The sequence below is a fragment of the Nuphar pumila genome, chromosome 4, assembly GCF_984573655.1.
Source record: "Nuphar pumila chromosome 4, dmNupPumi1.hap1.1, whole genome shotgun sequence".
NCBI classification, from domain to species: domain Eukaryota; kingdom Viridiplantae; phylum Streptophyta; class Magnoliopsida; order Nymphaeales; family Nymphaeaceae; genus Nuphar; species Nuphar pumila.
This window is the reverse complement of record NC_143252.1, coordinates 112,226,217-112,514,574: the sequence shown is the minus strand read 5'-3', so window position 1 is coordinate 112,514,574 and position 288,358 is coordinate 112,226,217. Positions and strand designations below refer to the sequence as shown.

The window sequence follows — 288,358 nt, the reverse complement described above, 5'->3', positions numbered from 1 at the left end:
CAATTTCAGAATCAACTTGAAATGCTTATCTGAGTTTGACCCTAATCCGAAAGTGATCTGATTAAACATATTTGAATCCAATCCGAATATACATTTGTATCCTACTTATAGAATCCAAATCCAGAAAAACATGTTAGAATTGGATAGGATATCCAGCCATATCCAATCCACTTGCAATCCTACCGTGAGTAGTCAATGATGTGTCACAGTTCATATTTGGATCAGATACCCAACAGGGTCCACATGCTTTCTGTCAGATTGGTTTATGAAAAGTAGCATCGAATTAAGGAGGGGGTCAGATTCTGTTTGTGGAATTTTACATCTAAAGGAATGGATAATGTTGGAATCCGATTACTTGTAACATGACATATGTGATTGGCTGTTACGCTAATTGGATTTGGATCTGGTAGCAGTTTTTTTATCTAAATCTGAATCCAAGACTGAGTCACATTCGGCCATATTCCATTACGTAGGTTTTAGTAATGCCCACATCCAAACCAGATCTGATCCATATACATTATAGGGGAATCAGAACCGGAAATATGTTTGGAAAATGATTCCTGACCACTGATAAAATTTGTAAATATGCCCAGTATATATAAAAACATGCCCAACTTTTTTTAATAATTCAAACTTTACCTAGGGATGGCAATGGACCGGGGCAGGGGCATGGGCATGGGACAAGGTCTCCACCCCCCACCCCATCTCAAAACTTTGCCTTCCATCCCTGCATGGGTTCTGATTTTAACTTTCATCCCCACCTTCATCTCTGTTTCATGTCCTCCATCTCCAGTCCAAATGGGGTGAGACAGATCAGGGCCCGTTTCTCCCGGGTCCACTGCCATCCCTAAAGACATTTTAGTTATTTTACTAAAGGGGATGGGGAGAAGGTGGGTGAGGCACATCAGGGGAAAGCGTAAGTCCATCCCGGCACGGGTTTTGATTTTAACCTTCATTCCTGCCTCCACCCCCATTTCATGTTCTTCATCCCCTAGTCCAAACGGGGCGAGGCGGGGCAGGGGGCCCGTTTTCTCCCAGTCCACTGCCATCCCTAACTTTACCTAAAAATACTTATAATTCAAATTCTTATCAAGTCTTTTATGTTAAGTTAAATTCATGCAGATGCTAACTACACTTCTTTTCTACCACTGCAGCAGTTACCGATGTAGTCCGTGAGGTCCTGTGTCAAGCTAAAGACCCATAATCGAATCTCGATGGCGCATGAGGGTTGCCGATGTTTTATCAGGTTGAGATACATAAAGCAGCCTCAATCCAGAGTTTTACCTCACAGGAAGGTAGCCCTATTGAGTGTCCTGGTTTTGTTTTTAAAGGCAAGCTGGGGTTAGGCAGACCCCTACCAGTTATACAACTATGCCATTGGGATTTGAACTTAAACCTCCCAACACAAGGTGGCATGCACTAGCTGCTCTTACCAAACAAGCAGAGCCCCCAGTTGGTAAGTGACCTTGTTTTTTGTGAGGGTTTTCTTTCGCCATAAAAAAAAATGGTGCTTGTATGGTGGTATAGTATCACCCTAACTTATAGTGGTACATACTTGATTTACATAAATTTAAGCTCCAAATGCAAAAGCTAACCTTTGGATCATGTTTGATAAGTTTTATTTATTATTTTTATATATTAAAGTTGACTGAAGAAATATTATGTTTTATATCATTTTTTAACCTTTCTTATTTTTATTAATTGTGAGCCATTAGTTTTCATTATCTTAAAACTAAGATCTTATGATATATTAGGCATGTTAAAACCTTCTAACATACTAAATAAATCATGCTAAATATAATGTATGATTAGATCTACCAATTTGGTGGTTTAGATCCATGGAAACAAAGATGTGTATATATTTCATCAAAAAAAAATATTCATAGTTAATAAATTTACCCACTTTTGCAGGGGTACATGAAGAGTTAAGAGGCTTTAGACGAGGATAGGTTATGTTTGGCTGCATTCAAATGTGATTTAAAATCTCATGCAAATGAGAGAATGAATGTCGTTTGCTTAACTAATCAAACATATGATTTAGACTCTGTGATTTAGAATCTCATGCAAACAAGAAAATGAATGTGATTTTGGGGACGTTTGTTTCCATCACACGAGAATCACTCTCATTTTCTCATTCACGTCAAATCTCATGTTCAACCTAAGATGAGATTTGAACAGTGAACTGATTTGAATTCCACCAATGAGATTTAGAATCTCACGGGTTAATCCCACGGGCTCCACTCTGCAGAAAGGTGAATTACCCCTACGTTCTTCTTCTTTGCCTCAAGGTGAACGTGGGTTGGGGGCAAAGCAAAAGCCCACCACTCCACCTGCATCCAGCTCGCCGGAGAAGTGGAGGACACGCTGCAGGTGGAGGGCCGGAGGCAAGCTCCACTACCCTCCATTCAAACCTGATACCGTTTTTTTTTTTTTCTGTTTGGGGGCAAAGCAGCAGCCCACCACTCCACCTGCACCGGGCACGCCGGAGGGCAAGCTCCACTACCCTCCATTCAACCCTGATTCAGTTGTTTTTTCTCTTCTGTTTTATTTTTGTTGTTCTACAGCCATTCTGTTGAATGGCAGCACGGGTGGGGCTCGCCGGAGTACCACCTCAAGCGAGCTCCACCACACCTCCGTGCCCTCCCTATGACGAAAGAGGGGGAGCCCCTTTAGTGTTTTTTTTTCTGTTTTTTTTTTTGCTGTTTTGCAGCCATCCGGATGAATGGCAGCATGGATGGAGCTCACCGGAGTACTATCTCCGAAGAGCCACCATGCATCTTCCGTGACCGAAACAGGGCCTCACGCCATAGAGCACCTGTTTCAGTTTTTTTTTTTTGGAGATTCCATTCCTCACGTTAAACAAACAGAGAATTGGAATCACATGAAATTCCAAATGAAGTGATTTTAAATCTCATGAGATTCCAATTCTCATGTGATTCATTTTCATTTTTTAAAAGAGCAGCCAAACGTACCCGTGAAATGATTCTGATGTGATTCCAAATCACAAAGTGAAATATATATGATTTGAAATATGTGACTTCATTGCTTCCAAAATGTACCCCCATTGCTTTCATTGGTCAGTCTCCGAGTTAGTTTTGTAGATAGGTGGGCCAAATAAGTGTAAGAAGGTTGTTTGTCATTATCATAATATATATATATATATACACACACATATATATATAAATACATATATAAATATATATAACAACTTTTAATCTCTTTAAGTGATTTAGGGACGGACCCCATCTCAAAATCCGGACCTTCATTCCGGTACTCGTGTGGATTTTAACTTTCATCCCTGCCTCCATTCTCATTTCATGTCCTCCATCTCCAGTTCAAACAGGGTGGGGCTCCATTTTTCCTGGGTCCATTGCCATCCCTAAAGAAGGATTGGATTAGGGGCAGAGTAGGGCAAGACAAGGATCGGGATAGGAACGGGGCGGGGACCGGGAAAAGCGTAAGTCCATCCCCACATGGGTTTTGATTTTAACCTTCATCCCTCCATCCTCGTTTCATGTCCTCCATTCCCGGTCCAAACAGGGCCACTGCCATCCTGCTTCTATTTACCCATCTCACTCTCATTTTTGACCTTTAAAAAAAAAAAAAGGCAAAATTAATGTTTTTTAATGATTATTTTAAAATAAAATTTAATAATAAAATCATAAAACTGAGTGAAAATTGGAAAAGGTAACTTAGGAATGACCACTGCAGGGGCTTGGCTCGTTAGCCACTAAACCAAGCTCAGCTCAAGGCCCGAACCGTATTAGTGGTTGGAGGATGAAACGTTAAGATTTGAACCTTGGACTTCCAAGTTAAAGGCCATAAGCTCTAATTAGTTATATCAAACTACTTATTATTCATATATTATACATGAAAAGTATACATTTTATCTTTTGATTTTGTTTACCAGCCCTAATCACAAGTGTACTTTTAGTTAACCATAAATAAATGAGTTATGAATTTGAATTGTCAAATTTTTTGGGTATAAAATCTGAATTATACATACTTTATATGTATTTGTATTATCAATTTTTTGTGTATGAATCTGAATTATACAAAATTTTTAACCATATTTTGTAAAATAACTTTTTTTTTTATGTGTATGGGCCAACCATCTTGAGCCAAACAGATATTGGAAGTTGGGTACGAAACCCAAAACACCCACAGGTTTTGATTGGTAGGGTAAGAAAAGAGTGAAAAGATCAGGTGCAATATGATTGCACAAATATTTGTGCATTAAGCACCTGATCACCCTCCATCTTTGGGACAGCCTTGTCAGGTGTGCGACCCAAGACCTGATGGAGGGTAATGGGGTGCTTAATGCACAAATTTTTGTGCACCATGTTGCACCCGATCTGGACTCAAGAAAAGAAGCCATCTATAGTGGGAGATAACTTCACTTTTTTTTTAAAAAAAAATAAAGCAATTGCAATGCTTTACATTATGTATAATTATGAAAGTATTTTTTTCTTGAGCAATAATAGTGTGAATATTGGAATATTTTTAAAATATCGTGATATTTTGTACATTTCAAATTTAGCTGTTTTTTCCTTGAGCAATAACGGTGTGAATATTGCAATATTTATAGAATATTATGATATTTTGTACATTTCAAATTTAGTGGAATTGGGAGAGGATGCTGACCCTTTTGTCTGAGGTTCGACTCCCATTGGGTGTGCTGGTGCCTTTCACTGATGGGCTTTGTAGAGAGCTTCGGTGTTGGTGACCCCACCCAACCTGGAGATTGCCTGCTTTGGTGGAGAACTTTGATATAAAATAATAATAATAATGATGATAATAAAAATAAACAGCCTACAAAATATCATGATATTTTAGCAATATTTGTTCAGACTCTGTAACAAATATCACGAGATTTATAAAAAAAAATCTTGCGATAATATCGCGAGAAATTGCTTGAAAGTTTAGAATCTCAATTTCTCGTGAGATTTTCAAATCGTGACAAATATCATGATATTTATGATTTTAGCAGATATTTATCGTGAGGTTTTTATTTTTAAATGTGTTTTATTCATATGTTCTTAATTATAAAAATTATTTTTTATAATTTTTAATTTATTTTTTAGTTATGAGATTTTGCCAAAAAATACAAGATTTATGAAAATTTCAAAATCTCCCAAGTTTTTGACTACTGAGATTTTGGCGTTTTTTGTCACTATGGTACGAGACATGTTAAACTGATTTCAAGTCGGATATCTGACTGAATCTAAATCCGTTTAGTCAGACTTGACAGCATAAGCAGCATCCAATGAATAATCGGATCTGGATTTGGTATAAAATACTACATCAGAGCTCGATCTCAGATCTGAACTAAATCCAAATTCTAATACATAATATTATATATCCGACTAACTATTTAAGCAGTGTCATCTGGATTCGGTGTCAGCTTTTCTTCAGTGAATATTATATCTGATTAACTGTTTTAGCTAGTTGGATAAGAATTCGATCAGGTTTTTCCTTCAGAGTGTGCATCAGACTCCAAATCCAATTACGCAAAATCGAGTATGCTGGATCCAATAATGCCTATGTCTAGACCGAATCCAACGGTTTACATCCTTCTTTGTCACTATGTTGTTGGCCTCTCTCTCTCTCTCTCTCTCTCTCTCTCTCTCTCTCTCTCTCTATATATATATATATATATATATATATATATATATATATATATATATATATATATATATATATATATATATATATATATATAATCTTGTGTCATCAAACAGCAAAAAAGTCTGATGCAAAATACACTTTTCAGCAGTGGTCAAGAACTGCTCAGTTTTTTTGGATTTCGACAAAAACTTGTTCATGATACGGGTTTATATATATATATGAGAGTGGTGGATATGCTTAAGGTCCTACCCGGAAATATCATAATGGATACAATGGTTAGGCTTATAATCTTGTTGTACCATCCAGGACTAGGGGTACGACGGTGCCTTCAGTGGACACAAGTGGTTCTGGACCCGAATTGGACTCAGTATCGGGTCTGACTGAACCCACCATGGACACAACCATACCCAGGTTCTATGAAGGTGACATAAACTAGACCAAACAAAGTAAAGTAATAATTTTTTATGATTTTTACATTAAAATTTTCTGAATATTCTTAACCGGAACTTGGTTTGGACCAGCACCTACTATGAAATTTCATAGCCATAAACTTTATCTATATCCATATGCTAATCAGATCATATGGTCCAACCTGAATAATTAATCGGTGTCGGTGCTCATTCTTGATTACCATATTAGTTAAATTGTGTGGGCCTACAAATGTTTCCTACAAATGTTTAATCACATGTTATATGTTGTCTAAGGTTAAGACCCATATAAAGTGATTATATATGGTTGGGTCATATGATATCTCATATGGTATGATTGTATTATGTGTAGAGACCTCATGTACTTTCATTTATCAATTTTTTATTTTATAATGGGCTAAATTGAAAATAGACTATAAGGTGGTTATAATTAGGTTATGGTCCTCAAAACCATATATAGTTGTTATTCTTTTTTACATCCTAATCAAGAAAGAAAATGTTTTCTTTCTCATTAGGTTTAGAGAAGAAAGAAATGCCACATATAGAGGTCCTGAAAGATTAAACCTGTCAAGATCTACTGGAGCAACAATGGATTCAGGTACACTTTCGCATTATGTTTTGTTTCTGATCTTTCAATGATTAGCACGAACAAGTTTAATGATCAAATAAAGTGTTTTCTTGGATTTTAAATCCGACAATTGGTATCATAGCACCTTGTTCTTGTTGAATCATTGAAATATTTGTTTTTTCCTTTTTTTCTCATTGCTATCGACGATTCATTATGGACGATTTCTGGCGCAGGCACCATTAGGTGCTTGCATAGTTCTCGAGGAAAGGAGAAGGACTAGATCCCTTTTTTCCCTGAGTTTCTTACCCGATCGGTGGCAGGGCATGGGCGGAGAAGAATCGATTGAACCTCCTCTTCAGATATGCCCGAATGGTAGGGAGGGTCGTTTGGTCCTCCCCTTTGGGTCACCAGACAGGATGAGAGGGAGGGTCGTTCGACCGTCTCCTTTTGGATCATCAAAACTGACAGGGCGGGAGGGTCGATCGGCCCTCCCTCTTTCAGCAGGCCAGACGGGAGGGTTTCGATCCCCCCCCTTTTCTTTCAGGGTACCGGATTGGACGGTAAGGGCCAATTGGCCCTCCCCCTTTCAATCTGTCGGACGGGAGGGCCGATCGGCTCTCCCCCCTTTCTCTATTTGTTGAACGGGGGGGTTTCAAACCCTCCCTCTTCTAGATTGGCAGACGGGCGATCGCCCATTCAAATCGCTAGATAGGTCGTGGCAGGCCTCTCAAAAACTACATTGGTCTGACGCATCCGGTTCACCCTAGCCACCGTCGGTGACCTTCAGGGACTGGTTACGTCCGACGATGGTGTGTGGGGTATTCAGTTTGCCCCAGCCACCATCATCGAGTGGTTTGGGGCCGACGATAATCAGGATCTGGTTCAGCGGCACTCAGGGCAAGGTTCGGCCATCGCTCAGGACCGATTTGATCATCAGTCAGGTGGGCCAGTTCGGCCATCACCCAAGCCGGGTACAACCTCCACCTACGACCCGAGCTAGTTTCGACCTCCAGCAGGGGTCGAGCCGGCTTCAGTTTCCTTTAGGGGGGTGGCTGACCCGATTCGGTCCCCATTGAGTTGCGGGGACTAAACCGGGCCAGGTGGTGCCCATCTGTGTTGGGTTGAGTCTAACCTGATCTGCAGGTCAGGCTTGATCAGACCTGACCCGATGGCCTAGCCCTTTTTCGGCTATAATGTGTTGGGGTATGACCCATGCCATGTCAGGCTTGTTTTGATCCACTAGTTGGGTCTGGCTTGACCCCGTGGGCTGAACATATGCATTTCGGGTTCCTTTAGAGGGTTGACTTCAGTTATTTTTTCAACCCTATATGGATTATGACTATGTTTTTCTTTGTTCATCTGCATGTATTCACATATTTAAATCATGGTATTCTTTTTCATATAAGAGTCTAATATTCTAAAATGAGTTGATTGAAACATGTTACTAAAGTAATCTCTCTTATGTAGATTAAATTATTTAGAATATTGAGATGTTTATATATTTGGGTTTCATACGAATAGTTATCAGGCCAAAAGAAGATTACTATTTCGCCGAGCCTAAATATATATTTTTTCAATAATAAATATGTGATGATTATCATGTTTTCCATGTGAACAATGAGTCAGTCCAAATAAAGGCTTGTTGTTTGACAGTATTAATTATCCATATTTGATTACTGTAATTAGAATACAACTTACAAGTTGACATTTTTGTCTAAAGACTAAATGTCAATGTTGTGTTGGGTATCTTGTGATGGGGTTCACCACAGTTTCAATATGTTAGTTTTTTTCAATGCATGTGAATATGTATGTTAATTGTGAGCTTATTTTGTTCCTGATTCAGTTAACATTTTTGCTTCTACGATATCTACGAATATATATTTGATCTCTATTTTGAATGGCTCTAACTTCAAAAACTAAAAAGAAAATGTTATGATTATTCTCGGATGTATGAACTTGGACCTTTCACTTCGAGAGGATCAACCACCTACTCTTACAGATAGAAGTTTTGCTGAGGATAAAATGAACCATGAGCAGTGAGATTGATTCAATTGCATGAGTGTTATTATCATGAAGCGTGCAATTCTAAAAACCTTTAGGGGCACTATATCTGAAGAGGTTAATGTCAAGAGGTTCTTTGAGAAAATAAAAAAATATTTTGCTAAAAACAAAAAGGTTATAACAAGCACTCTCCTTTTGAGTCTTGTTTCAATGAGGTATAAAGATAAAGGAAACATAAGGGAGTGCATTATGAAAATATCCCATCTTGCTTCAAAACTAAAGGTACTAAAGTTAGAATTGTCTGAGGACTTGCTCGTGCATTTAGTTTTGATATCTCTTCCTGCATAATATAATCAATTTAAGGTCAGTTGTAACTGCCAAAAGGATAAATGAACTCTTAATGAGCTCATTTTACATTATATGCAAGAAGAGAAAATATTGAAGCAAGAAAATATGGAAAGTTCATTTGGTGATTACCTTTAAAGACAAATTTAAGAAAAAAATAAGAAAGCTTCAATGAACCCTCAATCGCAGAAGAAACAGAAGAGACATCAAGATCCAAAGTCCAGTTTTTTCTTTTGCAAATGAGAGGGTCACATAAAGGACTATACCAAATATCATTCTTGGCATGAAAAGAAAGAAACCCTCTTTGCTTTGGTTTGTTCTGAGGTTAATTTAACTTCTGTACCCAAATATACTTGATGAATGGATTTTAGTGCTACCACTCATATAAGTGTGTCTATGAAAGATTGTTTAAGTTAGCGAATGTCAATTGATGCTAAAAGATTCATCTATGTGGGCGATGACAAATCAGTTCAAGTTGAGGCAATAGGGACCTTTAGGTTATTATTAAAGATTGATAGTTATTTAGATTTAAAAGAAATATACATTGTACCATAATTTAGATGGAATTTAGTTTCTATTTTTGTATTAAATAAATATAATTAGTCTTATTTATATAAAAATAGTCAATTTAAATTGTTTCCTAATTCAAATTTTATTGAGATCGGTTCTTTATTTGTGGTTGATAACCTATATTTACTTAATATTATTGCCTCATATAATGAAACCTTGCATTCAAGTTCAGGTTGTACTAAACAAAAATTAACAAATAAGAATTCTGCTTTATTATGTCATAAGAGCTTAAGTCGTATTTTTAAACAAAAAATTGAAAGGCTTGTGACAAGTGAAATTCTTGATTCCCTTGATTACACCAACTTTCAAGTTTGTGTTGAGTGCATAAAAGAGAAATGAATAAACATAAGGAAAATAGGTACCGAGAGAAAAACAAACATTTTAGAATTAATTCATATAGATATTTGTGGGTTATTCTTTATGGCTTCTTGGAATGGTCAACAATATTTTATTACGTTTATAGATGACTATTCACGTTATGGGTACCTATATTTAATTCATGAAAAGTCTCAGTCTCTGGATGTGTTCAAATCATTTAAGGTTGAAGTTGAAACCCAACTTGGCAAAAGGATTAAGGTCGTCAGATCTGACCATGGTGGTGAATACTATGTTAGATATGATGGATTAGGTGAACAATGTCCAGGACTCTTTGTTAAATTCCTATAGAAATATGATATTGTCCATCAGTACACCATGTCAGGCACTTCTAGCATGAATGGTATTGTTGTGAGATGAAACAGAACCTTAAAGGATATGATAAGGAGTATGATTTCACATTCTACTTTACCAGAGTCGCTTTGGAGAGAGGCATTATAGATTGCAAGTTATGTATTAAACAGAGTACCAACTAAAGCAGTAACCAAAACCTCATATGAAATGTGGATAGACAAAAAGTCTAGTATGAAGTATTTTCATATTTGGGGATATCCAGCTGAGGCTAACCATATAAGCTATATGAAAGAAAACTGGATTCAAGAACGGTTAGTTGTCATTTTGTTGGGTATTCTAAAAGATATAGGGGTTATACATTTTATAACTATGTGAATAAGTCATTTTTTGAAATGAAAAATGCTTATTTTTTTGAGGATGCGGAGTTTGGGGAGAGTGATAAGGTAAAATACATTGCTTTTGAAGAAGAATATGTTTCTCTTCCTACAGTTGTTGTTGACAATGATCAAATTTTTATTTCTAACATTGTCCCAACAAATCCAGAACAAGATAATATTTTATATCTCCCTATCCAAAATCAAGTTTTTACTCCTGAAGTACAAACTCAACAACCTCAAGTAACTCAAGAACAAGTACCATTAAGGAAATTCACTAGAGAGAGGAGAAGAGCGATTCCTGATGATTATATTATTTTTCTCTAAAAATATGAGGGTGATACTAGCTTAAAGGAAGATGATCCAATCAACTTCCATCAAGCTATATGTAGTTCTAACTTTCAAAAGTAGATAGATGACATGGATGAAGAGATTAAATCCATGAAGGACAATGACGTGTGGGATCTTGTCCCATTACTTGAAAGTGTCAAACCCATTAATTGCAAATGAATATTTAAAATCAAGAGGGATTCAATAGGTAATGTCGAAAGATAGAAGGCTCATCTTGTTGCAAAAGGATTTACTCAAAGGGTAGGCATTGACTATACAGAGACTTTCTCTTCAGTTTTTACGAAAGACTCTTTCAGAATTATGATGATATGACTCATCTTGATTTGGAGTTGCATCAAATAAATGTAAAGATTGCATTCCTTAATGATGACATTGATACAATATATATGGTGCAACCAAAATATTTTGTCTCAGGCGATGCAAAGAAAATGATTTGCAAATTAAAGAAATTCATCTATGGACTTAAGCAGACTTCCCGTCAATGATATCATAAATTTCATCAAGTTGTTCTCTCATTTGGTTTTTAGATGAATGTGGTTGATGAATGCATATACCATAAGTTTAGTGGAGGTAAATATATTTTCCTAGTTTTATACGTTGATGACATATTACTTGACAGTAATGATATAGGCATACTGCACAAAACCAAGAGATTTCTGACAAAAAAAAATTAAAATGAAAGTTCTTGGTGATGCCTCTTTTATATTAGGGATCCAGATACATCGAGACCATTCTCGAGGTATTCTTGCATTATCGCAAAAGTGCTATATCGAAAGACTTATTGATAGATTTGGCATGAAAAATTATAAACCAGGTGACACCGCTTTTGCTAAGGGAGACAAGTTTAGTCTCACTCAGTGCCCCAAACACCAGTTTGAAGTTAAGGATATGGAAAAGATTCCTTATGCATCTATAGTAGAGAGTCATATATATGCTCAAGTATGTACACGTTCGGATATAGCATACATTGTAGGGATGTTGGGCAAATATCTAAGTAACTTAGAGATGGGTCATTGAAAAGCAGCTAAACGAGTTATGCGGTACTTGCAAAGAACAAAAGGTTACATGTTTATATATAAGAAGTCAGATCAGTTGAAGATCATTAGGTATTCTGATTCTGACTTTACTGGATGCCAAGACAATCATAGATCCACGTCAGGTTATATTTTTCTATTAGCCGAAGGAGTTATTTCTTGAAGAAGTGACAAGCAGATACTCATTACATCTTCTACTATGGCAGCAGAGTTCATAGCTTGTTATGAGGCATCCAATCATGAAATATGATTATACAATTTTGTCACTAGACTGTGGATTTTGGATAATGTTGAAAGACCGCTAAAGTTATTTTATGATAATAATTTGGTAGTATTATATTCCAACAACAACAAAAGCTCATCGAAGTCAAAGCATATTGATATCAAGTTCATTGTTGTTAAAGAAAGAGTATAGAATGGTCAAATATCTATAGAACATACTGACACAAACTCCATGATTATGAATTCGCTTACCAAAGATTTACCACCCAAGGTCTTTCATGAGCATATTGCTCGAATGGGTGTTATATCATTTAATGATATGCTAGTTTAATGAAAGTTTGTATTTGGACATTCTATGATATAATAAAGTTTCATTTTATTACTTCAGTATAAAGTTTAGGTTTTAATTTTATTTTGTACTCATATGTTGTGATCTCACTAAAGAATAAGGCATGACCAATTGAAAATAGGCATGTTTTGATCATATTACATGTAATTTTCATGCTTCACATCCATACTTGATCTATGTCATTTGGTTATGTCAATATATGAGATCATTGATGGGTTTAATTACGATGATTGTAATGAAGACCGCTTTGATTCTATGTTAACATGATCAATGAATCGGATTGCTAAAGATGTCATGTGATAAGACAGTGTTTTTGAGCTCATAAGGTTATAATGCGTGGTTGTAAGATGACATATGTGTCCCAAGTAGAAGATTGTTAGATAAATCGTGTGGGCCTACATATGTTTAATCACACATTATATGATATCTAAAGTTAAGGCCCATATAAAATGATAGGTTGGGTCATATGATATCTCATATGGTATGGTTATATTATGTATAGAGACCTCACGTGCCTTCATTTGTCAATTTTCTATTTTATGATGGGCTAAATTAAAATTAGACTATAAGGTGGTTACAATTAAGTTATTGTAACACCCCGATCTGGGACCTCAGGAGTCCGAGTTCGGTTGGTATTACTTCCCAGAGGGAAAAGTTCAAAGCTTATACAGAGAAAAACGTGGCTAAAAAAAACTTTTTATTTCCATAATCAATTTTTTATTACAATGTTCATCATTCATAACAGAAAAACACAATTATAATTTATTCAATGACAAGAAAAAGAAATTATACCAACTGCTCTGCTGAAACTGCTCACACTCTAACTGATACTAATACCTGGAACCTACAGTTGTAATTAAACAAAAATGGGGGTGAGTCTACAACCCAGTAAGAAATAATTATAAGTAAATAAACAATAATTTACAATTGTAGTGGGCTCTAAGCCCCTAGTCTTATTTTAATTCTCGATACACCACACATGTTTGTATATTTTAATTTCCCTCATTTTCAATCTCAAATACTCTCTCTCTCTCAACTATCACTATGCTGGCTATACCGGTAATAGCCATCTATGGGCGTAGCATCCCTGTAGAACACTTCAATTCTACATGTTGGCCAGACAATGAATCATACACTCTCAGTGGTCTCCGGACCACTAGGCATTGCAGTGAACCACCACGGGGATCCTACCGGTAGCTAGCCGGGAGGTCAAGCTATCAATCTCGGCATGGTTCATGCTACATCCTAACAATGATGATTATCAACCATCTAGGGTCCTCCAGAGTCCCAAACCAGTGTGAGTGAAATCCTAAGTCATAACTAAGTTCACACATTGAACAATTTTCTCAATTACAAAGTTCACTCATTCCCTCACGAGTGGTGTCATGACTAATCACAACAATATCATTCTTCATCTCATAATGACGTTAGGACTCACACCGCTCTCAATTAGCATACAATGATGTAGAGACTCTACATCATTAAATCACCGGCGACCCACTCTCCATGGTGGCTGCACTCTGGCCGCGAACCAGGTAGCCCTTGCCACAGCTCGCCACTTTCGGGATTTAAGGGGTACTGCATGCTGAACTCTACATATCCATTCATACTACATGAATGAACTAAATGAGACTCTAATCTAAACTTAATCTCATCACAATGCATGATATTAATGATCAATTAGACATGAAATCTTAAACACAATCGCCTTCTACCATGCATGACATATTAAAACTAATATGCATATCACAATAACCATGTATTTAAATTAACTCATAATGTCAAGCATGGAATTTATGCATGTCATGGTCTCATTTAAAGTTATCATGCTAATCACATAAAATCTATAGCACTACGATAACAAGTAAAGTGAAAAAGATTTATTCACATCTAAAGTTACTTATAATATCCCTTACCTGAAGTGCGAATAATGTACTCTCTCCGAAGTCGAGCTTCACAAAACTCTAACAATAGGATCTGGTCATTAAAGTAATATATTTGAATTAATTCACAAAACCTCTTACTAAAATTACCAAAATACCCCTCCCGAATCTTACTCAAGAATCTACAATTTCTGCATTATTAGTTTGACTAAATTTTATAAACTAATGGATTCCCCTCTTCATTACGAATCCAACGCACCAAACCTCACTCGATTCCGAGTTCGGAGTGCGAAGATATGTCCATTTTACTCAAATGGATCTCAAGTATCCAAAAAGGTCTCTTGATACATTTCGGATTTCGGGCATTTCGAGACTATCTTATGATCCAATTCTGATCTGGATTCAAACCTTGTCTGTTTGGATTCATATCCATTTCATAACTGGATCCAAAACTGCTTGACTGGATCCAGAAAGTCTGATTGGGTCCAAACCGGATTCATTCTATTCTGACTGGATCCAGACTAGTCTGACTGGATCCAGACTAGTCTGACTGGATCCAGGACAAATTGACTGGATCTGGACCTGCTTGACTGGATCCTGGACAGTCTGATTGGATCCAGATCTGCCTGACTAGATCCAGACAGTCTGATTGGATCCAGATCTGCCTGACTGGATCCAGGGTAATCTAACTGGGTCCAGACCTGTCGGACTGGGTCCAGATCCGGGACTGATCTAGTCAGATCTGGACCCGGTTAATCTGGATCTGAGACAAGTCCAAATTGAACTGGGTCCGAACTGAAAACCCAGATCCAGACCCGAATGGTTCAGTTTGGACCTTGGTTCAACCGGGTCGGTTCAGACCCGATTTGGTCTAAACTCGTTTGACCTGAACCAGAAATAACCAACCCGGTTTGGCTTGAACCGGTTCGACCCGAACCGGTTTGGCTTGAACCGATTCGACCCGAATCGGTTCGGCTTGAACCGGTTCGATCCGAACCGGTTCACACAAATCACGTGACCCGGTTCGGTCTGGGTGCGACACGGACCGACCCAGTTCGGTCTGGGTCGCACACAGGTCAAACCAGACTCTTTTTTTTTTAAAGCACTCGGTCTGGGCGCGACCCAGACCGGTGGGCTCGGTCTAGGTCGCACCCAAACCAACTCGGTTCGGTCCGGGTGCCCGGACCGAACCGGTCCCCCGATAAAAAGGGCGGAAGGGGTTGTGCCCATTCCGATTTCAATAGCAGAGGGTCGGCCCCTGCCGATCCTCTCTCTGCATCCACCCGCCTGGGCCGGCCTCCGGGGTCGGCCGGCGGAGTCGACCGTCATAGGGCCGGCCGACCCCCCTCTCTTTCTCTGTTTATTTTTTTTTTTCATTTCCTGCAACTCGCCGACAACAATGGCTGCCGACCCCCTCTGAGCTCAGATCAAAAGAGAAGAACAAAGAAGAAGATAGGGGAAGGTGGGCTTACCTTGCTGTTGCCGCCGCTGTCCTCGCCGGTAAGCACCTCTCCTTTCTCTCGCTCTCTTTCTCTTTGTGCAGGGTGCGGAAAGGGGAACCTGCGTGAGGGTTTTTATAACCCTCACGCAGGGTGAGGGGATGAGGATAACCTCCCCCTTCCCCCCCCCCCCCCCCTTCCCGTGGATTTCAGGGGTGAGGTTTATCCTCACCCCTCTCTTGTTACGCGGTTTCCCCTTTGGGGAAACAGTTACCTTTTTTTTTAAAGATTATCCCCTCCGGCGACTTCGTCGGAGGGGTTTTACAATTCTACCCCCCTTAAAAGAAGATTCGTTTCAAATCTTACCTGGAAACAAATGTGGAAATTGCTCGCGAATGTCGGATTCACGCTCCCAAGTGGCCTCCTTATTGCTGTGATGACTCCACTTAACCAAAACCAGAGATAACTCCTTGTTTCTGAGCTTTTGCACTTTCGTGTCCAGGATTTCGATGGGCTTTTCTCTCATACTCAAATCATCTTATTAATCTAATACAGTCTCGACTGTATCCAATATGTGGGAGGGATCTGGCACGTATTGCCGCAACATGGAAACATGGAACACGTTATGAATTTGAGATAAGGAAGGTGATAGAGCTAACCGGTATGTTGCCTGACCAACCCTCACAAGAATCTCAAATGGTCCAATATATCTGGGGTTCAACTTTCCTCTTCGACCAAAACACATTACTCCCTTAAACGGAGATATCTTTAAAAACACGTGATCACCTTGCTCAAATTCCAACTCACGACGTCTTTTATCCGCATAACTCTTCTGTCGACTTTGTGTTGTGAGAAGACGCTCTCGAATGAATCTCACTTGGTCTGTCATTCACTGAACCATCTCGGGCCCTAACAAACTTCTTTCTCCAACCTCATCTCAACACAAGAGAGTTCGACATCGTCGACCATACAATGTCTCAAATGGAGTCATGCCTATACTTGCTTGAAAGTTGTTGTTGTAGGCAAACTCCATTAATGGCAGAATATCATTCCACGAGTCGCTATACTCCAAACTACATGCCCAGAGCATGTCCTCAAGGGTCTGAATGGTTCGCTCTGACTGACCATTTGACTGAGGGTGAAAGGCTGTACTCATTTTTAATTGTGTCTTCATAGCTTCTTGAAAACTTTGTCAAAACCGCGATGTGAACTTTGAGTCTCTATCTGAAACAATTGAATTTGGTACTCCATGAAGTCTCACAATCTATCTAATAAACAATTGAGTCAATTAGTCACACGAGTGAGTTGTCTTACAAACTAAAAAGTGAGCTGACTTAGTTAGCCTGTCGACAATCACCCACACCGAATTCATCCCATTCTTCGTCTTTGGAAGCCCCGAAACGAAGTCCATTGATATGTCTGCCCACTTCCACTCGGGAATGAGAAGTGGTTGCAAGAGACCACCTGGTTTTTGGTGCTCAATCTTCACCTGCTGACATACTAGACATTTGCTAACAAACTCAGCAATGTCTCTCTTCATACCACTCCACCAAAATGTATCTTTCATATCTCGGTACATTTTGGTGCTACAGGGATGGATGACATATCTAGAATGATGTGCCTCTTCCAATACTTGATTTTTAAGTTGATCATCCTTGGGAATGCACACTCTCTGACGATATCTAAGAAGTCCTTGATCATCAATTTTGAATTATGTTTCTTCATTTTCTAAAATCTTCTTTCTTACTTGCATCAATTTTGGGTCTAAGGATTGTTTTTCCTTAATTTGATCCCACAATTCTGACTTCAATGTGGTTTGCATGAATAATAAACGACCTGGTAAGCATTGAGCTTATGCCTTCTGATGAGCCACCGAGGAAAATAACTCCCAATCTGCAAGTCTAGCTAGTGCTCCTGTTTTTCTGCTAAGAGCATCATCGACTACATTCGCCTTACCCGGATGATATTTTAGCTCGAAATCATAATCTTTCAGAAATTCCAACCATCTCCTTTGCCTCAAGTGCAAATCTTTCTGAGAAAATAAATATTTAAGGCTTTGATGGTCGGTAAAGACCTCAAATTGTTTGCCATAGAGATAGTGTCTCCATATCTTAAGGGCAAAAACCATCGCTGCTAGCTCCAGATCATACGTTGGATAGTTGACTTCATGAGTTTTGAGCTGACGAGATGCATAAGCTATCACTTTTCTGTGTTGCATCAGAACACAACCCAATCCTTTGTGAGAGGCATTACTATAAATAATGAAACCTTCAGATCCAGAAGGTAAGACCAACACTAAAGCAGTGGTCAAACGCTTCTTTATCTCCTGAAAACTTTGCTCACATTTATCATTCAACTCGAACTTTACATCTTTCTTTGTGAGCCTTGTCATAGGAGCCGCCAACAACGAAAATCCTTCAACGAATCTTCGATAGTACCCAGCTAACCCCAAAAAGCTGCGAATCTCAGTAGGATTCTTGGGTCTTGACCAATTGGTGACTGCTTCAATCTTTGCAGGGTCTACCATAATCTCGTCTTTAGAAACAATGTGTCCAAGAAAAGACACTTGTTCTAAAAAAAAAAACACTTAGATAATTTGGCATAGAGCTGATGTTCTCTAAGTGTCTGCAAAACTATCCTCAGATGCTATTCATGTTGCTCCTTCGAGGTAGAGTATATAAGGATGTCATCAACAAATACTACAACGAACTTGTCCAAATATGGTCTAAAGACTCTATTCATCATATCAATGAAGGCAGCTGGTGCATTAGTCAGACCAAAAGGCATGACCATAAATTCATAATGGCCATATCTTGATCTGAAAGCTGTCTTGGCCACATCTTCCTTCTTAATTCTCAGCTGGTGATAACCTAATCTCAAATCTAACTTCGAGAAGCATGCCGCTCCTTGCAGTTGATCGAACAAATCATCAATTCTCGGCAAAGGGTATTTATTCTTTATGGTTACAGCATTCAATTGACGATAGTCTATACACATACGCAGTGATCCGTCCTTCTTCTTCACGAACAAAATTGGAGCACCCCAAGGAGATACTAAAGGTCGAATAAATCCTTTCTCCAATAACTCCTGTATTTGCTCCTTGAGTTCCTTGAGTTCCGCAGGTCCCATCCGATAGGGAGCCTTTGAAATGGGTGTTGTTCCCGGAACTAGATCGATTTGAAATTCAGTTTCCCGATCAGGAGGGAGACCTGGTAGATCTTCTGGAAAAAACATCATCATATTCACGGACAATGTCTACATCTGATATGGTGAGGTCTTCTTTCTCTTTGATTTTCATGTACACCAGGAATCCCATGCATCCCTTTTCAATATATATATTGGCCTTTAAACAAGATATGATAGCCGGCTTATGTAACTTTCTAACACCCTGATATGTGAAAGTTGGAGTATAGGGTATTTGAAAGCTGACACACTTTCTTCTACAATCGATAGTGGCATGATGGTCCGACAACCAATCCATGCCTAGAACAACATCTAGATCATTGAAGTCGAGTTGCAACAAGTTCACAGGCAACTCTCGATCTTCAATTTTTACAACGGAATTAGAATACACAGTATCCACAATAGTGGTTTCTCCTATATGTGTCTCTATTAAGTAAGAAACACTCAATCGAGAAGGTGCCACTGGCAACCATTTCCCAAAAGTTGAAGAAGAGAAACTATGTGTGACTCCTGAGTCGAATAACACACGAGCAAGAGCACCAGAAATAAGAAGTGTACCTTCAACCACATCAGGGTTGGCAAGAGCTTCTTGAAGAGCAATCGCATAGGCGCGACCTGGTACTGCAGGCTTCGGCTTTGGCAGAGCGTTGTTTTTTCGATCAGGTTGTGGGCAATCATTGGAATAATGACCCATCTGCTGGCAGTTGAAGCATTTCACGTTCCTCAAGTTGCATTTACCCTCGTGCCTCTGCAGACCACATGTCTTACAAGCATTGTCCGACTGGACTGACTTCTGGAACCTTTGTCGCTTGGCTTGCTGATTGCCAGCATACTTGACTTGCTTACCCTGGTTCTGACCAGAGTTTTGTCCTCCGAAATGCCTCTTGTTGCCCCGCTGGAATCTTTCCTTAGAATAAAACTTCCTTCGAGAAGATTCTGCCATATTGCCACCACTGTGCTGGGTCTTCTCTTCCGTCTTGACTTTTTCTTTCGCTTGCGGTTTCTCAGCTGTCCGCATCTCCCAAAACTCGTACCTGGAGGCATAGTCCACAAGTCGGCTGTATTTTTTTATTTGTTGTGGCCCGACCAACTTCAAAATATCGGGCCTCAAACCCCTCTCGAACCTTCTGCACTTCTCTTTCTCGTTTGCCACTATGGACTTGGCAAAACGGGAGAGAGAGTTGAAACGTGCGGTATATTGGGCGACTGTCATGTCACCCTGCTTCAACTTCCTGAACTCTTCTTCTTTTTCCACTTTTTGACACTTTGGAAAGAACTGCCTGTAAAATCTTCTCACGAAAGTGGACCAAGGCAAGTAAGTGTCTGGCTCCAAGGTGTCCCTGATAGATCTCCACCAATGTTCTGCATCGCTTGTCAGATTGGATACAGCTATCCAAACTCTCTGATCGTCTGGACATTGGATGGCATCCAATGCCTTCTCGACTTGCATCAGCCAATTTTCTGCCACGACACCGTCAGGAGTGCCATCGAAGAGTGGAGGCTGCATATTCTTGAACCTCTCCGCCCATGAGGTGATACCAGAAATCACCATCTGTGGCTGACTTTGTTGGGCACAAGTCGTTTATAGCAGTTCATATAAAATGTGGTTGGTCGTATACTCTGGCGGTATCCTCGTACTCTGACTCATTGGGGATCCAGGTGGGATCTCCATACTTTCTTCTCTACCTTCATGCAGAGTATATCTCTCCGGTGTGTGTGTTGCCGCGTGGCTCCCTTGAACTCGTGCCCCTTCCGTAGTAGGGGATGATGAGGGTGCCCTTCGCGACGGTCCACCAAGGATTTCCCTTTCTCGCCTAGCTGCTACCGTGTCCTTGAAAAGATAAGAAGTTCATCTGCGAGTGACCATTTGTACTTCAGTAAAATTATCACTTAACATCACATGTTTCATTGGTTTCTCACAAGACTTTATCACATCTCACGCAATATCAATAAAATTATTCATTTTATTTTATTTAAAAAGAAATCTCATACATGTACGAGAATTATTATTAGCAAATAAAAGAAAGAACAATGCAATTAAAAGAATGCTACTCTACTAAGCAAACTAGTTAATCCTAATCATTCTTCGATCCATCCGAAGCAGGGCATGTTTCTTGTACTCCCTTGAGTCTGAGTTTCGGGAGGAGTGTTCAAGTCGTACTGAGGTGAAGTAGGAGTGTACGATGGTGAGGAAAATGTGTGGGTAGGTGTGGCAGGAGTGTAAGTAGGTGAGGCTGGATCATCAGTCGGGTCTTCATCCTCGCCTCCCTCTTCTGAATTTCCCAAAATTTCTCGCCCCTGTCCAAACCCTGGGTCACCTTGGTTGTCTCCCGCTGCCTGCCGAGCTGCTTCGGCTGCCTGAAATGCAGCTCTCCGAGCTTCTTCAGCCAGAAGCTCGTGGAATGGAGGTGGAACCCTCTGGTTTTCCCCACTCATGGCTGCCACATAACTAGCTCGGGACATATGTCGTCCCCGTGCTCTGGCCATACGAGACCCTCCCCGAGGCACAAAGTTTGTGTTCGGAGCTGCTCTTCTCCCGATGCCTCCTCGAGCCGCCATCCGGTTTCCCCCCATTCGCCCACGTGCAGACCTCGCTCTCTGACAGTTGCATTGGTGATTTCTCTTTTCGTACGGTGGTGGGTGTGGCCCCTAGGTAGTGTAGGGGTAGTTCTGATGATAAGCGTCCCGGTCTCCGAGTATGATGTAGATCGGAGGGGGCTGAGGTGTCAACTCTCTAACCACCTGAGTCATGCTTGTGATGACTCTAGTAACCATCGTCATTGCGGCGAAGAATTCCTCTCTCTTGACCATGGGAGGCTCAGCTGAGTCTTGAGCCCGTGGGACTTCGTTGTTCCCTTGTTCGTTAGTCATTCCTAATTAAGCAATAATTTAAACACTAATGTGTATTATTCAAGCAGAGACTTACATCTTGTCATTGAGTCTTATTATGAATCATGAACATCTTTTCTGTGTAAACCTGGCTCTGATATCACTTTGTAACACCTCGATCTAGGACCTCAAGAGTCTGAGTTCGGTTGGTATTACTTCCCAGAGGGAAGAGTGCAAAGCTTACACAGAGAAAAACGTGGCTAAAAAAAACTTTTTATTTCCATAATCAACTTTTTATTACAATGGTCACCATTCATAACAGAAAAACACAATTACAATTTATTCAATGACAAGGAAAAAAAATTATACCAACTGCTCTGCTGAAACTGCTCACACTCTGACTGATACTAATACCTGGAACCTACAGTTGTAATTAAATAAAAATTGAGGTGAGTCTACAACCCAGTAAGAAATAATCATAAGTAAATAAACAATAATTTACAATTGTAGTGGGCTCTAAGCCCCTAGTCTTATTTTAATTCTCGATACACCACACATGTTTGTATATTTTAATTTCCCCCATTTTCATTCTCAAATACTCTCTCTCTCAACTATCACTAGGCTGACTATACCGGTAATAGTCATCTATGGGCGTAGCAACCCTGTAGAACACCCCAATTCTATATGTTGGTCAGACAATGAACCATACACTCTCAGTGGTCCCCGGACCACTTTGCACTGCAGTGAACCACCACGGGAACCCCACCGGTAGCTAGCCGGGAGGTCAAACTCTCAATCTCGGCATGGTTCATGCTACATCCTAACCATGATGATTATCAACCATCTAGGGTCCTCCAGAGTCCCAAACTAGTGTGAGTGAAATCCTAAGTCATAACTAAGTTCACACATTGAACAATTTTCTCAATTACAAAGTTCACTCGTTCCCTCACGAGTGGTGCCATGACTAATCACAACAATATCATTCTTCATCTCATGATGACGTTAGGACTCACACCGCTCTCAATTAGCACGCAATGATGTAGTGACTCTACATCATTAAATCACTGGCGGCCCACTCTCTATGGTGGCTGCACTCTGGCCGCGAACCAGGTAGTCCTTGCCACAGGTCGCCACTTTCGGGATTTAAGGGGTACTGCATGCTGAACTCTACATATACATTCATACTACATGAATGAACTAAATGAGACTCTAATCTAAACTTAATCTCATCATAATGCATGATATTAATGATCAATTAGACATGAAATCTTAAACACAATCGCCTTCTATCATGCATGACATATTAAAACTAATATGCATATCACAATAACCATGTATTTAAATTAACTCATAATGTCAAGCATGAAATTTATGCATGTCATGGTTTCATTCAAAGTTATCATGTTAATCATATAAAATCTATAGCACTACGATAACAAGTAACGTGAAAAAGATTTATTCACATCTAAAGTTACTTATAATATCCCTTACCTCAAGTGCGAACAACGTACTCTCTCCGAAGTCGAGCCTCACGAAGCTCTAACAATAGGATCTGGTCATTAAAGCAATATATTTGAATTAATTCACAAAACCTTTTACTAAAATTACCAAAATACCCCTCCCGAATCTTATTCAAGAATCCACAATTTCTTCATTATTAGTTTGACTGAATTTTATAAACCAATGGATTCCCCTTTTCATTACGAATCCAACGCACCAAACCTCACTCGATTCCGAGTTCGGAGTGCGAAGATATGTCCATTTTACTGAAATGGATCTCAAGTATCGAAAAGGGTCTCTTGGTACATTTCGTATTTTGGGAAATCCGAGACTATCTTATGATCCAATTCTGATCTGGATCCAAATTCTGTCTATTTGGATTCAGATCCATTTCATAACTGGATCCAAAACTGCTTGGCTGGATCCAGAAAGTCTGATTGGGTCCAAACCGGATCCATTCTATTCTGACAGGATCCAGACTAGTCTGACTGGATCCAGGACAGATTGACTGGATCTGGACCTGCTTGACTGGATCCTGGACAGTCTGATTGGATTCAGATCTGCCTGACTAGATCTAGGACAGTCTGATTGGATCCAGATCTGCCTGACTGGATCTAGGGTAATCTAACTGGGTCCAGACCTATCTGATTGGGTCCAGATCTGGGACTGATCCAGTCAGATCTGGACCCGGTTAATCTGGATCAGAGACAGGTCCAGATTGAACTGGGTCTGAACTGAAAACCTAGATCCAGACCCGAATGGTTCGGTTTGGACCTTGGTTCAACCGGGTCGGTTCAGACCCGATTTGGTCTGAACCAGTTCGACCTGAACCAGAAATAACCAATCCGGTTTGGCTTGAACCGATTCGACCCGAACCGGTTCGGCTTGAATCGGTTCGACCCGAACTGGTTTGTCTTGAACCGGTTTCACCCAAACCGGTTCGACTTGAGCCGGTTTGATCCGAACCGGTTCACCCAAATCACGTGACCTGGTTCGGTCTGGGTGCGACCCGGCTCGGTCTGGGTCGCACACAGGCCGAACCAGACTCTTTTTTTTTAAAGCACTCGGTCTGGGCGCGACCCAGAACGGTGGGCTCGATCTGGGTCGCACCCAGACCAACCCGGTTCGGTCCGGGTGCCCGGACCGAACCGGTCCCCTGATAAAATGGGCGGAAGGGGCTGTGCCCCTTCCGATTTCAGTAGCAGAGGGTCGGCCCCTGCCGACCTTCTCTCTGCATCCACCCGCCTGGGCCGGCCAATGGTGTCGGCCGGTCGCTGGGGCCGGCCGACGGAGTCGACCGTCATAGGGCCGGCCGACCCCCCTCTCTTTCTCTGTTTATTATTATTTTTTTTTCATTTCCTACAACTCGCCGACAGCAATGGCTGTCGCCCCCCCCTGAGCTCGGATCAAAAGAGAAGAACAAAGAAGAAGATGGGGGAAGGTGGGCTTACCTTGCTGTTGTTGTCGCCGTCCTCGCCGGTAAGCACCTCTCCTCTATCTCACTCTCTTTCTCTCTGTGCAGGGTGCGGAAAGGGGAACCTGCGTGAGGGTTTTTATAACCCTCACGCAGGGTGAGGGGCTGAGGATAACCACCCCCCCCTTCTCGCGGATTTCGGGGGTGAGGTTTATCCTCACCCCTCTCTTGTTACGCGGTTTCCCCTTTGGGGAAACCGTTACCTTTTTTTTTAAGATTATCCCCTGCGGCGACTTCGCCGGAGGGGGTTTTACAGTTATGGTTCTCAAAACTATATATAGTGGTTGCGCTTTTTTGCCTCTCAATTAAGAAAGAAAATTGTTTCTCTCTCATTAGGTTTAGAGAAGAAGGAAAAGCCACGTATAGAGGTTTTGGAAGATCAAACTTGTCAAGATCTACCAGAGCAATAATGGATTCAGATACGCTTCCACAATATGTTTTGTTTCTGATCTTTCAATGATTTAGCATGAACAAGTTTAACAATCAAATAAAGTGTTTTCTCAGACTTTAAATCCAACATGCCAAACCCATATCCTATTGGATCTGGTATGGAATAGGATTAGGTCATAATGACTCGTTGGCATCGAACACAATAAGGTTGTCCACATGTTCGATATGACATGACACTGATCACTAGATCAGATCCAATAGGACCTAGCTTTCTGTATCGGCTCTTACCCATAAGACTCAAGTAGTAGACAGACCGGGTTCTGGTTTGACAGTTTATAAACTGGACCAAGATCCAATAAAGACAGATTTTTTAGATATGAATATCCTATTGTGTTTGGTTCTTCTTGCCACTTGAATTGGTCCTGCTTAACTGAGGACCAGTGGACCCTTATACCCTTACCAGGTACCAGCACATGAAAATTGGATCTGGCCTCGTACCACCTGGGTGTTGCTCAGATCCGAACTGTTGGGAGGCTCAGGAAACAGGTATGATTGAGGTAAATTGGACCTGGACCAAACCTGACTCAAACCTAGTCCTTTCGTTGGTAATAAATAGTAACTGGTAATGCTCTAAAGATAAGCCTTGCACATTTTGGTGAGGCTTGGGACAATAAGCTGTAGGTCTTGGACCCCCTATATTTGAATGGTTAATAATGGGCTCAAAATCAGTTTGAGGTTTTCATATATGAATCTTATCCAAATCTGGGTCCCATTAAATCGAAACCATTTATATGTAAATGTGTATGTATATCTAGGGGTGCAAATGGGTTGTGAAAAAATCAGGTGAAATATGATTGCTATTTGTGCATTAAGCACCTGATCACCCTCCATCTTAATATCAGTTGTGGGGCCCAAGGCCTGATGGAGGGCAATCGGGTGCTTAATGCACAAATATTTGTGCAATCATATTCACCCACCCGATCCGGACTCAGTGGGTTGGACATGGGTCAGGAAAAATGTGAAAATGAATATTTGGTAACAAGTTTGAATTCATACCTGGATCCGAACTTTCTTTGATGTCTTGTTCCTTGGTCTTGACCATTCCAAAAATATGACACAAGGACACGGCACACACCTTTCATGTGTAATTTCCCACTGAGTAGTGTTTATAAGGTGACACGACACGAGAGTAAATTAGACTATATGTGGGACAATTACTGAGAAACATCTATTTTGTGAGGAAAAATGAAATTTTCCCACCTATTCTTAAACATGGTATCAAATTTCACATTAAAATCTATCCCATTGAGGCTGTTTGAATGCTCAGGAGTCCTCTAGATGAAGAAACTTGTCAAGAAGTAACTTGGCTTACTAATTTTTCCAGGATCCGTCAAACATCAAACAACTTTATTACTAAGAAAGTTCTAAAAAATGATGACTTTTTCCAAAAAAATTATCAGACTTCCAAGAGAGCATTTTTTGGGGGGGATTTTTTTCTTAAAGACAAACTATCAAAGTTGTCAGATGCAATCAAACAGTCTCACTAGGTAAATATTTCTCATCCATACTGAAAAAAAAAATGTCCATCTATAGAGATGAATACATTTTTTCCTTGGTGACACAAACACACATCCTCATTTTTTTTTCCTATTACATTTTCTCCATAATTCAACAAACATGGAGAAACTGTCACTATTCGACCGAAGTTCGATTACCAAGCATGCTTTTATGTTTTAGGTTTTGTGTTTCACTATTGACGTTCGGTAGTTGTACCCAATATTATCAAAATCGGTCTGAATCAGGTCGACTCAAATTGAATGAGCACCTAACTAATTCAATTGAAAATCGGCCTGAATCGATTTTCTCTTTCTATTTTTCATGACAATTGTGATATTTTTTGTTGGCTATTATATTATTTAAGCATTGAATGCATATTTTAGAACTTGATTGAAGCCTATAAGTCATCATTTACTTCATATTGGCATTTTCTCTGTTTTAGACAATTTTCTTGATCTTTTATGATCTTCTGTTTTTAAATAGTCCGATTCAAAAGTATTTGATTCGATCCCAATTCAAGCTGATTTTCTGAATCTTTCCATTCTGACAGCATTGATTGTAACCATGGCAACACTACTTTTTGTGCCAGCATGCTTAACTTTGGGGCCCTGTGGGATCCAATTAGTTTTTAGTGCCCAACAAAGTTGGCACCCAAGCACTAGATGGATTTCCCTATCATGGGCCCCTTGAAAAAGATACCTACTCCCCTCTGTTATCTGGGGATTGTTATCCCAAGGATATCCTATTGATTGCTGACATTCCTAGGGGCAAGGGGTAAGCCCAGAGTTTTATGCTGAAAGGAAAGAGATCGTAAGTACAGCAGGCAAAGCCAGCACGCAGCTAGGTCTTTGATCCTGAGGGAGGTTTCTTCGTGAAAATATAAAAAAGTGAAAAGATCAGATATTTGGGTACATGAAGTTGTACTGTTAAGCCATCATTCATCCTACCAAGGCTGTTAGGAGCGACTCGTGAACGACACCAACCTGGAGACAGCACGAGTTTGAAACCAATGGAAAGTGTACTTTGTCACAAGGTTGAAGCTGGGTGTACTCCTCTGTGGGCAGGAGGGACCTCAAGAATTTTACCAACTGGAGGCCGGGGGATGTATGGTGGTTTTCCCTTAGCCTACCCAGTAAAAAGTGAGGCCCCTCCCAACCAGATGCTGAAAAGATCAATTACCAAGCACAAGCATCTGTATCATGCAAGTGATATGATAGCACAATCAAGAAAAACAATAATAATTATAGTTCTGAGACTTCAATTCAGTTCCATATTTTAGTGGGATGCAAAATGTCATCTCAGATATTTTTGGGCTGAGATTGCATTATAAAGAACAGGCGCTAGAGTAAACTGCCATATTCTTTCTGCAACATGAAAATTGTATTGTATGCACTGTTGCCTTGGTCTCGAGAAGAAAATGATCCTATTTGACCACTGTATGTTGCGCCAACATCATGAAATAGAACGACAAACATTCACAAATTTCAGGTAGCTGGCAAAGTCACGTCTGAGATTGCATTATAAAGAACAGGTGCTAAAGTAAATTTCCATATTCTTTCTGCGACATGGAAATTGTGTTACTGTTGCCTGGGTCTCGAGAAGAAAATGGTCCTATTTGACCACTGTATGTTGCCAACATCATGAAATGGAACAACGAGCAATCACAAATTTCAGGTAGCTGGCAGAGCCGCATCTGAAAAAGCATTGGAAAAGGAAAAAGATGCGAAAGAATGGCTGGAATGACAGGATCCATCAAACAGCAGTTTCTTTCTAGAATGATATGTCCAGTAAGTTTTCAGCCTGTGAAGATACTGACAGAAGTGTTCATTTTTCAAATAGAAACTGAACCTGAGCATGTGCGAGTCAATTGCCTATACATCAATTTGAAAAATAGCACTCTTTAATTTCTATAAGCAGACACAACTCTGTAACTAGAGAGTCTTTAAATTGCTCCTTAGAATCTGTATATAAGTCATCTGACAAACAAAAGAAAACAGATCTTATAATAACTTCAATTAGATGTTTGTAAACTTTTGCTTGTATTGCTTTTCTATTTGCACCAAACATGGTTTTACAGCAAATGAGAGGTCAAGGTTGTGTATTATCCATAGTTTGCATGAATGGTTAAGCAACATAAGTTGAAACAACACACTGATGCCATGTTGCACCTGTCTTTTGAGATGGAAAAGCACTTGCCTATTAATCATGCTTATCTAAATGATCCTGTTGGTGTCTTTCCAAACTAATACAGAACAAAAGTTCTAATACTGAAGACGAGTCAAAAATTCAAGAGATGGAGGTAAAAGTCAAGCTAAAGCATGTTTCTGCAAAAGATTCAGTAAATCATTTAGAAAACAATGACTATGAAAGAGGATCTAGGTGTGAATCTGAAATAGACTACTGAAATACGAAGATGCACCCTAACGGAAATGAAACATCATTTGAGTCAACCTTGGTCAAACACAGACACTTGACTGAAATATCCTTGATCAGGACCCAGTGGACCATTCAAATGAATACTTGTCATTAAAATAGACAAAGAAATAGAGGGAACATTCAGTATTTTTCGTCATTAATGGTATATGAACATGATAACTTCAAAGACAACTAACATAATTTACAACTTAAAACCAACAATTCACTAATTAACTTGTTTACCAATAACAAGTACTTGAGAGAAATCATAGAAAAGAATAGCACAAGCATTATGCAAGAAAGGAATACTAAAAGCAAGAGACTGGCAGTTTTCCAAATAGAATTATGAATCTCAAAGGCCAGTCACACACTGAAGCAAAAAAAGAAAAGAGAGAGAGAGAGAGAGAGAGAGAGAGAGAGAGAAGAAAAAGAAGAAAAACCCACAGCACTTGCATGACAATGTGATTCCTACAACGATCATATGCATGAGACACATCATAGCAAGAGGAGTCCAAAACTACAGATGAAGACTCAACAATGATCAGAAATCAAGCCAAACATTTGCAACCCCAAAATGCAGGTGTCGAAACTTGCCATGCTCCTCAAAAGAAACTCAATATTATTTAGCCTTTGGTTCTCATTATTGTAATGCTCCCTTTCCCTCCTTCAGTGTGGATTTTAGTCAAGGCAACAACAGGCTTCCCTGAGAATGCTGAAGTAGGAAATGATGGGGCAGCATCCTTGTGCTTCTTGTGTTTTGATCTTGATGATGGTGGAGGGAGTATACGTTGATTGATGTCATTTAATGTTATGCCCCCTTTCACCCCACATGGCTTAATGAGGGTAAAGGGATAAGCAACAGGGACAATTGATTTTGTAGGAGCTTTGACCAATGATGGTGAACCTGATATGAAGGAACAGTATTAGAAGTGCAGGTTTAATTGTTCTAGATAGTATCATTAAAAATGAGTTTTGAGAACCATTGACTATCATAGCAAACTCAGGGGGTTCAAAGCAGAATTGAGTGTAGCCCATATCAGTAGCCTGAATCCAAAATTAAGAGGGCATACTAGACTCTGGCGAAGTTGCTTGGGGACCTCAAGCAACTTGTCCCTAATTGCCATTTTTTTAGGGCTATTCAACTTTGATAAACTTTCATTACATACCGACTCTCTATTCAAGCCTGGTAGTGGAATTTTGACAAGCGAGAAGATAAATACCTGTAAAACAAGTACGAGGGGCTTGAGGTGCAAACTCTTGCCATGCATCCATTTCCGTTTCAGGTGGCATGGTGCAAAACTCTAAAACAGAATAAACATACATTTAGGAACAATTTGGACTTTTTCTATCAAAACAACTTTGATGCATAAGCAACATGCTATACACACCTGATACATTGAGTTGTTCCTCAGAGACACCCAAAAGTTTACTGTTAGACAACATCGCATGAGTTCAAATTGTTGTTCAATATGTTGGACAACAAAAATTATTAACTGAAGGAAAGTATGAATTACTTATCATCAGAGTTTATCTGCATTTCATTCTCACTAAAGCACTCCATCCACCCCTCTGGTGATTGACCCAGGCACTCACTGCCGGAGCTGCAATGTTCTTATAATATAAACAAAGTAATCAGAAGTTAACAACCCCGACCACAAACTTTATGTGCATATGTGTGAGCACGAATGCATGCTCACTACAAATTTTAACATGTGCACATATGATGCAAATAACTAAACTTAATCTGGCAACATCCATAACCATACTTTAGTGTGGGTACAAGTACAGGCAGATGTACACACACATACAACGCACACACACGTTATGCAAGTACACAGACAGGCATATATATAAGGAGAACAACCAAGAATGCTCGAAGCCCAGAGCTGATCTTCAGGAACTGCATTTGAAAAATACAAATCTCCACTTTCTTCGATCAAAGAGTCCTCACTGATCTGGTATCAAAACAAGAAAATATCTTAGGCATGAGTCATGACTAAAGAAATATCAACACCACCAAATCAGCCAATTAAAAACAAATCCATTCCAATTGATAACACAGGAACCTTCACGAACCTTAGATTTAACAAAAGGAGAGGAGACATTCTCATCAGAAATGCACGCAATCGTCTCCAATGAAGAGAACTGCAGCATCCGCCGCCTCTTTAATTGCGATGAAGAGCACTTAGGTTCTTCCATTGTCTTTTCAGTTACCACTGCAGTTTTAAAGTGCAAGTAATGGACAGTAACTAACTTTGAAATATGAGTTACAGATTGTGTAGAATGAACCAACAAAGCAACCTTTTTTTCTCAACTATATAAGTACAAATAACTGAAAAAGTGAAGTTTTTCAAGAAGGGTGTACCTTCATCAGGAACAGAGGAAACAGGGTAATCAAAACCAACATAATCCTTTACCGGAGTCGATTCATTGAACATACACCATGAATCTTTCCCACTTTGGTTTAGTTCATCCCACAGGCAATGCGAAATATCTTTAAGAAGAATTAAAGGCTCAATTTAGAGAAGTAAACGATTTCCTTAACAAAGAAAAGAAGAAGAAGAAGCATTCAACAGAAACATACCAAGAGGGGAATCTGATTGAAGCCGAATGTCATCTTGCCACTCCCAAGGCTCGTTACTAACCATTTTCACAAATACAAGCAGAAAGATAAAATTAATAATTTATTCTACAGAGAAATAGGGACTACCTGTTATTTATCTATAGGGAGAAAATTACCATAGAGGTAATTTCAGAAGTCCACTCAATTATTTAAAATATTGAAAAAAAAAGTTGGTCCTGCTCCTTTGACAATATTGGCATCAAAGAAAGATACAAAACATGAGCCAAAACGAAAAAAAATGAAATAGTACAATATCAAGAATAGACCAAGCTATAGAACAAAAGACAAACAAATGGTAATAGAAAAAGTTGCAGATCTGACAGTAAAAATCCCAAAACGCAGAAATATTGTATCATGAACAAAGTAAACACGCTAAACTCGAAGGAAATATCCACAATCAAAACAACAAGATAGATCCAAGCTCTTCATCATATTATGCAGTAAAAAAACTCCAATAAACACAATAAAATACACATCTGCATATCAGAAATCATGCTTCGTTGCAAAAACTATTCAACACCCACCAACCCATATTTCAGCACATTCATCAAATGGGTATCCCCAAAAAACAACAATCAAGCAACTATACCCCCAAATACGATTCTAAAAGAATAGAAAAATAAAAGCAAAATAACAATAAAAACTTTGCTGGTATACGAGAAAGTAAGAAACGCACTATTTTTTCCATGAACAACTTAACCAGAAAAATTAATTGCAGCGGAGAAATTACCCTGCATTGACGAAATCCATATCCTGGTGATAAGATGGAGATGGCCTCGACATTAGTAGAGTTTGATAACAATGCTTCAGACCATTTAAAGTAGCCGTTAAGATCAAATTTTCTTTGTGGGTATTAGTATTTTCTGTTTTTTAAATAAGAGAGAGAGAGAGAGAGTTCTCTGTGTGGGGGGTAAAAAAAGAGAGAGAGGGAGGGGGGGGGGAGGGGAGAGAGATTTAGTGAGAGACTTCCCTGTCTGGGGCCAAAACAAAACAGAGTGTGTGCGTGGTTACATAGTTATATTTGAGGTTTTGTTTAGTTAATTATGTGTTAAAATATTAAGCAATAATCATTAATAATTAATTAATCTGGTAGCAATAAATGATCTGAGTCATGTTGTCACATTAGTTTACTAGTGATATCACCAATCTTGTTCTAATTTCCCATTAAATATTTGGAAGACAACAACTAGCAGACCCCTAGTTTTGAGCATTAGTGCCGAGCATTGAGTATGGTGGCATATTACCTAAACAACCTCACCTTTGCCCACCTTTCCATACACATACTGAAATTGACCAACCAACCAATCCGGGTTTGTCTTTTATTGAAAAAGGATTAAACTAGTATACCTGCTGATATTAAACATTAGGTGACAATTTCTGTCCTTTTCAAAATTGATGAGGAAATTTCAGTCTGCATGATGATAAAGGCTGTAAAGACTAGGCTGAATTATCAGTCGGCAGTATCCTTATTTCTTGAATCTTGAGCAAGGCTCATTTGACTTTCCTTTTGTGCTTAAAAAGATTACCATATATAAAAATGTCAGTGAATTGCTTTGCTATTTCCTTTTTTATAACATTTTGCAGAAAATGACAAGCTCTTTTTCTTTTTTTTTCAAACCATATGCAGTTTTCACTTCATGGAAAATTTTACAAGGGTTCAATATTTGCTACACTTGGTTCAATTCAACCTACAATCAACTTATCAAAACTTATTTTTTTTAATTTATGCAGTTTTCAATTCTCCTTAGTGCTTAGGAAGTATTTATAGAGTTGAAATAAGTGGGATTAAAAAACATTAAATCTTGTATCTTGGATTGTAAGACACCAAAACATCACTTTTTTGTATTGAAAAGGCATGGTTTTTTTCTTGACAGAGAAAGCTGGGGATAAGCATATCCCTACCAGTTATACAACTATACAATTGGGGTTGGAACTTGCAACGTCCCAACACAAGGTGTTGTTCACTAACTGCTCTTGCCAGCATGACATGCGGAGCTCCACCTGATTGAAAAAGCATATTTTTTATTCAAAAGAGAAAACTGGGGTTAGTCAAACCCCCTACCAATTATATGGATTCGAACTTGCAACGTCCCAACACAAGATGCCCAGCACTAACTGCTCCTGATTTTTTTTCTTTGCTTAGCTGAATATATATATATATATATATTAAGGCAAGCTGGGGTTAGGTGGACCCTTACCAAAACAACAGCCGCCCATGTGACAGAAGAATTAGATCCAGGTCAGCTTGACACAGGACAGGACCCCGGTTACCACATGGGATATCACCTTGGTGGTTCGAAATAAATAAATAAATAAATATATATATATATATATAAATATATATATATATAATTAATTTGTGTGTATTAAGACTTGTAATTCTTCTGTGACCAAAGAAAAGATGAGCTTAGCCATTTTATAACCTCTATAATCCATTTCATTGTAATGTAATCCATTTTTTTGTTTTTTGAATGGCAAGCTCGGGTTAGGCGGACCCCTACCAGAACAACATCCGCCCCATGTGACAGAAGGATTCGATCCTGGGCCTTCAGCTTGACACAGGACCCCGCTTACGATGTGGGATACCACCTCAGTGGTAATGTAATCACATTTATGTTATCTAACAGGGAGCAAGCAAGATTTCCCTACTTGCAATCGAATGAGGTAGCTGGAAGGTTAGATCATAATATCTTAACCAAGAGATCTCGAGTTCAAATCCTACGAGGTTATTCCCAACTTACCTATATGAAAAGTAGGGTTCCAACCCGTTCGGATATGGGATGGTGATTTTGCAAATTTTGGCTATCCCGGATCTGAACAGAGCTGACTCCCCAGTGTATTTTCTGATCCGAAATCCAAACCGTTTGCGACCCTATCAAAAAGTAAAAGAGATTTCCCTACTTCAGCACTTATAATGCTTCGAATCACAAGCTTGACAGGTAGAGTCAGACGAACAAGGCATGGGTTCAGCGGGTCTGGTTCGAGAGAATTAATTTTACACGATCCATGGTTCAAATTTGAGCTGCTACAGTATTTAAGATGCTGCTCATGTACAATTATAAAACTGAGGGGGTGAGGTAGGTTGGACATTTAAAACCTCAAGTGTACATGAATACCATAACAAGCAAAGGGTGGAAGAGACATTCTGATTGGATATGGCCAATAATACAATGTGGGCTAAACGGATTTGACATTGGATTTGGATGGTGAAAAACTCATACCAGATCTGCATTTTTGCATGTAAATGAATTCAGATATCTATCAAATCCATATATTTGTCGGATTTGGTCGAGAAAAAACAAAACTATATCTGCATTCAATTATAATGAGATGGTTTTGACTTACTAAATGCAACTAAACACAATCCAATTCGGTCAGATATAGATAAAAATCGATTGATTGACATCCCTACATTCTACTTCTTTCCAAAAAAAGGCATCCCTACATTCACATAGATCCAGGCCACTTAACGGACCTACCCCTCAGCAAGGCAAACCCTCCACGACCACCCTGCCTTACACACTTATGTGCCGGCAGAGTTTGACTTGGTGTCTTCACTTTAACACCTTCACAACCACCCCACACTAGCGGTTAATATGTTTTTGCTATTGATGTTGACGTTGTTGGTGTCGATGATGGTGGGAAAGAAAGTGTGGTGGGGTGTTTGGGCTAGGTGAATGGAAGGGTGGGTAGGGACATGGGGTGATTTTGAGGGGGGAGGGTGTTGTGTGTTCTCCCCCAAAGATGCACAGTGCATGTTCAGGGGTCTGAATGAGCGCCACGTATATAAGCATGTGGGGTTTGTATCCCCGTGTGTGTTGGCATCACTTAGCATTGAAGTTTGGTGCGGTCACAAAGACTTAAGTACCCTTTATTGCTATTCTCGACATAAAACGACGGTTTGAGAAAATAAAAAAAATGTCCTCCATCCAAAAAAGGGAAACGAGGGTTCGAGAAAAGGACAAAAATATCCTCCATCCAGAAAACTGTGGATGATGTTAACTCTTCAAAGTCCAAACATTTTGTTTTTGCCCTAAGCAGTAAACTTTTGCACCATCTGCTGTAATAGGAGCTCCCTCTGATGATGCACTCTTTACCGTCGTTTGCTGTCATCGAAGTGGCATTTACCGTCGTCTCGAGTCTAGGTTCCTGCCTTGATTTTTAGCTTGTGTTACAACACATTGTTTCCTTCTCGTTTCTGCCTTGTGTTACAAAACATTTCTGGGTTCGTTCCTACCTCGTGGAGATGACTATAAATCGATCAACTGGTTCGATCATTGGTGGGCGTCATAGGGGCATTTGTCAGCCATCTCTTTTTACAGTCTTCTCTTCTTTTTTGTTTTTGTTAGGTAGTATGGAAAAAAGCAATGATACACAAACATTTCAACAGGTGCCATTAAGGCATCGTGAGTATATTTCCATGTCATCATGCTTTTGTTGAAGAACGTATATCATCGTGAGTGTCATTAAGGCATTGTTTTGTTATTACAGGTGGATCTTGTGTTTTTCGACGGTTTGAAATTAAAGATATTTGTAAGACGTTGGGACCTGTTGACAAGAATGCTTGTTTACAGATGCGAGGAAGGGCCTCTATCCCATCCGGTATCATCCATTCACTCAGTATATCTAATGTATCGCAAATCATGGTTGTAGTAATATACTACCGATTTATGAGATATTGTTTTGTGTGTTAATATCGATTTGTAAGCTATTATGCTGAATTTTCATATCGATTTGAAATATATTTTGCGATATGTATATCGATTTGTAAGATATTATGTATTTTGTAGTGTTGATTTGTAAGCTATTATGCTGAATTTCTGTATCGATTTATAATATATTTTGCGATATGTATATCAATTTGTAAGATATTATGTATTTTGTAGTGTCGATTTGTAAGCTATTATGTTGAATTATTGTATCGATTTGTAAGATATTATGTGTTTTCTAGTATCGATTTGTAAGATATTTGTAGAAAGAATTTTAAAATGTGTGTGTGCGGAAATACATTATTGTGCACTTACGATGGTGATTTTCGTATTCAAATCACTGCTCATTTAGCGATTTCTATTGAAATCGCTTCACAGAGTCGTAGATATAATTAAATCGTTGTCACGTGAATCGCTATCGTCAACACACATATACGATAAATCATTTCTTTTATTGGCAAAGTAACAACTCGATGCATAGTATAAGCAAATAAAAAAAATTTGTTACTTTTATACTGTGATTCATTCAATCATTTTTTTGACTTGCTTAACCTTATCGATATTCATTGTTATATGCATCTTGAATAAATCGTAGTAGACGTATGCGCTGGCTAACGCAAATTGATATCTTGCTTATGACAGTAGTGATATTATCATCTGGTTGCAGTGAAGATGATTTATCTCAATCATTGGAAAGTTATGGATAAGTGAACATCTATACTAATGATGCACATGATAAGAAAGGTGCAGGCATTGGATTCACTATTGACTTAAATGTTTCAGCAGAAGAAATGCAATTTGATAATGAGGTAAACGATCATGACAGTACACTTGATAAAGGTGCAGGCACTAGGAACGTACATGATAGTACACTTGATTATGTTCTCGTAGAAAGAATGCAGTTTAATAATGAGAAAGCTGCATATAAATTTTACAATGATTATGCCTTAAAACTTGGCTTCAGTGTTAGAAGGTATTCTTGGTCAAAAAATGCATAAGGTGTCATAGTGAGAAAGACATATGTTTGTTCTAAGGAAGGTTGAAAGAAGTCAAGTGAAAATCTAACAAGAAGCAAGTCAGATTCAAGATATAGATGTCCAGCGAGAATGGTGTTAAGAAGACTTCCGAATGAAAAATATGTAGTTCATACTTTAATCAATGACCATAATTATGATTTAGCAACTTCATTTATGACTTCTATATTAAGGTCACATTGTAAAGTAACTGAAGTGCATGTTGCAATTGTTAAAATAGCTTATAGCGTCGGTATTGCACTAAGAAAGACATACAATTTATGCGCTTGCATAGATGGTGGTTGCGAGAATGTGTCATTCACACCTATGGATCTAAGAAACCACTTAAGAAGGAAGAGGACAAATAACATGAAGAATGGAGAAATATGTTCTTTGGTTGATTACTTACATAAGAAATCAAGCATTGACCCTGGTTTCTTCAGTGCAATGCAACTGGATGAAGATGAATATGTTGTGAATATATTTTGGGTAGATTCAAAGTCAAGAGTAGATTATAAATGCTTCAATGATGTGCTTGTTTGTTTATACGACAGTGAAGATTAATACTAAACAGAGGTCATTTGCACAGTTTATCGGAGTGAACCATCACTCACAAAGTTGTATATTAGGTTGCGCTTTTTGATATGACCAGACTAAGGAAAGCTTTGAGTGGTTGTTTAGAGTATTTGCACAGGCAATGAATGAGAAGCAACCTGAAGTTGTTCTTGCAGATGGTAATCATACAATTGCGGCTGCAGTGTCTCATGTATGGCTAGATGCACATGATCACCTATGTTTGTGGCATATCTTTCAAAATGCAACAAAAAACATAGAACACATATTTAATCAGAAGATAGGATATGACAAAAAGGTTTATAAGGTGTGTACTTGAGAACGTAAACGAGGTCACCTTTATGTCTGATTGGGAGAAAATGATTCAGATGTACAACCTTGAAGACTGTGTGTGGTTACAAAATTTATATGCAGAAAAAGAGAAGTGGGCATTGGCATATGGAAGACAATACTTTTATGTAGGTAGGATAAGCACACAAAGAGCTGGATCTATACATGTCACACTGAAGAAAACCATGTATTCATGTTTAACAATGTTTTGCTTCATGGAATAATATGAATTATTTGTAGACGGTCTTAGACAGAATGAGCTTGAATAAGATGTGAAATGCTTTAATACACGCCCTGTAACTTTGGGCATAAAAATATTGATGCAACCTGCAGATCTGTATACACTAACTGTATTTGAATGGATTAAGAAGGAGGTTATATAGGTCATGAATTGCAACATAGAAGGACGTGTGCAAACCGAAAATATGCATAAATATCATATTGTATGGGAGGGTGAAGTGCATCCAAAAAGGCAAGAAACATATGTCACGTATAATGTTGACAACGGAATAGTTGAATGTACGTGCAAAATGTATGAATTTAAAGGTATTTTATATCGTCACACATTAAAGGCACTTAATCAAAAGAAGATATAAGAAATACCTGAGTCATATTTAATGTGAAAATGGATGAGATAAACAAAGATTAAACTGCTGGATACAGATAATGTCAGTCAATTTGGTGTTAATGAGAAGTGTCACATAGCCTCCCGTTACCAACAACTATGTAGGTCACTTATGCATATTGCAGATTTGGCATCAAAAAGTGAAAGAAGCATATGTAAGCATGAGAAAAGTGTCAAGTTACTTGAAAATGTGCAGTTAATTCACTATCAGTCTGTTGCAGCTCATGAAGGCTAATCCAAGAAAATGGGAGCGAACAACGAAGGTGAAAATCATGCTTTCCTTGACCCGCATGAGAAGTTGCACCGAAGCGTAAACATCATCTTCAACAAGTCAGAAGTCAATGTTATAGATTATGATGAAAAAATTCACGTAGCGAAGGGTATCAAAAGAAAACCTGCCTCTGATCACAATCGTCAGACGACAAAAGGTGCACTAGAATTGGTTGGCAAGAAAAGGTCTAAGAAACAACCAACCTCTAAGGAAAAGCAACCAAACCCTTCGCATGAACAGGTATGTAATACATTATATTGCTTCTCATGTAAATTGCATTACGTGCAGCTTATCAATATCTAACTTGTATAATTTCCAACATGCAGTAATACCCTACAGACGTGCACTACAACGTTGTAACCTTCAATCCTCTCAATCAATTTTTTTTAAATGATAGCTTCAATTTTATAAGTCTTTTGGTATGTAATCAATGTTGAGAGGATGTTTGCATTTCTTGTAAAACTTAATGTAGTGTCTTATATTGTTTTGTATCATGACAGGCTCAGATCAATTCAAAAGCGAGTTATAGAATACAGGAATTGCGTGTGAATTTTGTTTAAGTCTTACCATAAAGTTAGTTGTTATGCCTCTTTGCATGACCAAATTTCTATAATGTCAGATTTGTTAAGAGTTTAACAAAACAGGAGGTGAATATGCCTATACACTGGATGATCTTATTAAAAAAGAGTTTTTGGATAAAGCCATTTTTATGAATCGTGAGCCACAAAATAGAATTGTCAATATTTTTGTGGATCACCGTTCATGAAAATGGCTTCATCCAAAAAGCTATGAAACATAGGAATCGCATGTGAATTTTGTTTAATAATGTATCTTTCACATATATAAATCATTGTAATATGTATCATTTACATGTATAAATTGTTGCCTCATCTAGCCTACAGAGATATAATTTTGTTACCGTAGGTAAATTGTCGTTGCTCAGTGCTTATACAATTAGTGAAAATCGTTGTCTCATCTAGCCTTCACATATACACATCGTTATACATATACTGTAGTTGAATTATTGTGCAAAAAGTTGTCTTGTAAATAAACTGTCTTAAAAGCAAAAAGTTGTTACATTTACTACCTATGCATGATCGTTGTTAAATCACTATAGTTTAATTTTTAAACCATTAGTAAATCGCCTCTATGGTGATTTATTTGGTATATAAATTGTTGTACCATGTAGTGTCCTATCGTGATTTACACAATGACGTTCATGTCAGCCACAACTAGATGAAAATCACATTGTGCATGAGTACAAATCATGGTAAAGGTGCACAGTCAATATTTATGCAGATCGTTTCAGCCGTTTATCAATGTTTGTGCAAATTGTTTCAATCGTTTATCAATCATTATGTAAATCGTGATAGGAATACAGCTCATGAAAGCAAATCAGTGGCATTTTTATAGTACACAATGCTAAGCGCTTGTTCGATTTTTATTTACGAAGGCCGATCATTACAACGATTTGTTCAGTGGCATTTGTGTTCTACACTTATTAAAATAGGTTTATACGCTTATAGAATGTCACGTTAAAGAAAAGAATTATAGAATTACAACAAAGAATTATAGAATCCTAAAAACAATTATCAAGACGTCGATTTGTACTTATGAAGATACCGCAATAACGATATTGATATGTTTGTAAAATCCTAATATATGTGTAAACCCTAATACAAAGTTACCACGAACATAACAATAATTTGTTCACATAGACAAAGCAAATCGCGATAGGAAAAATACTATTATTCTATGAAACTTAAAGAATATTGGTTGTAAGTCGATTTGTAGTTCACCAATAAACATTGTGTCGATTAGTTTTTCTTTATCTTTTTTGCCTTTTATTAGTCATTGTGCAAATCATTATAAGACAAATCCTTGTACATATATTATATTTGAATCGCTATGCAAGATAGTGTCCTATAGCGATTTACAAAATGACGTCTATGTTAGAGACAATGATTTGCCTTTGCTACAAATAATAGTCCAACTTATTGGCGTGTTTAGTAAAATTAAAATTTTAATTATTTTAACCCAGAGAGATTTACATAATTTGTATACAAAATTTGTATATACAGTCTACAAAATATATTAGAAGTCATTGTACATCATATTACTCCTGTGGGGGTGGCGTCGTTTGTTGCCTTCTAGGTATTCTTGTCAGCTAAGTTTTTTTTTCTTTCACAATTAGAAACTCCATCAATTTTTTGCATAGTTCTGTGTGAAATCTAGGTATATCATCCTGCAATAAAAAGGTAATGTAACGCCAATATATAAATTGAGTCCCCAATAATAGAGGGTAATAAAACATGTTTAAGTGTAGAGCATACATCATCGAAATCATGTTCTTGTCAATTGTATATTGCTTCAATATACTTCATTACAAATACACCATAATCGATGTTATTATTTTGTAAAGGAGCATTGTATGCTGAGCGAAACCTTCACTTGCCAATGTCGACACCCAAAACGTCTTTAACAAATCTCTTTTATGGTTAATGCAGAAACAAGTAAATTACGGGCCACCGTACATGATATGATACCCTTATAGATGGAAACTTACCAAATGCATAATGTCATGTTGTACACCATTGTGAAAGTCTAATGAGTTGTAGCACTATATTTGTTTTTTCGTAAATCCATCATGTATAAGACCCAATGCTCAGCAGTTTTTCAGAGTGTAGAAATCAATATTTGCATATCAATACAATATCTTACAAATCAATAGTACAAATCGTGTTAGGATTGTTATGCCTAAACCTTGGACAAGAGGTTTCTTCACTTACCTTTTCACTTGACCAAAAGTCTCCGCAGTGATCATCGTTACTCCAGTATGATAGTCTATCTTGAAATCCAATGGAGTATGGCAATCGGCGGATGAAACTCTGTTGAACGAAACAGTGATAATAGTAAGGTTAAAACACGAAGCAACAAGAGTAAATCAAAAAAGAAAATAAACATATAAGAGAACCGATATACCATGAAATAAGGGGTGATGACGTGTCTAGTATTAGTTGTTGCGTTGCTTTGAATATACATGATGAAATTGGATATAGTCTGTTTGCAACAAATATGCACATGTTAACATACATACCCATGGCATACATAAATATATAATTGATAGTGGTTTCATATGTACAAAATTATTGATAGTGTTTCCTTCTGCAAATTCGTATTGCAGCCGATTGATGTTATCTTGAAGCTCTTTGTTGAGTTTTTGAGTACCGCTTTTTGTGGATGTTCCACTGACATTAGCAGAATATTCAAGAAACAATATTGAATTTTTTTTCTATAGTACAAAACACAAATCAAATATACGCCATAAAAGAGATAAATTTTGAAGAAACTCAACACAAGGTTTAGACAATATACGCCTGATTCGCCATCATTGGTCATGTAGCTATAGTCATCTCCTTCCTCGCCATCGTTGGTCGTGTAGTTGTCGTCGTCTCCTTCCTTGTCTCCTTCCTCAACATCGATACCCCATTTGCGATGAAGCAGGTTATATGTTTGATTCACGAACACGTCGTTTATAAAGGAAACGTTGGTTCGTTTGTTCCTTAATCATGGAGCAAAGCGAAGCAACACCCTCCTGAACTTGTGCGACGTGTCATTCATATATAAAGAAAACATTGTTTCACATACCGCAAGTTTTTAAAAACCACGCGCAAATAAATTTCATTGTGTATTAATTAAGTATAAATTTGTTGTTTTATTTGCCTTTTACAGAACTAGTCAACGCGATAGGACGTATCAAGCAAATCGCGATAGCACGTATCGTTACAGTGAAATTGATTTGCAACTAAGTCTCGATTTGTAGTTTACTAAGTCTAAACATTGTGTCAAATTGTTTATTGTTTTTCTTGACATGTCGTTCACATTGACAAAGCTCGTAATAGTAAATCGTGATAAGACAAATATTGTTATATTATGAAACTTAAAGTCTTTTGGTTATAAGTTGATTTGTATTTATTAATTTAACTAGATTTGTAGTTTACCAATAAATATCGTGTCGATTTATTTTTTCTTCCTCTTTTTCATCTTTTAATAGTCATTGTGTAAATCGCGATAGAAAATTTGTTAACATAGACAAAGCTCGTCAACGCAAATCACCATAGGACAAATCATTGCAGTGAAATCGATTTGCAATTATGACTTAAATTGGTATCAAGTTGTAAATGGATTTGTATTTATGAAGTTACCTTGATTTTTACTTTATCTAGTCTAAACATTTGTCTCGATTTGTTTATTGTTTTACTTTTTCGCCTTTTATTAATCAGTCATTATGTAAATTACGATAGGATATATCGTTCATATAGACAAAGCTAGTCAACGTAAATCCTCATTGTGTGATGGGTTTATGTGGGGGTGATTGGATTGGGTTGGTTGTGAGACCCATTTAGCTCTCATGAAATCCGAACTCGATCTACATCCTAAACCCTAAACCCTAACCCCTAAAACCCTAAACCCCAATCCCTACAACATAAAACCCTAAACCCTAAACCCTAAACCCTAAACCCTAAACCCTAAACCCTAAACCCTAAACCCTAAACCCCTAAAACCCTAAACCCTAAACCCTAAACCCCAAACCCCAATCCCTATAACATAAAACCCAAAAACCTAAACCTAAAACCTTAGACACCTAAACCCTAAACCGTAAACCCTAAACCCTAAAACCCTATACCCTATACCCTAAATCCTAAATCCTAAACCCTAAACCCTAAACCCCTAAAACCATAAAACCTACACCCTAAAACCTAAACCCCTAAAACCCTAAACCCTAACCCCTAAAACCCTAAACCCTAAACCTAAACCCCAATCCCTACAACACAAAACTCAAAAATCTAAACCCTAAGCCCTAAACCCTAAAAACTAAACCCTAAACCCCTAAAACCCTAAAACCCTAAACCCTAAACCTTAAACCCCTAAAACCCCAAACCTTAAACCCTAAAGCCTAAACTATAAACCCTATACCCTAAACCCTAAACCCTAAATCCTAAAGCCTAAAGTCTAAACCCTAAACCCTGAATCAGTCATTGTGTAAACGGGATACGATATATCGTTCACATAGACAAAGCTCGAATATGCAAATCACAATAGGATATTCAAAGAGATTTAGTGGGATGGGATGCGTTCGATTGAATTGATGGGTTTAAGTGGGGGATTGATTGGATTGGGTTGGTTGTGAGACCCATTTAACTCTCATCAAATCCAAAACCTAAACCCCTAAAACCCTAAAGCCTAAACGCCAAACCCCAAATCCTAAAGCCTAAACTATAAACCCTAAACCATATATCCTAAACCCTAAACCCTAAATCCAAAACCCAAAACTTGAAGCCTAAACCCCTAAAACCCTAAAGCTTAAACCCCTAAACCCGAAACCTGAAACCCTAAACCCTAAACCCTAAACCCCTAAAATCCTAAACCCTTAACCGCAAACCCCAAACCTTGAAACCTAAACCCTAAACCCTATACCCTAAACCCGAAACGTGAAACCCTAAATGATATGTCTTTGTTTGTCTTTATGAACGATATCGATATGTAATAATGGATTTACTCATATCGATTTGCAACTTTTACTGCGACAATGATATGTCTTTGTTTGTATTTGTGAACGATATCAATATGTAATATTGTGATTTACTCATATCGATTTGCAACTGCTACTAAAATATTATGAACGAAACAGTGAAATCGATTTGCAACTGTTACTTAAATCGATCTCAAGTTGTAAATCGATTTGTATTTATGAAGTTACCTCTATTTGTATTTACTAAGTCTAAACATTGTGTTGGTTTATATACACGTGCATAAAACCCTAGTATATGCAAAACCTTAATATAGATATGTATAAAACCCTATTCTATGTAAAACCCGACCTGTCCCGTGGTCCATGTATAAAATCCTAAACAACTCTTCCTCTTTTCTGCGGCAGCGCAACTTCTTTTTCTTCTTCTTCTTCTTCTTCTTCTTCTTCTTCTTCTTCTTCTTCTTCTTTCTCCTCCGTTTTCATCTTCCTTCTTATTCTTCCTTGTATACTAGAGCAAGCACAAATATTCTGCATGATAGACAGGGAGTGATGCTGATGATCATCTATTTGATCTATTCCTATTGTCGTACCCTCCATCGTTCATAAATCATCCTTCGCAGTTGGAAAAATATATGTCTGATCTTCAATATACTTCAGAACAAATATGCTACAGTCGTGCAAGCTTCATCTTCTCTATTGGTTCACATAGAAAAGGAAACTAACAGCTGAAATTATCACTATATGCTACAAAAATACTTGCAAAGAGATAAGGACCTCCATTGGTAGATAGATTTGAAATTCCACTAGAGGGGGGTGAATAGTGAAATATGATAATGATCGATAAAATAAAATAATTAAGCAATAAGGCACAACACATAAAACACAGAAGTTATACTGGTTCGGTCAATATCCAGACCTACATCCAGTCCCCAAGCAAACCACTTGAGATTCCACTATAACATCCGAGTTACCGGATAAATAGTACAACACCCTCTTCCCAAGAGGTCTTCTTCTCTCAACAGAGAAGGGGCACACCCTCTTCCCAAGAGGTCTTCTTCTCTCAACAGAGAAAGGCAACACCTTCTTTCACAGAGGTCTACTTCTTTAAACAAAGAAGGAATACAGTGAATAACAGAGTTACAATACTTCCTATAGAACCTTCAGAATGATATGAATGCACGAATGAAGGATTCTAAGAATGTTCTGTTTGTCACTCAGAGGATACTCTTTGTCAAAGAGATGGACTTGACTTTTTCTCTTTTCTTTCTTTTTCTTTTTCTCTTTCTTTTTCAAGGCTCTCTTTTTAAATCACGAATAGAAATTTTTCTCTTTGTAAGCTCACACGTCTATTTCATTCCATGGTTTGAATAGTTTAGTTGTGTGTGTTTATATAGCTTATAAAAAGTAGTCATTACATTTTGGAATTGTAACTTTTTGAAATGTGAAATGTTAGGTCATTTCAAAAACATCTTTTAGAGAAGTTCGAGAATGCCTTTTTCCATAAAGGTGAAATAGAGGGTACACTAGTCGTTGTAATATTTTTAGGTAATACATATTTTATGTAAAAAGTCTATTTCTTACAATAGTACATTGAACGTTGGGTTGTAGTTTTGTCTTTATTCTAATTAATGATTTGAGGTACATTAGTACTCCTTTACTTTAAATGAGTGTAAGTACTATGAGTGCTTTGAGATATTTATTTGTACATAGTCATGTCAAGTGTTTTCTTTATGTTGTGTATTTCAAAGTCTCCAGAGAGAATGAGGACCAAAAAGAAGGTCGACATTCTTTGAGAAGGATATTTAACAAGGATTTGTTACAGAAGGCTTTTAATGCTTTGTAGAGAGAATGATGACTTCAAGTAAGTCGACATTCTATGGTTATGAAAAAAGGTAACTATAGTCTTTTTTAAAAACATATTTTATTTGTTTTTCTTATGTGTAGCCGATTTATGTTTTTGTCTTCTTCTTGTATTAAGAAACATTTCATTAAAGAAGATAACTAAAGTCTTTTCAAAAACATATTTTATTTGTTTTTCTTATGTGTAGCCGATTTATGTTTTTGTCTTCTTCTTGTATTAAGAAACATTTCATTAAAGAATATAACTAAAGTCTTTTCAAAAACATATTTTATTTGTTTTTCTTATGTAGTCGATTTTATGTTTTTGGTCTTCTTCTTATAAAAAATATTTCTTTAAAGAGGGAAACTAGAGTCTTTTCAAAAACATATTTTATTTGTTTTCTCCATGTAGTCGATGTTATGTTTTTGTCTTTTTCCCACATTCCTTTTTTCATGTTGTCTTGTATATAGTGTAAGGTACAATGACAAAATGTCTTTTTCATAAAAGGTTGTAAGAAGGTACAATTATTATATGACAAAATATCTTTTTTATAAAAGGTTGTAAGAAGGTACACTTATTGGTTTTCAAAAAAGGAGCTTTTTGAAACTATCGTATACTTTTATGATATAGCGTTTATGAATGAGTATGTAATATGCAATATGCAAGTTCCTGAAGGTTCTGTTACATATGACTCTAAAGAAGAAAAAAATCTTCATCTTGAGGTAGCCGATTTCTTCATTTGAACTTTAGGAAAGCATGGCTCATCAAGCTTTTCTTCAAGGAGTATGATTGCACCATAGTTGTACTTGAACAGGAAGTCTCCATCCTTATTGGGTGAGATATCCTTGCATCAAATACTCGTTAGATTTAAGGCAAAACATATTCAGTCATAATATAACATTATTTCAAGAGAACATATTATCATATCATATAAAATCAAATGAGACAGTGTATCATATTGTGTGACATCAAAACCGAGTTTCTCAACATTCTCCCCCTTTTTGATGATGACAAAATATGCTCCCCCTGTCAAAAAAACATTATGCATAGAAATAATAATATGATAAAAAGTGAAATAATGTTTAAAGAGAGAATATTTCTCCAATAATGGAGACAGGTTTTCTCCCCCTTTGTCATGGACAAAAAGGAGGGATTAGAGTAAAAAAAATTATTACAGACCGAAAGTATTTAAAAGTTATTACAGACCAAATATATATATATATATAATAAAAAATGAGTCTATCTCGAAGGTGGAGAAGGTGAAGGTGTCCGATTGGCACGATTCCGCTTGCGAGTCTGCTGCAACAGGGCTTGATTACGAAGGATTCGATCCTGAGTTTGCTCGATATCCATCATAGCAGAAAAGTAATTGAAGGAGGACATTGGATCTGCTTCATCAGAGCCGGGCATGTGCAGGGACCTTAGATTGAAGGTGGTACCATCGAGGACGTGAGAGGGACGGAGGATGACTTCGTTGTGAAGTGGTACTTGGAAGTATTTGAGAATGGGAGTTATAAAACACCCAAAAAGAAGAGGCTCAAATTTCTGATAACGAATAAAGAGGTCAAAAATAATGGATGACAATTTATCGGAAGAGAAGAAAGGATTGCGTAGATAAGAAGAGAGATTTTTCGAGGAACTAATCCCTGGCGGGGATGCTTGGGATAGATGTTGTTGAGAAGACTCTGGGCAAGTAGCTGAGCCTGAGGTTGGAGATTCCTCATGTGCCACGGAAGTTGGTAGCAGTTGGTGCAGAGAAGTATTTTTCGAAGTACCGATCGGTCGATTGGTACTATGGTGTTAAGGTCGGTACCGGTGGAAGGTAAGTTTAGAATTCTACCTAGGTCGGAAGCATCGAAAATCACCAGCTGTCCTCAGACTTTGCTGGTGATTGAGGTTTGTTCATGATCAGAAGAGAAGTTGGTATAAAACAGTCGGACTAGTTCGGGGTAATAGGCAGCTGGAGATTAAGATCCTATGAGAGGTTTGAGTTCAGGGAGATAGGTGTCTAAGTCGAAGAACATGAAGTCGTCAAAGTTGATCAATTTTCCTTCATGAATGGGGCGAGAGCAGAGTGAGTTGTAGGTGTGAAACAAATCAGGATACCTTAGATCGGCGGAGGTGATCAGATTGGTGGAGGAGGAAGAGGCCATTGCAAGAGTTTGTAAAAAAAAGAACTAAGGAGAGCGAGTTTGAAACGAGAGAAAGTTTGTATAAGGATAGAAAAGATCGAATGGAATGGTAAGAGATGAACCAATTGATTAAATAGAAAGAGGAAAATAATTGTTGATATGAAATGAATGACATTGGAAGAGAGTGATTTTTAGATTTTAGCTAAATAAGGAAATCCGTGAAGAGTAAGTTAAGAGACTTGTGGATGACAAATCAAATCAATGTTTGAGGATAGTGTATTATATTAGATTGAGGAGGACATAGTATTGAAATATATAGATTTTACTATGGGTGAGTTTATCGACTAGTGAGAGAAACCATTAATAGAGTATGGGGTGTCATGTTGAATAAAAAAAAATGATTGATCTTGAAAATAATGGCCTAATAAAACAAACAACTTGTTACTCTATGTGGAGGGATTCTAAATTCGTGAATGGAGAGTTAAATACATAAAAAAGATGATATGGATATGTAGAGAAGAGTGAAAGGTGATAAAGGACAATATTTACTTGATTTAGATATGACATAAAGTAGAGTTAGAATAAAGGTTTGCTTGGAGACAAGACTATAATGATTCTCGATTTTAGAGAGATATACAATAAGAGAGAGATAAGGTCACAGATGGAAAGAAAGGTCATAGGGTGATCATGTGATGTGTACTTTGAAAGATATGACATTTTAAAGAAAAGAGTGCCTTAAAAAAATGTTTCATGATTAATATTTGTAATTTTTTTAAGAGTATACGTGGGTATGAGAAGGACATATTTTGACTTTGACTAGTGGTAAGAGAGATGATGAGACAAAAAGGAGAAAGAGTTAAAAATATATAAGAATTGAAATAAGAATAGACATGGAGGAGTCGGATTCAAAAATGTATAATAAAAAATGTATTCGAGAGATGAAATGAGGAGACAAAGAAATATTTATGAATGAAGAGTAATAAATGTGAGTTGTCATAGAGAGAAGTGAGATGACATATATGGATTTTTGTGAAGGATAAAGAAGTAAAAAAAAATTGATGAAAGACATAAGGTTATGAATGATATGATTCATTGTTTATATTCTTAAAGAAACTCGACAAGGTTAAGTTTTAAACAAGAGTTGACAAGAATGGAGGCTTAATTTGTATACGAAAGAGATGATAATAGAGTTTGTCAGGCTATGATATAGTAGATGATATAGTAAAAAAAAATTACGTGAGAATATAGCAACTAGATCTTTTAAAAGAATCAAATAGTCATTCGATTTTAACTAATGAAGAGTATGAGTTCTCATAAACTAAGTAGAATAAATTATCGTAAGAAAAGTTTTTATAAAAGGACAAAAATAATAAAGGAGTTGAGTGATGTGAACATTGTTATGATGGCTTTTAATATAATTATTTTTTATGGATATGAGAGAAAGGAGATAGGACAAGGAGTTATAATGGATGTGTACTTGAAAGATGACAAATTGAAAGACATAAAGAATGTGTCTTATAAGAATACGTGAATATGGAAACTTAGTTTGACTAACTAAAATCGATAAGAAGGAAAGTAATTTAAAATAAGATTTAAACAAGACTTATAATAAGTGTGATTTATTTATAAGTCACTTAGTTTGCATATTCCTAGTTCTCTTCTAATTCGTGTGAAGTCTTCATGTTTTAATGGTTTAGTGAATATGTCTGCTAACTGTTGATTAGTGGGTATGAATTCTAGTTTAATTATGTTGTTTAAGACTTGTTCTCTTAAGAAGTGGTGTCTTATTTGAATGTGCTTAGTTCGTGAGTGTAAAATAGGATTCTTAGATAGGTTTATAGCACTCGTATTATCACAGAAAATAGTTGTATTTTCAAAATTTAAACCAAAATCTTTTAAAGTTTGTTTCATCCAGATGACTTGAGTACAAGCTAGGCTAGCAACAATGTATTCGGCTTCAGTAGTTGATAATGATACACAGTTTTGTTTCTTACTGAACCATGATACTAGTGAGTGCCCTAGCATGTGACATGTTCCACTTGTGCTTTTTCTGTCAGATTTACTTCCAGCAAAGTCAGCATCGCTGTATGAGATTAGATCAAATGTAGAGGAATTTGAATAGAATAATCCAAAATTAACTGTCTTTTAAATATCTCATTATTCTTTTTACAGTTTTAAGATGTGATTCTTTTGGATTTGACTGAAATCTAGCACACAAGCAAACACTAAACATTATATCTGGACGGCTAGCAGTTAAATAAAGAAGTGATCCTATCATACCTCGGTATACCTTTGTATCAACAAACTTACCATCTTCATCTTTGTCCAACACAGTAGTAGTGCTCATAGGAGTAGATTTTGAAGCAGTTGAGTTCATGTTGAACCTCTTCAGAAGTTCACGAGCATACTTAGATTGATTGATGAAAACTTCATCCTTGGTTTGCTTAATATGCAGTCCAAGAAAGTAGGTGAGTTCTCCCATCATACTCATTTTGAATTCCTTCTGCATGGACTTAGAAAAATCTTCACAGAGAGTGCTGTTAGAAGATCCAAAGATGATGTCGTCGACATAAATTTGAACAATTAGGGTATGATTATTCACTACTTTGACAAATAGTGTAGAATCTGCTTTGCCAACAAAAAAACCAATTTTTAATAAAAAAGTTTTAAGTCTTTCGTACCAAGCACAAGGTGCTTGTTTTAAACCATATAAAGAACGTTTGAGTTTAAAAACATGATCTGGGTATTGTTCATTTTCAAATCCTGGAGGTTGTTTTACATAGACTTCTTCATTTATAAAACCATTTAAGAAAGCACTTTTAACATCCATTTGAAATAATTTGAAATCCATATAGCTTGCATATGCTAAGAGCATTCTAATAGATTCAAGTCTAGCAACAGGAGCAAATGTTTCATCAAAGTCAATACCTTCCTTCTGGTTGTATCCTTGAGCTACTAGTCTGGCCTTGTTTCTTATAACATTACCTGTTTCGTCTAGCTTGTTTCTGAAGATCCATCTTGTCCCAATGATTGGATGATCCTTTGGTCTAGGTACAAGATCCCAAACGTCATTTCTTTGGAATTGATTCAGTTCTTCAGTCATGGCTAGCATCCAGAACTCATCAATGATGGCTTCATCAATCTTCTTTGGTTCAAGTTGAGAAATGAATGCCATGTTTGCAATCCGTTCTAGCTGAGCTCTAGTTTGAACCCCCTTTGTTAGTTCTCCCAAAATCTGCTTTTGAGGATGATCTTTGATATCGACAAAGGTTCTTTGGTGATCATCTTCATTAGACTTAGCTGTGTTATCTAAAAATAAATCTGTACTTTCAACATCATCATCATTAGTTTGTATATGAACAGATTGATCAATAGATTCACAAAAACTAACATGCATAGATTCTTCAATAGTATTATGACTCTTATTGAAAACTCTGTATGCTTTACTATGACTTGAATATCCTAAGAATATGCCTTCAACAGATTTAGCATCAAACTTATCCAGGCTATCTTTTGTGTTTAGGATAAAGCATTTACATCCAAAGACTTTGAAATAGTCTATTCTTGGAGTTCTGTCATAGAATAGTTCATAGGGAGTTTTATTTAATAAGGGTCTAATGAGAACTCTATTTGTTATGTAGCATGCAGTATTAACAGCTTCTGCCCAAAAAGATTTTGCAAGATTATTGTGTTGGAGCATAGTCCTGGCAGATTCTTGAAGGGTTCTATTCTTTCTTTCTACTACACCATTTTGAGGTGCAGCTCTAGGAAAGGCAAAGTTATGAGAAATACCATGCAAGTTACAAAAATTTTCAAAGAGTTCATTTTCAAATTCTCCTCCATGGTCACTACGGATTTTAACAATAGAACACGATTTTTTGTTTTGTAATTTTTTACATAAGATTTCAAACTGACAAAACGTGTCACTTTTGTTTTTCAAAAATATTACCCAAGTAAATCTTGAGTAATCATCTACAATGACAAAAGCATATCTATTTTGATTAAGGCTAGCTACCCTAGAAGGACCAAAAAGGTCCAGGTGGAGAAGCTCTAAAGGTCTTTTACTTGAAATGACATTTTTTTATTTGAAAGAAGATTTTGACAATTTTCCTAATTGACATGCATCACAAAAATAATCCTTTTTAAAAGATATGTTGGGTAACCCACGTACTAACTTATCTCTAGCTAGTTTAGACATGTATTTAGAATTGACATGGCCCATTCTTATGTGCCATAGATGTTGAGTGTCATTATTAGCTATGAGGCAATGTTCTGTGATGTTTTCTAGGTATAGTTCATATATATTATTCTTTCTTATACCTTTTAAGATGATGTTTTCATTTGAGTCAGCTATGAGGCATGCATCATGATTAAAGTTAACATTATAACCTGTGTCACACATTTGACTGATACTTAGTAGGTTATGTTTTAAGCCTTTAACAAGGAGAACGTCTTTGATAAGAGGTTTGTCTATGTTACCAATATTTCCAATACCAATTATCAAACCTTTGTTGTTATCTCCAAAGGTGACGGTTCCTCCTTCTTTATGATGAAGAACAGCAAAAAGGTCTGGATGTCCTGTCATGTGCTTTGAACATCCACTATCTAATATCCATCTGTTATTCTTCTTTGGAGCCTGCAAAACATTAAGTAAATCTCCTTTTTGGTACCCAATCGGGTCCTTTTTTGTTAGACTTTGGAACCCATATCCATTTGGATTTGGGTTTGTCTATCTCTTTAGAGGAGTTAAAAAGATTATCATTGTAATACTCCTTATTTGGTTTAGATGAACTTTTCACAAACGTGGTCTTTTGATTTATACCAGAAGGTTTTTTGAAATGAGAATAGCCAATACCATTCTTGTAAAAAGAGACCTTCTGAGAGGATAAGAGTTTATCCAAGTTCTCTTTACCTTTAGTAAACTTGAAAACCGTTTTCATGAGGTTCTCAGTTTTACTTTTTAGCTCTGAAATCTCTACTTGCATATTTTTAGTTTTGGAGCTAGTAGAAGAAATTTCAGACATAAGCAAAAGATTTTTCTTTTTCAACTCAGAATTTTCACTGCTGAGTTTTTCATTCTCTTGAGAAAGCTTTAAATTTTCAGATTTTAAAACTTTATTTTTGAAACTCAATTTTCTAGATTCTTCAAAAAGTTCTTGAAAAGCATCTAGAAGTTCTTCAAAGGAAAAATCAGAGATTTCACTTACCGAGCTTTCATTTGCCATGAAGCACATATTTGCAGTTTCGGCTTCATCATCACTTGACTCTTCACTAGTGGATGGTTCTGAATCATCCCATTGAGCATGCAGAGCCTTTTTCTTGAAGAACCTCTTCTTTGGTTCCTCAGTTTTGGACTTTCTTTTGAGAAGGGGACAGTCACGTTTTAAGTGGCCTGGCTTATTACACTGGAAACACATGGGATCTTCTTTAAGATCTTTTCTTTCCTTGTGCCTGTTTGGAAGCCGGTTCCTTCTCATGAAGCGCTGGAATTTTCTGGTAAGTAGCGCAATTTCTGATTCTTTATCTGAGTCTTCATTCTCAGATAGGGCTGGGAAAGCAAGAGTTTTCTTTACTGGTTGCTCTTCTTCCCTTCTTTCTTTCATGTGGACTTCATAGGCCATAAGATTTTCTATTAAGTCGTCCAATGTAAGTTTAGATAAATCTTGAGCTTCTTCAATAGCAGTAGTCTTTTTCTCCTAATCAGTTGTGAGAGATCTCAAGATTTTCTTCACCTTTTCAGTCTGGGAATATGTTACACCCAGAGATTTCAGATCATTGGTGATGTTGGTGAATCTGGTAAACATCTCTGTGATGGGTTCATCTTTGTTCATTTTGAACAACTCATATTTTCTAACAAGAGATGATATTTTGGCTTCTTTTACTTTGTTGGTTCCTTCATGAATAACCTCCAAAGAATGTCAAATGTCATATGCAGATTCACATATAGATATTCTGTTGAATTCATTCTGATCAATGGCACAATATAAGGCATTCATAGCCTTTGCATTTAGGTTTGCCATTTTCTTTTCTTCATCAGACCATAAGTTATAGTCTGCGGATGGAGATGTGTATGGATGCTCAACAATTTTCCATACAGCAAAGTCTATGGATTTGAGAAAGATAGCCATTCTGCACTTCCAATATCCATAGTTGGAGCCATTGAAGAAAGGAGGACGAGATGCGTGTTACCTTCAATATCACGAGCATAAGAGGTAGATGCCATTTGTGCTGAAAGACTTGTTACGTCGAAACCAGCAAACTTGCTCTGATACCAAATGAAATTCCACTAGAGGGGGGGTGAATAGTGAAATATGATAATGATCGATAAAATAAAATAATTAAGCAATAAGGCACAACACATAAAACACAGAAGTTATACTGGTTCGGTCAATATCCAGACCTACATCCAGTCCCCAAGCAAACCACTTGAGATTCCACTATAACATCCGAGTTACCGGATAAATAGTACAACACCCTCTTCCCAAGAGGTCTTCTTCTCTCAACAGAGAAGGGGCACACCCTCTTCCCAAGAGGTCTTCTTCTCTCAACAGAGAAGGGCAACACCCTCTTTCACAGAGGTCTACTTCTTTAAACAAAGAAGGAATACAGTGAATAACAGAGTTATAATACTTCCTATAGAACCTTCAGAATGATATGAATGCACGAATGAAGGATTCTAAGAATGTTCTGTTTGTCACTCAGAGGATACTCTTTGTCAAAGAGCTGGACTTGACTTTTTCTCTTTTCTTTCTTTTTCTTTTTCTCTTTCTTTTTCAAGGCTCTCTTTTCAAATCACGAATAGAAATTTTTCTCTTTGTAAGCTCACACGTTTATTTCATTCCATGGTTTGAATAGTTTAGTTGTGTGTGTTTATATAGCTTATAAAAAGTAGTCGTTACATTTTGGAATTGTAACTTTTTGAAATGTGAAATGTTAGGTCATTTCAAAAACATCTTTTAGAGAAGTTCGAGAATGCCTTTTTCCATAAAGGTGAAATAGAGGGTACACTAGTCGTTGTAATATTTTTAGGTAATACATATTTTATGTAAAAAGTCTATTTCTTACAATAGTACATTGAACGTTGGGTTGTAGTTTTGTCTTTATTCTAATTAATGATTTGAGGTACATTAGTACTCCTTTACTTTAAATGAGTGTAAGTACTATGAGTGCTTTGAGATATTTATTTGTACATAGTCATGTCAAGTGTTTTCTTTATGTTGTGTATTTCAAAGTCTCCAGAGAGAATGAGGACCAAAAAGAAGGTCGACATTCTTTGAGAAGGATATTTAACGCTTTGTAGAGAGAATGATGACTTCAAGTAAGTCGACATTCTATGGTTATGAAAAAAGGTAACTAGAGTCTTTTTTAAAAACATATTTTATTTGTTTTTCTTATGTGTAGCCGATTTATGTTTTTGTCTTCTTCTTGTATTAAGAAACATTTCATTAAAGAAGATAACTAAAGTCTTTTCAAAAACATATTTTATTTGTTTTTCTTATTTGTAGCCGATTTATGTTTTTGTCTTCTTCTTGTATTAAGAAACATTTCATTAAAGAATATAACTAAAGTCTTTTCAAAAATATATTTTATTTGTTTTTCTTATGTAGTCGATTTTATGTTTTTGGTCTTCTTCTTATAAAAAATATTTCTTTAAAGAGGGAAACTAGAGTCTTTTCAAAAACATATTTTATTTGTTTTCTCCATGTAGTCGATGTTATGTTTTTGTCTTTTTCCCACATTCCTTTTTTCATGTTGTCTTGTATATAGTGTAAGGTACAATGACAAAATGTCTTTTTCATAAAAGGTTGTAAGAAGGTACAATTATTATATGACAAAATATCTTTTTTATAAAAGGTTGTAAGAAGGTACACTTATTGGTTTTCAAAAAAGGAGCTTTTTGAAACTATCGTATACTTTTATGATATAGTGTTTATGAATAAGTATGTAATATGCAATATGCAAGTTCCTGAAGGTTCTGTTACATATGACTCTAAAGAAGAAAAAAATCTTCATCTTGAGGTAGCCGATTTCTTCATTTGAACTTTAGGAAAGCATGGCTCATCAAGCTTTTCTTCAAGGAGTATGATTGCACCATAGTTGTACTTGAACAGGAAGTCTCCATCCTTATTGGGTGAGATATCCTTGCATCAAATACTCGTTAGATTTAAGGCAAAACATATTCAGTCATAATATAACATTATTTCAAGAGAACATATTATCATATCATATAAAATCAAATGAGACAGTGTATCATATTGTGTGACATCAAAACCGAGTTTCTCAACAAGATTTACCTTCTATCGTTCCCAATGACTAGCGAAGGCCACTCAGTAAACTAAAGGTGATGATGATGATGATGATGATGATGATGATGATGATGATGATGTTTGTTTTGAAGCACATAACTATTTGAACGTGGGGGTGATGCTGATGATGATGTTTGTTTGCTTTGATGATGATGGTCATGTATTATATCTAAGACAAACCATTGGTCATGATGTATTGTAACTAAATACTCATATATTTTGTAAATGAATGTGGTTATAATGTATCATTGAAGTTAACTCGATTTATAGTTTACTAAGTCTAAACATTGTGGCGATTTGTTTAATGTTTTTTCTTTCCACCTTTTATGAATCAGTCATTGTGTAAATCACAATAAGACATATTGTTCACATATACAAAGCTCGTAAAATTAATTCGCGATAGGACAATCGGTATCAAGCGAATCACGATAGCATGTATCGTTACAATGAAATCGATTTGCAACTACATCATGATTTATAGTTTACTAATTCTAAACATTGTGTCAATTTGTTTATTGCTTTTTTTTTCTGCCTTTTATGAATTAGTCATTGTGTAAATCATGATAGGATATATCGTTCACATAGACATAGCTCATAAAAGCAAATTGTGATAGGAAAAATATTATTATATTATGAAACTTAAAGAATTGTGGTTTTAAGTCGATTTGTATTTATCAAGTTACCTAGAATTGTACTTCACCAATAAACATCATGTCAATTTGCTTTTTCTTTCTACTTTTTTGCCTTTTATCAGTCAGTGTAAACCGTGATAAGACAAATCATTGTATATATATATTATATTTGAATCATTATACTAGATATTGTCCCAGAGCAATTTACACAATGATGTCTGTATCTTTGAAGTTAACTTGATTTGTTCTTTACTAAGTCTAACCATCGTGTCGATTTGTTTAGTTTTCCTTTTTGCCATTTATGAATCAGTCATTGTGTAAATTGTGATAGAACGTATCGTTCGCTTAGACAAAGCTCGTAAAGGCAAATCGCAATAGGATATTCAAACGGATTTGGTTCCATTATTTGATGGGTTTTGGTGGGATGGATGTACAGATCGTGATGGAACACCTTTTTAAAAAATAAATTATGATCTCTTATAGAACTGGTTGCAAGGCAATCGGAATCAAGCAAATCGCGATAGTATGTAGTCTTTATACATAGTGATTTACACAATGACCTCTATATCGTTGAAGTTAACTCAATTTGTACTTTACTAATTCTAAACATCTCGATTTATGTATTATTTTTCTTTTACGCCTTTAATGAATCATTCATTGTGTAAATCATGATGGTACGTATCGTTCACTTAGATAAAGCTCGTAAAGGCAAATCGCAATAGGATATTCAAACGGATTTGTTTTGATTATTCTATGTGGAGTTCTATCTGGGATGAGAATTTGAGAACTTTTAGAATCATTTGATTGAGTGTTAAATCCCCCCTGGCTAGTGATAAATGCATGACCTGAAAGACCATTTGTTTTTGCAGTATATTCCTCCAGCCTTTCCAAGGCGTATCAAGGTAGATAAATGTGCTAATGTCACTTTAAATAGCCACACAGGCAGCCCTTGGCATGTGAAAGTGCATGCTAAAGCTGGTGTCATGTTTTTCAAAAATGGTTGGCCAGCATTTGTTGTATGTCATTCCTTGCAATTTGGAGAATTTTTGGTGTTCAAGTATAATGGTAATTTGGATTTTGATGTTAAGATATTTGGTAGAAGTGGATGTCAAAGGGCAGCTACATATCTTGGTAAAAGTGGCAGGGTGCATGAGATAGAGAATGATGCAATTAATAATTTATGCAGTACACAATGTTAAACACTACTTCATTTTTTTTATGAAGGTCAAATATTACAACGATTTGTTCAATGGCACTTGTGTGTTACGCTTATTAAAAAAAGAATTATACATTTATAGAATGTCACTTTACAAAAAAGAATTATAGAATTACGAAAAATAAATATCAAGATAAAAAAATCATATAATGTTTATTCAGTGGCACTTGATGACTCAAATGGACTATGACATACAAATCGTCTATTTCTTTTTCTTGGTGGACTCTCTTTCCTCGGTGGTCTCTTGGTTCCCTCAATCTTATTATAAACATTGGTCATCATCTCTACTAGTGTATCATATTGTCTCCCCAAATTCCTCACATGCTTGCATAACTCTTTATTCTCCCTCTCCAGCATCTCTAACCTTGTGGCAGAGACTACCTTTCTTTTTGTGAGTTGTGTTCATTGCTCATCGTGTACTGCAACTGAAAGAATCGTTATTGTAGTTGGAGGGACACGATGGACGTGTTTTCTATGATAGGGACGACATGATGGAGGACAGGAGGGATACATGGGTTCTCAACATTTCTATGTTGCTTATTCTCAATCTCTAGATTTTAATGCATGAGTTCCTAATATTTTTTGAAATAGTTGGGGTCATATTATTGTTATTTATAATCATACGATATGGCACAAACACCTCATTTGTTCCAGCTATCCAATTGTTCCCTGAAGCGTTCGTATCAATTCACGTTCCTGGCCCCCACCACTTTTCATCTTCCTTCTCACTTCCACAGGCTGCTTTGGGCTAGATTGTCCCAAGTCAGCTTGTAGGAGAACTCGACTACCATGCTGGAACTCAGCTTCATAATTGCTAAACAGCTAAATATCGTAGCCAAACAGTCTCGCAGCCTGAGCAACAATCTCTTGGTCTTCATCCTCCTTATCTCCATACGGTCTCCATACAACCTGTATATTGGAGATTGTGGTTTAGGTATAGACATAATTATTCATGCTAATGAATGCTAAATATTAAAATGATTTATAATAACGAGTGTTAAATATATTACAACGACTATTACTAATGAGAGCTTTGTATTAAAATGATTTACACTAATGAATGCTACATAATACAATGATTTACAATAACGAATGCTAAATGTTAAAATGATAACGCTTTGTACTAACGAAGAAAAAATCCTGCAACGATCATTACTTAAGAAAGCTAACGATTACAACGATTTACATGCGATAACGATTTATACTAAGGAATACAAAATTCTGCAATGATCATTACTTAAGAATGCTAATGATTATAACGATTTACACTAATGAAAGTTAAATGCTAAAGCGATAACGATTTGTACTAAGGAATACAAAATCCTACAACAATGATTACTTAAGAATGTTAAACATTAGAACGATTTATACTAAGGAATACAAAATCCTGCAATGATCATTACTTAAAAAAGCTAACGATTACAATGATTTATACTAATGAAAGTTAAATGCTAAAGCGATAACGATTTGTACTAAGGAATACAAAATCCTGCAATGATCATTACTTAAGAATGTTAAACATTAGAACAATTTATACTAACGAAGACAAATTCCTACAACAATGATTACTTAAGAATGTTAAATATTTCAACAATTTATACTAATGAATGATAAATGTTGAAACAATTTAAATGATTTTAAACTATTTACCTCGTTTAATTGCAGACCATTGTTATCCATGCAAAAATTTTCCTTGAGCGGGATCCTTTCGCATTTCGAACGTTTCTATTTATTTTGAAAATAAAAATTAACTCACCTCTATTTTTTGAAAAAGATGAGAAATAGGGATTCGCTCATCGGTATGAGGTTCGACCATTCCTAGAGCCTTTACTAGGGATAATTGAACCAAGGACCGAATCAATACCTTTTGCTTTGCCTAAATTTGACTAAGAAATTATTTTAAAATCCTAAATGTATATTGATTGAAAATGATGATTTGAAATATGATGCATGCTTTTGAATTTTATTTTGAAAAATATTTGGAAAATAGGTAGAATTCCAAGTGAATTTCGAAATTGGATTGAAAATAATATACTTTGAAACTTTGCTTAAAATGTTTTTGAAATCACTTAGAAAACTATTTAAATTGAAATTATTTTTTAAAATGAAGAATGAAATTTGACTTTGAAATCACTTAGAATGAAATTGAAATAAAAGTTGAATTTGAATTTGAAATTGGAATTGATCCTGAAATTGAGATTTGAACTCTGAATTTAAAGTTTTTGAAAATTGTAATTTGAGTTTAGTTTTCGAAATTGAAATTTAACTTTAAAATTGGGTGAATTTGGAAATTGAAATTTGAAATTGAAACAAAAATTGGAGTTTAAAAATGAATTTAGAAATTGAAATTTTGGAATTTTAAAAGTAAACTTTGAAATTGGATTTTGAAATTGAAATTAGAATTTTGAAATCAGACTTGGAATCTGAAATTGAAATTGAAATGAAATTGAAATGAAATTGGAATTCGAAATTGAAATTCAGGATTTTAAAATTGAGATTTTGAAGTAATTCTAAAATTTGATTTGATATTTGAAATTAGAATTGAACTTAGAATACGAATTGTAAATTCAAAGTGAATTCCAAAATTTGATTCAAGATTGAATTGAGATATAAAATAAAATTAAGAATTTGAAATTGAATTTGTAATTAAAATAGAATTCGAAATTTGGAAAAGAAATAAAGAATCTAAACTTAATATTTGAATTTAAAATGAAATTCAAAGTTAAAATGTGAAGTTCAGAAATAAGAATTGAAAGCTGGAACTTGAAGTAAGATTTAAAACTGAATGGAATAAAAAATAAAAGATAAATCTGTATTTGTAAATGGAAGTTGAAAAAAGTGATTTTGAATTTTAGAAATGAAAACTCTGTTTTTGAAAATTCATTTAAAAAATCACTTGGAAAAAAGATGGCAAACCATGATGCAATTCTATCTTAAATGATGAATGTTTTTAAAAGAATATGCTTAAAGATTGGAATGTTAAAAAGCAAATTTCATTCTTTAATAGAATTAAAATAAGATTAAATTGTAATACATTCATGACTATGGTCACAAATATATTCTAATCCAATCTTTATTTGAATTCTAACAAAGAATAAAATAAATTTTTGTAGCTTTATAGGATTTAAAACAAGATTAATTTTTAATATATTCATGACTATGGCTACAAATATATCTTAAATTTTGATAGAGGAAAAAAAAAAGAAATTTATTTTTAAAAAATATGATGATTTTCAAAAGAGACCCAAAGTGGAGGACAAATTTTATTCCATAAAAGATAAAAATCTTAAGTATTGTTCACATTTTGACTATGGCCATAAATGTGAATAATTTACTTAGGGTTATTTACCTCTTATTAGAATGGTGCATGTGTCATTCGTGTTATATCATAGTGCCTTTTGAAGAGTAAAATAAAATGCCACAAGAAATTATGAGAATTTAAAGTGTAACTATATGCTCATACATTTTAATATAAACAAAAAAGTAAAAATTCTCATTAATATGAAATTATTACAATCTTAAATTGAAACTGAATTTTAAAATTTCCTAATCTAGGAACAGAAATCAGGATCTTTCATGCTTCCCTGCAAACACGAGATAGCACAAGGCAACAAAAATGCAGAATATAGAAAAAAATTGAAAATGCTATGTCAAAACTAACATACATATGATTATGCCTATGCTTTTATGAAAATGCATATGCATATGTGAAGATGCAATGCCTATGCATGAATGAGATGCATATGCATTGGCCTAAGTGCAATGCTCATGCTAAAAAAAAATGCACATGCATATGCCTAAGTGCAATGTGTATGCTAATGAAGAAATGCATATGCATTTGCTTAAGTGCAATACTTATGCTTATGAGGAAATGCATATGCATTTGCCTAAGTGCAATGCTTATGCTAATGAAGAGACGCATATGCATTGGCCTAAGTGCAATGCTCATGCTAATGAAGAAATGCATATGCATTTGCCTAAGTGCCATGATTATGCTAATGAAGAAATGCATATGCATTTGTCTAAGTGCAATGCTTAATGCATTTGCCTAAGTGAAAGACTTATGCTAATGAAGAGATGCATATGCATTGGCTTAAGTGCAATGCTCATGCTAACAAAGAAATGCATATGCATTTGTCTAAGTGCAATGCTTATGCTTATGAGGAATCCAATGATATGTTGTAAGAAACTAAATGGCATGTTGTGAAGAATCAAGTGATATGCTGTGAGAAATCCAATGATATGCTGTAAGAAACTAAATGGCATGTTGTGAAGAATCACGTGATATAGAAATCCAATGATATGCTTAAAGAATCAAACGATATGTTGTGAGAAATCCAATGATATGCTGTAAGAAACTAAATTGCATGCTCTCTGATAGGTTATCTCAGCATTCTTGAGCCCAAATGGCATGACTGTATAGCAAAAAGTTTCCCACAGTGTGGTGAAGGAAGTTTTTGACTGATCACGAGTGGCCAACTTGATTTGATTGTAGCTTGAATATCCATCTATAAAGTAAAATATGGCATGTTCTGTTGTGCTATCGATCAGAAGATTAATATTGGGAAGTGGATAATCATCTTTTGTGGTGGCCTTATTGAGATCTCTGAAATCAATGCAGATTCAAACTTTGTCGCTCTTTTTAGGAATTGCCACAATGTTCGCCAACCATTTAGGATAGTCAATGGTTCGAATGAACCCTGCTTTTAGCAAATCTTCAAGTCCTTTCTCGATGTGCTGCTCAACTCAAGGATCCAATTTCCTTAGTTTTTGCTTGATTGGACTGGAATCCGGTTTTAACTTGAGGCGATGCTCAACCAGCTTGGGGTCCAATCCTGGCATATATTCATAAGTCCAAGCAAATACTTCTTGATGTTGCTTAAGAAACTGGATAAGTCTTCCTTTTTCATTTGAATTTAAACCTGAGCCAATTTTGAGGATTTTTGAATCATTTTTTGAACCAATGTTGATATCCTCTGTTGATTCCTGAACAAAAGGCGATGGTTCATCTTGCTTCTGAATATGAGCAAATTTTGGCAATTCTTGAATAGTTGAGCCAAATTCTGTTGGCCCTTCAATTTGTTTTGTCACTTTGTTGATCTTTGCTCTTGCCTTTATCTTATGAATCCTTGTTGACTTGGAGTTATTTTGAGAAAATTTAGGATTGATAACGAGCCTTTTTATTTGTTTAGGAGTCATGATTTGACAGTCCTGAAAATGCAAAGAAAGGTTTTTAAAAAAAACTGTAAAGCCCAAAACAGCCTTTTATACAAAAGCAAAGAATAATGGCGACTGAGTATTTACAAAAACTGATAAAGGACATAAAGACTGGGACTGTGTTATCCCTACAGGATGACTAAAAACAAGGAAAGAAAGCAGAAAAACTATGGCATTGTCCATCTCATTTTGTTTCTTTGACAAATATGGTTTTTTTGTTGGATGCTTGATCGGTGAACCCTAATCCTAAACCAGCGGAATGTCGAGCAAGGATGATGGGCTCTACTCTGTCGTCTTCATTTTTACCCATGCCTCGAAAGGGTTGATAACCATGCTTTAGCAGAAGATCAAATCCCTTTTTGGCTTTAGAAAACTGAGGGAATAAGAGGTGATCTTTGAAAGGGTGGTAATCAAGACATGCTCCCAATTTGAAGAAATGAGGTCCTTGCCATTGGACCGTTGTTGCAATGTTCTCGACTAGTTGAACTTCTTTCAGCTTCAACATTTCCAGACTTTCACTGAGGTTAATTTCATCGCTTTCCCTGATGCTGGAAATGTCCGTTGTAAATGTTGGGCAAGGGATCATTGGCTGCGGTAACCTTTCCTCAGGGTCTTCACCCAAAATTATGGTGATCATGCAACCTTTAGACCATTTGATGCACTGGTGGAGTGTTGAAGGAACAATATTTGCATTGTTTATCCATGTTCGACCCAACAAGAGATTGTATGTTGGTGGCACATTAACGATGTGGAACAATACTGTGTGCACCGAATAATTGATAAAATTTTCTATAAAGATCTTTCCCTTGGCTGTCTGACCATGATTATCAAAACCATAGATTGTGATCGGGTCTGGCATGTATTTTTCTTCTTTCAGGCCCAAGGCCTTAGCTGTTATCTCTAAGCAAATATTGAGATTGTTGCCTCCATCAACGAGCCCATGTGGGATGGTCATGTCCCTGGTCCTTACCATGATATATAATGCATTATTGTGAAAAGCATGAGGTTTTGGCAAATCCTTATCAGAAAAAGTGATAGCCGCGTTAGTCATCGCCTGATTCACAATTTGTGCCATATCTTTTGGAGTGGTGACTGGCTTTACTTTAATTTTCCTCAGCAAATCATTTAGCATCTCCTGATGCTTCAAGGAATCATGAGTTAATTCAATAATTGAAACATTGAAAAGTGTCGTAACTGGCTTCTAGAGTAGGTTAGCTCGTTCTTCCACTGCCTTAGAAGTTTCTACTTTCTCTACAGGGATTTGCTTTTTGATAAATTTCTTAGGGAAGGCAGGGACCTTTTTTATCTCAGCTAATAAATTCATTCGGTTCAGGATCGAGATGATATCCATCTTCTTGGAGGCAAGCTAGGTTTGGTGAAGAACCATAACCTGATGCTGAAGATTTATATCCTCATTGGAGCATAGACATATATGATTTTGTGGTAAGAAGGGATATTCTGTAATGGCTGCCGCTGAGTGATCGGGGAATGGTGTCGATAATATTTTCAGCTTATTTTCTTCTTCATCCTCCACAATGAGATTTTTGTCAATGCAGTCTTGTACCAAATGCTAGAGTACAAAGCAATATTTTGTATCATGCCTCATTGCTCTATGGAACTTGCAGAATTGCTCTTTGAATTTTTCTATGATCACCGAAGGGTCTACTATTTTAGGGAGTTTGACCATCCCTTGGGCTAACATATATTCCAGGACTTCCTCTAAGGGTTGATCCAAAGAAGTAAACACACGATCCTTATTCCATTTGATGGATTTAGGTTTTTTCTAAAGATTTCCTTTCTGCTGGGGGGCGTATGGAAGAGGTTTATCATTGTTTGTGAAGAACTTTCCTTTCTGGCCTCTGTTTTGATCAGATTTTGTACTGCTATTGTTACCATTCTTATTGCCCTTATTACCATTATTGTTTTTTGAAGTGTCAACTGAGAAAGTAAAATGTGCCTTTTTCTTCTGATCTTGGGTATTCTTGACAAGAGTAATACCTTTATATACCCCATTTTTCATTCCCATTTCGAGCCATTCGGCTCGCTCTGTCAACTTAATAAATTATTTTGATAGGGAAGTGGAAATGAGAGTTCTTAATGGCTACGAGAAATTGTTGAGAATAACTTGGAGGGCATGCACTTCTGAGATGGGATTTCTCATCCTATTGCAAGTACTTCTCCATCCGCGAATGAAATCCCTGGCCTTCTCATTATTCTTCTGCTTGAGATTGCATAAATGATTGAGTGCCGATAAAGCTTCTGTGTTGAGCAAGAATCGTTCAATGAATAGATTGACAGCCTTGTCAAAGTCTTGCAATTCAATGGGATTGACATGCTCAGCATACCACTTGGCAGTTGTGTATTCTAAACTACAAGGAAAGCATAAAAAAAGGACATGGTTATCTTTATTGTATCTGGCATATTCTGCAAAGAACATTGCAAGATGCGCTTTGGGATCACCGGTCCATCAAACTTAATAAAGTTTCTATGGAGATTTTCCAAGCTATTATCCCCATCCAATCCAACATAGAAATCCTCCTTAGTATATACTTTCTTCACTTTATCTCGTGCTTGTAAATCCTTGACTATCCTGGCCATTTCCTTTAATTGTGTTTGGATTGGATCTTTCACTAGGATTCTGTTTCTAGGTTTGTTCACTAATTCAGGCTCTTCTGACATCTTCTTAGACTGTTGCAGAGGTTTTTGGATGAACACGGGTTGTTCGTTTTCTGAACCCTCTTCTGTTGATTTTGTATCTTCAAAAGCATTGTCGTGCTGGACTTTCTTCTTGTTGATCTTGACATGCTTTTTCGTGGGCTTTCTTCTGATCTTGCTATTTGAAGATACTTTCTTTGGACCTGCCCTGCTCTGTTTGAACATCATCTTTGTCATCATTTTCTGAAACAGCTTGTACATGGCTGGATCAACGTCATCTTCTACTTCTTGGCCATATCCTATAGATGATCTGAGGAAATTCATTTCTTCTGCCTCACTGTCACTGTGTTGCTGAACGGTTTTCTTCCCAGTCCTTGTCTGAACCATGTTAAACACCAATGTTTTTCTGCAGAGATAAAGGGATGGTTAAACTGTGGAAGAAGTTTTTAGGATGAATTTATTGAGTAAAGTAAGAATTATAGATTTTGGTAGACAATTCAGAGAGATTATCCCATTATCAGGGATTGGGTTGTCACAAGAATTATGACAATTGTGTTATTATTTTCATAATAACTCAAAATGTACCTTATTACCTAGGCGAGGTTGTCAACCATGATAAAAAGTATTGAAGAAAAATAAGAGAAGTATGAAGATTGAATTTGACATGTCCCATTACCAGGGATGAAGTTGTCACAAGAATTGTGACCATTATTTTGTTTACTAGGGAGTAAAACCACTGAAAATAAATTTTTTGAGAGAACAGCAAAGTAAATTTTATTGATGATAGGTCAAAGACAAAGAGAGGGCGGGCAGACAGTTTGCCACCACTCTTGATACTCAGAAGATACATTGGGTCCCGAAAATATAGAAAAATGAATGAAAAAATCCTAAGTATATTTGGCTGCATGGTATGCTTTGAACCACTTATCTGACTGTAGATCAGATTCTGGCATAATACCCATCGAGAAACGAGTGTTGACATAAATCTGCCGCTGCGAAAACTGCTTGAGACACCTTTTTGACTTATAATCGACACAGAAGAACGGACCAAGTAATCGATAGTGCTTGCTACGCGCATAGGTGTAGCGAGGAACTGATTCTTGCCGATTGAAGTAGTCCCAAATGATCTCTTCTTGATGCAGACTTTTCATCAAGGCTCGATACTGAAGAGTGGATTGTGGCTTCTTGTTGTTGAATCTGAATGAACTAGCTTTTGATGGTACATGTCGCAAGAACCATGATTGTAAGGCATAGATGCATCCTTCTACCAAGATAGTTTCTCCAAGAGCAAAGCGAGTCAAACCTCGGTAGAGCAAAGCTAAGGCGCCCATAGAAATTGAGAGACGACAGATCCGTCAACTTCCCCACCTTCGCAAGAGTTGGACAACTCAGATATCAACAAGGTTTTGGCCATCTTGAAAGAAAGCTAATCCCATTGTGTATATAATCATGGCATGTTGAATCCTTTTCTTGGCTGCTCGAGACAAGGTATCAACTTCCTCGTATGCCCCATACTTGTGATAGAGCTCGAATAGATTGATGAACTAACTTCCATCAATTTTAGTGAGTGGCCAAGATCTACTCTCGAACATTCACTCCTTTGACATTGATTAGGAACTGATGCTCGACGGGATCATCTGGCTGACCAGCTGGCTCCGATAATCCCATGATGTCATTGAACTCATCGATCAGCAGAGTCAGCTCTCCCCATGAAAACCAAAATATGCAGGTACGCGGATTCCATCATTCTGCCATATCTTGAATCAGATTTCCATTGATGGTTTGCTTGCCTACTTTTGATGTCAACTCCAACCCACAGTCATCCAAGTGGTTCGGGAACATACGCAAGAAGGTGGCAAACCAAGAATAATACCACCGAGGGAAGAAAAGAAGAGTATGAATGGCCCGATGATCTGGGAATCCTTGCCTTATCTCATATGAGATATGGTCCTTGGGGAAGATAGTATCAAGTGAGTTGGATGCCATTGAATAATATTGGGGCAGAAAAAATGAAGAGGATCAGATAAAATGCAGGACTTTATAAAAATAGAAGATAGAATCTTGAAGAAATTGAGATCCAGAAGGAAGAAGAGATATGCGCTTGGAATTTTGAAAATCAAGATAATTTTAGAAAAGGATTTCCAGGGTTTTGAAAAAATTGATCTGGAGAGAACGAAGAAAAAAGAAAATATACACCTGGGTTTTGAAAATAGAGAGGAAATTTTGAAAGAAATACCCAGGGTTTTAGGAAAACCTAGTCTGAAAAATACAAGGAAGTATAAGGAATAAGTGAGCATTACATAATCAAAGCTGCAAAAACAAGGATGCATGAACAACATTCCCTAAAAAAAACTGACTCTAAATGCAATATTTAAAAAAACTTGTAGGACCTTAATCCTAACTCTAAGGTTTAGATCATCTGAATTCAATCAAGATACGCTGATATACTCAAGCATAAGCTTGACTAAGAATAATTCTCCGGTTCTAAGGTAACGGTTTTTTCAACATCCTTGAGCGTTTGTCGATATACTTTGGACTACGACCCTTAGTACGTAGCAGAGGGGGTTTTAGCCCAAATAAGTGGCTCAGTTGTGAGGCACTTTCCCGAACTATGGTTCAGTGAAACTGCCCAACAACGTGATGACTGGGACAATATAGGTGAGAATGTTTTGAAAATATGATTCAAGCATGCAGGAAATCAGATGGCTCTAATACAAAGTCCTAAAGAAATAGAATTTTGAAAATCATAAAGAAGCATAGACTTGCATACATTATTTGCATTCAATCCCTAGATTGAGAAGAGTTGTATTTCAGACCTAAGTCTAAGTGAGCATTAATAAATCTTCTCAATTTGGTCCTACCAAACCATACTTAATCCTATATGCATCATGTCAGCTGGGTTAGAGTCTAGGCTCCTAAGGTTTGCATGAAAATGAAGCTGACATTTGTAGAATAATAACTTAGACAATTTTAAGCAAAGCAAAAGCAGTAATTTGATTAGATGAAGATGAGTCCCATCACGGTCGCCACTTCTGTTATTCATGCAAAATTTTTTCTCTAGCGGGATCCTTTTGCATTTTAAACGTTTCTTTTTATTTTGAAAATGAAAATTAACTCGCCTCTGTTTTTTGAAAAAGATGGAAAGTAGGGATTCGCTCATCGGTACGAGGATCAACCGTTCCTAACGCCTTTACCAGGGGTAATCAAACCAAGGATTGAATCAATGCCTTTTGCTTTGCCTAAATTTGACTAAGAAATTATTTCAGAATCCTAAATGCATATTGATTGAAAATGATGATTTGAAATATGATGCAAGCTTTTGAATTTTAATTTAAAAAATATTTGGAAAATAGGTAGAATTCCAAGCGAATTTCGAAATTGGATTGAAAATATACTTTGAAACTTTGCTTAAAATGTTTTTGAAATCACTTAGAAAACAATTTGAATTGAAATTATTTTTGAAAATGAAGAATAAAATCTGACAATGAAAATGGAAATTGAAATAAAAGTTGAATTTGAAATTGGAATTGATCTTGAAATTGAGATTTGAACTCTGAATTTGAAGTTTTTGAAAATTGAAATTTGAGTTTAGTTTTCAAAATTGAAATTTAACTTTAAAATTGGGTGAATTTGGAAATTGAAATTTAGAATTTGAATTTGAAACTAAAATTGGAGTTTAAAAATGAATTTAGAAATTAAAATTCGGAATTTTAAAAGTAAACTTTGAAATTAGATTTCAAAATTGAAATTAGAATTTTGAAACCAGACTTGGAATCTGAAATTGAAATTGAATTGAAATTGGAATTCAAAATTGAAATTCAGGATTTTAAAATTGAGACTTTGAAGTAATTCTGAAATTTGATTTGATATTTGAAATTAGAATTGAACTTAGAACTTGAATTGGAAATTCAAAGTGAATTCCAAAATTTGATTCAGGATTGAATTGAGAATTGAAATATTATTAAGAATTTGAAATTGAATTTGTAATTAAAATAGAATTCAAAATTTGGAAAAGAAATAAAGAATCTCAACTTAATATTTGAATTTAAAATGAAATTTAAAGTTAAAATATGCAATTCAAAAATGTGAAGTTCAGAAATAAGAATTGAAAGTTTGAATTTGAAGTAAGATTTAAAACTGAATGGAATAGAAAATAAAAGATAAATCTGTATTTGTAAATGGAAGTTGAAAAAGTGATTTTGAATTTTAGAAATGAAAATTGTGTTTTTGAAAATTCATTTAAAAATTTACTTAGAAAAAAGATGGCAAACCATGATGCAATTCTATCTTAAATGATGAATGTTTTTAAAAGAATTTGCTTAAAGATTGGAATGTTAAAAAGCAAATTTCATTCTTTAATAGAATTGAAATAAGATTAAATTGTAATACATTCATGACTATGGTCACAAACATATTCTAATCCAATCTTTATTTGAATTCTAACAAAGAATAAAACAAATTTTTGTAGCTTTATGGGATTTAAAACAAGATTAATTTTTAATATATTCATGATTATGGCCACAAATATATCTCAAATTAATTTATATCTTAAATTCTGATAGAGGAAGAAAAAAGAAATTTATTTTAGAAAAATATGATGATTTTCAATTGGGACCCAAAGTGGAGGTCAAATTTTATTCCATAAAAGATAAAAATCCTAAGTATTGTTCACATTTTGACTATAGTCATAAATGTGAATCATTTACTTAGGGTTATTTACCTCTTATTAGAATGATGCACGTGTCATTTGTGTTATACCATAGTGCCTTTTGAAGAATAAAATAAAATGAAACAAGAAATTGTGAGAATTTAAAGTGTAACTATATGCTCATACATTTTAATCTAAACAGAAAAGTAGAAATTCTCATTAATATGAAATTATTACAATCTTAAATTGAAACTGAATTTTAAAATTTCTTAATCGAGGAACAAAAATCAGGGTCTTCCATGCTTCCCTGCAAACACGAGATAGCACAAGGCAACAAAAATGTAGAATATAGAAAGAAATTGAAAATTCTATGTCAAAACTAACATACATATGATTATGCATATGCTTTTATGGAAATGCATATGCATATGTGAAGGTGCAATGCTCATGCATGAATGAGATGCATATGCATTAGCCTAAGTGCAATGCTCATGCTAATGAAAAAATGCATGTGCATTTGCCTAAGTGCAATGCTTATACTAATGAAGAAATGCATATGCATTTGCCTAAGTGCAATGCTTATGCTTATAAGGAAATACATATGCATTTGCCTAAGTACAATGCTTATGCTAATGAATAGACGCATATGCATTGGCCTAAGTGCAATGCTTATGCTTATGAGGAAATGCATATGCATTTGCCTAAGTGCAAGGCTTATGCTAATGAAGAGATGCATATGCATTGGCCTAAGTGCAATGCTCATCCTAATGAAAAATGCATATGCATTTGCCTAAGTTCAATGCTTATGCTTATGAGGAATCCAATGATATGCTATAAGAAACTAAATGGCATGCTGTGAAGAATCAAGTAATATGTTGTGAGAAATCCAATGATATGTTGTAAGAAACTAAATGGCATGTTGTGAAGAATCAAGTGATATAGAAATCCAATGATATGTTGTAAATAATCAATCGATATGCTGTGAGAAATCCAATGATATGCCATAAGAAACTAAATGGCATGCTGTGAAGAATCAAGTGATATAGAAATCCAATGATATGCTATAAAGAATCAAACAATATGTTGTGAGAAATCCAATGATATGTTGTAAGAAACTAAATGTCATGTTGTGAAGAATCAAGTGATATGCTGTGAGAAATTCGATGATAGGCTGTAAAGAATCAAATGATATGTTGTGAGAAATCCAATGATATGATGTAAGAAACTAAATGGCATGCTGTGAAGAATCAAGTGATATGTTGTGAGAAATCCAATGATATGTTGTAAAGAATCAAATGATATGTTGTGATAAATCCAATGATATGCTGTAAGAAACTAAATGTCATGTTGTGATGAATCAAATGATATGTTGTGAGAAATCCAATAATATGTTGTAAAGAATCAAATGATATACTGTGAAGGATGGAATCAAACCAGGATATTGTAAGCTTAAGTGCAATGAATGTAGGGGATGCCATATGATATGCTATGATGCATAATGTAGATTTAAATGCAAGTGATTTCTGTTGCTCAGATGCGCATCAAATCAATTAAGTTCACAACAGTCGATCTCTTAAGTTCACAACGGCAGATCAATTAAGTTCACTGCAACAGATCAATGAAATACACAGTCGCAGTTCAATGAAATATATAGTAGCAGATCAATGAAATACATAGCAACAAATTGATGAAATGCACAGCACTAGATCAATGAAATCGACTTGCAATGAATTCAATTGAATGAATCCGATAATGAGCTGATCTTGCAGAGGTCTTGTGATTGATCTCCTCTTGTAGTAAACTTAACTCGTAGGAGAAAAGTGAACAAGCGTTGAGTTATCTTGCAAATGAGAAAACGCTGGTGAATTCGCTTCTACTGCTGGATGATTCCGACGAAGCAGTAGGAAAACAAACGGCGATTGGAATGATCAGAAAATGAATGAGTCTCGATAGAGAAGTCAATCAGATCATCCTTCTAGAACCGATTCACAAATCCTACCGTGAAATCCAATCTACAAAGGACTTCACGGTTAAGATCATTAATCATCCGGAGATCATACAGGATTCTGATTGATCTAGCCAGAATTTCTGATCACAGCCAATGCATTATGCAACACAAATGATTTGAGAAGGTGATGTAAAGCGATGCTACGGATGATCAAAAATGCAGATGAAGCAATAAAATAGAATTGATTGATACTACTGAAAATATAAAGAGACGGATGCAAGTGTGTGTAGATGAAACAAATGAAAAGAAGACAAAATCAACTCAAAACAGAATATACATATGTATAAACTGAACAGGAAAATGCGATGAAGAAATTGATTGATGAAATAAGCAAATCTATATAATCTTAATAAATGATCAAATCAAAAACAAAATAGATGATTTTGATCGACTATTCCAATGTAAAGAACAAATCAGATAGAGGGACGACATCTTACCTGATCAGCAAGGATGAATTGGAAGAGCATAGGTTGGTTTCCTAATGTCTTCCATTAATAAGCAAATTCAACGCATTCGATCAAGAAGGAAGGAGATGGGATGAGAAAAAAAAAGAAGGAGAAGAAGAAAGAGGAAAACAAGGGGAAATTGAAAGAGGGGAGATAGAGAAACTCGTTCTCTCCTCCTTTTTTCAGATGGTCCTCTCAAGAACTTGATGGTTCTCCTTTGCAATCCTCGATGGTCCTTCCCCTCACCTTCGATGGTGGTTATAAAGGAGTGGGTCGTTACATTTTTTTCAAAAATGGTCCCTCAAAGTTTCAAAAAAAATCAAAAAGAAGGTTTTAATTACAAGGTTTTTCAAAAGCCTAAATTTTACTTTTCTGAAATTTCGCCCCCTTTGTATTTTTTTTTTAAGAAAAAACTAAAATCTAAGAGAAATGCAGGGATTTTTAAGAGATGGGATCTAGATGGAGTTTTTAAAAGATTTTATAAAATATTTGCTTTAAAATCTGAGAATTTTCAAAAAGGAGGGTTTGTGAAATAACAGAGTTAATTTTTTAAAAATTGAGCTTCAAAACGGATCTGGATCCGAGATTTTGAGCAAATATTGAGTTTAGATTTCGAACTAGGGAAACATGAGAGGAATGAATCCAAATGGAGATTGGATCTGAATGAAATACCTGAGCCAATACAGAAAATTAATTTTATATTTTTAGAAGATTCGAGCTCAGAATTTGATTTGGATATCTGATCTGAATCTGGGGTTGGATCAAGTACAAAAAATGAAATCGGATTTTGGATCTTTCACAAAGAAGTGAATCCGAGAAATGATTAGAAATTTACTCAATTTTCCCTTCTAACTGACTCAGGTGTGTGATAGGGGCAAAAAGAGAAATTTTAAAATTTTTAAAAATTTAGGGTGTTTACAACCATCTAAAATGAACTTATCATTATCTTGCTTTACATTTATTCTAGTCCACCGGTCGATCTTTGGAAAACCACAAATCGTAGGGCCCCACTGAGGACGCAAGGCGACAATATGCTCCCACAACCAAGCCTACAAAATCAATATATTAGTAAGACTATAACCTTCAACTATCTTAGTCTACTACTATAAAATATATAATAAATAATTATTTGAACAAATGGATAAAACCCTGCGATGGTTTTTATACCCTTACTCACACGGTAAAGTTGATTGTACAAGAGTGTGAGCATAGCAGCACTCCATGCATAGTTGTCAACTTTATATAAGTCTTCTAAGAATTGCAGCCACAGGTAACTTATCCTTGAACCAGACAAATCAGAAAATAAAGTAAGTTCAAAATAATAAAGAAGGAAGTCGCGCAACTCTTGGTCAGCTCTTTCAGATGCACATGTAGCGGACTGGCTTTCCCATTTATTACGGAAAGAATAAACTTTCATAGATGTTGAATTGCTTTCACCAGAAATACATTGCCTCTAGTCCTCCATCAACATTCCTAGAATGGTCGTGCACTTGTCCCTTGCGGTGTAGTTTGAATCTCGTAATAGGACAATACTTCCATAGCACTTAAGGTTCGTAATTCGTGCCACTTCTTATAGGATCATGGTAATCTCAAAAGAATCAAAATGGAATATGGTCGTCTTATTATTTCACTTATTTATCAGGTGGGTCATGGTGTTCCAACATGTTTCAAAAGAAGCTGGTCCAGAAGGCGGCCAAAGTACATATTTTGCAATCGATCATTCTTATATTCGCTCAGTTGTCCATACTATGACAGGACTACAGGTCACTGACACCACCCTCTGAGCTTTTCACTTGATGCTCTACTTCTTTTACAACCTCCCTGTAACACAAAATAGCATATTATTTGTATCAAATCAAAATTAGTTCTATTTGTACTTCTACATGTCGTTGTACACAATAATCGTTATAAATAATAATCGTTGCAGACTCGCTATACATAGTAATCGCTATCGCAGTAATCACTATATATAATCATACCTATAACAGTAAATCGTTCACAGTGATGGCTATACATAGTAATCGCTATCATAATAAATTGTTCACAGTAATCGCTATACATAGTAATCGCTATCACATTAATCGCTATACATAGTAATAATTATCACAGTAAATCATGACAGATAGGATCGATTTGCGTACATTGGTCACACTTTTCTCCTCGTCATCCCCTCCCTCCATCCTATGCCTTTCTTCTTCCTTCCTTCGCTCATTTGACTCCCTCTTTTGCTTTTCAATTTCTTCCTTCCTTTTCATTTCTTTATCTTCCTCCTCCTACTTTTTCCTTTCCCTTCTCTTCCTCCTCCTGCTTTTTTTTTCTTTTTCCTTCTCTTCCTCCTCTTGCTTCTTCATTTATCTTTCCTTATCTTTCTCGTCCTCCTTCTCCTTTCTTTGCCTTTCCTTCTCTTTCCTGTTCTCTTTTTCCTTCCTTTGTCTTTCCTTCTCTTCTTTGTCCTCCTTCTGCTTCTCCTTCCTTCGCCTTTTCTTTTCTTCCTCATCTTGATGCCTCTTCCTTTGCCTTTCTCCTTTCATCTTCATCATTTGCCTTTCATTTTCTTCCTCCTCTTTCTTCTTCTTCAATTGTCTTTCCTTCTCTTCCTCCTACTCCTCCTTATTCTTCCTTTGTCTTTCCCTCTCATCCTCCTCTTTCTTCATTTGCCTTTACTTTTTATTCTCCTTATCCTTCTTCCTTTGCCTTTCTCTCTCTTCCTCTTTCTTCATTTTCCTTTCCCTCTCCTCCTCCTCCTCCTCCTCCTCCTCCTTCTTCTTTTGCCTTTATTTTTCATTCTCCTCCTCCTTCTTCCTTTGCCTTTCTCTCTCCTATTCCTCCTCCTTCCTTTGTCTTTTCTTCCTTTGCTTTTCATTCTCCTCCTCCTTCTTCCTTTGCTTTTTCTTCTCTGTGTCATCCTTCTTCTTCATCATCTTTAGTTCTTCCACATGCTTCCTTTGCTCTCTAGGCTCAATATCTGATGGATAATGCTTTGTTCATTTTTTTATCATTCTCAATCTTCATTATATTTTGGTACCTTTCATAACGCTCATATAGATGGGGCTGGCAGATCATTTCAGTAATAATCATGAAATCGAACGGCGAGAGATTTTTTGTCTGACGAGCTTTAGACATTGCTAACATGCACAACACATAAATTTAACTGCATCATTATATGTTATAATTGCCTCCCTAAGTATATAATATTACAAATTATCTTATTCGTTAAACAATCACCAACATTATAAATCATCGCAATATTTGGCTTCATAAGTAAACATCATTGTAAGATTTAGCAAACTTAAGTACAAATCAAGGTAACTTCATAAATACACATCGCTACTGCTTCAAATGTATAAATCGTTGTTGCTTCAAACTTACAAATTATTGTAGAAATCGCAACCTTCATAAGTACATATCATCATAACGTTTGGGCTTCATACGTAAACATTGTTGTACGATTTATCAAACTTAAGTACAAATCGTAGTAATTTCATTAAATCATTACTGCTTCAAACATATAAATCATTGATGCTTCATAAGAACAAATCGTGCTAACTGTTTTTTGACACCCAGAAGGTGGATAGGTACAAATCGATTTGTTTCAGTATGAAAATAGGTGTTATTTAGCATGAATAGTATAACCAGTTGTAAGATTTAGCATTCAGATTTACAAATCGATTTGTTTGCATAATGAAACGTCACACAAAACTCATCAAAACGATACGAGTTTTGGTAATTCGAAAGTAGAGGAGAAACACCCAGAAGGTAGACGCAGCCGATGGTGGCAACGATGTTGCCACTATGCAGACGACGACAAAGGATACTCTGGCGGCAGCAGACAACAGTAAAGGTTGCTCTGGCAGCAGCAGACGACGGCAGAGGGTTCCCTGGTGGCAGCAGATGATGGCAAAGGGTGCTCTGGTGAAAGCAGACGACAACAAAGGAGGGTCCGGTGGCAGCAGACGACGATAAAGGGTACATCATCAAAGGGAGCTTCTGTTACAGCAGATGGTGAAAAGGTTTACTGCTTAGGGCGAAAACAAAATGTTTGGACTTTGAAGAGTTAACATCATCCTCGACTTTCTGGGATGGAGGATATTTTTGTCCTTTTCTCGAACCATCCTTTCGCTTTTCTAGATAGAGAGCGTTTTTGTTCTTTTCTCGAATTATTGTTTCATGGCGAGAATGGTGGAAAAGGGTAGTTAAGTCTTTGCAACCGCACCAGACTCCGATGCTAAGTGATGCAGACACACATAGGGATACGAGTCATTCGGATCCCCAAACATGCACTATAGCAAACAGTGCATCTTCAGGGGGAACATATAACCTGCTTCGTTTTGAGGGGGGTTGTTTGTGTGGTGTACTTGAGTGTGTGTGTGTGTATATATATATATATATATATATATATATATATATATATATATATATATATATATATATATATAGAGAGAGAGAGAGAGAGAGAGAGAGAGGACTGAGTACATAAGGGTTCATTTGGATCCAGTTTAATTTAGAATTTTTTATTTGGGTTTATTTATATTTGATTTTTTTTAATGTAATGGATATATCTCGAATCTGGAATAGGCTTAGTTTTTTTCGTGTTTTCCTCTAAATACTTATTATAGAGGTTGTCAGAGAGGCTTGATTGATTGAGGTTTCAGTTATTTTTTTAATTTTATGAATTATTATATTGTTAGATTTACATTATTCTTGTGTTGTGAAGTTTAATCTGCACAAGAGTAGGGTAATGTAGATTCTTTTTTTATCCTCATATTCGAGGGTTCATTGGAGAGAGAGAGAGAGAGTGTACCTGACTAGGGATGCAAACGGAACAGCTAAATACATGGGGAGTCAGATCCGGATCAGATGCAGAACAGCCAAAAATTGCAAACGGTCCATCTTGGATCTGAACCACTTGCATCCCTACACACGACTAACACTCACAGCTCGCCTTCTAACGGGGTGGGCCCACTTCTCTTGGGGCCGAGCCTCTTATTACCCAATACTAAGTTTTGCATTTGAATTGGAATCTGAGTTAAACTAAGATCTGAATCTGACTAAAATTAAAGTCCGATTATAAAAGTTGGATTTTAAGCTGACAGGATCCAGTTTCAGTTTTTGTTGATTCTATCTGCCTCTAAATCTGATTAGGTCAGATCCAATTATGTTGGACTGGATAATGATTAGATCCGCCTTGTTTACATTCCTAAACATTTTGAACCCCACGGGTGGTGTCCCTTGCCTCAAGGTTGAAGCTGGGTGTACTCCTCTGGTGGGCAGAGGAGCCTTAAGGGTTTTACCAACCTGAGGCCAGCCATGGTGTGGTAGGTGATGGAGGGTTTCCCTTTTATTATCCAAAAAAAAAAACATTCTTATGCACTGATTAAAAACCAGATAGGGTCTGACTCTTAGCATGAATTCAAATGTATGGTTTAGACGACTGAGGCTGCTAATGGGCTGGATCTGTTTTTGGGTATTTTTAGCCTGATTTATGCATTAGTATGTCTATAAAATGCTCATCTGGATACTATTGGATGAGGACCCAAACCCAATCTCCAAAAGTATGAGATGTTCTTGAGCTGTGACTTGTTGGATATCCTACCTGACCCGACCCGACCCGAACCCAACTATTTTATTAAATGTTTTTGAATTCTATGGGTTAATTTCGGACTTCTGTTTGTTGTTAAACCCAACATAAGCTGAACCCCAACCTGACTACATGTTATCTAGTTGGTAAAATTATTGATTTTTGACCTTATCGACAAGGGATGCCCCAATGTTAACAGTATGCGTTGTGTATCGGCCCAAATGCATCGTATCGGCAGAAGATCGATACACTGCAAGCCTGAATCGGCTATTTTTTAATAAATGTAAAAAAAACACCACAAAATAATGTCACATTATAATGATTGGCACTTAATAATTTTTTATTATTATTGGGCATACACAACGATTCACTTATCGGTATCTGCTGATACAACTGAATTGATGGTCAAACGACCGATACTGAACATTGGGATGCCCCCACGGGTTTCGAATCATGGTCAGCTCATGGCCACAGTTTACCCCCAACAACGAAGACTAAGCCCTTGTGGGCCCATTGACTGCCCTAGTCGATGTGATTCAATCTATGTTTTCTCGACAAGGGAAAGTTTTGCAATCTATGTTTTCTCGACAAGGGAAAGTTTAAATTATGTAAAATGTAACATGTAAAATAAATAAATAAAATGTTAACTATCGTGGCAGTCTTGTCATAAATTTGTAATGTGTTCAAAATAGTGCATTATTTTGAAAAATATAGATCCTACTTTATGAGATTTTATGGTATCCTATTGTCTGTTTAGGTTTATTTCCTAGATAGATGGGTTCAGCTAGGGCTTGTAAACTAGCTAAACGAGCTGAGCTTCAAATGATCAAGCTTGGCTCATTCTTGTGGCAAGCCAATCCAAGTTGGAGCTTATAATGAGCTCAAGTTAAATGAGTCGATTTCGAGCCGGTTTGTTTGTACAAAAAATAGATTGTTTTAGAGCTGGATGAAGTAAAATTATGAAAAACACATAAAATATATTTAAAATACATTTCTTCGATAGACTAGAATATGAGAAATGAAATATGAGAACTAGAATATGAAAACTAGAGTTATGGCCATTTCAATACTTTTTTTACAAATCCAATCATGTAGATGTGCTTGGCATGGTGAATTTGTTAGAAATCAACGATAGGATTGTGTATTTTCAATGAAAAAATATGATTTTTGAATGCTTGAATATTCATGAAGATTATGAGTCACTGATTTTAAAGCCTTAAAAAAAAGCGTGTTTATGCATCAAAATCGGATGGTTCAAGAGTGGGTTCTTATAAAACCAAGCATGTAGATCGTGTCCGTACAACTAAATTCAAGAGAAAAAAACAAAAAATCCATGAAAATCGCAGTTCACATGTTAGTTCTCATATTTTCAGTTCTCATATTCTAGTGACTTTATTTCTTACTACCTAACTCCCTTATACACTTATACTGAAGCAGGTTATATGTTCCTCTCTCCCCCCTCCCCCCGAACACGCAAGTGTGTCTTCGAGGCTCCGAATGAGTGCCACATATGTAAGCACGTGAGGCTTGTATCCCCATGTGTATCAGCATCAGTTAGCATCAAAGTTCGGTGTGGTTGCAAAGACTTAAGTACCCTTTCTCGCCATTTTTGTCATGAAACGATAATTCTAGAAAAGGACAAAAATGTCTTCCATCCAAAAAAGGGAGAATGATCTTAACTCTTTAAAGTCCAAGCGTTCTGTTTTGTCCTAAGCAGTAAACTCCTTTGTTTTAACAAGAGTTCCTCACAATATTTTGCCCTAAACGTTTCGGATCACCCTTTGAAAACACATCATCTGCTGTAACAGGCGCTCCCTTTGATGACGCACCAGTTATCGTCGTCTACTATCGCCGGAGCACCTTTTGTCATCGTCTCCTGCCGCCAGAGCACCATTTGTCATCATCTGCTCATGAGAAATAGTTGAACTATCAGAGGAATCAGCATTCTTTCTGTTGTTTATTATGATATCAGGGTGCAAGCGTCGAACTGAGTAGACAAAAAATAGTGATTTACAGAAGAGATAATGGTGGCAACATCGAACTGAGTAGACAAAGAGCAACAATTTACAAAAGAGATCAGATTAGAGAGTAGCAATTTATAATAGAAATCAGATCAGAAAGTAGCGATTTATAGTAGAAATCAAATCAAAGAGTAGCAATTTATAGTAAAAATCAAATCAGCAAGTAGTGATTTATAATAGAAATCAGATCAGAAGGTAGTGATTCATAATAGAAATCATATCAGAGAGTAGTGATTTACAGTATAAATTATATCAGAGAGTAGCAATTTACAATAAAAATCAGATCAGAGAATAGTGATTTACAATATGAATCAGATCAGAGAGTAGCGATTTATACTATAAATCGCTACTCTTTAATCTGATTCATATTGTAAATCACTACTCTCTGATCTGATTTCCATTAAAAATCGCTACTCTCTGATCTGATTTCTACTGTAAATCGCTACTCTCTAATCTGATTTTTACTGTAAATCACTACTTTCTGATCTGATTTTCATTGTAAATCACTACTCTCTAATCTGATCTCTACTATAAATCGCTACTCTTTGATCTAATTTCTATTGTAAATCGCTACTCTCTAATCTGATTTCTACTGTAAATCGCTACTCTTTGATCTGTTTTTTATTATAAATTGTTACTTCCTCATCTGATTTCTACTGTAAATCGCTGCTCTCTGATCTGATTTCTACTGTAAATCGCTACTCTCTAATCTAATCTCTTTTGTAAATCATTGTTCTCTATTTACTCAGTTTGACGTTGTCACCACTATCTCTTCTGTAAATCACTATTATTTGTCTACTCAGTTTGATGCTTACACTCTGGTATTATGATGAGCAATAGACAAAATATTGATTCCTTTGATAGTTCAACTATTTTTCATGAGCAGATGACAACAAAGAGTGCTCTAGTGGTAATAGACGACGGTAAAGGGTGCTCTGACGAAGGCAAAGAGTGCTCTAATGGCAGCAGACGATGACAAAGGGTGCATCGTCAAAGGAGCTTTTGTTATAGAAGATGGTGCGTTGTCAAAGGATGATCCAAAACGTCCATCGTCGAGTTTATTTTCTACTGCAAAGTGATTCTATGTACAGCTGAGGATACATCATTTCCAAGCAAACGAGCTCATTAGTAATGGCAGCCCACTGCACCATTTTCCTCGAACTGAGGTTGATTCTTAGAGATTCTAGCAATAATGCACTCTTGATAATATGCTTCACAAACTTCAGCTCAGGCATTGTCCCCTTGAAGGAGCCGATGGGCTCCAACTTAGGCAATGATAACAGTCGCGGAAATATGAAAAGCTATTTACGGGAGAACATTTTTTGTCAAACGGATATCTATTTTATGGGAGGACATTTTTGTCAAATGCATATCTACCTTTTTTTATATATTATTTTATTATAAAATCATCATGGGTAACATTGGCATATGAATTATCATGGGTCCCAAGATATTCCTCCGTACACACCGAAACACGCAAATTTGTCTTTGAGGGAGAACACACAACACCCTCCCTACTTATATGAGTTGTGTACCTATTGCTCGTATTGTTTTCCATCATGATGTTCAGCTGGCATATTACAGAAGATGGAGAACACAATCTTGTTTATCCATATACACGAAGGCATGCATTAAAACATACGATCAGGTATAGATGCTACAAAAAAATCTTGAAATATTTTGCTTTTGAATTTTGTTTTTCTGTTAGTAAACATGCTTATAGCTCACAAAGGCTCCACACATCTGGTTAGGCAGATCAACTTAAACCATTCAATGCAAAACCTCTCTCTCTCTCTTTCTCTCTTTCGCTCTTTCTTTCTCTCTCCACGGTTTTTTTTTTTCTAAGTTTTGTTTCACAATTTGAACTAAAAAACATGGATGAGTAGCTGATCTGATCATGCTTTTTTTTTTTTTGTTGTTAGGTTTTTGGTTGGAGATCAATTAAATCGTGGTTTGGTCTCTCCATATATCCAGCTAGGTCTTCCATGATCTCTCTCTCTCTCTTTCTGAAGGGATATGAGAAACCGATATGCGCATATGGAGATTAGAGGAGCTGAGAGGTATACCTCGTAATAGGCCTTCTTCAGGGAGACTTCTCACTTCTGTTTTGGATAGATATTTTTATGTGAGATCCTCTCTTTTAATAAAGGCGAGCTTGCTGGTATGATCGCACATACCCTAGTATATCTAAAAAGAGAAAATTGGTAACCGACTTTCATGATTTTTATCCAAATGAAACATTTGGATGTGCCTCATTCGTATAGGCCCCACTACCGGGCGATTCATGCATTGGAGAGAGTGAACTCACCTCTCTCCTCAACGCATGAACCCATGCATGAACATGGCTATTCAAAGTCATATATGACCAACACTCTCTCTCTCTCTCTTACATATTTTTATCCATAATGTGAAATAGAACTGAGGTGAATTCAAGGGTACACGGGATAACACCAAAAAATCTGGAAGTTTATTGGGTTTCAGATCTTTGTCACTAATGTGTCAAAAGAATCTAGGTTATAGGATATAGATGGTATCAAATTTATTGTACTAGATAAAAAACATGACTTACCAAAGTTTAGTGGATTTTCGACCAACATTTTTCATAGTTACAGTTTATCATTATGCCTATAGAGGCACTGATCTAATCAAGGGTATAGATGGTATCAAATTTATTGTACAAGATAAAAACATGACCTTCCAAAGTTTGGTGGATTTTCAACCAACATTCAGTCATAGTTACAGTTTATCATTATGCCTCTAGAGGCACTGATCTGTGGCCAAAGATTCTCAATCATGTAAGGTCACATGCATCATTATGTTTGCTCTATTTAGTTTCTCGAACATATCGTCCATGCTTTTTTGAAGGGTCTGTGATGTGAATCTCAATTCTCCAAAAGTGGAAAGTCCTTTTCTTTTCTTTTTTGATTTTTTTATATTTAGGGTACGTTCGCGTGCCGCCAAAACATACAACCTTTGATGCTTTCCCATAAGAATGGCAATTTCTGACATGACCCGCCAACCCGCTTCTTAGGCGGGCTCGGGCTTGGCTTAAACGGGTTCATGTCGTAAATGGGTCGACCCACCTAACCCGTTTATTAAAAGGGTCGGGTTCGTGTTAGGGGTATGCCAACCCACCAACCCATTTAATAAACAGGTTAGGTAGGCGGGTCAATCCGTTTACCCGAACCCGACCCGCCAACCCGCCCGCTAACCCGTCAACCCGTAAACTTTTCAATGTAAAACGGTTGTGGCGGGTTAAAAATTTTAATGCCTGTGGGGTCCACCGATCCCTTACCCCCGCCAAAGTTTTGAATTCACGTTGTTTATGATTTAATGCAACAAGTTAAAAATTTTAATGCTTGTGGGGTCCACCGATCACCTCCCATAAAAAAATGTGACAAGTTAATTCAGCCACATGAAGTGGCTGTCAAGATTCTGTGTGGGGTCCACAAATTCCAAGAAAAAATAACAGGACACCCCCTCCAACTTTTCAAAATTGATAAGGTTAAACTGTTAAAGGTCGTCAAAACCCTGAACCCGACCTGCCAACCCGCCTACCTGTTTACCCGACCCGACCCATTTATTAAACGGGTTAACTGTGTCATGTCGGTTTACCCGTTTAATAAACGGGGCGAGTTCGTGTTGAGGTATGCTGACACGCCAACCTTACCCGATTGTCACCCCTACTTTTCCGTGAGGCCCCACTGCGACAACACAAACGTCGGGTTCCCTTTCCATGAAGAAAAGAAGCCCAAAATCAATGATGAAGCCCTCCTTTCAGCGAAAACGTTGGGTTCATTGTTCAGATGGTCGAGCTCGAGAGAGAATTATGATTTGTTGTAAGGTCCGCCTCCAAGTGGTTAAAACCCTTCAATCCCTCGCCCACCAGTGGATTTCTGCTTAGGTCCTACAGCAAAGGATATACACCACGGATATAGAACTTTGGATTCCTAAGTCAATCCATTTAGCCAAGTGTGTGGAACTCGTGTGGGATTTTTTTAATTCAAAAATTTGGTTCAATCACTCCCCAGGTTGGTGGACCCCCATAACCTTATATGGGTAATTTCCATATGGGCACCTAATGTATGTTAAATTTACATTAGTAAGTCTTAGATTTTGAATATTCAAGAAAAATGCTTAGCTTTTTAAGAAATTGCTCATATGACCACCTAAGTTGATTGTTGTTCATCTAATTCTAGTTCACTTAAAAATAGTTTTAACCTTTCTTTTCTTTTTTCAAATTATGAATCTCTTTTTTTTGTTAGTTTCCAATTTTTATAACCACGATTAAAGGCAAACAACAAGTGTGGAGCCAGAAATCCAAGTTAGGGTGGGCGCGCGCGCACACACACACACACACACACACATATATATATATATATATATATATATATATATATATATATATATATATATATATATATATATATATATATATATATACAGTGGACAAACATTTTGTCCACTGCTAGTCAAGCAATAAGTGTCTAGCACGTGTTAAATGAAAAAAAGGTTTTTTACGATGGTCGCTACTGAAAATATTGGTAGAGAGATAAGATCACACAAAAGCAAACAGAAAAATGCATTTTTACGTGGTTCGGCTAAAAGTGCCTACATCCATGATGAAATAGTTTTTCTTCTTCCTTGCTTCTATTTCTTTTCTTCGATTTTTCACTCACATGATTTTGGAGGAGACAACACATCTATATATACATAGAGACTTTACATTTTATGAGTCTCATGGTAAGGAAGGTTACCAACATTGACAAGATAGAGGTATATAAAGATTTTCATAAGAAAATTGTTTCTCACAAGGTATTCTTTCGATTTTGGTTTTGATGTTAGTTGCCTTATTCTAGTGCCTTGCCAAGTTCAATGTGCCCCCTTGATGAGGATTCCTTTCTTCATTGACATTTCTATTTAGCATTGTTTCCTCATTCTTTTGCCTTGCCAAGAGTTTTCATTCTACCTGGGAGGCCCACCTTCAACACCTTCCAGAATACGCCCCCTCAAGTCCAGCATGAGCTTATGGAGATTGACATGGTTCTGTGTGTCCCACTTAACTGGTCATGCATGTCCTCATCAACACTTACTTTAACATACCCCCTCAAGCCAATTGTCAGGTCTTGGCTATTAAGCTTATCTCTCAAGTTACAGAATTTGGGCCCCGCAAGGGCTTTAGTAAAAAAATTGCAGGTTAATCTTTAGAAAGAATTAACTAAACATTGATTTCTTGTTTGGCAACTTTTTTTTAGACAAAGTCGTAGTTAATTTCAATGTATTTTGGTCATAGCATGAAAAACATGATTAATTTTGCAACCATGTTAACTCAAACATGGCACCTGCCAAAGCCTTGTACTCAGCTTTAGTGCTTGATCGAGCTACCATACATTGTTTATTGAAGCTCTATGATATAGTGTTAGGCCCTAAGTAGGTAAGATACCTACTTGTACCAATCCGTATTAGAAAAGGTAGACCAATCCAAAGAGCTGGATTTGACAAATTTGAAACCAAAATTAATTATCCCTTTCAAGTACTGCATAATTCTTTTTGCATGATTTCAATGGTCTTATGTTGGCTTATTCACGAATTGACATGCCTTATTAACATAAAATGCAACTTTTGGTCTGGTGAGAGTAACATATTTAAGGGACTCAAGTACACTTCACTAATGTGTAACATCAAACATAGGTTCACCATTGAATTTTAGCATAGTCACACTGAAACAGCAGGGTGACCAAAGGTTAAGAATATGTCATTTGCATTTTGGTCAAAATATCATAGATGTATTTTTTTGTGGCAACCTTATGGATGTCAATACCTAAGAAAAAATGCAAGTCCCAAGGTCTTTAATGGAAGACTCACAACCAAAATTCTCAACGAGGGTTTGAACTTGAGAACTCTCAATTAAGATAATATCATCCACACAAGAACATACATGACAAGCTCTTTAGATCTTTTAATGAATAGGGATGAATCAGCTTTATACTCAAGAAAACCAAAATCAATTAAGTAATTTTGAAGCCTTTTGAACTAAGCCTGAGGAGCTTGCTTTAGCCATAAAGAACTTTAGTAATCTTGCATATGTAATGCAGAAACTCCTTATTCTCAAACCCAGGAGGTTGACCCATTGTTATCATCGCAAAATTTTACTTTTGCAAATCAAACTGACCTTTGAAAAAGTTTTTGAAAATAACTCGCCTCCGTTTTAAAATGCGGGAAAATTCTGTAGAATGGGACTCGTCTGTCGGTACGAGGTTCAACCGTTCCTGCCACCTTTAACAGGGGTAATTGAACCAAGGATCAATCTTATGCTCTACTCTATTCAACTTGTCTAAATCATATTCTAATTTCTAAATGCACATAGAATCAGGCATGTGCTATGAATTTTCAGAAAAATGCACATTTGAAAACATGATGTTTGCTTTGAATGATTGAAATATAAAATGTAAATCTTGGAAAATCGTGAATTGGGATTTCAAATATACTTCTGAAAGAAATAAAAATCGATTTTGAGGAATCCTTGACATTTGGTGAAAATCGATTCTGAGAGACTTAGTTTCTCTGAATTCAAACTTGGAAATTGAAATTCTAACTTAGAAAATTTGAATTTGGAACTTGGGAAATACTTGAAATATTCTTTGAAATTCAATGTCTTTGGGAAAATCGATTTTGCTATAAGACTTAGGAGATTTTGAGGAATTCAATTTCCTTGACTTGGATTTTGAATTGGAGTTGACAAATGCATGAAATGAATGAATATGGATTTGAGGAATTGAGAAATACTTTTTGTATTTTTGAGAAATGCAGTGCATTTTAAAGTTAGCCTAAGAGTGTAGGCTGAATGTGGCTAATGTGAAGATTATAAATCTGAGTATCATTCGTATTCTGACTATGGCCATAAATACAAATTCCACCAAGTTTATAAACTTCATAAAAGCTAGTGCATGTGCCATTCGTGTAGACCATAGTGAGTTTGAATATGCATGAATCATCATCCATCACACATTAACATTATTTAAAAAAATAAACTATATGCAATGCAACCTAAGCTAAGCAGGAAATGTAAATTCTTATTCCAAAGTTTAATTACAAATTACATCACTATTGAAATTTAAATACATGAAAAATAAAGTCTTCAATTTACCTGCAAAACTAGAAAACTTGGTTAATGAATATATGTTGAATTTTCTAGATTTATCCAACAATATCAGGAAATTGTTGGATTTTGCTAGATATAAGCCTTTTTGCCATGATTCCCTTAAATCAAAATGATAAAATATGAAGAAATAATAAAGGTAAAATATGAAATTTCGAAATTGGGGTCAAAATGACCAAAATACCCATAATAACAAGACTATGGCCTTGAAATTAGGGTTTTTAGAAAGATATTTTGATAAAATGCAAGTTTTGAAATTTGAATGGAATAAACTCAAACCAAATATACTATGACATGATTAAAAATATGAAATTAGGGTTAGGGATTTTGAAATTTAGGTCAAATGACCAAATTGCCCCCGATAGAAAGACTATGGCCATGAAATCAGGGTTTTTAGAAAGAGATTTTGGTAAAAATTTGGGTTTTATGACCTAAATGAAATCAAATAACTACAAAATTAAACCAAAAGCACCCTAATATGATTATGAACATGATTAAACCCTAAAATATATGCTTATACACGAAAATCCAATAATATCACAAAAACTGTGATTTTAGCAGTGTTTTTGGATCTTTCAGGAACCCGGTTTTGCAATTTTATTAATTCAGAGATCAAATGGATTCCAAAATCCATAAAAATGGGTACCTGCACTTGTTATAACCCTAATGTCGAATTGGAATTATAAAAACAATTTTTTGACATTGAATTAATCCGAAAATTGCATTAAGTCCTAAAAATATGCTATTTTTGACCTAATTCACCAACCAGTTTCAATCCAAGACCTGAATCAGGGGTCAAATCTCCATGGAAATTTATGAAATTTTACAGAGACTAACTAAGAAGAAAAACAGAGATTTTCCAATTTACAGATCGGAAAAATCATCTCCGGTTAGGGAGAAACCCTTCCGGCAATCTGAGCTAAAATATATCACTCTTAACAGGGATTAAAACAGCTATTCCAGATTGAAAATACAAACATAAATAGCAACCCTAAACAAAAATCTCTGAAATTTTAGTGATGAACAGTAGACAGAACAATAACAATACTCACTTTTTACAGATCTAAAATCGGATTTGTGGTTTGGGATTTATGACTAACACAAGTCTGATTAGGGTTTTGGTAAACCCTAACGAGTTTTAAATTTAAAAACAGATTCTCTGAAAAGGGAAAAATACTAAAAAGTAATCAAAAAATCCGAAAATTTTACAAAAGACAGATCTACTTAATGTGAATCCATAGAACTTTACAGATCTAAAATCGGATATAAGATGAGAGAAATATCATCACAGCAAGTTACCTTCTTGATTTTAACCACGATTTTAAAGCTTTAAAAACCCGATTTGATGTCTGATTTTTTTGACAGAGTTCCCGAGATCCAAAACCTCTGATTTTTCTACAGTAACTCAATAACTCATGCATTCACCACATATAAAAAAATCAGAAATAAACAATGAGAACTTCAATCCGAAATAACATTATCTTTACTGTTCTAAACCTAAAACACACAGAAATTTAAGAAACTTGACAAACCATGCATTAACTAATGTAAATAAATAAAATAAACCATAAAACAGCAAATAAAACTTATTTCTATGCTATAGAACGTAAAACAAACATAAATAAACCATGAAAATAAAATAAAAACAGGGAATCAATGGCTGGAATTTGATATCACCTTTAAAACATAGATTTAACCCATTAAAAGGGGTAAATCATATATTTTATTGGTTAATAATGTAAAGAATCATATTAAAATCAATTCTAATGGATTAAAATCTCTGTAAATCATCCAAAACAGGGTTAGATCACCTTCTTGGATCGTTCTTGCTGATTCTTGATCGTTCTTGAGGTTGAATCCATGGTTTAATCTATGAAGGGGATGACACCAATGGCTAAAATTGATTTAAAACATGAAAAAAATATTAAATAAAACTAAAAAATATTAAAAATATTACCTTGGTGCTTGCAGCTGCAATGGAGGAAGGTGGAGGTGCTGGAGAGGAGAGAGAGGCCACGAAAATTTGAGAGAAAAGAGCCCCCCTTTTGGCCCCCCTTAGGTCCCTTTTTATAGTTTTTCAAAAAGTCACTTAATTAGGGTTAATTAAGAGGTTTTTCATTTTTTTAAGACTCTTTCTAATAAATCCACTAAAGGCAACGATTTTTTGTGGTTTTCTAACCCTAAATGAACTCTAATTAAACCTTAATTAACACCTAATTAAACCCTAAAAAGTCCAAATGTGGTACCACCTAGTATGGACCCACATTTGATTTTTAAAACCTTTAAAAACCAATGGTTTAAAACTTAAATAAAATGGATTTTTAAAATTGATTTTGACTCCTCTAAACCTCTAACCTAACTAGGACAATGACTAACCCTAGTCTAGCCCTGACTTACTCGAATATGGCGCCACCCCGAGTGGGCCCTACTTGAGTTTTTTTTTTTAAAAAAATGATTTTAAAACTTGAAATTGAGAAAGTTTTCAAAAGATTTTCAAAAGTAAACTTTGAAATTAAAATTTTTGAAATGGCATAGGGTCCTAACTGGGTCAGGACTCCTCTGGATATGGTACCAACTGAGTGGGCCCACATCGAGTTTTGCAAATTTTGAAATAAACACTGAAAATACCTTTGAAAAGGGGTTAAAATTAATAATTAAAATTCAAGATCTTTGAAAATAGGGTCTCAAGCGAACTGGAACTCCGAGTTAGAGTCCTGAACTCTTAGGACTCTGAGATTTTAGATTTTAAAAGCCAAATGAAAGAATTTTCAAAAGATTTTATCAAGAAATGATGAAATAAGTCAGAAAACACAATCAGGGTTAGACTCCTAACTCGACCGAACTCTAAAATAGAGTCTTGAACTAACTGGACTCTGTAAAATGACCTAAATTTTGAAAATAATCGAAAAAGACTAAAAATGGAAGTAAAACAGACTTAAAAACATACTCCTAACTGGATTAGGACTCTGAGACAGAGTCCTGATCGGACTGAAACTTTCAAAAATTTGAGAAATTTGATGAATAGAGGAATTCAGAAGCGACACCACCTCAATGGGTCTCATCTGTGAATTGAAATCGATTAAAATTTGAATTTGAAATGAATCCAGATTGTTTCCTTGAGAAAATATTTCGAAATATAAAGTCCTGGGGTTGGAAAATGACAGAGTATTGAATAAAAAGCCAGGTTTTGAAATTGATTTTGAAATAAAGCTTTAAAATTCAAATCTGGATTGAATGTTTTGAAAACAGGAGTGTTGGATCTCAAAAATGAGATGGGATGACATGCAATGCTATGTAATGCAATGAGATGTGATGAAATGAAATGCAGAATACATGCAATGATATGCAATAATCTGTGATGACCTATGAAATGGACAAACACTGGATGAGGGTAAAAATTTGGGGTGTTTACAGATGCCCCTCTTTGCTACTAAGCCAGTTGTGAGCCGAGCTTAGTGGCAAAGAAAACATACCAAATTTGAACCATAAAAATGCCCCAGTTAGATGGGTCTGACTCGGTATGAAAGAATTTATTCAAATGATGATGGTAGATATGAAATGGGGAATAAGGAGAAAATTTTATTTCAAAAAGAAATGAGATTCAGGTTTTGCCCTTAACCTGGATGGGACGGGAAATACCTCGTATGGAACGAAGCTCAGGCTTAACCTTTAACCTGATTGGGAAATGAAATACCTCACCACGTGAGGCTCAGGTTTGTACCCTTGACCTGATTGGGCAGAGAATGTAATACCTCATCAAAGGAGGCCCAGGTTTATACCCTTAACCTGATCGGGTAGAAAATGAAATACCTCATCAAATGAGGCCCAGGTTTATACCCTTAACCTGATTGGGTGGAAAATGGAATACCTCATCAAAGGAGGCCCAGGTTTATACCCTTAACCTGATTTGGCAGAAAATGGAATACCTCATCAAAGGAGGCCCAGGTTTATACCCTTAACCTGATTGGGCAGAAAATGAAATACCTCATCAAAGGAGGCCCAGGTTTATACCCTTAACCTGATTGGGCAGAAAATGGACGGAATCCTCGAAAGAAGAGACCGTGATGGAACTTTCGGATTTCCGCACAATGAATCCGATAGGGGTTTTGCAAAAGGAAGGAAATTGGGGTCCCTAAAGTTTGAAAAGGGATTGATTTTGGGCGCCTCATTGCTGAGACTAATTAACTTTTGAAATTGCCTTTTGCTGAAATTGGTGGCTTAACCTCAAGCCGAAATTGGACTGTCTATGGTGGGACAGTGGAGACACAGGGAAGTGTGCGAATCTGAGAGCCCGTGCGCTCAGATTATACCAAAGAAGGGAAGGAATCTTGAAAACTCCCGTTATCAAGTCCTAAAAGGGATAACAACTGATGTCAGGATGTGCCAAAGATGAACCTCAAGCTCTCGCTTCACGCCAGGATAGCTAGAAAATATTGTCAAAATGTTGAAAATTGTTGTTGATTCAAAATAATTGAAAATGATGCACTTTGTTTTGAAAGTATTATCTTTTTTCTACCTGAAGTATTACCTCCGACTGGGCTTAACTCCGTAGAATCAAGATTCGAATTCAAATTGCTTGCGATTGGCTTTCTTTCAAGGAAGCTATCAATTTCCTTGATATGGACGGAAAAGAAAGTATCCTTGATATTGCAAGGGCTATTAGTGAAAGAATATTGATAAAAGAATTTCACAAAATTAAAGAAGATTCTTGATAGATTTGGAAGTCTGATATCCTCGGATTCTTTTCTCATGATGATCTTTCTGCACTCTTTTTTTTTAGCAGATTGGAGCTCTCTTGGAATTTTCGGGAATTACATCATCCTTCATTTTGGAGATGTCCTGACTTGTCTCTCTCTTTTTTTTTTTTTTGGAAAGGTACGTCACAAACTCCTTCATCTCAGAGATGTTCCGATCCTTCTTTTCTCTCAGGGATTATCTTGATAGTTATTGGCTCTTTGGTAGGAAATCTCTTGATGATAGCTGGAATTAAATATCTTTTAGGGTTTGTCGGTAGGCTCATCACACTCGCCTTCATCTTGACGGTGATCTGAACTTTCCCTGGAAGGATCCGTCACAAACTCCGTCATCTTGGAGATGATCCAAATCTTCTTTGGCCCCGGGGGTCGACTCGCTTAATTTGCCTTCATCTTGACGACAATTGAGAGATCCCTTTTGCAGATATTTAATTGCAACTTAGGTGATTGAGGAAATATGGAGATTGAGTGGATTTTTCTGTATCACCCAGGATATTTCGACTGCTTTATTTTTCAAGAATGGTCTTTAAAAATGTGTCATTGACTGCGATCAATATCAATCACTCATGGCTTTGCAACAACATTGAATTCTCTTTGCTGGCCATATCGCGGATTTATTCTTCATCCTTTTGGTTGGCCAATAGAAAGATTTTGAACTTTGAATCCTTTTTCGCGAAAGCTTTGTCCTTTCGGAAGTAATACTGAGGGTATTCTGAGGTAATAATTTTGTGCAATAAAGATTTTTAAAATCAACAAATATTTAATGACAAATTGGCAAAACTTTTTTGAAATCCTTTTGTGAAAGCGAGCATTTGAAGCACAACGCAACACATCCATGACAAAAATTCTCTTCTACTTTCCCCAAAGGAGAAGATTCAGAAATTAGAATTGGGAATTACTCCTCTCTTCTCTGAAGAGGAGGTGTTTGCAAAACGAACTTTCGAAGAGAAATTAAGCTTTCGTCAAAACTTCTTAACATTAGGCTTCTCTTATGGAAAGGGGGCCGGAATTGGTGAGGTTGGTAAATTGGTTATGAAAGAACGAGTTCATCACACTCTCTCTGAAAAGAGAGTCCTTCATGATGAAATGGCCTAGTCTGAAATTATGGGGCCACAAGGAAAGCAAGTCTCCGTCGAGTCTCTCCCTATAAAAAGGGTTCCTTGTGTGAAATTTGGAATTTTGTTTTGCAAACGGTTCACAAAGACACGAATCCCTTCAAACTCTCCCTGAAAAGGGGCTAAGTGAACGAATTGGATAGCATGCGAAAAGAGCGAGCTCCCTCGAACTCTCCCTATACAAAGGGTCTCTCGCAAGAGAAAATAATTGAAATTGGGTATTGGGTGACTCAAAAGGGTCAAATTTTGGAAATTGGAATTTTGAAATTTGATATTTGAAATTGGAAATTGGAAATTAGAAATTGGAAATTGGAAATTGATAATTGGAAATTGTAAATTGGAAATTTGGGAATTGATTGGCTAAAAAAGTCAAAATTGTGAATTGGTTTACTGAGAATGACATGGGTTCTATAGGGATTCAGCCTAAGAACGACATTGGTTCTATTAAGAACGGCATTGGTCCCGTAGGGGTTCGACCTACGAACTATCAATTCCATAGAAATTCAACATAAGGATCATAGCTTAAGAAGGAATGATTCCAACTTGTGAGCTTTGACTGGACCAGGTGCTAAACTGGGTTTTTGAGGGAAGATTCGAATCGGAATTCAACTCTTCAAGGAAAACTAGATGAATTGGATTTTGAAAGACAATTCGAGTCGGAACTCGGATCTTCTAGACCAACTCGCAGGATAGTTTGAGTAGAAGTTCAAACTTGTAAAGGAAAGCTAAGCGAATTGGATTTGAAAGAAAATTCGAGTCGGAACTCTGATTTTCTAGACCAATTCTGAAGGAAAGGAAAACTCGGATCGGAACCCGAATCTTTGAAGGAAAACTAGATCCATCGTGGAAGGAGAAGAAATTCGAGTCGGAACCCGAATCCCAAAGGCAAACTAGATCAACTAGAAGGAAAGAAGATTCGAGTCGGAACTCGAATCTCGAAGGAAAACTAAACCGGTTAGAATGAAAAGAAATTCGAGTCGAGACTCGAATTCCTGAAGGAAAATTGGGTTAACCAAAAGGAAAATAAATTTGAGTCGGAACTCGAATCTCAAAGGAAAACTAAACCGGTTGGAAGGAAAAGAAATTCGAGTCGTAACTCAAATTCCTAAAGGAAAACTGGGTTAACCAAAAGGAAAAGAAATTCGAGTCGGAACTCGAATCCCAAAGGAAAACTAAACTGGTTGGAAGGAAAAGAAATTCGAGTCGAAACTCGAATTCCTAAAGGAAAACTGGGTTAACCAAAAGGAAAAGAAATTCGAGTCGGAACTCGAATCCCAAAGGAAAACTAAACCGGTTGGAAGGAAAAGAAATTCGAGTCGGAACTCGAATTCTGAAGGAAAACTAAATCAGTGGATACTGAATTTTAAAGTGTATCAGTGTAAACATCGGATTTTGAAAATATGCCAATACAAGCATTATGTTTTGAAAAATTACCAGTACGAATACCGGGTTTTGGAAGATTACCAGTACGAGCGCTGAATTTTAGAAAATTACCAGTACGAGCACTGGATTTTGAAAGATTACCAGTACGAGCACTGAATTTTAAATGGTTACCAGTACGAGCACTGGGTTTTAAATGGCTACCAGTACGAGCACTGGGTTTTGAAAGTTTACCAGCACGAACACTGGATTTTGAAAGTTTACCAGTACGAGCACTGGATTTTTAAAGGATACCAGTAAGAGCACTGGACTTTAAAAAAAAGTACCCGCACGAACGCTGGGCTTTGAAAAAGTCTGACCAGTGAATACTGAATTTAGAGGGTTCGACCAGTAAAAACAGATTCAGGAAGTTCGACCAGTGAAAACTGGATTCAGGAAGTTCGACCAGTGAAAATTGGATTTAAGAAGTTCGACCAGCGAAAACTGGATTCAAGAAGTTCGACCAGTAAAAACCGGATTTAGGAAGTTCGACCAGTGAAAACTGGATTCAGGAAGTTCGACCAGTAAAAACCGGATTTAGGAAGTTCGACCAGTAAAAACCGGATTTAGGAAGTTCGACCAGTGAAAACCGGATTTAAGAAGTTCGACCAGTGAGAACTGGATTTAGAAAGTTCGACCAGTGAAAACTGGATTTAAGAAGTTCGACCAGTAAAAACTGGATTCAGGAAGTTCGACCAGTGAAAACTGGATTTAAGAAGTTCGACCAGTGAGAACTGGATTTAGAAAGTTCGACCAGTAAAAACCGGATTTAAGAAGTTCGACCAGTGAAAACTGGATTTAGAAAGTTCGACCAGTAAAAACCAGATTTAGGAAGTTTGACCAGTGAAAACTGGATTCAGGAAGTTCGACCAGTGAAAACTGGATTTAAGAAGTTCGATCAGTGAAAACTGGATTCAGGAAGTTCGACCAGTAAAAACTGGATTTAGGAAGTTCGACCAGTAAAAACCGGATTTAGGAAGTTCGACCAGTGAAAACCGGATTTAAGAAGTTCGACCAGTGAGAACTGGATTTAGAAAGTTCGACCAGTGAAAACTGGATTTAAGAAGTTCGACCAGTAAAAACTGAATTCAGGAAGTTTGACCAGTGAAAACTGGATTTAAGAAGTTCGACCAGTGAGAACTGGATTCATGAAGTTCGACCAGTGAAAACTGGATTTAAGAAGTTCGACCAGTGAGAACTAGATTCAGGAAGTTCGACCAGTGAAAACTGGATTTAGGAAGTTTGCTTCACCCGAAGGTTGACCGGTAAAAATGGTTTTGATAAAAACTCGGCCCGCAGGACGAACTTGAAAAAGGTTGGTGTTTAGAAAGCGCTTGATGATTGTAATGTGAGATTTTCAATCTTTTACCCTCACGCTGACCTAGACAAATGCCACGAGTCTCAGAATTCATCCCTTATCCTAAATGGGTATTGGATTGATGCAAGTTGATGTATGCAAAAATGCAAATGAATGCATGCAAATGCAAAATGATGTAAATGAGTACACATGTGTGCAAAATGAGAGATTTGCTTGTACCTGCCTGCATACAGGATGTTTTGAAGACAATTTTTAAAATAATGCCCCAGTGTAATGGGGGAGTAAGATATTGGATGAAAGGATAAATAATTGATATTTGGGGAATGTTCTCCGAAGATAACAGTGGAAAGATTGACGATGTGCTTCTTGATGAATTCGGGAGACACTCTGAAAGAGGTTACTCCTTGTAAAAAGACATTTTGTAAAGAAGGAGAAATACAAAAGATGATGCCAAACTATGAGGAAGATTGATAATTTTATTGATGAAAGAGATGAGACCATGCCATCCATACAAAATGACGAAAGCAAAATGCAAGAATGAAAGAGTGATGGCCTTGTCGCTCTTAAGGGGCTGATGAGCTGGTTGCTTTATCTTCTTCTTTGCCTTTCATAAGGATATTTTTATCGATATAGTCTTGAATAATATTCCTGAGAACGAAACAGTACTCGGTATCATGCCCCATGGCCCGATGAAACTTGCAGAATTGATCTTTAAATCTTCCCCTAGTGATAGGAGGATCATCGACTCTTGGGAGCTTAATCATCTCTTTGGCCAACATATATTCAAGGATTTCTTCACGCGGTTGATCTAGGGGAGTAAAGTCACGTTTAAAACTCCAGTTGTCGTGCTTCGACTTTTCTTGAGGTCTCGACCCTTGCTCAAAAGATCGCTGAGGTTGCTTATCATACTGGGGAATCGACTCACCTTTTTGCTCATTTTTGTTGGGGTTTGGTCCCCCTGGGCGAGAGCTGTGATCTTTCACATTTCCCTTATAATGGTTCTTGTTGTTGCTGGTAGAGTAGGTAAAATGGGTTTTCTTGTTAGATTCCTGCTGACTGCTGCTTTTGGTGCATATGAAACCTTCATAAGATCTATTTTCCATACTCAACTCAATCCATTCAGCTCGTTCTGTCAGTTCTATGAAGCTCTTCGATGGAGATGTAGAAATCAGTCCCCTCAGGGGTTGCGAGAAGTTGCTCAGGATCAAAGATAGTGCGTGTCCTTCTGCTATTGGCTCACGCATCTTATTGCAAGCGGATCTCCATCTGTGAATGAAATCCCTGGCCTTCTCGTTTTCCTTCTGCCTCAGACTGCAGAGATGACTGAGAGTCGGGAGTGCTTCAACATTGAATAAAAAGCGCTCAATAAACAAATTAACCACTTTATCAAACTCTTTCAGCTCTATGGGATTAATATGCTCTGAATACCATTTTGCTGCAATACCCTCCAGACTACGAGGGAAACAAAGAAATAAGGCTCGGTTATTCCTTTTGAACTTGGAACACTCTGCAAAGAAAAGGGCGAGGTGTGACTTTGGGTCACCCGAACCATCAAACTTAATGAATTTCTTGGGGAGGTTATCGAGATCATCACCCCCATCCAGTGCATCATAGAAGTCTTCACTTGTAAAGACTCTTTTGCCCTTGTCACGAGCTTGAAGATCCTTAACCATCTTCATCACATCTTTCAGTTGTGACTGCGTAGGGTCGTCAACAGACTGATTCTTGGATTTGTAGGCCGACCCCTGACCCTGAGTTGACCTTTTGAATTCATATTTATTTTCACATTCCTTGTCAGCATCGTCAGCTGATTCTGACTCATCAGATATTTCCTCGTGACGACTCTGCTTTTTGCTGATCTTCACATTCTTGACGGCATGACCCTTATCTTTCTGTTTGGTCTGAATTTGCTCAGTACTGGCCTCAGCTTGCTCTGCCAGCATCTTGGTCATCATTTTTTTGAACATGACGTACATTTGGGAATCGATGCCATTATCCGCCTGCTGACCCTGACTCTGGATGGATCGAGGTGAGTCCATCTCTTCTTCTGAAGCTATTGAGTACGCGACGCCTTCAACTGATGTGGTTTTCTTTCTGGATCTTGTATGAACCATCGGGTATCACAAATGTTCTCTTGGATGTTGCTGATGCTCTCTGCAGGGCAGAACTGATGGTTAGGCTTCTGAAGGAAATTTGGTTTGGAGGAAAATATTTGTTGAGAATTTTGGTAGACAATTGAAATAATATCCCATTACTAGGGATCGAGTCGTTGCTGGGATTACGACAATTGCGTTGTTATTCTTTGCAAGATAAACAACTGAAAATATGCCTTGTTACCTAGGCGAGGTCGTCAAACCAAAGTGAAATGTAAAATAAAGGAATTTTATTGAGGAGAAAAACATGATTTTATCAATAATACACTTGACAGAGGGGAGGGGGACAGACAATTTTCCACCACTCTACAAAATCAGAAGACACACGAGGACCAGAAAAAATAGTAAGACTGACAAAGGAATCTCAGTCATGTCTGGCAGAATGGTATGCTCCGGACCACTGATCTGATGTGAGATCGAATTCTGGCAGAACCCCTGATAGTGGACGAATCTCTACGCACTTCTGCCTCTGAGAGAACTGCCTGACGCACCGCTCTGGATGATAGTATGCGCAGAAAAAGGGACCAAGTAGCCTGAATCGCTTGCCATATGTATAAGTATATCTGGGCGGTGATTCCTGACGATCAAAGTAGTCCCATACGACTTCTTCCTTTTGAAGGTTGTCGATCAGGAACCGGTATCGCGCAACTGGAAGAAGCTTTTCACCATTGTATCTGAAGGAACTGGCTCGGACTGGCACATGTCGGAGGAACCAAGACTGCAAGGCATAGGTGCACCCTTCGACTAGGATCGACTCTCCGAGTGCGAAACGAGTCAACCCTCGGTATAGAAAGGCGAGTGCGGCCATGGCTATCGAGAGGCGGCTGGTCTGTCGACTTCCCCATCTCCTTAGAAGCTGAACTATTCTGACATCCATGTAATTCCGTCCATCGAGAAAGAAAGCTAATCCCACCGTGCACAGAACCATCGCGTGCTGAATTCTTTCTCGAGCTGTCCTAGACAACGAACTGACTTCCACAAATGTCCCATGCTGTCTGTAGATTTCGAGCAGATCCACATATTCATTTCCATCTTCTTCAATCAGAGGCCAAGACTTGCGTCCTGTCATGCGGGCTAAGGCATCCTTAGGGTCCAGACCCTTAACATTAATCAGAAATTGTTTCTCCAATGGATCTCCAGGCTGACCGGCTGGCTCGGGCAATCCCATAATCTCTGAAAATTCATCCATCAGTATTGTCATCTCGCCCCACAGGAACCAGAAGGTAGAAGTGCTCGGATTCCACCGCTCTGCTAGTGCATGGATCAAGTTGCCGTTGACTGTCTGCCTTCCCACTGCGGACGCCAGTTCCAATCCACACTCGTCCAGATGGTCCGAAAACATATGAGAGAAGTTCTTGAACCATGAATAGTACCACCGGGGAAAGAAGGATCCGGTGTTGAGAACTCGATGTTCGGGAAGACTTTGTCGCACCTCGTAGGAGATGTGACCCTCAGGGAAGACTGAATCAAGTTGACTGGATGCCATCGGACTGGAAGACATGGAAATTGGAATAAGATTTGAGAAAAATACAGGAATTTTGAAAGAGAATTGCAGGCAGGATAAAAGTAGGAAATTCGAGATCCAGAAGACAGGAAAGATGGGAAATCACCTGGAGTTTTGAAGGAAATTTGAAAAATCGTCCAGGGTTTGATGAAATATGAAGAAATAAATGAAAAATGAAGTATTTGGAAAATCATTCAAGGTTTAAAACATGGACAGTACATGGACATAGATTGAGGAATTTTGAGAAAATCGTCCAGTATTTTAGAAAATTGGGGAAAATATGGAAAATAAAAAGGAAATAACACATTCAATCAAATTCTGCATAAACAAGTATGCACAAACAGCATTCCCTAAAAGCTGACTCTAGATGCACAAATTTTGAAATGGCTGTGGGACCTTAATCCTAACTCTAAGGCTCAGATCATCTGTATCCAATCCAGTTATGCCTATATACTCAAGCCAAGGCTCGATGTACGTGGCATAAAATCAATTTCTCCGGTTCTAGGTTCAAGTTTTCCAACATCCTTGAGCACCTGCCGATATACGTTGGACTATGGCCCTTGGTACGTGGCAGGGGGGTTTTCACCCAAATAGGTGGCCCAGTTGTGAGGCTCTGTCCCGAACTATGGTTCTGGAAGAGAGCCCAGCAACGTGAGGACCGGGACAATATAGGTGGGGTGATTTTTGAAAAACATGAGCACATGCAATCAAACAGAAGGCTCTAAGTCCTAAAGAGATAGAATTCTGAAATATTTGAAGAAGCAAACATTGTTTTCATACAATTCCTAAATTGAGGAGTGTTGTATTAGACCTAAGTCTATGTGGGCATAAATAATTCCCCTCAATATGGTCCTACCAAACCATACCTAGTCTATATGCATTCCATGTCAGCTGGGTTCAAGTCTAGGCTCCTAGGTTCACATGATATCATAAAGCAAAGCTCACATTCCATGGAAATCGATTTTGACAATTTGAACTAAGTAGAGCATTAGATTGATCAGGCAAAGACAGGTCCCATCTCGGTCGCCAAACCTGTTATCATCGCAAAATTTTACTTTTGCAAATCAAACTGACATTTGAAAAAGTTTTTGAAAATAACTCGCCTCCGTTTTAAAATGCGGGAAAATTCTGTAGAATGGGACTCGCCTGTCGGTACGAGGTTCAACCGTTCCTGCCACCTTTAACAGGGGTAATTGAACCAAGGATCAATCTTATGCTCTACTCTATTCAACTTGTCTAAATCATATTCTAATTTCTAAATGCACATAGAATCAGGCATGTGCTATGAATTTTCAGAAAAATGCATATTTGAAAACATGATGTTTGCTTTGAATGATTGAAATATAAAATGTAAATCTTGGAAAATCGTGAATTGGGATTTCAAATATACTTCTGAAAGAAATAAAAATCAATTTTGAGGAATCCTTGACATTTGGTGAAAATCAATTCTGAGAGACTTGGTTTCTCTGAATTCAAACTTGGAAATTGAAATTCTAACTTAGAAAATTTGAATTTGGAACTTGGGAAATACTTGAAATATCCTTTGAAATTCAATGTCTTTGGGAAAATCGATTTTGCTATAAGACTTAGGAGATTTTGAGGAATTCAATTTCCTTGACTTGGATTTTGAATTGGAGTTGACAAATGCATGAAATGAATGAATATGGATTTGAGGAATTGAGAAATACTTTTTGTATTTTTGAGAAATGCAGTGCATTTTAAAGTTAGCCTAAGAGTGTAGGCTGAATGTGGCTAATGTGAAGATTATAAATCTGAGTATCATTCGTATTCTGACTATGGCCATAAATACAAATTCCACCAAGTTTATAAACTTCATAGAAGCTAGTGCATGTGCCATTCGTGTAGACCATAGTGAGTTTGAATATGCATGAATCATCATCCATCACACATTAACATTATTTAAAAAAATAAACTATATGCAATGCAACCTAAGCTAAGCAGGAAATGTAAATTCTTATTCCAAAGTTTAATTACAAATTACATCACTATTGAAATTTAAATACATGAAAAATAAAGTCTTCAATGTACCTGCAAAACTAGAAAACTTGGTTAATGAATATATGTTGGCTTTTCTAGATTTATCCAACAATATCATGAAATTATTGGATTTTGCTAGATATAAGCCTTTTTGCCATGATTCCCTTAAATCAAAATGATAAAATATGAAGAAATAATAAAGGTAAAATATGAAATTTCGAAATTGGGGTCAAAATGACAAAAATACCCCTAATAACAAGACTATGGCCTAGAAATTAGGGTTTTTAGAAAGATATTTTGATAAAATGCAAGTTTTGAAATTTGAATGGAATAAACTCAAACCAAATATACTATGACATGATTAAAAATATGAAATTAGGGTTAGGGATTTCGAAATTTAGGTCAAATGACCAAATTGCCCCCGATAGAAAGACTATGGCCATGAAATCAGGGTTTTCAGAAAGAGATTTTGGTAAAAATTTGGGTTTTATGACCTAAATGAAATCAAATAACTACAAAATTAAACCTAAAGCACCCTAATATGATTATGAACATGATTAAACCCTAAAATATATGCTTATACACGAAAATCCAATAATATCACAAAAACTGTGATTTTAGCAGTGTTTTTGGATCTTTCAGGAACCCGGTTTTGCAATTTTATTAATTCAGAGATCAAATGGATTTCAAAATCCATAAAAATGGGTACCTGCACTTGTTATAACCCTAATGTCGAATTGAAATTATAAAAACAATTTTTTGACATTGAATTAATCCGAAAATTGCATTAAGCCCTAAAAATATGCTATTTTTGACCTAATTCACCAACCAGTTTCAATCCAAGACCTGAATCAGGGGTCACATCTCCATGGAAAATTATGAAATTTTACAGAGATTAACTAAGAAGAAAAACAGAGATTTCCCAATTTACAGATCGGAAAAATCATCTCCGGTTAGGGAGAAACCCTTCCGGCAATCTGAGCTAAAATATATCACTCTTAACAGGGATTAAAACAGCTATTCCAGATTGAAAATACAAACATAAATAGCAAACCTAAACAAAAATCTCTGAAATTTTAGTGGTAAACAGTAGACCGAAAAATAACAATACTCACTTTTTACAGATCTAAAATAGGATCTGTGGTTTGGGATTTATGACTAACACAAGTCTGATTAGGGTTTTGGTAAACCCTAACGAGTTTTAAATTTAAAAACAGATTCTCTGAAAGAGGAAAAATACTAAACTGTAATCAAAAAATCCGAAAATTTTACAGAAGACAGATCTACTCAATGTGAATCCATAGCATTTTACAGATCTAAAATCGGATATAAGATGAGAGAAATATCATCACAGCAAGTTACCTTCTTGATTTTAACCACGATTTTAAAGCTTTAAAACCCTGATTTGATGTCTGATTTTTTTGACAGAATTCCTGAGATCCAAAACCTCTGATTTTTCTACAGTAACTCAATAACTCATGCATGCACCACATATAAAAAAATCAGAAATAAACAATGAGAACTTCAATCCAAAATAACATTATCTTTACTGTTCTAAACCTAAAACACACAAAAATTTAAGAAACTTGACAAACCATGCATTAACTAATGTAAATAAATAAAATAAACCATAAAACAGTAAATAAAACTTATTTCTATGCTATAGAACGTAAAACAAACATAAATAAACCATGAAAATAAAATAAAAACAGGGAATCAATGGCTGGAATTTGATATCACCTTTAAAACATAGATTTAACCCATTAAAAGGGGTAAATCATATATTTTATTGGTTAATAATGTAAAGAGTCATATTAAAATCAATTCTAATGGATTAAAATCTCTGTAAATCATCCAAAACAGGGTTATATCACCTTCTTGGATCGTTCTTGCTGATTCTTGATGGTTCTTGAGGTTGAATCCATGGTTTAATCCATGAAGGGGATGACACCAATGGCTAAAATTGATTTAAAACATGAAAAAGTATTAAATAAAACTAAAAAATATTAAAAATATTACCTTGGTGCTTGCAGCTACAATGGAGGAAGGTGGAGGTGCTAGAGAGGAGAGAGAGGCCACAAAAATTTGAGAGAAAAGAGCCCCCCTTAGGTCCCTTTTTATAGTTTTTCAAAAAGTCACTTAATTAGGGTTAATTAAGAGGTTTTTCATTTTTTTAGGACTCTTTCTAATAAATCCACTAAAGGCAACAATTTTTTGTGGTTTTCTAACCCTAAATGAAATCTAATTAAACCTTAATTAACACCTAATTAAACCCTAAAAAGTCCAAATGTGGTACCACCTAGTATGGACCCACATTTGGTTTTTAAAACCTGAATTTAAAACCTTTAAAAACCAATGGTTTAAAACTTAAATAAAATGGATTTTTAAAATTGATTTTGACTCCTCTAAACCTCTAACCTAACTAGGACAATGACTAACCCTAGTCTAGCCCTGACTTACTCGAATATGGCGCCACCCCGAGTGGGCCCTACTTGAGTTTTTTTTTTTAAAAAATGATTTTAAAACTTGAAATTGAGAAAGTTTTCAAAAGATTTTCAAAAGTAAACTTTGAAATTAAAATTTTTGAAATGGCATAGGGTCCTAACTGGGTCAGGACTCCTCTGGATATGGTACCAATTGAGTGGGCCCACATCGAGTTTTGCAAATTTTGAAATAAACACTGAAAATACCTTTGAAAAGGGGTTAAAATTAATAATTAAAATTCAAGATCTTTGAAAATAGGGTCTCAAGCGAACTGGAACTCCGGGTTAGAGTCCTGAACTCTTAGGACTCTGAGATTTTAGATTTTAAAAGCCAAATGAAAGAATTTTCAAAAGATTTTATCAAGAAATGATGAAATAAGTCAGAAAACACAATCAGGGTTAGACTCCTAACTCGACCGAACTCTAAAATAGAGTCCTGAACTAACTGGACTCTGTAAAATGACCTAAATTTTGAAAATAATCGAAAAAGACTAAAAATGGAAGTAAAACAGACTTAAAAACAGACTCCTAACTGGATTAGGACTCTGAGACAGAGTCCTGATCGGACTGAAACTTTCAAAAATTTGAGAAATTTGATGAATAGAGGAATTCAGAAGCGACACCACCTCAATGGGTCTCATCTGTGAATTGAAATCGATTAAAATTTGAATTTGAAATGAATCCAGATTGTTTCCTTGAGAAAATATTTCGAAATATAAAGTCCTGGGGTTGAAAAATGACAGAGTATTGAATAAAAACCTAGGTTTTGAAATTGATTTTGAAATAAAGCTTTAAAATTCAAATCTGGATTGAATGTTTTGAAAACAGGAGTGTTGGATCTCGAAAATGAGATGGGATGACATGCAATGCTATGTAATGCAATGAGATGTGATGAAATGAAATGCAGAATACATGCAATGATATGCAATAATCTGTGATGACCTATGAAATGGACAAACACTGGATGAGGGTGAAAATTTGGGGTGTTTACACCCATATAAACTTTTTCCTTCAAAAACTCATGCAGAACAACATTAGTGATATCTAATTGATGAATGTTCCACCCTGGATGCTACTAACAAAATGATTCTAACAGTGGTTGTCTTAATCACAAGAATGAGGGTTTCAAAATAATCAACTCCCTCGTAATGATTATAGCCTTTGGCCACAAGTCTGGCCTTATAACAAGCAACTCTACCATATATGTGATGCTTTACCTGATATATTCATTTGCACTCAACAATAATATGATGATTATTTGACAGAATCATTACCCAAGTATGTTTTTTGCTCAGGGCTGAAGAGTGCTTTAGGAATGGAATAAAGACTAACAACAAAGGACTTGGGTTTTCTCATATCATTCTGAGATTGAGTGATAATGTGATGGGTTCGAACAAGAAACTGAGAGGAGAGATCGACTACAAGATTTATGCCATTGTTTGGGTTTTAAGCATCCATCTCGAATTGTGTAGGAGACTCATGAGAGTCGGTTTGAGAGATGGGTTCAGCTGATTCAGTTTCAATGGGTGGCTCATGGGATTCGGTTTAACACTAGACTTAACTTGGTTAGGAATGACTTGGGTCTGATTTTCTGACTCGCATACTTAATGTTGCAGAAGCACAAGCTGGAGTTTGAGAGATATAGAGGAGTTTATAACACTAGAGATACCAGTGTTGGAGCCTTGATTATGCAACCATTAATTGACCGTAGTGGGCGCTTTGGTTCTCGCATACAAAAAAATTTGTTCATCAAAAGTAATATGCTAGGAAATAACAACTCGATGCATGATTGTAGCAAATGAATCCATTATGACATGTCTCATATCTAATAAAAATGCATGGCCTGAACTTGAGGGACAACTTTGTCTTATTGTACGGGACATGATGAGGGTAGCACGTGCACCCAAACACCTTAAAGTAATCACAATAAAGAGGCCTTTTGAAAATCAACTCAAATGGAGATTCATTATTTAGATTGACACTTGGCAATATATTGATAATATAAGCAGTCATTCGAAAAGCATCAACCCAAAAATTCAATTTCATAAAAACATGTATCATTAAGCTCATACATGTCTACCACATGTCAATACTTTCTTTCAACAACCCCATTTTGCTATAGTGTATATGTGCATGGCAACCATCTTTTAATACCACACCATCAAGAATTTAGAGAAGCTTGAGCTTAAGAACTCACCACCACCATCACTATGGAATATTTTAATTTCATGTCCATGTTGTTTTTCAACTATACTTTTAAAATTTTTAAAGCATCTTTGAGTCTTAGATTTTCTGGTTAGAGGAAAAATCCAAGAAAATCTAGAAAAGTCATCTACCAAGAGTAGGTGATATCTAAAACCCTCTCTAGAAAAATAAGGGGAAGGACCCTACAAATCTGCAAGAATTAATTCAAGGGAGTGTAATGCATGAAACTGAACATGATCAAAAGGTAATCTATGCATTTTAGCAACCACACATGTAGAGCAAAAACTAGATAATTGGTCCTTATCGAAAAACAAAATATTGTTTTTCGCAATAGTTTCAAACACTTTATTTCCTGGATGGCCTAATCGATAGTGCCAAGTGTCAATTATCACACCCTTCATAGACACATGAGCCTCTTCTCCCTTTTTGCCGATTTTCTAAGGTGCTTCAGACTACACATATAAATTGCCCCTACTTAGTCTTTTTTTAGGATGGTTTCTTTCTGCAAATTCTTCACAGTGAACCTATGAGAAGAGAATTAAAAATGCAGTTGTTATCACAAGTAAACTTGGCTACAGATAACAAGTTTTTAATGTTGAGAACTTGTAGAACATTCTTTAAAACAAAAGAATTTAAGCCTGAATTGAGAATAATGTTACCAGTGTTAGAGATAGGCAAACTTGCTATGTTCTCAATAGTGATAGAGTCATTCCCTTGATATTCTTTCTTATCAACCATACCTTGATCTTCAGAAGTCATATGATTTGATGCTTTGGTGACAGGGTACAAGACATCATCTTGAAAGAAATTTAAGTCTATAGCAATAAAAGCCTTGGGTATGTCATAGCATTGACTGGAAGTGTGGTTCATACGACCATAAAACTAACACACCACACGCCTATCGTAGGAGTTGGGGTTTTGATTGAATCCATTTTTCTAAGCTTGAAAGTTATTTTGAGAGTTCCTTTTAAAGCCTCGGCCTCTTCCTCCACTACCTCAGAAGTTATTTTCATGGTCCCCAAGTTTTTGAGAGAAGAAGGCAGTTGAGGATGATTCAACTTGATGAAGTTGTTTTGGAATAAACATTTTCAACCTCTTCTCTTGAATAAGAAGCATGTCAAACACTTCAACGATTGAGAGTAACTTCTCTTGATAGGCAAAGACAATAGTAATAAAACTTTCATACTCTGCGAAAAGACCATTGCGGGTGTATAGGATAAGGTCTTCATCCTTAATTTTCTCACTAATAGTACTTAACAAATCAACAATGAACTTTACATGGTTGAGATATTCAACCAGGGATTTTTCATCTTTCTTAACACTTTAAAAATCTCTTTTGAACTGAAGGATTCTTAATTTTGATTGAGATGAGTAGGAGTGTTCTAAGGTGATCCAAGGCTCACAAGCAGTAGAGAACCTTATTATTTATCCAATGACAGACTCTGACACAATAGCCTTAATCCACCTGAGAGCCAATTGGTCAGCTCTTTTTCATAGAAAATAATCTAAATTGGAAGAAAACTTCTCACTTTGAGTAACAAGTCGATTCGAAGGTAAGAAAGAGTCATCAACATATTTGATCAAATCCTAGCTATACATAACTAATTTTATTTGTGAATGCCACAGAAGATAGTTGGAACAATTCAATTTGATGGAGACAAGGCTTGAGAAAGCACTCTACTGCACAGCAGGGTTGGGGGCTAGCGAAAGATTAGAGAACAAGCTTGAATCGACCATGAAAACACGATTGGAGTACTCACAAACAAATGAGAACTATTGTGGTCATGCCCGCTCTGATATCATAAAAAGATTGGTAGAGAGATAAAATCACACACAAGCACACCGGAAAATGCATTTTTATGTGGTTCAGCTAAAGGTGTCATAATCCAAGATAGAAGAACTCTTCTTCTTCCTTGCTTCTTTTTTTTTCCTCTTTTTCACTCACACAATTTTGGGGATGACATATACATCTATAAATACATAGACACTTTACATTTTATGAGTCTCATGATAAAGAAGGTTACCAACATTAACAAAGTAGATATATGTAAAGATTTCTATAAGGAAATTGTCTCTCACAAGGTATTCTTTCTATTTTGGTTTTGATGTGAGTTGTTGTATTCTTGTGCCTTGCCAATTTTAACATGCCACCTTTATGAGGAATTTTTTCTTCATTGACATTTCTATGTAGCATTGTTTCCTCATTCTTTTGTTTTGGCAAGAGTTTTTCTTTTTGCAATATTTTTATTCAGCATCATATTACCTTCTTGATGTTGATCACATGCCTTGTTGGGTGGCTCACCTTCAATACTTTCCTAAATATGCCCACTTAAGTCCAGTGTGAGCTCATGAAGATTGAGCTCATGTGTGTCCTCATCAGCACTTAGCTAGTCTTGTGTGTCCTGGTCAGCACTTACCTTAATAGCTACCACTGCTAAAAACTATTTTTTTGCCGAGATAATTAGTCCGCCAATTCCTATTTTTTGCATAAAATCAATGTGTGGAGTGTGTTTGATGCTCGTTTGATAATACACTTGTCCATTATTACGGGTTTTCATATATATGTGAGTAGGACATAAAGTTAAACACTAAAAGTGTCTAAGGTTACGTTGAACAAGCTTGTGCCACTGATCATAAACGCAATCAGCGATGCACACTGATTTTGTGCAAAAAAGACATTTACACCAATGCATGGGTAGGGATGGCAGTACACCGGGGCGGATGTGGCGGACAAGGTCTCCACCCCCACCCTGTCACAAAATTCTTTCCTCCATCCCCGCCTTCATCCCTGCACGGGTTTTGATTTGAACCTCCATCCCTGATCCAAACGGAGCGAGGCAGGGTAGGCCCAGTTCCCCCCCCTGTCCACTGCCATCCCTAAAGAAGAAGGTCAAACCATCGAAGAATATTTTTTTTATTTTGCTAACGGAGATTAGGGATGGGGTGGGGGAACACGTAAGTCCATCCCGCACGGGTTTTGATTTTAACCTCCATCCTTGTTTCATGTCCTCCATCCTCGGTCCAAATGGGAAGAGGTGGCGTAGGGCCCCGTCTCCTCTCGGTCCACTACCATCTCTATGCACGGGGCGCATTCGATGAAAACCCATCCACTATTATGGTTTTTCATGTGTGTGTGTTTGTTGTGTGTGGGGGGGGGAGAGGGAGGATGGGTTGCAATGTGGCAATCTCACTAGTGCCCAATCTATGCAATCTTCCCACTATACCCCTTCAGCCAAAAAAAATGCCAATGGGTCCAAAACATACCCAAAACACCCTCAAGCTATCCACAAATTTTGAAAATACTATCTCCCAAAAAGGCCATCGCCTTTCTCACTAATTAACACTATGTCTCTCGAATTGGATCCCAATACACATCCAACCAAACTTCTCTATAAAGCTAATACACATGGGTTTTGGATCTGGACTCGATCCAGTGAACCCCAAAATGACAAACCCAACTCCGAAACTGGAAATAAACATAAATTAAGGCTAAAAATTGAGGGTGTTACAAGATATCACATAAGAAATATTAAAGTACTATATACATATATAGTTATATAAATTATTAATTTCAAAACCCCTAAAATTTTCTCTAACAAAAAAAAATCAAATTTAGCATGCATTCGCTCAATAAATTATACCAACAGTAATTAAAATGCAAAATCCATAAAATCTTCTCTAACAAAGAAAATAGAATTATCATGCATTCACTAAATAAATTGTAATAATAACAATTAAAATGCAAAAACCTTAAAATCTTCTCTAACAAAAAAAAATAGATTTAGCATGCATTCACTCAATAAATTGTAATAATAGCAATTAAAATGCAAAACTCATAAAATCTAAAGCATACATGACAAAAAAACATTAGATTTAGCATGCATTCATTCATTAAATTATTAAAATAATAATTAAAATACAAAACTCCTAAAATCTAAAGCATATATGACAAAAAAATAGGATTTAGCATGCATTCACTCGATAAATTTAAAAAATAAAGATTAAAATACAAAACTCTTAAAATCTAAAGCATATATGACAAAAAAATCAAATTTAGCATGCATTCATTCATTAAATTGCAAAAATAGCAATTAAAATACAAAACTCTTAAAATTTAAAGAATACATGAAATTTTTTTGGATTTGGCACACATTCACTCAATAAATTACAAAAATCTGATTTCAAATGTGAAACCCCTAAAATCTAATGCAAAGCCCCAAAAAATCAAAATTAGCATGCATTGAATTATTAAATTGCAAAAATAGCATTTAAAATGCAAATCCTCTAAAATCTTTTCTAATAAAAAAAATCGATTTAAAATACAAATCCCTTAAAAAAATTAGTTTAAAACCCCTAATAGCATGCAGGGGAAGCGAGAGGGAATCGACTCTTGGATCTTGCTTTTTTTATGGAAAAACATATTTTTCTTAGTCGGAAAAAATTGGTACCTTCATAGTCATTCATTTTGGATTACTGAAAAAACCTATACACATGTCAGATTTTGACGATCGAAAAGTCGGTTCCCACTAAACAAAACCTATAGATTACAGCTATGATGTTAGATGTAAGAAAAAAATACTTAAAACTATGATTTTTTAAGGGGCCTAACGAGACTTGACGAAAAAGGGGGCCTAAGGAACGCAATAATATATATATATATATATATATATATATATATATATATATATATATATATATATATAGATAGATAGATAGATAGAGAGAGAGAGAGAGAGAGAGGTGGTGGGGACTTCGACTGGGGTAAAGAGGCATGCGAAACCAAAGGGCATTGATGATCTGGTCGCAGTGGTGCCCAGCGGTCCTCACCCATTCAGTTGCCAGTTGTTCGTCGGGGTAAAGAGGAGAAAGAAAGAAAAAGAAAAAAGAGGGGCAAAAAGATTTTAACTCTGGTTTTTTACTGGCGTACTTTCTATATGATCCATAAAAACTTACTTTTAGTGGCGCAAACTCGATAGGATCCTTGTAATATTGTATCTAATAGATATCCTCAATTTACATCAGAATTTTGGACTAGCTTGCAAGGGGCCATGGGCACTAAGTTGCGATTCAGTACAACATTTAACTGATGGGCATTCAGAGAGAATGATTCATATATTAGAGGATATGCTTAGAGCCTATATAATTGACTTAAGGAAAAACTGGGACAATCACTGGTCTCTCATAGAGTTTGCTTATAATAACAACTATCAAACTAGTATTTAAATGACCCCTTATTGTATGAGAGAAAATGCAGGTCACCCATTTGTTGGGAAGAGGTAGGAGAAAAAAAGCTCATGAAACCAAAATTGGTATAAGAAACTACAAATAAAATAAAATTGATTTGTAATCGACTTCACACTACCCAAAGCAGACAAAAGAGCTATGTTGATAATCGAAAAATAAATTTTGAGTTTCAAGTTTGGGAGCATGTGTTTATAAAAGTATTGCTTTGAAAAATTTATAAGATTCAGAAAGAAAGGAAAATTGAGCCCTAAATTTATTGAACCACTTGAGATTCTAGAAAGGGTTTGAGCCTTACCTTCCAATCTATCAAGCATTCATAATATGTTTCATGTATCAATGTTGAGAAAGTATGAGTCAGATCTATCACATATTATCCATTACGAGCTAGCCCAGATAATGGATGACTTGATATATATATATATATATATAATGTGCTCTTCCTGCCCACCTTCTCGTTTTGCACCCTCAAAAATCATCATTTTTGACATTTTTTTCTCACATCTAATACCATAGATGTGATCCATAGGTTTTGTTTAGTGAGAAGTAGCTTTTGGATCACCAGAATATAACATGTATACATGTTTTTTTGGTGATTCAAAATCAATGGCTATGAAGATACCAGTTTTTCCAGCTTATAAAACCATATTTTTTCATTGAAAAAACATTATCCAAGAGTCGATTTTCACTAAATAGAGCATGCTAAAGACATCCAATGGTTCAGATCTATCATAAAATGCTTCAAACTATGAGGCAGAATGAGAAATGAGACCTAATATGTTTAGTTCGAGAGCGGGGGGAGGGAAGGGAACAACATTCAGGTCTGGGTGGGCACTACCCACCCTAACCCAAACCCCCTTATTGGGGATTTTCAGGTAAGAGTGGGCACTTGAGCCAGCATGCAGCTCTGCCCCTGCAAACAACTAATTCAAACTGCAAAAATCGCATAAGCAGCAAACAAATTCTAAAAAAAGTGGCATTTTCATTAAATATTTGAAGCCTACACCAGCTAAACGTAAATTCACTATCCTTTTAGGCAATGTGGCGTACATTATCCAATTATCCAAACCTTTAAAAGGATTGAGTACTCCAACATTGACTTTGAGTTGGGGGGATAATGTTTTACTTTTAGCACCTTCGAGAGTACCATACTCTTTGGTTTTCTTTTTTTTTCTTATGCAAGAAAAAATATCATGTGCAATGTCATTGCACACTTTTACTGTGTCACTGCACCTGATCACCCTCCATCTTGGGGATAAGGCCTATCAGTTGTGAGGCCCAAGAAATGATAGAGGGGGATCAGGTACAGCGGCACACTAAAAGTGTGCAATCACATTGCACCTGACCCTCCCTCATTACGGAAGGGGATGCTCATCTTGGGTTTCGAACTTGTGACTTTCATAAATTGCTCTTACTAGATGGGTGGAGCCCTTGTGGGAAAGTAAGTGTACTCTCTAGTGTGAACATCTATTTTCAAATATTTTCACTTACTATATTGTGGATTTGATGATGCACTTGTCTCCATGCAACTTTAGTGCAGAACGTACATTAGATCAAAAGATTTTCATAACAAAAATATATATAATTTTTGCATCAAAACATTATGAGAAAAAAGAAACAGTTTTTATGTGACAAACACTTTGACCTAAAATTCACTTGGTGTTTGGGATTTGGAATGGAAAGGGAAATGGGAGAAGATTTGACAAGTCAAATCCCTTCTCATCTTCGATTTGAACTTTTGCCCATCTTATATTCATATCCCTTCCAACACCAGCTCTCAAACAGAACCTAAATGCGATAAAAGTCAAGGGATAAGCTCGTGCCACAGGTTTACACCGTTGGGAAAGAAATTGTAAGCACAGCAGGCTTACCCCAAGTGTCTAGGTCTCTGATTCCAAGTGTGGTTTTCCGTTTTTCATGGAAAAACATAAACCTAAATTGCTTTGTTTTATAAAAACAATATGTTCATTCAATTTGGTTTTTTTATTTCAAAAGAAAAGGTTTTAAGGGTTTAGTGATCACAAAACCTCACTATCTTTGTCAAGGAGTCTAAGGTTATGACCCCAACCAGAGGTTGACCATAGGGATGGCAGTGGACAGGGGGAAATGGAACCCTGCCCTACCTCGGCCCGTTTGGACCAGGGATGGAGGATATGAAACGGAGATGGAGGCAGGGATGGAGGTTAAAATCAAAACCTGTGCGAGGATGGAGGCTTGGATGGACTTGCGCTTTCCCCCGCCCCGCCCCTTCTCTGTCTCGATCCCCGCCTTGCCCCGCCCCACCCCATCCCGTCCCATCCTCGATCCTTCTTTAGGGATGGCAGTGGACCAAGGGGAAAAAGGGCCCTACTCCGCCTTGCTCTGTTTGGATCGGGGATGGAGGACATGAAATGGGGATGGAGGCAGAGACGAAAGTTAAAATCAAAACCCGGAATGGAGGACTGGATTTTGAGATGAGGCTAGGGTGGAGACCTTCTTCCCCGTCCCGGTCCACTGCCATCCCTAACTGACCGGTGACCACAATTAGGCCAACCATAGAAATCAAAAGCTAAATATTCTCACCAGTTGAGTTAGATTATTTAATTGTTTCAAAATTCTGTTACAATTCCCAATATATAAAATATGTGCAAGTGGAGATTTGAAAAGCCAATGTATGGCAGTATAGGTATTGCTGTCAACCTTAATAACTTTCAATTCTTTGTGTAATACTTTAATAAGATTTTCACATGATAATAAAAAATTATTAATACAACAGAACCTTTTTTAAAGGAAATTTTTCTATTTTAGGGGGCCAAGTTTTTGCTCTTAATTCAAAAAATGGGCTACATGTTCTGAATTGTTTACATAGGCCTCTGTTCTTCTGGAAACCGTCAAAAGCCTATCCTAATTACCATCATCCATTAACTCTGGTTAAATTTCAATTTAGTTAAATCAAATGACAATAATAACCTTCTCTTTTCTCCGAGTGTAAATAATTATTTTCAATTAGGAAGGACAACATGAGAAACTACAAAAATTTATGCATTCTAATATATGTGTAACTTGGGGTCTCTATTTGGCAGTTTACAAAAAAAAGTGTTCACTATATCGAAATATTTAAAAAATCTGAGGCTCCTTTGTGGAATTAAAGGCAAATAGTTGGCTTCTAAATAGAATCTTTTGTTTTCTAAACAACATTGTTAAAGCCATCTAAGTCTTTTTCTTGTAAAATACTTGAAGGCTGGCAAATAAAGAGCAGTGTACGCCATGCATTACTGCTTTAAGAGCCTGTTTGTTTCATTCTCATGGAAGGGAAAAGTTTGTTGTGGGAAGAGGCGCGGATTTTTAAAATAATTCAAATGGCTCTCTTATGAGAATGGGTTCATAGGGAGAGGTATTTAAGGGTTCACACATTAAAAGTGGTAGGTAGGGTTGTCAACGGGTCAGGTTTGTTTCGGAGTCAAGTGAAACCAGACCTGACCCCGATTTTTGGGTATGGTATCGGGTTTGGACTTGAGTCTAATCGGACCCACTATAAGAGAAACCATACCCTGACCCGATAAGAACTACATGAACCAGACTCGGATCATACCCGATAAAACAATATTTTTTATCATTTTTACATTGAAATTTTGTAGGTCTTAATCGGAACTCGGGTTGGGCCTGAGTCTGGCATAAAATTTCACAAACTATACCTAGATCCATGTATTAATCAGAGCTTCGGATCTGGACCTGGGTCTTAATGGTCCAGGTAAACCTGACTCGTTGACAACTCTTAGTGGTAGGTGGTAGGAAAGAATGAGGCCCATTGGTCCTCGATGTAAATTCAATCTCAAATTTACAGAGCAAGAAATGTAAAGGAAATTATAGGAAAATAAATAGAAATTAATGAAAGACTGAAAATTAACTGATTCAATATCCCAATGAATTGTCTAACTCCATAGATCTCTCATCTATTTATAGATGAAGAGATTGTAATCCTATAAGATTGAGCTTCTTGTTTTGATAAAAATAAACTAGCATGCATCTTAATCTAATTAAACTACCAAATTCAGATGTGTACCTATTAAATAAATTCAATACCCATTACAAATGATCCAGAGTAAGATTTGTGAATCTAAAATGATTCAATGATCTGGTTCATGATCCGTTTCTGCTCCTGCTTCACCCACTTATGTCAATATTATGGCACTTTCTCACCGTAATGATTTGGTGTTTGTTTCATTCATGGTGGGAAAGAAAAATGAAAGGATTGTCAACTCAAGATGAAAGGTGCATACAACAAACAAGACCTTAAGTGTACTTTATTGCACTCTAAATGAAGAGAACGTGAGCCCATGAAAGCAGGCCTTTTTTTCACTTTGGGTGAAACCAACACCCGCATGAAAAAAGTTGTGTGGGGCCCACATATTCAAACGGGTGGAGGCATGAAATGTCGTCAAAGTCGCGTCACTCCTGAACCCCCAAGGAACAACTTTGACGACATTTGCCTCTTTGCCTTCCTCCCTAATCCCTAGAGAACAAACGAGCCCTAAGGGTATGTTTGATGTGTTGTTCCCAGCATGATTCGAACGAAAATCTCACTAGAAACGGCGATTTTCAACCAACGTTGGATGCGGTGGACGACGTTTTGCGCGTCCGTTGCGTCCTTATACACATGAACTTTTCGTTTCACCCTCCCCCCCCCCCTGTTACAAAAGTAACAGGGACGAGGGGAACAAAATCTCCTCGATGGGTGCGCCTCATCTCTGAAGCGGGGTTGTCGTCGGTGCTTCATCCAGGTGCGGCTCCATCCCTACTCGCCATCGTCACAGACCAGCAGTATGAGAAAGACCATAGCCGATTTGTTTTGGGGTTTCTCATCCCTCTCTCTCTCTCTCTTTCACGCCATTGTTGCAGACCATTGTTGCTCCATATGAGAGAGAGACTATCGCCATTGTCGCAGACCTTCTCTCTCTCGGCTTCTTGTTTTCGACCAATCTCAAAATTTAAAGTTTGTTCGAGGCCCTGATTCCATCGCTTCAATTCTGAAATTTTTTAGGTTTCGGGGGATCGATCGTGGTGTTTTGATCAGAACAAACTTCTCCTTGTCAATTTCCCCCTTTCAATTTGGCTGGAGTCCCACTGTTCCTCATTTCTCTAAACCCCAATTCGTTGCAGGTCATTCCTCACTGGAGTCGTCGTCCGGTGAGATAGACTTTGGATGTTAACAAGTAATAAACTCATATTACCCCTTTATTTTGAGTGATGCTAATAAGGGATATTTCTATAACAAAAAGGAAAAAGGAAAATGAATTTAGCATATTTTACTTTTTTAAAACCAATGATATTTTTCCAAGTAGTAGTGTGTTGCATGTGTTACGAATTTTTTTGGTTTTCCTTTGATGATGGTCTTTCCAACAGTCCATTACTATAGAATTTTGTAGCATGTTAGAGTTAATAAAACTTGGTGAACTTGATCAGCATGTGTTGATGCTAATGGCGATTTCTTGATTTTTTTGGTGGAATACTTCTTTTATTTTGTTGTGGCATGGATCTCAATGGCAAGGTCGACAAATGGAGATCAACCCTGAGAACCTGGTGATGGAGGAGCAGAGGAAGCGACTAGAGGCTTACAAGAACGACAAATCAGTGAAAGATCTAGTGTTGTTGTTGTATAAGACGACTCTTCTCAATTTTGAATGCAGTCTGGATGATTCAAACACCTTCTCTCCAAGGATTCATCGAATGTTGAAATTGGGTTTGAACATTATAGAGGATGAGGCTGGTGAGACTGAGGACACAGATATGCCAACATTGGAGTAGGTTGAAAATGAGGATAGCAAGATGGAAGAAGTTGGTTGAGCTGAAAGCAGACAAGTCTCTGGCGTTCAGTTTTTCTTCTTTTGTTATGGACTTTGATATGTTACTTTTGTGCTTCTTTCACTTGGTTTTTCTTATCCATATGTAGCTACATATATATTTGTATGATACATCTTAGCTACTTATGATTCATAATTGTGCTTTCCATATTATGAAAATGAAACCCTTTTTTGTCTTAATTATCAAATGTTTTCATATGTGATGAAAGTGGTTTGTTAATTTATAGCTCTGGAAACTAACCTATATTGTTTCATTTCATTAAGCCTATGATAGATATGACATATATGATCAGTTCTTATTGTTCCCATCTATGATGAAGGTGGTTAGGTTCTATGAAAAGCTGGAGTATGTTTGTTTTGTAGCCTTTTTGTCATCCTGAAAACTTTTTTCTTTTTAGTCTGATGGATATGTTCAACATGTCAACAATAGACTCCACATTTTTTGTTGTAGATTTTCAAAAGTTCATATTGGCTTTCTTTCAGCAGTGTTCATGTGAAGTTTTTCTTGCAATATCCTTCCTCTCTTGTTTTTATCACATTTGATGAATTCTAATTGGAGCACACCTGAATTATAAACCATTCTGCTTTCCATCTGTATTCATATGGAATAACTAAATGGTTCTACTTTAAACTTATCTGATGTTTGTTCTTTTTGAAGCTCAAGTTTGCAACAGACATAAATCAGATAAAATAGAGTCACTTACCTATTTGTTATTATTTTTGTGCTAGTCATTTTTATAAGCTGAATGATCTACTATGATTTCTTCCATATTTGAAGTAGTTGGTATCATGTAGCCCCATTTCACATGGTTATGTTCATGGTTCATAGTATGATGATTTAACTCCTTGAAATCTTCAACTTAGTCTCAATAGGTTGATGAATAGGGAAACAGCTAAAAAGTATATTCATAACATACTTTCTTGTGTTAATTATTAAAGCAATGTTTTCAACAACTGAATTCATGGTTCATAGTTTGGTGATTAATTGACTTGAAATATTAACGTTCGTCTTAACAGATTGATGGATGGGGAAACAGCTGAAAACATATATTCATAAATATGTTCATGTGTTAATCATTAAACCAATATTTCAGGCACTGCTGTCTGATCATTCACAGGCTAACAATGCTAACTAAAATAGTCCAGAATATTATTGTTATTCACCTTTGGTTGGTTTCCTTCCATGTCACTAGTCAAGGAATCTCAGCCAAATGGATGTTCTCAGTCTTGCCCAGTTCTTAAGTCCTACTTAAGTGACATGTAGATTTCTTATTTTCATTGATTAATGGTTAGATTTTGGCTCAACGATATGGAACTTTTTATTCTACATTTGCAAATTCTTCATATGATAGTGATGGCAGGGGTGAATCGGTATTAATTGGGCTATTTCCAAAGAATAACTGAAATAACCTGAAAGACGTTCAACTGCAACTATTATGTATTTGTTTGTGCAGCCCTTCTGGTATTCTTGAATCAGCCGGTTGCATCCTTGTCAGTACCTCAAGAAGGACAATACCATAGCTATACACATCACTCTTCTCTGTGATCTTCATTCTATACCCATATTCTGCAATTGAATATCAAACATATCAAACTCATATAGTTTCAATAAAACTCAAATTTTCATTATTTCAAAAACACCAAAATCTGATTTCCCAAACGTACAGTAAAAGTCTGCAGCACTTCAGTACATGGTACATCATGTTGGACATTATGGGTTACGGGTCCAACCCGCAGTCTGACCCGGTTTGACACCATGTTAGTGGGTCACGTAAGTGACTGGATGATGGAGGTAGTGGGTGGGAGTTACGTGAATGTGGAGAGACCACATTCACGTAACTGCCCAATTCTCCATTATATAAAGTGGTTTTGGGGTTACGAAAATGATGAGATTTCGTAACTTTTCCATACCAAAATATAGTTCTGCATTCAGGCTCAATGGAACGGGTCCTGCTCACCGTCGACATTAGGCCTGGGCTCATTGTGGGCGTCGACCGGCTGAGGAGAACGCCGAACTGCCTAACACTGACAATGGTGAATCCAGGTACGCTCCCTGTCTATTTGTTTTTACACAGGGCGGTCGCCAACATTGGGTTATGGGCCCACGGCCACGCATTCCCGCTGCGCGTGGCTGTGTAGGCTGTAACGGCATTTTTGGTGTCGGTGGAGTCGCCGTGGGGCGACAACCACCGATTAGCCGAAGACTGTCACTGTGAGGCGACAGTCATCACTGGCAAATGTCACCGGACAAAAGGCGACATTTTTTTTCCCTGTTCTGGCAAACCTTAAAAAAAAAATTGTATACCTGTGGCCGTTGGGCTACAGGCCGGTTTTGCCGTCGCCGGTAGTATTGCCGGAGCCGTCACCAGAAAACCCCTGCACCGTTGGGTTGCAGGGTGGTCGGCTTATGCAGGAGATGTTGTCGTGGTTGAACGCCGGATGGCCGGCGTCAGGGGCATCAAAACCCCCATTTCACTGCTTGGGGTTGCCGTCGCCGGGGCGTCTGCCGAAGATTCCAGCTGGTGCCAGCAAATAGGACGTCGCCGTAGGGCACCGTCAGTCGCCGGTGTGCTTTCGCCGGAAGATGTCGTCGGCCGATGGCGAAAAGGGGTTTAAAACCCCATTTTTTGATCTGCCCTGCTCCTTCAGCCATCGGGCTGGGTTGATCGCCGTGGGGCGATTCGTCGTGGAGGGGCAGCCACTGGCCGGCGGCATCCTTGCTGATGTCGCCGGGGTTGCCGCCGGACTGGCAGGCGCTGCCATGCATTTCAGCCATCGGACGGCAACGTCGTGGATCGTCGCCGTGGGGCGACGTCTTCTGTCGGAAGGGTTGTCGCCGGACCGGCGTCACCGTGGGGTGACGCCGGTCGCCGGCAACCGGCGTCAGTCGCCGTTACGGCGACGTGGGTCGCCGTGGAACCAAAAAGGGCGGAAACCCTTTTCGGTTTCCCTGAAATCTCAAACAGAAACCCATCGGGTTTCTGTTTAATTTCAATGTGGGGACCGGATCGGGTCCCGTGTGAAGACCCGATATCAGGCCCGATCCAAACCAGAAACGGATTGGGCCTGCTATTTTTTTGGATCTAACCCAGACCCATAACGGGACCGGGTCTGGGTCTGATCCGAAAAAAGGTCGGGTCTCCATTTATATCGGGTCCGGTCCGGATACATTCTGGAAAGGGTCTGATCCGGACCCATTAAGAACCGGGTCGACCCAGGGTCCATAAGGGGCCGGGTCGAACCCGGGGTCCATTATCGGACCGGGTCATACCCGGGTCCATGTTGGACCGGGTCGAACCCGGTATTCGGTTTGAACCGGGTCGAACCCGGGTCCATGTTGGACCGGGTTGAACCCGGTATCCGGTCTGAACCGGGTTGAACCCGGTATCCGGTCTGAACCGGGTCGTACCCGGGTCCATGTTGGACCGGGTCGAACCCGGTATCCATTTGGACCGGGTCGAACCCGGTATCTGTTTTGGACCGGGTCCGACCCGGGACTGTTTCGGACCGGGTCTAACCCGGGTTTTGGTTCGGGCCGGGTCCGACACGTATTAAGTATGGGTCGGGTCAGACCCGGATCCCATTTGAAACTGGGTTGGATCCATAAAAACAGGATCCAAACACTATTGAGACTGAATCGGATCAGGAACCTGATCCGACCCCTTCCAGAACCGGTTCGGAGCCGTTTTTGACCGATTCTTTCCAGTTTTTCACCGGTTCCGGGACGCTGAGACTCTGTTTTCATAAATATAAAGAAATACAGGGATTTTGGCATACGGTTATAGGGTTTTATGAACTTTTGTTCATATTAAGTATCGGTTTATAAGGTTCAGAACCGGTTCGGACCCTTAGATGACCGGTTCGGGCAGTTTCAGACCGGTTCAGAGTGTTTTAAGACCGGTTCCTACATGAGGACCCTGGGTTTTACCCATATGAGCATGCTTTTGTTATTTTTCATGCTTTATAAAGTATTTATTTTGAATAATGCATGATTTATGCATGTTAATTCATGTATTTAGCGTTGGTTAAGTTATGCATACTGATTTTAAGCATGAATTATAACTAAATTTATGACAATTAGTTTATGCATTTGTGTTGTAGTATGAACTGATATTATTTCATGAATATACATGTATTAAAATGTGTGCATGGGTGTGCTCCATAATACGAATAGATTTTTTCGGTAAAAGATTTTGATTAACCGATTCATCAATCACCAAAGTGATCTGAGTCGTGTTAATTAAGGATTCTTTGAACCGTATTAAGATTCGTAATTATGATTTTGTGTGAATTTATGAAACATAGATTCTACCCAAAGGTAGGTCGTTGTGTTCCAAATTTACATAGGGTATAATAATAGATGTGCATTCCAGCCCATGAAGCATGTTCGTACCCAAAGGTACAGTGCTGAATTGCCTCTGGATTCATGATCTACTAGTTTCACCAACTGAAGTCAATTCCTTGAGAATTGAAGAGACGAAGCAATTATGAGTATTATCGTTTTCACCAAAGTGAAACGATAATGGCTCAACTATGCTTGTCTCAGAAAAGGTGAAAATAAAGGGTCTCACTTTTACCTTTTCAACACGAGTCTCGTTTGAGCAATAATAGTAACATCTTTCAGTTTTTCGTTTCTTTGATTTATCAGGTTCCTTCCATATCGACGGTTCTAGTAGTATCCCTATCTTAGACGGATCGAATTTTTCTGATTGGAAAGAAATTGTGTTATTCACTTTGGGCTATATGAATTTAGATCTGGTCCTTAGAATTGACGAACCTCCCACTCTTACAGAGCAGAGTACAGTTGATCAGAAGGCTGCCTCTGAGAAGTGGGAGCGCTCGAACAGACTTAGCCTATTGCTTTTGCAATCTCGGGTGGCTAAGAACATTCGAGGCGCAATTCCTCACTGTAGGACTGTGAAGGAATTTCTGGGAGCCATTGAGGCTCAATTCGTCACTTCTAATAAGGCAAGGGCCAGTACCCTTATGTCCAAATTAGTGTCTATGAAATATGCTGATGACAGTCACATCCGACAGCACATTTTGGAAATGAGGAATATTGCGACTCAACTGAATGACATGAAGTTCGCCATCTCTGACTCATTTTTAGTCCATTTGATCTTAACCTCGTTACCTACTGAGTATGGACCCTTTAAAATCTCCTACAACACACATAATGATGAGTGGTCTTTTAATGACCTCTTGAGTAAGTGTGTTGAGGAAGATGAGAGGTTGAAGGGTGAGAGGGTGCCAAGTGCACATATGGCCTCTCATAAGGATAAACAGAGTTCGAGGCCAAAGAAAAGCTCCTTCAAAAAGAAGAATCATAAGAGAGCCACTGGGGAGAGTTCAAACTCTCAGGCGAAAGCCAAATCTCAGTTTGGTGGCCCTTCTATAAAGTGTTTCTTCTGCAAAAAGAAAGGGCATAAGAAGGTGGACTGCTTGAAGTTCAAGAAGTGGCTCGAAAATAAAGGTAATAAGTCATTCATTTCTCATGAGTGCAATCTAATTCATGTTCCATTGCATAGTTGGTGGATTGATTCTGGTGCCACGGTGCACATTGCCAACTCTTTGCAGGCATTTCTGAACAAAAGGGAACCAACGGAGCATGAAAGAAGCATCTTCTCAGGAAATAAGATGCGTTCACATGTCAAAAGCGTTGAGACCTGCAGAATTGTGTTGGAATCGGGATTCATGTTGGATTTGGTCGATACATTTTATGTTTCATCTTATAGTCGGAGCCTAATTTCAATTTCAAAACTTGATAAGTTTGATTTTGTATTTAAATTTGAAAAATCTGAACTTATTATTATGAAAAATTCAATGAATATAGGTTCTGCATATATGTGTGATGGTTTGTATCGATTAAGAACCAAACTCCAAATTCAGGAATCTCACTCCATTAAGAACACAATGATTGGCAATAAACGTGGTCTAAAGGATGATCAATCCTATTTGCTTTGGCATCAGAGGTTAGGACATATCTCGAAAGAGAGAGTCCAAAGACTCGTGAAAGAGGGAATCCTTGGATCCCTTGATTTTACGAATATAGAGCCATGTGTTGACTGCATAAAGGCTAAGCAGTCTAACACATACAAGAAAGATGCCAAACGCAGCAATGGAAAGTTAGAAATAGTGCATACGGATGTCTGCTGCCCTTTTTCACCGTGTTATACGGGTGAAAAGTATTTTGTCACCTTTATAGACGATTACTCACGGTATATGTATCTCTACTTGTTATCTGAAAAATCAAAAGTCTTTCAGGTTTTTAAGGACTTCAAGAAAGAAGTAGAGAAACAAACTGGTGAAGTTATTAAGGTTGTCAGGTCAGATAGAGGTGGCGAATATTATGGTCGTTTCACAGAGATGGGACAAAAGGAAGGTCCATTAGCGCGGTTTCTAAAGAGGAAGGCATTGTACCTCAGTATACCATGCCTGGTAGTGCTTATCAGAATGGTGTAGCTGAGAGGAGAAATCGTACGCTTAAAGAAATGGTTCGAGCGATGTTGAATCACTCAAACCTTCCTTTAACCTTGTGGGGTGAAGCTCTTAGGACTGCAGTGCATATTTTGAATAAGGTTCCTACGAAAGTTGTTCAAAAGACTCCTTATGGACAGGTAGAAAACCTTCTTTGTCATATATGCACATATGGGGATGTCCAGCAGAAGCTAAATTGTATAACCCACATATAAAAGCTTTTGATCCTAGGACAACTAGTGGTTTCTTCATTGGTTATCCAGAAAGATCGAAAGGCTTTAGGTTTTATTGTCCATCTCATACACCACAGATAGTGGAAACAGATAAAGCAAAATTTCTTGAAAATGGTTCTGTTGGGATAGATGCATCTCAAAATATTAATTTTGAGGAAATGCAGGATTCAGGTTTCTCACCTGCTAAGGATAATGACCCGACTTTCTCTATCATTGTTCCTTCGAGTAATATAAGAGAAAGTCCAGTAAATGAACATCAATCCCAACTAGATCCGGTTGTTGATGAGGATATACAACAACAACAGGATACAGAGGTTCATTTTGACCTACCTGTAGCACCTGTATGGAGGTCCACCAGAATTAGGAAATCTGCTATCCATCCGGACTATGTGGTGTATTTACAAGAGTCAAATGATTTCATAGACATTGATGAAGATCCCTTCACATTTACAGAAGCCATTGAAAGTGAAAGATCAACACATTGGATTAATGCCATGAAAGAAGAGCTTGACTCTATGGCAAAGAACCAAGTGTGGGATCTTGTACCTCGACCTGATGGAGTTAGACCTGTTGGTTGTAAATGGGTTTACAAAACCAAAACAGACTCTAAAGGTCATGTGGAGAGGTACAAGGCTAGGCTTGTTGCAAAAGGTTTCACACAGATAGAGGGCATTGATTATAATGAGACTTTTTCTCCTGTCTCAACTAAAGATTCATTAAGAATAATCATGGCCCTCGTAGCTCATTTTGATTTAGAGCTGCATCAGATGGATGTGAAAATCGCCTTCCTGAATGGGGATCTGGATGAGGAGGTATACATGCAACAACCTCCTGGTTTCAGTATAGATGACTCAAATAACTTAGTTTGCAAATTGAATAAGTCAATTTATGGACTTAAACAGGCCTCCCGCCAGTGGTATAAGAAGTTCAATCAGGTAATAATGAACTTTGGATTCACTGAAAACATTGTTGATCAGTGTATTTACATTAAGACTAGTGGGAGTAAGTTCATAATTTTGGTTTTATATGTTGACGATATTCTTCTTGCAACTGATGATTTGAGTCTTTTACATGAAACAAAAGATTTTCTTTCCTCTCATTTCGATATGAAAGACATGGGTGAGGCCACTTATGTCCTTGGAATCGAGATCCGTCGTAACAGAACTAAAGGTGTCCTTGGCCTATCTCAAAAATCCTATATCCTTAAGGTTCTTAAAAGATATGGGATGGAGAATTGTTCTCCTAGTTCGGCACCTATAGTGAAAGGGGATAAATTGAGCTTGAAGGACTGTCCTCAGGATGATATTGCGAAGGCTCAGATGGATGTTGTCCCATATGCTTCAGCAGTTGGGAGTTTACAGTACGCACAGACCTGCACTCGACCTGATATAGCATTTGTTGTGGGAATGCTTGGTAGATATCAGTCAAATCCAGGCATTGCGCACTGGAAGGCAGCGAAGAAGGTCATGCGCTATTTACAAGGAACGAAAGACTATATGTTGACCTACAGGAAAGTTGACCACCTAAAGGTCGTTGAATACTCTGATGCGGACTTAGGAGGGTGTATTGACAGTAGAAAATCCACTACTGGATACATTTTCCTTCTAGCGGGTGGTGTTGTCTCATGGAGAAGCGGAAAACAGTCTACCACTGCTGCTCATACCATGGAGGCAGAATTTATTGCTCTATACGAGACTTCGTCACAGGCCATTTGGATAAGAAACTTTATTATGGGTCTTGGTATAGTGGATTCTATTGAGAGACCACTAAAGATCTTTTGTGATAATGAAGCAGCCGTGTCCTTTTCAAATAACAACAAGAGCTCAACATCGTGTCGACACATGGAGTTAAAATATTTTGTTGTTAAAGAAAGGACTGAGAATCATCTGGTATGTATTGATACAATTGGGACGAAGGAAATGACTGCGGATCCCCTTACTAAAGGGCTAGCACCGGGATTGTATTCCCAACATGTAAAGGGGATGGGTCTTTTTTATTCCTTCTGATGTATGACAATACATTATGTAATCACATTTGTATTTATGTTTTGATTCTCTAAGGTTTTGTGTTATTGTTGATTTTTCATAAAGAATCTCTCATATGGGTTAGAGAGAATAGCAGAATAACAATATTAAAGGACCAATAGAATAGGTGAGAGACAAACCTATTCATAAAGGTAATTTCTTTACATGCCTAAGCACTGAAGGTGAATTGTAGTGTAGTACAAGAAAATATGACATTTCATAAAGGGATGTTTATATCCTTGACTCATATGATTCATCCTTGTGATAAAGGGTGGCATGTGAACCCACATGTAGAATTAAATCGAGATAACGGTATACACCTCGATTTAGTACACTTTTGGTGTCAATGGGTCAAGTGGGAGAATGTTGGACATTATGGGTTACGGGTCCAACCCGCAATCTGACCCGGTTTGACACCATGTTAGTGGGTCACGTAAGTGACTGGATGATGGAGGTAGTGGGTGGGAGTTACGTGAATGTGGAGAGACCACATTCACGTAACTGCCCAATTCTCCATTATATAAAGTGGTTTTGGGGTTACGAAAATGATGAGATTTCGTAACTTTTCTATACCAAAATATAGTTCTGCATTCAGGCTCAGTGGAACGGGTCCTGCTCACCGTCGACATTAGGCCTGGGCTCATTGTGGGCGTCGACCGGCTGAGGAGAACGCCGAACTGCCTACACTGACAATGGTGAATCCAGGTACGCTCCCTGTCTGTTTGTTTTTACACAGGGCGGTCGCCAACACATCAATCTTTCAGTGAAACAAAAGAAGAAACAAAAAAATCCCACCAGATCTCATCCACAGACAGTATAACCATGTGTGGCTGCTCAATTGCAACATAAAACGTAAGAAAATTGTTCTTCCAATTACTAGCAACGTTTACTAATTAAAGATTTTTTTTCTTTGGTTTGCCTTTGAAATATAAAAAACAGTCAGAGTAGCAGTTAAACCGAATTTAGTGATCAGATTCACTAACATATACAAGCATAAGAAGAATTTCTTCTTGGGCAATATATCGTCCTCTTCATCATAAGATAAAAGGACAAAAAGCAGCCAATGAAGTTGGTAGGCTTACCAGGAGCAATGTAGCCACAAGCGCCAGCTACAATGTTAGAATATTTAGTGTTCTCGGATGGATCAACAAGTTTTGCCAGCCCAAAATCTGCAAGATAGGCTTCAAAATCCAGGACAATCAAGATGTTTGCCTTAATATCCTGATGAATAATCGACGGACTAGAATCATGGTGAAGGTAGGCCAGCCCCTGTGCTGCTCCAAGCATAATCTTGTACCTGGTTTGCCAATCTAAGACCACCTTCTTTTCATGGAGCAATTCACTGAGATTCCCATTCTGCATGTAATCATACATCAGCAATCTAGTGTTGGTGTTTGTGCATAACCCCAGCAGCCTGATTATGTTCCTGTGCCTGATCAAATTTTGAAAGTATCTCATATTCACTTAGCTTAATCTGCTGCAGCTTTTGCTTAGAGAGCTCATTTAACAGTTCTAAGGTTAGATGGAAGGTTCTGGTTTGTCGACATGCTCATAGTTTTGCTGACTCAATGTTAACTAAGAGCCTGTTGGTAAAAGCAGCTGGAGGTGTAGGAATGATTTTGATCGATGAAGAAGATAAAGATGTTGCTATTCCTTTCATCATTCCTGCTGCAACGGTTGGCACAAAAGACTAAGACAAAGTTCTAGCATATATTACCAACACAAGGTTTAAGTCCCTGCAATAACCCGAACAAATAAAAATTTTACTTGTTTCGAACATTATCAATTGTTAAGATATACCAAACTTTTGATAGAGATAATCTTCATTTGAATGATTTTCCGCTTCTCTAGCCTTATAGATTTTTCCATGATTGCCTTGTTATTCGGGCATTTAGACTTGATCGATTGAAAATCATTTGTTGTTTCTATTATTCAATTTGTTTTCAAGAGAAATTTATGGCACAAGATTTTGTCATTAAGCAAAGATCTTATTCTTTATCTTAATTCATCTATTTTCTTCCACCACTCGCCTGAAGACTAAATGTTGTTGATGACAATCTTGTGCTGCCATAAACCAATTTGAAAATCATATTCGGGGAAAAATCAATTTGATATTCATATTCGAGGCAAAATCCAATTAGAGATTCATATTCGGGGGCAAAAATCCAAATTGAGATTCATATTCGGGGCAAAAATCCAATTTGAGATCCATATTTGAGGCAAAAATACATATTGAGGGCAAATACTCAATTCGAGATCCATATTCGAGGAAAAAATCCAATTCAAGATCCATATTCAGGGCAAAAATTTAATTTGATATCCTTATTTGGAGCAAAAATTCAAATTCGGGGAATCTCATTCGAGATCCATATTTGGGGCAAAAATCTAATTTCAAATTCATATTCCGGGCAAACTTTCATGATTTTAGATATAATTTTGTAATTGGATCCATATTCCGGGCAAAAAATCATGATTTTAGATATAAATTTGTAATTGAATCCATATCCGGGCAAAAAATCATAATAAACTTGTTAAAACATATAAAATGATGGACGGATCGGTTCATACGATCCAAAACGAAATAATTTGACCCATTATCCATGACTGTCCAAGTTGTCCGCACATCATCATCATCAAACAACGGACATTTGGAACATAGCATTTGAGTACGGTCCAAACAAACGTTGGACTTGGAATAGTTGTTACGGAACGAACTGAACCAATGTTCTGTTCCGTTCTTTTTGTTCATTTCATCCAACCCAGGACAAGCCATCAAACATACCCTAAGGGTGTGTTTGAGAACCCTCAAGTCTCCAATCCCATAGGATATTAAATTGAGGATTTTCCTATCCAACCAACAAGAAAACCATAGATTTAGGTCAGATCTGAGGATATCACATCACTGGTTGCATGAATGTCAAATATGGGATGGTCCTCGTGCTAGAGTTGTGTGTGTCCATGGGTCTATGGGAGCATTCAAACTTACCCTATAGGTGCATTTGAATCCCTCAAACGTTGTCACCAAGGGATCTCATATCAGAGATCCTCGATCCAATGATCTCTAGTCCAAATGCTCCTGCACTCAACCCTCCACCCCTCCTATCATATCACAGATCCATGGATTTGAGAGGCAAATAGCCAAAAATGAGGATCTAATATTGATGCAAAGACCAGAAAGATTGCTATTGAACCCAACAAAAATCGGCACCCTAACAGTTACGAAACTAGAAAACTAGGAAAACAAGAAAATTAATAGAAAATACATAAAAATAACTAAAAATTACAAATAATTCATTCATCAAGTTCTCTTTGTGTTTCTCTACAATGAATATTTATAACGATAAAAGAAAAACTTTGAAAACGCTAATCTTGCTATGGATCTTAGATAGTTCTTATATCAAACAAGATCCAAAATATGACCCTAAACTAAGTTCCAAACTAGATAATTAAAAAACATAAATTATTACCCCTTTAACCTATTAGTGTCTCGCTCTTGCTCCTACATCATTCTCTCCGGATTAGAGAAGACTCGTCCTCGAGTCTGAATCATGCGCTTGCACTTTCTCTCCGCCAACATGAACTATCCATCAAGTGCAACTATCCATAATTGATGCAAATACATCACATGTAGAAGATAGGATCCAACCCGATAAAGGATTGATCACGAGGAATGCTGATCTTCCTTATGCATGATTGGTGTAGAAAGATAGCAAATGGGTCTACAAAGTAATATTTGGGTAAAGTCGAAGAGATACAAATGAAGATCTATTAGGATCCAAATAAAATCAATTGGATCCAAATTAACTTTTATTAGACCTAAATGGGCTTAAGTTGATCCTAGATCAAATGAAAAGGATTTGTTACACAAGTGGGTTGTGTTTGATGTATTGAAACAGAAATTTTGGGTATGAGTTTGATTTGAAAAAAACCCAAAATCAAACCCAGTTACAAGAGAGTTTTCTTAGGTCGAGTTTGAATTCAGATCGACAGAACTTGCCCATGAAATGACCCTAGATGGTAATGGGCCTAGACTTGTCTGGAGGCCCAGAACCTCCTCACAGATGATACAGGGAGGAACTGGTCCTTCTACCTGTCTTATCGTAGAGGGGGTTTCTACCCACGCTAGGGCAAGAGATGCTCCCCTGACACCGACTGGGCAGGATCAAGGGAGGGGCCTCCGGCCTCCGACTAGCCACCCCGCCGGTGAGAGAGCACCGACGGGTGGCGTCCGGTGGTGTTTCCGCTAGCGGCCTATAATGCAGTGGCTGCCAGTTTGGGATACCGATAGGCGATAGTGAGTTATGGCCACCGTCGGCCACTCAGTTGGTCGAGATATACAGGCATGTAGTTGTTGATCAAGTTTTTGCCGACGGTGGACTCGCCGGTGGTCATCTGTGGTGGCTGCAAGATTTGAAAGCCGATTGTCGATGACAGCGTGGGTCGGGCCCACCGGTGATCTTTGAAGCCTGATGCTTTTCTTATTGATCCACCCACCCTGATTAAACAGCAGGTAGACAAGCCATTTTGGCATGTCCTTGGTGACACAAGCAAATGCGTTGGAACACGTGGACATCGTCACTGGCACATACAATACAAATGATATTTTAATATTATTATTTTTAATATTTTAAAGTTTATTTTAATAAAAATAAATTTTTAACATTATTAGTCAAAAAGTAAGTTCTTTATTGACTAAAAAATACTAGTGTCCTCGTGTCTTATTTTTGAAAAATGTTTCGAACTCGCTCCTTGTGTCTACGTGTCTTTGTGACATGCCGAGCCTATCTATACGACCCACTATCTTCCGATGAAACTATTGCGGCATACGCATAGCGTGTGAGTCTCTCTCTCTCTCTCTCTCTCTCTCTCTCTCTCCATTTACGTCGTTTCTTCCTCTTTGCGGGCTCCGGGAGCCTTAGAGAAGATATAGGCGGAGATCGTCTCCGCCAGAATTCTGTCGCCCTATCTTTTGCTGATTTTTCGTCGGATTGAAGATGAATATATTCAGGTTAGCGGGCGATATGACGCATCTCATGAGCGTCCTCGTCTTGCTCCTCAAGATCCATACCATCAAATCTTGTGCAGGTACGTTTTTTTATCTTGTTGTGTGTTTTTTGGTTGAATTGTTGGAATTACGCCGAGATCTGGAAGAATGCGTGCCTGAGGTTCGGCACATTCAGCTTTTGGATGGGTTTCGTTCGACGAATCAGCGAGATCTGTGCGAATTTGGTGCCTGATCTTGCAAATTTTGGTTCTTGATGCCGAAATCGTCGTAATTGTGTATCTACGTCGATTTTGATGGCAAGGGATTTGTTTTATTGTTCTCGTATTCAAAATGAGGGAATTTTAGTAACGATTTTTTTGTGAATTTCTAGTCCTTACAGTACAGGGGGAGGTGAAAGTAAGAGATTTGATCATACTGACCTCAACTGCGTCTCGTTTTCGTAGTTCTGGGGATTGGTGCATGGGGTCTGTTGTAGATGTGCTCGTTGAGAATGAGATATGCTCTAGATACACTGCCGGCGAAGAATTAGAAGATGCTTTCTTTAAGTCCTAATCGGGTTTTATATGAATAATCAACGTTGCATTGGGAGATTTAGTATTAGAGCTTGTAAATTGCTAATACATGCAATATAGGCAAAATGATGACCTGGATGGTCCAATATTCGCTCCTGTAAACTTTTACAGATGATTGGAACACAAAATTCTTCTGTGAATAGGTCGCCTTGTTGATTTGATTGATACTAATCGGATCTGTCATCTTATCGACAATGACATCTACTATATGGTTTGGATGTAGATTTAGTTATTCTGTTCTACGTAGTAGGATTCTCCATTTTACTCCTGTAAAGTATCCCCTTATACACGGCATTCGGGGAAACTCCATAAACGTTGCAGTATCCTGGCATCTACAGCCGTATCCTTGTGACACAGTTTATGTTTTAATCAGCTTTTACCCACCTGTCTTTGTAAGTCTTCTTCATCTTTGTTGTAGGTTAGATTTGTTTCTGTTGTAGAGACAGTTTGTTTTGGGTTCATGAGTTTTTTCAGTTGGTTGTTTTCCAATCTGGTAATGTGATTGGCAGCCAGAAAGACGACTCTTGAGTCATGATAATCTGAAATAGCCTTTGGAATAGTAGCAGTCAATTGGGCATGACACTGAGACGGCCTTGAGCTTGCGTGATTGAAGGATAGGGTTCAGTTGTCGAATGAAAACATGGTTGTGTCTGGAAACAGGTTTCAATAGCAAATGGCCTTGTGTGCAAGTCCATGAGTCGGCCCCCACTAGGCCGACCTTTCCCCCCCCAAACTGATGGGTCGTTTTGAGCACACTCTCTGCTGGGGTCTAGCTACCAAGAGACTTGAGCTTGGTCTCTTCTGCAATAAGCTCACCCAATGTCTGTACCAGAGTAGGGAGAAATGACCAATAAAAAATATTGTTGTGCACACTAACAAATTTGGGACGGAACACCATTAGAAAATCAATTACTTGTTTTTGGTTTCTGGCCTCTATATCCCGAATCTTGCATTCAACACACTCATTACATTTATCACTTCATAATTGTCAACGACTCAACATAGTTGTCAAGCCATCTGATGCTTGCTGAAATTGAGCGTAAAAGTCTTGAATGGACCCATTCCCCTGCCTGAGAGACTTCAACTCTTGTTCTAATTGGTATCTCTTTGCCCAATTAGATTACTCATACACTTGCTTCAAATATGCCCAAGCATCCTTCGCATTTTCATACTTCATGATATTCACTGAAATGTTATGCTCCACTGAGCCCAAGAGCCATGACTTCACTTTGTCGCTGTCCCTCTCCCATTGTACTATGCTTGTCTCATAGTTAGCATCTTCTTTCTTGGGCTTGGCTTTGGTGACATCCAAGAACCCAATGTATAACACATCAACATGCTGACCCAAGCACAAACAAAGGCAGATGATAGCAAGAATACCCTATTTCAGTTTACCGTCACATGCATAGAGCACTAAACTTCTTCATAGCACACCTAATGTGCTTATTTTTATCACAAAACCACCTACATCACACTTCTAACAAAAAAAGGCCCTCAAGGATACCTGACAGAGGTATCTGGACACTGTTCACGCCTATAAATAGCAAATCCAAGAAAATGTCCAGAAATTTCAATATAATCCTGATGATGCTGACTGGTTCTTGATTCTAAATCTCTATAAAATCAACAACTACTATGTTGTTACCTCAGATTGCTGAAAACAAAAAGTCTGTATAGAGGCTGCTGACATCACCTTCCTTGCACGAGCACACTGTTGCAGCACCCTTAGATGACTGAATGAAGGTTGATCAGTCTTTCACACTGATTTTAGTCCTCCCTTCTTGGCTCTGTTACCATATGGAAGCCAAAGAAAGGAGAGGAAGATAGCTCAAGAACGAAAAGAGACACAATGAGAAAACCCTTGCTTCATTAGTTTGCAAAATGAGAGAGCAATACAACTTAAGGGTGACACCCCTCTTAGTTACACGACAAGACAAAATTAGTTGACTACCTTAACTTTCTACAAAAATGCAAAACTACCCCTCATAAACAATCATATGTACAAACATGAGTGAGGCTAGCATAAAAGGCTAAGAATACATATGGTACAACCCCATATTACCTACACTTCTCAACACAATATACATTTAATTCCAATGTTCATGCAAGGTGCTGCATTTTCAATGCATTGCAAATGATCCCATGTTGCTCTTGTAATTAACTCTGTTGTATTCATCCTTGGTATATATTTTCTTTTATTTGAATTCATATACTTGTGTTTCTGTCAGAAAACTAAGTAGGTTTCCTCGAATTTTTGTCACGAACTTAGCTTGGGTTATCTTCTCACAGAACCACTCACTGGTAGTTTGCACTTAGCAGCTGTGTTTGGGCATATAAATAGAGAAAAGGCTCCTTTTGCACTCAGAAGTCAGAACTTCTGGATGTTCATTGTTTTACTGCATGATGTATCTAGCCCTTTTTATTTATATGTGCTAATCAATACAGTCTGAAATTTGCTTTTACATGCCTAATGTATAAGGTACTTTTTATGTGCAGGTATATCTTTGAAGACACAAGAGCTCTATTTTCTGGTTTTTGCTACTCGATACTTGGATATATTTACAGATTACTTCTCTCTGTATAATACGGTGATGAAGTTGATTTTTCTGGGGAGCTCATTTTTAATTGTTTGGTACATGAGGCACCACAAGATTGTCCGAAGATCTTATGATAAAGATCAAGATACCTTTCGCCATTTTTTCCTCATCTTGCCATGCTTTATTTTGGCCCTTCTCATTAATGAGAATTTTACTTTCAAGGAGGTACTTTGACTCTTTTCTATTATGACCCCTTGGTCAATGCCTGTCAAAGGAAACTTTGTCATTTTTTCTGTGTAGCTTACCTTTGTGCTTGAGGCAAGTTGCTTCATCGTAACCATAGATGAAAGATGTCATCAACAAGCTTAAATTTTAGTTTATACTTTATGATTTGCTTCTATTTCTCATTTATTGTATTAATTTCTAAGCAATAATCATAACAGGTAATGTGGGCTTTCTCCTTGTATTTAGAAGCTGTTGCCATACTCCCTCAGTTGGTATTGCTGCAAAGAACTCGAAACATTGACAATTTGACTGGACAATATGTTTTCCTTCTTGGGTGAGCTTTTATACCTAGTGTACTGAACACCAATTTAAGCATTATTTGATCAGTGAGATGCATCTGACAAGACACTTAATGTTTTCCTTCTTCTGTGAACTTCTTCCATGCATGATTAAGACGAGGTTGCCTTGCACTTTTCTTTCTAGCTTGCTTTATGTATTGTCCTATCTCCTCTGCATCCTTGGAGTTGGTGTGATTCCTTTTCTTACCCATTGATACAGTTGCTTGGTTGAGAAGGTTGCTTAAGTTCTTTGAGTGGGGCATAAGTATGGGATGTTGGTGCAGGTTGTTTCCTTTGTAACATTCTGTGTACATCGGTGAACATGTATATCATCCTTGATCCCACATTCTCTGACTGTTACATGCATGTTGATGCATAACCAAATAACAAATTTTCCTAGTGTGTACAATCGATCAATGTTTAGTTGAGATTCATGTGTTATTAACAAATGTTATCTTATTATTTTGAATTCTTAATCACATGATTAAAGATAGCTATGATAGTATCTAAAGAGTCGATAACCTCTCTTGAAATTGCAATTACCATCATATCATGCTTAATGAAACTATATGCTTGCAGACAGGTAGACTTGCACCACAATTTTGGTGGCAATGAGCAGAATCTCATATACTCGTGCACTTTAAGTAAATTGTACCACATAGATGGGTTTGTCGCGATTCTTTTGCCACTTAGCATGCTTAGCGCCAAACATTAGTAGGCAAAGATTGTATTGCTCAGATTGCATACAAAGGTAGCTATGAAGGAAAAGAGTCTTCACACACACACACACACACACACACACACACACACACACACACACACACACACACATATATATATATATATATATATATAGAGAGAGAGAGAGAGAGAGAGAAAATGGGGATTGTGCTGCCACCTTTTTTGTTACATCACCGTTAGGACCCTTCAAAAATTGTAGTTTTAAGTGTTTTACGCTAGATCTGAACCATTAGATGTGTTTATTCAATAGAAAACATGTTTTTTATTAATCATCTTTATGCTCAAATGTATGTTTTAGAGAGGTGAAAAAAATCAATGGTTGATATTGTACTAAAATTTGATGATAAAATATTCATATTTTTACATTAAATCAATTTGAAACGAAGTTTGCTTCTTAATAAATAAACAATGATAAACACATCTAAGAGTTTAGATCTAGCATAAAACACATAAAACTACAATTTTTGGAGGGTCCTAACGGTGACCTAACAAGAAAGAGGAATGAAAGCCTACCCAACAGAAAATCTCCCAAACCTACCACTAAGAAACATTTATCAGATTTTTGATGTTTTTGGAAATTCTGGCCTTACAGATGTGTTCAGCATGATTGATTTACCAGAAATCGACACTTGGATCATGCATTTTGGATGGAAAAAATGGTATTTGGAGCCTCCAAAATTTATGAAATTATAGGCCGTTGATTTTTGACACCTTATAAAAACATATCCATGCATCGGAATCAAATGCTGCAAGAACTGATTCCTATAAAAACAAGTGCATGGATCACATCTATAAGGTCAGAATTTCGAAAAAATACCGAAAATCCAATAAATGTTTCTTAGTGGGTAGGTTGGGAGGTTTTCTATTGGGTAGGTTTTCATTCCCATATATATATATATATATATATAACATTTGTAGTTCCGTTGGGCTTGTAAGTGTCATGCCATGTTGACATGGGTGCTGGTACCGAGTGGTTCTGCTTATGGGTCAATTGGGTTTTGGATCTTCACCAATTTATTTTATTCATTTTATGATCCAATCAACCTGTGGGCAATGTGCGGGTTCAAAAGTATCCAATATTAGCTATATATTTTTTTATTATTTACTGTTACACATTTTATGGTTCGAATGAGATAGCTCAATAGTAAAAATATCAAGTGCGAACAAACAACTTTTTTATCTGGTGATTTTGTCTACAACAACAACTACGACTTCATCCCAAAATAATTGGGGTCGGCGATATGAACCAAAAAAGAAAATCATTCTGGGTCTTCCACATGAATCCTTCTCCTCCAATCATTTTTATCCAATGCCATGTCCTCGGTGAGGTTCAAAGCATTCATATCCTTTCATATCATCTCCATCCAAGTCTTCTTAGGCCTACCCCGACCTCTTTTAACTAATATATTTTCCCATTTCTCCATCCTTCTAACTGGAGCATCCTGGGGACAATGGATTTTGAAAACATGCTGACATTATTGGAATGCCTTCCCGTGGACATCTATCTTGGTGAGTTTCACATCTACAGTCTTTTGCTATCATAATAAGATATGGAATAATGATTCATTATTTGGTTGACCAGTGGGCCCAATAGCACTTAAGGCACCCTTGGGGAACAATCTGTATTTTGGGTTAAACGACCTATTCATCAAATTTGAATTTGAAGAACAATTCTGCTCTATATTCAATGTTCAGGCTAGACCATCTTGTTAACATCGGTATTGTGAAAGAAAGAGTCCAGAGAATTCTTGTCTTTTTGCTGTTCTCCTGTCTAAGATTAATAATACACGACCATGGGTTAACAAAGCTATATTTATTTCCAGTTAATGTACATCAAAGAATGTCAGATTAAGACCAGAGGTTCACAAGCATAAGCTGTTTTCATGCTATATAGATATAAGTAAAATGAACAGTCATGTCAGAAAGTTTGGTCATGTATAGAAGAATAACACACTACAGGTACAGAAACGCACAAGTTTACTTGGGTGTTTCCCCATAAGGAGAGTTGGTGATTATTATGTTACACTTGATAACAAAGCCAAGGTTTAATCTTTGACAACAAATGCTACTAAAGGCTTATCATTAAGTGCGGATGAATGGCAGCTGTAGGCGTGGTCACTATTAGATGATGTTGAAGAAGGATATGATAAGGCTCAAGGATGCAGTTCAAGGCCTTTTTTTGTGCACATATCTTGAGTGATACTATGTTATTATGATGTATTATGATTTTGACGCTCTCCTAAACGCCTCAATTTTCATGTGTTTTATGCAGTGGTTACAGAGCTCTATACATTCTCAACTGGATCTATCGCTATTTCACAGAAAAGCACTATGTGCACTGGATAAGTATTGCCGCTCTTAAGATTCTTATAAATTTTCAAATTTTAATTGATTTTGTCTTTCTCATCTACATTTTGGCAATCATCCTTCCCTGCAGCTTGGATATCTGGACTTGTCCAGACAGTACTTTACGCAGACTTTTTCTATTATTACTTGCGGAGGTATGTCTTTGGTTTCGCTATCTGCTGCTACCCATGTCAAATGCCAGTAGTTTGATCTTACAGGTTGTGATCTTCCCTCGTCTCTTTTGTGCTTCCAGCTGGAAGAATAATGTCAAGTTTGAATTACCAGCCTGACTCGGTTTTCGCAACCATTCTCGTGGTGGCAATGAAAAAAACAGTAGCAAACATGCTGTCTGCTGCAGGTGTAGTTTAGCACTCATTCTTTTTTCATTCATATTTACCCGTTCTGGCTTCTCTGCTTGGTTTATTGGATCAAAGAATCATCGTGTCCCTTAAGGGGAAAGCTCCATTAGGGAGCAAAGCGGAGGGCCATTTTCTTGGGAAAGAAAACTCACTGATTTAGAGCCAAGTTTGATTGTTTTAGTTGAAGGCAAGATGTTATAGTTGTCAGATTTGTGAAGCCTAGGCATTCAAAAACTGGAAAGGGTATGTAAAAACGTCCACCTCTGTTTTAATATGTATCTTTGCTTTCATTATCTTAACAAGGAGCGTGCATACTTTTTTTTTCCATGGACAAGAGTCATTTTTATTTGGCCTTTTACTATCGTCTTTGTGTTTCTTGAGCTTTGCACTTCATGAAGTTACCACCTCCTTTCCTCTCTAGCTTTCGATTTCGTGCAGTTCTGAACCGCTACTCACTGTGGTCTACAGACTTTAGATTAATTGAAATTTCGATGAGAGAGAGAAAGTTTTTAGTAGAGTAGGGGAACAGGATTTTGGATGGCGTTAAATCGAGCACTGTGGTAAGAAGCAAAAAACACTAAAAATGGCGTCTGGGAGAATTGGACTCAATTTAACAATTTTTTGATAATTGAAATTGTTCAAGAGGAGAATTGGGGAGAAATGGCAGTGAGAGGGAGTTGTCAAATGCCAAAATCTTTTTTTTTCTTATTTGATGTACTTCACAACGAGATAATTGTACATCCTTTCAACAATAAAGGGCGATTTTTTTTTCCAACAGTCAGCAATCTGATACTCATAAAACATTCACTTCTATTCTCTCAATTCCATCTGTCATCCCCATATACTTTTGTTTTAAGGGCAAGTTGGGGTTAGGCAGACCCCCACCAGTTATTACTCAATCGTACCGGGTTTTGAACCTGCAACGTCCCACCACAGGAAGACGTAAACTGACAGCTCGTACCAACCACTGGGCCGGAGCCCACGTTGGTGTCTAAGTCATTCCTACAAAAGTTGCCTTCTAAAACGTGCACCACAAACAAACCCGCCCCGTAAAAAGTGAACCACAAACGACACCCCCCCAAAAAAAGGGCTGGCCTTGACCACTAGACGGGTGGTCAGGGTTCCATTCTCATGGGCATCACTATTTTGCATATTGCCGAAGCATGATGTCTCCCTGAAGGCGGGGGGTGCGCCCCGGTTTCACATCACCAGAGAAGCAACCTAGGCTGGCAGGGTTGACCAGTACTACTAGGACTCTTACTCCGGGACTGGGTTTCGCCAGTTCTCATCGAGGAAAAAATAAAAAGTACCCCCCCCCCCCAACACGTACTCTAAGGCTGTACAGCGACCCAGGTTATTCAATTTTGAAGTTGACAATGGGTGGGGAAATTCACGAGAGAAAAATAATGTTGGGAAAAATTCTCATGACTTGTTTTTGAGACACACAAAGCGGTTAAGAAATTATTTTCGATTAGCCATTTGGACCATGATTCTTTTGGAATCGCCAAGAGAAACTTTTAAATGTTTGGGCCTGTAAAATTAGCAACTATATAATGTTATTGCCAAGGATAGATAACATGTACCACTGAACCAGCCACCCTAATTGCAAGGCGCATATATTTTTCAAAATCAAAAAACAAAGCGAACAGCAGTTAAAGGCACACCAAGCCCTTCAGTGCTTTCAGCAAAAAGCCAAGAGCGCCAAAGAGAGTCACTTGCATATGGAGTCATACAGGAAATCCTTTACACAAAAGTCACCATGGATAATAACAAGAATGGAGAGTAGAGTTGATGGCATCCACTCAATGGATGCTGATTCCGCGACCCCCGGTTTGGTGCAGCATTGCATCTATTTCATCCCCATCCTCCATCTCAAGCTGCAATTTGCATTATGTAGAGTCTTAATCGCTAATAACAGCTAAAATGCAAGTAGAAATCATAGTTACAAATGTCATTCTTGAGATTTTCTTGGCAAGGGAAAACTCCAAGTTTTAAAAAAAAAATAGAAACCCATCAGGAAGAATAAAAATAGGTAATAAACTGAATATTTATTCAATTTATCACAATACATTCACCAAAATATAAATATATCACCAATACCGGTGACTATGGAACAGAACTGTATAATAAAAATAAGCAAAATATAAAGGGTGGGCATCAGACCGGCCCGGTTCTTAACGGGCTCAGGCTTGAAGAGAAGCCCATGGCCTGGCCCATTGGCCCAATATGAAGCAGGCCGGGTCCAGCCCAGCAGGCCCGAGCTGGCCAAGACCCATTTATAGGTTGTTTTTTAATAAAATTAATACATTAATTCTTAAAATACAAAAAAAATGAATTAAATGAAAAATATATATAATTCAAAAATAACACAACATTTAAAAGCCTTTTTGTATCATGCCATGATATTTCCAAAATAAGAGATATACAGTTTGAAATGGATTCAACCATGGGTTTTATGTTATGGATGCATAAACCACATTCACCCATGTTATTATGATGCTCAGAAATTTCCGCAAAGGACAGAACAACATGCACTGAGTTAACATATTATCTTATGTATTATGATATGAGTTAACATATTATCTTATGTATTATGATATGATGCTACACCACGTAAGAAAGGCTAATAGTAATAATTAACAAATAGCAAGTTATCATGCAACTAATTAGGTAAGTAGTAATAATTAACAAATAGCAAGTTCTCATGCAACTAATTAGGTGAGTAGTAATAATTAACAAATAGCAAGTTCTCATGCAACTAATTAGGTAAATAGTAATACTTATCCAAGTTACCATGTAATAAAAATTATATTATTAAAAAATTAATAAATAACTCAAGCTCATGGGGCCATGAGCCAGGGCCTATAATCATGGCCCATCGCCCAGCCCATTGCCCACCCCTACATGCAGGAGAAGAGAGACGACAGCCAAAAGTCACAACCTTTGTTTCATGAATACGCCCCTCCCCCACCAATATTCACAAGGAATCATCTGAAAATGTTGGCCGACCATTTTCCTCACCCTAACTGGAAAGCAGATGCAAAACTAGAATAAATTACCTCATCAGGGGTCTGTTCACCCCGCAGCCTACGCCCATCGAATAAGAATGCAATGGAGTTGAAGTCCACAGATTGGCGGTCACAGTATGCATTCATGAGTTTCCGCAGCTGAGTGCTGCGCTTTATCCTGAAAAACACTTCATTGCCATCCTATAAAATGAAAGTTTTAGCAGGTTTAGAACCGTTTCATCAAATTTCCTTGACATTTAGCTTCACAGCTTTATTTATAAATTGCAAACAGCATATACCAAAACAGAGGGAGCTAATGGTTTATACTGCAAAAGAGTTGCAAAAGAATTTCAAATATGAGATTACAAGGTTAAGCTTAAGCATCAAATGCTGGGATGTAAATGCTGTCAGGCAGAGATTCCATAACTAAAGGATTCTGCAGGAACCAAACAAGAACTCTTTTAGCCATGCAGATGCAACCATCAAGCATAAAAATTAAGTGAATTGAACACTTTGCATAGTAGTCATTTACCAAGCAACAAATCCTTATGCGTGGAAAGGACAACCCTGATTGAAAATAGAGAGAACACAAGATTGAGTTCAAGAGCACCCACATGATGTTCCAACTTTCTTCCCAGGTCATATCAACAAAACCAAATAAAGAACACATAATGTTAACTGATGGAAGTTCTCATTAAGCACTCAAGCTGCCATCAAGCAGCACTAGAGCCACCATTGCCAGATAAGTCTCTATCTAGAGTGTCTTTTGAGTTTGGAAAGAGCAAGAATTGATTCCCAGATACAATTGAGAATTATATCTGGCCAGGCTGATCAAAAAAGCAGTTGAAACTCTGTCAGAACCATAGTATGTGCTCGGTCATCTCCTCCTTACTGTTACAAAGATAAGAGATGCTAGCAAGATGCACCCTTTTCTTTTTTAGACTATTTCGTGTTTAACCTTGTCAAGTGAGTCTATGCAGGCAAATGACTTGGCCCTCTACAAGGGCGACTCTACCCAGGCTTGTAACTCCAACAGGCTTATTTTCTAGTCTTTTGATTGTTATATTCTAGTTACCTTTTTTTGAAAAGGTGGTTTGATCTATTGTCAAAATCTAGCTTGGTGGCTTGCATGCTACAGAGGAATGAATGAAATGAGATGGTTCAGAGGAATTATTTCTAATATCTCAGCATTAAACCAACTTAGAGGGATGTTCTTCCTTTCACCACAAAGAAATGGCCTAACTCCACGTACATGGAGAAAACGCGTCCTGCAAAACTGTTTCCCAAACCGAGAACGTAGCATCTTCGAAATTGTGGGAAACCTCTAAAAATTTCATGGGAAACCCATCTCCCATCGACTGAGTCTTGTTTCATACCACGTGGGAAACCTACTTACTTTGAATGGGAAATTCATTTTTTTATTTAGGAAACATGTTTTCCATGTGTTTCTTGCATGTTTAAGAATTTTTTTCCAATAAAAAGTTTATATACATACATGTGTTAATTATTTATTTTAAAAAACTATATTTTGTACAGATTTTTAAATTAAGAACTTAATGCATTAGATGAAATTGAGAAATTTCTAACTTTAATATAACCGCATTATTGTTCTTATTTCTTGACTCTTTCTAAACACATGTTGCAATTAAGTACTTTTTTATGATATTTAATATTCTATTAAACATAAGTTGAATATGCACTTGTTTATATAAAATATAACTAATTATAATAGTTTTAGAATTGTAATTAATAGAATCGTGTATTTTATTAAAAATGTATTAATTTTTATTTGTTATCATAATGTTAGTAAAGAAGTAAACTTTGTGTGGACTTCCAGCATATTCTCAACATTTTGCACTTTTGCTCCACACACATGCAAGCACAACATGTGTGTGTTGCGTTTCACATTTCACATTCCATTTCCCAATATGTTTCCTGTTTTCATTTCCCATCCTGGCAACCTTGCCTAAGATTGGTCTTAGGTGGATCAGCTCTCATATAATTGGCACCATAATTATGTTTTCCTGCTTTATTCATGAATTCATACACAGAGGGCCTTAATTCTCAAACCCACAATCCATTTATGAATTCATTATTGGATATACACTATAAAACATACATGCACAAAGAAGCATGTATCAGCAAAAAAATTGGCAAAAACACCACTATAAGGCACCCAAATGATCTAGAACTTGGCCATATAACATAAAACCATTTGTAGTTACATGTGCTAAATCACTAAATCAGAGCAATTTTAATGACAAGGTTTCCAACTTCCAAATGCATTCATAACAAACGAAAATAGAAAAAGGAAATCCAAAATGAAAAGGTTATCATCTGAAGAACTCAAGCATGCATATTAACAAAAATAATGTTTTGCATCCAATTTATGAAACAATTCATACTTCATCTTGATGAATCCATGCTTATCATGGACCACTATAGACACATCAAATGCACAATCATGACCAACAGACAATTCAAAAGCAACGCTCTTGCCATGTACCAAAATGAGGCAACTTGATTCAAATGTTTAGCCAACACCTACCATGCCAATCAACTTGATGCATGCAGATATCGGCATAGACAGATGTCTAATGGATGAGACGTGAAATAAATAAGTAAACCATTTTGGTTCCACAAAGGCCCATGAGGCTACAAACCCACTGCAGTCAACAACCATCAAAATCTTAATTGCATGTATTTCCACCATCTTATACAGACTAACACACAGAACATTGGGACCAAAATCATCAGAGCATTACGATGTGTGTGTAAACACACACACACACATCGTAATGATCAAAATCTAAGAAACCATTAATGGGCAAGAGACTCAACAGACATTATAAAACTTGGTTCCGCTGAATGCTTCAAGGGCTACAAGCTATGCAGCAAATATCGGCGATACTCTGCAATTTTATCATATCTTCATAAAATAAAATCCTGGATTGTCATAATAATTTCGAAGTATTGTTTTTTTAATCAGTACTAATGAATGAACAATCTTTTAAATCTCTGCATATTTTTTATGGGGCACTCTCTTTTATTTTGTTTTTTCTGTATTCCCCACAGTTCTAAATTTGCCAATATTTTTTAGAGAGTTTCTCGAGGAAATTTTTTTAATTTATCTCAAGATTTTTATGACATTTGTTTCTAAGACTGCAAGTCCATTACAACCAAAACCATCCAGACTTGATTGTGTCCATTTTGATGATCGTTATACACTAGCATGTGGAAGACATTAACACCAAAATCAGCAAGACTAGAAAAGCTACATATACAATGCAGTTCGCTAGGAATGATGACCCTTCTTGGTCTCTTCATTTGGAAGAAATAACAAAAGTTTGCAATGAGGAGAAACCCTGTCATTTGTTTATGCTACCCAAACTCTGTATCAAAGGTTAAACTACAACTCAGCCTTTGCCATAGCATTCATATGGCTTCTCCAACCTTGTACTTCAATCAAAGTTTCCAAAGGTCATGAGCCCATAAACATGTTAGATCAGACGGTGACCAAAAACATGGTTTAGGAAAATCGAGATCCCAAGCCTAGAGGCATGTTGTTCTTAAGATCACTATCTTTAGAACTTCAATCGCCCCACTTCGGGTTTCCGAAGATGCAAGAAGGGTTTGTTTGCAACCGAGTTCCCAAGATACAACTAGGCTTGGACCTCAAGAGTGTCATTGCTTAACAAGATCAGCTAATCTCCCTCACAAGTGAAATTAGTAAACCAAAACAAGAGTAAAATAATAGAAAGAGAGAAATCTTAAGAATTAAAAAATCTAATAAACCAAAAGACGAAAATGAAGAGATTTATAGACTTTAGGAAGGTCACAATTTTTGTAATAAATGAAACTAAAGGACATAAATTCAACTGATTGAAATTTGAACAAAAAATGACCCTCAACAGTCACCGCCTTTACAAATGGTCAAGAACATCCCAAACAATCCAACAATCACAACGCCTCATAAACACTATATAAATGCCTTTTAAAGTCATCCAAACAGCCAAATCAATCAAGAAACAAAAGGTCAAAGTGGCTTGGTCAAAGGTGAAAGTGTGGTCAAAGTGGACTTCGGCACCTCACATGAGTCTTGCACCACTGAGAGTGTGCAAAGTGCAAAGTAAGTCATCAAAACGCCACATTGCACCTCAAGCACCCTTGCCCACACACAAGAGCAAGCGTGCACGGACAACGCATACGTTCCCACACAAAAGCTCAGCAAAGTCCACAAGCCACCCTAACATACAAAAGGTTAGCAAAGTAAAGAATAAAGAACAAAATCTCTATTTAACCCAATAAAAAAATCTCTCTCTATCTCTTACAACATTTTCAAAGAAGTTTAGTTGGGAAGCAATAAAACACCAAAACTCTATAAAATAAGGTATATTTTGAAACGTTTTCCAACGCAACACCCATCAGAGAATATCGGTGGTTGGTCACTAGACAAACAGATGCATGGAGGACACAAGAGGAGGATCGCCCAAAACCTTATGAGAACCTATTCTTAAATAACCATACATGTCGAAGATAAATATCAGGACATAAAAGTAGGATTAGAAGTACCAGGACTAATTAAGAAGACCCAAAAGGAAAAGATCAAGCTCCTCAAGAAGCAACAGAAACCAGTGCCCATTTGAAACTACAACAAAGCTACAGAATGATAATCACGCCCATTTCCCAATAATCGAACAATATTCAGTAAAACCCAGTAAAACGAGAAGGGAAAAAACATAAAAAAATGCAACGATCAAACCGTATATACAATAAAATTGAAACTACAACAAAACGAGCACGGTTCCTTTTTTTCTAAAACATTTTGACAGCGAAAACAATCATAATCCATACTAAACCCCAATAAAATAGTTCTGAAGAAAAACAAGAACCGAAAACAACTAGATCAAACTACAAACACAGCAAGACCGAAGCTACACCAAAATAAACAACAAATCCTACGGGACTTCCATTTTCCTAACGCATCGACATGGCGAAAGCCCAGAGGATTCCTTCTTTTCTAAGGCACCGTCATATCAAACAACTATCATTCAAGCAATCAGATTACATTAGCGAGAACCCAACAAAAAGAGCTAAAGGATCGGCCCAAAAATATCGATTATCTAATCAGATATTTGGCAAGATGATAGATCGATTCATAGAGAAAGAGACTAAAAGACGGAGGGAAGGAAAATCGACGACGAACCTGACCCTTGACTTTGAGATTGATATGGGCCGATTGGTCCATCGGCTTCTTGTCTTCCTCCTGAGTCGCGGTCGTTCCAGACATGGCTGAAAACCCTAGATTGCTCCTCCTTCCTTCCCTTCCCTTCCCTCTGAAGCAGAAAGAGAGATTCCGAAGAGGAAGACCAGTGAGAGACGAAGAACGGGAGAGGGAGAGAGAGAGACGAGGGAGAAGGATGGCCCCTTTCCCCCTTTTATAGGAGGCGTCTGGCAAGGGAAAAAAATAAACGGGATTTGAATTTTCAAGCGAATCCGCCCGGGGAGCGATGCCCTTTCCGCCATTGCTTTCATCCGACGGCCAAGATTCGAAGGTTCCAATCGTGTGCTCATGACGGCGTCTAAGAAAATGGGTAGGAGCATCGCGCAGATTCATAGTTATCTGAGAGGCATCAGTCGCGATTAGGGGCGGGCATCGGGCCGGCCCGGCCCGTTTACTAACGCGCCGGGTTTTGGCCCGATTCTTAACCGGCTCGAGTTTCAAATGAAGCGCATAGCCCGGCCCATTGGCCCAACCGACTAATGTGAAGTGGGTAGAGTCCGGCCTGGCTCAATCTTAAAATGCATAAATGTTTGACCCAAATTATGAGTTAATGAGATAATACCAAGTTTTCACGCAACTAATTACGTAAACAATAATAATTAACAAATAAAAAGTTTTCATGCAACTAATGAGGTAAATAATAATAGTTATTCAAGTTAATGTGTGATAGTTAATTTTTTAATTTTTCATATTATTAAAAAATTAATAAATAACTCAGGTTCATCGGGTCAGCCCGATAGCCCATGGGCCAGCCTGAGTCACGTATATAACAGGTTGAGTTTCGGCCTGATACCTAACAGGTCCGGGCCTAAAATTATGACCCAAACCCGAACCATGGTGAGCTAGGCCGATTGCCCAACCTTAATCGTGATGAAGGGAGATCCAATTTGCACAAATTCTTTCTCAAAAAAAAAGTACAATTTCGGGTAGGTCTTGGTCTCGGTTGTCAATGGGTCGGGTTTGTGCAGAATAAGGGTTTAGCCATGCTCATGCAAATAACAATCAGTTGGGATTGGCATAGGGCTGGGAAACAAGTAGGGCTGCTCACCGTTTGGCTCGGTTCGAAACTGAGCTTGGTGACCCAAGCTACAAGCCAGTTTGTTTTGGTAAATGAGCCAAGCACGCTATAGGCTCGTTTTACATATTACATATTTATAAATTATATATTATATTTTTATTATATAATGTGTATATTATATATGTTTTATACATGTATTATAATACATTTTATGTTTTTTTATATATTAACAAGCTTTAAAAAATGTTTAAAAACAAATTTTTACAAAACGAGTAAGCTGGTAACAAGGGTTAACCCTTAGGGTGTGTTTGATTGCTTGTTTAAGATTGAACAGAACAAACAAAACACATGTTATGTCTGTTATGTAACAACTATTTTTCATTTAGTGTTTGTTTAGACTCAAATATTAAATCATATATTTTTATTTGAAAACAAAATAAATGACAAGAAAGTAAAACATAAATAAACAATAAATAACCCAAAAAACCCTGAGTTATAAAAAAGTAACCTATAAATAAATAAAAAATATATAAAATCAAGTATAAAAAACTATAATTAAACCCTAAACAAAGAAAATTAAATAAAAAATTAGTCAAATTAAACATGAAAATCCCTAATTAACGAATTTTGATTCAAAGCCCTAATCAAAGAAATTTTTTATTTTATATTTAATTTAGACCACAATTAAAAAACCCTAATTTAAAACTATAATTCAAAACCTAATTTAAAACCTTGAATTGAAAATCTCTAATTCCAACCCTAATGAGAGAGAGAGAGGAAGAAGAAAAACGGGAAGAAAGAGAGAAATGAAGAAGAATAAACAGAGAAGAGAGAGAGAAAGAGGGAGAGAGCATGTGGTGTTGCCCACAATCGACTTCGCACATGGAGGGAGGGAGTGTGTGGGTGTATAAAAGAGAAAGAGAAAGAAAGAAGAAGAATAAATAAGAAAAAAGAGAGAGAATGTGGGGTTGCCGCCAGCCAACTAAGCACAGGGGTGGGTGAGAGGGAGGAGTTCGGGGGCATCACCCATGAAATTATATTACAAACAGCAACAACAACTACGCCTTCATCCCAAAACAATTGGGGTCAGCAATATGAACCAAAAAAAGAAATTCATTTTGGGTCTTCCACATGAATCCGTTTCCTCCAATCATTTCTATCCAATGCCATGTCCTCGGTGAGGTTCAAAGCATTCATATCCTTTCCTATCATCTCCATCCAAGTCTTCTTAGGCCTACCCCAGCCTCTTTTAACTAATATATTGAACCATGAAAATGAATCTCATAGGTGACTCATTAAATTTAAAACGTATATTGTGTTAAAATGCATATAGAATAGTCATGACAAATATTCAGGAAAATTTGTATCCCAAGACATGCAAGTTACACGGGTCAGATCTGCATCATTCCAAATATTATTTGGATTAGAATTTTACATGCCCATACTTGAGTATTCGGGTTTGGGTTGGGTATCCCAAACAAACCCAACCCATTGATAACCCTATTAGTCAATATGTAACGGCTGTGTGGGCATTTATAGATTCCAAACTAATTGAACTTGAAAGCATGTTCAGGTTTATATGGGAAAAGCTCATGTTTGCAATGCCATGTGATTTTTAGATTTTCTCATGTTCTTGTGATTGTAAATCACAAGCACAACATTAACTTAGGGCCAATGAAACATAAGAAAGTGCAAGTTGTGAATGTTATTGCCAACTAAAATTGTTTTTACCTTGAATTTTATAAAAGATTATCACAAGTAGGGGTGTCAATGGGTTAGGGTTGACCGAGACCCAACCCTTAACAAACCCTATAGGGTTTAGGTATGGTGATAAACAAGAAGACCCGATAAATGAGAAGACCTCATAAACAAGTGACAAACCACAATCGTTCTTAAGTTTGAAGTCCAATAAGCTAAAGTAGCAAATAAATGCAACTTTTGCATACATTCAGGTTTGGATGTTGTGGAACTCATATTTGGTTATTATTAAAAGAAAATCCTCAAAATGGATTTCGAACCAAATGTGATATTGTGCATTGAATAATAATCAAGGCAATAATCATTCATTGTTCTTTTTACTGAATCCATCTACATTGGTTTCAATTCAACTAGTTATCTGACCTAAACCCAAATTCTTGAGATTATGAAATTTAAATAATTTCTATTGGAGTTGACTTATGTTGCACCATTGAAGATGTAATGGTTTCTTTGGAAGGGGTAATATTTGTGAGATTTTTGTGAAACTACTTGGTGGGTATCAAAGGAAAATGGATGTGTACAATTTCAATAGAAAATCCCTTTTTTGGCATACAACTTTGAGAGGAACTCTCTCTTCTGGCACCATTGAATTAGAGGTTCCAACGAGTAAGTTAAGTACTTTATTGAACATTTAGGCCTTGCTTGTTTTATGAAATTTACATGAGAAGGTGTTGAATTGAAAACTTGATGTAATCCTTTCCCACTATGAATGAAATGACCATCAAATTATGATGGTGAGAATGTGTCATGCTTGAATAAATGAACCCTATTTTTTCTCACCACTTACTATTTTTTTTATATGGAAATCCATTGATACCCCGTGTAGAAGCTTTCACATGAAAAGATTGTACATGGGTCAATTCTCATGTAAATCATTTTCTTTACATGGGAATGAAAAAAACAAGGCCTTAGGGTAGGTTTGGCTTGTTGGGCCACACATCACTCGAAATCAAACTATTGTTTGTAAAGGCAAATGAGAGTTCATTTTTCATTACTCATTTACTGATGTTTGTTTAACCAATGCCGAAATGAGAGTGGAGATGGCCACCTATCACTTGATTTCAATTATATATGATGTTGTAGTTGACAACTCTACTCGGATCACCTCTATCTTCTCTAGTAACATATGCACCCAACAAATCCTTAACAATTATACCCGCATTGCTATCCATGATGATGACTTTAAAATAATTGGTATTTGTGATTTTTTATCCTATTTATTGTAAATTAGCCACTATTTTTATCTTCAGCAATCCAATGTAAGGATTTAAAATCCTTATTTCTTAAAGTTTGTTTGGTTTCCATATTAAGAAAGAAGTAGTAAGATAAAGTTATAGATATCTATTTCATGCATTGCCAACAATATCGGGTTGGATGATGCAACAAATATATGTGTCATTCATTTATTTTATTTTAGTTGCATTTCATAATATTCATACAATTATAAATGCAATAAGGTTTTTTAATAAAAAAACTAAAATAATAAATATAAATAGTTTTTTTTATTATCATTATTATCACTACTAGTTGTTTCATATTAAAAAAAGCCACAAGAGTAATAATTATGAACATTGTCTTGGTCCCTGATATCTCAAATTATGCAGACGTAGTTCCTACCAAAATTGTTAATGAGAGAAGCAAAATTGGCAAGCAACATAAAAAGTTGAAGTGAACAAGTGGCTTACAATTATACATAAAGTGGGAAGCAAAAAGTGAATGCAAACACTAGATAAACTAATTTAATAGTTAAGTATAAATACAAGTAATTAATGACATTATAGTGTATGTTACTACTAATTTGTTAAATAACCAGTGATTCTATTGTTTACTTTTAAATTCATAAAGTATATGTTTTAATAATGGATATAAGAATTGTCTTAATTTCATTATCTTTATTATATTACAACATATTTAGTTAATGAAAACACTGTTTAAGCAAATTTATGCATTTTTTTTTGACAAGTAACATACAAAAGGTTAATATTTGGTGTATTTGAAGGTGCCAAATTATATGGAACTATTGCGATGAATAACATAAGTTCAAGCTTTATCAACTCAATATAACCACATAGATGTGTTAAAGAAGATTTGTTTGCTAAGGATCAAGCCTTGGATCATGTTATTTTTATTAAAAATATATGTTTTTTTAGTCATGAAATTTTAGTGCATTGCATATTGTTCATTTTTTGAAGCCCTTAAAAAAGTTGTTGTGTATTACAATCATATGATTCAAAACTCATTTTCTACTAAACAAACATTGCATATCATATTCATAATATTTAATTAAAAAAAAAAGTGAAACACATGTTTTTTAACTTAATAGTTTCATATAAATTGGTGCCTTTAAAGACACCAAATATTAACCCCTATACAAATCAAGATTCACATAACACACTTATGAAATTGTATACAATAAGATACATATTAGTGTATATATTATTATCACATGAATAATGCTATGAATATTCATGTTTTTTTATGTGAACCTAAAACATCATGAGTTTACTAGAAAATATATACAATTATATTTTATAAAAAAGGTGGATAATGTTTTGTAATATGACACTTATACTTCAATATAGTTAAACATATGCATTGTGGTGTTATAAAGATTACAAATAAATGTTTACGTAAATGTATTGTTAGTGAGTAAAACTTAATTTGTCAAAAAAAATCATGACATTTGATATATGATTTTCATGAAAGGAGAAGCAAGTTCAAAAACGCATAGCATTTAGCTATGAAGTGTCTTTGCAAAAACATACTTTGACATGTAAAAACTTTTGGTAAGTGTGGTTATTAAAAACTTTTGTTAAGTATAGTTATTGCCTTTTTTAGCAAGTGGTTTAAATATACAATGCAAAAAAATAAAAGCTTCACTTTGCAAAAAGCATACTTTGACATGTAAAATCTTTTTTTAAGTGTGGTTATAAGAAACATCTGTTAAGTACAGTTATTCTCTCTTTTAGTAAGTGTTTTGAATATATAATGCAAAAAAATAAAAGCTTGCATCCAATACTTTAAGCATTGACAATTTTCTCATGTGAAAGCTAAATTTTACATTCAACTTTTCAATAATCAACTCTTCTCTCCCACAAACATGAGTTAAATTAAGGCGTTGTTTGGGAACTCATGTTGAAGGGATTTGTAAGGAGTTGGGGAAAATACAACTAATGAAATGAGTTGTAGACTCCCTCTCTTGTTTGGAAGCATAAACAACTCATTAAAGATTTTGTCTTTCAACTACACCTGATTCCTCAAATCCTTGTGAAGTATGCATCATGGTATTTGAATAGCAAAGAATGTAGAGAAATGTTATATCAAATTTAAATATATGATTGACAATTTTTTATTTTTTTTTTACAAACAAGTGACATTTAAATTAAACATACATATTAATTAAACACACTCTAATCTCAAATCTTAAAATGGACAAGTATGAAAACTTTTGATATTAGGCCTTGCCATACTTAACAAAATAATATAACTTTTGACTTCCTCAAGCTTGACATTAAGCTCCGCAACACTTAACAAAACTTTTGTCTTACTTAAAATTGGCATCCGACTATGCAACACTTAACAAAATAACAAGAATGCAAGATAACATACAGCTTTCTTGTTTAGATTGAAAATCCCAGTGAAAGACAACGTTGAAGGGAACCAACATATGCAGCATGGAGGTGACTCATTATATAGGCTCTCATATTTTTAGGGACTCACTAGAATAGGACATTTACTGTGGTAAATGCTGTATTTTGTTTAGGAAAAAAATGTTGTAAAAAATTTACAGTGGTAAATGCTGAATAGACCCAACTTATGTAGCATGGAGGAGAGTACAAATATATATACTCTTAGATTTTCAGGGACTCACTATAATAGGGAATTTATTGTATTAAATATTGTAAACAAATTATTGTGGTAAATGTTGAACGGACCCCACATGATAAATAGGGCATTTGTTATGGTAAATATTATAAAAAAACTGAACCATCGGATTTTCATGAACTCATCGAAATCCTTGTGTTCTATAAAGTTTACCAGTAGAAAATGAGTTTTAAACAATGTCGATTGTGACATTTAATTAACTTTTTTCAATGGTTTAAAAGATGACATGCTCATAATGTGCCAAAGCTTCACTGTTCATAAAACCATGTATTTACATTAAAAAAAAAACACAATCAAAGACTTGATCCATAGAGATCAAATAATGTTGAAGGCATGTATGTGGTCAGACTAAGTTGACATAGTTTGCACCTATGATTTATAACTCAATAGTTCTATACCTTCGTTAGTACAAAAACATGTACTTTTAAGAGAAAAAAGGTGGTTCATGTGATTGTTCATTTGCTCTAACTTGGCCTGTCGAGTCCAAGTGCAATCACATTGCACAAAAAATAAATGTGATTTACCATTTGTTGCACGAGTTACAGTACATGTTAGGAACTGGTTAATGTTTACGAAGACTATAATGTGAAGTGGAAAGGTGTTGCTCAAGGAAGGATGGCATTACATTTTTTTTTTGGAGAGTAGACCAAATTACTTTTAGTAAATTGATTTGGCATCCTCACCGTCTACAATATGCACAAAGACCATGAGGTCCTTGTGAGATGAGTCAATGGACGATGAAGATGTCAAATCAGTTGATAGATTTGCTCCCAATTTTTTGTGTTGCGTGACTAGGGATGGCAGTGGACCAGGGTGGCTGACCTGTCTCAAAATCTTGCTCTCCATCCTCGCCTCCATCTCCACACATGTTTTGATTTTAACTTCCATCCCTGCTTCCATCTCCGTTTCATGTCCTTCATCCTCGGCTCAAACGGGCCGAGGTGGGGTAGAGCCCCATTTCTCCTCGGTCCATTACCATCCTTAAAGAAGGATCAATGACAAGGCAGGGTGGGGGCAAGACGGGGATCGGTGTGGGGGAAGCGCAAGTCCATCCCCGCCTCCATGCTTGCACAGGTTTTGATTTTAACCTCCATCCCTGTTTCATGTCCATAATCCTCTATCCAAACGGAGCGAGGCGGGGAGGGGCCCCTTTCCCCCCTGCCATCCCTATGTGTGACTGCGCCTAAGCTGCCCTCCAACTTGGCTCAACTAATGCTTGAACCACTCCGGAGAAGAGATGGAGAATCCTACAACTACCAAAACTGTTTGGTAGTTGTAGGAATCATTTCCTCATATTGACTGCTTTAATGAGAAGGTGGCAATTACCAATGTTCATGTCGACTGCTCATTCCAATCCTCCAACTACCTCTACAACTATCCTTTGGTTTAACTGGCAACGACTACTCGAGTTATTTTGATGTTTCAAATGTATCACCCAAGCATCCTTGTAAAATAAGCCGAATCGGACCTGTTTCATATAGATTTTGGGCCGATACGATAGGAATCAGCCGATTCCTATATGGTGACTTTGATCGGTCTTCCACATATTCGATCAGGCATATCGTTTATGAGCCGAACCTGGGCTAGGTTCGTTTACACTCTCTGACGAGCCCAGGCCAGTCTTAAATGAACTGAGCCTGGTTTTGCCGGACTCGTTGTGCAGACCTTGGGCCAACACTCGATACACCCAAACCAACCGAACCGGTCACCTTTTCCCGAGCCAACCCAGCCCTCACGGACCATCTACCGGACTCCAGCAGCCCACCCAGCCGAGAAGGACAAAGGTGAAAGGTCCAATCAGCTCACTATAAAAGTGGAACCATCGCCCGCTCAAAACTCGGAGAGAACGAGTCGCAGAGAGAGAGAGAGAGAGAGAGAGAGAGACGAAGAAGAGAAGAGGGTAGGAAAAGGAGGTGATGGAGAGCTCATCGTGCGACTCTGAGATGTCGCCGGAGGAGGAGATGACGATGATCAGGGAGATCATCGACTCATCGGAGCCTCAGATCAAAGAGGGCGACTCTTTCTACCTCATTACCCTAAGGCAATCCCTCTCTCTCTTTTTATTTTGTTTTCTCTCTGTATCGATTCTACTTCTGTATGGCCTAATTGGTTCTCGAGTTGGAAACATAGAGGAAAAGATGTTTGGATCCTTGAATTGTTTAGTTTTTTCAGTAAGTACATGTGTTTTTTTTTTAATTTGATCTGTATTGCGTGGTAGCTTGTTGTATTTCAGCGATTTTTTATTTATTTACTTTTGGAGGCATTGAATGTGTTTGTAGTATCTTGTTATTAGACACTACAAATGGTTGGTTTACTGCTAACATGCTCACACACAACAAAAGGTTGGTTTACTGTGAAAGGAAAATAGTCATTGATTGGCCGAACTTGCTCAATGGAAAGTTTGGGCATTGGGGACGACTGTTTTCTCAGCTGACTAAGTGCCGGATGCCACTTCATCTATGCTGAAAAGTATGTATATCTTGTGAGTATGTCTGCGTGTTTATAACTTTATATGTATGTATATATTTATGGGATTATTTTCGGTTCTATTAATTCAACCATACATCTGGAGGCCTCGCTATTTTTTCTAATCTTTGCATTTCTTGCAGATTGATCTCCATAGTGTTTAGGTGGAGAACATGCATGACATAGGGCGATTTTGATGTTCAGACAGGTTTTTAGAAGCATATGAATAATTTAACTGCTCATAATGTACCGAAATTTCCCAACATAAATAAGAACAAGTTCTATGTCAGAACCTATGTAACACGGACTCTTTTAACAGGGAAACACACCTGCGTTGCACCCGCACTGATGCGGGTGTGACACTTGGATCCATGTGTGTGTATAGGGCCACTAGAATATGTTATCTGGAAATATGTGAAGTAGAGTGTGAACTAGACATTTCTGACACATTTTTTGCAAATCCTACCCTGAAGATATGTTAAACATGGTCCATTTGTTAGGAATAAACTATTGGATCGTGTATTTTCAATGAAAAACACAAATTTTGCATGCTTGAATTTTTATGAAAATTCTGAGCCATTGATTTTCAATCCTTAAAAAATCTTGTTTATGAATCATAATAGGATGATCCAAGAGCCTATTCCTATAAAACCAAACCTGTATATTACACCCGTATGGTGAAATTTAAGAAAAAAAAAACTCATAAAAATCTCGGTTCACACTAGTTCACATAAACCATCTTGCTTTGCTCCACAACAAGCTTATTTGCTACTTCCTCAGGGATCCACCTGAATAGAAATTTCTCATGAAATTTACACACCATGGTGGAGCATCATACACTCCAGCATCTTTCTGATCTTAGGGAAATGATATGCATATGGAAAGATAACCAGATATACCATGTTTAAGGTACATACACATCAAAAAAGAAAATAAAATAAAGAACATGACAAAAAAATAGAAGATCAAAGCGACAATGAATTGCCTAGCCAAAAAAGGAAAAAAAGAGAAAAAGAGAAAAAGAGAAAAAGAGAAAAAGAGAAAAAGAGAAAAAGAGAAAAAGAGAAAAAGAGAAAAAGAGAAAAAGGGGAAACACTAACACATAAAGAAAAATGGAAAATAATAGCTTTTGATCCAAGTTCCAACATTTAGGTGGGAAATCAGAGGGTACGTTATCTAGAGAACACTGCATTTTGTGGCATGAAACTATCATGGGCTAATTGTCATTATAGTTGTTAATCTTCAACGGTATAAGTGTCTACTTCATGTCTGTTATGGTGGGACTACTATTAATGCATTACCCAACAGAATACCTATAGAGTGATACTGTCCACTGCCCATCATCTTTACACATATATATCTCATTTTAATTTTCCCATTGCTTCTCACTACCAATGACATTTATTTGCACGATTCGAGATATGCTGTTGTATACTTCTTAGTTGCATACTTGTTTGGGATTTAGATAGTTGTTTGGTTGTATTGTAGGCAATTTTGCTGTTGTAAGTCAGTATTTTGTGTTAATTTTTGGGGTTTTGCCCCTAACTTTTGATTGTCGTGGTTGGTGACAGGTGGTGGCAGGAGTGGCTTGACTATGTTCAGCACAATATGCTGAGTGTCACAAACAATGACTCCTCTTTGTATGTTGATGATTGTGAGTTGGAAGGGTCTGCTACTTTGAAGAGGCCTTCATGCATTGACAATTCAGATTTAATTTATGACATGGCGTGTGAAGAAGACTCTGAAATAGGTGCAGAATTGCAAGATAGCTTAATAGAAGGGCGTGACTATATACTGCTGCCTGAAGAAGTTTGGAAGCAATTATATATTTGGTGAGTGTAGACACTGCTTATGAGAATCAGTGACATCTATTCCAAATTCATATGTTCAAATTACTATAGCTAAACACTTCATTCTGGAAAAGTGCTGATGTCTGCAATATCTTATTCTGTTGCTAGCATATTGTGGCATATTCTTGGTGGCTAAAGTGCAGATATGGTATACAAATTTGGATTGCTTGTATTTGTGGCTGACAATGAATTTCTTTTGGTTGCTTGTTGTGATTCATTATTGCTGATAATGGACCCTTGCTAGTTGCATGTTATGACTCATTTTCATAGATTATGATGTAGTGTTCCTGCACATATAATGTATGATCAATCATCTATGCTTTTTGCCTCAAAACACATTGCCAACCAATGTAACAAGTAATAACAAAATGTCAAGGAGCACAAAATTGTGACCTCTACCAACACCGCTTCCAACAAGTAGCCAATCATATCATTTACATTTTTTGTTAAATGTTGTGAATGAAAATGTCTCTGTGATATGTAGAATAATGTACTATTTAAGGTACTTGAAGATCTTGAAGCATGTTTTGTGTGCATATGCGTGTGAGTGTTCATCTAAAATCTAAATCCTTTTGAAGGCTTAGAAACATGATCAATCATTTACAAAATATCTCTTGTGATATCAACATTTATACCTGGGTGTAGGTGGCATAACACGTCAGGGAAAGAGAGTCTTATTTCACCCATTTTTGTTCTAGAAAATAATTGATCTAGTTATACCAGATTGTGAGTTTCTACTCGCATTTCATCAAACCACTAATAATCTGGGAGACATAAAGTTACAGCAGATCATTGGATCAGGATATGGATGTAGATGGATGCCATTAGGAATAGTCTGTCTTCTACCCATTCTTGTTTATCTTGTCGGTCTGAGAATAACAGTGTTGTCATGGCCTTGATTTATGTACTTCATGTGTATCTGTGTGAACTTTGGGTGTTAAATGTTTCAACTTCTATTCAAAATGTTTTTTTTGGGTTGCTCTGTCAACATGAAAAACAGGTCTTAACAACTGAAATGTTTTGTTGCGTTTATGAGGGGTTTGGAAATTATATGCTAGATTCTGTTGCATTTTTCTTCCCTTTCCTGAGAAACAGTATGTTGCAAAATGGTATGATTAGAAGAGATGGAGTTCCTGATATGGAGAACTAGAAAGATATTTCAGGGAAAAAGAGGGTTAGCGGGTTCATGGAACATTTTTGGAAACTAATTCTTCTCAAACTTTCTTTTGTCACATTCTTGCAGGTATGGTGGGGGGCCAACTTTGTCTAGGAAGGCGATTGGTTCAGGTTCACCTCATAAGGGATTGCATGTAGAAGTCTATCCTCTCCGTCTTCAGCTAATTCTTATGCCAAAAGGTGAACAGGAATTCATAAGAATAAGCAAACAGGTAAGTCCTGTTCATCCATTTTTTCGCTTTTAGTCAATTTATTTTATTCTGCATGGTCATAGTTATTCAAAGTCTTTTTTCAAAACCCTGAAACCACCTTAAAAACTGAGGCCTATTAGTTAAATGAAGCTCAGCGAGTCTTTGAATTAGCAGTCAACTTTAAGGGAAAGAATACCAGATACACTGGGACAACTTCCATGTTCATATCCGTGGGGCTTCACTGGAATTCACTAGCATTACAGATGGTTTCAGGAGGCATCGTAATAAGTGAAGCAGATGATTAGTTTTAGAGAGTTTTAAGTAGCATCACCATGTATAGATTGTATGTTATTATTCAGTTGTTCTAGAGTTTATAATCTTATCAATTGCATTGGAGCAAGAAACCAAATTGGCAACACAGTCCATGTTCCATTAGAGACAGCCCCCATTCAAGAGTTGGTGAAATTGGTGCCACTAAAGTACTTCAAGAGTTGAAGTGACTCATCTTTCATCTCAAAGTATAAATGAATATGCAAGCTTGTCAGGTTAATGGTGAAATCATATATATGATGGCTGCATGCCACTTATGGGACTAGATTAGCAACATGTCCAAAGGATGAGCAGCCATCATGAGAAACTGTATTCCTATAGTTATGAACGCATAAAAAGGGGACTGTGATTGGTCCTGTTTCCAAGTGAAATAGTGGGTTCAAATGGAAAAGGTCCTACAAGTTGCAATTCCAAGTGGTTTCACTAGCGACAAGAAGAAAACTAGAAAGTCCCCTTCTATGTCATAAGGACTCTTAAGAGTTGCCAGGTTGGGGGCCATTTTAGTAACTGAGGAAATCAATCCCTACAAATAGAAAGTCACAATAAATCTCTAATTGCAAATAATAGAACAAGAAAAGTTGAAACAGAAAGAGTCTCCATCATACATAGCACACTCTTAAAAGCGTAATTTTTAGGGCAAGAAATTGCTTGATTAGATGTGAGGAATGTCAAAGTGATGCATGAAAGTGTCTTTAAAAAAGTAAAAGCTAAACTTGCCAGTGTAGCATTTGGATAGAACCTATGAATGCATGTTAGAATCAATTTAATGAAAAATGAAGGAAAAAAATGATTAGTGAATGATTTTACTAAAGGTTGATCTAATTGAGTACACAAACGTTTAGGCAATGCATGAAGTCCTAGGCAACTAGCTTTAATGTCATATTGGCACAGTTGAATGCTTTGAATCATGTAATGATTCCCATTGGTTGAGTTTGGTTTCTTCTTAGTATATGGCTTTGATCACATGGGTTTTGTGATCCTGGTCATAATGGAGTGGATTGAGCTATGAGGGCTCATACAAATCTATATTTCATTTCATAGTTAGGGGCCCAATTAGCAAATTAGAACTTAGTTCTTGCAATTAGGCCTTGAACCATATTATGTAACCAATCTTGTAATTTGCGGTGAACAAGATCATAGGATTCATTTTGTAGAACTACAATCCACTTAAGGGTTAAAATGGATTTGGAGAATCAATATATTATTGGGAGGATTAATAGGAACTTGGGAACCAAATGAGTCAAGAACAATGACTGACGGACTCAAACAAAGCATTGGAGAATAGAGACTCTAGACCTATGTTACCGCGACACGACACTTAGGGTGCCGTACTCGTGTTGACATATGTCGACACGGGTATTGGTACCTGGACACAACATTTGCCATGTCCTATATTATATTATATGTTATATTTTCAATATATAATATATATTTTAGATATATAATATATAAATTTCAGTATATATTTAGTCGTGTCCCCGTACCCACATTTTTTGGAATTGCCGTATTGTACCCTCCACACCCGTACCTGTACCCAGGTGACATAGCTCTAGACACAACATGATCAGTGAAGATCCTAAGATCCTCTCTAGGCAAAGGCCAAACAATATGGAGCGACTATAGGGTCCAGACAAGGTCCAAAAATCTAGTTTGTGGTTGGTCTAGGGGACTTGGGAGCATTTTGGGGAAAATGAGATTATGGGTCTTGGATTTGTAAGAATATGAGTTCTTGGATCACCACAAATCGAAACTTCAAATAGCACCCAACCAAAGTGCCGAGAAAGATCACTCACAAGAACCATAAAGGTTCATACAAAATACCCAAAGAAGGGTATGCAACAATAAGAAGAAAAATATATTTTATTGATTGAAAATCACACTCAAGAAAAGCTTACATTATGAGGGGGCAAAGCCCCATATATATACACAATGAGAATGGCTAGAAGGAGGGAGTTGTTGGGCTACCAACAACTCTATATAGAGCCGTTACCTTTTTGACTAAGTCAAACATTCACTAGTCAACAAGATTCTAAAGTAAAAAAAATAAAGACAAAAAATCCTATTCTAACTAAACTAGACCTATGCTAACTAAACTAAAAATAAAGTAACAAAGATTCCTAGTTTATTACGTATAATTTAACACTCCCTCTCAAACTTATGGTTGGATAACCGAAAGTTTGTCCAAGAGAAAGTGAAATCGAGGAGCAGCGATAGACTTGGTAAAGAAGTTTGCCAGTTGATATTCTTAAGAAACATAGGGAAGATCAATGGTGCCGTGTAGAAATTTCTCTCGTACATAGTGACAATCCATCTTAATGTGCTTGGTTCGTTCGTGGAATGTCCGGTTGCTAGCGATGTAAATAAATTTTTTGTTGTCGTAGCATAGTCGTGATACTCCTGTACTTTGAATACCCATGTCATGAATCCAGTGTCTTAGTCAGACTATTTCATAGTAGTTGTTGCCATAGCTTTGTATTCGGCTTCAGTTGATGAGAGAGAGACTTTTTGTTGCTTCTTGCACCTCCAAAAAATCAATGATTCACTTAAAAATACACAAAAACCAGTAGTTGAGTGTCGATCATTCGAATCACTTCCCTAATCTGCATCAGTATAAGCATTTAGATCTAAGAAAAAAGAAACAAACAAGAAAAATTCTAAAAAAATAGAGGTTTTAATATATCTAATAATACGTAAAACAACTCCCATATGAACAATGGTAGGAGCATGTTGAAATTGGCTTGCTGTGTGAACGACATGCGCAGTGTCAGGTCTTGTAATGGATAGATAAGACAATGCCCCGACAAGTTGTCTCTACGGTGTTGAATTTTCAAGTGGTTATCCATCTTTAATCTTCATTTTGATATTTACAATTTTTGGAGTGTCGACTTGTTTTTCATCTGCGATACCAGACTTGTCAACAATATCTAGAGCAAATTTAGATTGAGTTAGTAAATAGCATCTAGAAGAATAAACAACTTCTATACCAAGAAAGAATTTTAAAAAGCCCAAATCACTCATTTCAAAGTGCATTTTGAGAAATTTTTTAATGTTATCAACTCCTTGTTTATCACTATCAGTGATGATCATGTCGTTTACATAGAGGAGAAGGATGATAATACCTGCATCAAAGTTCTTAGCAAATAAAGCTATGTCAGTAAGACAAGATTGCAAACCAAAATCAAGCATTACTTGACTAAATTTGTCATACTAAGCTTTTGGGGTTTGCTTAAGACCATAAAAAGCCTTATTTAAATGAAAAGCTTTTTCTTTAGGAATATTAATGCGAGGTGGTCGTTCTATATACACTTTTTTGGCTAAGCTTTCATTGAGAAATGCATTCTTGACATCCATTTGATATATATGCCATTTCTTTACAGAGCCAAGAGCTACTAAGGTCCTAACTGTGGTCATTCTAGCGACTGGAGCAAAGGTCTCTTCATAGTCTATTTCATACTCTTGGGAATAACCTTTGACAACTAATCAGGCCTTAAACCTCTCAAGAGTGTTGTCACTCTTGGTTTTAACTTTATACACCCATCGACAACCTATAAGTTTTTTTCCTGGCGAAATATCTTGAATAGTCAAGGTATTCACCTTTTCTAAGGCATTTAATTCCGCTGTCATTGCTTCGACCCATTCAGACTGTTTTTTTGCTGCAACATAGTTAGAAGGCTTTATGTAGGAGTGTATTAAGGCAATGTAGGCTTGATATTTTGGTGAAAAAGACTCATAGGACACAAATTTTCTGGAAACTTTTGACACTCTAGATGATCTTCTTGTTGGTATTTGTTCCTGTTCTTTAGTATACTTTTTGAGAGCACATAGTTGTTCTGAATTACCCTGCCTATTGTCATGTCATTTTGATCTTCTTGACTTTCATTAACATCACCTTCATCCATCTTTGGAACTAAGTCCAATAAAAAAGAATACTCACTATTTTCTTAGAGTTCTTACCCTAAAAAAAACTTTTCTTTTCCAAAAAAGATACATTTCTTGACACATAACTTTTTAGTTTTAGGATCAAAACATCTATAACCTTTTTGGTGATTTGCATATCCTAAAAAAACACAAGGAATAACACGAAGAGAGAGTTTGTCATTTTTGTCAGAAAAAACAACACTTGCACCAAAAAACTCTTAATCTAGAATAATCTAGAATTTATTTGAAAAGTTTTTCAACATGAGATATATTGTTTAATGAAAATGATGACATTCTGTTAATAAGATAAACTGCAATTAGAGTGGCTTCAACCCAAAAAATCTTTGGTACTTGATGTGTAATGAGTAACGTTTTTGTTGTTTCTATAATATGCCTATGCTTTGTTTCTGCTAAACCATTTTGTTAAGGGGCATAAGGACATGATCTTTGATGTGTAATACCGTATAAATTTAAATAATCTTTAAATTCTTTTGATAGCAACTCTCTTCCTGAATCAGTGCAAAAGATTAAAATCTCATTCTTAAATTGATTTTTGACTAGATTATGAAATATTTGAAAATGTGAGAAAACTTTGGATTTATGCTTAAGAAAATAGATCCAAGTATGTCTTATAAAGTCATCTACGAAAATTACATAATTTATAAAACCACTTTTTGATATAAGAGGTGCGGGTCCCCACACATCCGAATGTACTAACTCAAGTGGTCGAGAAGTGACAAATGTTCTTTCTTGAAAAGGTAATCTCTTCATTTTACTAAGAATACATTTTTCACATGTAAAGATTTCAAAATTATAAAAAAAATTCATCTTTAAAAAAAATTGGATCTTGGATACACTAGGATGGCCAAGTCTCTTGTGCCATAGATCCAAATCTATTTTTTGAACATTACAACATAATGTATTCTTGGGTATTTCTAAAAAATCCATGTAGTATAAACCTCATTCTCTATGGCCTTTCCTAATCAGCTTTCCTGACTAGTGATCCTGCACTCAACAACTACGAGAGGAGAAAGAAACATTACATCCATAGTCAGATAATTGAGAGACTGATAAAAGATTTAGGTTAAGTTTAAGAATATATCTAATTTGTGGAATATAGAATCTTTTTGAATTTTGAGAAATATTTTCAAAATTTTTTGTTCCTTTGATTTCCAGAGATGTTCCATCTGCGGTAAAAACATTTGACTCGTTTAAGTTATGACATTCGGATAACATATCAATGTTGGGTGTCATATGAAAGGAGGCACCTCAGTCAAGAAGCCAAAGAGATTTATCGAGATCAGAGATGCCGACGGAAGTGACTGTCGCTAAAGTGGGTGAATATGCTCCTTTGAGTAAATGTTGAAGTCCCTCCACTAATTGTGTTAAGGACATGCTTCCAATGGATGGTTCACTTGATTTTTGTGGAGGTCCGACAGAGGCAACCTTCTTTTTGTAAGGTTTTTTAAATTTCGGACAATAAGTTTTCATGTGTCCTGGTTTTCGGCAATAGTAACAAATAGCTTTCTTTTTTTCAAATTCATTTCCTTGTTTCTTATCATTTGTTCTCCCATAGTGTGGGGGTTTGTATGTACGAACATAGTTTCCCGGTCTAGATACGGCTAGAACCTAGTCATCATCACATTTGGAGATTCTCTTCTTAAGCCTATTCTCTTTCATGCTTAATTCTTCTATTGTGTTTTCTATTGAAGCAACCTTTTTTCGATGAAGAAAAATCGATTTGGTTGATTCAAATTCCAATCTTAATCCACTAATAAATTGGAAGAAATGCTCCACATTTATTTGGTTTTGACGGAGTTTCATGTCTTGTGGACAATGCCACTTTGATTCAAGGAAAGCAAACTCTTCCCATAATTTGGACAAGCTATTATAGTACTCTCTAATTATAACGCCCCAAAATTGTGGACTTGAAACCTTTTATGAAAAAAGTTGAAAGCTTTGAAATCGATTATTTATCAGAGTTTGAAACATGAGTTCAGCCAAAAAATCATGTTTAAAATAGCAAGTCCCTAGACTTTGGGCATATTACAACGCAAACACAAACTTTCTCTTACAAACCGATTTGCAACTTGAATATATATTTTATTGAAATGAAAAGAAGAGCGTTTTGGTAACACAGTTTTAGTAATCCAGAGTTTTAATCAGAAGAGATGTTTTCAAAGAAACTTTATACCACATCTATCAAAATGTCCTCAGGAGCGCAACGTCAGGAAAGGGGTCTCGCCATGAACGCATCACGTTATCGTGCCATCGCAAGCTGTATAACCTGATCACCACCTGCCCATGAAATGGGTCAGTCTTACAACAGACTAGTAGGGGTGCAAAAGATAAGGAACAAATGCTGCAATAAGCAAGATAATCACTAGATCAAGCAGAAAAAGCAAGACTAGCAGATCTGACAAAACGTGCAGTAGAGTAAGCAAAACTCTAGTAAAGCAAATAGCTAAATACAAGAGCAGTAAGGATCATAGTGCTAAACAAGCAACTATAGCGATCCCATAGATTATAAAGGTGAAGAGTAACTAACTCTATCCAACAGTCAAGCAAAGCAATTTGCATAAGACAAGCATTCGTAACAACGCTCATAATATATATATATATATATATATATATATATATATATATAAAGTACCATTGGATGACTCAGTCTATCGACAAGTAGATACATTAAGCGTAAGTCACAAGCTATTGCATCGCAAGCAATTCATAAGCTACCTATGATGAGCAATCATACAATAGCCGTTATAACACAATATGTAACGACTAGCATAATGCTAGTGTTATAAGCAATTGACTAGTATGAGAAGCTAGTTATTACTTAGCAAAGAACTGCACAAGCAGTTTTACCAACTAGGGTAACGCCTCAACATGCGTGCATAGCTCAACGAGTAATGTATTGGACTACAAGGCAAACTAACAAGCAATCAATTCACGTCGCAACAAGCATATCTCATAATCATGTGTGTAAGTTATATCTTGTTTCATTATGAGTCCGCCATTGTGGGTACGCATAAGACAAAACGTAGAAACAACTGGAATCAATTCGGGGGTCCATTATACTATGTATCTTATTATACCCCGAATAACTGACTGAGTTCGCTCCTAAGGGGACGACCAGTGACAAAGCGAGTAAATTTCCAAAAGCAAACAAAGGCCCATGGATGCGCATCCGAACTTTTGCAGAAGTGACCTGAAGTATTTCCCCTAACCTCCGATGACTGGGGAAGCCGGATCTTTGCTCGTAATAGCCATTAATGGCCTGTTTATCAGAGTTTTGTACCATCCATCCTCTCTCTTGATGAACCGTCCCGAATGAGCACGACGAGGGGTTTCTTAACCGCCGTCTCATTCTACATGCTCTGGTCTTTCAACCCTATCGAGCATCTTGCCTGTGAAGGCGCATGATTATCATTTAAGTGAATTACACGCGCCATTGCGCGTTCGAGGCAACCACACACCTCTCATCATACTTATCGCAGTACGCAACATACCTGGTCAAAAGTACAACCACGATGAGAGGGGTAGGGATTTCTTGCAGAAAATCTCCCAACACTTCTGCTTTACAGAAGTCCACAGTGAACTCATTCCAGTTCCAACTTATCGTGCTCGGGTCCTTTAGACAATCGCAAGCATTTTGCCTATTAGGCGAATATCAACATAACAGGATTTAGCTTAAAGTGTTAATACACGTTTAGAGGTTACTATAGACCTCTCGTCCTGCTCTTCGTAGTCCAAACATATCGTACGTGACTAAGGGTACAACTACAAGAGGAGGAACATGAATTCCTCGTAAGAAATCCAACAACAATACCTTCACGAAAGAAGGAAGTCGCTACTATCTTAGTTTGACCAAAAAGCCTAGAGACTAGGTATCGTATCAGAGGTGATGTAACGCCAATCTAGCGATGGCGCAAATACCTTAATAGGATTCTCGCCCTACTCGTGCACGACTCCTAAACAGGGTTATCCGAATCGTATCGGATAGGCGAACTGAGGTTATAACACACCCTTCCCAAATACATCGGTTTGGGAGATCCAACCGCTATCTCGCAAAAGGCTTTCAAAAATCTTCTTTACAAAGCTATACACCTTTGAAAATAGGTTTGCACCTAAGACCGTCATCTTTGGAGAATCGAAGTGCATAAGTGTGTGCCATGGCTTTTAAGACAAGTGAAACAATACACTATACACTCGAAACTGCACTCAAGGAACGTAAGCTGACAAGGGGCAAACCCGTGCACATACTAATACAATGGCAAATCGAGGGGCAAGACTCGATGGGCAAAGCTGCACCGCGAGGGTAGAACGCTAGAGCTATACATGAGGTATGAAATCATACCTCGATCATCGAAACACACAAGCAGACAACTATGCAAGCAACTCACGAGGTATGAGATCCTATACTGACTAAGCAAGTGTAAAGGACGACTCACGAGGCATGGGTTGCACCTCGAATGAAGGATAAGCGTAAGCAAGTAAAGGAGCATACGACAGAGATAAGAATACATGCACGAAGTGCAACAACAAAGTAAGGACGAACACATACAAAAAGTAAGTGCAACAGAAGTACGACAGCAATAGGAAAGTAAGGTACGAAGAGCAAAAGCAAGTAGCAAGGCCATGGCGCATAAAGCGCGGGGCAACAAGTAAATGCAAGAAAGTAAAGTGCGAGAAAGTAAAGGAAGACCAGGATTTGCATCCTGGAGAACAAGGCATACATATACAAGTAAATGCCATGGCGCAAAGCGCGGGGCAACAGAAAAGTAAAGTACAAAAAAGTAAAGAGGACAAGGATCACGAAACCGCGTCCTTGAATGTAAAGACATGAATTAAAAGCCTGGGCACATATAGCGCGGCGGCAATAGAAAGGAAAGTGCAAGAAATTAAAGAGGACAAGGATCACGAAACCGCGTCCTTGAAGGTAAAGACATATGTATATATATTATACGTATACATATATCATCCTCTTTTAGTTATCTTTCCTTATTTTAGCATTTATCCGTTCATTGTCCTTTTACGCAAGAATCCCCTACCTTGACGGGTTGCGGGTCTTCGTACGCCTGCGGCGTAGGTAAGCACGAGCTCGAGCCACAAGGGCGAGCTGGATCCACCGTTCAACCTGCGATGCTTAGAACATTAGTATATGCCGTAATATAAACGAGAAGCGGGTCCGGTAAGGCCTGCAGTGGTACCAGACCCCAAACACGAGAGTAGGCAAGGAGCTCAACTCCCTGCAGAAGAGGGACAGAGGCAGCAAGGCCTCCAGCCTGCAGGAGGTAGAGGCAGGAACTCTGCATCCTGCAGACAAGGGTGCCAGAGGCAGGGGCCTCAGCCTTGCTTGGCAACAACAACAAAGGCAGGGAGCAGGAGCTCCCTTTCTGCCAGAGCAGAGAAAGGCAGGGGAGGGAGCAGATGCTCCCTGCCACAACAAGACAGGGGGGAACACCCCTTGTCAGAACATGAATCAAGACAGGGGGCGCAACCCCCTGCGGGACACGAGACAAGCAGGGGCTCTGCCCCTGCCGACAGCAAGAACAAGGCAGGGGGACAAAGCCCCTTGTCGGAGAACAAGCACGGTGTAGGGGGCAAGCCCCCTACTCGAAAACATAAAGAGGACAGGGGGGCTTCACCCCCCGCTGGGAAACCAAAGGAGGCAGGGGGGCCTCGCCCCCTGCCGGCAAAACGAGGAGGACAGAACCCCCTGCCAAGGAGCAATAGGAGAGCAGGGGGCTTCAACCTCTGTTGAGGAAAAATAGAAGGCAGGGGCAGCTTCTCCCTCTACCAAGAAGCGACATGAGAGCAAGGAGACTCACCCCTTGCCAGGAAACAAATGCAGGGGGAGCTTCGCCCCCTGCAGGCAAACATAAGAAGGCAGGGGGCAAAGCCCCTTACCGAAAGCAAAACAAAGGTAGGGGAGCCTCGCCCCTGCTGAAAAACACAAGGCAGGGGGGGCGAAGCCCCCTGCCGAAGACAAGATGGGGGCAGGGGGGCAGAGCCCCCTGACAGACAACCACAGGAGGCAAGGGGAGCAGAACCCCTGCCAAAAACAACAGAAGGCAGGGGGCTTTGTCCCCTGCAGAAAAAACAGAAAGAGGCAGAGGCAAAGCCCCTGCCGAAAAACCTACTAGAGGTAGAGGAGCGGAGCCCCTGCCGGAAAGCCGAGCCGACACAGGGAGCGAAGCTCCCTGCCGGCGACAGAAAGGAAAAGGAGAAGGGGAGAAGGGGTTTTACCTGAGAGAAAACGCCAGCGTTGGGGTCCCTGGCGCAGCCGATAACCAGACAGGAGGAGCGAGTGACAGAGGATAGCAACAACGGACGTCGACCGAGGCTACCGACGCGAGAGGAGATGGTGACAGGGGTAGCTCACCGGTGTTGCGGGTGGAGGTAGTCAGCACAAGCTCAAATGAGCTAGAGAGATGTCAGGGGGTGTTGGAGCAACATCAGGGTGGTTGCCAATGAGGGCGATCATTGCTGGGGCCTGCCGAAAAGACTCAGAGGGGGAGAGGGTGCCTGACGACGGCGATCGTCGAGAAACACAACAGAGAGGGAGCAACGACGATGCCGTCGCCGACAGCTGTAGACGTCAGGTGGTTGGAAGCGGCAGCAGCAGGTCGATGGCTAGAGGAAAACAAGAGGAGCCAGATAGAGAAGAGGCGTCGGGGACAGGGGGTCGGTGATGACGGGGAACTTAGGCGGCGAAAGTCGAAAACTCCGACGTCGGGGGCTCTGGCGCAATCGACGGTCGGACAAGAGGTCGGCAGCACGATCGCCGGCTGCTCTGGTCGCTGGTGGCCACAGAGGAAAGGGAGGAAGCGATGCGTTGCCAGAGCTTGTAGGTTGTCGTCGGCTATGATCGTCGGCGTCCCGTGACACAGGGAACGAAAGGGGGTCGGCAAAGGTGGGCGGTCACCGGAGCTTGGAGGATGCCGTCAGCGTCGATCGTCGGCTGTCGAAGGTCGCCGCCGACTGCCGTTAATGTCTGCAGCAGCCGAGACAAAGGTGGTGGCCGACGACGAGTCACCGGCGTCGGTGGCTGCAGGGAGGGACGGAGACGGGCGAGGAGAGAGAAGGGGCGAGGGTTTCTACCCCTCGCCCGAGGCGCTTGTGACTTTTTAAAGTCACAGGCTTCTCGATCGTTTGAGAAGCCGGGTTCGGGTTCAGGCTCGGGTCCAGCTCGGATCCGGGTCCGACACAACGGACCAACCTTGACACGTGTCCGACACAGGTTTTTTTTTTTTTTTAACGTGCTTTACACTAATGCTCTTGTCCCCTTAAACCATATTTCGAACTTTGTCTTGTAAGTTGCATACATGTACAATGTCTTTAAGAGAATAAATTCTCTTAAGATAGTCCCAAGCATCGTTTGCATGTTCAAATTTTGTAAGACTTAAACATTTTTTGATATCAACACTACTTATGAGCCAAGACATAATGTTGGCATGTTCCATTCTTCATTCCTTCCACTTTTTTTCATAAGTTGTAATGACTTTGTTTTTCTCAACCTCTGTAAGAGGTATTTCTTTCTCACGTTCTACCTTTATAAAAATTAACTTAGGTTTCAAATCGGTTCCATCGACTAATTCCTACAACCCCTTTCCCTATATAAGGTGCTTTATAATTGAAGCCCATGTAACATAGTTAGAATTGTTGAGCTTAATGGATTTACTGGTGACATTATCATTGTCATCCATTTTACAAGGTTTGAGAAGGAAAATGAAGAAAAAGAAGAAATAAGAAGACTAGAGAAGAAGATAAGATAAGAGAAGAGGTGAAAGAGAGGATAATGAGTACTCCACCACCGATAACGAGTACGAGTGCTCCTCCAAGTTTTTACACGATCACGATTTCACATATACTTGAAAAGAACTTCACTTCTTTTTCAAACTTTGAATGTCACGTTTTTCGATACACTAAAACTAAACTTAGCTTGATCACCAAGCTCTGATGCCATGTAAGAATATGAGTTCTTGGATCATCACAAATTGAAACTTCAAATAGCACCAACCAAAGTGTCGAGAAAGATCACTCACAAGAACCATAAAGGTTCATACAAAATACCCAAAGAAGGGTATGCAACAATAAGAAGAAAAATATATTTTATTTATAGAAATTCACACTCAAGAAAAGCTTACATTATGAGGGGGCAAAGCCCCATATATATACACAATGAGAATGGCTAGAAAGAGGGAGTCGTTGGGCTTCCAACGACTCTAAATAGAGCCTTTGGAAACCCAACGTCTCTTTACCTTTTTGACTAAGTCAAACATTGACTAGTCAAAAAGGTTATAAAGTAAAAAAAGTTAAAGACAAAAAATCCTATTTTAACTGAACTAGACCTATGCTAACTAAACTAAAAACAAACTAACAAAGATTCCTAGTTTATTACATGTAATTTAACAGGATCAAATTGCTACACCCGGTCCATAGTAATCCCAAGGGTCACCATGGTTGGTGTATGAGAGGACATGGCATGCTACAAGTGTACTCGGGGAGCTCTGAGAGATGCCAGGATGTTAAGGGCTATCTATAAGCACTGCTCACCCTAGAGGGACATGTTCATGAATAGAGATGTGAGAAAACCCAAGGCCTGCCTAAATAAGGTCAAAGGGTGCATAGGGTTCCTAATGAGCCGTGCATCATTATGACTAGAGGTCTATAATCTATATATAAAGGAAGGGCTGAGTCCTTTGTAACCTTGCTTGAGAACGAAACAAAAAGCCTTAATTGGCGTGGAGGTTGTGAAAAGCCGTGTACCTCTTGTAATGGGTCACGGGTTAGGGGATCCGGACCCGTAGTCATTGCTATTTCATTAATGGCAGTATGTAATTTCTTCTTGCTGTAATAGGGGTATTTTAGTACTCTAAAATTTGTATTAGTATGTAACTATAAATGAATTAGAAGAGCAACCGATCCTATGACTGGAATCGGGTTTTCCTGCAGCTCCTTCTCTCTCTCTCTGTTCCTCACCCTTCATGTGTGGAAGAACTCGAGTATTGCAAACTTAACATGGTATCAGATCCACGCTACAACTGGATCTGGGATTGACTCCAAAGGTATGTCTAAAAAGATCTGAATCTCATCGTTTTACTCTTCCAAGTCAACAAAATTTCTTTTCTCAATACTCTTTCTATCTGCCTCCTCATCTCGTCCAATATTTCTCTTGATATCTCGATCTTGATTAGTTCTGATTAAAATCAGATCTGATCAAGTTTTCTTTTCTGATAAAACTGAATCGTCTCGGTCTAGGTATCTTGATCCTAAGCATTCTCAAGGCTGCCTTCTTATCCTTCAATCTGTTTTCAATATATCTTGTTGATCAATTTCGATCAGAGCGTGATCTAGTCACGTAATCAGGTGTCAGTTGATCCAGTCATATCCTCCCTTGATCAGATCTGACCAGTCTCAGATCTGGATTCTTCTTCCTTTTGACGTCCTCCTTACCTCTATTTGTTTTCATACTTGAAAGGCACTACATTAATATCAGATGTGATTTTCTATTCATATGTTTTTTTTGTGGTTTTCGTATTCAGTGATTAATTATCTATTCCTTTCTAAAAATAAGAAATCTGATCGGAATTCAATATTTAGTTTTAAATCAGATATTGATTTTGAATTAGATATCAAATCAGTTTTCTTCTCTTAATCTCTATCTAGTGCCATTTACATAGCCCGATATAGTCCTCTCTGCAAAAAAAAAAAGGAGAAGAGGTTGCAGCAGTTACATTAGTCAGGTGCGTGACCTTTCATCAAAAAAAAAAGAAAAAAAGAAAAAAAAGAAGAAAAAAAAGGATTGCAGAAATTGCAGACGGGCTGTGTGCTGGACACATTCTTAATATTGTGAAACATGGATTCATTTCCTACTCAGTCTGGTCTTTCTTCAAGCTTCCTCAGTCAACTCGTGTCTGAAAAATTAAACAATTCTAACTTCTTGACTTGGAAGAGGCAAACCATTCCTTTCATTAAGAGTCAGGATCTTTCTGGACATCTGGAGGATCTGTTCCAGTTCCTCCAGAGTTCATATCACGAGAAGAAGGGGACAGTAAAGGAGCATCTACTACGGCATATGTTAGAAATCTTGAATTTGTAGCCTAAATGAAAAGAGACTAGGCGCTAGTTGCTTATATCACATCTACGTTGTCACAAGAGGTGCTTGTGGCAATTCCAGACGACTGTACTGCCATGCAACTTTGGCACAAACTTGTTCAAACATATTCACAGGTTTCTCAGGCCAGGATTATGTTTCTTAAAAGAGAGTTTCAGATGTTAAGAAAGGATTCCATGACTATCATGGAATACTTGAACAAAATGAAGATCATCACATATCAACTAGCAGTTGTTGGGTGTGCAGTGACTGATAAAGATTTGGTACAACAAACTCTCAGTGGATTGGGACCTGATTACCATATGATTGTTACTTCCTTGTTATGTTTACCTGAGCTGCCCAACTTTGAAGATCTGCGCGCAAAATTATTTCAGTATGAGATGAACTTAAAGGGATTTTCTGAAGAATCATCTATGCATACAGGGACACAAGACATTCTTGTTATAGGGATGACTTATGCACGAGGACGAGGAAGTTATGATATTAAGGGAAAAGGAGGACAAGGGAGAAGTGGACAAGGAGGCCGTGGATTATTGCCTACACCCAACACATATACCAATCCACAACGACAAAGGCCAATTCCTACTTGTTTTCTATGCAATAAAAAGGGGCACATCAAAGCTAACTGTTGGTTCAGTCCCCTAAATAAAGGAAAATCAACACAAGCTGAAGCAAAGGGAGGTACAGACAGTACAAGGACCAACGGAGAAGTAAATGAGTTATTGTTGTCAGCTTTAGCAGGATTGAATCTAAACCAGAATGAGCAAGGCACTTGGTACGTGGACTCTGGTGCAGTGACTCACGTTACTGGTGATGTTGGTAAGCTCCTAAACCCTGTTCCTTACATTGGTAGAAGTAGTATAGTTACTGGGGATGGATCCCTCCATTCTATCTCTCATATTGGAAACTCCGTTATACCTTTGTCAAAATCCTCTCTCAACCTTTCAAAAGTTCTTTATGCCCCTAACATCAAGAAAAACATTGTTTCGGTTTCTAAACTTGTTGATGATATCAATGCCTAAGTTGAATTTACTCCCTCTTCTGTTCTTGTTAAGGATCTCTGCACGAAGGAGACGTTCGCTAAAGGAAAACGACAAGACAATATGTACCAAACTTGAAGCTCTCCTCATCGTTGCCTTCTGAGAATCCTATATGTGTCTTTAGTGTTTTTGAAATCAATAAGCCAAATCTTTGGCATGGTCGTCTAGGTCATTGCAGTAGTAGTTTCATTGAGAAGCTTGTCTCAAATAACCTCATTCCCAAGTCAAGTTTAGGAATAAATGTCAATGACAACAAATGTTCTAGTTGTTTCTTATGTAAGAGTCATGTTTTACCTTTTCATTCTATAAATAAAAGAGCTTCAAGACCTTTTAAGATTATCTGTTCTGATGTTTGGGGGCCTGCCCCAGTTGCTTCCATATCTGGAACTAGATATTATCTTATATTTGTTGACAGTTATTCTCGTTATACTTGGATTTTCTTCATGAAACACAAATTTGAGACCTTCAAGTTGTTCCAAAGCTTTCATTCCTTTGTCAAGAATCAATTTTCTGAAAACATTCTTTGTTTCCAATGTGACAGAACTTTCTTCAAAGTAATGGGATAAGGAGAAGGATGTCTGGCCCTCACACACATCAATAGAATGAGATTGATGAAAGGAAGCATCACCATATTGTTGAGAGTGTGATGAGCATGATGCATGATAGTAATCTTCTGATTACTTCATGGACAAAAGCCTTTCATTCTACAGTCCATGTGATAAATCGATTGCCCATGACTATTTTGGAAAACAAGTCTCCTTACTTTTCTCTATTTGGAGTTCATCCCAACTATCATGATTTGCGTGTGTTTGGCTGTTTATGCTATGCTCATATTGATAGTTCAATGAGACATAAGTTTCAGGACAAGGCCTTGAAGTGTAGGTTTGTGGGCTATGCCGATGACTATAAAGGATACAAGTGCTATGATCGTATGAGCAAGCGCATCAAAATATCAATAAATGTTATCTTCGATGAATTGAATTTTGATTGTCGATGCATTAGCCCTTTAGAATCAAATTCTAGAATTGAGGTTTATTATCCTTGGTTGAATTCTGAACTTTTCTCCGGAACTAGTGATGTCTGTCCTTCAGATTGTGCTCAAAAGGATAAGGAATCTATGCCTGCTGATGAGATGATTGCACATAAGAATACAAAGCCATATTTGGATCCCAAAAGTTATAAAGGTCTTGTTTACACCCGACGAGGAAGAGAGGCACCCAGTATTGTTAATCCAGAAATGGACACATCCTCTACATCCACTTCTACCTTTGATGCTAGAAGATCCACTCGTTCTCGTCATCCGATTGAAAGATGGGTTAGTTATGAAAATTTCTCACTGGATTTTCAACTTTTTCTAACAGCCTTGAGCAAGGAAGATGAACCCACAACGTTTTCTTAAGCATCAAATTCTAGAAGATGGATTGAAGCAATGAATGAAGAAATGAAAACTCTACATGAATGTGGTACGTGAGATGTTATGCCAAAACCATCTGACAGAAATGTTGTTGGGGTCGAAATGTTGTAAATCAGGTATCTCAGTTCATGCATGCACCATGTGAAGGGCATATCGAAGCGATTAAACAGATACTTCGGTACCTGAAGGGAGCTGTTGGAGATGGTCTTTTGTATAAAAGAAAGACTAATGGGCAAAATGCACATGAGATTACTGTTTATTCTGATGCAGACTGGGCGGGAGACCCAGATGAACGTAGATCAATATCCGGCTATTGTGCGTTTGTTGGGATGAATTTGGTTTCCTGGAGTAGCAAGAAACAAAAGGCAGTTGCTAGATCCAGTACAGAAGCCGAATACAGGTCAATGGCAGCCGCTATTGCTAAAGCTACCTTGATTAGGCACTTACTGACAGAAGTAGGAGAATCGATCCCTCGATCGCTTCTTTTATGTGACAACCAGAGTGTCATTAGTATGTCTTTTAATCCCATTTATCATAGTCGTGCCAAACATATTGAAATAGATCAACATTTTGTGAGACAAAGGGTAGAAGAGAAGGAGATTGAGCCCGAATTTGTACGAACTACAAATCAAGTGGCAGATATATTTACAAAAGAACTGACAAAAGACAAATTTTGGATGTTAAAAGGCAAGTTGTTCATGGTTCAGGACCATGCACAACTTGAGGGAGGGTGAAAAGATGTGTACCTCTTGTAATGGGTCACGGGTCAGGGGATCTAGACCCAGAATCCAGACCCGTAGTCATTGCTATTTCATTAATGGCAGTATGTAATTTCTTCTTGTTGTAATAGGGGTATTTTAGTACCCTAAAATTTGTATTAGTATGTAACTATAAATGAATTAGAAGAGCAGCCGATCCTATGACTGAAATCGGGTTTTCCTGTAGCTCCTCTCTCTCTCTGTTCCTCACCCTTCACGTGTGGAAGAACTCGAGTATTGCAAACTTAACAGGTTGGACTCACCTTGAATCGTCTCACTTTCTCTCTCTACGAGTGTGTTTTATAGCCTAGTCACACCATGTGTAGTACGTGTTTTGTCTAGCCCATCTCTCCATTTTACTCCTCCACCTCCCCCTCTCTTGTCCCACTGTACCACCTCCTCTCTCATCTTCCCCTTCACTTCCCCCACCATCCCTCTCATCTCTCTTCCCCATTGTCCCTCTATTCTCATACCTCCCATCCCCCCTCTCTCTCTCACCTCCACACTTCCTTTCTCCTTTCTCTATCTTGTCTCCAACCTTATCTTTCTCTTCCCTTCTTTCCCTAATCCCCGACTCTTGTTTTTTTATCTCTCGTCCATCATTCCTCTCTCTACTTACCCTCTCATTATCTCTCAAATGTCACGGAGTGCCACTCCAACTCTCTCTTTCCCTTCCTTCATCTGGTCATCTCTCTCTCTCTCTCTCTTTGTTTTCCCCTTAGACAAGTGGGTTCCCACCTAGTTGACCATCACCCCTTCCTACTGTTTTCCTAGCCAATCTGGGCACATCTAGTGGACCAGACACCTCTTTATTCTCTCTCTATAACCTAATCGGGCTGTCGAGTGGACTGATCATAGCCTTCAAAAGTGCAGGTCAGACCGAACCTTGATCAAGGTAGATCATAAGTTGCATTGGACCCAAGTAGCGGGTCCATAACAATGGGTATTTGTAAAAACAGATTGCTTGTGCTTGAAGTCTATAGAGAGAAAGGCAAAAACAAAGATACTTGTCCACATTTGCATAGTAGCATGTTAATAACAAAGCCATTTGCACATTGTCTCCCTTGTTGGATAGACTTGTTTCCTCATTTGTTTATTGTGGTCTGGGATGAGAGTATGTTGCTGGTTTGTTGGGTATCATTGACAATTGCTGATGTTTTGACACCTATACTTTTTTGCAGGAGACGGTGGGAGAACTCTGTAGAAGGGCTTGTGACATATTCGATTTCACAGCAGACCAAGTAATAGTTAACTTTCAGAAAAAACATAAAAAAGAGAACAGCCAATTGTTATTGATGTTTTTGAACTAATATTATCTTTGTTGCAGATATGCATTTGGAACTATTATGGGCATAAAAAGCAAGCCTTGATGAATGACATGGATAAAACTCTCAGTGGTGCTAATATAAAGATGGACCAGGAGGTAAGTCTCCCCTCTTTTTGGGGTATGACTATATCTTGCTTCCAACGTTCTAGGTTGTTTAAGATTTGAGATTTTATGGTAGACTTTCTTTCCTTTTTTTAAATATATCAGAATATCATATGGAATAAAGTTCTGTTAGTTCGGCCTGAGCCCATGACAAAGCCTGAAAACTCATAAAGTTGGCTGAAGTATGACCAATCATTGCCTCTAACCATATTATTGTACTTCTTAGCACTTGTCTCTCGTTTATTAATATCCATATATTGTATTAAATGCACGGCTTGCATTCATTTTCTTGAGTGTGAGTTTTATCCTGACGGTATTTGAGGATTTTGTCTTCTTGGATCTGTAATTTTTTTTGGATAGGCATCCATATCTTTGTTTATTTACATATCTAAGCCACAAATCTATTGCCAGACATTCCTTTTCATTTTCTGCTCAAGTTGTATCTCTCTGTTAAGTTCGTTTTCTAATTTCCTAATGGAATCATGTTTTTGGTTGTTCATTGCAAGTTTAAAACTGCAGACTGATCTTATGAAAGCTGGATAAATCCATGTATTCTAATTGGCAATCCTAATTTTGTTGCATTTTTTTCCGTGCAAGAAAATTTTGGTCCAATATTTATAATTCCATAACAGTTTGCAGCTTTGGAATCATTCAGCCCTTATAAGTATTGGTTACCTGTTAACATTTTCACTTGTTGCAGATTCTGTTGGAGTTGCACGGTGATGGTGTGACTTGTGGTGGCATGAGTTCTGTACAGGAGAATGGCTCTGGTGGGAAAGAATCTGCTTCTCTCTTGGCGGAACCTTGCAGATCAAGTGTATCTATAGCTGGAGGTTTGCCCACAAGCAAAGGTGTTACCAGAAGTTGCAGTTCAGAGTTATCACAAAGTCAGTTTCTAGCTTCCCCACTGAGAGAAGTTGATGGTTCAGATGGAACAAATGGCATGGTGGTGAGGGGGGGCACAGGCGGTTTGACTGGGTTGCTGAACCTTGGGAACACTTGTTTCATGAATAGTGCAATTCAGTGTCTTGTACACACACCAGAGTTTGCTAGATACTTTCGGGAAGATTATCATCAAGAAATAAATTGGCAGAACCCGTTGGGAATGGTTGTAAGTCACCACTGGACAAGTCATCTAGACTTTATGCGTATTTTATTGTCCATCAAGCCTGTTTTTTGAAGAATTAAGAGTTCTGTCCTGGAAGTTCCAATCTGCTAGCTGATAGATCATTCACTCGATTGGATAATCAGGTTCCAAATTAGTCGGCTGCTATTTTACTTGGGGGTAATCTGTCATTGTTGGATATGTTGTACATCTTGAAGTATAGTTGTGTACTGTGTGGTAAAGTTTTGTTGAGTCAAAATGTTTCTCTTGGTCTTTTGTTGTTTTTGGGCTTATTACATATTTTCTCATTATTATCAGATTTAATCTGCATAAAAATGTTTAAAATGAATCTTTCTTTTTTCTAATTATGTATTGTTGAAAATTGCTGCCTTTAATCTGTAAAAGTTAACTCAATTCTAAGGTGAAGCAGAGACCATCAATATTGCTGGTGAACAAAAAAACACTCGGCAAGTAGGTTCTAATGCTGAGTGAAGTAAAACTAACTGTCTGCATGTCCTCTTTGATAGAAATGCTATTGAAATGCAACAATGTTCCAAAAGACTACCGTGCATTCTAGGACAATTTCATTTGAAGGGTTTGATTGTGTAAATTTTTTGATGGAATGTAGCTCACCACTTTCTCTTTTCTTTTTCTTGTCATCTTTGATCAGTATGCAAGTAATGCATGCCTTTGAAATGCTGAACTAAATTCATTAGCACAGCTAGGGAGAGACATTGGTCTTTGTCCTGGAATTTTGGTTGGAGCAGTAAAAGAAGATGAAAATTTAATTCTATGTGGTGTGGTTCTCAAAATGCTAGTGAAGGCAGGTTGTAACCTTTTTGTCATCTCATTACTCTTTTAGATATTAGAATATGGATCGGATATGGATCCATTAGAGGATCCATATCACGTGTATACCTATGTAATTTGTATTACTAATGCAGGGCAGCTTTGTCCATGCAAAAGAAGTTGTAAACCTATTAAACTTAACAATGTTTTAGTGCAGCCAATGAAGATCAAAAAGTGGCTGCTGTTTCCCAACAGGTACCCGAGTTATTCTTCTCCTCTCTCTCTTCTCATTTTCGATTCTTGCAGCAGTTTTATCATGGTATCAGAGCATCGACCTCTTTGGGATTAAAAAGGGCCTTCATCGGAACCTGGAAAAGTTGTGTCCCCTTGCTTCTCGTTGCCAGACTTTATTCCTTCATGTCTACCGCAAAGGCTTCACGCGACCTCTTTCTTCTCTCGTCATCAATCGTCTTGGTCTTCTAGACATCAGATTATATTCCCCTTAACTCACCTGATTAAAGGTGCACCCTCTTTCTTCTTGTCGTCACTCCTGGTAACGTCTGGTCACACAAATTTTTCTTTTATTTTTCTTTTGCTTCACTCCACGCAACCCCGCTCTGGCCACGTGAACATCTCCTGTTCACGTCAGCCGTGTTTTTCCCTGTTTCACGTCTCCTTTCTCCATACAAGTCTTTTGGTCTTATTTCACGTAATCTGTTCTTGACACGTGAATATTCATCTGCTCAAGCACGCAGAAGCCGAGTCTCTATATTCCTTTCACCTACTGTAGGTTTCATTTCATTCACCTACTGTCACCTGTCATTGTGTGGGTTTCTTCATTGATTGAGTCTGATCTGAACTCTACACTGACGTAAAGCTGTTTTCCTCTGCACTTGATTCTTCATAATTCTGTCGTGAGTCGTGACATAATCTTCTTTGTGTGTTGGGCCTTGCCGCAAAACTGTTCTCTGCCATAAGTTTGCAAATGGACAATTCAGTCAACTCGGGGCTTTCCTCCAATTTTCTTGGGCAGCTCGTTTCTGAAAAATTGAATACCAATAATTATTTGACTTGGAAACGTCAGATCACTCCTTTCATCCGAAGTCAAGATCTTTCAGGTCACTTGGATGGCTCCACTCCAACGCCTCTAGAATTTATTCCACAAGAGACAAAAGAAGATGACAACTTCCCAAACATTGCTCGTAATCCTACTTTTGTTACTTGGATGAAGCGCGATCAAGCTCTCGTCGCGTATATTACTTCCACATTGACACAAGAAATACTAGTTTCTATTCCTGATGATTGTACAACTAAAGAATTGTGGGAGAATCTAGCTCAGACTTATGCTCAAATATCAGAGGCTAAGGTGTTGTTTCTCAAGTGTGAATTCCAGCTTTTGAGAAAAGGGACAATGACCATTATTGAATTCTTAAATCAAGTCAAAAGCATTACAGATCAACTAGCCATTGTTGGATATCCAGTGTCAGATAAAGAAAAAGTGCAGCAGACACCGAATGCTCTAGGATCAGAGTATCATGTTCTTGTGACTTCCTTACTGTGCCTTCTTATGTTACCTAGTTTTGAAGATTTGCATGCTAAACTGCTGAAAAGCATTTCTGATGCTTCAACAGGGCAATCATCTATGCATGATGTTCTTGCCATAGGGATGACTGTTGATCGTACCCGAGGAGGGCGTGGCTGCAGAGGTAGGGGAGCACAAATCCATGGTGGAGGTGGGTTGCTACCTACACCAAATGTAAACCCTAGTTCATCAAGGAATGTTCCCACATGCTACCAATGCAACAAACGTAGCCACATTAAAGCCAACTGTTGGTTCAATCCTCAAAATCACAATAGAATACAAAACAATAGAAATGTTGCTACATCAGGATCTTCCGGTACCTTTCGGGTCAGTGATGATGCTAAGGATCTTCTCTTGTCTGCTATGGCTAACTTGAACCTGAAACAGAATGATGATGAATTATGGTATGTAGACTCTGGGGCAGCAGCTCATGTCACTGGCAATGCAGGTAAGTTCTCTACTTTGATCCCCTATTTTGGTAAATCTAATATTGTAACTGGAGATGGGACTCACCACCCTATTTCAAACGTAGGCAATGTCCTCATCCCTTTGTCTGAATCTTTATCCATTCTTTTATCTAATGTTGTCCATGCACCAAATATAAAGAAAAATATTGTCTCTGTTTCTAAGCTTGTTGATTCTACCAATTCATCTGTTGAATTCACTCCTACTTCTGTCTTTGTCAAGGATCTTTAAATGAAGAAGATGCTCACTAAAGGAGAGCGACGTGAAAACATGTATATCTTCAATGAAGATCCAACCTCCAATGTCCTGAAGCATTCCAAGTCCGATCACGTCTCTAGAAGTGTTCTAAGTATATCTCAATGTAATAAGCCAGAAATTTGGCATTCTCGTCTTGGTCATTGTAGTCAAGTCTTTATTGAAAAATTAGTGTTCAATGGATTTATTCCAGTTCCACCTTCGTTGAAGAATAAAATGTGTTTCAGTTGTCAGGTTTGCAAAAGTCATGTACTTCCTTTTCATCAAGTAAATAAAAGAGCCTTCATGCCTTTTGAGATAATATATTCTGATGTTTGGGGCCCGACTCCCAATCCTTCTTCTGGAAGTAAATATTACGTATCTTTTATTGATAACTTTTCTCGCTTTACCTGGATATTCTTTATGAAACACAAATTAGAGGTTTCCCTTATCTTTCGTCATTTTCATGCATACGTTAATACCCAATTCACTCAAAATATTCAAATTCTTCAATGTAATGGGGGTGGTAAGTATTCCTCCAAAGAATTTTTAGATTTTCTTCAAGATAATGGGATACATCGTAGAGTTTCTTGCCCATACACTCCACAGCAAAATGGAGTTGCTGAACGTAAACATAGACATATTGTGGAGAGTGCAATGAGCATGATGCATGGCTTTAACGTGCCTATTAGTCTTTGGAAAAAAGCTTTTCATACTGCCACTCATGTGATAAATCGTCTTCCTATGCCTATTCTTGAGAATCAGTCTCCCTATTATGTTCTCTTTGGAGTACATCCAGATTATGATGAGTTACGAGTTTTTGGTTGCATGTGTTATGTACATGTTGATAAATCCATGAGAACCAAATTTAAGGACAAAGCTTCTATATGCCAATTCGTAGGTTATGCAGATGAACACAAGGGATACAAGTGCTATGACCCTGTCAACAAGAAGATCAAAATCTTCAGAAATATTATTTTTGATGAAAATAGTTTTTGAAAAATAAAGCAGATCATGATTATGAACATATTGACGCAACTGTCAATTGGTATGATCCATGGCTCAGTGCTGAACTCATCTCACATGCTGCAGAACATACTACTTTGGCTCCTGGAAACATAAACGACGAGATAGTTTCAGATGAGATATCAGAAACAGAATGTCAGAGATACAGAGGAAATGTCTATATCAGGAGACCCAGAGAACAAATCGATGTATCTGTTGGAGAACATGTGACATTGTTCAATAACAGAGAGGCACCAAGAAGATCAGGCATGATAAGGCACCCTATTGAGAAATGGGTGAGTTATGATAACTTCTCTATGGATTTTCAATTTTTTCTATCCAAGATTGAAAAATACGAGGAATCACTTGGATTTCGTCAAGCTATTCAATCCAACAAATGGATTGAAGCAATGAATGAGGAGATCGAGGCACTCCATGAGTGTCAAACATGGGAGATAGTTGGTCATCCCCCGGATAAAAATGTTGTTGGTTCAAAATGGGTATATAAAATTAAGTATAAACCGGATGGTAGCATTGAACGATACAAGGCATGTCTTGTTGCCAAAGGTTTTACTCAAGAATACAGTCAATATTATGATGAGACATTCAGTCCAGTAGTGAAAATGGAAACCATTCGTATTATACTTGGCCTGGTCATTGAACATGGGTGGACTCTTAGTCAGCTTGATGTTAAAAATGCATTCTTTCATGGGGATTTAAAGGAAGAGGTCTACATGGAGCAACCTCAAGGCTATGCAGAAGGAGACCCAAAAGAACATCTTTGCAAATTGAGCAGTGCCTTGTATGGCTTAAAGCAAGCCTCCAGGTCATGGTTTGAAAGCTTCTCTTTAGAGATTCAGAACCACGGTTTCCTCCGCTCTCAACTCGATCATTCTCTATTTACATACAGAGATGGAACTAATATAGTTTTCTTACTTATATATGTTGATGATATCGTGATCACTGGTAATGCTCCAGACCATATTCGACGAATTAAAGATTTGCTGAGTTTGCGATTCAGGATGAAAGATCTTAGAGAACTTAAATATTTCCTTGGTGTAGAGGTGAACAAACAGGATGAAAAAATGTCATTAACTCAATACAAATACACTCTTGATCTTCTGGCCAAAGCATGAATGACAGATTGCAAATCTCTACCTACACCTAGTGTTGTCAGTCAAAAGCTCAGTATTTGTGATGGTGAGTCATACCTTGATGCAAGCATCGTAGTTTAGTGGGCATGTTACAATATCTTACTTTTACTAGACCAGACATTGTATATTCCGTAAACCAGGTATCTCAGTTCATGCATGAGCCGAAGACCGGTCACATGGATGCTGTCAAACATATTCTTCGTTACCTAAAAGGCACAGTAGGTGATGGACTCACATATGTACAATCCTCATGTGGGACACCGAAACATGACATAGTAGCTTATACAGATGTTGACTGGGCAGGGGACCCAGATGAGAGGAGGTCTGTTTCAGGATACTGTGTTTTTATCGAAAGAAATCTAGTCTCATGGAGTAGCAGGAAACAGAAGGTTGTGGCACGATCTAGCATAGAGGCAGAGTATAGATCTATGGCAGCTACCACAACAGAAGTGACCTAGATTAGGCACCTTCTTACAGAGATGGGAAAGAATATCTCAAGTTCGACTCTCATGTGTGATAATAGAAGTGCTATACAAATTGCGTTCAATCCTGTTCATCACAGTCGGACTAAGCATATTGAGATTGACCAACATTTCATCAGACAAAAGATAGCGGACAAAGAGATTGAACCATTTTATGTGACTTCAGAAGATCAAGTCGCCGATATGTTCACAAAAAGGCTTTACAAGTAATCGTTTTTGGTATCTGAAGAACAAGTTGCACATGGTTCAATCCCATGCACAACTTGAGGGAGGGTATTAGAATATGGATCGGATATGGATCCATTAGAGGATCCATATCACGTGTATACCGATGTAATTTGTATTACTAATGCAGGGCAGCTTTGTCCATGCAAAAGAAGTTGTAAACCTATTAAACTTAACAATGTTTTAGTGCAGCCAATGAAGATCAATTCCATGCACAACTTGAGGGAGGGTATTAGAATATGTATCGGATATGGATCCATTAGAGGATCCATATCATGTGTATACCTATGTAATTTGTATTACTAATGCAGGGCAGCTTTGTCCATGCAAAAGAAGTTGTAAACCTATTAAACTTAACAATGTTTTAGTGCAGCCAATGAAAATCAAAAAGTGGCTGCCGATTCCCAACAATTTCTCGAGTTATCCTTCTCCTCTCTCTCTTCTCATTTTCGATTCTTGCAGCAGTTTTATCATTAGATACACTTCTGGTTTTGTGGTTATAGTAACTGTGAGCTATGTCACATGGATGGGGCCTTTTTCTTTAGTTTTCAATATGACTAATATATAAGGGGACATGATATGGTGGCCAAAATGGTGTATCCTTGGGGAAGCAGGAGTGGGAAGCGGAAGCTGGAAGCAAGACATTTTAAAATTTTAGGGAGCAGAAAGCGAGAGGCAACTTAGAAACAAACCAGGAATCGTCTCGAAAGCGACCTAGGAATCGTCTTGGAAGCGACCTAAGAAGCGAGCCGGAAGCGACCTAGGAAGCAAACCGAAAGCAAACAAGAAGTCAATGGGAAAATGAAGAGGGGATCGAAAGAGAAACGAGTAGGAATCGAAAGGGAAGCAAAAATGTATATTTTTCTAATTTATCAAAATATAAGATTTATATTATCATTGACAAAATAAAATATGACTATATAATATTAAAATTGATCTATTAATCTAAAAACGGAATCATATATGCAAGGCAACCATTTAACAAATACATCATGTTGCAATCATTAAAAAAATATAATTCATATTCATGTTGCAAGTTGCAACCATTTAATAAATGCATCCGATTACAAGCATTTAATAAATAATACATCAAGAAAAAATCATAATTCATATTCCAATTGCAAGTTGCAACCATTTAACAAATGCATCTTGTTGCAAGCAATCTATGTCACATGGGTGCGGGTGCGGGGATGCGGCACTTTAAAAAAACATGGGTGCGGGGTGCGGCAAAAAAAAAATCAGACCCGGGTCGGATTCGGATCCGACCCGGATCCAACCCCGATAAAACATACCCTGCGTGCTTATTTAAAGCACGCAGGGTAGGCTTTCTCATTCGAGAAACCCTCCCCACGCTTCTCACTCTCTCTCCTCGCTCGCCTTCTCCCCCCGCTGCAGGCTCCCTCTCTCCCATTCGTTTTCCGGCCACCTGACGCCGGCAAGCCCCACGTCTGGCAAGCCTTGGATTTCTGGCCACCCGACGCCGGTCCTTCCTGTGCCAGTGATGCGACCTCTGCCCCCCTTTCAGGTGAGCTCCCTCTCGCCTCTCTTTTTCCTCGTTGTCTTCTTCTTCAGGCGAGCCTCCCTCGACGAGGTTTTCTTTTTTCTTTTTACATAAATGACCTTGGGTGCGGTCACGCACCCAGGGTCGGGTTGACCGTACCAGGTGTCGCACGCGCACCCGCGTCATGTCGCGTCGATGTGGGTGCGGCACCTGGTTAGCCGAATCCCTGTGACATAGCAAGCAATTAATAAATAATATATTAAGAGAAATTCATAATTCATATTTCTATTGTAATCATTTAACAAATGCACCCGAATGCAAGATTTAACAAATGATACATCAAGAAATCTTATAAATTTGATTAAGAAACATACATTTTTCAAGAAATGAATCAAACGACTTGTTATTTGAGGTTGTGATCTTTGCAAGAAAAAAATCAATAAACTAAAAGATTACATGGAGATATGGTTAAAATTTTAAATGCACAAAATGCATTTAAGCACTAAAAGACTTGATTTAATTTCAAGCATTTCAATGTTTAAAGTATAAACATTGAACTTCAAAATTAGCATAATTCACTCATCACTTCAACATTCAAATTTCAAACTTCAAAATTCAAACCACCAAAATCAAACCAACAAATATTATAAGTCCATGTCAAAAAAGTCACTGCCAAATGGCCAAAGTAACATAAAAGTTTTCAATAATCAAGAGTTCATGTCAATAATCAATAATTTGTCATCTTTCTCTTCCCCTCCATTGGCAATAGAAAAGCAGGATCATTATGCTTTAGAAAAGTTACAAGAAAAAATGCCTTCCCTCTTGCCCAAAGCACCAACAAGTTGGTTCTCAAAACCAAAACAAGAACAATAGCACAACACATCAGAGGGTTCTCAAAAGTCAAAAGTCTCAAAACCAAAAAAAATGGAAGAGAGAGAGAGAGAACAAATCAGCAAACTAACCATGAACAAGACCAAGGTAAAAGGAGAACTAAACAGGCCAATTCCATATATTTCAAACTGTTAAGAGGCAAAGGGATTTTAAAATTTAAACTCTTTTTGAACAAAATCTTCAATTTATGTTGTTCTTGTGTCTTGGGATGCAATTCATAAAATAATCAATGAAATGAAATCAGCCGGTCATGACATGATCTACCTAATTTCGAAAAACTAAGCAATTTCAACTAGAATTCAGGAGATGAAGAAGCTTCACAGTTTAAGAAAGATGTTAACAATCCAAACTAGCTCAAATGTGACCTCAAGTTCAACTAGAGACCTTCAAAGACAATACAAGTAGGATTACAAAGTCGGCAAGTTCTGCTGGCTGGTAGGATGCTGACATCAACACTGGCAGTGATGATGTTATCCTGAAAGAAAGGCTACAGATCTGATATCCAAAACTTCCGACGTTGGATTTCCACAAAAATAGATAAGCAAAGAACATTGGAGACAAATATAAGTGTGTGCATTGAATAAATTCAATAAAAGGAAAAATATATGTGAAATATTTTTTAAAAAACACGTTCAAAGATGAGATAACAACAAATCAATGAACAGAAGAAACAGGACTACAAGATTATGAGAAAAACCAGCTTAGAAAATGAGAAAACAAAAAATTAAAGGATATACATATTATAGTTACAAACAATGCCATAGAGATCAAAAAAACACATGATATACAATCAGATTGAGGAAAAAAATTGTTAACTTGAGAGACTGAAGTCACTGAACCATTAACAATAATTGGTGCAAAATTTCAAATACATTTATCAACAAAAACTAGTTACCATAAATACATGAATAATATGAAAAAAACTGAAAAAACAGCCAGTTTAAGTCAACCTAAGATGTAATAAAGCACATGAAAAAACAAAACATAAAGCAATATCAACGACAATGCATGAGAGTGAGAGTTTATTTTGAGGAAAAAAATTGTTAACTTGAGAGAGACAGAGAGAAAGAGTGAGATCCAGAGAGAGCGAGAGACAACGACAGAGTGAGAGAGAGTAAGACAATGGAACAGAGAAAAAGAGCGAGGGAGAGGGAGAGGGGGAGTGAGAGATAGAGAGTAGAGACAGAGAGAGAGAGAGAGAGAGAGAGAGAGAGAGAGAGAGAGAGAGAGAGAGAGAGAGAGAGAGGGGGATTGTACATGAAAACAACCATCATTGTCGGAGCTGGAGGTTGCCGAAAGTTGCCGCACTTCGCCAAGGTTCGCCAAAGCCAAGCCCTAGGGTCGCTGGAGAGAGAGAGAGAGAGAGAGAGAGAGAGAGAGAGAGAGAGAGAGAGAGAGAGAGAGAGAGAGAGAGAGAGAGAGAGAGAGAGAGATTGGGTAAGTCAAAATGGGTTTCAACTTTCCCTTTTATAATGGCAAATGACCATTATAACCTTAAAGAATGGTTTTCTTTTTTTTTTTAGTAAAATAAAAAATTACAAAGGGAAAAACAAGCATTACAAGAAAGTGAGCTCTCCTTTAAGGGGAAGCACACTTCCCATTTAGGGGAAGCTCACTTCCCATTTTAAACCTGCGCTCCCCCAATATTTCGGAAGTGCTGTTTCACGCTTTTGAAACGGCTCTTCTGAAACACGTATTGGGGAAGCGCGCTTCCCCATGTCTAGGGGCACTTCCGGTAACCCTGGGTGTATCTGTGTGACAGATTGTGAGGGAACAATTGGCTGTTATCTTGTTACATTAATGCCGATTATCCTAATATATATGACATTGTAGTGGAATTATCATATTTTGTTAATAAGGTAAGTGTGATGTATAAATAACCAGCATGGAGGAGATGTACGAAACACTTGTGATGTAAAGCCCGTAATTTTTAAGGATTATTAATAAATAAAGAACTCATTTTTTTATCTCCAAATTAGAAATGTGTTTCTAGCTTTTGAATTTCATTTATTTATTTATTACATATTAATTTGTTCATTCAAGCCAATCAGGGTATAATTTGCATTTATAGAACTATTTTGGGCTATAAATCACTATTTATATATATATATATTATATTTAAATATATTTTTGATGGAGTTTGTAAATTATTGGAGTGTATTTGTGTGTTATTTGGCTCTTTATAATGATTTATAGGGTAATTTGCTATTTTTGGCTAATCTTGTTATAATTGGCAATTTTCGAGTTTTTGGTATTTGCGATCGCACACAAAAGGTTCGTTGTATTGCTTGGGTAGCGATCTTTGCGGACTTCGAAACTCCTTGGTCTTTTGAGTTTCGATTCATTGTTCTTCACATTATTAAGGTAAGATACCTTAACTGAACTTGTAGAGAGCATGTTTAGGCACTAATTGTATAAGCATGATGTCGTTGCACGTAATATTTAAATGAATTGCAAATATAAGTTATGCTCACACACTTCACTTAGCTATGAATATCTAGGACTCTTGTGATTGTAATTCGGAGATCATTATTAAGTGTCGTGAATTCAGTTTGGGTTTGGTTTGGGTCTGATCCAGACCCGAACTCAGACTTGCGTGTTTGACGTGAACTGGGGACATACATGTAATTCTATATCTTGTTGTAGGACAGATATGACCATGATAAAATTCCTTTGTAACCTAATAGTTTAATATAATGAAACATTGGGTAACGCTAAATGAATTTAAGCGTGAACCCTTGAAGCCAAAGCCTTCAGTGTCTCCTGTTCTTATTTTCTCATTGCAGATCGACGCATATTAGAACTCCAGTTCTAACATGGTATCAGAGCAAGGTTGGGTCTAGGGCTCGGTACTGCTTTCAAAAAGGTATGAACAAGGAGATCTTTTGATTTCAGTCAGGAAAACATTCTTCCCTCACTATTTCTTTTGTGTTATCGTATTTCCTCGAACAAAAAAAATATTCGATATCTTCTCCTTGCCGTCATCTCTTCTTGAAAAAGGTTTCGTGTTTCCATCTAAAAGACTGAAACACGTCTTTTTCTTAATGTCTGTTCACAAGTTTCTAAAACCTATCGTCTTTTCATCTTGAGTTATTTTCTTGAATCGGTACCTTCTTGAATCGTGACCCATTTATTCTCACCTTGATTTCTTGTATGGTTATCTTCTCGAATCGAGTTCTCTTATTAAATTGTTATCGTATTCCAAGATAAACCTTTCTTTTTCTTAGATTTTGTTCTCTGGCTGTTATCAGTCTGTTAACATCTTTACTGTGATTTTGGAATCACGTTCTCTTTTGCCCATTAACGCTAATCGAACACGGCATGTTCAAGTGACTTGATTCATGCATATTGTATTGCTTATTTGGATTTTCTCGTGATATGACATCTGTTAAAAAGAAAAAAGGCAGACAGATCCAAAATCTATTACAACCAGTTCTCCTTTGGACTGTTTTTAAACAGTCAGATTATTTCCAAGTTTCATTAGCTATTCCATTGCTCCTTTCTTTAAATCATGGATCCTTCCCTAAACCAGTCCGGTTTGTCATCAAACTTCCTTAATCAACTTGTCTTTGAGAAATTAAATAATTCCAACTTCCTGACCTGGAAGAGACAAATAATTCCATTTATCAGAAGTCAAGATCTCTTTGGTTATCTGGATGGATCAATTCCTGTCCCACCGGAGTTCATCGCAAAGGAGGAAACAAATGCACTAGGTGTTGCATCTACTAAGCTTGTTCGAAGCTCAGATTATGTTTCTTGGATGAGAAAAGACCAGACATTAATTGCCTATATTACATCTACCCTGTCTCAGGAAGTACTAGTTGCTATTCTCGACGACTGTACAACGATGGAATTGTGGAGCCAGTTGGCACAGACATATTCTCAGATATCTGAAGCCAGAGTTTTGTTCCTCAAGCATGAATTTCAGCTTCTCAAGAAAGGCAATCTATCTATTATGGACTATTTGAATAAGGTGAAGATTATTACATATCAACTTGCTATTATTGGATGTGAAGTGTCAGACAAGGATAAAGTACAACAAACATTGAATGGTTTGGGCCCAGATTTTCATGTATTGGTGACATCTTTGCTATGCATGCCCATGCTTCCCACGTTGAAGACCTTCGGGCAAAACTCCTTCAATACGAAATGTCGTTGAAAGGCATTGTTGAAGATTCTGGTACTCAATCTGATTCCCAAGATGTTTTAGCTACTGGGTTCTCCTTTGGTCGTGGTCGTGGCATAAATATCTTCAGAGGAGGAAGAGGTTGTGGTAGATTTGCCGGTTCAGGTTTGCTTCCCACACCCAATATGTCGTTCAACTCTAATGTGAGGAACCAAAATCAAAGAGCTGTCCCGACATGCTACCTGTGCAATAAAAAGGGACATGTTAAAGCAAATTGCTGGTTTAATCCTCAAAATAAAGGAAAGTCGCAAAACACTGAAAACAAGAAGGAAGATAATGTTACCAAAACTGATGGGGAGATAAAAATAACTTTTGTTGGCAGCATTGTCTGGGTTGCATTTGAAGCAGAATGATCAAGGATTATGGTATGTTGATTCAGGAGCAGCGACCCATATTACAAGTGATGTTGGTAAGCTCTCGAGCTCTGTTCCTTACTTTGGTAAAAATAGTATTGTTACTGGAGATGGATCTCACCATCACATTTCTCACATTGGTGATGCAATCATTCCTTTATCCACATCATCCCTCAATTTGTCAAATGTCATTTATGCTCATAACATAAAAAAGAACATTATTTCTGTCTAAACTTGTTGATGATACACATTCTTATGTTAAATTCACTCCCTCTTCTGTGTATGTCAAGGATCTTCAAACAAGGGAGATATTCACTGAAGGGGAGCGAAAAGGAAATATGTACATCTTCAAGGAAGATCCATTTGCGCATACAAGTTCCATCTTGAAGCCCTTATTGAAGTCCAAGTCTTTTCAATTTGAATTCACGACACTTAATATGTACATCTTCAAGGAAGATCCATTTGCGCATACAAGTTCCATCGGTACCTTCTTGAATCGTGACCCATTTGCTCTCACCTTGATTTCTTGTATGGTTATCTTCTCGAATCAAGTTCTCTTCTGAAATTGTTATCGTATTCCAAGATAAACCTTTCTTTTTCTTAGATTCTGTTCTCTGGCTTTAATCAGTATGTTAACATCTTTACCGTGATTTTGGAACCACGTTCTCTTTTGCCCATTAACGCTAATCGAACACAACGTGTTCAGGTGACTTGATTCACGCATATTGTATTGCTTATTTGGATTTTCTCGTGATCTGACATCTGTTAAAAAAAAAGCAGATTTTGGTATTTGAAGAACAAGTTGTCCATGGTCCAAGACCATGCACAACTTGAGGGAGGCTATTAAGTGTCGTGAATTCAGTTTGGGTTTGGTTTGGGTCTGATCCAGACCCGAACTCAGACTTGCATGTTTGACGTGAACTGGGGACACGCATGTAATTCTATATCTTGTTGTAGGACATATATGTCCATGATAAAATTCCTTTGTAACCTAATAGTTTAATATAATGAAACATCGGGTAACACTAAATGAATTTAAGCGTGAACCCTTGCAGCCAAAGCCTTCAGCGTCTCCTTCTGTTCTTATTTTCTCATTGCAGATCGACGTAGATTAGAACTCCAGTTCTAACAATCATGCTTGTTATGATTGTAGTTAGCGGAATATGGAGTGTGTTTGCTGCAGGTACACCTGTGTGTAGGTTTGAATGCCCGTGCACTTATGAATTTATAATATATACGCAATGCGTGCCGTCATACTTTGGTTTGCGCATACTATGTTGCTTTGTGCGTTTGTATGAATTTGATACATGGTGCACATATAACTACTATGGATATGTATAAGTCGTGTTCGATGCATATTGTGAATGTTATATATATTGTCTTGTCATATGACGGACTCATTTATTCTTGTATAGAAGAATGCATGCCAATGTTATAAATTGTTTTGAACTTGTATGTCTTGTTTGCTTGCGAAATATTTGTGTATGATGTACGGTAGGATGGTCAATGAGATTTTGACCAATCCTTACACAATTATATCTAAGGTGATATATCGATTCATGTGGTAAAAAATACATAGGACTTTTATTGTGTATGCAAATCTCGAACTACGTAGGAGTTATGTATGTTGAGGTTTAGTTGCTTTGTATTATGAAATGTGTATGTTCACGTATGCATACATAAAACTCATGTTTTGTTTACGCATGCTTCAAGGTTCAATTTACGAAGTGCAATGTTCTTTGTGACGATGATATGATGCATAGGATAATATGCTTATATATGATATGATTTAAATGCCACGTGAAATGAAATTATGAATGCATGCGATAAATGTTTAAGTTCAATAGTGAACTTTGGTTCATGAAGCCTTATTGGTTAAATGTATGATTTTATAATTTTAATGCCATATGAAGTGATGTATGATGTGATGTTTTGATTGTATACATGCTCATGCCCGTGTTTATGGCTATCGACCCTGAGAGTGGTCAGTTGTATTGATGCATGTATCATAATAGTTTTCACTGGATATGGTACCCGTTGAGAAACTGTTCCCAAAGGATTCTCTGTGAGGGTGTACATGACCAGATCATGTAATCCGGCTAGAGTGGTAAGTCTCTGTGAGGAAGTGCATTGTTCAAGAGCGGGTAGCCTGCGAAGACGGTATATTCCTGTGAGAAACTACATTGTCCAAGACCAGCCAGACCATCCGTTTAGGGCAGTAACTCCTTGTGAGGTTGTACATTTCCCAGACTAAGTGATCCAGTGTGGATTTTGTAAATCTTTATTATGAATAAATGAAATGTTATGATGAATTGTGATGATCTTTTGAGTTGATTGAAATAGCCAGTTATGAATCTATAGATTTGGTTTTTCTATTATAGCATGATTATATATTGAACTCAGATATGATAATAAGATCCTTATTGATTTTAGATCTTGATATGAGATTATGATTGTGACACTTATATTAGCGTATAGGTGAATAACACATCACGCCTACAAATGACTAGTTTTGACTTATTAGGTGAATGATACATCACGCCTACATAGTTTCATTTCAAATGATTGCATTATGATTGTCTGAGTAAATATATCACACCTATGTATCATGATTGATGTGTATCATGAATATCTAACTAAATTACTTATAAGGTATGTGCGCGTGTTTCACGTTGGAATGATCAAATATGATTTGACTTATTGTTTATAAGAATTATGAATGCATATAAAAATGATGCAATGATCTGAATGTCATATATATATATATATGCGATGACTTGTATGACTTGAATGAATATAGATAATGCTTTATTACGTGAGTTAAGGTTGAATAAAATATTAAGTGATGAAATGCTTTTAAATGCTTTATGTTCGAATGCTTGAAATGAATGACTCATAGGACGTTGTTCCCTTGTCTATCACTTGACGATGGATGAATAATATATCTTTACCTTTAAATGCTTGATATGTTTTCTTTAAGTTTGAGTTGTTTTACCAGACTTCAACGAGTCTGACCCCGTTTTATGGGGGACAGGTAATGCAGGTAAAGTATGATGAGTAGTTGGAGCGAAGGGCTGGTCGAGCTGCATCCTCGAGGGTCCACTCTTACCTTGCGATCTTGGTATTCATGATCTTTTCGTTTTAAGTACATGATCATGTAGAGACTGAAATATTGTTTTCATATTCTGATTTGAAATGAAATTAAAACTCTTCATATTTCAGTCTTATATTGTACGTGGTTTGAAATGTATATATCCCGTACATTTTGATTTGATTGTTATCTTTAGTGTAACCGCGCTCAAAGTCTTAATTGTTTTTAAAAATCGTTTCCGCATTATAAGATCTGATTTACTTATACTTATAAAAAAAATGGTCTCGAAATTTCAATATTTGAACTATAATTAAGGTTAAAAATTTTGGGGCGTTACATCTGATAAACTACAGGTTAGAAACTATAGATGCCCATGATATGCATATCCATACACTAACTCGTAACTAGAGGCTGCTACTTGGTAAATAATGTATATGCTTGCAACTCCAATGGTATAAACCAAAGGGGTTGGTGTTTGCAAACTTATGATAGCAATGTATGGTAATATGGTAATAAGGTTCCTCTTCCTCAGAAACTTTTCTTTAGTGTTAATATGGCTTAGCTTTTATTGTGACAAAGTAATGAAGTGTGTGAATCAAGAGAGATGCGCTTTAAATTTTAAACATTTCAACTGCAGCATGCAAATCTTGTCATGTCATGTCTCTAATTTCTAATATTGTTTCAACTTTTCAGGAAAATGTGAAAATAAAGTATGTCACATGGTTCTATGATCTAACTTGTGAAAATCATGCCACACTTTTATAAATGGATCTAAGCTCTGGCTTATATAGTACAAGTTAAATCCTGCATTAGGCGGTCCAATTGGATGACTGTTGTAATAAATGTAAAGTTCCATTCTATAGATACCTAGTCTTATGTTCTTAGAGTAATGTTTTTGATGAAGATATCATTTGTGAAGGGCCTTTTTGGACAAAAATTCAAGTCTTCTGAGGTCTTAGTTCTAGTTTTTTTTTTATCATGTTATCAGAAATCTTTGCATTTTTACTGATGAGATCATCAGTGTAAAGGGCCTTCTATTAAAATTGATCAATCAGTGATTTTCACTTGGTTTCTGTATTTTGCTTGTACTGTTTTGTACTGCAATATACATTCACTTACAGGTCATATTTTGCTTGCACATTATGTTGGTCATTCTATTTTGGCAAAATTAGTAGTTTTGAATTAACAAAATTCCTTAGAACAATGGCCATTGTTTATTCTGTGATCCTGCTTGGCTACTGTATAGGGTGAACTTGCTATGGCATTTGGGGAGCTACTGAGAAAATTGTGGTCTCCTGGACGAGCACCTGTCTCTCCTCGGCCTTTTAAAACAAAACTAGCTCGCTTTGCACCTCAATTCAGTGGGTACAATCAACATGATTCACAGGTACAGTTTCATGCTATGAATTTTCTTAGCAACTCTCAATTTCTTGGACAAGTGGTGTGGCTGACTGAAATCCATTTCAGGAGCTTTTGGCATTTCTGTTAGATGGACTCCATGAAGATTTGAATCGTGTAAAATTCAAGCCTTATATAAAGTCAAAGGATGCTGATGGTAGGCCAGATGAGGAAGTTGCTGATGAATATTGGGCAAATCATATTGCTCGAAATGATTCTATAATTGTTGATGTTTGTCAAGTGAGTATATTATATCCCTTGGTTGTGGGATCCAACTGGACTTGTCTTCAATTTGGCAGCAACTGTTATTGCAACCATTTAGCACAGGGAGGGTTGAACACTTTTCTCATGCACCTGCCAGTATTGGTTAAAAATCATGTTTGTGGTGCAGGAGTTTAATCACTGTAAAAGTACAAATTCACATACAAATTCTGTGTGAATTGTATTAGTTTAAATAGAATTATGAAGGTTGTGTCAGAATTCTCTAGAACGGTGAACAAGAGACTGTTGGAAAAATCGTGATCTCTTCCTTTAGTTTATAAAACAAAACCTAATACATGGTACTTTACAAGTAACTCTAATAGGTTACAAGTATGCCCTAATATTGGCTGGACATGTTACAAGTAGTTTGGATCCGGATCCGGATCCAAACTTAAATACAAATACAAATGCATGATATTGGCCCTGTCTAACAGTCCCCCTCAAGTTGTGCATGATTTTGAATCATGGACAACTTGCTCTTTAGGAACCAAAAACGACACTTTGTGAGTCCCTTAGTGAACAAATCAGCCACTTGGTCTTTTGTTCTAACATAATGAGGCTCAATCTCTTTCTCTTCAATCTTTTGCCTGATACAATGCTGATCAATCTCAATGTGTTTGGTCTTGCTGTGATGAATGGGGGTGCTCGGCCCCTCCCCTGCCGACCCAACAAGAGAGTGAGAGGGGGGGGGGCTCGACCCCTCACCTGTTGAAAACAGAGGGAGCGAGAGGGGGGGCTCGGCCCCTCCGTTGCTGACCCAACAAGAGAGCAGGGTGCAGGGGGGGCTTGGCCCCTCCCTGCCGACACAAGAAGAGAGTGAGAGAGGGTACATACCTGCGAAAGGAGAGGAGCCGAGAGGAGGAACCTGGGAGGTGGAGCTGGGGCGTCGATAGGAGAGAGCTCGAGCTCAGGGGGAGAGGAGAGGAGAGATTAGGGCAATTTTTTTTTGCCCTAATCCTCCTTTTCATCAAGGAATTTTTTATTTTTTTTTAATGCCAAAAAAGTGGACAAAAATGACCGTGGGTGCGTTGACCGCACCCAGGGTCGTGTTGACCGCACCCGGTGCCGCACTCGCACGCGCACCCGCGTCGCGTCGACGCGGGTGCGACACTTGTTTTGCCGAGTCCCCGTGACTTAGTTCTTGAGAGATAGTAGAGATAATAAAAGCAACTGCAGCCTGATCACGCTTCATCCAAATCTCGTACTGGGGATTTGGAATTTGTTGTATAGAATCAACCTCATTTCCATCCTTAGTTCCTTGTTTAATAAATTCTGGAGGGGTTGGGATTGATCCAGTGAGATGTCCAGAGAGACCTTGACTTTTAATAAAGGGAAGAATTTGTCTTTTCCAGAAATCCCTAAACCCTAAATCGAATTGGTAAGTTTTTCAGAAATAAGTTGACCAAGAAAATTAGATGAGAGAAATGACTGAGAAGAAGAATCCATGAATAAAATTTTTGGCGTGCGCAATCACGATGCAATAGAATAAGACTCATCTCCTTTTTTTTTTTTACAAGAGAAAGCTCGAGTACTTAACGTGAATGAGAAATCACAGGCCTGCTGTACAGATGTAATCTGATTTCAATTTTTTTTTTAATTTACGATTGCACACAACAGTAACAAATGCAAGTAAGCAGCAACATAAATCGAGGATTAGGGAAGACAAGCAAATCTAAACTCGATATGGAATCGTGAAACTGAATGAAAAGGTTTTCGTGAAATTGATTTGACGTAAACCCAAATCAGTTTCAGGAAACAAAGGAATTGTGGATCGTGAAACAGGTTTGTCCCAGACCCAACTGGTTTGAGGGAGATAATGGTTACCGTGAAACTGTTTTGAAAAACAAACCCAATCCAGTTTCAGAGAAATGAAGATTAGGGAATAAATTTAACGCAAATCAGAAGGGAGTAATATGGAGAAAGAAATAGCAGATGGGGAATAAAAGAGGATATTTAGAAAGGGGAAGACGCAGAACAGTGAACATGTAGAAAAGAAATAAGGAGGGGAATAAGATCTATGAGAGACGTACCTGTTGGAAAAACCTTCAGCCCTCGGATCAACCTGGCTCTGATACCATGTCAGAATTCTCTAGAACGGTGAACAAGAAACTGCAGAGAAGAAAGATAATGGGGCTGCAACTGCTCACGTTTTTCCAAATTGGAAAAATCATGATCTCTTCCTTTAGTTTATAAAACAAAACCTAATACATGGTACTTTACAAGTAACTCTAATAGGTTACAAGTATGCCCCAATATTGGCTGGACATGTTACAAGTAGTTTGGATCCGTATCCGTATCCGTATCCAAACTTAAATACAAATACAAATGCATGATATTGGCCCTGTCTAACAAGTTGCTCATCTAAACTGCCTTGATGGCCATCAGGACCAAACTTTAGTTTTTGAACTGGAAGTCATCATGATCTTATCTTTATGGTTCTTCATAATGCTAGAGCAACATATGCTAGGATCTTAGTGATCTGGTACATAAAGGCCTCCCCTCTTCAACTTTATTCTCCATCGAATTTAAGTTGATTTGGAAAAGTTCATTCAAATTATTATTATTTTTTTGGTGTAAGATTTTTTGTTTTCAAAACATCTAAGTGAATAGGTCACTGCTACAGAGTGAAGATCATTCAAACCTTACAAAGAGACTGAAACAGGTGTCACCCTGAAGATAGAGGCAAATAGCCATGGGATCCAATTTTTGACCCTCAAAATCCTGCTGTTTTGCTCCTTCCATTTCTTGCACCAGGCTGAGCATCGCCACCAACTCCATACAATCAAGCAATTCTTAGCTATTGTCCTTACTCGCCACAATTAGATCTCTAATAGTGGAGACTGCCTGGAGACCTATGTGCAAATCCAACCATGCCATCTGATAAATGCACTGGAAGAATGTGCAGCTCCAAAAAATTATGTTGCCTGTGTTCATCAGATGCATAGCATCACTTATATCTATTAGCCAAGTTGAACCCTCTGACTTTCAAGTTGCTGGGCATGTAATGAAGTGCCAAATGAGAGAAGCGATATCTCCAAGAGCAAAACACACACATACACGAATAGCCACTAATGGGCAAAAATACAACACACCACAAAAAGTGGTAAAAACACACAAGATGAAGTGAGAAAACATATTCCACTCAAGAGGGCTTCAAAAGAAGCATACTTACAATGGGGGAGAACCCCTTTATTTATAGGCACAAAGGAGAACCCTTGGAAGGGCTCCTAAGGGACGTTGGAGCCCTTCCAACAGTCACAAATGTGACCGTTAGGAGGCTCCAACGTCCCTTAAGGGGGGGCAATTCCAAGGTAAAAAGGAAAAAGGAAAAAGAAAAGAAAAGGAAAAGGAAAAAGAAATAGGGAGAAATGTACATGGCGTGAATGGGGATAAAAAGACTATTTTACCCCTAGTGGGTATTACAAAGGATATATATATATATATATATATATATATATATATATATATATATATATATATATATATATATATATGTACAATCATATTTTAACAGGGCAAGGCTCTAATTTGTGCTACTAAGTACTAACCACAGAACCTGCCCTTGGTGACAAAACTGTCCAGAGGGGGCATTATCTGGCGCCATTAAAGCTGAATTACAAGAAGATAAACAGCATTCTCTAGATGTCGAGTGTCTCCAGAATAGCATGTCCTGGGAATTAGATAAACAGTATGATTGGAGTAGGGCTGAAAGTTCCTCTGCTTCCACTCACGCAGCTCCTCTCATTTCACGGGTCCTACCTATCTGCCATTCTTCTCTGTCCATCTAACAATCAGCAATTCTTCTATCCTTATGATGATCTCTCACAGATAGTCATAGAAATCTGCTAGAATGATGCACTTCTAACAGCCAGTGATCCTTCCAAAAAAGTCATGGCTTGACCATTACCATTCTTCTCTATCCATTCAAATTGTGAATTCTGATGTATATGATTGTGATGGTTTGCCTCAAATACTGTAGTGATGAGTGGAACTTTTTTCATGACTTAAGGATGGAATCTGTGTTTGACAAATTTACTGTTGATGAAGACTATCCCATTCTTTCTGCATGTTAGACATTGTGTTTTCCTTTAAATTAAATTACATTGCATATGGAAGGATTCATTTCTTATTTCCTGTCCTACATTCTTGTTGATATGTTTAACCTTACCAGAGTGGTTATTGAATTGCAAGCTGCAAAATCCCAAAAACTTCAACAATAATGACATATCTGTGATAACATCAATCCACATGTTCATAGTAGGTTGCCTTTCTCTTTCCTTACTAAGTCTTTGTTTTTCAACCTAGGAATGAATTGTAATGAAGTGCTATAGCCATATATTTGCTGTCGGTTACTTGCCTGGATAAGAAGTGGAACCTTCCTCCCTTGTGCTGAGAAACTTCTCTTCATACTATGTTTTTAGAACATTTTCAACTGAATCATGTGAATAAGTTATTCTTTTGGGGCCAAGTGACAAATGTCTGTGAAATTGACTTCCTGTGGATCTTTTATGATATTCTTCATAAACATATTGTGGACACCTTGCAAGATCTTCTTTTACTGGACCAAAGTTAAACTTCTGTAAAAAAATATTGCCAAATTTTGATGAGAACTTTTTTAAACCCCAAAATTACAATTGTTGCATTTTGATATTTCCCGAACATATTCCTAATGAGGTTATTTTAGAAATGAGATTTGTCACTACAATTGGAAATGTTATGTAGCACTTGAAATTATTCACATATTGTTCCATGAATGCTGGACAACAACACTAACATGTTGCCTATGGAATTTTGGATAATACTGGAAGTTACATGAAATTTTGCCTGTTGGATGTCATTCTCAGTAGTTGGATGTCGTAGAGAACTTGTCATTTCTGGTTAATTACGAGATGCACCCTTTCCAATTTTTCTCTTGGATGCTAGTAGCTAAAGTGGTTTACTGCCTTAACATTTTCCTGATTAATGTGAACTTTTCAGGGTCAATATAAGTCAACATTGGTTTGCCCTGTTTGTGGGAAAGTTTCTATTACTTTTGATCCTTTCATGTACCTCTCATTGCCATTACCATCAACAAAAACTCGGTCGATGACCCTTATGGTCTTCAGTAGTGATGGAAGTGCTCTGCCAACACCATGCACTGTAATTGTGCCCAAGCATGGTAAATGCAGGGATCTAATTCAAGCTATTAGTGGTGCTTGCTCATTGAAGACAGGGGAGAAGCTCCGGCTTGCAGAGGTTTGTAGTTGATAAGTTCTTGATCTAATGATGTGTTTTAAGTGTTGGTTTGATTGGTTTTGGTTGTTCAATTAATTATCACTGGCATTATGCTACCTGCAGATACGTAGTCATTTGATTCACCGTTTCCTAGACGACCCTTTAATTTCCCTATCCAGCATAAAGGATGATGACCACCTTGCTGCATATAAGCTTCCAAAGTTTGTGAAGAATACAAATTTTCTGCAGTTAATACACCGTCAGCAGGATGTGTAAGTTGAAAGGTTTTTCTGAGTTGCATTACTTGAGTGGTCTTTCCTGTGTGTATGTTATTGTCAGTAAACTTAGGAATATATTGGCAAACCCTAGACTAAGGTTGCTTTTCTTTCCATGGAAAATTTTGTGGAATTGCCCTTTCCATGGGCCTTATTCCCTTGTTCAAACACATGAGCAACAAAATTTGGATGCAAACTGTGTAATGAAATGGTGGTCTTCCACAAAGCACGAGAAATCTTCAAAAGGGTGTCTATTGGAGACACTTGAAGCATAACCCATAAAAGGGTAAAAATGGAAGAACACACTAAAATAAATAAATCTTTATTTCTTCACAAGAAATGCTTAAGAAACATTGAAACAAAATGGAGGGGGATCACCCCTATTTATACAAGTGGAAGAGATTAGAGCTCTCCTTGAGAGTTGTTGGACCTAGTCCAACGACTCTAAATATAGTCCAACGACTACATAGCTAGTCAAGTCCTATAGAATGTAATTTCTAGTTTAAAATGATCTGGACAATAAATACAAAAATCTAATAATAATATAATATAATAATATAATATAATATAATAATATTATTATATATATTATATATGTTACATTTTACATTTTAACACTCTCCCTTAAACTTACAATACAATGAGCGAAAGTTTGTTTAAGAGAAAGTGAAATATGAGAGCAGTAAGAGGTTTGGTGAAAAAATCTGCTAATTGGTATTACAATGTAACATAAGGCAGATCAATAGTTCCATGTAGATATTCCTCTCTGACGTAGTGACAATTCATCTCAATATGTTTGGTGCATTCATGAAATGTTCGGTTGCTGGCAATATAGATCGCACTCTTGTTGTCACAACACATTCTTACAGCTTGTATTGCTCCAGCTCCCATGTCACCTAACTGACGTATGAGCTAAACTACTTTCATTGTCGTGGTGGCCATGACTCTATATTCAGCTTCGGTGGAGGAGAGAGAGATCTTCTGCTGATTTTTGCATCTCCATGAAATTAACGATTCACCTAAAAAAACACAAAATCCAGTGCTTGAGTATCTATTATTGAGATCACCTTCCCAATCTGCATAAGTATAGGCAATTATGAAATGAATCAAGGATGCGTAAATAGAAAGTCAAAGAGACTTATACCAACACACAAATCGTTGTCTTTAATGGACCGATTACAATCTCATAAGAGATGAAATACAAAACAACAAGGCATAAAAGCCTATTGAAAAATAAAGAGGGCTTTATCTTATCATTGAAAAATGCTTTACAAAAAGCATGCTTACAAGGGAGATATGAGGCTCTATTTATAGAGCCTCACCTAATAAATGGGAGGAAGTCCTACAAACGTTGGCAACAGTCAAAGGTATGACAGAAGAAAACATAAAATAAGAAATTAAAAAGAAATATAAAAGTTACATTTCAGTCCCTAGTGGACTGTTCTAAAAGACAGAAATACCCTTGTTGGGTATTTGTATACATTTAAATTTAACACTCTTCAAACTTACAATGAAATCACTGAAAGTTTGCTAAGAAGATACAAAAATCTAGGCAAAGGAAGAGCTTTGGTGAAGAAGTCTGCGATCTGAAATTCGGACTCAACATATGGCAACGTAATAGTCCCCTTCAAATATTATTTGCTAACATAGTGACAATCCATCTCAATGTGTTTTGTTTGCTCATGAAAGGTATGATTGTTGGCAATGTATATAGTACTTTTGTTGTCGTAGCATAATTTTGAAGGCTCTAAAATATCAACTCCCATATCTGAAAGTAATGTTCGCATCCACACAACTTCAGTGATTGTTGTAGCCATTGCCCTATACTCAGCTTCAGTGGAGGATAATGATACCTTTTATTGTTTCTTGCATCGCCAAGAAATAAGAGAATCACCTAAAAAGACACAAAAACCAGTAGTTGAGTGACAGTTGTTAGAATCTCCTCCTCAGTCAAAATCAATATAAGCAATGAGATTTAAAGACGACGAAGCCCTTTAAAAACAGTTTTGTAGATATATCGAACTATTCTCAACATGGCACTCATGTGAACTGATGTGGGCACATGTTGAAACTGGCTGACATTATGTACAACATGCGCAATATCATGTCTAGAAATAGAAAGGTACATTAATGATCTGATAAGTTGCCAAAAGGTGTTGGATCATCTAATAGTACTCCATCTTCAGCTCTCATTTTTGCATTTATCATCTCATGTGTGTTTGCACACTTTGTGTCAGTGATTCTCGAACGTGCAACAATATCTGCTGCAAACTTGATTTGAGATAAAGTGTATCCCCTTGGCGAGTAAGTCACTTCAATGCCTATGAAATATCTCAAAAAACCAAGATCAGTCGTATCAAAAGATTTACCAAAAGATTTTTTAAGCATAAATTTAATTTCTTTAATTTCCTTTTGATCATTGCTAGTGATGATCATGTCATCAACATATAAAAGAATAATAATAAGAGAGGTACCTGTAGATCTTATAAACAGAGCAGTGTCAGTGTAATAGGATTTAAAATCAAATTTCAATATGGTATTACTAAACCAATCATACCATGCTTTAGGGGCTTGCTAAGCCCATACAAAGCCTTTTGAAGTCAAATAATCATACCATTTTCAATAGTCAAACCAGGAGGAGGATTCATGTACACTTCATTTAAAATTCCATTTAGTAATGCATTTTTAACATCTAATTGATAATTAGGCCATTTTCTAATGGATGCTACTGCAACTAAAGTCTTAACTGTGGTCATACGGGCTACTGGGGCAAATGTCTTCTCATAATCTATTCCATATTCTTGAGAGTATCCTTTTGCAACTAATCATTCTTTGTGTCTTTCTAGAGACCTATCACTTTTTGTTTTGATTTTAAAGACCCATCTACACTCTATAGTCTTTTTTCCCTTGGAAACTATGTCACATGGGTGCGGGTGCGAGTGCGGGGATTCGGCACTTCCAAAAAACCCGGGTGCGGGGGTGCGGCAGGGGCAAAAATGTATATATATATATATATATATATATATATATATATAAGGGGGTCGGCACTTCCAAAAAACCCGGGTGCGGGGGTGCGGCAGGGGCAAAAATGTATATATATATATATATATATAAGGGGGTCGGGGGTTCCCCCGAGCCGAGTTTTTTCAAATTTCATTTTATATACAGTTGCACGCACCCATCTCGTCAGGAGAACAATGAATACTAATAGCCAGCAAGGCTACCACCATCATTATCATTTATTATGGAGAGAGAAAATCCTTTACGAAAAAGAAGGATTAGGAGCAGCAGCTGTCTATCATTTATTATGGAGAGAGAAAATCCTTTACGAAAAAGAAGGATTAGGAGCAGCAGCTGCAGCAGTCAGCAGATTTTTTTTTTAAAAATTTCGCTGCCCATTTCATAGGGCAATTTAAAAAAAAAAATCCAAAACAAAAAATGGACCTAAATGATCCTGAGTGCGGTCAACGCACCCAGGATTGGGTTGACCGCACCCGGTGCCGCACCCGCACCCGCGTCGAGTCGCGTCGACGCGGGTGCGGCACCTTGCTAGCCGAATCTCTGTGACATAGCTTGGAAAGAGGTTGAATTGTTCGAGTATTGAATTTATGCATTGCATCAAATTCTATTTTCATGGCTTCTACTCACTCGTCTATGTTTTTAGCTTCATTGTAATTAGATGGTTCATGATATGAATGGATAGCTATGAATTCATGGCAAACCCTATAGTTTGGAGTAAAAGATTCATATGACACAAATCTAGTTGGAGGTCTATGAATTTATTCAGATCTCCTAACACTAGTTTTCTCAATATTTGTTGATTGATTATATCTTTCAAAGGCACATGAATGCTCCACATTATCTCGTCTAGAATACTCTAAGAGATTTTGGGATGGTTCTCTTTCTTCACTAGAGTCATTGATAGACTCAAATTTTTCAATGTCATTAACAATTTCATTATTTGATTTACGTAATAAATCAAATAAAAAGTCATACTTGGTTTCTTCCTTGGGTTTTTCAAAATAAAATCCGTTTTTTTTTTTCAAGAAAAATAACATTTCTAGAAACATAAAGTTTGTCATTTGTTTGATCATAGCATTGATAGCTTTTTTGATTCTCGGCATATCCAAGAAAGACACATTTTATGACTTTGGGAGAGAGTTTGTTATATCTTTCAAGAAGCGCAAAACATTTACTTTCAAATACCCTTAGTCTTTTCAAGTAAGGAGAAATTTAAAAAAAAAATCAATTAGAGATTTGTTTTCCAAGACTTGAGAAGGCATTCTATTTATTAGGTATATTGCAGTAAGTGCAACTTCGGCCCAAAATTGTTTTGGAATATTCTTTGAGATAAGAAGAGTTCTAGCAGTCTCAATAATGTGACGATGTTTTCTTTCGGAAATACCATTTTGGTGAGGAGTCCTTGGACAAGATCGTTGGTGTAAGATTTCATGATTTTTTTGATATGATTGAAATTCATTTGAAAGAAACTCTCTCCTTGAGTCGGAGTAGAAGACTTTAATATTTGTTTTAAATTGGTTTATAAAAAGGTTATAAACATTTTTAAAATACGAAAAAACTTCTGATTTAAGCTTGAGGAAGAAAATCCAAGTATGTCTACTGAAATCATCTATGAATGTAACATAATATGAATATTCTCCCTTTGACATGATAGGAGCGGGACCTATACATCCGAGTGAACCAATTTAAAGATTTCATTAGAAGAGGAAGTTCTTAATCCAAAAGTTATCATTTGCATTTTCCAAGTATACAATCTTCGCATACAAAATCTTTATCTTTACAAAAATTTTTCAAAAATAAAAAATGAGATAGTTTGGATATACTTCGATGTCCTAATCTTTCATGCAAAGATCTAAATCCATGTCTTTGACATGATTACAAAAAGAGTTTTTGGGTATACATAAAAAGTCCATATAATAGAGATCTCCTCTTCTATGGCCTTGCCCAATGAGCTTTCCTAATTGGAGATCCTGCACCCAACAAGCCTTAGATGAGAAGAACACTTTACACCCATTATCAGAAATTTGAGAAATTGAAAAAATGTTTAAATCTAACTTTGGAATAACCCTTACGTTTGGAACAAAAAAGTTTTTTGAAGTGTCTTTAAGATTTCTTATACTTTTGACTTTTAAAGAAGTGCCATCGGCGGTTGACACACATGAAAAATATGAATTGGTTCCATCGGATAGTAGGGATTCATTATATGTCATGTGAAAAGATGCTCATGAATCCAAAATCCAAGTGGTCTTACCTGGAGAAGAAGAGGAAGAGATGGTTGCACCGGATGTAGGAGTCACTTTAAAGATATGTGAAACAGCCTGCGCTATTTGAGCAATTGTCAAATCATTGAAGTTACCTTCTTTCTTGATATCTTGAGTTTCTTCACTTAGAGCGGCTACCTTCTTAAATTTGGGACAATGCGATCTTATGTGTCCCAGTTCCTTACAATGATGACAAATGATTTTGCCCTTGTATCCACCCTTGTACCCTCCATGATGTCTTTCTCCATTGTTTTTTCTCTCAAAATGAGGGGGTTTATATATTTTTACAAAGTTTTTGGGTCTTGCCATGGCAAGAACCTCATCATTTGACTTATGCATGCCAAGTTTTGTTTCTTCTTGGCAAATTTGCGCAAGAGCATCACTTATAGAAGGAATTGAGGTCTTATGAAGTAAAGAGGACCTAACTTGTTCAAATTCCGGCCGGAGGTCATACAAGAAAGCGAAAAGGTTTTCTCTTTCTATTTGAGCTTTTCTTATTTCAATAACCGAACCTTCCCATTTAGGTTCTAACATGTCCAATTCATCCCAAATAGGGGATAAAACCCCATAGAAATCTCACACTTTTGTCTCCTTGTTTTGCATTACGTACTTTGTCTTGGAGGTAATATAGTCTAGCCATATCCTTTTGAATAAATGAATTCTTTAAGAAGACCCATGTATCACATGCCTTCTTGAATTTGATGATGTTGGTGGTAATCTTAAGTTCCATAGTATTCATAAACCATGAGAGAATTTGAGCGTTGCTTGCTTCCCAATCCTCCAACTTGTCTTGGTATTCTTATAAAGCCTTTTCCTTTTATTCTTTGGACAATACTTTGACTTGATCTCCTTCTCTTCTAGTCAATTTGAGTTGGGGTTCGTTAGTAGAGCCACTAACAAATCCCCATTGTTTTTTGCCTTTTATGTGATTTTCTATTGTCGTTGCCCACATCAAATAGTTCTCATTTAGCTTGTATGTGTTGACGGAGGTAGAATCTTTTTTTCTCATAGTGAATTGCAAAGATTTGAATAGAGGGATGACTAACACGAGCGTGAAGGGCACTACCGCAAGGGGATCACTAAGGAAGCCTTTTTGAAAAGTCCTTAGCTTTGATACCATGAAATGAATCAAGGATGCACAAATAGAAAGTCAAACAGACTTATACCAACACACGAATTGTGGTCTCTAATGGACCGATTACAATCTCATAAGAGATGAAATACAAGACAACAACAAGGCATAAAAACTTATTGAAAGATAAAGAGGGCTTTATAATATCACTGAAAAATGCTTTACAAAAAGCATGCTTACAAGGGAGAGGTGAGACTCTATTTATAGAGCTTCACCTAATGAATGGGAGGCAGTCCAACAGACGTTGGACAGTCTCCCAACAATCAAAAAGTATGACAATATGACAAAAAAACAGAAAATAAGAAATATAAAAGTTACATTTCGGTCCCTAGTGGACTGTTATAAATATAAAAAGATAGAAATACCCTTGTCGAGTATTTGTATACATTTAATTTTAACAAATTAAATCTAAAGACAACGAAGCAGATAAGAAGAGTCCTTGTGAAAGGGAGGACTTTATGTATCTAATAATACGCAAGACTGCTCCCATGTGAACAGAGGTGGGAGCATGTTGAAATTGACTCGCTATGTGTACAACATATGCTATATCTGTCCGAGTAATGGAGAGATAGGAAAGTGCTCTGATAAGCTGTTTGTAAGGAGTGTGTTCATCAAAAGATTCTCCATCCTCAATCCTCATTTTGATGTTGACAACTTCCTGGAGTGTCTATTTTCTTGTCATCTGTAATTTCAATTTCAGACCTGAAACAATATCAAAGACAAATTTAGACTGAAATATTAAATACCCATGAGGGGAATAAGCAACTTCAATTTCTAAAAAATATCTTAATAAACCTAAGTCAGTTATTTCAAAATGAGTTTTAAGAAGGGTTTTTATGTTTGTAACTCCCTCTTTGTCACCTCCGGTGATGATCATATCGTCCACATAGAGAAGGAGAACAATAATGCCTGCATCAATATTCTTAATAAACAAACAAAGCAGTGTCAGTCAAACAAGATTGAAAATCAATATAAGTTATAAAACGACTAAATCTGTCATACCAGGCTTTTGGTTCCTGTTTAAGACCATAAAGTGATTTTTCTAAACGAAGAGTTTTACCCTTAGGGATACTGATCCTATTAAAATATAATGTTCTTTATATATATATATTCATATATATATATATATTATATGTATATGTATCTATCTAAGTATATATATAGATATAAATATATATTCATAATTTGATAAGGGTATTTCGGTCATTTTTCATATTTTACGCATATTCTCATTTGAGAATATGATTGTATTTTCCTTTTTTATTTCTTTCTTTTTATTTTTTATTTTTTGTTTTTATTCAATATTGTAACATGGGGGGCCCACAACATATACGTTGGAGCCCTCCTCCAATGGTTATATTTATAACCGTTGGAGGGACTCCAACGTATATGTTGGAGCCCCCCCACTTCTCAATTTAGTATATATAGGGGGTGATTGAAAGTTTTTCTCTGCGCTGCACCTGCATTGAGAAAGAGAAGAGAGAGAGAGAGAGCAGTTACGGCTGTCACGATTTCAGTAAATGAAATCGTGACCTAACTTGTGTATTTAAGTTACATTACAGTTTGGGTCCGGGTCTGGTGTATCCAGACCCGATAAATGAAAAAATTGTTAAATGGTTACGTTACATGTTACATGGATCAGGTCAGATCCTATGCACCTTTTTCACCCCCCCTCAAGTTGATTATGGTTTTGAACCATGAACAACTTGCTTTTAAGCATCCAAAAGCGGTCCTTGGTTAACCCTTTGGTAAATATGTCCGCAACCTGTCTTTCAGTGCTGACAAACTCAGGCTCAATCTCTTTTTCTTCAACCTTCTGTCTCACAAAGTGTTGGTCGATCTCAATGTGCTTGGCACGACTGTGATGTACTGGATTGAAAGACATGTTGATGACACTTTGATTGTCACAGAGCAAGGTAGTGTGGGAGATCTTTTCTCCTACTTCAGTTAGAAGATGCTTGATCCATGTGACTTCGGCAGTGCCAGCAACCATGGATCTATATTCAGCCTCAGTGCTTGATCTAGCGATAGCTTTTTGTTTTCTACTGCTCCAAGAGACTAAATTTCTTCCAATAAAGGCACAATATCCTGATGTAGATCTTCGTTCGTCAGGATCCCCTGCCCAGTCTGCATCACAATATACAGTAATTTCGTGCTCGTCTTGGCCATATGACTGTGGTAAATATATCAATCCATCTCCAATAGTCCCTTTCAGATATCGAATGATCCTCTTGACTGCTTCCATATGTCCAGTACGTGGCGCATGCATAAATTGAGACACTTGATTGACTGAATAAACAATATCAGGTCTAGTGAATGTGAGGTATTGTAACATTCTTATTATGCTGCGATACCTGGTGGGGTCATCACACAAATCTCCATCATGAGCGCTAAGTTTTTGATGAAGTACACTCGGAGTTCCCAGAGGTTTGCAGTCTTTCATGCCTGCCTTGCTTAGAACGTCTACGGTGTACTTGTGTTGAGTGAGTGTCAAGCCATGAGCCTGGTTATCAACTTCTACACCAAGAAAATAACGTAGAATTCCAAGATCTTTCATTTTGAACCATTGACCTAATAAGTCTTTTATTTCTTGGATGTGGTCCGCAGAGTTTCCTGTGATGATAATATCATCGACATAAATTAATAATAGAGTGGTCACATGCGGGCTTTTAAAAATAAACAATGAGTGGTCCAACATGGAACGTGGAAATCCATGTTTCTGAATCTCTAGCGAGAAGCTATCAAACCAAGAGCGAGATGCTTGCTTCAGGCCGTAGATGGCTCTTTTTAGCTTGTATACATGGGTTTTACAATTTTGTTCTTGATATTCAGGGGGTTGTTCCATGTATACTTCTTCCTTCAAATTCTCATGTAAGAATGCATTTTTTACATCAAGCTGACTCAAATTCCATCCATGTTCAACAGTCAGGGAGATGATGATTCGAATCGTTCCCATTCTTACAACCGGACTAAAAGTCTCATCATTGTATTGCCCTGCTTCTTGAGTGAATCCTTTTGTTACAAGCCTTGCCTTATATCGTTCAATGGTTCCATCTGGCTTGTACTTGATTTTGTAGACCCATTTGCATCCGACAACATTTTTATCAGGTGGTCTGGGAACAACTTCCCATGTTCCACATTCATGCAAGGCTTGCATTTCATCGTTCATGGCTTCTACCCATTTCATAGAAGCGGCGACCTGATAATACATGATGGGCTCTTCGTCCTTATTGATGGCAGTTAAAAACAGTTGAAGATCCAAGGAAAAGTTGTTATAACTGACCCACCTGTCAATAAGATGTCGTATGCGGCTTGATTTTCTGGCTGTAAGAGTATGAGAAGGCACAGGATTGGCGACTGAGACATGATCTGAATGGCTTGATGTTGTCGGTCTCTGTCTAGAATAGACAATACCTTTGTATCTGCCCGGTACTTCCTCTGCATTCTGTGACCCCGACGTCCTAGTGTTCTCAAACACCACTCCTTGTTGCACACAGTCTGAGGAACATGCTTCATTGGAGCCAGCAAAAAGTTCTGATCTCAGCCAAGGATAATAAATTTCAGTTGGCATATTTGTTGTGTCAGCTCCGTGATCAAAATTTTGTTCATCAAAGACAACGTTTCTTGAGGTTCTGATGCGTTTGTTGGTGGGATCATAACACCTATATCCTTTGTAGTCATATGCATATCCCACAAATCTGCACTTTTGGGCCTTGTCTTGAAACTTGTTTCTCAGGGACTGATCGATATGTACATAGCAGACACATCCAAAAACACGCAGATTATAATAACTAGGATGAGTTCCAAAAAGACAGTGATAAAGAGACTTATTTTCCAGAACAACCATAGGCAGTCTATTTATCACATGCACGGCAGAATGAAAAGCTTCTGTCCATAGGTTGATGGGAAGATTGCTGTCATGAAGCATACTCATGGCACTTTCAACGATATGCCTGTGTTTTCGTTCAATAATTCCATTTTGTTGAGGGGTGTGAGGACAGGACACCCTTCTTCCTATTCCGTTATTTTGAAGAAAAGAAATAAAATCACGAGATGAGAATTCCCCACCTCCATCACATTGGAAAAATTGAATGGACTCAGAAAATTGTTTTTTGACAAGGGAAAGAAAATTTTGAAACAAAGAGAAGACTTCCGACTTATTTTTTATGAAATATATCCAAGTGTATCAAGAATAGTTATCAACAAATATTAGATAGTATTTGCTTCCAGATCCAGAGGCAATTGGAGCAGGTCCCCATACATCAGAACAAATTATCTCAAAAGGTTTTGAAGCTCTCTTATTAATGGAATGAAAAAGCAATACATGACTCTTGCAGGAAAGACAACTGGAACATTTGTGACTTTTCTCATCCCTATAGAGACTTTCTTTCGGAATGAGATTATTAGATACAAGTTTCTCAATAAAATGACTCCCACAATGTGCTAACCGACTATGCCATAAGAATGACTTATTACATTCAGAAATACTAAAAACATTAGCAGAAGAGGATGAACACGACTCTAATGAGGGCTTTGAATTCAAGTGGACAGGGCGAACAACATGACAAGGAGCTTCTTCAAAGACATACATATTGCCTCGTCTCTTTCCTTCAGCGAATGTTTCCCTCGTGCGTAGGTCCTTGACCTGCACAAAGGGAGTGAATTCAACTGAAGCATTATTATCATCAATAAGTTTGGAAACAGAGACAATATTTTTCTTAATGTCAGGAGCATGAAGAACGTCTGAAAGAGTAAGAGTGGAATATGACATTGGAATGACAGTTTTTCCAACATGAGAAATAGGATGGTGGGATCCATCTCTAGTGACAATCTTACTTTTTCCAAAATAAGGAATGGGATTAGAAATTTTACCTGCATCACCTGTCACATGAGTCGCTGCCCCTGAGTCGACAAACCAAGTACCTTCATCACTCTGCTTCAATTTCAACTCTGACAAGGCAGATATTAGCAGATCTTTAATCTCTCCACTATTTGATAACTTCCTTTTGTTTTCTGTCTGTGGACCCTTTCCTTTATTCTCTGGATTATGCCAACAATTCGCTTTGATATGCCCTTTTTTGTTACAAAGGAAGCAAGTAGGAATGGTTCTTGATCCCTGCGCATGAGTTGACGTATTTGGAGTGGGAAGCAGACCACGCCCTCCGTGTCCACTGCGCCCTTGTCCTCCTCGTCCTCGTCCTCTACCATAAGTCACTCCTGTGGCAAAAACTTCTTGGGAATTTGTGTGAATGTGAGATTCCTCAGAGAACCCTTTCAGAGTCATCTCATACTGAATCAATTTTGCTCGCAACTCATCAAATGTAGGAAGGGCAGGGAGACAAAATAGTGAAGTGACGATCATATTGTAGTCGGATCCCAATCCACTCAGAGTCTGTTGCACCATATCACTGTCACTCACCGCACATCCTATAACTGCAAGTTGGTCTGTGATAGTCTTCATCTTGTTTAGATATTCCATGATGGTCATGGAATCTTTTCTCAGCATTTGAAATTCCCTCTTGAGAAAACCATTCGTGCCTGCGAAACTTGTGAATATGTTTGAACCAATTTTTCCCAAAGTTGCAGAGCAGTACAATTGTCGGGAATTGCAACAAGGACCTCTTGGGACAAGGTGGAAGTGATATATGCAACCACCGACTGATCTTTCCTTTCCCAGTTGAGGTACTCTACATTCTTGACATATACAATTGAACTTACTCTTTTGTCATCTTTTTCTTCTCTCGTAACAAATTTGAGTGGAGCGAGAGTGGTTCCATCAAGGTGACCTAAGAGACCTTGACTCCTTATAAAAGGAATGATTTGTCTCTTCCAAATCAAGAAGTTTGAGGTAGTTAACTTTTCAGAAACGAGTTGAGTGAGAAAACTTGAAGAGAGATTGGATGAATAGGAATGAAGATCCATGAAGAAGAGTTTTAACAAGAAAAGGAACCCCTTTTTGTGTTACCAGAGTACCCACAGAGTCCTCAGTCTGCAGCCAGAGAGGTTTGCTGACTTCTTTTTTTTTTTTTTTGACAACTGAGAAACTCGAAAATTGGCGACCAGAGGCTGTCAAAAGAAATGCAGACTGTATTCCAAGACTGAGTTTTTTTTTTACTTTTGTAAGGTCAGATATTTAAGCAATGAAAAGAAATTCAGACTGTAATTTTAATGTGGAAGCAATGAGGAATGGAAGAAAAGAAGAGAAAAAAAAAATCCAGACTGTATTTTCAAAGTGGATCCCACTTGTAACAGTCAAAAGGAATATAATACGAGAGAGGGATCCCACTCGTAACAGTCAAAAGGAATATAATACGAGAGAGGGGTTCTGAGTGTCGACTCCAAAGAAGTTGTCACACAGCAGGCTGGACATCAAAGGGGTTTAGAATCCCAGATTTGATGTCGCAGGTCTGCCCCGAAAGCACGATCAGACTTTGATATCCAACCCAGTAGAAGAAGGGATATCGTGAACCAGAATAGGGGATATCGTGAACCAGGTTTCACGTGATTCCCTTACGTGAACAGCTTAGGGATTCACGTGAGGCGTGAATCCACTAAACAGGAGAAGAAAAGACTGAAGAAAAACAAAAAAAGAGAAAACGAGAGATGGAAATTGGGGATGGAGGTAGAGAAAAAAAATCTGAAGAAGAAAATAAGATGGGAGATGAACGAAACCTCAAACCTTTGATCTGTCGCACCTTTGGAATTCCCTTCTACCCCAAGATGGATCTATGGCTTTGATACCATGAAAGTTTTTCTCTGCGCTGCACCTGCGTTGAGAAAGAGAAGAGAGAGAGAGGGAGAGAGAGAGAGAGCAGTTACGACTGTCACGATTTCAGTAAATGAAATCGTGACCTAACTTGTGTATTTAAGTTACATTACAGTTTGGGTTCGGGTCTGGTGTATCCAGACCCGATAAATGAAAAAATTGTTACATGGTTACGTTACATGTTACATGGATTGGGTACATGGATCGGGTCAGATCCTATGCACCTTTTTCAGTGATCCCCCTCTAGCTTTATGTTGTTTTTTGTAAGTCCCATTTGGGACTCAATATATTGAAGTTCATATTTTTTATGCCTTTGTGCATGTGTATCTGTGCCTTTGTGCACTTGTGAGAGTTCTCCTTGTGCCTTTGTGCACACTTCGTGTTTCTAGCATTGTGTTCATACACAAATACTCTTTTTATAGAGATTTTCACATGGTATCAGAGTAAGGTTGCTTGGAGAAAGAAAATCTTGCGGTTCTTTACAATATCGAGTGCCTCGAAAAGTGTGGCTTCAACTTTTTGGTGATTGGCGTGAAGACTCGTCTCCATCCAAAATTTTAAAAGATTACCATAAGTAAGATTTAAAATCTTATTGTGGTACGTATTCTTTTCTCTTATCTTATCTCTCTAACGGGTGAAAAAGACTCCCATTTCTCTCTTGGCTTTAAGCTTAATGGCTTCAATTATCATGTGTGGGCCGGAAATATGAAAGCCCATATTAAAGGAAAAGAGCTTTGGGGTTACGTTTAAGGCTCGATTCCGGAACCGGAGCCTAAAATCACTTTGGTTGAAAGAGGGGAAATCAAAATTCTTGAGGGTGATGAAAGAACTAAGGCTCTTGAGGAATATAGCAAAAAACATAAGGAGTGAGAAATGAAGAACTTTATGATCTTGTCATGGATCTTCTCCTCAATTGAGACAAGAATCAACGCCAATATTATAAAGTTCAAAAAGGCATCTCAAACATGGGAGTACCTTGAGAAGATGTACACTTCTAGGGACTTGTCCCATAAGTATTACCTCCAAAAGAGGGCGTTAACCCTTCTTCAAGGAGAAATGACTATAAGGGAGTATTTTGCTGAACTCTCTTCCATTTGGGATGAGCTTACTATGCTCGAACCAAAGTAGAGTGGAGAAGCCATAGTGCTTCGTAATAAACAATTAGAAGGAGATCAATTTTTTAATTTTTTGAATGGACTAAGGCCCGAGTTTGAGCAAATTAGATCTTCTCTTCTATCCTCCTTCACCTCTCCCTCTCTTGAAGACGTCATTACAAAATTAAGTGGAGCGGAAACTCGTATGGGCATTAACAAACAAAATCAAGAAGAGTGTGATGGAGCGAATGCCGTTTCTAGGCTCGAGAACAACTTGAGGACATATAAACCTCTTCATTTTAAAAATCAAAATCAAGGTTCCAATGGTGGACTATAGTAAAATTGTGTGTCACTTTTGCAAGGAATTGGGACACATCAAACCAGTTTGTCCCAAATGGAAGAAATTATTGGCTATGACAACTACATCCCAACCTCAAAAAAAAGAAAGTGCATCTACTTCCACAAATGGAGCTATCTCTCTAAATCAAATTATGAAAGCTCTTCAACCTTTTCTTAAGGGAGCCATTTTCGGTGCCACCGTATCTACTCCTTTCCCTCCAGGTAAAACTTTTTGGATTTTAGACTCGGGTGCTTCATTTCATATGTCTTCAAAAATTTTTCTCTTTTCGAATATTCTAAAAATTCGTCACCATCGTTTGTTTCAACAGCGGATGACACTTCTCTTGAAATTAAGGGGATTGGAAACTTTGAAACCTAAAATTTCTTTATTCCCAAAATTAGATTTATACCAAAATTAAATTTGAACTTATTTTTCGCTTCTCAACTCTCGGACCTTGGATGTGACATTCAATTCTCATCTAATAAGTGTTTAATACAAGATCACTGGTCCGGGAGGTTGATTGGGGAAGACTCTAGGAAGGGAGACTTGTACTATGTGGGCTCTCTTCAAATTCCTAAAACTCCTTTCTGTAATGTGGTTCTACATAAAGACATAAATGTGTGGCAGAAAAGACTTGGTCATCCCAACATTACCAAGTTATCCTATTTGCATTTTGTTAAAAATCTTTATAAAAATATTTTCTCTTGTAATGATTGCATTCTTGGAAAAATGAAAAGTATGCCTTTTGAAAAAAGATCTATGTTTACCATAAAACCTTTTGAAATTATTCATTCGGATGTTTGGGATCCGGCACCCGTCATATCCAAGGGAGGCTTTTCCTATTATGTGATTTTTGTGGACGATTTTTCTCGATATTGTTGGATATACTTCCTTAAACACAAGCATGAAGTCTTATCATGTTTTAAATCATATCATATGATAATTAAGAATCAATTTAATAGTAATTTAAAGATATTTAATACCGATTTCGAAGGTGAATATCTCTCCAATGAATTTAAGAAATATCTTGAAGACTATGGTATTGTCCATCAAAGATCGTGTCCTAAGACCCCACAACAAAATTGGTTGGCCGAAAGGAAGCATAGGCATATCATTGAAACCACTAGAATCTTCTTATATCCCAAAACATTCCAAATTTTTTTTGGGCCGAGGCAGCTTTTGCATCCGTTTATCTTATTAATCGTCTTCCATCAAAAAATTTAGATAAAATTTCTCATTTTGAGACTATATGGAAAAGAACCCGATTATAATAGATTGAGAGTTTTTTGTTGTAAGTATTTTGTCCTTACGGGTAAAAATGATAAACTCTCACCAAAAGCCATTTTGTAACGACCCCAACTCATCCCTTTTGAAAATGCGGATTTTTTTTTTCTAAACAGTGCGGAAAACTTCCCAGAGACCCGGGGTCCTCACAGTTCCAGTTCCAACTGGATAGCCAGGTACCACAAAAGAACTTGCAATTAACATCCATAAAACTAACCAATACCTTTATTCATGAGTTAAGAACTAATCTCAAAAACAGTGTTTCACTCAACAGAAAGTAACGTAACCACTGATAAAAAAAAATAAGTAGGTGACAAGAACACTAGACAGAAGAACCAAAATAAAGAGTCACTCTGTCCACAAAGGAAACTGTCAAAACTCATTGTGACTCCCGCGCCCCACAGTAGCTGTCGACTTCACTGATCACCTGTTCCTGCGAAAAACCAATGAAGTAGGGTGTTAGAATCGAAATCCTGAGCACAACTACTTCTTAATGAAACAAGTGAGATAAAGGGTTAAGATAAAATATCATGCAACAATTGAGGGAAATACATACAAAACAGTTTATAGCATTTGGAAATCTATTCATGCAACAATCATAAATGCTAAACATGCAAAGACAGTAAAGCAGTAGCATGTACTAAAGCTTCAGCATGCAACAAGAAATAAACATTCAACACTTACCATCATGTATTGATTAAGGGAATCATTAAAGTATGCATGATCTAATGCATAACAGGAAAATGCATGACTTTTGTGCAATGCATGAATCATTTTATTATCTTTCATTTAAATCTTTTGTTTCCTTATGCATGCCCTATTAAATGCATACAACTTTAAGTTTCTCTTTTTAATTATCGTTGCCCGCGGATACACCAAACGGGTACAAACCCCGAGGTCAAGTTAGGTTCCCATGGTAGCTTAGCACACAATTTGTATTTTATTACTGGGTTCCAAACTTAGCCCTCGACCGAATCACCTTCGAAACATTAGACCTCCACATCTAATGTCGGGGACACAAGGGACACCCCACGCCCACAAGTGCCACTTCCTTGGTACCAAAGACAACAACTGTGTCAAAACACACCACTCCCAGGTAAAGTGGCGGACTCTCCCTAAAACCGTGGCCAGGAGAAGGAATCTCAATATCGGGTTCAGGGGATCAAATTAAGCACACGGAGTTTTGTATCCTCACAGTCTCCCCAAGACCGGATTTCTAAGATCCCATTCTCCAGATGGGTGATCCCAAAAGGTATATTACACTGTGCTTTATTATTACTTTTTATTAAAAATTAGTTTCTTAAGTTTTGCAACATCATATGCAAAAAGAAAGATAAAAGCTCGCATCTATCTCGCGAGAGCCATCACAGGACTCCGGCCTGTGGAAACATATAGAACAGTGCAATAAAACTGAATTATTAATAAAACATGATTTTTGCGATGCATTGAAATGAGTAAAGGAAAATAATTCCACAGCTCGGGCTTACCAAACCCTCGATGATTCATTTGATCACCGAAGCACTAATGCAAGAATCATGACCATATGTAATGTATGCAGTGGTATCAACATGCCTCCAAGGTACAGTCATATATGTACCAAATAAATCCATTGACAATGAACATGAAATATGACATTCCCATATGCAAATTGAACTGCCCACGTTGTACTCCTTTTTTTTCTGTGCATATGCATGGTATGCGCATGCATGCATCTTTATGCAATCATTGTCACATATGCTTTTAACCATAAATCGTATTGAGATGGACAAAGGAGCATTCATGTATTTATGTATATGCAACAACACACGTCAAGTCCATCAATGTCTAAGCACTCAAAACAAACTTTATCATGGAATAATGTGTAAGCATGTTCCAAAAGACATATAAACCACTTCAACTCCTAACATATATGAAAATCAAAGTTGCAGGTACATAACTCATTCTCAAAATTCATCATGCATCAAGAGATTAAAATTCCAAACTTTACTAATCACACAACCAGGCCCTGCTTTCATAAACTAACAGCATTAGGTTTCTAACATGATACGATTTCCAACATGAGAAAATTTTTGTAATTGGACTAATACAAGGGCGGGTGTGCTGACACTATGTTTATAAAAAATAAATCAGGATATTGAACATAAAAATAAAAATTCCCCCTAAATTTTTCTTTCTGTTTAACAGCCCAGCCCAGCTGACCCTGTCGGCTGGGTCTGACAGTATATACACAGGCCCAAATCAGGGACTGTGTAAGCTGCCCGGAAGCATACCACAAAAAGGGAACCATGTGTTCTTCTCATATATAATTTTTTTTTTGTAAAACATCACCTACCACGCATGTCAGTACCCAGCCGATTGGATCAGCTGGGCCTGCCACGACCCTGCCATTGGCTCACTTAATTCTCAGCCAACTGGGTGCTGAGCCGGCGCACCCTGCCAGCATGCTGGCAGCCAGCCGAGTGCTACTCGACTGGGTGCCAGCCTGCCAACAGTAACCCAGAAAAAAAACTGTTGGTTATATATATATATATATTGAAAAGAACAAACCCAGCCCAGCCGACCCTGTCGGCTGGGTCTGACAGCATATTCACAGGCCCAGTTTGGGCCTGTGTATGCTGTCAGGAAACCCCCACCTATACAAAAAAAATATTATATTTTTTTTTCAATGCCCAAGGCCCCAGGCCAGCACCCAACCGACTGGGTCGACTGGGCCTGCCACGGTCCTGCCAAAACCAGCCCCGTACCCAGCCAATCACCTGGCTGGGACAGCCGGCTCGGCCAGCAGCTGGAAGTCAGCCAAGTGCCACTCGGCTGGCTGCTAGCCAGCCAACAGCCGAACCCCAGAAAGAAAACAGATTTTTATATATATATATATTTTTTGTTAAAGCCATGCCCAGTCCGGTCGACCTTGTTGGCTGGGCTCAACAGCATATACACAAGTCCAGTTTGGGCCTGTGTATGCTGTTAAAAACGACAACATAAAAAAAATTACGCAAAACTGCTTATTAGTAATATCATATATATATATATATATATATATATATATATATATATATATATATATTTTTTTTTTTTGAAGGGAAAACACCCAGCCCAGCCGACCCTGTCGGCTGGGTCCAACAGCATGTACACAGGTCCAATTTGGGCCTGTGTATGCTGTAAAAAATGACAGCATCAAATATCCACGCAGTCACTATGTGATACATATTAGTATATATATATATATATTTTTTTGTTGAAAAGCAAGGAAAATACATAATATAAAAATGGGTATATGTGGAAATCCACTGCTCCTCCATGGATTTCCATCAAAAGATGCATGGAAACCCCACCTCCACCCGATTTCTCATAAGTTTCAAGGAGTACCTGTACCTTTTAGAGGAAAAATGAATAGAGGCTGGGAAGGCGTTTGGGCTGAGCTCCGATGCCTCCAACCTTCTTCTTCTACCTCCTTCATTCTCCCTTTCTTTCTCTCCTCTCTCTCTCTCTCTCTCTCTTCTTCTTCTCTCCCCTTCTTTTTTTCTTCTCTAGGGTGAAAAATGAGGGAGAAGGGCTGCTCCCCCCCCTCCTTTCTCTTCTAATATAGCTGGAAACTCTTTAGAGAGTTTCCAGAATTAGGTCTCTCTCTCTTTAGGGAGTTTCCAGATTATTTTTTTTTTGGACTCCTTTACTTAACATTATTTGATTGATTTTTTTACCTTCTTTTCCTAAAAGATATGGAAACCTCTAACCCTCTTTAATTAGGGAAGAGGGTTAACCCTCTTAACCCAAATCCCGAAATTAATAAAAATAATTAAATTAATAAGTTTATTTTTTTGAATTTACTTATTCTTAAATATTCAAAGGTTCCCAAAATTGGTCATGTTGACCATGGAGACTTTTTATATGCTATTAACCCCAATTTAAAGCTCGTAGCTGAATTTAAAGTCATACAAATGTTGAGCTTGGATTTGGATCCGGATTTGGATTCAAGATCCAAGATCCAAACCCATACTCATACAAAAATTTGGATCAAGACTTGTATCAACTCCAGATTCTTATAGGACCTAACTAGGACCCAAATCCATAAAAATTTGGATCCTATGCCTTGGATGCAATCCGATCCAATTTCGGATCCGTTTCAACAAACTGCTAAAATTTTAGAAAAACGTGATTTCTGGGCCAACCAGAACTCAGATTTGAAAAAGTAAAATACCATTGTGCTCAAAATTTCGAGGCGCATCCAATGATATATTACATGAATATCAAATTCCGAATTTCGCCTGAAAATAACCTGAATTTTGCTTGAATTTCGCTTAAATTTAAAAGTTGAAATTAAAACTCTTTGCCACACTTCGATTGGCTTGTCTAGACCTTGTTGATGAGACTTGGGTCAAATTCAAACTCTAAGACCTCGGTCTAAAACTCGAGCCTCAAACGATTTTCTTACCAGACTTAGCCAAATTTCAAAATTTTCATGAATTGACTAAGTTCCGAAAACACGAGATCTTACACATTTTTTGTGCTTTTCTTGGCTATTCTGAAACCCAAAAAGGATTTCGATGTTATGATACTAAGAATGATAAGTTATATGTCTCAAGGAATCTGACGTTTTTGGAAAATGATAGTGGTTTTGAAAAAAATGAATCACACTTAGAAAATGCCGACTATTCCTTTCTATTTGATTTATTATATAAAGATGATGATATCTCTAGTGATGATGAATTAACATATGATAGTGATAAAGAATTAGTTGAAAACAACAATGATTCTAATTCTCCTACCTCTCAAGAAGAAAATATAACTAGAGACCCTATCACCTATACTCATAGAGATAGAAGTACCTTTAGAAGTGCTATTGAACAATACAGTGAACCTAGCGAATCTATCTCCACACGATACAAATCCTACAAGAACCGAAAGAACTAGAAAAACTCCTAGATTCGTATCTTTTGATTCTTTCTCTCCTAAATATCGGGCTTGTTTAAGTGTCATTCACTCATATTTTGAACCAAAAAACTTTGAAGAGGCCAAAAGATGTGTCGAATGGAGAAAAGCCATAGAGAGTGAACTCAAAGCGCTTTGGAAAGCTGACACTTGAGAATTTCAAACGCTTCCTAATGGAAAGAAAACTATAGGATGCCGATGGGTGTTCAAAGTCAAAACCAAGAGTGATGGATCCCTTGAGAAGTATAAAGCTCGCTTAGTAGCTAAAGGGTATAGTCAAGAATATGAGATTGACTATGAAGAGACATTTGCTTCAATTGCACGTATGATTACTGTTAGATGTCTCATCATCATTGCTTCAATTAAAAAACAGAATATTTTTCAAATGGACGTCAAAAATGCCTTTTTAAATGAAGATCTTAATAAAGAAGTCTATATGGATGCTCCACCTGGTATGAAAATCCCTAAAAATAAAGTTCTCTGTCTTCGTAAAGCTCTTTATGGCTTGAAACAAGCTCCAAAAGCTTGGCACGATAGGTTTAACAATGTAATGATAGAAAATGGTTTCATTTCATGCTATACTGATACTGCATTGTTTGTTAAGAAATCTGATGCAGGGGTTGTTATATTACTGTTATATGTTGATGATATGTTAATAACAGGTGATGATACCAAAGGAATTACGAGCATTAAATCTATCTTGACTTCAAAATTTGAAATGTCAAGACTTAGGATTTCTGACATATTTTTTGGGAATTGAGGTTGCCTATTCTCACAAAGGCTATTTGTAACGCCCCAAAATTTCGAACCTTATAAATTCCTTGAAATAGTTGGAAAATACCTTTTCTTTACAGAGTTTATTTCTAAATCAGCGGAAACGATTTCTTTTAAAAGAAAAAGACGGGTTTGACAACCTTGGGCACGTTAGCGAGAAAACAAAGATTTACCATGGACGATCTGCAATAATACTTAGGAAACCATTCCTTCTATTTGAAGAGAGTATCAAGTTTGTACAAAATTTGGGTTTCCTCAAGGGAAAGCCGTATCAAAAACCAAAAATGTCCAGGAGAAACACTACGAGCAGAAACAGTGGATCCTTAAATCATATCGCAGTCGTGCCATCGCCTGATGCACCTAATCGTCACCTGTGCCCATGAAATGGGTTAGTTTTGCGAAAAACTAGCAGGAGAGTACAAAGACAGAAAGAACTAAATTAGGCATAGATAATTTATGCAGCAGGTAGTAACGAGCGAACTAAGCAGATAGACTGGAGGAATAAGCTAAGTACAACAAACTGAAAAGGGTGTGCATGCTCAATTTAGTTATTACTTGATAACCGACCATGCAGGTACATACATGGCACGTGAGTCGAAACAGTCGAGTCCAAGCCGAGTGTTCATTATGTTAAGTATTTTAATATACCTCGGTTGTCTGACTGAATCCTATTCCTATGGAGACGACCGATGGTCGAGAGAGTAAGTCCCCAAGGCCTGATAGGGATGCATCCAACTTCTGCAGAAGTGTTAGGCTAACTTATGTAGCCCCTATCCCTCCCCCTAACCTCCGATGACTGGGGAAAAAACGGGTCTTTTGCCCTTTTTGAAAGCCATAAATGGACTGTCTATCGGAGTTGGTACCCTTCATCCTCTCTCTTGACGAAGCAAGGTTGAATTGAGCGCGACGGGGTTTCTTAGCCGTTGCCTATTTCTTCATGCTCTGGTCCATTAGACCGAAACGAGCATCTTGCCTATGAAGGCGATCCCACTCTTATATGTGTTTTCAACAACCTGTACTAAGCATTAATCGAGGTCATAAGACTCTCTCATCCAATCGTCATAGTACTAACATGTCTCGCATGTTTAAGAAGTACACTTACGAGAAAAGGGATACAGGTCCTTAATAGGAGCCTCGAGAGTGTGTTTCGCAAAGATATAATGTTTTATAAAAACTATTTTAACATATCAAATCTTTCGAAACGACACACAATCTTGCCAACATAAGGCATGTGATTTTCTCGAATCTGACATCCGATGACGCAGTGTCTGGGTGCTATGTAAGTCACGACACTGGTTTTGGTAAATGGGTTTTACAAAGGAATCTATCACCCAACAACTTGGTCTTGCTCCCGATCAAGGGTTTTCCCAAAACGTATCGGGTGGAAAGAGGAATAGGCATTCCTCTCGAATACACTGAGTCTATGGCAAGGAAAAGAAACAAAAGATAATAATGCGAAAAGGAAGTGCCTGGGCGCGAAGCGCGACGGCAAACAGGAACTGCGAAAGCAAGGGACAAGGATCGCGAAACCGCGTCCTTGAATTAAAAGACAGTAAGTAGTAACTATGAAAGCAAAAGCCTGGGCGCAAAGCGCGACGGCAACAGAAACAGAAAGTGCGTAAGTAAAGGACAAGGACCGCGAAACCGCGTCCTTGAATTAAAAGACAATAAGCAGTAAATACGAAAGTAAAAGCCTGGGCGCAAAGCGCGACGACAAACTGAAATGCGAAAACAAAGGACAAGGATCGCGAAACCGCGTCCTTGATTTAAAAGTGTACTTATATACATATAAGTATATAAATATATCATTAAGTCCTTTCGATTATCAATTATTTAAGCTTGATTTAATTATTTAAGTCCTTGTGCATCTTCTCCTACTTTGGGGTATTGCGAGGATGGAGTCTTCTACGAACGTAAGTGATTGTCGGTTTAGTTCGCGGGGCGCGAACGGACTCCGTTGCGTAAACTGCAAAAATACGTAGTTTAGCATGCATAAAATGAATATAGGTAGGGAGAAAGCTCGGTTTCTCCGCAACTCAATGCAGGGGTCATCGGCCCCTACCGTTGCGAAAGAGAACGGGGTAGGGTCCAATGACCCATGCCGTTAAAGGAGATGGGTGCAGAGGCCAAATGGCCTTTGTCGAGTTTTGCTCGACAAGAAAATGGGACAGGGGCCAGAGGCCCCTGTCGGTCTAGAGAGGGGCAGGGGCCATTGGCCCTTGCTGGGTTTCAAGGAAAAGAGGGGGAGTGCAGGGGCCAAAGCCCCCCCCCCCCCTGCGGCTAATCAGGAGAGGTGGCAGGGGCCAATGGCCCCTGTCGAGCCTCTGCTCGACAGGAAAGAGAGACAGGGGCCAGAGGCCCCTGTCGGTTAAGGGAGGGGCAGGGGCCATCGGCCCCTGCTTCCTTTCTTAAGGAAAGAGTAGGGGCCATCGGCCCCTACACGAAGGGAAGGGCAGGGGCCATGGCCCCTGCCAGAATATTAAAAAGGGCAGGGGGGGCTCCGTCCCCTGCCTGCTAAGAAGATGAGGGCAAGGGGAGCGGAGCCCCCTTGCCTGTCGAAAAAAAAAGAGGAAGGCAAGGGGGCGGAGCCCCTTGCCTGTCGAAAAAGAGGAGGAGGAAGGCTCGGCAGGGGCTATCGGCCACCTGCCGGCCTTCCGGCGAGCCAACGGAAGAAGAGAGGGGGAGGGGTGTTTACCTGGGCTGCCGAGGAGAAAGGAGGTTGTCGGGGAGGGGCTCGCCGGCGAGTGGATGCCGTGAAGGGGAGGGGTTGGCCTGCGTCGGCAAAAAGGGAGAGGGAGATGGAGTCGGGGGAAGAGAGAGCAGAGGGGAGAGAGACGAGAGATGAGAGAGAGAGTCGGGGGGGGGGGGGGGTCGGGGGAGGCTCGTAGGCCCTCCCCTCTCCCCTCTCGTCTTTTAAATAGGGAGGGGGCACACACAGGGCCCGCCCCCTGTGTCGCCGGAGAGGCCCCCTGCCGTGGGCTGCCAGTCCCCTCGAAAAGGGTTTTCGAGGGGCTGGCACAGGTTGGATCCGGGTCGGGTCTGGACCCGACCCGGGTCCGATCTTAATAAAAATTTTTTTTAACTGGTTTTACACTATTTTTTGTCTCAAATTAAACTTGCTCGTGAGATTCTTGACAGATCAGGAATCACATATAACAAGGTTTGTGAAACTCCTGAAATAGTGGGTTCAAAGATGAAGATTGATGATGAGATTCTCCTAAAAGATCTCATACCTTACAGGCAACTGGTTGAATCTTTAACGTATCGCAGCATTACTAGGCTTGATATCTCTTATGCAGTACATGTTGCTAGACAATTTCAACATGCACCTGCTACCGTTCACATGAGCGCCATTCTCCGCATCATCAGATACATAAAGGGTACAGTAAACAAGGAGGTATTTTTATCTTCTTCTTCTGAATTGAATTTAATTGCTTATACTGACTCTGATTGGGGAGGTGACCCGAATAACCGTCACTCCACCACTGTTTTTTGCATCTTTTTAGGGGAATCTTTAATTTCTTGGAGATGCAAGAAACAACATAAGGTCTCACTCTCATTCACATAAGCTGAATATGGAGCCATGTCGTCTACTACCATGGAGATTGTTTGGATTCGCAGCTTGTTGGAAGATATGAATATTTAAGTCTAAGGGCCCACAAAACTATGTTGTGATAATAAAAGTGCAATTTACATTGCCAAAAATCACACATTTCATGAGAGCACGAAGCATATTGAGATAGACTGCCACTACTATGTTCGTGAAGAATACTTAAAAAGAACCATAAACCTCCTATATGTAACATCAGAATATCAACTGACAAACTTCTTCACCAAAGCGTTGTGCTCTCCAAGATTTAACTTCCTTGGAAAACTTTCGGTTATGTCACCTTAAGTTTGAGGGGGTGTGTTAAAATATACTATTCTTTATATATATATATATATAGAGAGAGAGAGAGAGAGAGATAATTATATATATAGTATATATATGTATATATATATATATATATATATATATATATATATATATATATATATATATATATATTCATAATCCGATAAGGGTATTTCGATCATTTCTCATATTTTACGCATATTCTTATTTGAGAATATGATTGTATTTTCCTTTTTTATTTCTTTTTATTTTTTATTGTTTGTTTTTATTCAATATTGTAACATGGGGGGGGGGCACAACATATATGTTAGAGCCCCCCTCCAACAGTTATATTTATAACCGTTGGAGGGGCTCCAACGTATATGTTGGAGGCCCCCCACTTATCCATTTAGTATATATAGGGGTGATCCCCCTCTAGCTTTATGTTGTTTTTTGTAAAGCCTATTTGGGACTCAATATATTGAAGTTCATATTTTTTATGCCTTTGTGCATGTGTATCCGTGCCTTTGTGCACTTGTGAGAGTTCTCCTTGTGCCTTTGTGCACTTGTGACAATTCTCCTTGTGCCTTTGTGCACACTTCGTGTTTCTATCATTGTGTTCATACACAAATACTCTTTTTATAGAGATTTTCACAGATACTAGGTGGAGCTTCCATGTATACTTCTTGAATTAGATTTTCATTGAGAAAAATATTTTTGACATCCATCTAAAATATGGGTCATTTTCTGATAGAGGCCAAAGCTATTAAAGTTTTGATAGTGATCATATGAGCAACATGGGCAAAAGTTTCTTCATAATCAATGTCGTACTCTTGGGCATACCCTTTGGCCACTAAACGGACTTTATACATTTCAAGAGTTTCATCACTCTTGTTTTGACTTTGTAGACCCATCGACAACCTATAGGTTTCTTACCTGGAGGAATATCTTGAATTGTTCAAGTGTTAGCCTTTTCTAATGCGTTCAATTCTGTTTTCATGACTTCTACCCATTCTATATGGTTTTTGGCTTGATAATAGGATGGCGATTCTACGTATGATTGTATTAATGCAATAACTGCCCTGTACGTGGGTGAAAAGGATTCGTATGACACAAATTTTTTAGGAGGTCTAGAAATTTTGGATGACCTTCTGGTTGGTACTTTGAAATATTTTTCTAATGCACATGGAAGATTTGACTCTCTACGTCTTGAATATTGTAGATTAACGTTCCTATAGGTTTGCTATTCATTATCATCATTATGTTCAACAACAATAGGACTTTGATCATTGTCAAAGTCACATTCAAGATCCCATTCATTGGACTTTGAAGTCAAATCTATTAAAAAGGAATATTCAGTGACTTTCTTTGGTTTTTCGAATTCAAAAAAACTTTCTTTCTGTAGGAAAGATATATTTCTTGATACCTATAATTTTTCGTTTTGGAAATCAAAACACGTATAGCGTTTTTTATTATCGGCATATCCTAAGAAGGCACAAGGAATCGCACGGGGAGAGAGTTTGTCATTCTTGTTGGTGAAAACAAAATACTTATATCCAAAGACTCTTAATCTGGAATAATTAGGAGATAAGTTGACAAGTTTTTCAATTGGAGTTATGTTTTTCAAAGAAGAATATGACATTCGATTAATAAGATAGGTAGCAGTTAGAGCAACTTTTGTCCAAAAATCTTTTAGAACTTGACTTGCTATTAGTAAAGTCCTAGTAGTTTCAATGATGTGTCGATGTTTACGCTCGGCCAGGCCTTTTTGTTGTGGTGTGTGTGTACAAGATCTTTGGTGTGTAATGCCATGTAAGTTGAGATAGTCTTTGAATTCTTTGGACATAATTTTTTTTCACGAATCAGTGCGAAAAAATGAAAATATCATTTTAAAATTTATTTTTAACCATTTCATGAAATGTTTGAAAATATAAAAAAACCTTAGATTTGTACTTAAGTAATTCCAAGTATGCCTAGAATAGTCATCGACAAAAATAATATAATATGCATATCCACTTTTTGAAATGACTGATGCAGGACCCAAACATCCGAATGTATTAATTCAAGTGGTCTAGAGGAAACAAAAGTTCTATCATGAAATGATTATCTTTTCATTTTGCGAAGGATACAATCTTTACAAGTAAAACCTTCAGAATTACAAAATTTTCCTAAATTTGAAAATGTTGGATTTTAGACATACGAAGATGACTAAGTTTTTTGTGCCATAAATCCAACTCTAGTTTCTGAACATTATAATAGAAAGCATTCTTAGGCAATTCCAAAAAATCTATGTAATAGAGTTCTCCTTCTCTATGGCCTTCCCCAACCAGCTTCCCTGACTGACGAATCTGTACTGAACAACCATGAGAAGATGAGATATTACACCCATAATCAAATATTTGAGAAACAGATAAGAGGTTTAAATTCAATTTAGGAATATATGTAACTCTTGGGATAAAAAAAATTCTGTTTTAAGAAGTTTTTCAAAATTCCTATTCCTTCTATTTCAAGAGAGGTCCCATCAACTGTGAAAACTTTTGACACACTTGAGTTAATTTTAAAACATTCGGATAAGCTATTGACATTTGGCGTCATATGAAAAGAAGCATCAGAATCAATTAACCAATGTAAGTTATCGGGATCAGAGAATGATGAAACGACTGCTTCAGTTGAGGCTTCAGTTGAGGAGGATGCTCTTTTGAGAAGAGGTTGAAGAATTTTCATCAATTGAGCCATAGAAACCGGTGTATCTTGATCTGACCGATGCAACCTTCTTTTCATCTCTTCTCTTTAGCTTAGGACATTGAGGCCTATAGTGCCCTGACTCATGATAATGATGATAAATGCCTTTTCTTTTGTCAAAATCATCACCTTATTACCAAAGTGAGGAGGCCTATAAGTGTGCACATAGTTACCCGGTCTAGACATAACTAGAACTGTCTTCCGTTTTTGGAGTATTCTTCCTAAGTCTATTTTCCCACATAATTAGCTCCTCTATAGTTTCAATGATAGAGGGAACTTTTCCACGATGTAGAAGAGTTGATTTGGTCGACTCAAATTCTGGTCTTAAACTGTTTATAAATTGATAAAAATGTTCCATATCGAGTTGCTTTTGGCGAAGCTCGATATCTTCGGAACAATGCCATTTTGGCTCAAGAAGAACCAATTTCTCTCAAAGTTCGGATAACTCATTGTAATATTCTCTAATAGTTTTGTCATTTTGAGTCATCGTTCAGACTTTGTCTTGTAAATTGCACACATGTGCAATATCTTTAAGGGAATACACATTTTTAATATATTTTCAAGCTTTATCGACATGCTCAAATTTAGCAAGACTAGAGCATTTTTTGATGTCAACGCTATTAATTAGTCATGGTATAATTTTGGCGTGTCCTATTCTTCATTCTTTCTATTTTTTCTCATAGGTTGACAACGTATTATTCTTCTCTCCTTCTTTGAAAGATACTTCTTTGTCATTCTCAACTTTTGTGAGAATTAGTTTTGGTTTCGAATCGAAACCATCAACTATATCCCACACTCCTTTTCCCTAAATTTGGTGCTTTATGATTGAAGCCTACATTACGTGTCATTTAATTTCATAGGTATGATGGTGATCTTATCATTTGTCATCCATCTTTTACAAGGGTGTGAAAAAGAAAGAATAGATGAAAGAAGAAAAAGAAGAGGAAGATAAGAGAGGAGAAGAATAAGCACAATCTCAAAATTTCGTAGCCAAGCTTCCTCCAAAGTCCTTTCATTCTCTAAAACAATCCCTTGAGTCATGAACAAGAAGATAACATACTCTTTGCAAAGGGAGCATGGAAAATGAGTTGGGAATCTTCAAGATCGAAGGTTATTCAAGGCTCTGATACCATGTAATGAAATGGTGGTCTTCCACTAAAGTACGAAAAATCTTCAAAAGAGTGTCTATTGGAGACACTTCAAGTATAACCCGTAAAAGGGTAAAAATGAAAGAACACACTAAAATAAATAAATCTTTATTTATTCACAAGAAATGCTTAAGAAGCATTGATACAAAGTGGAGGGGGATCACCCCTCTTTATACAAGTGGAAGAGATGTAGGAGAGCTCTTTTAGAGCTCTCCTTGAGAGTCGTTGGACTTAGCTCTAAATATAGCCATTGGACTAGGTCCAACGACTACATTGCTAGTCAAGTCCTAGTTGGGACTTGACTAGAATGTAATGTCTACTTCAAAATGAACAAGACAATAAATAAAATAAAAGAAATAAAAAGAAAAGAAAAAAGAGAAAATAAAAAAATATAATAATATAATATAATATAATTATTATATATGTTATATATGTTACATTTTACATTTTAACAAACTGAACCAAGTCAACCAACACCCCTTTTTCCTCCACTCCTTCCTTGCATTCCCTGGAAGGAGAATTTGCCCATAGCCTCCTTTAATGGGAGGCAAATGTGCCTTAATGTATTTCACTTATGAAGCCATGTGACATTAACTGATCTTGCTACAACACGTGGTATTTATGTTTGTATGTACATAGCTGTTTTAACATTTATGGCTTTAGTGAATGTAACAAGTTCACCACATTGTTGTTGCCCTAAAGTTCACCAAATTGTTCTATGGAAATGAATCTCAGGGAGCCTAATAATGCTCACAGCAAGATGGTCTGGAAACCTTATGGCACACCTCTTGTAGCGCTGATCTCACAGGATGTTAACACAAGAGGGGATGTTCAAGCAATTGCCCAGGTAATGCTTGCTCCCATGCTAAGAACTGAAATATCAGAGCCTTCTGAACCAGGCAAAACAAAAGTTACAGCAGCGCAAGTCTCTCAAGGGCTGGATGTGAGAGATTCATGTTCAGATTCTTCACTAGAAAAAGAGCAAAATGGTCAGAAAGTGGCTGCTTCCTTCAAATTGCCCCTTCAATTGGTAGATGAGAACAATGTCTGCATTGATTTAACTGTAGGAGAAGACAAACCAATTCGGCTGCCATGTTCTACATCATCCATTTTAGTATTTATTGATTGGTCGGAGAAAGATTTGGAGAAGTATGACACCCACTATCTTGATAACCTACCAGAAGTGTTCAAGTATGGAAGTGTGAATAAGAAATCACGCACAGAATCATTGTCACTGTATACATGCTTGGAAGCTTTTCTGCGTGAAGAGCCTTTGGTACCTGAAGATATGTGGTTAGTTTTCTTTCTCCATCTGTGTGTGTGTGTGTATGTCCTTCCTTCACGTTGTGTAGTCATGTAGCAAAATAACCTGTTAGGACACCATGGCTAACATAACTGACCTGCCCCAAATGTTATTCTGCATTTTCACCATGATACTTATCTTTCAAATTTAACAGGAAATGGCCATTGAAAAATCCTAAAATCATTGAAGATTATACAATAACTGTTACATCTTATGTTTGCAAAATTTTTGTTAGATTTTGTTCCATAGGTGGATTTTTATCTGCTTTTCAAAGAGATTCACTTCCAGTATCAGATCTGTGGTTATTGCAATGGTACTTTTCTTCCCAATAACTGGATAATGAGCAACCTGCTTTAAGGAATGCTGAGTTGATTGACCTTGGGTAGCCTTGCCACCTAGAATTTTCGTGGAGATTTAACTGTAGTAAAGTTGTTTTTTTTCTTATTTTCCTGTGGCTAAAGTGTCAATTGAATTATTGGAAAGAAAACTTCCATGTATTTGCTGTTTTTTCAACCAAGTGACGGAGCCCAAGTTCCAACAATGTGATAGTGAGAAGGCTAATTTTTGTTTATATTAACACACCAAATGAAGGGTTATGGATTCCATTGGAAACCATGCTCTCAAACCAGCTTTCGGGTAATAAAACTGACCTATGTAATGCTTTACTTGTATTTGGTTGTCTCACCAGAATGGTACTTTTAATCTTCATACAGGACTAGATACACCGCCCTTCCTGACGGACGGGGTGATCTGTGGTAAATAAATAGTTAAAATAATGAAGAAAAGCATTTGTTGTGTTTTGTCAATGATGGACACCTATACAACTGTCATTATAAACAAAGAATGAATCCTGAAATGAACCCTCAGCAGCAGTTCAGTGATGAAATATAAACAAAATTATGCATCTAATGAGCACTTTTGTATCACGTGCATAATAAACGACCTCTCAGACCATCTGATTTAACACTTGTTTAAACATAATTGACATAAATCTGCTGAGAAAGATCTGCTTTTATCTTGTACAAGGGAACAACCGACATACATCATAGTTTATGCCTTCTACAGTATCCAATGTGTTCAAGTACATTTGTGATGACAACACATTTCAAGAACTAAAAGCTAAAAACAACTTGATAAATCACGGGGACAACACTTGTAGAAGCATGCCATGTTCAGAGTAGCAATAGTGAGCACCTTGGCATTACCTGCATAATGATATTATAAGAAAGGTAAGAAAGTGACCCCCAAATCTATTTTACAGTAGAAAATAATAAAGTCTATCACAAGCTCCAATAAGTAGATCAAGATAATTGGAACAACCATGAAGATTTAATCATATGGTCAAACAAAGAATTGCCAAAAGTTTAATGCTGAGGAATTGTAATATCTATCAAACAAACATATTGCAAAGCTAAATTCAATATTCTAATTAGTAATAGCAAGTAAAAAAATATTGTTCTTGATGAAACAAATAATACGACAATGATAAAATTTTGATTGTTTATGATTAGAGAGTGTGTATATTGTTCAGTTACCTTGTTGCATTTCGACTGAATGTCACCTATTATGTAACAAATCTTTGAGTTCAGCACCACATATCTGTAATGTTCCTTAAATAAGCCCATGTTCAGTAATCTTTTTTTTCAAACATCATAATCATTTGCACAATGTTCATGCTTGCTCAGTTGTACAACTTCTTTCATTATGAAACTTAAAAAAAAGACTTTTCTTATACCTTGATAAATAAAAAGCTGACATAATGAAAGCATTATCTATCAGTGCCTTAGAATAGTATTAGAATATGGATCGGATATGGATCCAGTAGAGAATCCATATCATCCACAGCTTCTTATACGTGTATGTGTAATATGTATTACTTATACAGGGCAGTTTTGTCCATGTAAAAATATTTGTAACCCTATTAAACTTAATGAAGGATTAGTGCAACAATCAAGATTTGAGTGGCTGCCGATTTCCAACAAGAATCCGGGTTCTCTTTCTCCTCTCTCCCTCTCCTTCTCCTTTCTCGATTCTTGCAGCAGTTTTATCATGATATCAGAGCAGCGGCAACTCTTGGCGTAAAAGGGTCTTCATCGGGAACGTGAAAAGTTGAGTCCTCCTCCTCGTCATCAGGTCAAGTTTTGTCAGTTTTATCTTTTCATTTCTTCCTTCCTGTCTCACGCAAAAGCTTCACGTGACCTCTTCTGGTCACGAGAATCTCGTCTGGTCACCCGAGAGGTTTTTTTTTTTCTTATTCCACGTAACCTCTTCTGGTCACGTGAACCTCATCTGATCACATCAGCTGTGCGTTTTCCTGTTTCACGCATCTCGTCTGGTCTAGATCACGCCTTCTCTAGACCAGAAGCCGAGTCCTTACATTCTTCCTCACCTGTTTTTGCCTACTCTAGATCTGCTTGAATCAGATCAACGTTTCTCATCTGTCTTTGTCTGCTTTTCTCATCTGCCTTCATCTCCCAGATCTAATTGAATCAGATCTGCTGTGCACCTTACATAGATCTGGTGTTGTCTTTCTCTTGATTCTTCAAAATTCTGTCATGACATAGTTTTCTTTGTGTGCCGAGTTCTGTCGTAAAGCTGATTTTTGTCATAAGTCTGCAAATGGATAGTTCAGTCAACTCGGGTCTTTCCTCCAATTTTCTTGGGCAGCTAGTTTCCGAAAAACTGAATACCAACAACTATTTGACTTGGAAATGACAGATTACTCCTTTCATCCGAAGCCAAGATCTTCCAGGTCACTTGGATGGCTTCACTCTAACGCCTCCAGAATTTATCACACAAGAAGCAAAAGAGGATGGAGGTTTACCAAACATTATTTGTAACCCTACTTTTGTTACTTGGATGAAGCGTGATCAGGCTTTCGTCGCATACATCACTTCAACACTGTCACAAGAAGTATTAGTTTTCATTCTTGATGATTATACAACTAAAGTATTGTGTGAGACTCTAGCTCAGACCTATTCTCAGATATCAGAGGCTAATGTGTTATTTCTCAAGCGTGAATTTCAACTTTTAAGAAAGGGGACAATGACCATCATTGCATTTTTAAATCAAGTCAAAAGCATTACAGATCAATTAGCCATTGTTAGATATCCAGTGTCAGATAAAGAAAAGGTGCAACAGACATTGAATGCCCTGGGATCAGAGTATCATGTTCTTGTGACTTCTTTATTGTGCTTGCCTACGGTACCTAGTTTTGAAGATTTACATGCTAAACTGTTTCAGTATGAGATGTCCTTGAAAAACATTTCTAATGCTCCAGCAGGGCAATCATCTATGCATGATGTTCTTGCCACAGGGATGACTGCTGATCGTGCACGAGGAGGGCGTGGCAGAGGCAGAGGAGCACAAATCCAGGGTGGACGTGGATTGCTACCTACACCAAATGTAAACCCCAGTTCGTCAAGGAATGTTCCCACATGCTACCAGTGCAACAAACGTGGCCACATCAAAGCCAACTGTTGGTTCAATCCTCAAAATCGCAATAGAATACAAAACAATAGAAATGTTGCTACATCAGGATCTTCCGGTACCTTTCGGGTCAGTGATGATGCTAAGGATCTTCTCTTGTCTGCTATGGCTAACTTGAACCTGAAACATAATGATGATGAAATATGGTATGTCGACTCTGGGGCAGCAGCTCATGTCACTGGCAATGCATGTAAGTTCTCTACTTTAATCCCCTATTTTGGTAAATCTAATATTGTAACTAGAGATGGGACTCACCACCCTATTTCAAACGTAGGCAACGTCATCATCCCTTTGTCTGAATCTTTATCCATTCTTTTATCTAATATTGTCCATGCACCAAATATAAAGAAAAACATTGTCTCTGTTTCTAAGCTTGTTGATTCTACCAATTCATCTGTTGAATTCACTCCTACTTTTGTCTTTGTCAAGGATCTTCAAACGAAGAAGATGTTCACTAAAGGAGAGCGACGTGGAAACATGTATATCTTCAATAAAGATCCAGCCTCCAGTGTTCTGAAGCCCCCCAAGTCCGATCACGCCTCTAGAAGTGTTCTAAGTATATCTCAATGTAATAAGCCAAAAATTTGGCATTCCCGTCTTGGTCATTATAGTCAAGTCTTTATTGAAAAACTAGTGTCCAATGGATTTCTTCCAGAGTCTGTTTCATCTTCGTTAAAGAATAAAATGTGTTCCAGTTGTCCTTTTCATCAAATAAATAAAAGAGCCTCCATGCCTTTTGAGATAATATGTTTTGATGTTTGGGGCCCAACCCCAAATCCTTCCTCTTCTGGAAGTAAATATTATGTATCCTTTATTGACGGTTTTTCTCGCTTTACCTGGATATTCTTTATAAAACACAAATCAGAGTTTTTTCTTATTTTTCATCACTTTTATGCCTACGTTAAAACCCAATTCTCTCAAAATATTCAAATTCTCCAATGTGATGGAGGTGGTGAGTATTCCTCCAAAGAATTTTTAGATTTTCTCCAAGATAATGGGATACATCGTAGAATTTCTTGCCCGTACAATCCACAGTAAAATATAATTGCTGAATGTAAACACAGGTACATTGTGGAAAGTGCAATGAGCATGATGCATGATTCTAACGTGCCTATTAGTATTTGGACAAAAGCTTTTCATACTGCCACTCATGTGATAAATCGTCTTCCTGTACCTATTCTTGAAAATCAGTCTCCCTATTATGTTGTCTTTGGTGTACATCCTGATTATGATGAGTTATGAGTTTTTGGATATACATGTTATGTACATATTGATAAATTCATACAACAAACAACAACCACAACAACTACGCCTTCATCCCAAAACAATTGGGGTCGACGATATGAACCAACAAAGAAAATCATTCTGGGTCTTCCACATGAATCCTTCTCCTCCATTCATTTCTATCCAATGCCATGTCCTCGGTGAGGTTCAAAGCATTCATATCCTTTCCTATCACCTCCATCCATGTCTTCCTAGGCCTACCCCGACCTCTTTTAACTAATATATTTTCCCATTTCTCCATCCTTCTAACTGGAGCATCCTTAGGCCTTCGTCGAATATGTCCAAACCACCGTAAACGATTCTCTCTCATCTTATTTTGAATGGGTGCAACGCCTACCTTCTTACGTATCTCCTCGTTCTGAATCTTATCTTTTATTGTATTTCCACACATCCATCTCAGCATACGCATCTCAGCTACACTCATTTTTTGAATATGATGTCTCTTGGCAGCTCAACATTCCGTACCATATAGGAAAGCGGGCCTAATAGTCGTCCTATAAAACTTTCCCTTCAACCGCAATGGCATTCTACGATCGCACAACACTCCAGTTGCACTCTTCCATTTCATCCACCCAACCTTTATCCTATGATTTACATCTCCATCAATTTCTCCATATTTTTGAATGATAGATCCCAAATATTTGAAAGAATCATCCACCGGTATTTCTTGCTCACCAAGCTTCACTACACTCCCATCTCTATTTCGTTGCTTACTAAATCGACATTCCATGTATTCTGTCTTACTCTTACTCAACTTAAAACCTCTTGCTTCCAATGTCTGTCTCCATAATTCTAACTTAGCATTAACCCCAGCTCTAGACTCATCAATCAAAACAATATCATCAGCAAATAACATACACCACGGCACATTTTCTTGAATTGATCTCGTAAGCTCATCCATCACTATAGCAAATAGGAAAGGGCTTAAAGCAAATCCTTGATGTAACCCAACCGTTATAGGAAAATTGGTTGTTACCCTTCCACAAGTGTGGACATTGGTTACTACTCCTTCATACATATCTTTAATTATACTAATGTACTTGAGAGAAACACCTTTCTTCATCATTGTCCACCAGAGAACGTCCCTAGGTACTCTATCGTAAGCCTTCTCCAAATCAATAAAAACCATATGCAAATCTTTGTTCCTCTCTCTATTTCTCTCAATAAGTTGTCTAAGAAGATGTATAGCTTCCATAGTAGATCTTCCAGGCATAAAACCAAATTGATTCTCCGATATCATGACAACCTTCCTCAACCTAGACTCAATCACCCTCTCCCAAAGTTTCATAGTCTGACTCATGAGTTTTATACCACGATAGTTTGTGCAATCTTGTATATCACCCTTATTCTTATATAGAGGCACCAAAGTACTCTTCCTCCACTCATTAGGCATCTTATTTGTCCGCCAAATCTTGTTAAAAAGATTTGTCAACCATTCTAAACCTTTCTCTCCCAAGCATTTCCAAGCCTCGATAGGTATACCATCTGGGCCAACTGCCCTTCTTGATTTCATTTTCTTCAAAGCCTCTGCAATTTCTTTCTTTTGAATCCTGCGCATGAAGTCACGATTCATCTCATGAAAAGGAATGAAAAAGTCTTCAAGATCCTGAGCATGACTTTCATTAAATAGCTTATCAAAATAATCTATTTCAGGACAAAGCCTCTACATGCCAATTTGTAGGTTATGCAGATGAACACAAGAGTTACAGGTGCGATGATCCTGCCAATAAAAAGATCAGAATTTTCAGAAATATTTTTGATGAAAATAGTTTTCTGGGGAATAAAGCAGATCACAATCGTGAACATATTGACATCACTGATAATTGGTATGATCCATGGCTCAGTGCTGAACTTATTTCACATGCTGCAAAACACACTACTTTGGCTTCTGAAAGCATATATGATGAGACAGTTTCAGATGAGGCATCAAAAACATAATGTCTGAGATACAAAGGAAATGTCTATACCAGGAGACTCAAAGAGCAAACAAATGTGCCTGTTGGAGAACACGTGACATTGTCCAATAACAGAGAGGCACCAAGAAGATCAGGTAGGATAAGGCATCCTATTGAAAAGTGGGTGAGTTATGATCAATTTTCAATGGATTTTTAGGTTTTTCTATCCAAGATTGAAAAACACGAAGAACCACTTGGTTTTTGTTAAGCTATTCATTCTAACAAATGGGTTGAAGCGATGAATGAGGAAATCAAGGCATTTCATGAGCGTCAAACATAGAAGATAGTTGGCCGTCCCTCAGATAAAAATGTTGTTGGCTCAAAATGGGTTTATAAGATTAGATATAAACCGGATGGTAGCATTGAACGATACAAAGCACGTCTTGTTGCCAAAGGTTTTACTCAAGAATACAGTCAAGATTATGATGAGACATTCAGCCCAGTGGTGAAAATGGGAACTATTCGTATTATTCTTGGCCTGGCAATTGAACATGGGTGGACCCTTAGTCAGCTTGATGTTAAAAATGCATTCCTTCATGAGGATTTAAAAGAAGAGGTCTACGTGGAGCAGCCTCAAGGTTATGCAGAGGGAGACCCTAAGGAATATGTATGCAAATTAACCGGAGCATTTTATGGCTTAAAGCAAGCCTCCAGATCATGGTTTGAAAGCTTCTCCTTAGAAATTCAGAACCACGGTTTCACCCGTTCCCGACTAGATCATTCTCTATTCATATACAAGGATGGTACCACTGTGGTTTTCTTACTTATATATGTTGATGATATCGTGATCACTGGTAATGCTCTAGACCACATTCAACGAATTAAGTGTTACTAAGTATACGGTTCAAGATGAAAGACCTTGGGGAACTAAGATATTTTCTTGGTGTAGAGGTGGACAGACAGGATGGAAAAATGTCATTAACTCAACACAAATACACTCTTGATCTTCTGGCCAAAGCAGGAATGACAGATTGCAAACCTCTACCTACACCTAGTGTTGTCAGTCAAAAGCTCAGTATTTGTGATGGTGAGTCATACCTTGATGCAAGCAAGTATCACAGTTTAGTGGGCATGTTACAATACCTCACTTTTACCAGACCAGACATCATATATTCTGTAAATCAAGTATCTCAGTTCATGCATGAACCGGAAACTGGTCACATGAATGCTGCCAAACGTATTCTTCGTTACCTAAAAGGCACAGTAGGTGATGGACTAACATATGTACAATCCTCATGGGGGACACCGAAACATGACATAGTAGCTTATAGCAGAGGACCCAGATGAGAGGAGTTCTGTTTCAGGATACTGTGTTTTTATCGGAAGAAATCTAGTCTCATAGAGTAGCAGGAAACAGAAGACTGTGGCACGATCTAGCACAGAGGCAGAGTATAGATCTATGTCAGCTACCACAGCAGAAGTGACCTGGATTAGACACCTTCTTACAGAGATGGGAGAGAATATCTCAAGTTCAACTCTCATGTGTGATAATAGAAGTGCTATACAAATTGCGTTCAATCCTGTTAATCACAATCGGACTAAGCATATTGAAATTGACCAGCATTTCATCAAACAAAAGATAGCGGACAAAGAGATTGAACCAGTTTATGTGACTTCAGAAGACCAAGTCGCCGATATGTTTACAAAAGGCCTCACAAGTAATCGTTTTTGGTATCTGAAGAACAAGTTGCACATGGTTCAATCCCATGCACAACTTGAGGGAGGGTATTGGAATATGGATCGGATATGGATCCAATAGAGAATCCATATCATCGACTGCTTCTTATACGTGCATGTGTAATATGTATTACTTATACAGGGCAGTTTGTCCATGTAAAAATATTTGTAACCCTATTAAACTTAATGAAGGATTAGTGCATCAATCAAGATTTGAGTGGCTGCCGATTCCCAACAAGAACCCGAGTTCTCTTTCTCCTCTCTCCCTCTCCTTTCTCGATTCTTGCAGCAGTTTTATCAAATAGAAAACTCTCTAAGTTCATAAAAAAGTTGGTTAAAGACAAAAAAAAACTATAAAACTTTTTCAGTGAAGAATTACTCAAAATATGTAATATCTCAAGACAAAATCTTAAGAACATTATCAAATGCATAAATGCGAGTCACATCGGCTATTCTAGAAAATATAAAAGAAATTGGATTTTTTTTTTCAAAAATCATAATCGTCTAACCTCTTCAAGAATTACCCCTAATAGGTAACAAGCTAAGCCAAACCAACAAAAAAAGTTGAACAAATAGAACCAACCCAGTGAGTAGAATCGAGATCACCAAACAAAGAACTAGAACAGATGAACCAACTCAACAATAAAACCATTACAAGAAACATACGAAGCAAGGGAAAAGAATAAGACAAAATACTTTTCTCAGACCATCAGCATTCCACAGCTGACAAGATAAATCAAGTCCAACTCATACTTAATCACAACACAAAAAAAACTCTAAAAACATAACAAAGTATTCAAAATCATAGCACAAACAAACCAAGAACCATATTGAGGATGACCAAGCTAGCGAGATAGGAGGCAGTCAATAGCACTTAGCTTTCACAAAGATATTACATACAGAAAGAACCCCTTCCACCAACTGACAATGGGAAACAGGCACCACACACAGACCATATCCATCCCTGCAGCAATATGTTAAACAGGCACCACACACAGACTATATCCATCCCTGCAGCAATATGTTAAACAGGCACCACACACAGACTATATCCATCCCTGCAGCAATATGTTAAACAGGCCTTAGTTTTTCGATAAGCAAAAGTATCAAGAAGGAAGAATAAGATGCATAAGAGATATCTTAATTAGATTGGATTTGGGATTTCCAATAGGGGACCCCATGCATTAGTTAGATGGAAATGGGAGTGCTCTTAATAAGGGTTGTAAGGGGAAAAGGGATCTATGGTTGAGAAAGTGTGCATATGCAGAGAAACCCATCTCAAATAGCGCGATTGACATTTTCCTCAAGTCATTGCTCTCTTTTCCACCTCCTCTCGATTCTTTTTTTCCATTTTACATTTGCACAATCACCATCTGATCTTTGCTTACTCATTCTTTTCAGTTCTCATCAGGGTGGATTCTGTAGGTAGCCAGACGCAGGATCTACACTTTCCAATTGTCATTGGATTGCACTCAGTAGGAATCATGAAGAGAAATGCACCAAATAGAGATGCCATCCTCATTTAATCACCACAACTCGCACAGTTATGAATATCCTTGCAATAACATAAAAAGATATAAAAAGAAAGCTGGAAAAATATTGACACTAACACAAAAGCCCAACCTCCACCAAAACATAACCTGCCTAAAAAAGAAACACAATAAGAAGAAGAAAGGCAGATGAAAACATAAGCATACACTCCACCCCAACCCTAACCTGCTTGGGAGAGAGACAGAGAGAGAATGAAAAAAAAACAGATCCAACCTCCACGGCATCTTGCCAAAAAATAATCCAAAAGAAGCCACAAGCACCAGCCTTGAGAACCAGATAGAAATTAGAAAGGTAGAATGAAAGAACAGATGCGACCTCCCAGCCATCTCGCTACAAAAATATCATCTTGCCATATCGTCAAGCACCACCAACACCCAAACCCTAAATATTGAGAGAGGAAGACTTAAAGAAACAGAGCAACAAAGGTAATTTCTAATTTCAAAACCGTAGAACCCCCTAGAAATGGCCCAACCTAAACACCCACTTTGAAAGTCTCTTCCTGTTCTATCCAAGTCTTATACCCCTCAAATCTTAAAACTTATGAGGGCATAAAGTAAACTAACAGGGTCATACAGTCATACCCACAACAAATTAAAAAATGATCATAATAATTCACTTAAGTCATGTCATTTCTTGAAAGCTGGTAAAACATGTTTTGCTTTACCCTCATCTTTGTGAGAAACTGTTTCCTGCACAGAAAACAAACTAGAGGAAGAAGAATAGAGAAAGCTGCAGCACCACAATAGTCAACCCTATCAAAACTAGGGTGACATCTCCTTTACTATATATATAGGGAACATTACAATTTTACCCCTCTTGCTGAGGAGCTGAATACACGACTTCTACATGTGTATTTGGATCCGGATCTGAATCCATTTGGATCCATTATATTCTTAACACGCCCCCCTCAAACTGAGCATGGTGAAGAACCATGGATAATTTGGACTTCAACAACCAATGTCGGTTTGCAGTAAGAGCCTTAGTGAAAAGATCAACTACATGGTCCTCTCCTCGAATAAAAAGTGGGTGGATTTCTTTAGCCGCTACCTGTTCTCTGACAAAATGTTGGTCAATCTCCATGTGTTTCATCTTACCATGCTGGACAAGATTAGTGGAGATGGCTACACCACACTGCGATTGTCACAATATAATAGGGAACTAGAAATGTGCTGATGAAGGCTGAATAAAACATGTTTAATCCACACAATTTTTGTCGTTACCACTGCCATAAAACGATATTCAGCCTCCTGCCAGAGCAGGCAACAATTTTCTGCTTCTGGTTGGCCCAAGATACAAGATGAGATCCCAAATATACTCCATAACCGGTGCTAGAACGATGAGTGGTAGGATCATGAGCCCAATCCGTGTCAGAGTATGCAACAACTTTGATGGATACAGGAGAGGAACATGATAGAGGTTTAAAATATATAAGCCCATCTGAAATAGTACCCTGAATGTACCGCATAATTCGTTTCACAACTTCCATATGTTTCACTTGAGGTTTATGCATAAACTGCAAAACCCGATTCATCGAAAAAACAAGATCTGGGCAAGTGAACGTTAAGTACTGCAGAGCCCCAATAATGTTGCGATATTTTTCTGGCTTCGGAAGATCTATATCATCAGGAGATGGAATGCTCAATTGAGACCGAACAACCATGGGAGTATGCACCGGCTTACATTCTAACATTCCGTAGAATATCCCGAGCATACTTGTGTTGAGACAAAGCCAAGTGATTTGGTTGTTGATCTACTTGCACTCCCAAAGAAAAAATGAAGAGGTTCCAAATCCTTCATGTGAAATCACATGAAGAATGGATTTTAGCTGTTCAATTTTTGCCCCATTGTTTCCTGTAATAATAATATCATCCACATACACTAAGACAATAGTAATATCAGATTTATCATGATGGACAAAAAGAGAGTAGTCACAGTGACTCCACTGAAAACCAAGGGATCTAATTACAGTGCTAAAGGTATCAAACCATGCTCGGGATGCCTGCTTAAGGCCATAAATAGCCTTTTTTAACTGAAGCACAGTGGAGCGCGGGTCTCCCTCAGGGTAGCCAGGTGGATGCTCCATATACACCTCTTTATAGAGATCGCCATGCAGAAAGGCGTTTTAAACATCTAGCTGAAATATGTTCCACCCATTTGATACAACCAAAGATAAAACAATTCAGATTATGCCCATCCTAACAACTGGAGTGAATGTTTCATCAAAATACAACCCATGCTTTTGAGTGTAACCTCTTGCAACTAACCTCGCTTTAAAATGCTTAATGCTGCCATTAGATTTTCTTTTAACTTTGTACACCCAACGACATCCAACAACATTTTTATTTTCAGGCCTAGGCACAACTGACCATGTGCCACATTCATGTAGGGCCTTAATTTCTTCATTCATGGCATCAGTCCAACGATCGTGTGGACTGGCTTCAACAAAGGATATGGGTTCTTGGATGTGATCAAGAGTAGTTGCATATACCTGAAAATTTAAAGAGAAGGCTTCATAGCTGACCCATCTGTCAGGGGGGTGGCAAACTTGGCTAGACGCACGAGTGGGTAAGACCGGTTGTTGTAAGGGCGCAGTAACGTTGGGGCTGATCTGATTTGTAGCACTGCCATATTGATTAGCATTAGACGGCACAGGCTGATGCATTGACACTCCTTGCGGCTAGCTGGTTCTTCTGCTGTATACCTTATCAAAAAACTTAAACCGAGGTTGTACCTTATTAGATAGAGGTACATCTGCTGAAGATGGTGATGTATCTACAATAGTATTGTTTAGTATTGTTGGCACCACTTTAATGATATTGATGAGGGCCAAAATGAATGCAGAGAGCTGTGATTAGAAACAAAAGATACACTTCCACGTACATTCTCATGAAAGATAACATGTCGAGAAATAATGACCTTATTGACAGCATGATTAAAGCACCTGTATCCATGTATTCATCATTGTAGCCGATGAGTTGACATGTAGTTGTTCGAGGAGATAACTTATCTTGTAAAGATCCCGTAATGTGCAGAGACAATGACGTCCATATGCCCTTAGCCAAGAATAGTCGGGATGAACACCATACAACAAAGAATAAGAAGGCTCTCCTTCAAGATTAGACAAAGCCATTCTATTAATCAAATAAACTGCAATATGAAATGCTTTAGTCCATAAAGCAACCTTGAGGTTGGCGTCATACATCATGGTTAGGGCTGTTTCCACGATGTGATGATGTTTTCATTTTGCAACCTCATTTTGTTGAGAAATTCTGGGACAACTCAACTTACGTTGTATCTCATTATCGTGTAAAAATTGTGTGAATTCTTTTGATAGATATTCACTACCACCATCACTCTGTAAGACAAGGTTTTTTCGAGAAAATTGTGTTTCAACATACAATTTGAATCTACGAAAAATTTAAAGGATTTGATCCTTGGATTTTAAAAGGTATATTCAAGTGAAACAAGTCATCTACAAAAATCACATAATGTCTGGATTTAGACAAAGACAGGACGGGGGAAGGCCCCTAAACATCAGAATGAACAAGTTCAAATGGAAAAGAAGCTCCCTTATTAGATATGAAAAACAGAAGTTCATGTCTTACAAATGCGACAATTGACACTAGAAGAAGAAAAAATTCTTTGACATCGATTAAACCTTTATTGCATAAGAAGTTAAGAAAATTTGAATTGCAATGGCCTAATCTACGGTGCCAAATATCAACTCCATGACAAACTTTTGAACTTGATGACGACTGAAACAATGAATGACTAGCTAACGATGACGAATACTTTGAAGCTTCTTCCAGGACATAGAGGTTCCCGCATCTTCTTGTTAAATTATGTATATATATATATACATATACTTATATATATACATACGTATATATATAAGTATATATATACATATATGTATATATATACAATTTTCCTTTTTTCTCGAAATACTCGATAGGGGTATTTTGGTAAAACCACATGTAACATTTTTCTTTTTATATTTTTCTTTTCTTTTTTCTTTTTTCCTTTTTTATTTTTCACCTTTTTGTAAGACCACAAGGGCCCCACACATGTCGTTGGGGCCCCAACGGTCAGATTTATGACCGTTGGGGCTCCCAACGACTACATGGGAGCCCCTTGTGGTCCCTTCCTTATGACTCCCTCCTCTATAAATAGAGGAGGTTTTCCTCTTGTATGCCATGGGGTTTTTCACCCTTCTCCTTCTTTCTTCAATAATATTCAACTTATGACTTTAAGTCATTTTCTACTTTTGAGTTTTGTGTGTACACTTTTAGTGTTTGTGTTTTTGGCTATTGTGGTCACTCTTAAAGAGTGCTTTTGCTCTATTGGTGCTTCCGCCCCTCTTCATTACATGGTATCAGAGCAAGGTTGGTGATCCAGCTTCTACCTTCTCCTTTTGGTGCCTTGGGACGCGTGCTTCTCAAGCTTTTTGAAGAAGGAAATAAGTTCTTTTCGGCTCCTATGGAACGTGATTCTAAAGTTGAGCTTTCTTTCAAGCTCAATGGATCCAATTATCTTATGTGGGCCTCCGCTATGGAAAATCATCTAAGAGGTAAGAAACTTTGGGGTTTTGTTATGGGAACTACTCCCGAACCCTCTCTTGTTCTCAATAAAATTGAAAGTGGAATTGAAAAAACTTTAGATGGCGATGAACGCATCAAAGCTATAAATGATCATCAATCCAAAATTGAGGATTGGGAAAGTAATCATGCCAAAATTTTGGCATGGTTTATGAACAATGTGAACCTCAAAAATTGTGCAAATATTGCAAAATTTAGAAGAGCCAATGAGACATGTTTTTTCCTTAAGGGTATGTATACCCAAAAGGATCTTGCTCGACAATTTTTTTGTCAAGAAAAAATTCGTTCCACTAGACAAGCGGATATGAGTGTCCGTGACTACTTTAGCTCCTTAACCCCTCTTTAGGATGAGCTTGTTCTTCTTGAGCCTAAATGGGTGGCTCCGGAAGATATTGAGTTAAGAAGAGAACAAATTGAAAATGAGCATTTTTTCCAATTTCTTCATGGTCTACGACCGAAATATGAACAAGTTAGGGCATCTCTTCTCCATAGAAGTAAAGCCTTACCCATTGAAGACGCCCTTGCCGAAGTATGCCAAGAAGAAACTCGACTTGGCCTAAGTATCAAGAGTGATGAAGTTTTGGCCGTTTCTAGGCCCGGTGCAAATATGAAAGCATATAGACCTCCCCACTTCAACAAAAACAATGGATATAGAAAGGGAGTGATTTGCCACTATTGCAATGAACCGGGTCACATTAAACCGGTTTGCCCAAAGGTAAAAGGGAAAGTGGCCACGGTTGGAGAAAACTCTCCAAAGAAGGAAGAAGAAAGTGTCAAAGAGGGAGATATCAAAGAAACTTTTAATCATATATCCGAAGTTCTCCAACATCATCTCAAGACTTCTGTAACGCCCAAAAATTTCGACTTGTGATTTCGAAAACATTATCGAAAAACCCTTCAAAGATTTAAAGTTTTCACTTTTAAAAGCGACAACGGACGATATTTAGAAAAGAGCACAAGTCAACAATCCTGGGTACGTTAGCTGAAAAACCATCATTCACATGAACAACAACTTAAAGGGATTGAAGAAATAAGACAATAGATTTAAAAACTGCAGTTTATTACAAAATGAGCATTTTCCCAAGGTTCAATAATCTAAAGAAAAACTCAAAAAGACTCAGAGTCAAGCCGCCAGCAGAAAGAAGGTAAATCTTGAGCCATGTTACACCACACCATCGGCCGCTTGAGAAGTCCTACTCATCACCTGACATTGAAATGAGTCAGTTTCATAACAAACCAGTAGGTGCACGAATAAATAAGTAGAATAAAAATAAAGCCGGACATTCATGAGATAAACAGTTATTATATTAAAACAATCAATACAATTGTAATCTATTCTAACAAGTGTAATATGTGCAAAGAGCTATTGTTTGAATCATTTCAAGCAGTGTAAGTCTCAACTATTCAAAAAGAAAATCTTTAAGTTCTGATATTAACTAGCCTGTGGGTACGCACAGACGCGAAACGTAGGAACAACCGAGACCGATCCGAGGGTATATTATGTCAGGTGTTTTCATTAACCCGGAGGGCTGACTGAGTCCACTCCTAAGGGGACGGTCAGTGACCAAGAGAGTAAATCCCCAAAGGCATTTGTGGCCCATGGATGCATCGAACTTCTGCAGAAGTACCTGGGAGTTACGACCTAGGATAATTTATGGTAATCCCAATTCCCCTAACTCCGATGGCGGAGGAAGCCGAGTCTTTTGCCCGTGGGGTGGTTGTTAACAACCTTTCCATCGGAGTTTTTGTACCATCCATCCTCTCCCTTGATGAACCGTGAAGGTCGAATGAGTACGATGGGGGTTTCTTAACCGCCGCCCCATCCAACATGCTCTGGTCTATTAGACCCACTCGAGCATCTTGCCTGTGAAGGCGAGTTGTCACCATTTATGTGATCTCAGCATTGTGCTAAATGCATGCATTGAGGTCGCTACAACCTCATCATCCAACCATCGTAACCCACATGGGACGTACTTGTCCAAAAAGTACGATCGTATCTTCCTAGAGGTACGACTACGATGAGAGGACAACATATAATGTTTTATGATTCTTTTGGTTCATACATGACATGTATTATTCTTTTAGCAATTGGCCTGTGGAGGCCGGTATTATCGCATTGATATCAATAAAGTGTTGATGGTTCACTTCGAGGTACTCAATGACCTCCTGTACTATTTGTATCATACCTGCCTTAAGGTTTGATTACGATAGTAAGTTCGTGGGTTTCTCGATAGATAACCCATCACAGTGTTTCATAAAATCAGTATTTTACTTGGCATGCTCGAATACTAAGAAGCAAGAAGTCTCATACAAGATTCATCAGGCAATAACCAGTAAGGCATCTACAGTAACTTACAACAGTGAGCAAGGCGGAAATACAGTAATAAGATCTTTCTAGCAACGAGTCTACTCGTAGAGCTCACAATAAGCATGTAATTTCAAAAAATACGGATGCAAAAACACAACACAGACAATCACCAGTTAAGTAATCCTATAGGTAAGCATGTATGCCAAATAAACCATTCGATCATGAAATCCTTATATCTTATTTCATTCATACAAACTCTTCGTGCGACTTTCCCCTACCTCGGGATGTCGTGCAGCTGTGTGCGTCTACGGGTGTAGATGATATGAGGCTCAGGCCGCGGAGCCAGAGCGGGGTTCGATGCGAAGTCTGCAAAAGTGTGAGTATTCCATTATGATAATAAAATTTTATGGTGCAACGGGGACCAGGGTAGGATTAGGCGACCGGGGATTTCGGCCCCTTCCTACAGAACAACAAATGGCAGGGGCCTCGGCCCCTGCCTGACGAAATAGTGAATGGCAGGGGCCTCGGCCCCTGCTTGACAGTGAAACGAAGGGCTGCAATACAAAGCAACGTATGGCAGGGGCCTCGACCCTTGCCTGACAAAACAGCCGACAGGGGGCCTCAGCCCCTGCCTCTCGAAGGCGACAAGTGACAGGGCCTCGGCCCCTTTGCTTGCCAACACTTAATGGCAGGGGTCTCGGCCCCTGTCAAACAAATTAATAAACAGCAGGGGGCTTCGGCCCCTGCCAGGCGGAACAGAGAATGGCAAGGGCTTCGGCCCCTTGCATGGCGAACAAGAAATGGCAGGGGTCTCGGCCCCTGCCTGGCACAATTATAAACGGCAGGGGCCTTGGCCCCTGCTCATTCAAATAGGGAATCGCAGGGGCCTCAGCCCCTGCTTAACGAAATAAGGGATGACAGGGGCCTCAACCCCTTGCCTGATGAATCGACGAATGGCAGGGGTCTCAGCCCCTGCCTGACAGAGTCACGACGACACCAAAAAGGGGGGAAAAAGAGGGTGCCGCAGGGGTGATTGGGCCCCTGTCGGCTCTTTGACAGCCCCAAGAGGGAGGGAGAAATCAGGACGGGGGTGACAGGGGGACACGCCCCTGCGTGCCGAGAACCAAGGGGCAGTAGGGGGATATCCCCTGCCCTCCTAGAAGCCAAGTGGCGGCAGGGGGCGAGCCCCTGCCTGCCCAGCAAAATAAAGGGCGACAAGGGAATTGCCCCTGCCAGCCGAGATAGGAAGGCGGCAGGGGCATTACCCCTGCGTGCCAAAACCCTAGAGGCAGCGGGGGCGAGCCCCTGCCTGCCGGGAAACAGGAAGCGGCAGGGGCATTGCCCCTGCCTACCGGAGATCGAGAGGCGGCAGGGGGACTAACCCCTGCCAGAGAGAGAGAGACCGGGGCGACAGGAGCCACCAACCTCCTGCCGACCCCTTCGCAGGCCACAGAGGAGAGGGGGGGGGGGGCAGGGGTCGTGCGCCGCCTGTCGGCCTCCCGGCGAGGTGACAAAGAAGGGGGGGGGGAAGAGAGAGAAGAAGAGGGAGGAGAAGAGGTTGGAGACGACGTACCTGGGGGGAGAATGACGTCGGCGGCCGGCGTGGGGCGCAGCGACGGCGGCGCTGGTGGCGTGCGCAGGGAAGGGGGAGGTCGGCGCGATGGGGGCGAAGGGCGACAAGAGAGAGAGAGGCGTGCCTCCCCTCGCCCTCCCTGCAGTGCTCTTAAAGAGCTCGAGGGGCGAAAAATCGGGGAAGCCTCGATTGGCTTCCCTTATCGGGTCGCAGGTGCGTGGGGGGGGGGAGTTGCGGCGCACAGGGGAAAGGGTTTTCTCAAAACCCTTTCTCCTGTGTTGGGTTTTAAAACCCTATCGATGACGGGCCCATGTCGGGTCCGGACCCGACCCGGGTCCGATATAAATTTTTTTTTTTTTAAAACTGTGGATTTTACATCCTACCCCTCTTAAAAGAATCTCGTCCGCGAAATATTTATTGCCTTGAAGAATCAAAATACAGGTCAGGATATTTTTCCCTGATATCGCTCTCAGGTTCCCACATACATTCGTCAATTCCATGATGTTGCCACCAAACTTTTACAAAGGAAAAGTTCTTTGATCTTAGTACTTGGTCACGACGGTCGACGATCTCCACTGGTCTTTCTTTGAATGTCAAGTCCCCTTTAATGTCCACATCATCATAATGAATGATGTGCGATGGATCGTGAACGTACTTCCTCAACATGGATACGTGAAAAACATTATGGATCTGAGCGTACTGAGGAGGTAATGCCACGCGATAAGCTGCTTCTCCAATTCGCTCCAGGATTTCAAACGGTCCGACGTATCTAGAACTTAGCTTTCCCTTCTTCCTGAACCGAAATACGCTCTTCGTCGGAGATACCTTAACAAAAACCATCTCGCCAATTTCGAAGGTAAGCTCTCGTCGGCGTCTATCTGCATAGCTTTTCTGCTTACTCTGAGCGGTACGGAGTCGTTCTCGAATCACTTGCACTTGTTGAGTATAGTGTTGCAAAACTATAGGTGCCTCCAATCTTCGTTCGCCAACCTCGTCCCAGTAGACAGGTGATCGGCACAACCTCCCATACAAAGCTTCGTATGGGGCCATCCCGATGCTCGCATGATAGCTGTTGTTATACGCGAATTCTGCCAGACTGATGTGGGAATCCCACTCTCCCTTCCAGTCCATCATACAAGCTCGAAGCATGTCTTCCAAGGTCTGAATCGTACGTTCTGACTGCTCGTCAGTCTGAGGGTGAAATGCAGTACTGAACTTCAACTTTGTGCCCAAAGCCAGCTGAAGTTGTCCCCAAAACCTTGAAGTGAATCTAGGATCACGATCGAAGATAATCGAGACCGGAACACCGTGCAGCCTCACAATCTCTCTAACATAGAGATCAGCGAGACTATCCAACGATTGGTTGAGACAGATAGGTAGGAAGTGAGCAGACTTGGTGAGTCTATCGACAATCACCCAAATCGCGTCATGCCTCCTCCGCGTCCTCGGTAGGCCGACTATGAAGTCCATGGTGACATCTTCCCACTTCCATAGAGGGATCTCTATCTGCTGCATGACTCCACCGGGTCTCTGGTGCTCGATCTTGATCTGCTGACACGTTAAACACTTCGAGACATACTCAGCCACGTCTCGCTTCATACCGTTCCACCAATAACTGCATTGTAGGTCCTTGAACATCTTCGTGCCGCTAGGGTGAATGGTGTATCTAGACTTGTGGGCTTCTGCAAGAATTTCATTTCGTAAGACCGGGTCATCAGGAACCCAAAGGTGCTCCTTCAACCATATACTTCCATCCTCCTTCAGACGAAAAGGTGTATCTGCCAGTATTGCTTGAGCCTTCAACTTCTCGTAGCGTGCATCCGTCTTCTGCCCATTGATGATCCTCGCTAGTAGCTCAGATTGAGCAACAAGGTGGGATAAACCGATTGAACCTTGAGTGATTGCGAAAGGTTCCCAAGAGGCTAGGTCTTCGACCAACCTCCATCTAGCAAATAAAGCATTAATCGAAACTTTCGGTGCTTTGCGGCTGAGGGCGTCAGCCACGACGTTCGCCTTTTCTGGGTGGTAGGAGAGGGTGAAGTCGTAATCCTTGAGGAATTCTAGCCAACGCTGCTGCCTCATGTTCAATTCTTTCTGCGAAAATAGATACTTAAGGCTCTTATGATCGGTGAATGCCTCAAACTGCTCCCCATACAAGTAGTGTCGCCATATCTTCAGTGCGAACACCACCGCAGCTAACTCTAAATCGTGAGTTAGGTAGTTCTTTTCGTGAATTTTAAGTTGCCGAGAGGCGTAATCGATCACTTTCCCATTCTGCATCATCACAACCCCTAGGCCTGACCCAGAGGCATCAGTATAAATCACGAATCCGCCTTTACCGGAAGGTAAGGTCAAAATAGGAGCACTGGTAAGTCGCTCCTTCAATAACTGAAAACTCGCCTCGCACTTCTCGTCCCACAAGAATCTAGCCTCTTTCTTCAGCAACTTCGTCAGGGGTAACGCAATTTTTGAAAAATCCTGAATGAATCTTCTATAGTAACTCGTTAGTCCAAGAAAACTCTTGATATCACGTGCGTTCTTTGGTTGCTGCCAATTGAGTACAGCCTCAACCTTTGCAGGGTCCACAAACACTCCTTCCTTAGAAATAACGTGTCCCAGAAACATGACTTTCTCGAGCCAGAATTCACATTTAGAGAACTTGGCATACAAACGTTCCTTTCGCAGGGTCTCCAACACGATGGTTAGGTGTTCCCGATGTTGCTCTCGACTTTCTGAGTACACCAAGATGTCGTCGATGAACACGATCACGAAGGTGTCCAAAAATGGCTTGAACACCCTGTTTATTAAATCCATGAAAGCTGCTGGGGCATTGGTCAGTCCGAACGGCATGACTGTGAACTCGTAATGTCCGTATCTCGTCTGAAAAGCAGTCTTAGGAATATCATCATTTCTAATTCTGAGCTGATGGTATCCAGACCTAAGATCGATTTTCGAGAAAACCTTAGCCTTCTGTAATTGATCGAACAAGTCTTCGATACGCGGCAATGGGTACTTGTTTTTTATTGTGGCCTGGTTGAGCATTCGATAGTCGAGGCACAGACGCAAGATCTCGTCCTTCTTCTTCACGAAGAGCACAAGAGCTCCCCAAGGCGATACGCTGGGGCGAATGAATCCCTGATCCAACAACTCCTGCAACTGCTTCTTGAGCTCCTCAAGCTCTGTTGGCGCCATCCTGTAAGGTGCTTTAGAGATTGACGTCGTACCTGGTAGCAATTCAATATTGAATTCTACTTCACGAGACGGTGGAAGTCCCGACAGTTCTTTAGGAAAAACGTCGGGATAATCACGAACAACATCCAACTCACCGATGGGAATAGGCATTGGATCTGATTGGATAACACTAACCAAAAAGGCAGTGCATCCTTTCCGCAAGAAGTTCTGCGCCTTAAGCGCCGAGATCATCCGGCTTGCTCGTACAGGTCTGGGAATTCTGAATTCTACTCTCGGAGAGCCTAGAGGTAATAAAACGATCTTGCCATCACGGCAAAATATCTTGGCATGATACTTGTGCAACCAATTCATGCCTAGGATGACGTCAAATTCTGTCATCTCAAGCAAGATAGCACAAGCAGGCAAGTGTCGCTCTGCCACAACTACGTCCAATTCAGGTATGTAAGTGGTGCAAGCTGTGTTCTTCCCAACGGGGTTATACACGTCTAAAGCATTGTCAAGTGGTTTTACAGTTATATGCAATTGTTTTACGAATTTTTCTGAAACAAACGAGTCGGTGACACCACAATCAAAGAGTGCAAAAGCTGCTTGACCAGCAACAAGAATGGTACCTTGAACGAGATCCCCTTTTGTCAATTGTTCGACCGTGGCTGCATAAACTCGACCCGGCTCCTTGACACTGCTTGGTTGTGCTCGTTGTTGCTGCTGATGAGGTGGTCGAGGAGGCTGAGATGCGTTGCCGGTTCGCTTGAGGTCATCAGCTGCTTTCTTTCGACAGTCGCGTATGAAATGACCCATCTTGCCACAGTACAGGCATCTGCCAGTGTCCCGCGGACAAGATTGTCCTACATGAGGCCTCTTGCACTTGGGGCAGTTATCCCCAGACGGCTGTCTGGGCGGTGGATGACCCTGCTGTCGTTGGCGCTTTGCCGGAGGGAACTGTTTCTTCCCTCCCTCAGTCTTCACGGGTAGTGGTGGCCGCTGCCCTGGGCTGCCGGAATAGGTCCTCTTTTGATCACCACCTGTCACAGGTGGCTTTTTCGCCTGAACACTCTTTGAACGCTCCCAATCTTCATTCAGTAGGGTGGCTGCTGCTACAGCCGCAGAAAAAGTCGCGGGCATGCTGGTGAGAACCCTATGCCTGAGTCCTTCCTTCAGTCCGCGAATGAACTTCCCAGCCCGCTCATGATCATCCTCGAATAGGTGAGGACAGTAGCGCTCCAACCATTGGAATTTGGCGATATACTCATTCAAACTTAAGCTGCCTTGGCACAGCTCCAGAAATTTCACCTTCTTCTTTTCCTTCGCATGAGGAGGGAAATAGTTTTCAAGAAAAGCTCTCCGGAAGGTCTCTCAAGGAATCACCTCATCACCTGGGAACTGCACCAACCGGGTAGTGTCCCACCACTCGCGAGCGTCGTCCTTCAATCGAAAGGACCCGAACATCGTCTTCTTATCGTCGGGAACGGACAACACTTGGAACACCCGTTCCACCTCTTTGACCCAACTCTCCGCCAAGTCAGGGTCAACCTTGCCAGAGAAGGTAGGAGGGTCAAGCTTCAGAAATTTTTCATATGTGGCGGTTGGTGTATTCCCAACAAGAAAACCCAGATCCTGCTGGGGGCGACCTTGGCTACGAATCGCCTCTGCCAAGGAGTTGAGGGTATCCATCATGAATCCCCTCTGCTCACGCAACTCATCAGCCATGCTGTTGCTTGAGTTTCCCGTCATCCTTAAAAAGCAACCAAGGTTAAGAGTCAAAAATACTAAAGAAGCACAATAAGACATAAGTATAGGAGCAAAGGCAAAAATATAGATCTTTATTACGAAAGTCTTTTATTTGGAATCCAGCAATGCTGGTACATAAGCAAAATTCTATTATGTAATTATAAATGAGTTCACAGACTCCAACAAAACTGGGTAGGTGCTACCTCCCCTTAGGAACGGCTAGAGTACTTCCTAAGATATTCCCTTCTATTGCTTGTGCGCCTGAATCTGCGCTTAAGGGTGAAGGGAAGTGGCTCCCCATAGGAGGTCTCCTGTCCGTAGAGGAGCGTCGCCAGAGTATATTCCGGTGAGCCAAGACTATAACTTGACGAATCAGTTGCAGGCGTATATGTGGGTGATACACCGCCCATTGGGTCTGCTGGAGGTGGCGGTTGCTCGCCTACAGTCGAAATTGCGATTCTGCCATCATGCTCGGCCTTGTGGAGGCAAGCATCCATGGTGTGCCCTGATTCTTCACAGAATACGCAATCCTCTGCTAACTCAGGGGGAACAAAATCTCCCGATGACTTTTGTGGTGTCTGATGATGCATCCGAACATGCGAAGGCGCGAATCCACCTTCTCGAGCATACACCTCAGCCCACGTTGCTGCCAAGGGTATTTAGTAGGCGATCGGTAGTGGGGAGCCTTGCTCATCCGTAAAAATGGGTAGAGGAGGGCGGTTAGCCCAGTAACCAGCCCTGAGCATCACATGTCCTTCCCTCTCCCTTACGGAACGGCCACGCACCCTACACGTGCCCCTACCGTGACTACCACTAGAACCAGCAAACGGATCCATCTTTCGGACGGTACTACGAATAGAAGCAAGAATATAATTTAGTCTAAACATGCTATAAAATATCAAAAACTTACTTACAGCTCGATGGGATGCTCAATAGTCAAGATTCACCTCTTTCTGATCTGACTCTGATACCAAGTTGTAACGCCCCAAAATTTCGACTTGTGATTTCGAAAAACCCTTCAAAGATTTAAAGTTTTCATTTTTAAAAGCGATAGCGGACGATATTTAGAAAGGAGCACAAGTCAACAATCCTATGTACGTTAGCTGAAAAATCATCATTCACATGAACAACAACTTAAAGGGATTGAGGAAATAAGACAATACATTAAAAATCTGCAGTTTATTACAAAATGAGCATTTTCCCAAGGTTCAATAATCTAAAGAAAAACTCAAAAAGACTCAGAGTCAAGCCGCCAGCAGAAAGAAGGTAAATCTTGAGCCATGTTACACCACACCATCGGCCGCTTGAGAAGTCCTACTCATCACCTGCTCATGAAATGGGTCAGTTTCATAACAAACCAGTAGGTGCACGAATAAATAAGTAGAATGAAAATAAAGCAGAACATTCATGAGATAAACAGTTATTATATTAAAACAATCAATACAATTGTAATCTATTCTAACAAGTGTAATATGTGCAAAGAGCTATTGTTTGAATCATTTCAAGCAGTGTAAGTCTCAACTATTCAAAAAAAAAATCTTTAAGTTCTGATATTAACTGGCTTGTGGGTACGCACAGACGCGAAACATACAAACAACCGAAACCGATCCGAGGGTATATTATGTCAGGTGTTTTCATTAACCCGGATGACTGACTGAGTCCGCTCCTAAGGGGACGGTCAGTGACCAAGAGAGTAAATCCCCAAAGGCATTCGTGGCTCATGGATGCATCCAACTTCTGCAGAAGTACCTGAGAGTTACCACCTAGGATAATTTATGGTAATCCCAATTCCTCTAACTTCGATGGCGGAGGAAGCCGAGTCTTTTGCCCGTGGGGTGGTTGTTAACAACCTTTCCATCGGAGTTTTTGTACCATCCATCCTCTCCCTTGATGAACCGTGAAGGTCGAATGAGTACGATGGGGGTTTCTTAACCGCCGCCCCATCCAACATGCTCTGGTCTATTAGACCCACTCGAGCATCTTGCCTGTGAAGGCGAGTTGTCACCATTTATGTGATCTCAGCATTGTGCTAAATGCATGCATTGAGGTCGCTACAACCTCATCATCCAACCATCGTAACCCACATGGGACGTACTTGTCCAAAAAGTATGATCGTATCTTCCTAGAGGTACGACTACGATGAGAGGACAACATATAATGTTTTATGATTCTTTTGGTTCATACATGACATGTATTATTCTTTTAGCAATTGGCCTGTGGAGGCCGGTATTATCGCATTGATATTAATAAAGTGTTGATGGTTCACTTCGAGGTACTCAATGACCTCCTGTACTATTTGTATCATACCTGCCTTAAGGTTTGATTACGATAGTAAGTTCGTGGGTTTCTCGATAGATAACCCATCACAGTGTTTCATAAAATCAGTATTTTACTTGGCATGCTCGAATACTAAGAAGCAAGAAGTCTCATACAAGATTCATCAGGCAATAACCAGTAAGGCATCTACAGTAACTTACAACAGTGAGCAAGGCGGAAATACAGTAATAAGATCTTTCTAGCAACGAGTCTACTCGTAGAGCTCACAATAAGCATGTAATTTCAAAAAATACAGATGCAAAAACACAACACAGACAATCACCAGTTAAGTAATCCTATAGGTAAGCATGTATGCCAAATAAACCATTCGATCATGAAATCCTTATATCTTATTTCATTCATACAAACTCTTCGTGCGACTTTCCCCTACCTCGGGATGTCGTGCAGCTGTGTGCGTCTACGGGTGTAGATGATATGAGGCTCAGGCCGCGGAGCCAGAGCGGGGTTCGATGCGAAGTCTGCAAAAGTGTGAGTATTCCATTATGATAATAAAATTTTATGGTGCAACGGGGACCAGGGTAGGATTAGGCGACCGGGGATTTCGGCCCCTTCCTACAGAACAACAAATGGCAGGGGCCTCGGCCCCTGCCTGACGAAATAGTGAATGGCAGGGGCCTCGGCCCCTGCTTGACAGTGAAACGAAGGGCTGCAATACAAAGCAACGTATGGCAGGGGCCTCGACCCTTGCCTGACAAAACAGCCGACAGGGGCCTCAGCCCCTGCCTCTCGAAGGCGACAAGTGACAGGGCCTCGGCCCCTTTGCTTGCCAACACTGAATGGCAGGGGTCTCGGCCCTTGTCAAACAAATTAATAAACAGCAGGGGGCTTCGGCCCCTGCCAGGCGGAACAGAGAATGGCAAGGGCTTCGGCCCCTTGCATGGCGAACAAGAAATGGCAGGGGTCTCGGCCCCTGCCTGGCACAATTATAAACGGCAGGGGCCTTGGCCCCTGCTCATTTAAATAGGGAATCGTAGGGGCCTCAGCCCCTGCTTAACGAAATAAGGGATGGCAGGGGCCTCAGCCCCTTGCCTGATGAATCGACGAATGGCAGGGGTCTCAGCCCCTGCCTGACAGAGATAGGAAGGCGACACCAAAAAGGGGGGAAAAAGAGGGTGCCGCAGGGGTGATTGGGCCCCTGTCGGCTCTTTGACAGCCCCAAGAGGGAGGGGGAAATCGGGACGGGGGTGACACGGGGACAAGCTCCTGCGTGCCGAGAACCAAGGGGCAGCAGGGGGATATCCCCTGCCCTCCCAGAAGCCACGAGGCGGCAGGGGGCGAGCCCCTGCCTGCCCAGCAAAACAAAGGGCGACAAGGGCATTGCCCCTGCCAGCCGAGATAGGAAGGCGGCAGGTGCATTACCCCTGCGTGCCAAAACCCTAGAGGCAGCGGGGGTGAGCTCTTGCCTGCCAGGAAACAGGAAGCGGCAAGGGCATTGCCCCTGCCTACCGGAGATCGAGAGGCGGCAGGGGGACTAACCCCTGCCAAAGAGAGAGAGAGAGAGACCGGGGCGACAGGAGCCACCAACCTCCTGCCGACCCCTTCGCAGGCCACAGAGGAGAGGGGGGGGGGGGGAAGAGAGAGAAGAAGAGGGAGGAGAAGAGGTTGGAGACAGTGTACCTGGGGGGAGAATGACGTCGGTGACCGGCGTCGGCGTGGGGCGCAGCGACGGCGGCGCTGGTGGCGTGCGCAGGGAAGGGGGAGGTCGGCGCGATGGGGGCGAAGGGCGACGAGAGAGAGAGAGGCGTGCCTCCCCTCGCCCTCCCTGCAGTGCTCTTAAAGAGCTCGAGGGGCGAAAAATCGGGGAAGCCTTGATTGGCTTCCCTTATCGGGTCGCAGGCGCGGGGGGGGGGGGGGGGGGAGAGTTGCATAGCACAAGGGAAAGGGTTTTCTCAAAACCCTTTCTCCTGTGTCGGGTTTTAAAACCCTATCGATGACGGGCCCGGGTCGGGTCCGGATCCGCCGATATAAATTTTTTTTTTAAACTGTGGATTTTACAACTTCTTCATCTTCAACATCCGGAGCCGCCATCGCCTACTCTTCATCACCTCCAGGTACATGGATACTAGACTCTGGTGCTTCTTTTCACCTGAGATCTCATAAAAACTCTCTCTCTAATGTTTTTTCCGAACCCATATCTTCTTATGTTTCTACGGCCGATGGGACATCTTTAAAAATTGAAAGTATTGGGACACTTGATTCTAAAACTTCTCAAACCTTTTTTGTTCCTAAAGTAAGAGTCGTTCCAAAAATTAATCTAAATCTTTTTTCCGTTTTCCAAATCATCGATCATGGATGCAAAGTCTCTTTCTCACCTAAAGATTGCATCGTGCAGGATCTCCAGTCAGGGAAGCTGATTGGGCAAGGCCATAGAAGGGGTGATCTCTATTTTGTGGATTTTTTCACTCTTCCATCTAAGTCATCTTGCAATATTGTAAAGGACAAAAGTATTGGAATTTGGCATGAGAGACTTGGTCATCCAAATTTTGTAAAAATGTCTCTTTTTCCTTTTTTGAACAATACTTGTAAAGACAATCACGACTTGTAAAGATTGTATTTTTGGGAAATCTAAAGCTACTCCATTTCCTCAAAGAAATTATTTCACCACTCGGCCTTTTGAACTTGTTCATTCCGACGTATGGGGACCTTCCCATTTTTTGTCCAAAGGAGGATTTTCGTACTATGTGGTCTTTATTGATGACTTCACTCGATTTACATGGACTTACTTCTTAAGTCGCAAATCCGAACTTTTCTTCTTCTTTAAAGAATTCCATGCGATGGTTAAAAAACAATTTTTGGGAAATCTATCCATTCTTAGGTCCGATTCGGGAGGCAAATACATGTCCAATGAATTTCAAAGCTATTTAAAAGAAAATGGAATTTGTCATCAACGTTCTTGTCCTAACACTTCGCAACAAAATGGTCTTGCGGAAAGAAAGCATAGACACATAATAGAAACCACAAGAACGTTATTAATTTCAAAAAATATTTCAAAATCTTTTTGGGCCAAAGCAGTTCTATCCTCAACGTATCTTATCAATAGAATTCCTTCATCTTCTTTAAAAAATCTTTCTCCATTTGAGAAACTTTACAATATGTCTCCCGATTATAAAAGACTAAGAATTTTCGGATGTAAATGCTTTGTTTTAACTCACAAAAATGATAAACTTTCTTCTAGGGCTATTGAATGCATTTTCTTAGGATATGGCGAAAAACAAAAAGGTTATCGATGCTTTGATATATCAAATAATAAACTCTATATCTCAAAAGATGTTACATTCTTAGAAGAAGAAAATGTTTTTTCGCATAAACCAAATGAAGATATTGATTATTTCTTTTTATTTGACTTATTGCCTCAAGAAAAGGTCATTAATGATAATATTGAATATAGTGAATCGCTCATAGACGATTTTTTTGAACCTTCAAATGATGACCAAAATTTACAAGAAAATGTGCAAAGGCAAATACAAGTCTACTCTAGAAGAAATGAAAGTAATCCTCCTTGTGCCCTTGAAAAATTCTCCCAAAATGAGTTAACTGAAGAAACCTCTCATAGAAGATCAAATCATATTTCAAAAATACCAAATAGATTTGTATCTTATGATTCTTTTTCCCCAATTTTTCGGGCATGTCTACTTGCTCTTCACTCAATTCATGAATCAACTCATTATAATGATGCTAGACAATATGCCCATTGGAAAGAAGCAATGGAACTGGAACTTGATGCTCTTAAGAGGGCTCAAACTTGAAAAATTGTTGATCCACCCAATGACAAGAAACCCATTGGATGCCGATGGGTTTTTAAAGTTAAGACTAAGTGCGATGAATCTTTAGAAAGATATAAGGCCAGGTTAGTGGCCAAGAGATATGCCCAAGAGTATGGGATAGATTATGATGAAACCTTTGCCCCTGTTGCTTGAATGACTAGTGTTCGAGCTCTTATTGCAATAGCCTCTGCTAAAAAATGGCCAATTTTTGAATTAGATGTCAAAAATGCTTTTTTAAATGGAAATTTAAATGAAGAAGTTTACATGGAACCACCTCCGGGTATGAATTTAAATGGTAAAATTTTGAAATTAAAAAAGGCCTTATATGGACTTAAGCAAGCTCCTAAAGCTTGGTATGATAAATTTAGTAATGTATTAATCAATTTAGGATTTACTTCTTGTTATACTGACACTGCTCTTTTTTGTTAAGAAAACAGGTAATCTCATCGTTATTCTTCTGTTATATGTTGATGATATGATCATCACTGGGGATGACAAAAAGTGGGTAAATGATGTGAAGTCTATGTTAAAAGAAACTTTTGATATGTCTGACCTTGGATTCTTGAGATATTTTTTAGGAATTGAAGTGGCTTACTCCCCGCGAGGATACATTTTATCTCAGATGAAATTGGCAGCAGACATTTGTACCAAATCTGGAATATCTGATGAAAAGAAAGTTGAGACTCCCGAAGTTATCAATGCAAAACTGAGACTTGAGGATGGTGTTCTTCTTGAGGATCCAACTCCCTATTGTCAATTAATTGGATCTCTCACTTACTTATCCATCACTCGTCCAGACATAGCTCATGCAGTTCATGCTGCAAGCCAGTTTCAGCACGCACCTACTACAGTTCATATGGCGGCTGTAATGAAAATTGTGCGATACATCAAAAATACCATCTCCAAGGGACTCTTCTTATCCTCTTCCTCATCTCTTGAATTAATTGCTTTTACTGATGCTGACTGGGGAGGAAATTCCAATGATCGTATCTTAACTACTGGTCTTTGCATTTTTTTAGGTGAATCTCTCATCTCGTGGAGATGTAAGAAGCAGCAGAAGGTCTCACTATCATTCACTGAAGCTGAATATCGGGCTATGACAATGACAACAATGGAAATCGTGTGACTCAGAGGACTCCTTGGTGACATGGGTGTCCTCATGTCCTCACCCATCAAGCTCTGCTGTGATAACAAAAGTGCGATCTACATTGCAAGTAATCATATGTTTCACGAACGGACCAAGCATATCGAGATGGATTGCCACTACGTTCGAGATGAATTCCTCAGAGGAACTATCACATTACCATACGTCACTTCAGAATATCAACTGGCTGACTTCTTCACCAAAGCGCTCCCAACTCCACGATTTATGTTTCTTTTTGGTAAACTTTCGGTCTTCTCCGCGTGAAGTTTGAGGGGGCGTGTTAAATTATGTATATATATATATATACATACGTATATATATATATAAGTATATATATACATATATGTATATATATACAGTTTTCCTTTTTTCTCGAAATACCCGATAGGGGTATTTTGGTAAAACCACATGTAACCATTTTCTTTTTATATTTTTCTTTTCTTCCTTTTTCTTTTTTCTTTTTTCCTTTTTTATTTTTCACCTTTTTGTAAGACCACAAGGGCCCCACACATGTAGTCGTTGGGGCCCCAACGGTCAGATTTATGACCGTTGGGGCTCCCAATGACTACATGGGAGCCCCTTGTGGTCCCTTCCTTATGACTCCCTCCTCTATAAATAGAGGAGGTTTTCCTCTTGTATGCCATGGGGTTTTTCACCCTTCTCCTTCTTTCTTCAATAATATTCAACTTATGACTTTAAGTCATTTTCTACTTTTGTGAGTTTTGTGTGTACACTTTTAGTGTTTGTGTTCTTGGCTATTGTGGTCACTCTTAAAGAGTGCTTTTGCTCTATTGGTGCTTCCGCCCCTCTTCATTACACTTCTTCCCTCAGCCCGCTTCTGATTTATGTGAATTCCCTTTACAGAAATAGAAAACGGAGAAAAGTAGACACATGAATTAGTATCACAACAAAGTTGTGAAACAAAAATATTTTGTTTTTGGTATATTTGGAACAAGTAAAGTATTCGACAAGGAAAGAAGGTCTTTACTGGTAGGAACAATGGCGGTGCCTATGTAAGTGATGTGATGGTGTTTACCATCTCCTATAATCACACTTCCATTACCACGTTAAGGTTTTATGTGAGAGAGAATACCTGAATCTCCTTTGACATGATGCGCTGCCCCCAAATCTATATACCAACTTGGGGAAGAAAATGTCAGAGCATGACCTGGCAATGAGTGCATGTGTGCAGCCCACTGATTTCCAGCCGGATTCTGGTAAGTATTAAGCTATCCAAAACTCGCATTAAGAGCATCTAGATCCCATGAGCTCACAACTGAATGAGAGGAGTTGAAAAAGTAGATGGGGCATGCATAAAATTCACTTGAGATCGTGGAATAAAACCAGTCAAGGGAGAACCTGAAGGTGTTGTAGCTGCAAGTGCCCGAAAATGAGCTAGGATAGGCATGGTAGGTGGTCGATACGTCGGAACATACTGCCAATAACAATTGTTGCAGGTGTGATCTATCTTCCCGTACATCTGACATATTGACTGGAAGGAGAAGAAGGGGTTGGAAGGATACCTATTCTACATCCACCAGAATTACGTCCACAACCACGTCCTCTTCCTCGAGAGGAGCTAAAGTTTTGGACTGCAATCTTAACCTCATGAGACACTTCATATTTCGAGGATGCTGGCGATATATTGAACATGGCTTCATGCTCCTGTGAACTCACAACTGGAGGAGAGAAAGTAGATGGGGCCTGCATAAAATTTGTTGAAGACCGTGGTGTAAAACCAGCCAAGGGAGAACCTGAAGGTGTTGTGGTTGCAAGTGCCCAAAAACGAGATAGGATAGGTACGATAGGTGGTTGGTATGTCGGAACATACTCCAAATAACAATTGGAGCAGGTGTGACATTTCTTCCCGCACATCTAACATATTATGTTTGCTTGATTGGAAGGATAAGAAGGGGTAAGCAGGATACATGTTCCACGTCCACCAGAATTACATCCACGACCACGTCTTCTTCCTTGAGAGGAGCTAAAGTTTTGGACTGTAATCATAACCTCATGAGGCACTTCATCCTTTGAGGATGCTAGCGATATATTGAACATTGTTTCGTGCTCCTGTTAACTCACAACTGAAGGAGGAGAGAAAGTAGATGGGGCTTGCATAAAATTCGTTGGAGGCCGTGGAGTAAAACCAACCAAGGGAGAATCCGAAAGTGTTGTTGCTGCAAGTGCCCAAAAATGAGCTAGGATAAGCACGGTAGGTGGTTGGTACTTCGGAACAACCGCCAATAACAATTGGAGCAGGTGTGACATTTCTTCCCGCACATCTGACATATTATGTTTGCTTGATTGGAAGGAGAAGAAGGGGTAGAAATGATACCTATTCCACGTCCACCCGAATTACATCTACGACCCTCTTCCTCGAGAGGAGCTAAAGTTTTGGGCTGCAGTCATAACCTCTTGAGGCACTTCATCCTTTGAGAATGCTGGCTATATATTGAACATGGCTTTATGCTCCAACAACATGATTCTTAGTTTATCAAACGGTGGATGTGGCACAATACTTGTATAAACAGTGATGAACATGTTGTATTCTGATCCAAGGCCTGTGACTGTTTTGGTGCAGATATACTCATCAGACAGTGGTGATCCTATGGCAGCAAGCTGATCTACAAGAATCTTAATCTTGTTGAGATATTCAACATGGTTGGAATCACCCCTTTGTAGATATGCAAACTCTGCTTTTAACTGAAAAGCCTTTGGAGTTGAAATTTCCTCATAGCACTTATGAAGAACGTTCCACAACTCTTTCGCCGGAACTGCTGACGAAATATGAAGCAAAACTTCGCTAGAAAGGGTAGCCTTAATGAAGGTTACAAAAGACTGATCCTGGATTCCCTATCAAAATTAGACTGTCCTTTTTTTGCAAGAACAACAGAAAAACAAAGTCAAGAATCAGAGATGCCCAGGGAACATGTCAGATTGGACCTAACGTTATCTAAAAAAAATTAGGCTTGATGTGATCTATAGAAATCGATCACGAAACAAAATTTTGTTTTAGGGGCTGACGTGATCAAGCATTGATCATGAAAAGATTTGTTATTTTTTTTGAAGGCCGGCGTGATTAAGAGAAAACGATCACGCAACAAAATTATTTTTTGAGACTGACGAGATCAACAAAATTCGATTATGAGATGGAAGACCACATTTTTTTTTATCAGATCTGACTCCAAGAAAAGGGATCCAAACAGATTTAATCCCTTTCCTTTGTTTTAAACTTTATTAGTTTTGACGTGATGCAATTTTTTGAATCTAGCAATAGAGGGATAGAAAGAACGATAGAGGTGAAAGAACAAGGTTTTTGAGAGGAGTTTCTTTTTTGAGCCAATGCTTAACGGAGCTTACCTCTTCGAAGCTCTGATACCATGTGAGAAACCGTTGGAAGAAGTTTTCTGCACAAAAAACAAACAAGAGGAAGAATAATAGAAAAAGCTACGGCACTACAATAGTCGACTCTATCAAAACTAGGGTGACGTCTCCTTTACTGAATATATATATATATATATATATATATATATATATATATATATATATATATATATATATATAGGGAATATTATGATTTTACCCCTCTTGCTGAGGAGCTGAATACATGACTTCTACATGTGTATTTGGATTTGGATCTGGATCCATTTGGATCCCTTATATTCTTAGCAATCTCAACCTTTACAAACAACCAAACTTTTCCCTCCTTTTACACCTGCCACCAGCGTTACACCCCTAAAATACCGAAAACACCAACAAATCCCAAAATAACTGGACTTCCAATACAGCCAATGCGGCATTTTAAAAAAGATTGTGAAGAACCCTTTTTTGTCCCACAGCTGCCCCTCTTCCGTTCTTAAAAAGTATAGAGGAGATGGATGCCAGAGAAAGGTGAATGCTTAATTTTTCTTGATGTTGGACTTTCCTTGTTTTTTAATGTGAGCCCCTTAATCACACACACACATACGCATGCGCGCACACACACACACAGTGAAAACATACTTTCTAGCAAAAAGTCAGGTTTGCAGTTGTGTTTTACTTGTTTTAACCTTATAAATATGCCTATCGTTGCTTGTTTGCTGGAAAACATGTTTTTGGCACACTTTCGCAAAAAAAGAAGTTTGACTTATTGCAAAAGACTCTCTCGAAAAAAGACTTATTGCAAAAGACAGTTGTTTTTTAGATTTCTTTAGAACTTGTCCAGACATCAAAACTTCCTAATTTAGTGCATATTGTTCACTCAATAAACTGTGCAGATCACATCTTTAGTGGTTGATCTATAAATTATGCAGTCTACTAGATAGTGTGTTACTGTAAATAGTACCAAATATATTATTACTACACGCACACACGTGTCACATGCATAGCTATGCTTGTGTGTGTGTACAGAGCTTCACACCATACAGTCACCTCTGTATTCAACCTTTTTTGGTTTTTCTATCATGACATAGTTTGTCCATTGTCCATTGGCCATAAAATTTCAAACTTTGTCCGACTTGCCTTCATCACATTTCCTGTTCTCATTCTCATGTAGAAAGCTATGTTACCAGTATTTCACCCTGCCGTCTACTCTTACTGCACACTACGTAAGACATTTTAGGTTTTAAAATGATGTCTTCTGAGAAGGCTTTGTAAATGGTTAAATAACAAGTTCTTTATGTGAAACAATGAATGAAAATTAGAATCTTGTATAGTTGACTAGAAATAATAACTACATGTGTTTTTTTTTGGCATGCAAGCTGGAAGTGAGAACATGCCCCGACATGCTTCAACATACTATGTTCTGAGAGATTTGAATTGGTTTATCATGCCGAAAGTCTTTCTTTTCTCATGAAGGTACTGTCCGCAGTGCAAGGAAAGGAGGCAGGCAAGCAAAAAACTGGATCTATGGAGACTTCCTGAAGTGCTAGTGATTCATTTGAAGAGGTTCTCTTATAGCAGATCGGTGAAGCATAAATTGGAAAACTTTGTAAACTTCCCGATTCATAACCTCGACTTGACAAACTACGTAGCTAACAAGAACAGTGGTCGCCGCGAGCTTTACGAGCTCTATGCATTGAGCAATCACTACGGTGGCATGGGAAGTGGTCATTATACTGCACACATTAAGGTGATTGTTCAAAATCAATTCTCAGCATGCTAATAGCTTGGTTTAACAAAAAGTACTCTACTGATTCGAATGTTTATGTTTTGTTTGGCCTTTCATTGTGAAGCTTCTTGATGAAAACAGGTGGTATAACTTTGATGACAGTCATATTTCTTCGATAACTGAGGAAGAGATGAAGTCGGCTGCTGCTTATGTGCTTTTCTACAGAAGAGTGAAGGGAGAAGCCAGGTATACCAGTAATGGAGACCAGTCTTGCGCCGGGCAGGAGAACTTTTCTTGCAAGAATTAAGGCAATGCAGAATGACCGAGAAGCCTTAAAAGGGAAAGAAAAAGTTAATCCGGTATCTACCTGCTGCATCTTTCTGGCTGTGAAAAGCATTATTATTCTGCTGTTCTGACATCCGTTGTGATTATAAGCTTGCTGTTCCATGCAGAACGATCAGCAAGAGTGCATGCCTGTTGATCATGCTTGGCACATGGATGCATATGTTGTTTAGCTGATGCATACCAGAGGGTGCACATGCCAATTGCCAAGGCGGGATTAAGTCGTCATGTGCGGCAGTGTGTTCATGTGCCTTCTGAAGGATTGTGGATCTTTAAAAGCATGGTGAGGGTTCAATTTTTCCACTATTCTTTGTAGCTTATGTGATGTATCTCTATCTTGTAGATTAGCAGAAAAAAGAAGAGGGTGCTCGTTACGTTATTCTCTGATGGTTTATCACATACTGTAAAGACCTCAAATTATTTATATGGAAAACTTATCTGGCCTCTGTTATTTGTTATGGTGTTGAATGTCGCATTGGTGAAACGACATGGGAGCTGTTTATAATGAATGTCTTTTCTCATCATGAAGAAATCATACCAGGGTGCAGAGACATAGTTGCTGTCCCTGTGGTGTAAAACTCTGGGGCTAGGACCCGTGCCCCCAAGGCCTATGCTGGGCGTCGGATTAGGGAAGGAGGTAACGCCACAGGAATCAAACCCTGACTGCCTGTTTGACAGCAAGGCCCGCTCCAACTACGCTAACCCCTTTGGATGAAAACCTGCCGAGGTCATTGTGGGTGTCGGAACTGAAACTACGAGGTGGGCACTGGGTAGGTGGGAAAATTCAGTTGGACCTATCAGGCCCAAGGGTCCAGGCCTTTAACCAGGCTATATATTCTGCCCTCCACTGAAACCGCGTGGAGCACTGTGTAGTGGCCGGACAGAGGAGAAGAATGGGCATTAATGCTGTGATCCAGACAGATATAAAATGTGCCATGGTTTCCGGCAAGCCCTCCAGCATATTTGAACAGAAAAAAACCCTCCAGTATATGCACGTAAAACACACTTGAGGGAAGAAAGTCTTTGCTTGCTTTGATCATAAAAGCTTCATCTTCTTCCAAATTATATATATGGGTTAATATTTGGTGCTATTGAAGGCACAGAATTATTGAGTATAAATCAATTTCTTTTTTCATTTTTTTAGATTTTTTTTGGCATATAGGATCTTATGAATGTGATCTACAAGGTTTGTTCAGTAGAATATGAGTTTTGAATAATGTGATTGTGATATGTAAGGTTTTTTAAGGGCTTAAAAAATCAACGGTTGACAATCTACTAACAGTTTACAAAAAAAAAATTTAACACAATTGAAGGTTCAATCCTGAGCAAACAAACCATGCTTAACACATAAATCTGCTCATATTGAGCAATTAAACTTAGAACCTATGATTTCTAGGTCATTAGATTCGTGCTCTGATATATGACAAGGGAAATGGTCCTACCCCTTTTTGTTAGGTTCCGTTAGGACATTCTAAAGATCTTATTTTCAAGTAGGAACCGTTGGATGTATTTATCATTGCTTATTTGCTAAGAAAAATCTTTCTTTCAAATTAGTTTGATGTAAAAAATGCAAATATTCTGTCATCAAATTTTAGTATAACATCAACCATTGATTTTTTTTACCTCTTTAAAATACACATCTGAATGTCACCAAGTTGATTGGACTTTCACAAGTTCGAAACCGACAGGTGTGGTCCCTTGTTGCAAGGTCGAAGTCAGGTGTACTCTCCAGTAGATAGGGGGATCCCAAGAGTTTTACAAACCGAATGTCGATGATGGCGGTTTATGCCTTGACTATAAAAAAAACATGATTTAGATAGAATTAATTTAATAAAAAACATACATTTTATTTGATCAAGCTTTAGTGCAATATGTGCTACTGGTTTTGATTGCTCCAAAAACACAAAAAAATGTAACTGTATATTCAGAATAAGCAAGCCACCAAAACTGTCCTTTGAAATTATTTCTCGGTTTAAAAAATGACTGTCTGGGACTGGTATACATATATATATACACCCCTTGAGCGGTTCCATGAGACCTGTTGCTTATTGGAAGAGAAGGGTGATGTCTTTAAATGAGAACCAGGGATGCCACAAAGAGAGAGAGAGAGAGAGAGAGAGAGAGAGAGAGAGAGAGAGAGAGAGAGAGATGTGGTCAGCCGTATCTTTTGTCTTAAAAAATGCAACATTTGACAACTATCCAATTTTACACTTATCCTTTTTGTCATGGTTTAGACAGATCTTTAATTTACCTTACACAAGATTTTACAAGCAGCATGGATCATCTTTGTTCCTCTTCTAAATCGACTGCACATGCATTACAAATCAAAGAATAAGAAACATTTGGGGGAGGAAATTTTGAACAAGAGGAAGACTATACAATTCTTTCTGCATCTAAGACTGGGAAGCAGACTTGCAGGATGCTCGGCCCTCAAGATTTTGCAAGATTTGAACCTGTAATCCGCGTACAACCTGCCACCTCCAGCAGGACATGGCTCGTCTCTTTGGTAACGTAAATGACCACGCATCAGGCAGCAACTCGAACACAACTCTTCACTTAAAGAAAAACTTCCAGTCGTCATTCTAATTTGCAAGCTTGGTCTTCTCCATGACACCATCCTAAAAAATCAGGCCAAGTTCCAGCTATTAAGCTTGTATATGTTGATGCCTGCTAGAGTCATAATGACTCCGAGCAAGTTGACTAACACAACGCTACTCAAGAAACAAATTGAATAAAAAAATTACAATGCAGTTTGTCTCTTCAAACTCATTTCAACATATCCCATCTTGTTTTAAAGAAAAGAAAAAAACAATTACCAAAAGGGAAAGAGAAAGGCATACCACATGTCATTTCCTGATGTTGACAAGTGTATGGATCCAATTGGAGCATCCTTGAAAGCTGAAGGACAAACCTTTGCATATGGTTGTAGATACTGCAGAGAGAAACAAGCAAATGTAAGCATGTAATCTGTTGTTGCAACAAGCAGTGTTATCACTAAAACAGTAAATGAGAACAAGAACTGTGTCCAACGCATGATCATCTCAACTAACTCAATCCCATATACAACAAGATGGTTGATAATGGAACCCTTCACATAGTTATCCCTGGTAACAAAAATCTCACTGGTATAACCTCGCATATTTTTCAAGTAATTTTCCTCTAAAATTAGCAGAGAAACTGAAAGTATAGAATACGTCAAATTGCAGAAATATCAAGCTATCATTTCACATGGGAAGTGAGGAGATTCTAAGGAGAAACACCAGCCTATCATTTCTCATGATAATTGGCAACCTATAGACACATCTGAAGTGTTTAACTATGAAAAAGTTCCATCTTCTGCAACTTTTCTTCACATATTTGCATGCCTAGTGTTCTCTTAACTTGGGCTCTAAATAAGAACACTAAATCAGCTGCTTGAACTAATATTTAAAACGAACACTACAGGATACTAGCCAGAAATCAATATCTGCCCTAATGCTAACCAACTCATGTTCGTTGATGAATTAAGCAACAAATGAGGGGGCTGGCGAAGCAGTTGCTGGGGATACTGGAACTCAATTTCAGATGACTAAAGTAGGAAGAGAAGTATGTTGCCTCCAAACATGAGAATGCTAACATGATAATTTCCAATTTTGGTCATGATGCACATTTGAACTCTATTTAACACTTGTGAAGGACAAGATCATGCATACCTTAGCCTGTGGCGATTACAAGATGCGAAAAATGCAACAAGACCATTTAATATACTCCGAACAGCACGGAAGATCTGTAGATGGTAAACACATCTAACTTTAATTTGCTGTAAAATGTCATCCAAGGACTGAGAAAACGAATAAACAAAAAAAATTGACAACCTGTGAGTAAAGGACATCCCAAAGAGACTGCAAAATCGAGACCTCATACGAGGCTGCCTTTGTCTGTGATACAGATGAAGTTCTGGCAGCAAATGAAGCGATATCTACAAGAAATTGGAGAAGGTTGGCGAATAGCAACACTGTATAATTTACCAATGCAAGAAGCAGACGGATGGGTGTCATTAAGACCTCCCACAATGAGCAGAACAAAGGATATATAAAAGAAGTTGCTGCAGGGATAAACAACCATGTTAAGATCAATATATACAACAAATATATCAGAAACACAAGTTTTCAAACAACAAGAGAGGAACCAAAATTCAAGGCATACCGATGGTCCAAATCATGGAAAGAAGAGACTCGATCGGCCAGAGTAAAAACTCTACCATATCGGATACTGTGACATATATTGCCTCCAGAACCATCAAAGCAGAAGAAAATGTATCCTCTAATGTCTCAACAATGGTACTCCAAACAGGGAAGAGGAAATCTACAGCCTCAAGAAGCGGTTCCATAAAAGGCTTTGTTAATGCTGACACAAATGGTCTCACAGAATTCACTGTTGATAAAAACCGCTCGATAGCTTTACCAAGATGATGCAAGAAAAGCATTGTAGCAACATACTTGATCCTTGAAATCATGTCCCAGGATTCTATCCAGTCAAAAAGTGGCTTAAATAACAGAGCTGCAGTTGCCCTGAAAACAGGAACATTCTTGTACAGATCATAGGATGCAATGAGGACGGTCACGAGAGACATCAGAACATAAATAGTCCTCACTAAAGGCTTCATCCATGGGCGGTAAAATTTGCGGAACACTGGGTAGGACTGAAAGAAAATAACCCAAGCAGGAAGCCCCAGCTCTAGCAAAGTAAGAAGCCTCAGATTTGGAGTAATTATCTGATTCAGCTTTAACGGAAGGTCATGGTCAGTGAATCTAAATTGGAGTAAAGAATTCCCATAAAGAGTTGCATCAAAACCTACATCTGATTTTATAGAGTCTATGCCACATTGGTTGCTAGTTCCAACAGGTTTTTGGACTGAATCAATGTCCAAGTTCACCCTAGAATCTTGAGTGAGGTGGTCTGCCATGCATCCACAACTGTTCCGCTTGACCAATGTATGATTTCGGTAGCAAAGTTTCTCATTAAGTATTTGTCCTCCATTAGCAGATTTAGTTGTCGCCATAAGGTGTTCACAGAAATCAAGACCAACATCCTCTCTGAGAGATCCTGATGATGGTCTGACATGAAATAATGAACCTTGACAGGGCCCTACAGAATGGCAGCCAAGACAAGCAGATTGATTGGATAGCAGCTCTAGATTAAAAGCAAATGAGCTAGTCTCCGAGTCAGTTCCTGAGAACCATGAAGAGATGCAAGAAGATGCTTGTTCGACTGTTTGGAATTCCCATTTTTTCATGCATTTTACTTCAAAAGCAAGATTTGTGTCCGTCTGCATGAAAGAGAAATTTATTAGCATAAAGTTAACCCTGAAAACACCAATCATCTTGCACAACATATACCTGAAGCTCATTCAGGTAATTAATACCACAGACATCCTTCCATGCCACTTCAAATACAATAAATCCATGCAAAGTTTGACATAGTTCCATCTGAGGGAACAAGGATGCCTTGCGCCATTTTGCTGCATCAATGACAGGGGACCATCTGTATGGCTTCTTCAGTTCAACCACATTAATAAGTTCAGGACTACTGTTGCTTCTTGATTCCAGATTGCTGTTATGCCTTGCCCTAGTATTGGCAAAAGGAGATTCCCGGTACTGTACATAGCAAATGAGAAAAGATAAATAAGACAGTTCATGTTTCTGACCATGACAAAAGATAAAAGAAGCACAAGAAATAGAGAGATTTAAAAATATCAGACCTTAGCAACCAAATATTGCCACACATGTTTTGGTTTTGATAGTCTAGTCGTCAACCATGGACGGTTGTCAACCAAGATAAAAAGTTTATCGCTCTCAGTGGGAAAGTATAAGAAGGTTCTAGAAAGATAAGATTGTATATCCCTGCAATGGAGAAAATGAGAAAGGGTGACATGTTTGAATACTGGAAAAGATGGAAACACAAAACACATGAATGCACAAACACACAAAGAGGAAAAAAAATATAGATGGATGTGCTATAATACATGAAAAGATGGACAGTGCACACACACACACACACACACACACACACACACACACACACACACACACACACACACAACGAGAAGGAAATAAACAGAAAGGATGGATGATAGATAAGCGCATATCCCCCCCCCCCGACCCCCCACAAAAAAAGAGAGAGAGAGAGACCTCTCAAAAGTAAAATTTGTAGCAACAATACAAGCTACATGATTCCCTTTTTTCTCTCTCTAAAAAGAATACAAATAAGGAACCAAGAAATGATGTACAGTACACCACCACACATTATCAAACATGCATACTACCATAAGTTCAACAGTTCAACTGGATATAAAATATCACGCAAGTCAACCGTGGGTTGGTTAACTTCCACAAGAAATATGCCAGGTTCTGTTTGCAGTTTCAACATCAGGAACGGATGCAATGAAAAATACGGTTGCGCATAGAGTCTCCACAGTTATCAACATACTTTCAACTATTATGACATATGGGAAAAACATCACAAAATAACAGAAACTATGAAAACATCAACATAATGGTCATCTGGTATCAACAGTCTTAGTCAAAATCTAAAAGATCCCAATACGAATTACATGTAAATCAGGGGCTACAAACTAAAATAGCGTCTAATTGTCAAAAATGTCACAGCAGCAAAGTTAGAACTATTTCACAATAAGACTAATTAATTACCCGATCTGTAATGATGTTAATGGAAAGATTTCACGATTCTGCATCCTTTACCACTCACCATCATCTTCTAACAATGTGACTCCAACGGTGAGACCATATAATCTGAAATATATGAACTTTAATTATTCTCAGATAACACTTCACGATTCAAAAAGTTCACAAAAAAAACAACAAGAAGTACAGAATAGAAGGTAGAAAGCGAAACAAGGAGCGCGGAAGAAGAAAATTAAACCTCTGCTGATCACAACGATCCTACACTTCATTGCACTAATAAATCGAGAACTAGAGGCGCACGAATTCCTTATTTCTCGCCGATAAAAATCAGAATTTGACAAGACAAAAGGGAGAAAGACAAAGAAAATTCACAAAAATTACATAAAATATCCAACTATTCCACCTAATTTCCTAATACGAGAACCTTTCAATCCAACTCCGCAACGATCATAAATAACAAAACCGGAAAGAAAAATCCCAACACGATTACGAAAACGAACTTCAATTCCAAAAATTCCAAACTATTGCCCAAAAAAACACCGCAAAAGGACACGACACACGAATGCATAACAATTTGATAAAAAAAAAGACGAGAAAACCAAATTCTCAGAAAAACCGACGGATACAAAACCGATAAAACGAGAACAAACATAAAAAACAGATTTTAAGACCAAAAAACCTACAATCTGACCTTATTCTCGACTCTAGCTCCCAAAAAACTCCATCAAAATGAAAAGAATAAAACTCCAACCAGAAATCAAGCCAGCGAAACGCCAAATTAAACCAAACGATCTCATCGGCCGAAAAAGAAAAGCCAAAAAACGAATAAAAAGAAAACGAAAAAATAGGAAACTTACCTAAAAATTCCCCTCAAGAGACAAAATCCCCCGGATTCAGGAGCGAACGAGGATTCTTACCAGCCAATTCGAAGCCCTAAATCGGGTTAAAGGCCAAAAAAAAATAGCAAGATTTCGATCTCTCCCGAACGGCGCCTCAACGAACGTCCCGGCGAAGATCCACCGCCCTTTCCCCCTCCGTTCTTCTTCCTATCTGTCCCTTGAATCACCGAAAAGTTAGGGTTTTCCCTTATCCCTTCCGCGTACTAATCGGATTTGCAGAGCGAGCGAGAGAGAGAGAGACTTCCATGAGACTCTCAGGCTCTGGCGTCATTTAAAAGGCTTCCCATCTTTACCGCCTTCGTTTTAACAGAGTAACAAAATGACGTTAATACCCCTTTGTTTGGGGTAGTATTTAGTAACAGGTCTGGGTCTGTGGGTCGGGGCAGAACCGGTTAGCAGCATAGTAGATGTAGATCCAAACACGGGCTCCCAGCAATGGAAACGGTGGGCTGGTAGGTTCACCTGATAGTTGGTGAATGGTTTTGGGATCTTCAATATGAATTGAGCTTGCCGCTCGGCTCGGCTGGACTCAGTTTCTCTTGGTTTGGCACACAATGAAGCTTGATGTTGGACATTTTGGGTCTAAGTTCAACCCACAAAATAACCCGGTTTGACACAGTCAGTGGGAAGTTAATAGGGGTTAGTGGGGGTGGAGGTTACATGAATGCGGAGAGACCACGTTCATGTAACAACCCCTATCTCCCACTATAAATGAAGAGGTTGGGGCTGTATGATGAGAGCATCCACCCTATTGCTCACATTCCAATAATTTTCATTGGGTTCATGGTCTTGCTCACCATTGACCTAAGACCTAGGCTCATCATAGGCATCGATAGGTTGAGGAGAACGACCAGCACCCGCACGTCACATCTATGGCATCTACTAATACATATTTACATTTCGGTTTTGATTTTGAGAATACGCCAATATTGGGTTATGGAACCACACAACACGCATTCTGCTGGGCATGTGGGTGCATCGAGAGCGTTTAACTCAAGCCTGCTAACACAAACTCGAGTGTACTATCGCCTTTTCGTGCCATCGACAGTAGCGGTCACTGCTGACATAGATGATAGGTAGCAAAATGGGGGCCAGCATGTGCGTATACCCGTTCTGCTACCGTTGACCGGCAGCGATGCTAGCAGAAACCGTAGGTGATACTCTTTGATTTTTCTGAGAAACCGAAGGGTTTCAGTTTAAAAATAAAAAATAAAAAAAATAGAGGGTTTTTGCCAATTACCCGCCGATACGTCCCCGTCGGGGAGTTAAAGGGGGAGGGAGGGAAAAAAAGCTAGCAGTCTCGCAGGCGTTGTTGGCTGCGTTATGCCCTCGCTGGTGGTGACTTTCACCGAGTCACCAGCAGCCTCGCCGATGACATACTCTGCAATTGGGAGGCCAAAAGGGAATATGCCCTAATCGATGGCCATCCATCATGGTGTTGCCATCGTCGGGGAGCAGGTGCTGCTTGTCGCTGGGGCTTGATGCCTCACCGACAACATCACCAGTGATGTCCCCTGTCACGGGATGCAGAAGGGTTATTTGCCCTCTTTCAATCTCTACTCTGGTCGGCTATTCGACTGCAGTCACCGAAAATCTCAGGGGGACCTCTTTTGCATGTCGTCCCCAATTCGCTGACAACACCATCATCGATGGACCATCGAGCTGGCCGGAACCCCAAAATCCTCGTTGGATGGGTTTCTTTTAGAGGGGTTCCGGCCATGGATCGTCGTCGGGGAGTTGACGATGGCTTCGGTTGCCGGGCATCATTGTTTTCACTGGTGATTTAGTGGCTTCTCTGAAAGGCGAAGGGTTTGCCCCTTTGTTTTTTGAGAAACTGAATGCACCCTTTCATTTTTATTTTGGTTACCCGGATCGAGTATTCTAACCCGGTGTTGGACCCGATCCAGACCCATTCTGGGTGGATCAGGTCTACTGGTATGTCGGGTCGGTCCTGACCCATGTTTGGATTTGGAGAGCTAGAGTCTTGTTTGGACTGGGCCTGTCCCGGATACTGTTTGGATCGGGTCCCGTTCGGATCGGGTCTGATCCAAACCTGTTTAGACCCGGTCAAACCTGAATCCTGTTTGAATCGGGTTAGACTCGAGTTTATGTTATGAATCAGATCTAGATTCGAATTGTATTGGATAGGGTCCGTAATAGGAACTAGACATTATTTACACCTGAATCGGATCAGTGATCGATACAGCCCTTTTCGAGACTAATTGGGAGCCATTTTTGACCGGTTTCTTACAATTTTTCATCATTTATGAGATGTAGAGACCTTATTTTCATGAATTCATAAAAAGATAGATTTTCTCATTTAGTTATAGGGTTGTATCAACTTTTGTTCATGTTTTACACTGGTTCATTAGGTCTAGAACCAGTTCAGACCCTTAGATGATTGGTTAGAAGCTGTTTCAAACTAGTTCAAGATATTTTTAGATCGGTTTCAGCTTAAGGACCCTGAGTTTTACCCATATGAGCTTATTTTTATTATTTTTCATGCTTTATAAGATTTGATTGTTAAGAAATCATGGCTTATGCATGTTAATTCATGTGTTTTATATTGGTTAAGTTATACATAATATTTTTAAGCATGAATTATGATTAAATTCATGACATTTTATCACCAAAATTAATTTATGCATATAAGTTGAAGCATGAACTTGTATTTTGATGATATAATATATATTTTGTCATGAATATACACGCATTAACATGTGTGTATGGGCATGTTCCATAATACGAATATATTTTCGGTAAATGATCTTAATTGACTGATTCATGCAATTGCCAAAGTGATCTGAGTTGTATTGATTAAGGATTCTTTAGATCGTATTAAGATTCGTTATTATGATTATGTGTGACTTTATGAAACAGTGATTCTATCCAAAGGTAGATTGTTGTGTTCCAAATTCACATAGGGTGTAATAGTAGATGTGTATTCCAACCCATGAAGCATATTGATACTCAAAGGTACGGTGGTGAATTGCGTTTTATTACATAATATGCTAGTTTCACCAACTCAAGTCAATTTTTTGTGAATTTAAAAGATGGAGCAACTATGAGTATTGTCATTTTCACCAAAGTGGAACGATAATGGTTTAACTATGTTTGTCTCAAAAAAGGTGAATGCTAAAGGGTCTCACTTTTACTTTTTTATCACAAGTCTCGTCTGAGCAATAATAAAGTCTTCTCTTTCATTCCTTGTTGTATCAAGTTTTTTTCTTATCGACGGTTCTAATAACATTCACCTTTTAGACAAATTAAATTTTTTAGATTGAAAAGAAATAGTGTTGTTTACTCTGAGTTACATAGACCTTAACTTGGCCCTTAGAACTGACGAACCTCTCGCTCTTATAGAGCAGAGCACAACCGAACAGAAAGTTGCCTTTGAGAAGTGGGAGTGCTCCACCAGACTTAGCCTATTGCTTTTGCAATCTCGAATGGCTAAGAATATTTGAGGCGTTATCCCTCACTTCAGGACAGTGAAAGAACTTTTTAGAGCTATTGAGGCTCAATTTGTCAATTCTAATAAGGCAAAGGCCAGTACATTAATGTTCAAACTGGTATCTATGAAATATATTGGCAACAGTTACATCTGACAACACATTTTGAAAATGAGGTACATTGCATCTTAGTTGAATGACATGAAGTTCAACATTTTTTATTCTTTCTTGGTCCATCTGATTTTGACATTATTGCCTACTAAATATGTACCCTTCAAAATCTCCTACAACACACATAATAATGAGTGGTCTTTTAATGACCTATTGTCTATATGTGTTAAAGAAGAGGAGAGACTGAAGGGTGAGAGGGTGCCAAGTGCACATATGACCTCTCATAAGGAAAAACAGAGGCCAGGGCTAAAGAAAAGTTTCTTAAAAAGGAAGAACAAGAAGAAAGCCTTTGGTAAGAGTTTTAACTCTCAGGCAAAAGTCAAATCTTAGGCAGAAGGTTCTTCTATAAAGTGTTTCTTCTGCATGAAGAAGGGGTATAAGAAGGTGGACTGCTTAACGCATAAGAAATGACTCGAAAATAAAGGTAATAGGTCATTCGTTTCTCATGAGTACAATTTGATTTATTTTTATTGCATAGTTTGTGGATTGATTCTGATGCCATGGTGCACATTGCCAACTCTTTGTAGGTATCTCTGAACAAAAAAGAACCAATAGAGCATGAAATAAACATCTTCTTAGGAAATAAGATGCGTTCACATGTTAAGAACATTGGGACCTGCAGAGTTGTGTTGGAATCGGGATTCATTTTGGATTTGATTGATACATTTTATGTTTAATCCTATAGTTAGAACCTGATTTCAATTTTGAAATTTAATAAGTTTGGTTTTAGTTTTAAATTTGAAAACTTTAAGCTTGTTATTATAATTTTTTTTATTAATATAGGTTCTACATATGTGTGTGATGGTTTGTATCAGTTAAAAATCGAATTTCAAATTCAAAAATTTCATTCTGTTGAGAACACAATGATTGACAATAAACGTGGTATGAAGGAAGATCAATCCTACTTGTTTTGACATCGAAGGTTAGGACATATCTCGAAAGAGAGAGTCTAAAGACTTATGAAAGAAGGAATCCTTAGATCCCTTGATTTCATGGATATACAGTCATGCATTGACTGCATAAAGGCTAATGAGTCTAATACATATAAGAAAGGTACCAAACGCAACAATAAAAAGTTGGAGATAGTGCATACGAATGTTTGCGACATTTTTTTACCATATTATATGGGTGAAAAGTATTTTGTCACTTTTATAGACGATTACTCACAGTATATGTATCTCTACTTATTATTTAAAAAATCAAAAGTTTTTTAAGTTTTTAAGGACTTAAAGAAAAAAGTAGAGAAACAAACTGATGAAGTTATTAAGGTTGTCAGGTCTGATAAAGGTGACAAATATTATGGTCGTTTCACTGAGATGAGACAAAAAAAAGGCCATTAGCGCAGTTTTTAAAAGAGGAAGGCATTGTATCTCAGTATACCATGCTTGGTAGTACCTACCAAAACCGTGTAGCAGAAAGAAGAAACTGTATGCTTAAAGAAATGGTTTGAACGATGTTGAATCACTCAAACCTTTTTTTGACCTTATGGAGTGAAGCTCTTAGGGCAACAATGCATATTTTTAATAAGGTTCTTACGAAGGTTGTTCAGAAGACTCCTTATGAGTTATTGATAGATAGAATACCTTCTCTATCAGATATGCGCATATGGAGATGTCCAGCTTAAGTTAAATTCTATAACCCACATATAAAAGCCTTTGATCCTAGGATGACTAGTGGATTTTTCATTGGTTATCCACAAAGGTCAAAGGGTTTTAGGTTTTATTGTTCATCTCATATACCACAGATAGTGAAAACACACTACAAGAAAAATGTCAAATAGAGACAGAAATTTGTGACAAAAATAATCTGTCGTAATTTTGCGACGGATTAGTGAGAAAAAATGAGTTGTCCCTAAAATTTGATTTAGTTACGGGATTTGCGACAGAACAATTTCGTCACCAAATTCATCGCTAATTAGCGATGGAATTACATCCATCGTAAACTATGTCACAACTTAGCGACGAATTAACGATTACTTTTTTCTATCGTTGCTTTGTCGCTAATTAACAATAATGTTTATGACAAAATATTTCTGTCGTAAATCCGTCGCTACGTAGCATCAGTGTTGGCGAAAAAATTGTTTCGTTATGAATTCGTCACTAATTTTCGATGTAAAATGGTCATCTAGGGCACGAAATTAACTCTGCTCTCTCTCTCTCACCCATGCTACTCGCCCCGACCACCTATCGCTCTCCGGTGACCGCTCCAGCCACCTACCACTCTCTGGCGACCACCCCAACCACCTCCTTCTCCCTGTGTTTGACAGACACCCCGACGACCCTGAGACCCCCCCCCCCCTCTTCGTGTCTCCTCTCGTTTCCCCAGCGGCCACCGACGACTAGAGCTGCCAGCGACTGCGCCGACGATCACCTCGTTGTCGTCCCTCTCTGATCTTGCTTTCCAGTAGCCTTTCTCGACCGACGACCTCTTTTCCCTGGCGACACCTTCCTCAAACCCTCCCGGTTGCCGTCGACATAACCTCGAGCCCTATTTGACTGCCAACTGTCGTCACCGTTGCTCCGACGAGCATCACCACGCCTCTCATTTTGTTCCTCTCTTCAGGTAACCTCTTCCCCCTTTTTTATCCGGCCTTCTTCTCATTCTTCTTCTTCGACCTTCTTCCTCCGGCAGGCGGCAGGGTTGCCACCTGTGTTGGGTCGAATGGCTGACAGGGGCCAATCCCCTGCCGCCCCCTCTCTTTTCTGTTGGCAGGGGCCTCGGCCTCTGCCTCCGTTTTCTTCGTCTGGCTTGGGGAAGGGCTCCCGAGGGGCCCTTGTGTTTTGGTTGGCAGGGTGGTAGGGCCCCCCTGCCTGCCTCTGGTTGGTAGGTCGGTGGGGGCAAAAACCTTGTTGCCTCCCCTTCTTTTTCTCAGCATGTGGGCAGGGGTCGAGCCCTGTCGCCCCTGTCTCCTTTTGTTTTTTTTCAGTAGGGGGGAGCCCCTTGCCTTCGGTTTTGTCTTTCGGCAGAAGGATTTGCCCTTTGCCTTCGTGTGTCTTTCGGCAGAGGGCAGAGCTCCCCCTGCTCCTTTTGTTTTTTCTGGCATGGGGTAAAGCCCCTGCCTCCTTTGGTTTCCCAACAGGGGGCGAAGCTTCCCATTCTTCCTGTTTCTATTCATAATCTTGCCTTGAAAACTTGAAGTTTACTTCAATGCGGGTGTTGTTATTTTTATATTACTCTAAGTTATTTTATATTACCTGCTTGGAAACTGAAATATGACATCTCTACTTTGATGCATGACTTTGTTTCCATATACAAATCCACATTTAAATGCATGTTTGGTTCTCTGGTTTCATTTCATGTTATTTAATTTCTTGGATGCAACACTTTTCTGTTCACATACTCACTTAGTTGTGGATATCTAGGACTGCTTTGATGGAGTTTGGAGATCATGTTGAGCATGATTTTAATGTGTGAAAATAAAGTGTTCTTATTTTTGGAGTTCGGATTCCATGCTAGGCATGGTAGAAGTTAGCGAGATATTGGAGTGTGTTTGTTGCAGATATATGTTTGACATTGTTTTGATATGAATGATTTGAATGAATTGCAATGTTTAATGTGTCTCTATCCATGCTTGCATGAAGTTATTTTTCATTTGATTATGCCTTCCATGTGAAATTGCATCATGAAAACATGCTTAAAATGAATGTATCATTTTATGGATTATGATTTCATATTTCTAAATATCCTTGTGATGTGTATAAATATGATTTGATGGTGTTAACACAAAAATATTGAATTGTCAATGCATGCATAATAGTTCATGAAATTACATTTTATGTTAAGCATGTTTATGGTATAGAGAAAAAAATTTACCCATTAACTGAAACAAAAAAATTGCTCACAAATAATCACCAAACAATAATTAATAGATTAATTAGATATTTTTTTCATCATAGCATTATTATGATTCTCTTTTAACTGGTGATGATAATATCCATAACATTATAGGACAAAATGACTGCAAATCGTTAATGTACCGTAGGATAGTTGATAATGAGGTGTCGCATGAATATATGTATGATGTTGACAGTTTTATTGAATTTGCAACGGCAAGTGTCAGGGCAGTGGATCTCACTGGTCGGATCAGATGCCCATGCACAATGTGTAAGAATAATCGATTTGTAGAACCTCATGGAGTTAGACATCACCTATATAGGAAGGGTTTTATTAGTGGTTATCAGAATTGGATGCTTCACGGTATTGAATTTTAGAATATTTTTGATGCACGAGTGGATGTGGTGCACGATAATCTATATATGATTTTGATATTTGATACTGCAGGACTATAAATGGGTTCTGCTATGGGACCTAGTGATGTACCGACTGAGGTAGAGGAAAAAACAACAAATGATGCAGCTAGTAGATTTTATGACTTAGAGATGTTAATGAGCCACTATAGAATAGTTGCGAGAGTCACACTATTTTGTCTGCAGTTCTTCAAGTACTGAATTTGAAGTCACAGTATAATTTGAGTCAATCATGTTTTGACCGTCTATGCTCTATTGTGAAGAGTATGTTGTCAAAAGATGAGAAATTGCCAAAAAATCTCTACCGTGAGAAGGTTTTGGTCAACTCTCTTGGTATGGGGTATTAAAAGATAGATGCTTCTCTAAATCACTGCATGTTGTATTTCAAAGATCAAGAAAATAACAGATCATGTCTGTCATATGGGCATCCTCGGTTCAAGCCAAAGACAAGGAGAAATGGTAGCACGAGGTCAAAAGAAGTGTCATACAAGTTACTCTGCTACTTCCCTCTCACCCTTAGATTGCAACAACTGTATATGTCTTCAAGGACAGCTAAACAAATGATATGGCATGCAAATAAAGTTCGACATGATGAAGACAAGATCACATATCCTATTGACGCGGAAGCTGGGAGGCACTTTGATCGTACTCATCAGAACTTCGCAATTGAAGTGAGAAATGTTAGGCTCAGTTTATGTACAAATGAATTTAATCCATTTGGGGGTAGATCAACCCCATACTCGTGTTGGCCGGTATTTTTCACCCCATACAACCTTCCTCCAAGCTTGTGTATGAAGCATCAAAATCTTTTCTTATCTCTATTGATCCCTGGACAGACTTCTCCGAGCCAAAAACTTGATGTATATTTAAGGACATTGATTGATGAACTGAAAATATTGTGGGATGATGGTGTTCTCACGTATGATGCCCACGAAAAACAAAACTTTAATATGAAGGTTGTTATTCTATGAACAATTAGTGACTTCATTGCATATAATATGTTATTTGATTGGAGCACACATGGGAGGTTGGCATATCCGTACTGCATGGAGGATACAAAATCTTTTAAATTAACGTATGGAAGGAAGCCATATTGGTTTGATTGTCACCATCGATTTCTACCCAGTGATCATGCGTTTCGACGATAAAGGAATACGTTCCGAGCAGGCATAGTTGAAATAGAAGGTTCACCTGCACAGTTGTCGACCATAGAGATTTTAAGATGATTGTGATACTTTTCATATGGATTGTCGGATGCCCGTAGTGCGAGGCCCTTCCTTGAATTTCAGAAGGATCATAATTGAACAAAAAAAATCTATATTTTGAGAACTACAATATTAGTCGACCTTATTGATACGACATAATCTGGATGTAATGAATGTGGAGAAAATTGTGTTTGATAATGTGTTCAATATGGTAATAAATGTCAAAGGGAAAACGAAGGATAATCCGAAGGTTCGTATGGATTTAAAAGTAATATGTAAAAGATCAGAATTGGAACTCCAAGAGTATAATGGCAAATTATTGAAACCAAAGGCAAGGTACGTACTTGGATCAGATCAAGTAAAGCAGATATGCCAGTGGTTAAGACAGTTGAGATTTCTAGATGGATATGTCTCTAACATTGCTCGGGTTGTGAAGATAGACGTGGTCCAATTGTATGGGTTGAAGAGACATGATTGTCATATTATCATGCAATGGTTGATTCCCTTAGAATTTCATGATTTGTTAGACAAACCTATATGGGGGGTATTATCTGAGTTGAGTCAATTTTTTAGAACATTGTGTGTATTGGAAGTTGTAGTAGTTGAGGTAAATAATCTTGAGGATTCTGTCATCACTACTATTTGTCAGCTAGAGAAGATATTTTCTCAAGCATTTTCCAATGTTATGAAACATGTGATCATACAGTTGCCATATGAACTTAGGGTTGGTAGTCCTGTGCAATATCGGTGGATGTACCCATTTAAAAGGTAAAATTTATTTTATATTTTTCTCCCTAATGCTATTAAGAATTTATTGTATTACGAGATGTATGTTGTTAGCAGATGCATGTTTGACCTAAAAAAAAAGGTTCAAAATAAAGCAAGAGTGGAGGGTTCAATTTATGAGGCATACACTTTAGAAGAGATTTCAAATTTCTCATATATGTACTTTGAGCCTCACATTCCAACACGTTACACTTGCCCACCTCGTAATGATGAAGAAGAACAAGTTATTGTGACTAACAAACTATCGATATTTAAACCATTTGGGAAGTCCTTTGGTAGTTGTCGATCAAAACTCTTGAAAGATTGAGAGCAAGACGCATCACAAATCTATATCCTTTTTAATTGCTCAGAGATCGACCCCTACATCTAGTAAGTATACATAATATGTTACACTTAGTTCTCTATGTACATGTTTTGGTAATATAATTATTTGTTAAATGCATACGATTTGATCTAGAGTTGCGAAGAAAACTTCCACATCTAACTGATTCAGAATTACAAAAAGAACGTGAAAATAAGTTTGTAGCATAGATGAAAGAGTTGGTAAGGACGATGACATGCATTCTTTCTTTGTAAACAACAATATGTTACTTAATTGGTTGTGTTTACAGTCATTGTTTAAGCTTGTAGGTCCGCCATGGTGGTATTAATGACTAGAGAATATGTGATTTACAAAATGGTCCGACCAAAGTTGTGCAATGTTACAACAGATATATCGTAAATGGTTATCAA

The 288,358-nt window shown here is 38.1% G+C and overlaps 5 protein-coding genes across 8 annotated transcripts; 2 read left to right on the top strand and 3 right to left on the bottom strand.

Moving 5' to 3' along the window:
• Nucleotides 1-19,057: 19,057 nt before the first annotated feature.
• LOC149840610 (uncharacterized) lies at nucleotides 19,058-20,596 on the bottom strand. The gene has a single exon (XM_090005102.1). It carries the CDS (start codon nucleotides 20,594-20,596, stop codon nucleotides 19,058-19,060), a length of 1,539 nt encoding a protein of 512 aa, XP_089861228.1.
• A 111,737-nt stretch (nucleotides 20,597-132,333) lies between these two features.
• Nucleotides 132,334-139,956, top strand: LOC149840609 (ER lumen protein-retaining receptor-like). The gene is made up of 6 exons (XM_090004496.1): nucleotides 132,334-132,593; nucleotides 135,582-135,847; nucleotides 136,066-136,181; nucleotides 139,199-139,272; nucleotides 139,364-139,427; nucleotides 139,526-139,956. Exons 1-6 carry the CDS (start codon nucleotides 132,503-132,505, stop codon nucleotides 139,560-139,562), a joined length of 648 nt encoding a protein of 215 aa, XP_089860622.1. The 5' UTR covers nucleotides 132,334-132,502; the 3' UTR covers nucleotides 139,563-139,956.
• Nucleotides 139,957-141,173: 1,217 nt separating this feature from the next.
• Nucleotides 141,174-148,061, bottom strand: LOC149840608 (small ubiquitin-related modifier 1-like). 2 transcript variants are annotated; one of them, XM_090003227.1, is made up of 3 exons: nucleotides 147,846-148,043; nucleotides 142,691-142,840; nucleotides 141,174-141,549 (listed from the first exon to the last, which is right to left on the bottom strand). In XM_090003227.1, exons 1-3 carry the CDS (start codon nucleotides 147,927-147,929, stop codon nucleotides 141,481-141,483), a joined length of 303 nt encoding a protein of 100 aa, XP_089859353.1. In that variant the 5' UTR covers nucleotides 147,930-148,043; the 3' UTR covers nucleotides 141,174-141,480. The 2 variants fall into 2 exon arrangements, with proteins under 2 accessions (XP_089859353.1, XP_089859352.1); XM_090003226.1 differs by having other exon boundaries at nucleotides 141,212-141,508; nucleotides 147,846-148,061.
• Nucleotides 148,062-156,423: 8,362 nt separating this feature from the next.
• On the top strand, nucleotides 156,424-270,634 carry LOC149840607 (ubiquitin carboxyl-terminal hydrolase 5-like). 2 transcript variants are annotated; one of them, XM_090003224.1, is made up of 14 exons: nucleotides 156,424-156,625; nucleotides 158,622-158,882; nucleotides 160,144-160,288; nucleotides 179,032-179,091; nucleotides 179,178-179,273; nucleotides 179,980-180,390; nucleotides 197,589-197,729; nucleotides 197,810-197,980; nucleotides 202,979-203,236; nucleotides 203,339-203,487; nucleotides 233,588-234,145; nucleotides 269,592-269,865; nucleotides 269,969-270,203; nucleotides 270,297-270,634. In XM_090003224.1, the coding sequence occupies exons 1-13, from the start codon at nucleotides 156,501-156,503 to the stop codon at nucleotides 270,149-270,151; spliced, it is 2,832 nt and encodes a 943-aa protein (XP_089859350.1). In that variant the 5' UTR covers nucleotides 156,424-156,500; the 3' UTR covers nucleotides 270,152-270,203; nucleotides 270,297-270,634. The 2 variants fall into 2 exon arrangements, with proteins under 2 accessions (XP_089859350.1, XP_089859351.1); XM_090003225.1 differs by lacking the exon at nucleotides 270,297-270,634 and having other exon boundaries at nucleotides 269,986-270,194.
• Nucleotides 270,635-272,351: 1,717 nt separating this feature from the next.
• On the bottom strand, nucleotides 272,352-278,026 carry LOC149840606 (uncharacterized). 2 transcript variants are annotated; one of them, XM_090004494.1, is made up of 10 exons: nucleotides 277,727-278,026; nucleotides 276,876-276,977; nucleotides 275,927-276,068; nucleotides 275,565-275,822; nucleotides 274,372-275,494; nucleotides 274,041-274,270; nucleotides 273,879-273,952; nucleotides 273,027-273,118; nucleotides 272,640-272,736; nucleotides 272,352-272,492 (listed from the first exon to the last, which is right to left on the bottom strand). In XM_090004494.1, exons 2-10 carry the CDS (start codon nucleotides 276,917-276,919, stop codon nucleotides 272,429-272,431), a joined length of 2,124 nt encoding a protein of 707 aa, XP_089860620.1. In that variant the 5' UTR covers nucleotides 276,920-276,977; nucleotides 277,727-278,026; the 3' UTR covers nucleotides 272,352-272,428. The 2 variants fall into 2 exon arrangements, with proteins under 2 accessions (XP_089860620.1, XP_089860621.1); XM_090004495.1 differs by lacking the exon at nucleotides 272,352-272,492 and having other exon boundaries at nucleotides 272,605-272,804.
• Between the last annotated feature and the right edge of the window lie 10,332 nt (nucleotides 278,027-288,358).

Excerpts from the sequence above, each read along its gene's own strand:
- LOC149840610 (XM_090005102.1), bottom strand. The coding sequence starts at position 20,596 with ATGGTGATTTCTGGTATCACCTCATGGGCGGAGAGGTTCAAGAATATG.
- LOC149840609 (XM_090004496.1), top strand. The coding sequence starts at position 132,503 with ATGAATATATTCAGGTTAGCGGGCGATATGACGCATCTCATGAGCGTC. Across the intron at positions 135,848-136,065 it reads AGAATTTTACTTTCAAGGAG|GTAATGTGGGCTTTCTCCTT; the intron begins GTACTTTGACTC and ends TAATCATAACAG. Across the intron at positions 139,273-139,363 it reads GCACTATGTGCACTGGATAA|CTTGGATATCTGGACTTGTC; the intron begins GTATTGCCGCTC and ends CCTTCCCTGCAG.
- LOC149840608 (XM_090003226.1), bottom strand. The coding sequence starts at position 147,929 with ATGTCTGGAACGACCGCGACTCAGGAGGAAGACAAGAAGCCGATGGAC. Across the intron at positions 142,841-147,845 it reads ATCTCAAAGTCAAGGGTCAG|GATGGCAATGAAGTGTTTTT; the intron begins GTTCGTCGTCGA and ends TTCATTTTATAG. Across the intron at positions 141,509-142,690 it reads GTGAACAGACCCCTGATGAG|CTTGAGATGGAGGATGGGGA; the intron begins GTAATTTATTCT and ends TGCAAATTGCAG.
- LOC149840607 (XM_090003224.1), top strand. The coding sequence starts at position 156,501 with ATGGAGAGCTCATCGTGCGACTCTGAGATGTCGCCGGAGGAGGAGATG. Across the intron at positions 160,289-179,031 it reads TCATAAGAATAAGCAAACAG|GAGACGGTGGGAGAACTCTG; the intron begins GTAAGTCCTGTT and ends ACTTTTTTGCAG. Across the intron at positions 234,146-269,591 it reads TTGGTACCTGAAGATATGTG|GTACTGTCCGCAGTGCAAGG; the intron begins GTTAGTTTTCTT and ends TTTCTCATGAAG.
- LOC149840606 (XM_090004494.1), bottom strand. The coding sequence starts at position 276,919 with ATGCAGAATCGTGAAATCTTTCCATTAACATCATTACAGATCGG. Across the intron at positions 274,271-274,371 it reads TTCCATGATTTGGACCATCG|CAACTTCTTTTATATATCCT; the intron begins GTATGCCTTGAA and ends TTATCCCTGCAG. Across the intron at positions 273,119-273,878 it reads TGTAATCGCCACAGGCTAAG|TATCTACAACCATATGCAAA; the intron begins GTATGCATGATC and ends TTCTCTCTGCAG.